The 281,985-nt window shown below is 33.4% G+C and overlaps 29 protein-coding genes, 1 long non-coding RNA gene and 1 pseudogene across 39 annotated transcripts; 16 read left to right on the forward strand and 15 right to left on the reverse strand.

Moving 5' to 3' along the window:
* Positions 1-11,226: 11,226 nt before the first annotated feature.
* Positions 11,227-12,858, forward strand: LOC11415112 (serpin-ZX). Its single transcript, XM_003598595.4, has 2 exons — positions 11,227-11,613; positions 12,046-12,858. Exons 1-2 carry the CDS (start codon positions 11,227-11,229, stop codon positions 12,823-12,825), a joined length of 1,167 nt encoding a protein of 388 aa, XP_003598643.2. The 3' UTR covers positions 12,826-12,858.
* A 3,435-nt stretch (positions 12,859-16,293) lies between these two features.
* On the forward strand, positions 16,294-16,857 carry LOC25488635 (serpin-ZXA). The gene has a single exon (XM_024778629.2). It carries the CDS (start codon positions 16,294-16,296, stop codon positions 16,855-16,857), a length of 564 nt encoding a protein of 187 aa, XP_024634397.2.
* A 1,193-nt stretch (positions 16,858-18,050) lies between these two features.
* On the forward strand, positions 18,051-18,776 carry LOC11422861 (F-box protein CPR1). Its single transcript, XM_003598596.1, has one exon. The coding sequence runs from the start codon at positions 18,051-18,053 to the stop codon at positions 18,774-18,776; it is 726 nt and encodes a 241-aa protein (XP_003598644.1).
* Positions 18,777-21,842: 3,066 nt separating this feature from the next.
* Positions 21,843-30,792, forward strand: LOC11414676 (beclin-1-like protein). 2 transcript variants are annotated; one of them, XM_003598598.4, is made up of 10 exons: positions 21,843-22,034; positions 23,722-24,047; positions 24,219-24,389; positions 26,080-26,204; positions 26,436-26,487; positions 26,662-26,820; positions 28,154-28,239; positions 28,913-28,984; positions 29,479-29,628; positions 30,301-30,792. In XM_003598598.4, the coding sequence occupies exons 1-10, from the start codon at positions 21,860-21,862 to the stop codon at positions 30,536-30,538; spliced, it is 1,554 nt and encodes a 517-aa protein (XP_003598646.3). In that variant the 5' UTR covers positions 21,843-21,859; the 3' UTR covers positions 30,539-30,792. The 2 variants fall into 2 exon arrangements, with proteins under 2 accessions (XP_003598646.3, XP_024635560.1); XM_024779792.2 differs by having other exon boundaries at positions 26,439-26,487; positions 30,301-30,776.
* Positions 30,793-34,318: 3,526 nt separating this feature from the next.
* On the forward strand, positions 34,319-38,127 carry LOC11414677 (annexin-like protein RJ4). Its single transcript, XM_003598600.4, has 6 exons — positions 34,319-34,527; positions 36,079-36,224; positions 36,371-36,589; positions 36,830-37,042; positions 37,348-37,437; positions 37,620-38,127. Exons 1-6 carry the CDS (start codon positions 34,455-34,457, stop codon positions 37,821-37,823), a joined length of 945 nt encoding a protein of 314 aa, XP_003598648.1. The 5' UTR covers positions 34,319-34,454; the 3' UTR covers positions 37,824-38,127.
* Positions 38,128-39,436: 1,309 nt separating this feature from the next.
* Positions 39,437-45,954, forward strand: LOC11414678 (annexin-like protein RJ4). 2 transcript variants are annotated; one of them, XM_003598601.3, is made up of 6 exons: positions 39,437-39,573; positions 40,272-40,417; positions 40,961-41,179; positions 41,369-41,581; positions 45,284-45,373; positions 45,581-45,954. In XM_003598601.3, exons 1-6 carry the CDS (start codon positions 39,501-39,503, stop codon positions 45,782-45,784), a joined length of 945 nt encoding a protein of 314 aa, XP_003598649.1. In that variant the 5' UTR covers positions 39,437-39,500; the 3' UTR covers positions 45,785-45,954. The 2 variants fall into 2 exon arrangements, with proteins under 2 accessions (XP_003598649.1, XP_024635259.1); XM_024779491.2 differs by lacking the exon at positions 45,284-45,373 and having other exon boundaries at positions 45,581-45,942.
* On the reverse strand, positions 43,291-44,525 carry LOC112420401 (uncharacterized). The gene is made up of 2 exons (XR_003010434.2): positions 43,890-44,525; positions 43,291-43,674 (listed from the first exon to the last, which is right to left on the reverse strand). It is a non-coding gene; the product is annotated as an uncharacterized lncRNA (long non-coding RNA).
* A 44,928-nt stretch (positions 45,955-90,882) lies between the features above and the next one.
* Positions 90,883-102,510, forward strand: LOC11427877 (annexin-like protein RJ4; annotated as a pseudogene).
* A 686-nt stretch (positions 102,511-103,196) lies between these two features.
* On the reverse strand, positions 103,197-107,488 carry LOC11427878 (putative disease resistance RPP13-like protein 1). 3 transcript variants are annotated; one of them, XM_024779488.2, is made up of 3 exons: positions 105,565-107,482; positions 103,849-105,402; positions 103,197-103,481 (listed from the first exon to the last, which is right to left on the reverse strand). In XM_024779488.2, exons 1-2 carry the CDS (start codon positions 107,333-107,335, stop codon positions 103,865-103,867), a joined length of 3,309 nt encoding a protein of 1,102 aa, XP_024635256.1. In that variant the 5' UTR covers positions 107,336-107,482; the 3' UTR covers positions 103,197-103,481; positions 103,849-103,864. The 3 variants fall into 3 exon arrangements, with proteins under 3 accessions (XP_024635256.1, XP_003598658.1, XP_024635258.1); XM_003598610.4 differs by having other exon boundaries at positions 103,849-107,482; XM_024779490.2 differs by lacking the exon at positions 103,197-103,481 and having other exon boundaries at positions 105,205-105,402; positions 105,539-107,488.
* A 10,305-nt stretch (positions 107,489-117,793) lies between these two features.
* Positions 117,794-118,958, reverse strand: LOC11415115 (putative disease resistance RPP13-like protein 1). Its single transcript, XM_024778630.1, has 2 exons — positions 118,390-118,958; positions 117,794-118,262 (listed from the first exon to the last, which is right to left on the reverse strand). Exons 1-2 carry the CDS (start codon positions 118,956-118,958, stop codon positions 117,794-117,796), a joined length of 1,038 nt encoding a protein of 345 aa, XP_024634398.1.
* Positions 118,959-120,794: 1,836 nt separating this feature from the next.
* On the reverse strand, positions 120,795-125,365 carry LOC11422863 (putative disease resistance protein At3g14460). Its single transcript, XM_003598614.4, has 2 exons — positions 121,753-125,365; positions 120,795-121,022 (listed from the first exon to the last, which is right to left on the reverse strand). Exon 1 carries the CDS (start codon positions 125,214-125,216, stop codon positions 121,773-121,775), a length of 3,444 nt encoding a protein of 1,147 aa, XP_003598662.2. The 5' UTR covers positions 125,217-125,365; the 3' UTR covers positions 120,795-121,022; positions 121,753-121,772.
* An 8,840-nt stretch (positions 125,366-134,205) lies between these two features.
* Positions 134,206-139,151, reverse strand: LOC11412685 (putative disease resistance RPP13-like protein 1). 2 transcript variants are annotated; one of them, XM_024779712.2, is made up of 2 exons: positions 138,884-139,151; positions 134,206-137,898 (listed from the first exon to the last, which is right to left on the reverse strand). In XM_024779712.2, the coding sequence occupies exon 2, from the start codon at positions 137,810-137,812 to the stop codon at positions 134,357-134,359; it is 3,456 nt and encodes a 1,151-aa protein (XP_024635480.2). In that variant the 5' UTR covers positions 137,813-137,898; positions 138,884-139,151; the 3' UTR covers positions 134,206-134,356. The 2 variants fall into 2 exon arrangements, with proteins under 2 accessions (XP_024635480.2, XP_003598664.2); XM_003598616.4 differs by having other exon boundaries at positions 134,206-137,901.
* A 196-nt stretch (positions 139,152-139,347) lies between these two features.
* On the reverse strand, positions 139,348-149,091 carry LOC11414679 (integrator complex subunit 9). Of its 2 annotated transcripts, XM_039831456.1 has the most exons (13): positions 148,942-149,091; positions 148,369-148,431; positions 147,895-148,248; positions 147,596-147,810; positions 142,086-142,415; positions 141,738-141,933; positions 141,395-141,487; positions 141,193-141,284; positions 140,804-140,921; positions 140,559-140,644; positions 140,314-140,365; positions 140,115-140,216; positions 139,348-140,018 (listed from the first exon to the last, which is right to left on the reverse strand). In XM_039831456.1, the coding sequence occupies exons 2-13, from the start codon at positions 148,375-148,377 to the stop codon at positions 139,596-139,598; spliced, it is 2,070 nt and encodes a 689-aa protein (XP_039687390.1). In that variant the 5' UTR covers positions 148,378-148,431; positions 148,942-149,091; the 3' UTR covers positions 139,348-139,595. The 2 variants fall into 2 exon arrangements, with proteins under 2 accessions (XP_039687390.1, XP_024635481.2); XM_024779713.2 differs by having other exon boundaries at positions 139,348-140,216.
* On the forward strand, positions 143,340-145,522 carry LOC120579398 (uncharacterized). Its single transcript, XM_039831457.1, has 2 exons — positions 143,340-144,138; positions 144,414-145,522. Exons 1-2 carry the CDS (start codon positions 143,349-143,351, stop codon positions 144,449-144,451), a joined length of 828 nt encoding a protein of 275 aa, XP_039687391.1. The 5' UTR covers positions 143,340-143,348; the 3' UTR covers positions 144,452-145,522.
* A 3,148-nt stretch (positions 149,092-152,239) lies between the features above and the next one.
* On the reverse strand, positions 152,240-155,981 carry LOC11411662 (putative disease resistance RPP13-like protein 1). The gene has a single exon (XM_003598619.4). The coding sequence runs from the start codon at positions 155,886-155,888 to the stop codon at positions 152,436-152,438; it is 3,453 nt and encodes a 1,150-aa protein (XP_003598667.2). The 5' UTR covers positions 155,889-155,981; the 3' UTR covers positions 152,240-152,435.
* A 2,317-nt stretch (positions 155,982-158,298) lies between these two features.
* On the reverse strand, positions 158,299-163,077 carry LOC11409003 (WAT1-related protein At5g64700). Its single transcript, XM_003598620.2, has 7 exons — positions 162,849-163,077; positions 161,587-161,649; positions 160,237-160,353; positions 159,894-160,137; positions 159,226-159,384; positions 158,754-158,905; positions 158,299-158,625 (listed from the first exon to the last, which is right to left on the reverse strand). Exons 1-7 carry the CDS (start codon positions 163,058-163,060, stop codon positions 158,406-158,408), a joined length of 1,167 nt encoding a protein of 388 aa, XP_003598668.1. The 5' UTR covers positions 163,061-163,077; the 3' UTR covers positions 158,299-158,405.
* Positions 163,078-164,691: 1,614 nt separating this feature from the next.
* On the forward strand, positions 164,692-166,169 carry LOC11422864 (uncharacterized). The gene is made up of 2 exons (XM_003598621.4): positions 164,692-164,830; positions 165,531-166,169. Exons 1-2 carry the CDS (start codon positions 164,814-164,816, stop codon positions 165,913-165,915), a joined length of 402 nt encoding a protein of 133 aa, XP_003598669.1. The 5' UTR covers positions 164,692-164,813; the 3' UTR covers positions 165,916-166,169.
* A 189-nt stretch (positions 166,170-166,358) lies between these two features.
* LOC11413161 (CSC1-like protein At3g54510) lies at positions 166,359-171,673 on the reverse strand. The gene is made up of 10 exons (XM_003598622.4): positions 171,279-171,673; positions 170,162-170,305; positions 169,872-169,935; positions 169,503-169,715; positions 169,020-169,214; positions 168,025-168,323; positions 167,630-167,909; positions 167,211-167,489; positions 166,840-167,073; positions 166,359-166,687 (listed from the first exon to the last, which is right to left on the reverse strand). Exons 1-10 carry the CDS (start codon positions 171,554-171,556, stop codon positions 166,538-166,540), a joined length of 2,136 nt encoding a protein of 711 aa, XP_003598670.2. The 5' UTR covers positions 171,557-171,673; the 3' UTR covers positions 166,359-166,537.
* Positions 171,674-172,365: 692 nt separating this feature from the next.
* Positions 172,366-178,539, reverse strand: LOC11422273 (disease resistance protein RUN1). Of its 2 annotated transcripts, XM_003598623.4 has the most exons (5): positions 177,924-178,538; positions 175,801-176,887; positions 175,201-175,452; positions 173,345-174,151; positions 172,367-173,000 (listed from the first exon to the last, which is right to left on the reverse strand). In XM_003598623.4, the coding sequence occupies exons 1-5, from the start codon at positions 178,403-178,405 to the stop codon at positions 172,446-172,448; spliced, it is 3,183 nt and encodes a 1,060-aa protein (XP_003598671.2). In that variant the 5' UTR covers positions 178,406-178,538; the 3' UTR covers positions 172,367-172,445. The 2 variants fall into 2 exon arrangements, with proteins under 2 accessions (XP_039688383.1, XP_003598671.2); XM_039832449.1 differs by lacking the exon at positions 175,201-175,452 and having other exon boundaries at positions 172,366-173,000; positions 177,924-178,539.
* A 2,365-nt stretch (positions 178,540-180,904) lies between these two features.
* On the reverse strand, positions 180,905-182,383 carry LOC11416193 (NADPH:quinone oxidoreductase). Its single transcript, XM_003598624.4, has 3 exons — positions 182,229-182,383; positions 181,508-181,699; positions 180,905-181,416 (listed from the first exon to the last, which is right to left on the reverse strand). The coding sequence occupies exons 1-3, from the start codon at positions 182,305-182,307 to the stop codon at positions 181,112-181,114; spliced, it is 576 nt and encodes a 191-aa protein (XP_003598672.1). The 5' UTR covers positions 182,308-182,383; the 3' UTR covers positions 180,905-181,111.
* Positions 182,384-192,216: 9,833 nt separating this feature from the next.
* On the reverse strand, positions 192,217-195,949 carry LOC11417695 (PTI1-like tyrosine-protein kinase 2). The gene is made up of 9 exons (XM_003598626.4): positions 195,813-195,949; positions 195,452-195,652; positions 194,143-194,436; positions 193,811-194,055; positions 193,591-193,717; positions 193,291-193,510; positions 192,926-193,055; positions 192,736-192,822; positions 192,217-192,623 (listed from the first exon to the last, which is right to left on the reverse strand). The coding sequence occupies exons 1-9, from the start codon at positions 195,889-195,891 to the stop codon at positions 192,504-192,506; spliced, it is 1,503 nt and encodes a 500-aa protein (XP_003598674.1). The 5' UTR covers positions 195,892-195,949; the 3' UTR covers positions 192,217-192,503.
* Positions 195,950-199,430: 3,481 nt separating this feature from the next.
* Positions 199,431-201,312, forward strand: LOC11418281 (NADPH:quinone oxidoreductase). The gene is made up of 3 exons (XM_003598628.4): positions 199,431-199,597; positions 199,711-199,899; positions 200,749-201,312. The coding sequence occupies exons 1-3, from the start codon at positions 199,519-199,521 to the stop codon at positions 201,051-201,053; spliced, it is 573 nt and encodes a 190-aa protein (XP_003598676.1). The 5' UTR covers positions 199,431-199,518; the 3' UTR covers positions 201,054-201,312.
* A 5,785-nt stretch (positions 201,313-207,097) lies between these two features.
* On the forward strand, positions 207,098-208,261 carry LOC11417697 (NADPH:quinone oxidoreductase). Its single transcript, XM_003598629.4, has 3 exons — positions 207,098-207,259; positions 207,493-207,684; positions 207,767-208,261. Exons 1-3 carry the CDS (start codon positions 207,181-207,183, stop codon positions 208,069-208,071), a joined length of 576 nt encoding a protein of 191 aa, XP_003598677.2. The 5' UTR covers positions 207,098-207,180; the 3' UTR covers positions 208,072-208,261.
* A 3,650-nt stretch (positions 208,262-211,911) lies between these two features.
* LOC11413162 (putative FBD-associated F-box protein At5g22720) lies at positions 211,912-212,997 on the forward strand. Its single transcript, XM_024778631.1, has 2 exons — positions 211,912-212,643; positions 212,782-212,997. The coding sequence occupies exons 1-2, from the start codon at positions 211,912-211,914 to the stop codon at positions 212,995-212,997; spliced, it is 948 nt and encodes a 315-aa protein (XP_024634399.1).
* A 5,397-nt stretch (positions 212,998-218,394) lies between these two features.
* LOC11413163 (F-box/LRR-repeat protein At4g14096) lies at positions 218,395-219,608 on the forward strand. Its single transcript, XM_003598633.2, has 2 exons — positions 218,395-219,285; positions 219,378-219,608. Exons 1-2 carry the CDS (start codon positions 218,395-218,397, stop codon positions 219,606-219,608), a joined length of 1,122 nt encoding a protein of 373 aa, XP_003598681.2.
* Positions 219,609-230,165: 10,557 nt separating this feature from the next.
* Positions 230,166-231,408, forward strand: LOC11409004 (F-box/LRR-repeat protein At4g14096). The gene is made up of 2 exons (XM_003598636.3): positions 230,166-231,053; positions 231,163-231,408. Exons 1-2 carry the CDS (start codon positions 230,166-230,168, stop codon positions 231,406-231,408), a joined length of 1,134 nt encoding a protein of 377 aa, XP_003598684.3.
* Positions 231,409-244,633: 13,225 nt separating this feature from the next.
* LOC11416194 (uncharacterized protein At4g14342) lies at positions 244,634-252,693 on the reverse strand. Of its 2 annotated transcripts, none has more exons than XM_024779824.2 (3): positions 252,570-252,693; positions 246,857-247,156; positions 244,634-244,886 (listed from the first exon to the last, which is right to left on the reverse strand). In XM_024779824.2, the coding sequence occupies exons 2-3, from the start codon at positions 247,070-247,072 to the stop codon at positions 244,839-244,841; spliced, it is 264 nt and encodes an 87-aa protein (XP_024635592.1). In that variant the 5' UTR covers positions 247,073-247,156; positions 252,570-252,693; the 3' UTR covers positions 244,634-244,838. The 2 variants fall into 2 exon arrangements, with proteins under 2 accessions (XP_024635592.1, XP_003598688.1); XM_003598640.4 differs by lacking the exon at positions 252,570-252,693 and adding an exon at positions 248,233-248,372.
* LOC11422865 (uncharacterized protein At4g14342) lies at positions 249,309-252,706 on the reverse strand. Of its 2 annotated transcripts, none has more exons than XM_024779823.2 (3): positions 252,570-252,706; positions 251,602-251,862; positions 249,309-249,563 (listed from the first exon to the last, which is right to left on the reverse strand). In XM_024779823.2, exons 2-3 carry the CDS (start codon positions 251,815-251,817, stop codon positions 249,516-249,518), a joined length of 264 nt encoding a protein of 87 aa, XP_024635591.1. In that variant the 5' UTR covers positions 251,818-251,862; positions 252,570-252,706; the 3' UTR covers positions 249,309-249,515. The 2 variants fall into 2 exon arrangements, with proteins under 2 accessions (XP_024635591.1, XP_003598689.1); XM_003598641.3 differs by having other exon boundaries at positions 251,602-251,824; positions 252,570-252,705.
* A 2,579-nt stretch (positions 252,707-255,285) lies between these two features.
* Positions 255,286-257,117, forward strand: LOC11417698 (protein LHCP TRANSLOCATION DEFECT). Its single transcript, XM_003598642.4, has 2 exons — positions 255,286-255,651; positions 256,730-257,117. The coding sequence occupies exons 1-2, from the start codon at positions 255,367-255,369 to the stop codon at positions 256,982-256,984; spliced, it is 540 nt and encodes a 179-aa protein (XP_003598690.1). The 5' UTR covers positions 255,286-255,366; the 3' UTR covers positions 256,985-257,117.
* An 801-nt stretch (positions 257,118-257,918) lies between these two features.
* On the reverse strand, positions 257,919-263,933 carry LOC11417699 (uncharacterized). Its single transcript, XM_024780083.2, has 9 exons — positions 263,704-263,933; positions 262,344-262,525; positions 262,002-262,114; positions 261,204-261,282; positions 260,292-260,320; positions 259,563-259,656; positions 259,229-259,318; positions 258,895-259,090; positions 257,919-258,642 (listed from the first exon to the last, which is right to left on the reverse strand). Exons 2-9 carry the CDS (start codon positions 262,485-262,487, stop codon positions 258,188-258,190), a joined length of 1,200 nt encoding a protein of 399 aa, XP_024635851.1. The 5' UTR covers positions 262,488-262,525; positions 263,704-263,933; the 3' UTR covers positions 257,919-258,187.
* A 4,340-nt stretch (positions 263,934-268,273) lies between these two features.
* LOC11418282 (disease resistance protein RPM1) lies at positions 268,274-271,510 on the forward strand. Its single transcript, XM_024777616.2, has one exon. It carries the CDS (start codon positions 268,626-268,628, stop codon positions 270,303-270,305), a length of 1,680 nt encoding a protein of 559 aa, XP_024633384.1. The 5' UTR covers positions 268,274-268,625; the 3' UTR covers positions 270,306-271,510.
* The last annotated feature ends 10,475 nt before the right edge of the window (positions 271,511-281,985 follow it).

A 281,985-nucleotide genomic window follows, 5' to 3' on the forward strand; every position in this document is an offset into this window, starting at 1 on the left:
TCCTCAACTTCAAAGGTCACTTGAAAATAGCATGCCAAACATGAGTACTCACGTTGACAATATATACTTCCAAGATCCCTCCGTTGAGTGGGGTTATCACATGTGCCAATACCGAAGAGTACTCTTGGCATGGAACTATGATTATACCACCGTCCTATCTTAAGTTTCCCTCAAGCTCGGGTGTAGAGCTTATCTCACCACTCACGTAAACATGTAAGAAAATATTTACAAAGCGTAAACAAATAATAAAGCACAAAATAAAGAAAGTAAGGTGGGTTTAACCCGCATAGGATCTAATTCCCCAGTGAAGTCGCCATTTCTGTGCTCACGATTTTCGGATGTCAAACCATTAATTGATTTGAATCGTCAATCTTTGAACTCTCGATTTTTATTCTTGGGAAGGGAAAAAATGAGTAAAAACCCTTTCGAGACTTTGGATTCGGGGGTTGGTTACGCGAAGGGAAGGTGCTAGCATCCTAAGCGTCTATGGTATTCCATAGGAACCTCTTACCTAGATTATCTTGTGCTAACTTTGTTGCTTATTTGAAAAAATTATTACCTAAAATCTAAGTGAAAGAATGGAGGGAGAAGAAGTATGTTTTTGGTTATTTTTATTTGATTTGGAAGGACGAGTCCTCTGCCTACGTACCCTTTTTGGGAAAGGGATCAAAACCGACGTAGTTCCACTCAAAAATTTCTTTAGTGGGTTAGGTTGATTTTAAGATTTTTCGAAATGGGTTTTAAGAAGAGAAAGAGGCCTCAAGGCATGAGATAAAAGAAATGAGTGAAGTTAATTGATTTTAAATTTTGAAAATGATTGAAGTTGAATTAAAATTGATTGAGAGTTTGATTAAGAAAAATAAAGGAAAAATGTTATTAAGAAAATGATTTTTGAAGTTTTGCATATTTGACTTTTTGAGAAAATGATTTTTCTAAACTAACGGTGAAAACTAACGTAACGTCGTAAAAACTAACGGAAAGCGGTAAATAAAACGTGGTAGTGTCGGTGCATGTGTCGGTTCTTGTGTTACCTACATTATTACATCAATTCCTAAATACAACCCTAAGGCCTTTATGCCAAAATAAAAATGCAAGAAATAAAATTACACCAATTTCCTATTTATACACACTAAGTCAATGACAAAATAAAATAATGGGAAAATTAAATGTGCATGCTATGATTCAAGACAAAAAAATTAAATAGTTAGTAATCACAAGAAATATTATGATGAATGAGACATAAGAAATAATAAGCAAGAATTAAGACAAATAATAATTAAGATCATCATATAAGAAATAAACAAAAAAAAAAAAAAAAATTAAAAGAAAAAAAATAAATAGGATGGACTTTTAAAATTAGAGAAAATTAAAATAGTGAGAAAACTATTTTTTAGAATTTTTCTAAACACAAAAATGTCAAAAAGTGTAAAAAACAGTGTTTAAAAATAAAGATAAATAAAAATAAGAAATAATAAAACATTGGCTCAGCAGGATTAATTCTGGACCATTGGATTAAATCAATGGTCTAGATTCAGTCACTGGATTCATCACAGCCGTAGGATCTAAGATCCAACAGTTAAACAAAACAGAACACGGAAGACTGTAAACAAAGAACACGCGTGTGATCTAAACAGAATCATCCCTGACCGTTAGATTAAAAATCAATCAGTCTAGATCTGAAGATGTACAAAGTATCACCATAGATTGCACACGCATGACCGTTAGATTAAAAAAAGAGGAAGGATCTAAAGGTTCAGAAAGAAAGGAAAGAGGAATCAGATGGACCGGTCCGGTTCAGATGAACCAGACCGGTTCGCACATGCTTATAAAAGGAGTTTTGGATCGGTTTTTTCTTATTTCCTCCTTTCTCCCTCTCTCTAAACATTTTTAGTGAGAGAAGGTCTGCAAATGCAGCCTTCTTCTCCGGCGAGCTGGTCAATTTCCGGCGTGGTGGCCGCCGGCCAACAGGCGGCGCCGCCGCGCCGGAGAATCAAAACACCTCCGTTCGAATTTTTTTTACATTTTTAAGGATCCTTTTTCGCATAGAGTTCAAATCCGGCCTCAGAAAAATCAAAACAAACTCCTACAAGCCTAGATCTAACAAAGAAATTTCGAAGAAAAGTGAGCAAAAACACTACCTCTATTCCAGTCCGATTCGTTCTCCTCCTCTCTTTCCGGCCCAGTTCTCCTTTTGCTCCGATCTGATTCGGTTTCCTCCTCTTGCTTGAATCCGGTTCCGGTTCGGTTTGATACTTCTTGCTCCGGTTCGTTTTGATTTTCTCAGATCCGGTTCGTTTTGATACTTCTGATGAGTTGAGTTGATTCTGTTTGTTTATGGTGATTTATGTGATGATTTGAGTCAGTTTTATGAGTTTTGGTGATTATGTTGAGTTTTGGAGAATGAATGTTCATAAGTTCTTGGTGATGTTCATATTTTTTTTTGTGATTTTTGGTGTTTGATCTGTATTCTGTATGAGAGAGAAAGGATTAGGGTTTGTGTTGGTTGAGGGACTGATTTGACTCTGACGCAGCTACAGTGATCTTTCTGACTCTCTTCCCAATGATTAGACAGTGTATTTATAGTGACAAACTAGGGTTGGCTCTGGTACAGATCAAAGACCAAAATACCCCTGCAGCTGAGACTTGGAGAAAAGACTTTAACAAATAAATAAATAAATCAATAAAATAAATAATAATAAAAAAAATAATAAAAAAAATAAGAAAAAGAAAAGAAAAGAGGAAGGAAGAAAGAAAGTCACTCACGTGACTTTCCTTTCTTTGTTTTTTTTTTTTTTAAAAAAAATAATAAAATAAAATAAAATAATAATAAACAAACTAAAAAAATAAAAAATAAAAAGCCCCTTCGAAATCTGACATGAGGTACTTCAAAGTATCCTCCCTGCCGAAATTTCGGTTGAAATGATTAAAAAGATACGCCTTTTAAAATGCGATTAGGCCTTCTCTTTTTTAGACATGATCGTTACGACTAAAAAGACTATATAACAAAAATGCGTCATAAAAATGAAAGTGAGATGGTTTTAATTGTTGTGAAATGCGAACGTTGATTTAAATGTAAAAATAAAAACTTTTTGAATGACTAAAGACAAGAAACCCGAATTTTAAATGGTAAAAAAACGAATAAAAGGGAACGTGAACCATTTTAAAATACGGACAAGAGATTTTAAACGGTCCAAAATTGGGGTATGACACTATGTTGTTGATGACGGTTGAATAAGTGAATACGTGATATTGTTGAATATATGAATACGTGATACTTGTTATTTGAATATGCAAAAGTTATCCAAGAATGATTATGATGTTAATGTTAATTTATGATTCGAGTTACTTTGATTAGCATTATTTTGTTATGAAATCTCACCCCTTCTGCTTGAAAATGTTGCCCTTCGTATGGGTAACTTGCAGGAGATCGTGCTTAGTGTGCAGTTGCTTCTGTGAGTGGCCTTGCCTCACTGTGTCGTCTAGGTCGCTCTGATACGTAACGGGATAGGGTTTATGTTTATGCATGCTTCATTCTCTTACGTGACTAATATGTTATTTTTATAATGTTATGGATTATGATTATGAACTTTTGATGGGGCCTACGTGCCAAAACGTTTTATGAATTATGATTATGATTTTCCGCTGCAATGTTTAAGATATTGGTTAAATTATTATTTAACTGTTTTGGATTATGTTTTATGTGATATCCCGTTGTTTATGATGCTTACTCTGATAAATGTTTTTAAGAATTTTTATGTTGGGAAAACGGGGTGTTACAACCAACCCTCTTGTGCCAAATCCATTTATCTTTTTCAAGAGATATAAAACAAGATTCGATAGGGAGTTCATCTAAGTATAAAACATAAACATTTTTGTTCTTTGATCCGGTAAACAAGATATTTCCTGAAGATTCTTGTCTTACTTCTCATGTGTGAGGTTTGAATGTTACTTCAAAACCACTATCACACAATTGACTGATGCTAATCAAGTTATGTTTTAAACCTTCTACATATTGAACATTTTCAATTTTTGCAGAATTTATTTTAACAATAATATTTTTGCCCTTAATTCGAGCTTGTTCATTATCACCAAAAGTTATTAAACCTCATTCTTTTTCGATGAAAGGTAGAAAATTTTGTTTATCTCCAATCAAATGTCTTGAGCATCCTCGGTCCAAGTACCAAGGCCTTTTCTTGACTCTTGGTTATCTGAATTTGCCATTAGGCATAGATTTTCTTGTTCATCTTCATTTGTTGGTTCTTCTAATTCAGCCCACGTGGTTAAGAAGGATTTATATTTTACTGAAAGTTGTTTGATTTTCTTTTGTTTAGTGGACATTCAAATTCGTAATGTCCCAATTTGTAGCATCCATAACAGACAATTTTAGTTTTGGCAACTTCTGCTTTTGAGTTTTCTTTTCTTGCTGGAAAGTTTCTTTTGTATTGATTTATTCTATGTATCATGTTGTGAAGTTTTCAAGTGAGAAGAATGGTTTGATCTTGACTGTCTTCTTCGTCAATTTCTTGTTGTTGATTATCAAGATTTATTTCTTCTTCTTGATTTTGTGATTTTTGATTTGTTTTGAACGCAATCATTTTACTTTTGTTTGAGGATTTGTCCTCTTGTAGAAGAACTTCACGAGCTTTTAGAGATCCAACTAGATCTTCTAATTTGAGTTTAGTCAGATCTTTTGCTTCTGTTATAGCAATTATAATGTGTCTCCATGATTTTGGAAGACATCTTAGAATTTTTCTTACTCTTTCATGAGTAGTGTGTAACGCCCACTTTCGTTTAATCGTTTATTTAATCGAGTTTAGGCGATTATATTATAATTATATAATATATGCATGATTTTGATATGTTTTGGTGATTTACGATGATTTTGATGATTTTATCGATGACGTGATAAGTTATGAAATTTTGAAGGCTTTGATAAGGATATGAGATTTATTTTATTGTTAAATAAAATAAAGATTTGAAAATAATATAAAATATTTAGTTGAGGGCTGTTTTGATATTTTAGATAGTTTTGGGGGAGAAAGTGAGATAAGATAAGTAATTAAGAGGAGATATAAAAGAGTTAGACCTAGTTTTAGAAAAACATTGTTGTACGTACGTTTTTGGAGAAAAAGGGAGAAAAAGCCAAGAGAAGCAAGAGACCAAGAGAGGGCTGCGATTTCTGCAAATTAAGGTAAGGGTGAGACTAATAACTCAGTAATATTAGTTGTAATTCTGATGATTAATTGACAAAGTTAGGATTGATTTAGAAAAGTTTTGAAATTAGGTCAAATCCCTAAAATTGATGATCAAACGGTAAAACTTGATTAGATTGATGTAGAAACCGTCCTATAACCTTAGAATATGTTTAGGATGAATTATGGAATCAAAACTAGGCTTTGAACCGTGTTAGTTGTTGAATTTTCGAGAAAAACCGAATTCTGCCCGAGCCTATGTTCATCGCTCGCCTTGGCGAGGGATGATCCTCGCCTCGCGAGTGATGAACTTCATCGCTCGCCACGCGAGCCTTTCCCCTTCGCCTCGCGAGTTGTTTGGTGCAACTCGCCATGGCGAGTAATTCCCTTCGCCTCGCGAGTTGTGTAACGCAGCTCGCCACTGCGAGCAACCTTACTCGCCATAGCGAGCTAAGGCAGAGAGCATGTTAGATTTTGTGTTTTCGACTTTTTAGTTGGACCTTGAGTGTCTTTGAGTGCCTGAACATACCTAGTATTGATTAGGAATGAATTTGGGATCAGATTGAACCCAGAACAACACTAGTTTGGGAGATGAGTGGTACTCGCCATGGCGAGTAAGAACTCTCGCCTCGCGAGCACAACCAGAATGTAGTTGCTTGAGTGTTTGTGCGATCTGTGTCGCACGTGTTGATCAAGAGTGAACCCCTAATTGGTAATGAAACATAATGATGACGTTTAATGCAATCTGTAAAGCCTTTTAAGACATGTTGTCATTATTTGAGCATGATTAATGTATTGTTCAATTATGTAAGATATGAAAGTTTAATTATGATGCAAATGATTTGCTATTGATATAATGATATCATCCTATTGTGTGACTTAATTATGCTGCTGCTGTTATTTAACTAAGTGCATAATGATTATGTGTAATGAATAAGATGACGTTTAGCTCCAAATTATTGGATGCATGTTGATTACGACGATTACGTGTTTTGTTGTTAAGAGTCCATGCATAGCATATCATTGAGCTTAGTCCTCACCACGTTTATTAGGAGCTTTGTCCTCCGCACGTTTATTAGGAGCTTTGTCCTCCGCACGATTAAAGTATATTTATACTTATGATGACGATTGGTACCACATGCATATAAGGAGTCTAAGAGCATTGTCGCATTGTCATGATTAAGATGCCTTGTTGATAATGATTGAATATGTGATTACGTGATAAGTGTTTATCGAATATGTTATGTTGTTCATGATAATTGAATATATGATTACGTGATGACTGTTTAGCAATTATGCAAAGTTGTTAAGAAATGATTATGATTTTAATTTATGATTCGTAATTACATTGATTAATGTTATTTTGTTATGAAATCTCACCCCTTCTGCTTGAAAATGTTGCCCTTCGTATGGGTAACTTGCAGGTGATCGTGTTTAGTGTGCAGTTTGCCGTCGTGAGTGGCCTTGCCTCACTGTGTCGCCTAGGTCGCTCTGATACGTAACGGGATGGGGCTAATTGTTATGCATGTTTCATTCTATTACGTGAATAATATGCTATTGTGATATGAACTAACTCTTTTGAGATTATTTTGATGGGGCCTGCGTGCCAAAACGTTTTATGACTATGATATAATATTCCGCTGCTATGTTAAGATATTATGTGAAAGTTAAATTATTATTTAACTAATTTTGGATTATGTCTCTATGTGATATCCCGTTTATGGTTTTACTCTGATAAATGTTTAGAAATTTTTATATTGGGAAAACGGGGTGTTACATAGTGAAATTCTTTTCAAGAGAGCGCAACTCATTCATACTAATGACAGTAAACCTTTCATACAAATCTATGGTATCGGTTTCCTTCATTTCGAATATTTTAAATTTGCATACAATTATATCAATTCTTGTTTCTTTAACATGACTTGTACCTTCATGGTGTATTTTTAGTTGTATCCCAAATTTCTTTGGTAGTTTTGCATTCTTGAACTCTAACGTATTCTTCCCTGCTTAAAGCCATGGTTAGAAATAATTTAATTTTAAAGTTTAATAAAACGTGTTTACCTTCCTTTTATGACCAATCTTCTTGTTTTTTATTTTTTATATTTAGATCTTCATCATATAGAATATAGTTTCCGCATTCTATCACAGACCACATGTGGTTATCTTGTGATTGTAGGAATAGTTCAATTTTTCCTTTCGAGAAGTAGTAGTCACATTCTCAAAGAGAGGTGGTATGGTTGAAGATCCTCCTTTAGATATGAACTTTACTTTAGAAATTCTTTCTTTTCCTGGATTTTTTCCTAGTGCACTGTTAAGTGCTCAAACCTTAAAATCAGTCTCTGATGCCAATTGAAGTAAAATAATATCACTAGAATTAAAAATTACCATTAAAAATTTCTCAAGTGAAAACTTGGATTAGGTTAGTTAGTCAATTTATAAAACAATAATAATTATGTAATGTGTGATATTGCTAAAATGAAAAGAGATAGAGACAAAGAGAAATCCAACGCAAAAAGTTATCCTGGTTAACCCACACAATAATGTGAAAATTTTCAATATGTAGTTGGGTATTAACTATATCTGAACTATGCCTTTTTCTTAGATCACTTCCTTGATCTATACAATTTCTTTCTTTTCACCTCTTTGGACTTTACACCAGCTTTACTCACTAGCTTTACCAAAACAACTATCACCAAACATTTTTAATGGTTCTTTTGAAATCTTTTGTTATTGGTTTACAAAATGTGATTTGTTTAAAGAATGTTCTTGAAAATATTTGCTTGCTATGTAACCTATCTTTAAAATTCACTCAAGAACAAATGTTAAATAATTACAAATAATCTCATAAATCATTAAATATGGTTTAAATGTTTAGTTACCATTAAAACAATTGAAAGGGATTTTTCGAATTTATGTCAACAATCTTCTCCTTTTTGATGATGACAAAAATTTGAATTATATTTTAATATTTGTTTCGAATTATGAGTTTTTTAGAGCTTTGTGATTAGTGCAATTTTTATCATAAGCTCCCCTCAATTTAACATTCATTTTCAATGATGATTTTAAGTAAGCATTAATATTAATAATAATAATAATAATAATAATAATAATAATAATAATAATAATAATAATAATAATAATAATAATAATAATAATAATAATAATTAATTCCTCCCCCTTAATTTTCGAAAACAATATTAAGGTATAAAAAAGAAACAGTTTGAACCAAAATGAGTAAATAGTCAATTTCCCCCTGAAATTGTAAGTTTCATCAATTACCCTCCTGAAATTAACAAAACTTCAATTACCCCCTTGAAATTTCACAACGTTAGTCAATTTACCCCCTCCGTCAAATTTTTCTGTTAGTGAACATGACGTTTTGCAAATACCCCCCTGAAGTTTTGCACTTATGTGCAAAATGCCCCCCAAACTTAAAAATTTATATTATTATTTTTTTCTTAAAAACAAACAATTAATAGTTAAATATTAAAGCTAACTATTAATTTTGGAGTTTGGAAAAACTACATACATATATACATCAAAATAGGGAAAAATGTGTATTTTTAAAGTTGCAATAATGATTATTTCTAATAGACAAATTATTATTTTTAGAGGTTTATAAACAAATTAATAATCAGATTTAAATTTATATTTTCTCCTTCACCATCTTAGTCTTTTAACTCCTCCAACTCCTTCAACAATTTGCTCAAACCATTTAAACTACACAACCCCCAATATTAATCCACAAATCATCCCATTATTGTCACTTTAAAAAATACATATTTTTCTCCATTTTGGAGCCTATTTTGATGTATATATGCATGTAGTTTTCCTAAATTCCAAAATTAATAGTTAGTTTTAATATTTAACTATTAATTGTTTGTTTTTAAGAAAAAAATAATATAAATTTTTAAGTTTGGGGAACATTTTTCACATAAGTGCAAAACTTCGGGGGGTATTTGCAAAACGTCATGTTCACTAACAGAAAAATTTGACGGAGGGGGTAAATTGACCAACGTTGTGAAATTTCAGGGGGGTAATTGAAGTTTTGTGAATTTCAGGGGGGTAATTGATGAAACTTACAATTTCAAGGGGGAAATTGACTATTTACTCGAACAAAAATATTTTCCATTCATTTCTAATTCAGAGTACATGATGATATTTCAATGGTTCAACAAAAAAAAGCTTACAGAAGCTGACCCTTTACACCAACATTTTAGGTACTCAAGGAGACGCATAAGATTGATGGTCGATGCTTGTCCGCGAACGGGTAAAACACTATGGGTTTTTATCATCTACTTGAAAATAAGAATTTTATGTTTCTTTAGTTGTTATTTTGAATTATTTAGTACATTTGGAAATGCGGAAGCGAGTTAGCTTCCGCTAGGAATTTTAGACTAGTTTCACCATTGTTTTTTTTGAAAGTGAATAAACTAATATTTGGAAATAAAATTATTGTACGAAATTTGGAATTTATGAGTAATTTATTTTTGGAAAAAAGAAAAAGGCAGTATTTTTCTTATAAGAAATAGATGAAATGTTTGGACCAATAGGATGTTACATTTTGGTATCAAGACGGATGAAGTTGGGACTTAACTGAAGTATAAAAGCCCCTTCACATAAAGTATTGAAAAAATAAGGTTTAATTGCACTTTTGGACCTCTATCTTTTTAAAAGTTACGGTTATGGACCCCTAACTAATTTAAATACAAAACAGCCCCTATGTTTTGATTCTTTGACAGTTTTGGCCCCCCAAGGCAAAATAAAAATAAAAAATTTGACACATGGCACCTCACTTAGGGTGCCACGTCAGCGTTGACCGAGTCAACACTGGTCTGGGGGTTCAAAACTGTCAAAGAATCAAAACATAGGGGGCTGTTTTGTATTTAAATTAGTTAGAGGTCCATAACCGCAACTTTTGGAAAAATAGTGGTCCAAAAGTGCAATTAAGCCAAAAAATAAAAAACAAAATATTAGTATAAAATATAAGTTTCCCTCTCTCCTTTCCCTTACACTCACTTGCTGCACACTCTGGTTCCTTCTCACGGCAGAAGTTGCCACCACTCTAAGCCCTGCCTACTTCTCTATTCTCTGCACGATCTGTTCTTCCATCATACTTCTCCTCTTAATCATAGGTTAGTTAACCATTGTTCTCTATTTAGGGTTTTTCTTCTATGCTGCTAGGGTTTTGTTCTAAGGGTTTTTCTTCTATGTTGTTAAATATTGTTCTCTTTTTAGGGTTTTGTTCTCTTTTTACATAACTAACTATCGTTTCTATGATTCCACCTCAAATCTCCTACTTATATGAAAGCTTTGTTTGCCATGTTTATAAACCCGTTTCATTCATATAAGGGAAGTTGCTAATTAACTAATTTGTATATAACAAAATTAGCCTATGATAATTCTACTTGTTTAATGCATCTGGAAATTGAATTAGTGATAAATTATGTTCAAGAGAGTTAATTGTTGTAATTTATTCTGAATATAGTTTTTATATCTAATGAAATCCTTGACTAAGCTTTCTCTAAGAAAGATGTTGCAGTCATAAATTAGGTGATTACGTCGTGATTTATTTATTTGGGTTAATAGTGTTTTTCACCCCTGTAATATATGTCATTTTCGGTTTGATTTGCACCCTTGTAAAAAATTTTATTTTTCGGAAAACACCCCTAATAGGCCATTTTCAGATTTTTTTTCAAGAAATTTTGGTTTTTGAATGGCCTATTAAGGGTGTTTTCCGAAAAATAAAAATTTTACGAGGGTGCAAATCAAACCGAAAATTTTATAGGGGCAAAAACCGGAAATGACATATATTAGGGTGAAAAACACTATTAACCCTATTTATTTTTATAACCAAATCAAAATTTGATTTGATATGACAAAATCAAGGTATATATATATATTTTTTTATATAAAACAAACCATCGCAATAGATTATAAGGCTTTAATAGTATGTTATTTCTTGCAGCGTAGGATATTCAAACCTCTATTTAAAGCCATAGTCTTTGGTCTTAATCGAGAAAGAAAAAGAACAATGGCTCTCCATGAATCAATCACCAACCAAACAAATGTTTCCCTACGCATCGCCAAACATCTGTTCTTGAAAGAATTAGACAAGAACATTGTGTTTTCGCCACTGTCTCTTCAAGTTGTACTAAGCATCATCGCTGCTGGCTCTGAGGGTCCCACACAACAACAGCTTCTCGACTTCCTCCTGTCCAAATCCACTGACCATCTCAACGATCTTGCCTCTCAACTTGTTTCTGTCGTGCTCTTCGACGCTGCTCCCACAGGTGGACCTCGATTCTCCTTCGTCAATGGTGTATGGGTTGAACAAACCCTTTCTCTTCAACCTTCCTTCAAAGAAATCGTGTCCTCTGATTATAAGGCCACTTTGCTTTCTGTTGATTTCAAAACCAAGGTATGTTTGTATATCCCCCTCTTTTTGCTGCAATCCATGACATGCTTTTATTTTCCATTCAACTACCTTCAATCATATAGTTATGATATATTTGGATTGCCAAAGCTATATTGATCAAAGAAATTCTGTGTATGTGACGAAACTTTGTTATTCAAATGCCTCTTTAAATTTTATAAAGAGAAATAACTTTCCCGATCCTTTGGCATACATGATTGTTCAACTAAAACTATTCTAGAGATGTATCTTCTATGAAAACGATTGATGAATACAGCTTCCCTTTCCTTAATTTTTTTTCTTTCTAGCATCCAATTAATTTAGAACCATAATATATGAAAATTAGACTAACAAAAAGTTAATTTGTTCTATTGAAATACTTCCAAAAAGAATTTATTTGTTCTATAGTGGATTTTTAAATTTGATTTGGTTTTAAAGGCTGTTGAAGTGACTAAAGAAGGGAATTTATGGGCTGAAAAAGAGACAAATGGCCTTATTAAAGAACTTCTTCCTCCAAGATCAGTTGATAGCTTAACCCGCCTCATCTTTGCTAATGCACTCTACTTTAAAGGAGCATGGAGTGAGAAGTTTGATGTTTTGAAAACGAAAGACTATGATTTTCACCTTTTGAATGGCAGCTCGGTCAAGGTTCCCTTCATGACCAGCGAGGAGAATCAGTTTATTGAAGCTTATGGTGGCTTTAAAGTTCTTCGTCTTCCGTATAAAAAAGGCAAAGATAAGCGTCGATTCTCTATGTACATTTTTCTTCCAAATGCTAAAGATGGACTGCCAGCATTGGTTGAGAAGTTGGCTGCTAAACCTCACTTACTACACTATAGTCTTCATCCTGCTGAAGCAGAAGTAGTTGAATTCAGAATTCCAAGATTCAAAATTTCATTTGAGCTTGAAACTTCCGATATGTTCAAAGAGCTAGGAGTGATTTTACCTTTCACTCGTGGAGGTTTGACAAAAATGGTGGACTCTCCTCTTGTGGGCAATAGCCTTTCTGTTTCTAAAATATTTCACAAATCTTTCATTGAAGTAAATGAAGAAGGCACTGAAGCTGCTGCAGCTAGTGCTGGTTGTTATGAGGAGGAGTTGGATTCAAAAGAAAGAATAGACTTTGTAGCTGATCACCCTTTCTTATTTCTAATTAGAGAAAACTCGACTGGAACCATTCTCTTTGTTGGACAAGTGCTCAATCCACTTGATGAGTGATCTTAGCAGTAGATTGGATTGCCACTAGATAAATAGGGAACCTCTTTTCTAATAGAAATTCATTTATGATGAAAGTTTGGATTTATGTGTTCATAAACCATAATAGATACGATCCATGCTAGAGTCGCATGTAAGGAAGGAGTCTTGTAGTGTTGATTTGGATTTATTTTATAACATATAATTACTTTTGCAATTTTTTTAAGCTATCATATTTTCGATGAGTTTATTAACCACTTGATCCCATATTTATGTATTTTAAAAAGATTCAATGAGTTCATATATTTGTGCATTCTACAAGTTGTTGACAGACATCATCTAATTTCTTTAACAACTCATGATATCTCAAAGAGCCACCAAGAGCTAGTCAAGTTGTAAAATAATAGCCCCGAGAACTTTTTTTTCGCTGAATCAAAAGCAGATAAGAGCCCTGAGAACATCACATTCACAAGGAAAACATTTAACTAAAGTTTCTTATGTATTATATCTTCAATCAAAGATTGTCGACTTCCCATGTTTCCTTTGTCCGGAGCGAACACGATTTTGAAGGCCCTTGAAAGCAACAACCTGAAGTAGTTATAAAATCCTTGGCCTTGATGAATCCAAGCCTAACTTAACTATTTAAACTCGTGAAAACCGTTTGAGATGGTTCAAAGCAAGGAAGTTAAGGGACCTACTTACGTAGTAGTACTTAATGGCGCTGAAGTTACTGTTATGTTTCTCTCCTTAGATCAAGAACAAAACTTTGATTACGAAAATGAAAGCCTTCAAAAGAAGAGGGTCCTGAAAAATTAAATGATGGGATAAATACTAAGTTATCAGACGCTCATCGAATTATCAAATAAAGAAAAGAAGAGCCGGATATTTAGAGGTTCATGAAGGCTACAATCCAACTTCATGAGCTGTATCTAATGTCCCTCGCATTTTCCTATATTATAAACATATCTGAGCTCACTTTTCCAAACTAAAATTCAGACAACAAATGGATTTGATCACTTTTTCTTCATTTCATTCTGTCATTTTGTTTTGTTATAACAATGTTTCGTGAGCTTTAAGGAGCATAGCAAGGAAGGAGCTATACATTTAATGTACTAATAACTAAACCCATGCATGAAAACTAAATTACATGTTTTTTTTGACTTAGCTAAGCTTATTGTTATCTGGTCATAAAATATACTGAACCTTATGGAATTTCCTAATAGTAGCGATGAAGGCGATGCCTCAAGTGATAAAGAAATGGGTTTTTTTTCACAAGGAGGTACAACTAGTATCTCCAACACAAGGGAGTTCAACACAGTGATAGATATCTAATCAAGTTTAGTAGGACTAGTAGAAAACAAGGATCATATAAGAAAGAAGGAAATACGACAAGTTGCTTTGAATACGAAAAAATATGGCTTGGATTATACTTTCCGAACACTTATTGCACATTTTGGAAAATATAATTCGAACAACCCCATTAACTATACATCCATGAAATGGAAGTACGTCTGCATGGGGCGTGGGACCGCACTTTTCAGATTATATAAACCAAAACATTTATATGTTGCTCGACTTATTAATCTAAAGTGCATCAGTAGTACTGGAACATAATGCAAAAAAATTGACATTTAACCATGCAGAGTTTAAACTACCAGACCTAAAGAAAATCTCATTTTGGTAGAAGAGATAAATCTTTCTTGCTATCCTTAGGATCACCTTCATATTCGAACAACAATCTCTTCCGGTGAGTGTGAATTTCATCCAAACGGAGGGGGGTGTTGTTCTTGATCTTCTTGGCAATCGCACATGCACACAACAATCCGTAAGTTATGAAAATGAAACAACCACACTAAAATTTATCCGAACCAGACCTAATTCCTCGATCAACCTCGTCTGCGAGAAAATGCATAGCGTTCCTTGATATGCTTCTAATAAACTTAGAACACAACATATTTTCCTTTGAACCTATGTTTAAGCATGATCATGCTATTCTAGAACAATGCGTGTATCCAAGTATGTTGTGGACGGATTTTCAGTTTGTAATTACATCACTCATACTACTAGTTAGATACCTTTTCAACCGATAGTGCACATATTCTGTTCTGTTTGTCGTTGTATTCCGCATATGCATGACTTGATTGACCCAAAAATTCACAATTTTCTCCTCCATCGGACCCAAAATTGCAGTTTCAACATATTCCAAAAACTCAGGAAACTTAGTATTAGAATTCACAATAGCCTCACAAGCAACCATGATTGTCTTCACCACTTCACTTGACTTGGTATCTTTCCCACTCGTCTTACATTTTGCTCTAACAATTTTTCCGATGTAAAATACACAAAATAGAGTTGTAGCCTCAGGGAAAACAATATCAACAACATTTATCAAAGCATTGTCAAAGTCAGTGGCAACAACTTTGGGTGAAATATCTTTCGATTTCAACAAATCATGACACCTCTCTAAATCCCAAATGACATTATGATCCTTCTCAAACATCATATATTCAAATGCAATAGAGAACTTTAACTTGGTAGAAGTTATACAACAACAAACTCAAGCAACGAACGACGGTATTTGTTAGTCTTATAAGTCGAATCCAACACAAGCACATGAAGAACATGGTAAAAAACTTGATGGATTCAGGATACGCCCAGAAAATATTTTGTTATCATTGGAATTGGCATACTTTCTATAATGATGCACATACTTATTCTCAACCAAGGATTGCATGAGATGTTGTATTTCTAATCTCTGATCCCTAATAGATTTCCTATAAATGTAACATGCATTATAAATATGCTTGATAGTAGTTGCAGTTTGACTCATATTCCTTAAACTGGTAAGAATATGTCTTGGAGGAACCAAGCAGTCTGTCAATAACACCAATCCAAGTATACCCTTTTATTGCCTAGTTGGATGTTTATATGATACCAAAGCTTCTAAATACCAAGTTGCATAAGATAGATCGTCATCACTGTCTCCTTTTAATAAAAATACTAATTGTTTTTTTAAGCACAAAGTGGTCATAGTTATAATGTATGTCCATCTTGTATATTTGGAGGTACGAATTACTTTATATTTTGATGGTACAACTTCATTACTTTGGTGATTGGTAAAGCTATTTTGAATAACAAAACTTTGTTATTCAAATGCCTCTTCAAATAAACTTTCATGATCCTTTAGCATAATTTCTTCTATTGAATTACTTCCAAAAAGAATCTATTTGTTCTATTTGCATAATTGATTTTTAAATTTGATATTGTTTTGAAGGCTATTGAAGTGACTAAAGAAGTGAATTTATGGGCTGAAAAAGAGACAAATGGCCTTATTAAAGAACTTCTTCCTCTAAGATCAGTTGATAGGTTAACCAGACTCATCTTTGCTAATGCACTCTACTTTAAAGGAGCATGGAGTGATAAGTTTGATGTTTCGAAAACGAAAGACTATGATTTTCACCTTTTGAATGGAGCTCAGTCAAGGTTCCCTTCATGACCAGCGAGGAGAATCAGTTTATTGAAGCTTATGACGACTTTAAAGTTCTTCGTCTTCCGTATAAGAAAGGCAAAGATAAGCGTCCATTCTCTATGTACATTTTCCTTCCAAATGCAAAAGATGGCTTGTCGACTTTGGTTAAGAAGGTGGCTTCTGAATCTGAGTTACTACACCACAGGTTTCATCTTCCTGAAGAAGAAGTAGGTGAATTCAGAATTCCAAGATTCAAAATTTCATTTGAGCTTGAAACTTCTGATATGCTGAAGGAGTTAGGAGTGACTTTACCTTTCACTCGTGAAGGTTTGACAAAAATGGTGGACTCTTCTCTTGTGGGTGATAGCCTTTCAGTTTCTAAAATATTTCACAAATCTTTCATTGAAGTAAATGAAGAAGGTGCTGAAGCTGTTGCAGTCAGTGCTGCATTTATATGTTCCGAGGGTATTCGATTTCCAACTCAGCTTGATTTCGTAGCTGACCACCCTTTCTTATTTCTGATTAGAGAAGATTGGACTGGAACCATTCTCTTTGTTGGACAAGTACTCAATCCTCTTGATGAGTGATCTTAGCAGTAGATTGGATTGCCACTAGATAAATAGGGAACCTGTTTTCTAATAGAAATGCATTTATGATAAAAATGTTATATTGTTATGGATATGAACCATGTGTGAGTGGCATGGGTTAAGACAGGAGTCTATAAGTTTTTATATGGATTTATTTTATAACATATAAGTACTTTTGATATTTTCAGCTCTTTTTGAATCAAATAATATTTCTACATATCTTTTCTAATAACACAATGTTAAGAACATATGAATTAAACCTGTAAAAAAAAATGTGAATTGTAAAATATTCTAGATATATTTTGGGGAGTGAAAATCATTGAACCTCTTGTTCAAAGAAAGAGATTGGAAAATGGTAGAAATTAGTGTTTCTCATTGAAGGTTAATTTCTTCAAACTCCTGTTCTGTTTGTAAGAAACTAATTGATATGAAATGAAGAATTGTTCTCTCCTCAATTGTAGAATCATTTGGACCAAAGTAGGTAAATAAATATTGTTGTATTTGTTCTTCTTGATTACCTCAAACCACTTCACCACTCTACTTGTTCATTTTGTTATTTCAATATCATGTTTAGAACACACATCCCTCGTTAATTGTATCCCCTTATTCTTTTAGGCTCATTAATTAAGTTTAGGACCATATTTTCATATATAGTTTAATCATTACTATCGTCTATTATCTCAAGCCACTCTTACAAGTTTATGTTTTGGATTCGTCATTACCTTGACGTGATCACTTCTATTTACGCCTAAGCACACTTCTTCATTAGACATATCTTTTAAAGAACCTTAATTTTATCTTGAGATAACCGCTTCTAATTATGCTCGAAAGCACTCCCTCATCTAGATATGTAGTTTTGGGGTCCCTACTTTTAAGAACAAGTTTAAGAACATTTGGAGTGAAGAAAAATGCTTTTTTTTAAAGGTTTTTAGTCAGGAAAAATTGTAGCAAGATTTTTGTTGAACCAAAAACACCAAAATCAGGTCAAAATTGTGGCACGATTTTGGCAAATTGCAGCACAATTTTGACAGCATCAGAACACATAGGTTTTGTGATTTTCTGCCATGGGAGTTCCACCAAGCTCTGTTTTTTATCCCAACTCACTCAAACCGTCTCTAAACATCACCCTAAGGTTAACCTAACATTCAAACACTAATTTCTTCATTAGCCTAGATTACTTTCACCATCGCACTATGATTCATGGATTTGGTTATGACTCTATTGCTGATAACTATAAGGTGATTTGTCTTGAAACATTTGAACCATTATTTGGTGATGATGAGCTAGGTATCAAACAATCATTGTTGTTGCAAGATGAATCCCTTCAACCCTTTTGGCAGATTTATAGCCTAAAAAGTAACTCGTGGAAGAAACTCTATGTCAATATGCCTCATTCTTCAACTTTGCTCGTGGCCGGTTATCATGGAAATTTCCGAGTGTATATGAATGGAGTGTGTCATTGGTTGTCTATGCCTCATTGTCATTGGAGTGTTCCTTTTTCTGCAGAAGCATGTATTGTATCATTTGACTTAAACAATGAGACGTTCTTTGTCACACCCATACCCTTTTACGTTAGACTGACATGGACACAATTGACAGTGTTGAATAATTCCATTGCCTTGATCTTCTTCGCTATGAAAACAAATATTTTTCACATATCAATTTTGGGTGAAGTTGGTGTGAAGGAATCATGGATCAAACTCTTCACTGTTGAAAAACCTTGCGCTATAGATAAGTTTCCTATGGGAGTCGGTATGAATGGTGAAATAGTCTTTGCAAATGACGACAACAAACTACTTTTGTTTGATTTAAATACCAACAAGATTGTTGAGCTTGGACTTAAAATAAGAGATAGATTGACTCTTGGTCAGATTAAAGTTTACAAGAAAAGCCTTCTTCCAATCAAAAGAATAAATTAATTATTACTGTCCCGTTTTACTCATGATTATGGTTATTGAAATTGCTAGTATCAAAATTATTATCAAGTATTTGAAAGACACTTTCTTGTTCCTTTCTTATGCCTGCATATTCTTCATTGTAGTTTCAGAATCCTGATATGTTATCATTTAGATAGATAAATACCTTTAGTTCAATATTAATACAAAGTTCTTTCTTTTTACGTCTTTATATATTGTTTGTGCCTATTAAATTCTTTAAACTCGTGACCTTGATCCATGCAATTTGATTTCATTACCTTGCTCTTGATTAGAACTTGTGACCAGATTGAAAATTTTGTTGCTATTAGATTTCTGTTTAGTTCGCTTCACTCATAGCTCTGATTACACCACAATTTTGTTGCTTTTGCATTTGGATTGAACCTTCATGTTTCCTTCTGAGTTGTAGTAATTTATTTTCAGAATTTATGATTTGATAAACTAAGTTCAAACGTTTGATTCAAAGAGAAATTATTTCTACGGATTAACTTTAATAATTGTGAAAGTAATGCATCCAATTGAACAAACAAAGTTGCACCTCAATTGGATCATATCTCTGCAGTCTAACAACATTCAGCCCATCTCCCTTCCATAACTTCCCTTTTCTTTGTTAATTACACGATACACAATACGACCGGTAAGTTACACGATTTATTACCTATGAAGCATGTATATGGACATGGACACTGGACACAAACGAACACCGACACAAATAAATTCCTATAGAGATGATTTCACTTACTACTTTACCACCTTTGCAATTTAGTACACTTACCGAATTGTTCATCAAGTACGCGAGACCGATTCTCGTTAACAATTTCATGGATGTCCGAAGACAAGTCATCGATCCCTCCCTTCTACAAACATGCAAGAGGGACCAACTTCCTTCATCAGGATTGGAATCCAGACGATTGGTATCCAAGTCATGGTAATGATCCGCTTGAAAAGTAAAAAATGTCTTTCTTAAAGATGTGTCTACAATATGTATCAACATTGGATTAAATGGAGGATGTGGAAAATTTAATAAATACAACTGAAGCCAAATTTGAAATAACCAAAGTTGAAATAACCAACTTAAGCAACATAGGGAGCTACCCGTGCATTTCATTGTGTGGGACTAGTCATTAATATCGGTTTATTTTTCTATTTCAATTAGACTATTTTTTTTAGAGTTTAATGGTGGTGGGTTCATAGTTTAAAACAGTTTTGCAAATACAATCAATCAAAAGAATTGACACGTTTGACCTACTTAAATTAAAATCATTAATTAATATGACGATTTTAAATGTTTTGATTGGTTGTGTGTAAAACTGTTTCGGACTGTCAACCCCCCACAATTAATTTTTTTTTTTATTTTTTTTATTTTATTTTTTTAAGACAGTTTTTTTTTTAAGTAGTTTAGTGATTAGAATTCACATTTTTCAAGGTCAATAAGTAGGATATCTGGTGTTCGAAACCCGGATCCTACATATAATAATGAATGTTCCTGCAAATTGAGCTATGCTCACTGGGACAATTTTCTTAATTCATATGAAAGCAGAAATTTTGTCCCTAATGCAACTGATTAAATCTGAAAAATGAAAAGATTAAATTAAAAATTCCAAACAAACGTTTTGTCGGAAGAAACCCACAATGTTTTTCACTAATAAAATTTTCTTTTGTAGATTCTGGTGAAACATGAAGTCATGAGGAAAGTTGAAGAGTGGTGGTGAAATCACTATCAACCACAAATCCAATCCAAAAACACAAAAGTAATTCACAAAAATAAGACACTTTACTTCAAAACACAGTGTAAGCTTTCTTTACTCTTACTTCATATAATTATTTTACTCTCTCCGATCCTTTATACAAGAGACAATTTTAAACTTTTTTTTTTCCTTTTTATAAGAAAATCTCTTTAAATTTAAACTTTATTAAATATGTAATTTCATTTATACCCTTATTAAGTTGGAGACATGCAACCTATTCTAATGCAAATGCATTTATTTTGATACATATTCCCCATGTTGAACTACTTTAGCAGTAGACACAGACCAACATGTATTTCTTCTTGTCGAGGAAAATTCTGGTTCATGTTCTCTTCAACATTAAGATATGAGGGATAATTTAAATTAAACTCAAATTCTTGTGTTTCTACATTTGATGGTATTGTGGTATCATTATCAGAAATTGAATGTTCATGTGTAAAAGTGAAAGGAACATTCAAGTCTATGTTAAGAGGCATTTTTAAGTATGGCTGAAAGTTCATACAAAGCTCTCTTTATATAGAGAATGACGGGATGTTTAAACTTCATTTCTACTCTATTTAAAATTTGAAATTTCAAAAGTTTATTTGCTCAAAATTTTGGTGGGAATTTTCTGGAAAAAAGTGGTGGGAGTTTGCCTACTTTTTTCAATTTGAAATCCAAATGAGCTGTGAGAATATCAATAGCCACATTAAACCAGAATAAAACTGATGTATTCTTGTGAAGAGGAGAGGTGTGTTTGTGAGGCTTGAATTGATACTCATACAATAGCTTTAATGATAGAATTACATTAATTGTAGGCAGTAAGGTAGGAGTAGTTTAGTCCAAGGATATTTTTGGAATATCAACTAGTATTTTAAAATTATTAATAGAAAAAATACATTTCCTTGGTCGGTGTGATTTTCTCAAATTGTCTCTTTTATAAAGGACCGGAGGGAGTAAAATGATAAAATTTAAAAAGTATTTTTTTTTGTCAAGTAACTTAGTGGGGTGTCCGAGATTGAAACCCCAAATGCTACATATTATGCAATTTATTTTTGTTAAATTTGAAGAATTTAAAACAACGCCAAAAAGCTAAGAATTTGAAATTTCTTTCGTATAACATGAATCTCAAATAATTTTTATAACTTTTAAATTTAGCAAGTTAGTCCATATTTTTTTCAAATTTATTGAATTAACCCTATAAATTTTAAAAAATTGTAAATCAACCCCAAAACTTCCAAAAAATTACATACAAGCCCCATATTTTTTTTAATTTCAATTGGTCCCACAAGTTTCACATAAACTTTTAAAATTTATAAAAGTAGCCTAAAAAGGTTAACAATGAAAATCTCGGTACAAGAGAGGATGAGAGATTCGACGAAAAAGGGTCGGAATCGGAGCTTACCGGTGGATCCGAACGTCCCCCGATGGGTTTGTCAGAACTGCCGCAATCCGCTTTGCATCGTCGGCGTCGATTCTTACGCCGACAAGTACTTCAACGATCCTTCTCGTTCTGGTTAGTTTCTTATTACTCTCTTTGGATTTTCTTAATTAACGTTCCTCTGCAATTCACTGGTTCTTTCCTTGAATTTGGAGCAGTTTTATTGCAGCTATTATTCTTGTTTGTTTATTCAATTTTTGTATCAAAAATGAATTTTATGGTTTTTGTGTTGAGTGAATTTGAATTATTCGATTTAATTATTATTATAGTTTATTCGATTTATTGGGAGTATTAAGTTCAATTCCTAACTGGATAATTCTTACTTGTCCCCGGTTGGCTTATTTTGCAGCTTATAATGCTAAGCTATTTTCTTATAACAGAAGACAAGATAAAGTTAAATTGTTTTCGTATAATCTGTAAGCAGTCTTTATAGTTATCTTCAAGAGCGTATGAAAATAAGATGAAAACAGCTTATGAACATGTCATATGCTGTTTTAATATGTTGATGTACTATCAAACAACCAATTTGGGTAGGCCCGATGGTGTTGATTTGAGACCTTGGAGTGTGCTGCTCCTCAAGATCTCAGGTTCGATTCTCCGGTGCCAAGTTAGGTTGGCTAATTTAGCTTCTTCAAAACAAAAAAAAAAAAGTTATATCAAGTATAGTCATATTGGGTTTATGCTAGTAGTAGATAAGTTGACATAAGCCAATCCAAATAGAACATCAGCATTTACTAGCTAGATTCTGGATAACATGACACTTTTAACCGGAAGAAGACGAAAAATAGAGCCAATCAATGCATTTAAATTTGCAAGGGTCGTCCATTTGGAGGGGTAACACAAAAAATAGAGGCAATCAATGTACTCTGTTCATGTGTTTGGAAGGGAGGGGAAGGGATGGCTTTGGGGGCAGGGGAGTAGAGGGAAATATAGAGAAATATTCCACATTTTTTAGAGTTCTTTTGTAGAGAATAATTAATGAATGTTTATCATTAATATATTCTTAATGTTGGGAGTATTATGACAACAATGATTGGATTTGAAGAATTTATTTAAACCCTAAAAAATTGTCATTCAATTAAATTTTTGAGTTCCCCCATTTTTGGGGGATTTTGTATTATGAAGGAAAACACCCCCCCCCCCACCCCAATTCTAGTTGGGGGACTATCCTTTCTTCCATTTCCTTTCCTCCTTCCTTTTACCTAAAGCCCTCCCCTCCCCTCCAAATTTCTTAAACAAAGCCTAAGTGTGCAAGGATCATCAATTGATGATGACAAATGTGTGCACTGATTAGAATTAGAACTAATGGATTTTGTTTTTTTGTTTGTTGATTTAGTAGACAAAGGTTTTTTTTTTTTTTTTTTTTAATGTTAATTCTGTGGCATTTTATTGCGACATTGCAAATGAGAATCATTGCTATGATTTATTCATGACGAAGAGGTATATAATGGCGACGGCTGTGTTTGCTGAGTAGTGATTACAACTTGAATAGATATTGTTATTGTTGATTCACTATCGGTGTTGCTTCAATTGAACGGTTCACTAGGTCTGTATGAATATTTGTCGTTGATTAGGCTTATTCTCTGTTTGCAAATTTTTAACCTTTTTTGTTGGTGTGCAGTTGCTAATTTTGATTTTGAATAGTATTAACAGAATGTTTTTATTTTTACGGAATGAAGATTATTTTGATTTTGATTATTTTAATTATTTGAACAAGAGTTAGTGTGATGATATAGAATGGGGATTTAATAAATGTGTGTAGGGATGCAAGGGTCATCCATTCATGGTGCTAGCAGTGTGATGAGCACAACTAAAATGGACAACTCATATGTTGTGTTGCCAAAGCAAAGACCTCAGACTCAAGGAGTTCCTCCCCGGCCTCGTGGTGATACTTCCCATCCTGGAAAGACAATGGAAGAGTCTTTTGTGGTAGTGTACAAGTCGGAATCTGCGTCTGATGGAGGCGGGGGAAACTCATTGTCCCCGGGGGTTGATCATGGTGGTCATTTGCCACCTCATAACTCTGGATTCAATTCAACTATTACTGTCCTGACTCGAGCATTTGAGATTGCCACAACACAGACACAGGTTTGCATACAGAAATCTGCATGTTCTGTTCAAACTTAAATTGGAAATATACTCATTTATATGTGGCTGTTTCTTGAGATTTTTTTTGGAGAAAATGTGCTTATTTCTTAATATATTAACATTTTAAGTGTGTTAGGTCATAGTTTTAATGTTTTATGTATATGGTTTCAGGTTGAACAGCCTTTATGCCTTGATTGCATGCGAGTTTTGTCTGATAAGCTTGATAAAGAGGTCGAAGATGTAAATAGGGACATTGAAGCATATGAAGCCTGTCTTAAACGCTTGGAGGGGGAGGCCAAAGATGTCCTCAGCGAGGCTGATTTTCTTAAGGAGAAATTGAAGGTGCTCATCAGGTTTACTATCTACAATGTGTATATTACTTAACTGTTTGTTTAGGATTGAAGTTCAAATCATTAGTTGTATTCATAACCTCTGTTTGCTTAAGTTCAAACCATTAGTTGTATTCATAACCTCTGTTTGCTTTGTTTGAATTTATGGCCTATGTGTTTTCTTGCTATATTGGTTTATTCTGAATATAGTATTTAAAAACACATTCCATGTTGGAAGCATTTCAATTCAAATATATTTTCTTTGACTGTATGGAGAAGAGCCTCAGGTGTTTTGTGCGATAAGAAAGTACCACTTAAGCTGAAAGGAAAATTCTATCGGACAACAGTCAGACCGGCAATGTTGTATGGTACGGAGTGCTGGGCGGTTAAGAGCCAACATGAGAGTAAAGTAAGTGTAGCGGAGATGAGGATGTTGCGCTGGATGATAGGTAAGACTAGACAGGATAGGATTAGGAATGACACCATTAGAGAGAGAGAGAGTGGGGGTAGCACCTATGGTAGAAAAGTTGGTAGAAAATACGCTTAGATGGTTTGAACATGTAGAGAGAAGACCCGTAGATGCCGTTGTTAGAAGAGTAGATCAAATGGAGGAGAGTCTAGTTAAAAGAGGTAGAGGAAGACCTAAGAAAACCATTAGAGAAACCATTAGAAAGGATTTATAGGTCAATGAGTTGGATCCAAATATGGTTTTTGATAGAACACTATGGCGTCATTTGATCCATGTAGCCGACCCCACTTAGTGGGATAAGGCTTGGTTGTTGTTGTTGTTGTATGGAGAACAGTTTAACATCAAACCACAAAATAATCTGTTGTGAAATGTTGTATATAATAAATAATTACATATGTTTTTGCTACAATAAATACATACCAGACCAAATTCACTCGGATTGTGTTATTTTGAGTTTTGACAAAGCTTCCAAACCTTTCAAGAGCCATGACATATTTGATTTGGAAGTTGCACTCTCTCATGGTGTTGTTTCAAGATTCTGTGTGACATCTAAACCACCATCACATTTTAATTTGTCTTCTTGTATAATTCCAAAAGATGATTCCTATGTAGGAATTATATATGTAATATTATGTATACCTGACAGCCAGATAGTAATTTTTTTCTCTCCATATATCTATTAAAAATTGATGCTACCCTTTTCAATCTGGAAGTTTTAATTTATGTGCTAGCAACAGGCACCCAACTAGGAATGTGTATGTTTGAAGAAAGAATGATGTGCCCAGAGCTGTGTTAGCTCTGTTGGTTAGGTCTTATTAGCTAAAGTTGAGTTAGTTAGCCCTCTAACTTTGGTAGCTGACGTTGGATATAAATAGAGGCAGAGAATGTAAATACGTTCAGTTAGTTGGTTATTTATTAGTTTCTTTTGGAGGGAGACACACCCTTTGGTATAGTGTTGTAGAGGGGTATTCAATAGCATTCTCATGTTCTCTTTCTGTTATTCGCTAGTTTATGGTCCGGTTCTATCAAAATGGGTTACACCTGGTTTAAATTTTAAAAGTTGTGGCTATCATTGTTTGTTTGGAGATTTGGAGTTTTTTTAAATAAAAAATCAGAAATGTCTTTATTCTAATTTTTGAAAACACTGGTCTGATTAACATCATTTTGTCGAGTGTGCCATTATGTTTTCTTTGAAAGCCTATTTAATTATTTACTACTTAAAATGATATTCTAGATTGAAGAAGAAGAAAGAAGACTAGAAGCGGCAATTGAAGAAACAGAGAGACAGAATGCTGAAGTAAATGCTGAACTGAAGGAACTTGAGTTAAAATCTACCCGCTTCAAAGAATTGGAGGAGCGGTATATTTTCACTGTACCTTTGTCCTTAACAATATTATATTTTCAAATTCTTTAAAAAAAATATATATTATATTTTCAAATAAAACAATGCCATAGTTCAAGATACTGAAAAATCCCTAACCTCACCCCTCAACCCCCAAAACAAACTTTCTATGAATCATTTTTCTTTTATTCTTTAGTGTGTACGGATGCTTGATGTCAATCATTAATTTAACATGTCTGAATGTGTAGCAGGTATTGGCATGAGTTCAATAATTTTCAGTTTCAATTGATTTCACATCAGGTTTGTAAGTTTTTTATTTATTTGTCTTACCTTGCATTTTATTAAGAATCTTTAGATGCTTTTGTATCAGAAACTTTAAGCAACTTGCATAAGAACATCTGTGTCCTGTCCGTTTTTTGTAAAAATCATGAAATTAGAAGTCTGAGCATTGTGCAAAAATATTTCAATCAACAGGAGGAGAGAGATGCAATTTTAGCCAAGATTGAAGTTTCACAAGCACATTTAGAATTGTTGAAGAGAACAAACGTGCTCAATGATGCCTTTCCCATTTCTCATGATGGAGAGTTTGGAACAATTAACAATTTTCGGCTTGGAAGACTCCCCAAAATTCCAGTAAGATGCGTAGCATGTTTTTTTATGGTTTTTATTGCTGGGTCAAGTTGTTGTTAAGCTCAATATGCATGATTTGATTTCTTCGTTGGAAGCTTATTCATTTAAAATAATTGACGAGCTACCAGCATATGCGAAAATGTTGTTTGAAATAGTTGATGAGCTATTATAGTAGTCAATCCCGGATAGCGTCACGTAGCGGCCGACCCCATAAGTGGTTTAGCAGGATAGCGTATAGTGGGATGGCCGCTATTTGATAAATTTTTTTTTGGGACAAATAACATGAATAATACTATGAAGTATAAACAAACGTATATTAAATATAAGTCCACAAGTCTTAATCAAAAGATTACATTCAAATCCAAATACCAACAAAAGACAAATATAAGGACAGAGAGAAGCAAATAACAGAGAAACAAAGAAAAGAAGAGAAAAGACAATAAAAGGAAGAATGAAAAGAAGAAAAATAAAGAACAGAGGAACCTGAACCATAAATGAGAAGACAGGAACAAAGAAAAAAAGAGACCAGAGGAAAAGAAAAATCGTAAAAGAAAAAAAGTAACAAAGAGCAGAGGGACTAAAAAGAGAACAAACAGAGCAAGATAGATGGAAGCAGATCGTGTGAGAAGGAAGTGAAACCCAGAGGAAGATAGATGGCAGATTGTGTTTTATTGGCGTGAAAAGAGAGAAAGAGTTGAGAAAATGTTGGGGTTTATACAAAATACCCACATAATGGTTTTAAAGTTAGGGTCAATTTGGGATTTTCCTGCTAAAATTCAATAGTGGATCAGAATCCGCTACCGCAAACCGCTATAGCGGCTGCTATCTTGAAACACACCACTACGACACCCTCCGTAGCGGCAAGACGCCGCCATAGCGCGCTATTGACTACTCTGTGAGCTACAAGCATATACAAAAGTATTGTTTATAAGGTTGCTAATTTGAGTCACTTTCTTTGTAATAATTTCATTAATAACTCCGTTTCTTGCTTACTGTCAGTTTTCATGTCTAAGTGCACTTCTTTGTTTGCAAAAATATTTAGGTGCACTTGGTAAATTGAACTTATTTATATAAATTTATATGGATAACTAACTGATGATATGTTCAACTTAATGGTGTGTGCCATGTTTTGCTATTTCCTTCATAAAATAATAAATTGTTGTATTGTAGCTGCATTTGTCCTTCCCTCATTTGGTGATTTGAATATGCGGTTATAATTTTTTATCCTGAAGAATTTTCTCGTCTGTTGTTCTTAATCTTGAGTCATTTTTCTTTCAAGTTTAAGATTTATTGTTTTGATATGATGTATAATAATTTTTATTTTTGAAACATTTAGGTAGAATGGGATGAGATAAATGCTGCCTGGGGCCAAGCTTGCCTTCTTCTGCATACAATGTGCCAGTATTTCCGACCGAAGTTTCAGTATCCTTTTTTCATTAAGTATATCAGATTAGTAATTAGTACTGTTAATATGATAGAATATATCTTATGTCTCAATGTAATAAAATAATCATGAAACAATGAAACTAGTTCAAAATAGAATTTTACATCTGACTGTGGGCATGCTAAATGCTTGAGATACCAAGTTATAGCGATTGAAATCATCTGCTAAATAAGTTGATTTTTATTTTTAGAAAGTTGATTTTTTCTTATATTTTTGCAAGTGATAGATACATGAAGAAATCGCAACGATCAATGATTTTAAGAAGACAGAGGCCATGGTGTTCATGGTTCATAGGCAAAAAATTTACTTGTTAAAAATCTTGCATGGTAGTCAACCAAAGTTTATTAAGTGTTGTCACTTGTGTTGAATTGCACTACAAGAACATTCAAGTCTAATTCAAATTTATTATTTTCTAGACAGTGTATATAATGTGGTGGCAGATGAACTAATTTTCTTATCACAGTTAATTTGGAATTATTTTAGTTGATCTTTTGTTACTCTATAAGTTAGTCCAAGATGGTATCTAGTTGAGTTGAAATTTTACATGAAATGAAACTTACAAGATCGTATTTGCTTTTGGGTCCACATTTCATTTTACATATAATTTATTGGGAATGGTTTGTAACATGCCCTTAACCCATTACTTTTTAGATATCGAATAAAAATAATTCCTTTGGGTAGCTACCCTCGAATCACAGACACCAGCAACAGTACTTATGAGCTGTAAGTATGCATTCTGTTTCTACTTTCGTAATTGTCTTTATGATGTATTACTTTTTTCTCAAGTATATGGCTCAAGTTGAGCGAAAATCATAAATATCATGCATGGAAGAAAATCAGATGTACTAGCTGATTGATTTGCAGCAATGTCAATTTGTCTGCATTTTAGTTTTGTTAATTTTTTTAGTTAAACACCAGAGTAAACTTTGGATATGTATTGTTTTTAAAATATTTAGGGTCGTGCCTTTGCCCTGGCTCGGGTTCTTTATGCCTGTGGTGATATTGTGGTTGGTGTTCTGAGTCGTAATAATATAAAATGTTGCATCAGGGCTGTGCCTTTGCCCTGGCTTGGGTTCTGTATGCCTGTGGTGATATTCTGGCTGGTGTTCTAAGTCGTAATAATATAAATGTGGCAGACAAAATGATACAGAGAACTTGTTGCCTTTAGAATTGTTAAACTTTTCTACCATGCATTATTAATGGCTACGGTTTTGCAGCTTTGGTCCAGTCAACTTGTTCTGGAGCACTCGCTATGACAAAGCAATGACATTGTTTTTAGCATGCCTCAAGGATTTCGCAGAATTTGCCAAGTCTAAGGATCAAGAGAACAATATACCACCAGAGAAATGTTTCAAGCTACCTTATAAGTAAGCATTATTACATATGGTGCAAAAAAATTATCATTGCATATAATATATTTATTAGTTCAAAGATGCCATATTTACTGGTTCTCTCTTTTCCTCTTTACCTAACTAAACCATACGATATTTAAAATAAAAGGGCAAAAAGGGCAACCCGGTGCACTAAAGCTCCCGCATACGCAAGGTCCGGGAAGGGGCCCCACCATTTTTGGTGTATTGCATGCAACCTTACTTTGTTTTTACACAAGAGGTTGTTTCCAGGACTTGAACCCGTGACCTTTCAGTCACATGACAACAACTTTTACGAGTTGCGCCAAGGTTACCCCTCAAAAAAAAAAAAATCCTTTTTTTCATGAGTTCAAATATGACCTTTTTTTTTGTTGGTCTAGTAGCCTAGTGGCTAGAGCTCACACAATTAAATGTGGAGAAGTGGGGTGTTCGGGGTTCGAACCCCTGCCCCTGCATAAATTATGCAATGTCTCTACCAACCAACTGAGCTATGCTCACGGGGACCAAATATGACCTTTTCTTTATGATGCTCTGGCCTCTGGATTTGCTAATTTATCTCAATATATACCATGCTCGGAGAATCATTTATCAAACTGTTTATGTCTATGACTATCTTGTGTTAGTTTGTAGCATTGAGTGAGAATGACAAATATTTGTGCTGGTTTGTAGGATTGATAATGATAAAGTTGAAAACTATTCCATTACCCAAAGCTTCAATAAGCAGGAAAATTGGACAAAAGCACTCAAGTACACACTCTGCAATTTGAAATGGGCTCTCTATTGGTTTGTTGGAAATACAAACTTCCAACCTCTTTCAGCAATGGTATCTTCACATGCTGAAGTGCCAGCTGTGGGATCTTTGTACCCTAAGCGTGGTACTGAAGCCAAATCTGAATCCAGAAACTGAACATAACATACATATTCTAGGATTTAGGCAACACAGATATGTAAATAGAACTATTTAGTTGTTCAAGGTTCATACAAGTTAAGTTAGATTATTACAGTTCTTGTGAGTAGTACTCAATACTAATAGCGTATGTCCTCTTGTATTCTTTAGTTTTGAAACTTTCACTATATTCTAGTTTGATGTCAAAATACATTACTGTTCATATATTTATTGAAATCTATATGTTATTGGATGCTCAGTATATATTTGAATAATGTCCTTTTCAAAATCCAATTTAGAGAATTCCTTGTCCCCCTTTTTCATTTTGATCAGAGGTTATGGATTTTCATGAACTGTAGAAATGTGCAACATTGCCTGCCTTTAATGGGGGCATAGACATGTTTTTGTTTGAAAATATACTTTCGGATGGTATAAAAGTTGTGCTTTTTCTGTAAATATTTTTCAGAAAATTTTACCATGTAAAGAAGCTCTAGAATTAGGAAGTGAATTATTGTTGGCTTGCATGAAAATTTACCATGTAACCTATAAGTTCATCACACGTGTTTTTCAGTATGTAAATGTTTTTGGTTTGAACCGTTTTTTTTAAAAAAAAAAATTCACTTCAACATTTCCGTTTAAAATAAATTTTTTCGAAAACTTACTATATAGTTTTTCGGTTTTAAAGAAAATAACAAAAGAAGAAGACAAATTGGAAAACTTGATATAAGTTTTTTAGAGAAAATTATACAAACCGGAAAACTTTATAAAGATGTTCGGAGACATTTTGTAAACGGGGTAAACTTTATATAAGTTTTATGGGAAAGCGGTGCATGTCGGAAAAGATAAAATAAGTCTAAAAGAAGTTGTGCATCGGAAATACCTTTGTTTTGAGAGAAATAGAAGGGCGAGAGATAGATGAGAAGAGAGAAAGATACGTAAAGTTGGAGATTTCTCTCGTTCGACAATAAGAGAAATTGAGAAGAGAGAAGAATAAAAAATAGGCTCCATGTCTTTTTGTTTTCTCTTCAAAAGTGAGAACAAAGAGGGAAGAAGATAAAAAAGTCTAATATGTCATTGGTTTTTCAATTAATCATAAATTATAATGTTGTCTTATCAAAGTTATTTTTATCTTTTTAATAAATAATAATACTTCTTTCACTTGTATTTCTCTCTTATTTGTCTTATACCAAACAATATATCAAATCTTCTCTATTTCTCATCTTTTTCTCTTTTCTCAAACTCTCTCTTACCCATTACTCTCTTTCTAACTTCCCTTCCAAACCAAACATGCCCTTATTGCTGAATTTGATCCCTTTTTATTTCATTTACTTAATGGTTACATTTGTAAATTACAATCAATTCATCTATTTATTTATCAAATAAATTGTGATATATTTACCAACATTGTGCAAAAGAGATCATATATATTAACCAACATATAATTTGCATCAAGATAATAGGGAAAGATATAAGTCATTTAACAAATATTTTGATTGATTGTAATGAGAAAATTTATTTTGGTTTTAAGTTGGGTGAAAAATTTGAATAAATATTAGATAGCTAGCAGTCTAGCACTAAGAAGGTAGTGAATAAAGTGAGACATGGGTATTTGATCGGTATGTTGGTCACTAGGGATCACGGACCACAATCTCTTGCTATTAAGACTTTCACACATTTGATGTATCACTGATAGTTGAATCGAAATCAAACAATCTAAATTTTTAACTTTTTTTTTTCTTTCTTTTGAAATAGTTAAAATTAATATTAAAAATTTGAATTGTTTAATCTCCATCCAACAATCATGGAGACACCAAATGTGAAAAAATCTTAACAACCAAAAACCCGATTTCGGTCTTTAGATACCAAAGCAAAGGGAAAAAAAAAACTCATACAAACTTGCAAAAAGAGAAGGAAAACAAGAGACATGAACTTTGTGAGATTTATTAAAGATTTGTGTTGCAATTTGCGAGATGATGAAATCAACTAGACAAAAAGTCAGTTGTTAGTAAATTATAAGTTATGTTAGTTTTAGGTTTCGAACCGTGGAGCTCTCAGTTAGAATTTTCAAGCGTCCCTCAGCTTACCAACTGAGCTGTATGTTTGGGACATTTTTCTTTTTATATAAAACAAATCTCTATATTATAGTGGGATATATTATAATATTAACACTATTTTTTTCCATATTTCTTTTATTTGAAGTAATATATTTGAGGTGCATCACACACTAAATGTGGTTATCTCTTATGTCTAAAATTCAATCTTTTTCTTTTTTCTGCAAATAATCTAGCGACTAAAAACTTCACCCTTTAAAATGAAGAAATATAAAATTCGGAGTTTCAACCCTTCTTACATCTAACAATATCCCTATACTCTGAATTATGTTCATTCACAGGAACATGAAATCTAAACCTTTACTCATCATCTTGTAAGAGTATAGTATATTCCGTTAGACTCAACCCCTAGATAACAATTTGTATTTTAATTCATTTCTTTTTTGGAAATTGGGAGTATACTATATGGAAAGAAGAGAGAATACTAGTCATATTTTTCCATTTGTTCACTTTGTAAGAGAATAATCTATTTCGATAGACTCAACTCTTTGATAATAATTTGTATTTTAATTAATTTTTTGGTTTAATTGTTCAAATTGACCATGTAATAAACATGAAGTCTGAAAAATGAATCTGTAAAATAAAAAACACATATTTCACCCATGTAATTTGAGATTTTTCTAATTTTTTACCATTTAATATACGTGAAGTTTATAAAAGTGACCGAAAGGTTGAAATATGTCTTTCCACAAAAATTAAAATTTTTTGACAAGGGAAGGATTATTCATGAATTTTCGTTCCCCCATAATTTTGAATTTGTTAAACAATTTATACTTAATTCATCTATCATTTAAAAACTTTAAAATTTCATGATGAAAATTCTTATGATTCTCTAACCATTTCTACAAATTTGAGAAAAGAAATTTGACCCATAAGTGTATGTTTATTCGGAACAAAATTCCAATTTTAAACGTCTTGGTTGAAAAATCAACCAGCTCATAATTCGATTTCTAAATATTTTTTTTTTAGGTAATTTAAAAATTCATAATCAATCTGTTCCTTGTTGAAAAATTCTATTTTTTTTTAAGCCATACTTTAACGTCCTAAACATGTCTTCAAAAAATCATGAAAAAGTTCAACTTCTAAGTCACTTGTTTAATTGTGTATATTATAGGATAGAAATCAAAAAAATCAAATTATTAGGACATACTATGTGTTTTTCAAATTACAAAGTCATTTTTAAGACTTAACATATTATTACAAATTACAAAGTCATTTTTCAAATTTCAAATTATTATAGTTGATGTATTTGGTCTATTTCTAAGTTAGGTACATCAATTATTGAATGAATCTAAAAAGTTAATTTTTTCTTATAAATAGGACCGGAGGTAGGATTACATTGTCCGTTTGAATCATTAGACTCTTTTTTATTGGAAATGGAAATTATACTATATGGAAAGAAAAGAGAATCCTAGTCATATTTTGCCATTTGTTCTCCATGCAAACAAAAAAGGACAACAATAACACCTCACTAAACGTGATGACCATTCATTCATTGCATTTTTTTCACACCAAAACAAGTCTTAACAACAGAAGCCAGCTTTACTTTCCGTTTCTTTACAAAACTTCCTTTACAATTTTCCCTCTTTTTTTGCCTTTATTGAATAAAATTTAATGTGCATTAATTAAAGAAACAAAATTTTGAACATAAAGCAAATTTACATGCAATATTTGGAAAGAGCGTTAACTCCTAGGAGAAGATAAATGACACTATAAAATGTAACAAAAGCCAAAGTTTAGTTAGTGATCACATATTTTCTTCCATAGTTAAAAATTTGAGAGAGAAAGGAAAACTTGATTAATCAAGCTAATTAACTATCACTCCAATGGCCACCATTGTTGTTCATAGCCAAACATCTCCAGTTCAAGATGCTGAGGCTCTTCGACTTGCTTTCAAAGGTGAATCATACTTTAACATTTTTGTCTTATTTTTTTATTTATTTGATGGTGCTAGATTATAGTTGATTAATTATAATCATGTGATCATAAACTTGATTTTAACCATGCAAGATTATGTGTGCATTTGTTTAACCTTTTAAAAAAAATAGATTTTATGTTAAAAAAATTAGAGATCTTCTTTTCTTTTGTTAAGAAAAAATCTAGAGATCTTTTTTTAGAGATTTGAAAAAAATGAAGTTATTCCTGTTTGTTTGCTATCCATAAAAATCAACTTTTTAAACAATGATTTTCAACTGTTCTTGTGTTAGCTCCTTATTTTCGAAAAAAAAAGATTAGATTTTAGAGAAAGCTAATCATGATAGTTTTTCATTTTGTAGTCAAAAATTATTTTTTATTTTATAAAATGATATATATTTTTTAAATCATAAACAAAGGCATCTCATGTTCTTTACTTGTAGCGGATCTAGGTGAGTTATATCTTTCAGATATTAAAAGTTATTTAGCCTATATAACTCCTTTTGATCTCAGTTATAAATAAAAATATAAACTTTTACATTATATAAGAAATTTAGTTTAGTGTGTTATTTTTCCTGATCTACTTAAAAAGTAAATGTACCCTCCAAAATAGTCTCAATGAGAACTTATTTTACGAGAATAAAGAGTTATTAAAACATAAAACTTATGAAAATTTTAGGAAACTAGTTTACTTTTTTGGTATAACAATAAGTTCTTTTTTTTTTTTTTGACAAAAAATCATTTATATTTTAAACCATCAAATTGTAATTTTTTTACTTTTATTTGAGACACCATAAGTTTTTTTTTTATTCCTCTCAAAAATTAAGCTTCTATGACAATCCTAGTTCAACTTATTTAGAATTTAGATACCAAGACCTTGGTGGTATTGATTATTCATTCAATAACGCAAGGTAGGAAAAAACAACTTAGTACCTACTAAATACCATTTATGGGGGATAAGGGTAACTTCAGATTCTTTAATTTTCTACTTACATAATGTCTAAATATACATACAATGTGACAAAATCTTTCTTCTAACATAGTAGCACTATGTCTACCCTTATTGCTCCCACCAACCATTCCTCAGTTGAGGACGGACAAGCCCTTCAACATGCTTTCAAAGGTTGCATTAAATTATTGTTTCATTTGAATGAATGGTTTATATGAATTTGCTTTTTTAGACAATAATAAATTCAAATTGTTGTAGTCACATGTGTTGGTGTTTTATGCTTCAATATGAAGTGTCGGTGCTATTCTTATGATTGATCAATGTGGTGACATGACATCAATTTTATACGAGTCTAGATCCTCATTATCTGGAAGTCCCATTAGACTCCGACTAGTCTAACGAGTCGGTGGATCTATTTGGTGACGACAAACTCTACAATGCTTTTTTTTTTTTTTTTTTATCAACTCGAGACTTTGCTTAAAAGAAATGAAATTCTTTCACTAGACGTTAGTGATGGTGTAACATAATAATCTATTACAAAAATGAAATTGTGATATTGTGTTTTATTTATTTTTCAAACTCTGCAGGATGGGGGGCTGATAACAAGGCCATTATTGCAATTTTGGGTCATAGAAATGTTCATCAGAGGCAACAGATTAGAAAAGCTTATGAGGAGCTTTTCGAAGAGGATCTCATCAAACGTCTTGAGTCAGAAATCTCCGGTGACTTTGAGGTATAGTATTCAAACATTAGATTTGTCTCCTTGAAATTGACCAACTCACTTTAGACACTAAAGCGAATAATTTCAACCGTTGATGAATAAATTAATGGTTAATATACTATTTTATGTACTTTTTGTATAATTTTATTGTTATTCAGAGGGCCGTGTACCGGTGGATGTTGGACCCTGCAGACCGTGACGCTGTTTTGATCAATGTAGCAATCAGGAATGGCAATAAAGACTATCATGTGGTTGCTGAAATTGCTTCTGTGCTATCAACTGAAGAGCTCTTGGCAGTGAGGCGTGCCTATCATAACCGCTACAAGCGTTCCATCGAAGAAGACGTGTCTGCTCACACTACCGGTCATCTTCGCCAGGCAAGTCATTCTTTATTGTCATCAAATGATGTTTAAGCAATCCACAAGCAACATAAAACTCACTCGAATCGGATTAATGGATTATGATATAATGGTAGCTTCATTATTATTTTGTCTCCATAATGTATTTAGCCCCTCAATGTTCAATAATTTTTATTGTTGTTTGCAGAACGCAATTTAAAACCATGGTTTTAATTATAGATGTACTAACGGTCTGAATGTTTACTTGATTTTGAGCAGCTTTTGGTTGGATTGGTGAGCTCATTTAGGTATGAGGGAGATGAGATCAATGCAAAATTGGCACAAACTGAGGCTAATATTATTCATGAAAGTGTCAAGGAAAAGAAAGGCAACAATGAAGAAGTCATTAGGATTCTTACCACAAGGAGCAAGACTCAACTTGTGGCAACTTTCAACCGTTATAGGGATGAACATGGCATCTCCATTAGTAAGGTACACAATAAATAACTTTTTTCATTTACGGATAATGTGTCAACATAGTTGAGATATCAGTTGGCTATACCGACATCTTTGCATACCGAAAGTCTTTTTATAAAATATATTTTTTTAATTTGGGGAATGATGAAAATTATTATTAAACAAAGCGACACTAATAACCATTTTACATCTGACTTGAACCATGTCGCTTTAGATTTACAAGTTACAACGTCAATTTCTTTTCATTATACGACATCAATTTGCCTTGTTCATCAAAATTATCGTTATGTTATCTACTTATAAGTTCTTTATCTCTGCAGAAATTGCTTGATCAAACATCTGATGACTTCCAGAAGACATTGCACACAGCTATTCGTTGCATCAATGACCACAAAAAGTACTATGAGAAGGTTAGGTTCTTATTTCCTTTCATAGATCAAACTGTCACATTCTTATAAACTTAGTGACTAAATTGATAAATCACTTAATTTTCTCCATGGTTACCAGATAGAATGTCCTACATGACAAAATCATTGAGATTTCTCAGTTCTAATACATGAACTCACTTTGATAATTTTCCAAATTTGTCTAGGTTTTGCGCAATGCGATCAAGAAATTTGGAACCGATGAAGATGGACTGAGCCGCGTGATTGTCACAAGGGCTGAAAAGGATTTGAGGGACATCAAAGAGCTGTACTACAAGAGAAACAGTGTTCATCTTGAAGATGAAGTTTCCAAGGAAACCTCAGGGGACTACAAGAAGTTCATCCTCACTCTTTTGGGGAAACATGATTAAAGTAATTGAGTTAAGGGCATATCTATAATGAGTTTGGGTTATGATGGCTTATGATTATGTGTTTGCATTAAGTTATTTTCTTAATAAAGTATGTTTTGTTAAGTATTGTATCATTATGTTGGTTGCTTTGGACAACTTGAACTTTTATGCTGTATTGTTTCCTTTGGGATATGCTCTTATGTTGTTTATTTAGGCTAATGGGAAGTTATTAATATCAAAATTATATTGGGGTATGCTTGTATGATATTTTTACTTCACTATGTTCACTGATTATGTGTTTAATTTAGTATTCAAATCTTTAGTACATGCAACTCTAAATTATTTTTTTCCCAAAAACCAGTTAATGTAAAATTATTTGGAGAAATGATACCTCAGCATCTATTTTGCAATAAATATTTTTAAAAGCATGTATTTTAAAGGTTGTTTTCTTTTGCTTTTATGAAAATATCCCTATAGATATAAGATAAGATGAACCGGCTTAAAAATTGATTGAACTGATCATAAAAGTGTCAGCGTGAGTTAAATCACACTAAAAAATATCGAGCGTGAGTTAACTTACGTCAAATGATATGAGTAGTTGAAGATGTCTAAAGAGCAATTGTCTTCAACAGATAGCGCCATTCAAACCATCAATTTTATGCAAAACTAAAAGTTTTTTTTTTTTTTTTTTTTTTTTTTTTGTGTATAGAAAAACAAAATAAGAAAAATAAAAAAGTTCTTTTTTTTAATAAAATATGTAAGTCCCAAAACTAAGTCCAAAGGAAAGAATATGCGATATTTTTTTAATAATGGTATGCGTTTAAATAACCATTGTATCACATATTATTCGAGAATGATATATATATCAACTTTTTAATTACTTTTTTTATATTTGGAAAGAAATTTTTGTAAATATGTTTTTGTAGAATTGACATGTTGCTGAAAATATTTAAATTTGTCAACGAGAGTTGTCTCGATTGATAAGAAGTTAATTCATTCACAAAATTATGGATTCGTTGAACCTTGATGTCTATAATGGCCGAGTTCCACATGAGTGACTTTGAATTGTTGTGATATTAATGACTTTGTCTCTATCTTTGTCATGATCAATCATTCTCTCTAATCAAAATAATTTATTTTAATCCTATGTTAGTCATTCTATCCCATCAAAATACACTAAAGTCATCGAAATTCAAAATCATCCAATTAATTTTTATCCTAACTATAGTGTATTTTGGTCTTCATCAAAATACATTGATCAGCTCACCTAAGCTTTCTCTCTTAAGAAAAATATTTAAATGTCGTTCTCTATTTGACTTCATCAACTATTTATTTTTTTGTACAATCTTCATCAACTATTCTGACAACTAATATTTTTATTTTTATTTTATTTGGTCTTCTATATGTTTGTCCATATCGCCTGCGTTTGGTTGGACCCTTAAACCTAACACAATGAGAATATTAAATTATATTAAAGTGAAGGGGTAATGTTAATTGTACCATTAAGTTGTTTTGTAGAGCTCAATATCATATTTTATGATCTAAACCATAAAGCTTTTGTTTGCAAACATAAAACATGTCGATGATTTCAATTAAAGTTATCTAGAATGAAACAATATGAATTAATATATATATATATATATCATTCATTTTCGTATATAATAACACACAAACACACATTACAGCTGATTGCAATTCATGGCCTCCCTTATTGCTCCTTCCAACCACTCTCCAGTTGAAGATGCAGAAGCTCTTCAAAGGGCTGTTAAAGGTGATCACAGCCATATCCATCTTTTCATTTCTTCTTTGAAAAATTCGTTGTTGTTTTTGATTCCATCTTGAAAATTCATCAAGCTTTAAGTCACACAAAACAATAATTTTTATTACTTATCATTATTCCTTTCCCAATATTCAATTAATAATAATTTTTTTTTTTTAAGGAATTAATGATAATTAATTAAGAACATATTGTTGTGATCTCAAGTTAGCTTTGGATTTTATATGAGGCATCATGATGTTGTCCTTAGTTAAAAGTTGACTCATTGAGTTGAAGAGAGTAAATATTAAAACTATCTTTAATCTCGATTTTCAAATAATATGAGACTTTTTGTTGTACTGAAATAGTAATAGTCCCCATCGAGGGTAACGGACTAAAGGGTCTACGATAAGCTTTGTGCATAGCTTAGACCCTTTTTCTGGTGCCAATATTCTGACATGTAACCATTTTTCTAAGGTATTGTTGTTTACTTTGAATCTTACATGTGCTCTTACGATTTTGTCATTTGTTAGAAGTAGTGTAAACAAATTAAACCGTACTTAGTCTTGATTCTCAAACGAAATGAAATTGTTGTGTAGTGAAACGATTTCATATAACTGGTGAGTGTATATGGGATATTTTTTAAAAGATGTGCAAAAAGAAATAGTAATATCTTGAAATTGATTAAATTACTGGGCTACAAAATTTTGTAGGTTGGGGAGCTGATGAAAAAGCCATTATAGCAATATTAGGTCATAGAAATGGTACCCAAAGGACTCAAATCAGACAAGCATACTATGAACTCTATCAAGAGGATCTCATCAAACGCCTTGAGTCTGAGCTTTCTGGTGATTTTGAGGTACATACATGGTAAAGTGAATAAATGAAAATGAAGAGTCTGGAGTTCGAACCGACCTTTGTATATATATTAATGTCCGCATTAATTGAGCTAAACTCACAAAGACATACATCAATGTATTTTATTATGTCTATTGTTGATATATACACACGATTGCCAGTAAAAGAAAAATTTGGTTACCAAATTGATCTCTAAAATATGTGGCTTAATCAGTCTCTAAAACTAATCTCCAATCAATTTCTAAAACCTAAACGAAAAACCGATCTCTTAAAACCGGTTTATAAAATCAACGACTTATATATGCATTTAATGTGGTTGCTTTAAACTCAACGTGACAATCATCGGATTTCTTTCATAATCCAATATGAAAGAATATTTATTTATATAGAGAAAAAATATATTTAATAAAACCGATCCCATTTAGTTTTTCCAATGACATTCTAAAAAAAAAAATGCTTCTTATTATGAAAACTTTTTTATTCCTTTATGAAAAAATTGTGTTTTAATTATAGTGAATTTGACTTGTTGGTATGTACAAAACAGAGAGCAATGTATAGATGGATATTGGAACCAGCAGAACGTGAAGCTTTGTTGGCAAATATAGCACTAAGAAATGCTAACATAAACTACCATTTGATTGTGGAAATTTCATGTGTCTCTTCACCTGATGAACTTTTCAATTTGAGACGTGCTTATCACAATCGATATAAACGTTCCTTGGAGGAAGACGTGGCTACCAATACCAATGGCCATCTTCGTCAGGCAAGTCATAATATACTCCCTTCAATCTTATTTATAAAAGACGTTTTCCTCAACAAAGACCGATGCATTTAGTTTAAAATTTGGTCTAAATATATCAACTTTATTGATTCAAATGTCTCTTATAAAACTGATTTTATTCATAATAGACATTTGTGTTAATAAAAGGTGTTGTGATTTATTTTTGAGCAGCTTTTGGTGGGGTTGGTGAGTTCATTTAGGTATGATGGGAGTGAGGTCAATGCAAGTTTGGCACAATGTGAAGCTGATATGCTTCATGAGGCTATTAAAAACAAGAATTACAATCATGAAGAAGTAATTAGAATTCTTACAACAAGGAGCAAAACACAACTTGTAGCAACTTTCAATTGCTATAGGCATGACCATGGCATTGCTATCACTAAGGTACACCAATAACCTTAAATGTTTTTATAATAATGTAAATATATAGTTTCAGTTGAAAAGATAGATCTAACGAGGTTGGATTCATATAGTTAATGAATTTAACGATAAATAGTTCAAGAGAGAGCTAGTATAGAGAAGAGAGAAAAGATAAGAGAAGTTAGAGATTTATCTTATTTGGCAAGAGTAATTGCGAAGAGAGAAGAGTAAAAGATGGGTCCCATACCTTTTTGTTTTCTCTTCAAAAGGGAGAAGAAAGAGGAAAGAACACAAAAGTCTAATATACCATTGGTTTTTTCAATTAATCATAAATTATAATATTGGCTTATCAACGTTATTTTTGTCATTGATACCAAATTTGATAATCTTATTTATTCCCTCCCATGCATCTTTTACCATATGGGGGACCAGATTGCTTGCTTTTTTAATTGACTCAATATTCCTTCCCAACTCCCACAATCCCACATGTTTGTCTTTTACCATGTCGATGTTTTTACCCTTTTCGTACTTTCATAGAATTTTGCCTAACTTGAACAACCTAAACTCACGAATGTTGGTATTTTGAACAAAACTAATGATATGCGTTTTGTCTAACAATGGTTCTTAACCATATTTGGCAAATTATAAAACCCTCCCTTTTTCCTAGATTTAGCAACAACCTTTTTATATGGAATACAAACATTCTTTTTTTTTTTTTTTTTTTTTTTTTTTTTTTTACAATAATTAATTTTGAATTTTAAAAACATTTATCTTAAATTAAATTTCGTAAAATTAATAAAAAGGTTTATGAAAAGGAGGTATCAGTTTATGAAAAGGTTTTCAAAAAATAATGATAACATTTATAATAAATAATGAAAAACATTTATCCTAACACCAAAGAACACGGCTCTTGGTGGTATCAGTTTATGAAAAGGTTTTCAAAAAATAATATTTCTCCTAAAATTGACAGAATTGTTGGAGAAGGAGAGATTATCCTCTTGGCTTACTTCTTCACTCATGGTTATGTATATGTGTATATGTATATGAGAGAATTGATAGTGACTTGCAATAAAACTGTGTTACTATTTATAACTTTTTAGGAAATGGCTTTCTTTGTTGCAACCTAATCAAAATGAAGCGACATGTTGATTCAAAAGTTAAAATATTATTTTTTGAAAACCATTTCATAAACTGATACCACCAAGAGTCGTGTTCTTTGGTGTTAGGATAAATGTTTTTCATTATTTATTATAAATGTTTTCATTATTTTTTGAAAACCTTTTCATAAACTAATACCACCTTTTCATAACATTTTCATTGTCCTCGTGAGCTTAACTCAGCTGGTAGGGACAATGCTTAATATATGCAAGGTCTGGGTTCAAACCCCGGACACCACAAAAAAAAAAACTTTTTCATTATTTTTACGAAATTTAATTTAAGATAAATGTTTTTTAAAATTCAAAATTAATTATTGTAAAAAAGTAATTGTATTCCATATAAAAGGTTGTAGCTAAATCTGGGAAAAAATGGAGGGTTTTATAATTTTGGTGTTTTGTACAAAACACCAAAATTTGTGGGTTTAGGTTGTCCAACTTAGACAAAATTTTATGAAAGTACAAAAAGGGTATGTAACGATTCGAATTTTTGAGACATTAACTTGTGTAATTCTTAGCGGAAAAAGGTGAATATTTTTGTTTTTCTAAAATAATAACAATAAGATAAAACTCCATGACTTCAAAATAAAAATAAATGAGTTTCTCTTTGAATTTTCAAAATAGTAAATTAGAATCGTTTTACTTCAAAATACAAAATTCCTAAGAACATAGTCACTGGCCTTTCACTACCCAAAACACACCCTAGCTGATCTTAACTTTGAACGCATGTGAGACTACAATCCAGGCATGAAAATAAAAAATTATACTCACAACCAAGCAATCCAAAAGCAAGTTCACGTAGTAAGTAAGCATGTTACAATACATAAACATGACAAAAACGTCATCATTTTAACAACAAGTAAATACATATATAAAATAAAAAAATGGAGCGACCTTTCCCTTACCTTGACAATAACAACATTTAAATTTCAATCAACGGTCCTTGCTTCGCTACCTTTATACCTTCACAAGTAAGTGTTTACTTAGATTCTAATTCTTGCTTGACACTTAGGTTTGGTTAAGATATAATTTACAACTAAATCCAATATAACCATTTTCTTAGCCACATAGATGTCACAAAAATAATTCCCAAAGTCAATTAAATAAAAATTGTTTTAAATATAAATAAATCTTTCTAAACATAGACTAGTGTAAAAGAAAAAAATTGAGTTTCAAACCTGTTTTCTTAGAAATTCTCAGCCTTCGCGTTCAAGTGTACTCTCATTCTCAATTACTTGTTAAAAACATACAAACACTAAAAACAATAAATTAACAACTTATATTGTCATACCAAGACATCTGTTTAAATTACATGATTTGTTAAATCATGTGTGTCCAAAAAACTCTTCATTTGCTACTAATATTCATGGTGTTAACATATTTGTCTATGTTGGAAAATGTGTGCGGATCAAATCCTACTACAAAAATAAATTACAAAAAATTAACTCATATAAAATCAAAAAGAATATCAACTCAGATCGAATTAAAATTACACGTTGGAAGTAAGCAAGATGCGTAAAGATATCATACCTTTCAAACAGTGTTTCAACATTGCAGTGTGCGTTTAATAGGTAAATGAAACTTCAAGCCTTCAAACATTCATTGTGAAACAAAGGGAGTATAAAACAAAGAGAAATGATATTTGTACAATCAGTATGTCACAATTTTTTCTCTCCATTGTTTTTAACCAATGAAAAGAGAGAAAAAAGAAGTTGTCACAAAAGTTGTACCAAATATCACTAATCTAAAATAAATATGTAGATTATAGTTGGATATACTATAATATTAACACTTTCTTTTTGTTTTTCCATATTTCTTCAGTTGAGGTAATATTATTGATGTGTGTCGCACACTTTTTTTTTAGCTGAAATTCAAACATTTTTTTTAAAGGAATCTAGTGGCTAAATACACCTTTTAAGGTGAGTAAATGTGGAATCCAAAGTTTCAACTCTTTTTACATATAACAATGTTCCTATCAACTAAGTTATGCTCACTCATGTGAACCTAAAATCCAAACCATTACTCGCCAAGTTGTAAGATTATAGTCTCTTATGTTAGACTCAACCCTTTGATAACAATTTGTATATTTTAATTCATTTTTTTTATTGGAAATTGAGAGTATACATTGCCGGTCATATTTTACCACTTGTTCACGTTGTAAGAGTATAATCTCTTCCGTTACACTCGACACTTTGATATAATTTGTAATTTAATTATTTTTTTTACGGTTAATTGTTCAAATTAACCCTGTAATATACATGGAATCTGAAAAATAATCCTATAACATAAAAACACATATTTCACCCATGTAATTTGAGATTCTTCCAATTTTTTATCCGCTAATATAGGTGAAGTCAAAAAAATGACAGAGGTTGAAATATGTCTTCCAATTTTTTTTGAAAAGAATATGTCTTCCAATTAACGATAAATAGTCCAAGAGAACTCAAATTCCAAGTCTGATTGAGATAATTTTTAGTCAGATTTTACTTTATCTCTTACCAAACTCCAAATTACCAACAAACCAGTTAAGATTAAAAAGAGAATTTCTTGCTCGTTTGTTATTTCTTTGCAGAAATTGTCCGATGAAGGATCTGATGGCTTTCACAAGGCAGTGAGCTTAGCCATTAGCTGCATCAATGACCATAATAAGTATTATGAAAAGGTGAGATTTAGAAAGAAAAACAAACATATTCATTTTTGAAACCAAATTGACTAATCTTAAAAAGACTCATACAGTAAGAGGTTCATAATTTTGAAGACTTTTTTCAAATATAAATAATTTTGGGAATTAAATTAACAACACTATAAAATTTCAAGGAACAAATTGGTAATTGACTCATAATTCTTACTCTGAATCTATTATATGTAGGTTCTACGCAATGCGATGGAAACCGTTGGAACCGATGAGGATGCACTCACCCGTGTGATTGTCACTAGGGCTGAGAAGGACTTGGAGGACATAAAAAAGGTCTATTACAAGAGAAATAGTGTCCAACTTGAGCATGCAGTGGCCAAAAAAACTTCAGGAGATTACAAGAATTTTCTCCGTACTTTGATGGGGAAAGAAGAATAATACACTCTTAGTCAAAAAAAGAGAATAAATAATGCACTTCTTTTAAAGATATACTAGACTTTACACCCGTGCTACCGCAAGGGTCATATATAATGTAAAAATAGTAGACAAAAGCAAAATGATAACGTACATTCATATGAATACATCAAAAGTTACTACTCTTGCCTCCATGCTTGAAGTTGTGGTATCCTATGCGACAGAGAAGAAAAATTTATCCTAACTTAATGATACATGTTGGGAAAAAAAAATACCATGGTTACTTAGTTTAGCATGTTATTCATATGTCTACGTGATAAACAATATTAGGAAGTTCCAATAGTTTGCTTGCACACCAATGTGGTTGATAGCACATTATAATAAACTTCTTCCATGCAAGCTCACGTCTCTGTTAATCAAAGAGGTCAATGATCCTATAAAAGTCATACAAAAGTGAACATGAATAATTTGTAAAAGTACTCTACTGATGATTTATAAATAAAAAAATAACTTGAGATTTTAAATTAAAAAATCTTTTAATTAGATTCTAAAATATTAATTTATAGGCACAATTTACTTTTCAGATTTTGACAATTCAGAAGATTCATAACCATCTGTGGAATATAGGTTGAGATTAATAATATCAATGAATTCCTCAAATTTAAGTTGATAACAAATCTCTTTTAAATCCGTTTATACCATAATCGTTATCGGGAACATCTGAATATTCACCATTCTCGTTGCACTCTATTTGTGTACTAAGACATTCTTCACCAAAAAATGGAATAGATATGGTTTCATCAACTTTATTTAGTATATTAGACCATTTTTCCCTGTCAATAAATGTGGTACAGCCCATGTAAGCTACAGTCAATAGCAAAATATCTTGGAAAGACTGGTGTACAGTCAATATAAATAAGTAAAACTGAATTGTATCTCGTTTGTTCCTTACCTCAGACATTCACTGAATTAAGAACTTCAACATTCTCACCAAAGTTATGCTCAGAATATGCATTCTCACGCAAGAAATGAACACCTTTAGAAAGATTTAAGACATCACTACCATGTGGTTCTAGTTGTGATTGGCTTTCTGCATTATTCATCAACAGATAAACAAACAAATACCTACCGAATCGTCGTCATCTAAAGCCCTATAGAAAACACATGTTCTGCTGATGAGCATATGGTACTGTCAATCTCATTGTCTTCACCAGCTGTCAGTATACAAAACAACATGTATAATTGGTATACTTGCAATAGCAATTGTTCCAACAAATTTAACGTGCTAATGTCCCTTATATAACACGAAAGATAGAAGGATATGTCATACTTGAGGTATTATTTGGCACATCAGATTCTTCACCATTCTCCTTGCACTTTAGTTGTGTGTTTTGACTCTGATTGATATCGGATATAGCCGTTTATTTTTGCATATTATACGGTTCTTCCACTGTTACACACATGTAAATTATTATATGTAATTAGAACAGGCTATGATACATCTTACAATCAAAATAAGAAATAATAAGTCCAACAATATATTTTGATCTATACCCGATAAATTATAAACAGATGGCATTTGAAAATTCTTGTTGATACATGATGGCATATATGCATTCTAGTCCACAATATGAGAGATTTTATAACGGTTCCCAAAAAACCAGTGAGAGTTAACTTAAAATCAGATTTCTGCAGAATCGTGGCACGATTGCTGGGCATCGTGGCACGATTGGAGGTTTCAGTTTTGAGGCAAGGTACTGGAAAAATCGTGGCACGATGGGATCTCATCGTGGCACGATGGTGCGCTGGCAGCGAAAAACAGAAACATATTTTTGAGTGCAGATTTGTTCCAAATTTTAAGGGAAACTTTTACTATAAATATAGACCTTGTATCTAAGCAAACTTGGAGATAGAGGGGGCTGAAACAAGGGTTTAGAAAGGCAACAACAAAACTAGGGTTTGTATAGAGTTTGTCTCTTCGGAACAAACACTAGGGTTTGTGGGTTGATTCACCTTGGGAAACACTATTAGGATTGAGTCTCTTGGTTACGGGAAGAGGCTGGGACTTTGGGTAGAATTAGGCGGGAGACTCATTCTTGTAACCCATTGATTTCTCTTTGTAACGATACTCATCATATAGTGGATCAGAGGGCTGTTCTCTCCCCAGACTAGGTCAATTTGGACCGAACTGGGTCAACAAATTCTTTTGTGTTCTTCTCTTCTTTGTGTTCTTCTCGCCATTGTTTTCTACTTTTGGCTTGTATTTAATTGTTCCATACACTTTGTTTTGGTTGCTTGATTATCCCTTGCTCCACACATCAAGTTGTTATTGGTGTGATTTTCATCGAATTCGCAATAATTGGCGCCCACCGTGGGGCAAGGGTCGAAGGATAATTCAGTACCATGGGTTCAAAGTGGGATATTGAGAAGTTTACCGGAGATAACGATTTTGGGTTATGGAAGGTAAAGATGGAAGCGGTGTTAATACAGCAAAAGTGTGAGAAAGCTTTGAAGGGTGAAGGTTCGTTACCGGTCACAATGTCACAAGCGGAGAAGACCGAGATGGTGGACAAGGCCAAGAGTGCCATTGTCTTGTGCCTCGGGGATAAAGTTTTGAGAGAAGTAGCAAAGGAAGCAACTGCGACATCGATGTGGGCAAAGTTGGAATCTTTGTATATGACAAAGTCTTTGGCTCATCAGCAATTCCTAAAGCAACGACTCTACTCATTCAGGATGGTAGAGTCAAAGGCCATCATTGAGCAACTTACGGAGTTCAACAAAATCCTTGATGACTTGGAGAATATTGAGGTGCAACTTGAGGATGAGGATAAAGCTATACTCTTGTTGTGTGCTCTACCGAAATCTTTTAAATCGTTCAAAGATACCATGCTCTATGGCAAGGAAGGCACTGTTACCTTGGAAGAAGTTCAAGCGGCTTTGAGAACCAAGGAGTTGACCAAGTCCAAGGACTTGACTCACGAACACGGTGAGGGCCTAAGTGTCTCAAGAGGGAATGGTGGAGGTAGAGGTAACCGGATAAAGAGTGGAAACAAGTCAAGGTTTGAATGCTTTAACTGTCACAAGATGGGTCACTTCAAGAAGGATTTCAAAGATACCATGCTCTATGGCAAGGAAGGCACTGTTACCTTGGAAGAAGTTCAAGCGGCTTTGAGAACCAAGGAGTTGACCAAGTCCAAGGACTTGACTCATGAACACGGTGAGGGCCTAAGTGTCAAAGCCTAAAGGTCTCAAAGCCTCTAGCAGGACCAAATCCACATTATTCATCACTCCAAGGTTTTCTTCTCCTCCTCCCATGCAGTTTTCTCTTTCTCTGTGTCAGCAATGTTTTTCTCTAGCACAGCTTTGTCTTTCAGAAGCCCTTCCACCCTCTCCTCAAAAGCTGTCGCCTTATGCTTAAACTTCTCCACATCCTTAACAGAATCCTGATACTCCTTTTCTAAAGCTTCATATTTTTTCTCCATTGATTGTACGTAGCACAGAGTTCGCAATGCACTAGTTCCAGCATCTTGCACCAATTCATCAAATTTGCCATGAAATGCAGCATCCTTATCCACTGCTGAGAACGGGACGTGCTCTTCCATGTATTGGCGATAATTAAAATCACGGTGCTAGAACGAAGTTTCAAACGCCGTCTCGGCCTCTACCGATAGAGCTCTTCCGCCTCCTTTCCTTGTCGTTTTCTTTTTCTTTGCTTGAGGAGAAACGGTCAAGTCGTGCACTTCATCCACCGTCACCTCGCCCTCAGCTCTCTTCTCAGGCATAGTTTCGACCTCGCCGGCGGCAGGCTCAGAGCGTGCAACGTGGTCTCTTTTCTTCGCACCTTTGCGAAGAATGACCCCAACTGGGTCACTTGATATATGCTCTCCAGAAGCATGTTTTTCTTTGAGAGCCTCGAGATACTTCCTCCTCTCCTTTCCAGATAAGGGCAACATCGGTACTGCATAAAAGAAAGGATAAACGCATCAATTAAAATATCAAAGAAAATAAATTCAAAGAAAATAAATCTCGAATCACCAAAACTCACAAAGGTATAATTCAAGATCCTCTGAATCCCCTTCTTTGTTTAAAAGTTCCGGATATCAGTATGGAGCATCCGATCTAAAAAACCAACCACTCCCTGCTCGTAAGGAGTCATTTTTTGATAATCGTAACCAGAGACCGCCAACGGAGTAGCAGTCCACCCTAAGGGAAACCTCAACTCGCCCCTAACACTCGCAACACTCACTAGCGAATCTTTGGATGACTGAACTCTTAAAAAACTCTTCTTCCAATCCCTTTTAAAATTAGAAGCGAAAGTTGGAAAGAGTTGTTTTCCGGGATGAGCACTAATTGGGACCCAGGAACCCTTATCCACTCCTTTCGTTCCATAAAAGTGAAAAAAGACTCCAGCTGAGGGAATCATGTCCAAAGCATCACAAAGGATTTCGAAGCCACGGATAAACGCCCAACTATTAGGATGAATCTAGGTAGGGGCGACATTGAGTAGGCGAAGAACGTCCATTTCAAAAAGGGTAAAAGGGATTTTCACCCCAAACTCTTCTAAGACAACGCCGTGTATATGAAAAATCTCCTTTACTCCCTTCAGACGCATGGTGCATACTTTCTCGCCGGCAGAACAGGGCGCCAGGACGATGTCTTCCTCTCTTTTGGTTGACGAAACTAAAATCTTACTTCTAAAAAAATCCACTTTCGCCTGATCGTTATATGCAGAATCATATCGTTGCACATCATCTGAGAAGCATTCGGTATCGGATTCGGGACATGAAAGACGAATGCCTTTTCCTCGAACCATTTTCAAAGAAGAACTAGCGTCGTTTTCTTTCCCCAAACTATTTCCTGAGGTTGAATATAATAAAACACAGTCACTATCATCAGATTCGCTAAAATCACTCTCGCTAGATAAATCGGAGAAATTCATATGACTAAAGTAAGTAGAATCGTACACCTCCCAATCGATTAGACCGTTTTTTCGTTTTGCATGTTTCAAACATTGTAATCTCAACCTTTGCCTGTCTATGGGATTCGATGGTACTAGTACTACCCCTCTCTCATCACATTCCCTAACAACTACCATGGATAAACAGAAAAGAAGCGTAAGGAAGTGAGAAATGTTACCTGAAAGACGCAACAATCAACTCAATGGCGGAAAGGTGTTACTTTTGCTTTGCAAGAAGCTGAAACGATGAAATGAAATAAGGGAGATGTTTCGTTTTTAAAGAGCGAGAAAAAACTCGGATTTCTCGAAAAGTGGGCCAGATCAGCGGATCTTCGACACGTGGGGATGGATTAACGAAAAGGTCACACGCCATCGGAATAGAAAAGGTCGGAAAATATGGACCGTTGGATGAAGTAAACATCATCAATGAGCCATCTCGTCCAATCGTGTCGGATTATCCAGGTCGCCTTTAGCATTATTCATCACTTCGCCTTGTTCCAAGCCTCGTGCTTGGAGGGCTGTGGACCGTCATAAAATTCCTAAAGGTCTCAAAGCCTCCAGCAGGACCAAATCCACATTATTCATCACTTCGTCTTGTTCCAAGCCTCGTGCTTGGAGGGCTGTGGACCGTCATAATATTCCTAAAGGGCTTAAAAGCCCTCCAGAAGGGCTTAGGCGCCCTATAGAAGGGACTTTGGAGGTCTAGGCGCGTCCTCCTCAGGATGCCGTCCACCTCGGCTTCTAGAAACCTCTAGAAGTCGCCCTAAACCGCCTAAATAAGCTAAAAAGACTAAAAACCCTGCTTTCTTAGAGCTTAAGTCATGCAGAAAAAAGCCCATTAGCAGGCTATAAATAACCCTCTTGAGATCATTCTCAGTGGATCGATTATTCAGTCTAAAAACCCTAGATTAGAACCCTAGTCTACGATTCTTAACCCTAGAATCCTTACCGTACTTTTTCTGCGAGTACAACAACTATCACATTGTCAGAGTGAGGAGAATTTGTAATACCTTGATGACTACTTGAGATAGTGGCTTCTGAGGAACCAACAGCAGTGTTCAGAAGATGTTCTGCTTCAGAAGCTATCAAACCTTGAACTTCTTCAGCAGCTTCTATGACCTTTTCAGCAATTGCACCAACATCTTCCCTAGCAATGCTGGTTACAGGAATCTTGGCTTGCTGGGCTAACTCCACAACTCTCTGAAGTGCAACAGCTTCCTCAGCTTGCTTCTTCCTCACTTCTCTCGTGACTAGTTCAGGGTCAACCTCTTCTCCCTCTTCTTCAGATGCAATTGCTTCCATTCTCAGCTTTCTGATAGCATGCTTCCTCTTCTTCTTAGGAATAACAGGCTGCTCAGGAGCTGCTTGAGAGGTTGCAGCTTCCTTGTTGCTTATGGTCCTATTCTCCAAGATCTCTTAAGCATTAAGATCTTGAGCTTCTTCTTGAATTGTTGGCAACTCGGTAGCATTAAGATCTTGTTCAGAAGCTTCCTCTAAGTAAGCATCCTTGTTGATGACCTTTCTTTTAGTCTTCCTGTTCTTGGCCACAGGCAGAGCTCCTCCATACATTGTCTCAGTAACATCCCTCAGACTGATTTTAGTGTCTGTTATTGCAAAGTGATCCTTGATGTAGTGCATCTGAACTTCAAGTGGATCTTGCTTGCAGATAGGAGGGAAGTCCTTTATGATTGCTGAGACTGCATCAGATTCCTTCATATCTGTGCTGAGCTTCTTGTAATCTTCTTTGTTGATAAGCCTCATCTTTATCAGAGTCTCTCCATTGATAATCTACCTAGTCTCAGTTCCCAACTCATCATCAGTGAAGAAATCCACCTTGCACAGAAGGTTTATGAGTCCTCCTTGGTGGAATATCTCTGACAAGAGTCTTCCATAAGGTACCCATCATATGTTCCTCAGCTGGCTTTCCCTTAGCTGTTGAATCATGTGCCTGAAGATGTACCTTAGCACATTTGCTGGTTCACCAGTTATGAATAGATGGAACAGAATCTTGTGCTCCAGTGAAGGTTGATCACTGCCACCACCTTTTGGTAGCAGATTATCCTTCTGAATCTTCAGCATCACCTTCGTTTCCATGCTCATATCAGCATAGACACCATTCACTTTGCTGTTGAAGATTGACTGATTCACAATCTCATTCCAGCAACTGTTCTTGGTACTTTTGATTCCTCCCCTGTAAGTTCCTTCTGAGGACGAAGGCTATGACTTCTTCAGAAATAGCAACAGGGATTCCCATGATGCTTGATCTGATTTCAGTCTTTTCAAAGGGTTCCAAACCCATTTCTTCCCTCGATTTCCCTTTGAGTTCTGGATGCAGCATAACTTTCTCAGCCTCTTCTAGCTTGGCTGCTTCTTTATGAAAGACGCTTGCCCTTACCCAGAAATGACGTACCAACGTCTGATAGGTAGGACCATTAAGGAAATTGAAGTAGCTTCACAGCCCTTGTACATCATAATACTTTCCGATGTCGCATCCATGGTGAGCTAGTGATAAGAAGTCCACATGACATTCAGTCTGAATCTTCAAATCCCATTCCTCCATGGACATGGTTCTTTAATTTCATAACCAAGAGCATCTTGTTGTTGCATGTTAGATGATGATCCAGGATTAGAACTTCAAGTTGCCATTTGATTGTATAGATGAGTTCTGGGTTTCTAGGTTTTGAGTTGAGAGAATGCGCTTACTTCGCAGAGAGTAGTTTGAGAAGATGAACGTGTAGGTTGTGAAGTGAGTAGTGTGTGTTTTGTCTAAGTGTTTTGAGTAAAACGTTTGCAATTCAGAAGGGGACAAACAAACACAACATTAATGACAATTGGGGGCGCATGAAAGTACGTTCAAAGCTAAAAAAATCATCATTGCCCACTAAAGTCATACACCAATACAAATAGATCACGTCAGAGGCATTTCAGACAAACTACTTAGTTAGTGGGACAGGTGTTACTGAAGAGTAACTTCCAACGTTTCCACTAACACTGCTATTCAGAAGCAAGGAATACAACTTCTGAAGTTTAAGTGCTGATGCATCTTCAAAAGCACATTTTCCTCAGAATCTCAGTTAAGAGCTTCTGAACAGACTTCAGAACCAAACTTCTTGTTCAGGAGCAAGCAAATTTACTCAAACACAAAGTGCATGTTCAAATTTTTCTTTATAAAATCAAATGTTTCCACAGTTAAAGGTTTATTGAATATATCAGCCCATTGATGTTCAGTATCAATGAATTGTATTTCTAAAATTCCTTTTTGAACATAATCTCTAATAAAGTGGTGTTTGATTTCAATATGCTTGGCTCTTGAATGCAGAATTGGATTCTTTGATAAACAAATAGCAGCAGTATTATCACAATAAATGGGAATACTGTTAGCATTTATCTGATAGTCTTCCAACTGATGTTTCATCCAAAGTAGTTGTGTACAACAACTTGCAACTGAGATGTATTATGCTTCTGCTATAGACATAGCAATAGTTGCTTGTCTTTTGCTAGCCCAAGATATCAGATTCTCTCCCAAGAATTGACAGTTTCCACTGGTTGATTTTCTTTCAATCCTACCACCAGCATAATCAGCATCACAGAATCCAACCAACTGATAATCTAGGGATTTCATATAGAGGAGTCCAAGATTTGTTGTTCCCTTCAGATATCTAAAGATTATCTTAACAACAGTTAAATGAGATTCTCTAGGATCTGACTGAAATCTTGCACACAAGCATACACTGAATAAAATATCTGGTCTAGATGCAGTGAAGTATAACAAAGAACCAATCATACCTCTATACAACTTCTGATCTACTTTTGTTTCAGTATCTTCTTTGCTTAAGGTGCAGGTTGGATGCATTGGAGTGTTCATCACTTTACAATCTTCTAGCTTGAACTTTTTCAGAAGCTCCTTTGTATATTTTGTTTGATGAACATATACTCCATCTTTGCTTTGATTAATTTGAATTCTAAGGAAGAACTTTAACTCTCCCATCATGCTCATTTCAAATTCATACTGCATTAACTTAGAAAATTCCTTGCAAAGAAGTGCATTAGTAGAACCAAATATTATATCATCAACATATATCTGCACAACTAGAATGTCTTTCTTAAGAGTCCTTCTGAAGATTGTTGTGTCAACTTGACCTCTCTTAAAATCATTTTTTATTAAGAAATTACTTAGTCTATCATACCAAGCTCTGGGAGCTTGTTTCAAGCCATATAGTGATTTCTTAAGTTTATAAACATGGTCAGGATGCTTAAGATCCTTAAAACCAGGAGGTTGCTTGACATACACTTCTTCTTCAATGACACCATTAAGAAATGCACTCTTGACATCCATTCGATATAATATTATGTCATGATTAACTGCATAGGATAGAAGTAACCTGATTGCTTCCAATCTTGCAACTGGAGCAAATGTTTCAGTGTAATCAATGCCTTCTTGTTGATTGTAACCTTGTGCAAGAAGTCTGGATTTGTTTCTGGTTACTTCACCTTGTTCATTCAACTTGTTTCTGAATACCCATTTTGTTCCAATAATGTTCTTCTGCTGAGGTTTGGGTACCAGATCCCACACATCATTCCTTTGAAACTGATTTAGCTCTTCTTGCATAGCTAATATCCATCCATCATCTGAAAAGTGCTTCATCAACTGTGTTAGGTTCAATCACTGACAACAATCCTATCATAGACTCTTCTTGTCTAAAATATGATCTTGTTCTTCTAGGACTATCTTTGTTTCCAATGATTAGCTCCTCAGGATGTGAAGACTTGTGCTTGAATTTGGATTGAACTACATGTTGAGAGTCATATTGAATTTCTTCAGAAGCATTTTCATTTTGTGCTTCTGAGGTTGGTTCAACTTCTGGAGTGGGTTGAGCTTCTGGACTTTCTTCAGATTCATCTTTCTGGTCAGATTCTGAAGTGTCCTCAGTAATCTGTAAATCTACAAAATTTTCATCTTGCTCTGGAGTTTCACTTCGAGGCTCCTTGTCATCAAATTTAACGTGCATTGATTCTTCAACACAGAGTGTGTAACGCCCTATTTTATTATTTGAATATTTTATTGAATTTAGATGTCTTTTTATAATTTAGTCGATTTATTTTGATGAGTGATATTTTGTTATGTTATATGTTGATATTTATTAGTATAATATATATGTTATGTGGTGTAGAAATATATTTGTTATTTGGTGTGGAAATATTATGGTATTTGGTGTGGAAATATTATGTTATTTGGTGTAGAAATATATATGCTATTTGGTGTAGAAATATATATGTTATCTGGTGTAGAAATATATTTGTTATTTGATGTAGAAATATATTTCTTATTTGGTGTAAAAATATATATGTTATAGAAATATATTTGTTATAGAGATATATTTGTTATTTGTTATAGAAATATTTTATATTTGTTATTTGTTATAGAAATAAGTAGGTTAAGGATTTATATAAAAGGGGAGAGTTAGAATTTGAAAATAAGAATTACGTGAAACCTGTTTTTGGAGAAAAAGGGAGAAAACCAAGAGAAGAAAAGAGTCAGAGGAGAGAAAGCGGTAGAGTCCTTCGTCGATCCATCTAAGGTAAGGGTGGGACTAACTTTCTCTAATTCTAAGTTGTAATTGGTTGTTAATAGAGTAGAAAATCCGTTGAATTTGTGTAGAATTGATGTTCAGATCATGGGTTATTTTTAGTGCAATGTTTTATATGGTTTTTGTAACACCCCGTTTTCCCAATATGAAATTTTCTTAAAACATTTATCAGAGTAAGCATCGTAAACAACGGGATATCACATAAACGTAATCCAAAACAGTTAAATAATGATTTAACCAAATATCTTAAACATCGCAGCGGAAATTATGTCATAGTCATAAAACGTTTTGGCACGCAGGCCTCATCTTAAATCTTAAAAGAAATTAGTTCATAATCATAAACAGCATAAAAGTCACGTAATAGAATGAAGCATGCATAATCATAAAGCCCCATCCCGTTACGTATCAGAGCGACCTAGACGACACAGTGAAGGCAAGGCCACTCACGACGGAAACAGCTCACTAAGCTCGATCACCTGCACGTTACCCACGGTCGAGGTAACATTCAAACAGAAGGGGTGAGATTTCATAACAGAATAACATTAATCAATGCAATTAAGAATCATAAATTAACATCCTAATCAATCTTGATCATAATCATTTTAAACATAATCGTCATTGTATCCTTAATAAGCATTTATCACGTAATCACATAATCAATCATCATCAACAACATAACATTATCACGTAATCACATAATCAATCATCATCAACAAAGCATAATAGACATGACAATGTGACAATGCTCCTAGACTCTGTATATGCATGTGGTACCAATCGTCATCATAAGTATAAACATACTTTAATCGTGCGGAGGACAAAGCTCCTAATAATCGTGCGGAGGACAAAGCTCCTAATAAAACGTGGTGAGGACTAAGCTCAATGATATGCTATGCATGGACTCTTAACAACAAAACATCGTAATCATGTGCATTCAATAACTTGAAGCGAAACGTCATCTTTTTCATTATATTCATAAATAAACATTGCATACTCAGTTAAATAACAGCAGCGACATAGTCAAGTCACATATCAGGGAGATATCAATATATCAACAGCAATTCAATAGAATCATAATCGTTTCATTATATCTCACATATTGCATAATACATTAATCATGCTCAATTAATATCAACATATCTTAATAGCTTTACAGACTGCTTTAAACGTTATCATAAGGTTTCATTACCAATTAGGGGTTCACTCCTGATCAAAAGGTGCGACACAGATCGCACAACCACTCAAACAGCTACATTCTGGACTTGCTCGCGAGGTGAGAGTTCTCACTCGCCATGGCGAGTACCACTCAAATTCCCAACTAATGTTGTTTTGGGTTCAATCCTGTCCTAAAATCATTCCTAATCATCTCTAGGTATGTTTAGGCACTTAAAGGCACTCAAGGTCCAACTAAAAAGTCGAAACTACAAAATATGACATGCACTCTGCCTAAGCTCGTGAGGCGAGGAAGGGTTGCTCGCCATGGCGAGTTGCACCAAACAACTCGCGAGGCGAAGGGAAAAGGCTCGCGTGGCGAGCGATGAACTTCATCACTCGCGAGGCGAGGATCATAGCTCGCCGTGGCGAGCGATGAATGTCGCTAAGGCCAGGCTTCCGAAAAACACAAAAATCCGTCGATTCACATGGTTCTAAGCTTGGTTTTGATTCCAGAATTCATCCTAAACATATTCTAAGGTTAAAGGACGGTTCTTTCATCAATCTAAACAAGTTTTACCGTTTATTCTCAAATTTTAGGGTTTTGACCTAATTCCAAATCTTCTCTAAATCAATCCTAACTTTGTCAACTAATCATCAGAATTACAGAGATTAATGTTACTGAGTTATTAGTCCCACCCTTACCTGGTTATGAAGAAATCGCAGCCCTCTTTGGTCTCTTGCTCCTCTCTAAGCTTTTTCTCCCTCTTCCAAAAGTTTTCACGTACAAAGTGTTTTTTTTCTAAACCTAGGTCTATTCTTTTATATCTCCTCTTAAAATACTCATCTTATCTCACTTTCTCCCCCAAAACTATCTAAAATATCAAAACAGCCCTCAACTAAATATTTTATATTATTTTCAAATCTTTATTCTATTTATCAATAAAATAATTCTCATATCATAATCAAATCCTCCAAAACTCATAACTTATCACGTCATCAATCAAATCACTAAATTCACCACAAATCATTAAAACATATTGTTATACCCTGATTTTGGACTTAAAAATACTCGTTCAAATTTCTTTTTTAACACTGATGTTTGTCAATTCTCTGTTATTTTTACTCTGAATCTTTACTCTCTTTTTAAACATATTTTACTGCCTCCGTCTGTCTTTTCTTGCATTACAAGTCATTTAAGAACTCTCTGAAGCGTCGCATTACTTTTCTTGCATTTTATTTCAAAAAATCATACAAAAGGGTATTTTGGTCATTTCCTGTAGTGGAACCCATTTTAGTCCCTGTGTTCGCCTCTAAGTCTTTTCAATTTGTCTGTACAAATCATTGTTGAGTCTTTGTTTAAAAATCATTTCAAAAATTGCATCTGAGTCAGTTTGGGTCAGTTTAGTCCCTAGGGGCATTTTGGTCTTTTCCTGTCAAAATTTCGGCAGAGAGGTATTTTAAAATACCTCATTTTTGTAGCTGGTTCATTTTAGTCCTTTTGTTGATTTTATTTTTAGTTTCACTTTACGTTCTGTCCAATTTACCAATTTTAGTCCAATTTTATTTTTATTGCATTTTAGTCCAATACTTTTTAAAATTGCATTTTTAAGTCCTTTTTCATAATTGCAGATTAGTCCTTTTATTTTTTCTTTTTGCAGCAAGGTCCAATTCCAGGTGGCAGTGTCCCATTGGGTCTCAAATACAAGTGGCAGCCTATAAAAGGCGCGTTCAATGCACAGAATCAAAAAAAGTCAGATCCATTCATTGCAATACACATCACCAAAAAAAAAACAGATTCTCACTTTCTCTCTCTTTTCTGTTAGATCAAAACAAAAAATTTCTCAAGAACACAAAGAACCCTAACCGAAATTCATCATCAATTCTCAGAGATTCGTGTACGAATCTTCATCATTGAATCGATTCCACCGCAATACAAGGTGCGGATTCCTCACCGGAAGTGAAGAACTCAAGCACCGATCACGGTGGGAGAAGAAGAAGGGAAAATCGAATCTGTACAGAGGAAGGAGAAGAGGACAGAATCGAAAAAACGCAAGCAATCGAAGCCAGCAACAGAAACGCAAAAACACGAAGCTGAAGCAACAGCAATCGAAGCCGAAGCAACAGCAACGAAGCACACACGCGAAGAACACGAAGCAACAACGCCAAGCCAAGAGCCACTGCAATCGTGAGTTCGAAGTGCCAAAGAGGTAACCGCCGTCGTTCTCCCTCTCTTCCTTTCCGTTTTCTTAAATTTTTTTTTTTCATCAAGGTTCAAGTTTAGATCTACTCCGATTCAAAACTCTTTTGAAAAATCTAAGCTCGGATTCGAGTAGTATACAAAAAAGGATGTTCAAAAACGTAAAAAGTTTTTGAATCGGAGAAGTTTCGAACTCCGGCGCGGAGGCGCCACCGCCGTCCGCCGCGCCGGAAAAGCCATGTGAATCGGAGAAGGTGACCGGAAATCCTAGAGAGAAGTGAGAGCTTCTCTCACTAGATTGAGGGAAGAGAAAGAGGAGAAGAAAAATGAGAAAAACCGGTTTTCACACCTATATATAGGCTGCTGAACCGAACCGGTTTATTCTTGGTTCTTTCCTTTCTTTCTCATCCGTTGGATCTAGATTTTAACTCCTGGATCGATCCAACGGTCCCTGTGCTCTCCACCTGATCCGTTTCCAGCAGCATGGGTTTGGGCCTAGTTTTTTTTCGTTTTTTGTTATTTGTTTTGCTATCTGCACCCTGTTTCTTTACTAATTGAACCCCTGCATGTTTGAAAAATACTCTAAAAATTGCACAAAAAATGTCACATGATTCTTGGTGGATTCTCATATTTTTGTGATGCTTTTCAACTAAAAAAAAATGATAAAGATCACATGTGATGTTTTTGTTCAATTAGTGTATTTTTGGTCCATGTATGTGCATTTTTTAGTGCAATATTCCTCATGAAGCGTTGACATGTGATATGACTTCTTGGAGTGCAATTTTGTGATGATTTTGCTGCTGATTATATGTGCAATTTGCTGCTTTTGTATATCAATTTTAATTCCCTCTTCACCTTGCAATTTGTATGCATTTTCATTTAGTGAATAAAGTGTCAAAATGTTTTGAAAGTGCGCCATAAATTCTAGCATAAAATATGTCCCATCTTTTTTTCATTTTTTTTACACAAAGCAAGACCTCTAAAAACGCCAAAATAAAGGGATTATGGGTCATACATGTGCTAGAGTTTTATGTCCATCTTCACACACATTTTGCCACTTTATTTGCTTCTTTTATGTCTTTCCTTTCAATATTATTTTTTGTGCACTTCTATTATTCTATGCTTTGTTTTACTAATCATCTCACCCTTTGTTTCATTCATCTCATGAGCATTTCACCATTCCATTTCTATTTCCACTAGTTTAGCCTTTTTTTTTTTACTTTTATTCATATGATAAATGGTGTAATATTTTAGATAGTTTAGTTTCCATTTTAATTTTCGCAAGACCATAGAATGTATACTAGGACAAAATGTAACGGACTATGGACTATCTCTAATAATGTACACCGACACAAGCACCGACACTCGCACACACGTTGCATGATTATCGATTTAGGTGTATGTTTAGGAATTCGACGCCTAGTGAAATTTCTTCTTCGAAATAGGCTAAATTTTTCAAACAAACTTTGGAGTCAAAACTCCAATGCCTTTTTGTGAAATAAAAATAAGGGTTAATAGGTTTTTACCCCCCTGTAATATAGGTCATTTCCGGTTTTCCCCCCTGTAAAATATTTTGTTTGATTTAACCCCCTGTAATTTTTTTTTGTTTTGATTTACCACCCTAATAGGCCAAACAAAAACGATTTTTTTTTTTTTTTTTTCAGAATTTTTCGTTTTTGTTTGGCCTATTAGGGGGGTAAATCAAAACAAAAAAAAATTACAGGGGGTTAAATCAAACAAAATATTTTACAGGGGGGAAAACCGGAAATGACCTATATTACAGGGGGGTAAAAACCTATTAACCCTAAAAATAAAGATCAAATTCGACATTTTTCTTCTATGCCTTACGGCTTCTCTCCTCCTCTTCAAAAATCATTTTTCAAATAAAATCAAACTCAACTATCTCTCCCTCCATTCTTGATAAACAACATTCCTTTCATAAATATAAAAGGTAAAGCATAGGCAAAATTAGAAAACGGTTCCTATAGGATACTATAGTCGCGACGGGTGCCTAACACCTTCCCGTAACGAAATCGACCCCCGAACTTAGAACTTTTTAAGGGTTTCTCTCCATTTACCCTTCCCCAAAAAAAAACAGAGAACATCGAGGATTGAAAGGTTCAAGTCCAATCAATGGCTTGACACCCGAAAATCAAGATAACACATATCAAAATCATGCATATACTATATAATTATAATATAATGGCCTAAACTCGATTAAATAACGATTAAACGAAAGTGGGCGTTACAGTTTTGAGTGCCTTAACATGTATAGAAATGGTTAGACAAGTTTTTAGATCAAATTTGGGCATAGGGAAGTTAAAATTGGCATGTTGGAGTGAAAAGTGGATTTTTCCCGAGTTGCTCTCTGACAACACGTCCTGTTTCATGTTCTTGCGTCTTTTTCACACGTTTCTGTTTTGAATTGGTCTTTGGTGTAAACATGAAAGTTGTAGATAATTGAGTTAGATTTCCAGTGGCTTTGGTTTGACATGAAAATGATATTTGGTTCTTGAGATATGATGAAAATACTCCAAGGAGGTCTTAGTGAAATCTTATGAAAATTCAGCATAACCGTTTCTAAGTTAATCCAAAACTTAAGGAATAATTCCAAACCTCAAAACTAGAAGTACTATGAGTTCAATTATGGTGTTTAAGATTATTTAACCTATGTTGTGATGAATCTAATTTGGTTTGACGTGAATATCTTTGTTGGATAATTTGAAATACATATATTATGTGAATGTTGTTGTTGAATAATTTGAGTTACATATATTTATGTGGAAAATGTATGATATAGAAAATAATGTTGTTATACCATTCAAGTTGTTATTATTAATGATGCTATGTTGTGAAATTGTTGTATGTTGTTGTCTCTGCTGTATTGATTATTAAATCATTAAGTTGCATATATTGGTCTAAGTTGTTTAAATTTGTAAGATGTTGATCCAAATTATTGGAGTCATATGAGATGTCTAAGTTTTTTAAGTTGTAAGACGTTAAGTCCATGCATACTCATTTAAGTTGAGGGCTTGATGCCATGTAATGTATATTTATACATATTATGTTGAGGGCTTGATGCCCTGTAAGTTGAGGGTTTGATGCCCTGTGAGCCTATTTACGCTCAATACGATGGGGGCTTGATGCCCTGGTTGGTACCACATGCATGATTAAGAGGTCGTAGTTGCATTTTGTCTAGATGGATCAAGATGTGTAAGATGTCTAAGTTGCATTGTCGAGTTGAAGTCGTGTCGTTGTTGTTAAGTTGTTATTTACCCATGTGTCGTTAATGAAGTGCTTATGATGTTGATTATGATGTTGTTATGTTGTTTATGATGTTGTTATGATGTGATTATATTGTTATATGATGATGTTTATGATGTGAAGTATATGATGTTATAAAATGTTGTTTATGATGTGATTATGTTGTTATATGATGATGTTTATGATGTGAAGTATATGATGTTATAAAATGATGTTTATGATGTGATGTTTATGTTGCTATATGACGTTGTGATAATGTGATGAATATGAAGTTAATGATGATTAGAAGTTGATTGAGTTATTAATGAAGTATTATAAGAAGAGTAATGTTATTAATTGATGAAGTATAAGTTGTTAAATGCTTTTGATGAATTATATGCTTATTATTATTGAATGTGAAATCTCACCCCTTCTGCTTGGAAATGTACTCTTCGTATGAGTAACTTGTAGGTGATAGAGAATAAGTTGTTGTTAGGTTGTTGTCGTGAGTGGTCTATCTCTCACGTGTATCTTTAGGTGCTCTGATACGTAACGGGATTGGGATACATGCTATGGTCTGCGAAAAGTAAATGAAAAATAAATAATTTACATTAAGCCTATATTTACATTCTAATCTTTGTTGTAAAATAAATGACATAAATAAATAAAACATGCATGAGAGAGTATAAAATAATAATTACAATGCTAAAAGATAAAAATAAAATGCATGCAAGAAATAAAAAAAAAGTTCAATCACAAGGTGGGGGGTGTAGCAACATTCATGAGTGATCAGAAACAAAACAAAAAGGGAATTGTGCCAAGGAGCAACTTCGGAATTGGGCTTATAGGACAAGCTGGGGCGCTGGGCTTGGGCAAAGGAATGGTTTCAGTTCGGCTTAGACTTGGACCAGGTTCAAAAGAACCGAACCGGATCAGGAAATATATAAAGGGTGTAACCCTATTTTCTCTCATTTCCCTCTTGTCCTTCTCTCTCTATCTCATAAGCTCTCTCCTCTCTCTAGCTTCTTCTTCTTCTCCGGTTGGAGACAGGGCGGCCGGAGAAATTTCTGGCGTTGCGGTTAGCCGTCATCGACGGCCGCCGCTGTAAACACCTCAAACAACTTTTTTAATTTTATTTTTCGGCTTTCTTTGTCTCTTCCCTTCCTAGTTTCGTTTTTATCCTTAAAATTTCAAGATGAGCTACCCACAGTCCTAGATCTAGAGAGACAACAAAGTGAAAAAGGGATACTACCTTTATGTTAAACCTTTGATTCGGTTTTGTTCCGATTTGAACCTCGAACTCTGACTGATCTGTGATGGCTGCTTAGTTGATGTTGAGTCCGGTTCTGCCACTGCTGCTCGTGACGGCGACGGCGAATCGTCTTTGATGTTGTTGTGATTGGTGACGGTTCTGTGATGTTGTTCCTCGCTGGTTTTGCTTTTCCCGAATTTCGGCTCTGGCTTTCTCTGTCTTTTCTGTGCTCTTCCCGTTTTCTATATTTTCTCTGTGCTCTTCCTGTGTCTCTGTTTCTGTGTGTGCGTGTTGCTGGCTTTCTCTCCTGTATTTCCTGTTGTGCGATTCTGGCTTCCTGTGCGTCTCCGGCTTCTTTTCTCTGTCTCCCTGTCCTCTTCCTGGTTGTTTTGCAGGTTGTATTTATAGTGTGAGGGTTCAGCATTATGGTTTGTTGGAGGATGCAGAAATTATGCCTAGATGGGGATGATCAAGAGCGTGACAGGCTGTTTGGATCGGAACTGGACGCGAAACGCGTATGATTGGATCGAATTTAACGTGCATTGATTCTTCAACACAGAGTGTCTCTGAATTATACACTATGTATGCCTTTGACCTTTCAGAGTAACCTAAAAAGATTCTTCTTTGGGCCTTGGCATCAAATTTCTTTAGGTAGAGCTTGTTATTTAGAATGTAACATGTACATCCAAATTGATGAAAGTAAGAGATATTGGGTCTTTCTTCCCTTAAAGAGTTCATATGTTGTTTTCTCCAAGATAGGTCTGATATAGATTCTATTTTGGACATAACATGCTGTATTCACTGCTTCTGCCCATAAATGTTTAGCCAAATTGTTTTCATGAATCATGGTTCTAGCCATTTCTTGTAAAGTTCTATTCTTTCTCTCTACAACCCCCCATTTTGTTGTGGAGTTCTATGAGAAGAGAATTCATGGATAATTCCATGTTTTTCAAAAAAAAGTTCAAATGGCTCATTTTCAAATTCACCACCATGATCACTTCTGACTTTTAAATTTTTCATTTCTTTTTCAGACTGTATTTGAGTGCAGAAGCTACTGAATACATCACATGCACAATCTTTACTTTTTAGGAATTTTACCCAAGTACATCTGCTGTAATCATCAATAATGACTAATCCATATTTACTTCCATATAAGGATGCAGTGTTAACTGGTCCAAATAAATCAATATGAAGTAATTTTAAGGGTCTGGAGGTTGAAACAATGTCTTTTGTTTTAAAATATGATTTAACAATCTTTCCTTTCTGGTGTGCACCACAAAGTGCATCTGAATGATAATCAATGTTAGGTAGGCCTTTAACCAGTTGTAACTTGCTAAGCTTAGAGATTAGCCTCCAGTTAGCATGTCTCAACCTTCTGTGCCACATCCATTTCTTATCATTCACTGAAAGAAGGCAAACTACCTTCTGATCAACCAGTTTAGAAAAATTGATTTTATAGACATTTCCAACTCTCTTTCCATTGAATATTATGGATTTGCCATCCTTTTTTATTATGGTGCAACTGGTCTTATCAAACATCACATCATAACCATTATCACATAATTGACTAATACTTAACAGGTTATGTTCAAGACCATCTACCAGCTACACATTATTAATTGAGGTAAAGGAGTTACCAATAGTTCATGTACCAATGATCTTGCCAAGTTGGCTGCCACCAAACTTCACATTACCTCCTTCTTTCATTGTAAGGGTGAGGAACATAGACTTCTCTCCTGTCATGTGCCTTGAGCAACCACTGTTTAGGTACCCATTGTTTTATGGGTCCTTTGAGGTTAGTTCTGGAAGTTTTACTCTTCACTCCTTGTACTTTGTGCTGTGAGTTTGACTGCTTCTGATTACTCATTGCCTTAGGTTTAATACCTTTAGGTTCTGAGTTCTCAGTGGCAACAACTGCTTTCTTCTTCTGAATCCTAGACTTTAAGATACTAGCTTCTGGTTTCATCAGACTTTGAGGAACAGGTTCTGATCTCTTCAGAAGCTTAATCTTTGGAGTCTTTGATTCAGAAGCTGTCATTGCCTTAGACTTGGAGTTATTTGGCTTTGAATTAATCACAGCCTTAAAGCTAGAAGCTTCGGGTTCTGACTGAGCAACACTTTCAGATAAAAACGTGGTTTTCGAACCTTCCTTAATACATTCACTACAAGCTTTAAGACTGATTTCATTAGGTTTCCCTTCTGAAAATCCAATCCCTCTGCCATTGTTTCTGTAAATGCTATAAATCATAGAAGCAACTTTGCTTCTGTCAATACCAGATATAATATACTCCTCAAGAGCAATTTCCTCTTTGCTTAAAGACTTTCCACTACACTTTTCTTGTAGCTTCTGACAAAGGTGCTTGAGTTTTTCTTCACAAGTTCTACAGATGAAGTCAAACCCTTTAAGCCCTTCTTCAGAAGCTTTCAGATCAAATAGAGTTGATTCTTGTTGTTTCATCAAAGCAACATATTTTTCTTTTAATTCTTTCAACTCATTGGTTTTGTATTCAAAGTGTGTAAGAATTTCTTTAAGAGACTCAATTAATTCTTCTCTGGGAAATTTAGAATATACCTCATTTTCATCTTCAGAGTCTGAATCAGAATCTGCTTCTGAAGTCAAACCAAACATCTACTTTAGCATCTTCTTCAGAATCCTCCCTTTCAGAGTCTGAATCACTGTCTAAATCTTCCCATGTTGCCATTAAACTCTTTTTGATCTGCTTCTTGAATTTCCTTGTATTGAAGCTTGATTTCTTTGACTTGTCCTTTGATTTTTCCTTCTGAAGATCAGGGCAATCAGCAATGAAGTGTCCAGGCTTCTTACAGTTGAAGCATCCCTTCTGATCTTCTTTCTTGGAGTTCTTGTAGCAATTTTTCTTCATCAGAAACTTCCTATTCTTCTTTTCCAGATACTCAAGCTTGTTTGAGAGCATAGCCATCTTCTCAGTAGGATCTTCATCAGAATCTCCATCAGGTGATTCTTCTTCAGATTCCACAACTTTAAGAGCTTTCGATGACAACTTATCTCATGAACTTTGAGAGAGCTGACAAGATCCTCAGCACTTAAAGTGTTTAAATCTTTAGCTTCCTCAATAGCAGTCACCTTTGGTCTCTATCTAGCAGGTAAGCTTCTAAGTATCTTGCTCACATGATCAGAAGCTACATAGCTTTTCTTCTGATCAGGAGTATGCTTTTTCTTATCAATAGCAACTCCTTCTTCATCAACGATCAAGTCACCAATACCATCTTCTAGTATGTCCCATAGCTCTTCATCCAAACAAATGACATGACTGTAGAAGTTGGTTTTCCACAAGGAAAATTCTTCAGGATCTCCGTTGAACTTTGGAACTTTTCCATAGTCAGATTTCTTATTGCTACCATAATCATATGGAATAGTGATGGGATAAAACCGCAAGTGCACGGTCTTACCAAAGTAGTATAAAAGAGTATCGTTCCGACAGGGAGTAGTTCAATTTAATTAACCTTTAGAAATGATTAGAGAAGAGAAAAGAATTGTAAGTTGGGGGTTTTCAAACGGTTGAAAGTTAATATAATAAAAGGAGCCTTGGGATCGTTGGTTTCATCTAAATAACAAGTCCTTCTCAAACCAAAACTATAAGCTTATAATGTTATGTTAGACCTAATTTCTCAAGACAGTTTCTCTTATGTTCCTCTAGCAACCAAGCCTATTTCGCTGACTTGATTACTATTAGATTTTGGTTCCTCTAACAACCAAGCCTATTTCGCTGACTTGATTGTTATTAGTTCCCTTGAAGGTCGAAACTATGTGTCTCAAAGATCGCAAAGCCTATTTCGTTGAATATCAAAGCTCCACTTTCGTTTTATGAATTGATATTTGAGATGATGGATAAACAATTATCAAACCCTCCACTTTCGTTTCCACAGTTTGATAATGGTTGATCCATGTTAAAGCGGTGAATTCATATAAGAAATTAGGGTTACATAAGATTAAGGCTTAGAGCTTGGTTTGATTAGGATTATGTCATTTAGACTTATCCAATAATCCCAAGACAAGGAGAAGTCTACTCACTCATGTTCATCGTAGACATGGGGGAGAAGAGAGAAAGCATAAAAGTAAATGACAAGAAAATAAAGGAAAAGAAAAGAACTTTAATTAGAAAAGCAATTGTCACTTATTGTATTCCAAGTAAAGATGAATATTTGTGATGGATGGCTACTCTATTTATAGCATTCATTCGACTTAAAATCTAAGCTATTACATTTGGGCTAAAAATAGAGTAGCTTAAAATCTAAGCAAAAGCAGCAAAAGACACTCTGGATGGTGGCACGGCCGTGCCAAGGTTCTGACTTTGGGGAGACATATTTTTGTCTCTCAATCTTCATATTTTTGCATCCAATCAGCTCCAAGTCCCTTTCTTTTTCTCCAAGACTCAATCCATCCAATATTCATTCCTGAAATAAAATAAAATGCAATTTAATGTAAACTATCCTAAAAAGGAAATAATACTAATATAAAATAAAGTAAAATCTAAATAAAACTAAACTAAAAAGCATATTAAAATAGTCAATAAATGACTCATCAAATAGCACTTCTCGTACTGGATTCAGGTTCTGCACCGGAAATGTTTTTCTCAGATCTTTTTCTATTACACTTCCAAGTGTTTGACAACAGACCAAGGCTCTAGATACCAATTGAAGATGAGAAAAAACACAAGAGGTGGTTTTTTCTTCTTTTTCTCCTAACTGAAAACACAGATCAGAAGCAGATAGAGTTCTACTTCTGAAGAGATATTCAGAACTAATTGCAACGGATAAAAACAGAGAGAGAGAGAGAGAGAGAGAGAGAGAAGAAAGACACAAGCAATTTATACAGATTCCTTCCACAAACCGAAAGTTAGTCCTCCCCCCCCTTGCACTTCCAAGGAGAGTTCACTATGTAATATCTTATTACAATTGCTCACTACTAAACTTAGTAAGAGACTTCAAATGCTCAAGCACAACTGCAAGAGACTTCCTATGCTTCTGAACACAATCAAGAGACTTCTATTGCTCAAGCACAACTGCAAGAGACTTCTCAATTCAAACAGAATTACAAGAAAAATGTTTGAGGTTGAACACTTGATATACAATCAGTAGTGTTCACAATACAAATCAGATACAGAATCTAAAGACTCTAGAATTTCTAAGATATAAGCTTTGATAAGAAATTCTAAGTGAACTTTGAATGCATAACAATTTCAGCAGAGTTTCGGCTCAGTTAATTCTTTGTATTGTTCTTCTGAAACTCTGAGTTTTCACTCCTTTATATAGAGGTGTGAAAGAGACGTTGAATTGCCAGCACATTCAAAATAGAATCGTTTGAAGCTTTTTGATCAATCACCAATGATCCTTTGCCTGATATGGCTATTGTCCTAAGAATGATCAATTTCAAATGCATTCCCATTGAGAAGGAACATTGTTGCACGCAGAGCTGTTTTTCTTGTCTTGTAGCATAGACAAAACAGAGTAGTGGAGGTAGTGGTTGTACACTTCGTACAAACGTACTACGTCAACGCTTTTGAATAATAAGCATCTAATGCCTTCAAATCCTTCCAAAATAGTTGTTGCTATACTTTTCCAGTCTTCTGCAATCTTTATACGAGTTTGAATCCGTTAAACAGCTTTTGAAGCTTTAAGTTGCATCTCCTGATGAACTACAGCTTCTGATAAACTTGCTTATGATGAACTGCTTCTGATGACGTCTGTAACACCCCGTTTTCCCAACCTAATTTTTTTTTTTTTTTGCATGAATCAGAGTAAAACAACTAAACAGGATGCTACACTTTTTTCAAATCTGAATATAGTAAAATTACTAATTATCTCAATCATCAAATTAAATCTTATTGCAGCGGAAATTATTTCAACGTTTAAAACAACCTTGGCACAAAGGTCTTAATGTAAACAACTTATTAAAATTCAGTCTAGATAAATCTTCAAATCAAATCAACAACTTATTCATGAAAATACATAAAGTAATACGTAAGGAATAGAAAATAGCAACAAAATCTCATCCCATTACGTATCATAGCACCTAAAGACAAACGTGAGAGATAGTCTACTCACGACAATAACTAACAACAACTTATTCTCGATCACCTGCAAGTTACACATACGAAGGGCAACATTTCCAAGCAGAAGGGGTGAGATTTCACATTCAATAATAATAAGCATATAATTCATCAAAAGTATTTAACAACTTAAACTTCATCAATTAATAACATTAACTCTTCTTATAATACTTCATTAATAACTCAACCAACTTCTAATCATCATTAACTTCATATTCATCACATTATATACAACATCATATAGCACATAATAATCAGATCATAAACATCATCATATAACGACATGATCTTCACATCATAAACATCATCTTATAACAACATAAACAACACATAATAAACATCATCTTATAACAACATAAACAACATATCATAAACAACATCATAAACAACATAACAACATCATAATCAATATCATAAACAACATAACAACATCATAATCAATATCATAAACAACATCATATAATCTTCATAAGCACTTCATTAACAACACGTAGATAGAAAACAACTCAACAACTTAACAACTCATGGATGACAACTTAATAACTCATGGATGACAACTCATCAACAACGACTTTGACTCGACAATGCAACTTCGACTTCTTAATCATGCATGTGGTACCAACCAGGGCATCAAGCCCCCAACATATTGAACGTAAATAGGCTCACAGGGCATCAAGCCCTCAACTTACAGGACATCAAGCCCTCAACATAATATGTATAAATATACATTACAGGGCATCAAGCCCTCAACTTAAATGAGTATGCATGGACTCAACGACTTACAACTTAAACAACTTAGACATCTCATATGACTCCAATAATTTGGATCAACATCTTACAACTTTAACAACTTGACCAACATATGCAACTTAATGATTTAATAATCAATACAGCAGAGACAACAACATACAACAATTTCACAACATAGCATCATAAATAATAACAACTTGAATGGTATAACAACATTAACTTAGAAACGGTTATGCTGAATTTTCACAAGATTTCACTAAGACCTCCTTGTAGTATTTTCATCATATCTCAAGAACCAAAAATCATTTTCACGTCAAACCAAAGCCACTGGAAAGCTAACTCATTTATCTACAACTTTCATGTTTACACCAAAGGCCAATTCAAAACAGAAACGTGTGAAAAAGACGCAAGAACGTGAAAAATTACGTGCTGTCAGAGAGCAACTCGGGAAAAACCCATTTTTCATCCCAAAATCCCAATTTTAGCTTCCATATGCCCAAATTTGATCCCAAAGTTTGTCAAAACATTTATATACATCAAAAGAGTCTAAAAACCATATAAAACTTGACCCAAAATATTATTTTAGAAAATCACCAATTATCAACATAAGTCATCGGATTATCTACTCTATCTACAATCAATTTTAGTTTTAAACCCTAATTCTACAACATCAAAACCTATTAATAACTACAAGGTTAAACCCTTTTTCATAATTATACAACTCATTATTAGAGAAAGCTAGTGCCACCCTTACCTTATATTGATCGACGAAGGACTCTACCGCTTTCTCTCCCCTGACTCTTCTCTTGGTTTTCTCTCTTTTTCTCCAAAAACAGGTTTCACGTAATCCTTATTTTCTAATTCTAACTCTCCCCTTTTATATAAATCATTAACCTACTTATTTTCTCTTACTTTCAAATCCGCCCTCCAAGTCTCAATATTCTATTCTAATATATATATATATATATATATATATATATAATATAATATAATATAATATAATATAAAATATTTCTATACAGATAACAAATATATCTCTATAACATATATATTTCTACACCAAATAAGAAATATATTTCTACACCAGATAACATATATATTTCTACACCAAATAACATAATATTTCCACACCAAATAACAAATATATTTCTACACCATATAACATATATATTATACTAATAAATATCAACATATAACATACCAAAATATCACTCATCAAAATAAATCGACTAAATTATAAAAAGACATCTAAACTCAATAAAATAAATAAATAATAAAATAGGGCGTTACAACGTCATCACTTAAGGAGCACTTTATCTTCAGGAGCGCTTTATCTTCAGGAGCAGTTTTCTTCAGAAGCTTTAAGCTTTCCTTTTTGTTGATGTATTTGCTCTTTATTTGTTCTTCCAAGACCTTTTTAAGATGTCAAATTTTTGTCTATAGTCCTGGACACTTGAACAAATATTAGCATATTCAATTGACAATTTTTAATACTTTGTTATCATCAAAACTCTTAAGGGTTAACGTTAAACACATCTTGTTCCAACATGGTTCCCCTCTTGTATAAATTTTTTCACTTTTTTAAATATGTTTATGAGTATGGTGCCATAGGATGGGGGTTCTCTCAAAGGTGCCAACCTAGTTTCAATCTCCGAGTCTCCCCTTGATGACTATCATTTTTCTTAGTTTATCATAAAAAGAATGATTTAATAAAAACGTGTGTTGATCCTATCATTTGGTATACTTTTGCACCAATATGTTCTCACCCCAATGTTGTATTATAATTGCTGATAACTTTACCATGTTAAAATACAATATTTATTTTTCTTTTACAATCATTAAAGGTGAAAAAAGAATTTTAAATTTTTTAAGTAAAAAGTAATAAAAAAAAATTTTATCATTAATAAAGGGGAAGAGCAACACATTGATATACCTAAGAGACGTTTGATGATTATTCCTATTTTTTTATGGATTACTAAAAAACCTTAAACTGTTTAATTATTTTATGAGACCATGAAACTTATAGACTATAAATATACCAAATCATATACCATTTGTTATATAAAAATTAAGAGGGAAAGATATGGTTGAAGCTCTAAAACTTGTTAATGTTTTAATTCTATTTCTTTCCATATTTCTATCCATAATAGTATCTACTTCTTCCTTTCCCTGGAAGCTATATCCATGTGTAACAGATAAAGATTGTCCAAGAAAAAACAGGCATGTTGTTAAGTGTCGTAAAGGCTATTGTGTAGGGGTGCAGATAATCTGAGGGACATCAAAGAGCTGTCCTACAAGAGAAACAGTGTTCATCTTGAAGATGCAGTGTCATATCTATAATGAGTTTGGGTTATGTTGGCTTATAATTATGTGTTTGCATTAAGTTGTTTTATCAATAAAGTATGTTTTGTTGAGTATTGTCTTGTTATGTTGGTTGCTTTGGATAACTTGGACTTTTATGTTGTGTTGTTTCCTTTGGGATATGCTTTATGTTGTTTATTTAGACTAATGAATATCAAAATTATATTGGGGTATGTTGGTATGGTATTTTACTTCACGTTGTTCACTGATTAAATGTTTAATTTAGTATTCAAATCTTTAGTACATGCAACTCTACATTATTATTTTTTCCCAAAACTAGTTAATGTAAAAAAATTTGGAACAACTATTTAAACATATATTTTGCAACAACTATTTTAACAATTCTGTGTATATGAACATGTGTTTTGAATTTTTTTCTTCTTTTACTTTTATGAAAGTGCTCCTATACACATATGACTGTCAAAATAATTGTTGCAAAATAGATGTTCATATATCATTTCTTAAATATATTTTTTTTATTGAAAGAATAAGAATCATTTCTCAAATATTTTAAGTGCAAAATAAATGAATACAAACGTATCACACCAATTCTAACAAAACTACAAGGAGAATTATTAAATTAGAGTCAAATACTAACACATTGTCTACTGCATCGCTTTGATCAAAGACAACTATTATGAGCAAGGTTGATAAAAGAGCAAGGCCATCAAGACAAATCACCTTAGGGTTTACAAAAATATAAAAAAAGTACAATAAAAAGATCAAATATTCTTCGATTAGATATTAAAAATACTTTATCTTTAAATTTATCATATGCCCTTTTATTGTAGATGTTTTATTGAGGTTGTATTGAAGTGACACATAGTTAAAGCTTATGGGATGTCGAATGTATATATGTGGCTGCACACCCTCATTTTTATGTGTTAACTTTTGAGATTGAGATCTAAGATCTTTAATATATTGTATTAGATATGCATTAAGGATGTCTGTATGGGGAATGGGCTCAGAAGCCATGCTTGACGTGAGAACGAGTATTGAAGTTGTATTGAAATTTCACATTGTCAAGATTTTGAGACTATTAAATGTATATATGTGATTACACATCCTCATCCAATGAACTAACTTTTGAACTTGAGATCCAAACTCATATAACTCATCCTTATTAATAATTAGCTTAAAAACAAAGAAAACAAACGCCAACATAGTTTTAGAAGAGTTGTCAATATGAATCTTCATTAGAAGAAAAATATCGTGGGTTAAAAAACTTTCCAAAAAGACCATCAATCAATTTTATTGGGCCACTCTAAAACGCAACTCAACCTAAATAATTAAACTAAGATAAATTCTCTTAAGGCCCCTTCAATTGCTCACAAATATCTCAAAGTAGTAAAAATAACTTTATCATATCCCAATTCTCGTTCGCTTGTAATTAGGAGATAACACTCAATCACTAATTTTAAGATCGGTTCTCGGTTTAACTGATTGAACAAAGTAACCTTATGTTTGGTCACATTTGTGGAACTTAAAAAAAAGTATGACTTATTAGAGCGGTTAAATACATAATCGGTCTAAAATTCCTTTGTTGATCTATTTGTATACATTTATTCATATTCTTATTTTGGAAACACATTAATTCTTTATTTTTAAGAAATTATAACGTCTTGGTAAAAAAATAATGACTCTTTCTAGTCTCATCCCATATAATTCCAGTTACACCCAAATTTATTTAAAATTTTACAATAATACCAAAATTGCCCCCTCCATCTAAATTTCTAAAGACACTTCTCTCATTATCATTCTGAAATCTGATTCCTCACTCCTCTTTTACCCACAAACCACCATGGATATGCAATCAATATCTACTATGCCAATTGAATCAACATCTCTTCCATTGATACGTACTCGATTCATACAAGTAAGTGAATTTCATAAATTTATTCGAGTTTCTATTTTATCTGCTCTATGATTTATTCGATATTGTTAATTTTACCAAGGATGTTTGTAGTTGTTGTTAATTTCACGTTTGTCTGTCGATTTGTTTGATTTAAGTTTATGTAGAAGGGTAACGTAATTTAAGTTTACATAGGTCTCACGTGAATTTAGTTTACGTACATATTCTAAAAAGGAATAACATACATGTAAAACTCAGTTTACGTTGGTATACTTAACTTATGTAAACTCAGTTTACATGGTGTATGTAAACTCAGTTTACGTAGTCCATGCAAACTGAATTTACATATACATAATTAATGTGCTTGAACACGTGAACATGAATAATATCAAGCATATAATTCAATAATTACATTTAACAACATAAATAACTTCATCCATTAGCAATAATAATTCTTCATGTAATAATTCTTAATAGTTCAACCAACTTCTAATTATCATTACTTCATATTCATCACATTATAAACATCATCATATAACACATATTAACCAAATCGTAACAAACATAGATCATCACATCATAGTCATAGTTCATATATAACATAACAACATCTTAATCCTAATTCATATACAACATAACAACATCATTAATTCATAATAATAATTATTCATCAAACGTCTCATTATCAATTCATGAATAAAAGACAACTTATCAACTTAACATAAACATCATCAAGTACACTTAACAACTCATAGATATCATCATGTAATCATCATCACTAATAACTTTAAAACAACACAATGTAATCAACATCTCACTATAATAATAATCATATACGACACAACATACTCATCGCTTAATAATAATAATCATATACAATACAACATAAATCATCATCTTATAATGACATGAACAACACATATTAATCATCTTATAATAATATAATAACAACATATACATCATCTCGTCATAATATAATAATATAACAACAACATAACATAATATTCTCTTAATAATAATTAATCATATATAGTACATCATATTCATCACTTAATAATGACAATTATATACATCACAACATATAGCATCATAATAACATCATATAATCAACATCGTAAACAACATCATAACATTATAATCGGTATGATATACAACATCATAACAACATAACAATATCATAATCAATATCTTAGACAACATAGCAACATAACAATATCATAATCAATATTTTAAACAACATAGCAACATAATCAATATTTTAAACAACATAGCAACATAACAAGATCATAATCAATATTTTAAACAACATAGCAACATAACAAGATCATAATCAATATCTTAAACAACATAGCAACATCTTAGTCAACATCATATAATTCACATCATATAATCTTCATAGGTACTTCTTTAACAACACTTAGGTATAATGTAACACCCCGTTTTCCCAATATCAAAATTTCTTAAAACATAACATTTATCAGAGTAAGCATCAACACAACGGGATATCACATATAACGTAATCCAACAGTTAAATAATAATTTAACCAATAACTTAAACATTGCAGCGGAAAATCATAAACATAGTTCATAAAATGTTTTGGCACGCAGGCCCCAACAAAGTATCTCCAAAGAGTTAATCAAAACAGAAATTATCATAGCAGTTCACGTAAAAGAATGAAGCATGTTATAGCATATAACCCCATCCCGTTACGTATCAGAGCGACCTAGACGACACAGTGAGGCAAGGCCACTCACAGAAGCAACTGCACACTAAACACGATCATCTGCAGGTTACCCATACGAAGGGCAACATTTTCAAGCAGAAGGGGTGAGATTTCATAACAAAATAACATTAATCAATGTAATTGCGAATCATAAATTAACATCATAATCATTTCATCATTACTAAACAGTTATCACATAATCATATATTCAATTATCACGAACAACATAACATAATTGATAAACACTTATCACGTAATCACATATTCAATCATTATCAACAAGGCATCTTAATCACGACAATGCGACAATGCTCTTAGACTCCTTATATGCATGTGGTACCAATCGTCATCATAAGTATTAATATACTTTAATCGTGCGGAGGACAAAGCTCCTATAAAACGTGCGGAGGACAAAGCTCCTAATAATCGTGGTGAGGACTAAGCTCAATGAGATGCTATGCATGGACACTTATGAACAAAACATCGTAATCAACATAACAACATGTGTCCAATAATTTGGAGTTAACTTCATCATATACTTATGCACTTAGTTAAATAACGGAAGCAGCATAAACAAGTCACATAACAAGATGATATCATTATATCAATAGCACATAAATGGCATTATTTTCAAACTTTCATATCTTGCATGAATATACAATACATTAGTTCATGTTCAATTAATATCAACATAACTTAACCAACTCTACAGACTGCATTTAACGACATCACTAGGTCTCATTACCAGTTAGGGGTTCACTCTTGATCAACACGTGCGACACAGATCGCACAAACACTCAAGCAACTATATCCTGGCTGTGCTCGCGAGGCGAGAGTTCTTACTCGCCGTGTCGAGTACCACTCAACTCCCAAACTAAGCTTGTTCTGGGTTCCCTCTGATCCTACATTCATTCCTAATCAATACTAGGTATGTTCAGGCACTCAAAGGCACTCAAGGTCTAACTAAAAAGTCGAAAACACAAAATCTAACATACACTCTGCCTTAGCTCGCTGTGGCGAGTAAGGTTGCTCGCAGTGGCGAGCTGCGTCACACAACTCGCGAGGCGAAGGGAAATGCTCGCCATGGCGAGTTGTACCAAACAACTCGCGAGGCGAAGGGGAAAGACTCGTGTGGCGAGCGATGAAGTTCATCACTCGCGAGGCGAGGATCATAGCTCGCCGTGGCGAGCGATGAATTTCGCTACGGCCAGGTTTCCTAAAATCACAAAAATCTGTCGATCCACATGGTTCTAAGCTTGTTTTTGATTCCAAAGTTCGTCCTAAACATTATTTAAGGTCTAGGAACACTTTCTACATCAATTAAACCAATTCTCACCGTTTGATCATCAATTCTAAGGTTTTGACCTAATTCCAAAACTTCTCTAAACCAATCCTAACTTTATCAATTAATCATCAGAATTACAGCAATTAACGTTATTGAATTATTAGTCTCACCCTTACCTTGAATTGAAGAAATCGCAGCACTCCCTTAGGTTCCTCTAGACTTGGCTTTTTCTCCCTTTTTCTCCAAAACGTACGTACAACAAAATGTTTTCTAAAACTAGGTCTAGCCTTTTTATATCTCCTCTTAATTACTTATCTTATCTCACTTTCTCCCCCAAAACTATCTAAAATATCAAAACAGCCCTCAACTAAATATTTTATATTATTTTCAAATCTTTATTCTATTTAACAATAAAATAAATCTCATAACCTTATCAAATCTTCCAAAACTCATAACTTATCACGTCATCAATTAAATCATCAAAATCATCGTAAATCATCAAAACATATCAAAATCATGCTTATACTATATAATTATAATATAATCGCCTAAACTCGATTAAATAAACGATTAAACGAAAGTGGGCGTTACATATAAGACTACTCGACAACTCATAGATGATAATTCATCAACAACTTAACAACTCATGGATGATAATTTATCAACAACGACTTTGACTCGACAAATGCGACAATGCAATTTAGACACTTATATGCATGTGGTACCAATCATCATCATAAGTATTAATATACTTTCATCGTGCGGAGGACAAAGCTCCTATCGTGCGGAGGACAAAGCTCCTAATCATGGTGAGGACAAAGCTCAATGAATGCTAATGCATGGACTCTATCAACAAGACACCTTAATCAACTTATCACTTATACATCCAATAATTTGGAGTTCATCATCAACTTATTCATACTCATACAACTTAGTTAAATAACAATTGCAGCATAATCAAATCACATCAAGCTTAATAACAATTCATTTCAACAACATCTTGATCATTCAATAATATTTCGAGTAATGCATTTAATCATTAAATCACATTACAAACAACTTAGCAGTTCATAACAGCAACAAAAACAGCACAAACAATTCACAACATAACAATATTAATGTGAAGCATCAACAACTTAAACATCATACATCTTCCACATAAGGCATATAAATATTTCACATAACCAACAGCAGCAACATAGGCGACACGTAAACATCTCAAGATATAACAATATCAAATGATAATCAACAACAACTTAAACATCATATATAATTCACATAATGCATATACAAATATATTACATTACTATCAACACTAAATCATATTATAATAGCTTCACAGATCATCAGTAATATTATATTCAACCCACATTCCTACCCCGACACTAAATAATATTATTATACTCTTAAACACCTTAATTGAACTCATAGAACTTCTAGTTTTGAGGGTTGGTATTATCCCATAAGTTTTTGATTAACTTAGAAATGGTTATGCTGAATTTTCATAAGATTTCACTGTGACCTACGTGGAGTAATTTGATCATAACTCAAGTTCTATAAATCGTTTTGACGTCAGACCAATGGCATTAGAAAGCTAACATCCATACCTATAACTTTCGTGTTTACACCTAAGACGAATTCTGTACCAATCAATACCAGTTTTCATTTCAAATTCGGACAAAGTTGTTCTGAAATTCATAAAAATTCACTAAGACCTCCTTGGAGTATTTTCATCATATCGCAAACACCAAAAATCATTTTCATGTCAAACCAAAGCCACTGGAAAGCTAACACAACTATCTACAACTTTCATGTTTGCACCAAAGGCCAATTCAAAACAGAAACATGTGAAAAAGACGCAAGAACGCGAAACAGGAAATGCTGTCAAAGTGCAGCTCACGAGGCGAGTAAGTGTACTCGCTGTGGCGAGTTGCGACAGACAAATCTACGGGAACAAACTAGTTTTCACTCCAAAACCCCAATTTCATCAACCCAAATCCCAAATTTGATAGGAAACTCAACCTATGTTTATTCTACAGCCTGAACTTCAATTCTTAACACAATTTCAATGGTTTCTACACTTTTCAATTCAAAAATCAATAATCAAAACCTAATCCCAATTATCTAACCTAAGAACAACAACATGTTAAATCATAAATTCAGAATCATAGGCTTAAGAAGATTGAATGTTAGTCCCACCCTTACCTTAATACACAAAATCGCAGCCCTCCTCTTGGTGTTTCCTCTTCTCTTGACTTTTTCTCCCTTTTCTCCAAAAACTGATCGTACGTACTGTTTTTATAAAACTAGGTCTTCTCCTATTTATATAAATCATCAACCGACTTATTTTATCTTATTCCACTTACACCACTAAACTCTCTAAATTCATGAAACAACCCTTAACTAAATATTTTATTTTATTAAACCATATAATAAGCTACCTAATAAATTATATAATCATATAAACAAACAACATATATATCTCTATATCGTAAATATATATCCACACTAAATAACATTTATTTCTATAACAAATCACATTTATTTCTGCAACAAATCATATATATTTATATAACAAATAACATTTATATTTCTAAACCAAATAACATATATATATTTCTAAATCAAATAACATATATATTTCTAAATCAAAATAGCATATATATATTATACTAATAAATACCAACATATATCATAACAAAATATCACTTATCAAAATAAATCATACAAATCATATAAGTATATTCTAAACTCATTAAAATAATCAAATAATTAGAGAGGGCGTTACATCTCCCGTAACCATAGCTTGGAAAATCCGCTCCATCCCCTGCACCCAAGTCTATGCTCCCTCTGGGTCGAATCTCCCCTTGAAAGTTGGTGGATTGTTCCTCAAGAACCTATCGAGCCTCCTCTCTTCGGCCTCACCTTCATTCCTACGGTTAGCCACCGCATTCTCATTCGCTTGAGCCAAAACTTGTGCCATAGCTGCTAAAGCTTCCGCAATCGCCGAATCATCACGACCACCTGCCATCTCAGCACTACACAACCATCTAACCGATAAGAAATCAACACAGCAAAGCAAATGTCGAAGGTACTAAGCTACCATTCGCACACAACAGGGAAAAAACAACAAACATAAGTCTAGACACTACTGACCGTGGCTCTGATACCAACTTGTAACACCCTACTTCTATTAAAGCAATTAAACTGCGAATAATACAATTATTCAAGAAATAGAGGCTACGCCACATTCAAAATTCAAAAACAATAATAATGTATATAAACCTCAACAGTCGCAGCGGAATATAAACCAGAGTAAATCCAAATATACATGTCAATAATCAATAAATTACATCACATAGATGCATCTCAATAATCCCAACAAACGGATAAATCTCCAAACATAACGAATAATCCAAAACAAAATATCTAGACTAAGACGGACGCCTAGATCAGAGCCACCTAGACTCTAAAAACGCCGATATCGGAGAAAGCTCCCGATATCACCAGCACAAACTCACCGAGCACTACTCCTGCACAACGTCTACTCACCCATACAGGCAAGTAGGCGGTTAAAACCACTGGGGTGAGTATTTGATGAGATAAAACCGCAAGTGCACGGTTCTATCGAAGTAGTAAAAATAGAGTATCGTTCCGACAGTGAGTTATGAATTCAATTAACTTTAGATAATGATTAGACTGAAAGTTTAGAAGGTAGAAAGTTTTATTTTTAATTGAAAGAAAATAAAAGAAAAGAAAAGATAAAAGCCTTGGGATTATTGGTTCATCCTAATGACAAGTCCTTCACAAACCAAACTATTAAACTTATAACCTTATGTTAGACCTAATTTCTCAAGACAGATTCTCTTTTGTTCAACTAGCAACCAAGCCTATTTCGCTGACTTGATTACTATTAGATTTTGGTCCTAAGTTGCAACCAAGCCTATTTCGCTGACTTGATCACAATTTAGAATCCTTGAAGTTCGAAACTATATGTCTCAAAGATTGTAAAGACTATTTCGCTGCCTTTACAATCTTTGTCTAAATTCACTTGTTCGAATATCAAAGCTCCACTTTTGTTTTATGAATTGATATTTGAGATGATGGATAAACAATTATCAAACCCTCCACTTTCGTTGCCACAGTTTGATAATGGTTGATCCATGTTAAAGCGGTGAATTTAGATAAGGAATTAAGGTTACATAAGATTAAGGTTTAAAGCTTGGTTTGATTAGGATTATGTCATTTAGACTTATCCAACAATCCCAAGACAAGAGAAGTCTACTCACTAACGTTCATTGTAGACAAGGAGAAGAAGAGAGAAAGTATAAAAGTAAATAACAAGAAAGTAAAATGAACTTTTATTAGAAAGACAATTGTCACATATTGCATTCCAAAAAAAGATGAATATTTGTGATGGATGGCTACTCTATTTATAGCATTCATTCGACTTAAAATCTAAGCAATTACATTCGGGCTAAAAATAGAGTAGCTTAAAATCTAAGCAAAAGCAGCAAAAGGCACTCTTGAGGGTGGCACGGCCGTGCCAATGCTAGCACGGGCCGTGCCAAGCTTCTGACTTTGGGGAGACATATTTTTGTCTCTCAATCTTCATATTTTTGTACCGAATCAGCTCCAAGTCCCTTTCTTTTGCTCCAAGACTCAATCCATCCAATATCATTCCTGAAATATAATAAAATGCAATTTGTAGTAAACTATCTTAAAAAGGAAATAATATTAATATAAAATAAACTAAAATCTAATTAAAACTAAACTAAATAATATCTAGAAATAGGTAATAAATGACTCATCAGTATTACATCAACATAATCAAAATAACAGATAAGCAGGAATAGCATACTCCAATATCATGTAATGAATAAAAATAGATAAGTTTCATACATACTCATTCACTACAATCCAAGTCTCACCGACATATATTCAACGAACATATCATCACCAATAAGCATCATTCACAATTACCAATCGCGATTACTCATAGATGGTCATTAATCACATTTCATCAATCATCACTAATCACATATATCAAACAAGACTCATGTTATGTTATGCACTTATTGACACATAAATGCATGTGGTACCGAATCTCCAAAAAGGTCGTCACATTCGATGATAAAACACATTGTATGTAAGGGTTCACACCCGCCTTACATAATCTCCGAAGTAAAAGAGCCAACCCTTTTACAACTACACGACTATGATGCATGGACATGTAACAAGACTCGATAATGCGACAACAATCACAATTTTCTCCACAATATATAGGACGACACCCAATTATATTGTTAATCTCCACATCATTTGCATTATCAAGAAAACATGCTCATATACAATTCAAATGTATTCATCATTACACCTCAACATATTTATCAATAATCAACAATGTCATCCAACATCAATTACATGATTTTCAATAATCAACAAACATCACTTATCACATATGATTTTACCAATTCAAGAATTCTCATATTCCAAGCAATTAGCATATGTTTATCATGATAATCACCATATCTCAAACATATACATGCATACTCAATTATTCACTCTAAGTACTTCATTAACCCATTATTAAGTTTTGGAAAAGTTCCACGGCTCAAAGAAAAAGTTATGATAATTTTTAACAAAAATCCACATGACTCATGTGCAGTAAATTATTCATAACTTGAGTTATAAAAAACATTTGAATACCAAACCAAAGCCATTAGAACAATAACATAATTATCTAAAACTTTCATGTTTTCCACAAAGTCAAAATCAAAACAGAAATACGCGAAAACGATGCAAGAGCGCGAAACAGGGAAAGCTGGCACTGGGCTACTCGCCTCACGAGTAAAGGTTACTCGCCGTGGCGAGCAATTCCAGTAGCTACTCGCCACCGGCTTGCCTCCCACTCGCCTCGCGAGTTATGACAGGTTGCAGAAAATTCTATTTTCGTGAAAAATCCATTTTCACCCCAAAATCTCAATTTTTGACTTCCCAATACCCAAATTGATTCCAAAGGTTTACCCAAATGTTTTTAGACATGAAAAGATACTTAAATCCATATACAAACTTGAATCAAACATCATTTTAATCAAAATCACCATTTGACCCATTTTCTCAAAACAACCACAACATCTCATTTCTCATAATCAATTCACAATTAAGTATACCCAAATCATGATTCACTCACAATAGCATCAGTTAACAATAACAACATCAATGGAATATGAATTACACCTCATTTCAATCAAAACATATCAAATTTCATCAATTAAGTATAATCTCATAACTTAACATTTATACATATTTTGAAACATGTAATTTCACCCACAAACATACCATAATCATCAATTCATGCACAAGGAAATAACATCACAGCAAGAGCACGAATTTAGCAACAATGTTCATCAACCCATTTTCATAACACATGAGAAAATGCAAAAATTGAACATGATTATGATGATAACTAACCCCCTTACCTTAGAAGAAGATTAACCCAAACTCTTGTTTCAATTCAGCTCCTAAGCTTACCCCAATTGATTCCTCAAGCTATTCTCTTCAAAACCTTTGTTCTTCTCTTCACCTCTTTCTCTCTCTACCTCTCTCTAGGAAAATTTTATGAAGTGAATGAAAGATATTTTCTCTATGACAACCCTAATGTTATCTCCCTTAATGGGCTTAACTTAATTTCCAGTGGGCTTAACCCATTTCTATTCAAACCACAAATATCTCTCTTAATTAATAACGGTAAAAAGTCACTAACGGTTATTAAATGGTAAAGTCTCGACTTACTCTAGTAACTAAATGAAATAACTATTTTTTTACTAGTCACTAAAAGTAATTCCAACAAAAAAAATTATAATTTTACTCGTTCTCCCTAAAATTACCAAAATGCCACTCTAATATGAAATTATAAGAAAATGCACTCAATAATGAATGATCACATACAAACACATAAAGCACATAATAAAACAATTAAAAATAAATTTAGCTAAAAATCGGGCTGTTACACTTTACATGTGTTGAATATGATGTTTATCATAATGTGTTGTATTTTCTCCTTTACTTGAATTGTGAGAAATCGTATGGAGTTGTTGAACAATATGATATAGTTGATGTCGATTAATGCATATATGTTGATTGATTGTGATATTGTCGGTGAATGCATATATGTTAAGTGATGGTGATGTGTTGGTGATTGCATATATACTAAATGATTGATGAAGATGTGGTGATGACTCTTAATTGATTTATGACTTGATTGATTGTGTGGACGTAAATACTTGATAATGCAATTGTTGTTGAGGTGATCAATATAATTGGAGGTTATCCTTTATATTGTTGTTGAATATTATGAGGTGATTTTGCATTGTCGAGTTTTTGCTTGTATGTCCATGCATCATAGTCATGTTGAGTCTTGATGTTGTAAAGGAGGGTTACTCTTTTACTTCGGTGATAATGTAAGACGGGTGTGAAATCTTACATACGATGTTTTTGTTGCATCGAAGGTGACGACCTTGAGGTGATTTGGTACCACATGCATATATGTGTCGGGAATATGCGCATATCATATTGGCATGAGTCTTAATTGTTTACATGTGAATGATGATTGTTTGATGATAAGTGTGTTTGATGAATACATACTTGTGACATTTGGATTTGATTGGTTGATGAATTGTGTCATAATTGAATATGTGACTTGATGAATTTGTGCATTGGTGAAATTGTTGAACGATGTGTTCTATGCGGATTGTGTATATGTACATTGGTGGATTTTGTTGATAGTTGTAAATAAATGATCTATGCTCTAATTGCATGTCTTGTTTACTTGTGCTTATACACTTGATGAATCTATTTGATGATAATTGGTTTGGTAATAGTGATGAGGTGAGAATTGTATATGTGTGTGTATATATATATATATATATATATATATATATATATGATTTGGTGATTCCTTTGATAATGATGATTGCTTGCTTATAACCTTGAAATGATGAATTGTACTTGTTGAGTTAAGTATGTTAAATGAGGAATAAGGTGAGTAATCCTTTAATTGATTGATGTTGATAAATGATGAGCTTATGTCGATGACTTGATTAGAGATTGAATATGCTTGCTATGCTATGTTAGTAATATGATAGATTGAGGTGTATGGAATGGGGGATAATAATCATGTGATGCTAGTATTCTAGAAGGGATGGTTATATATATGTGTGTGTGTGTGTGTGTGTGATGCATGAAATCCTTGAATGCTTATGTTTGTTTATGTTGATTATGATTGATGTAAAGTTTACCCGTAGTGGTTTTGACCGCCTACCTGTTTGTATGGAAGGGTAGACAAAGTGCAGGATTAGTTTGCTTTTGGTGAGTGGCTTGATGATTGCTTGGATAACGGGAGCTATCTCCATTATCGTTTCCTTTGAGTCTTAGGGTAGGCTCTGATCTAGGATGTCTGTCTTTATGATTATTCTAGATTGTTTATTCTATATTTATTTATGTTGTGGAGATTTACCCATTTGTCGGGATTTGGAGATTTTATATGATGATGTATATTGATCTTATGACATGTATGTTTTGGAGATGTATGATTTATATACGCTGCAACTATTGAGAATTTTTATATATGCATGTTGATTTTGTTTTTGTTGAAGACGTAGCGTCTATTTCTTGAATATATGCTTTATTCGCGTGTTTTATCACTGTAATAGAAATAGGGCGTTACATGAGTCAACATGTAAGTAACCACAGACCCTTTCGGGTTAATAAAGTCATACCCTTTCGGGTTTACAAACCAAACCATCGCAAAAGATCACATCTGCAACCACCCAAGCCCTGAACAAGAACAGAAACAAAAGCAGAAACCCAAATAATACAAAAAATAACAATACAACAACAAAACAACCTCAAAGCCAACCAGATCAATAACAAACCAAAGCTGAAAACCTTCGAGGAAAGTAACAACTTCCACATGGCAACTCAAAGGAGCAACAACGACAAAATAGCGACAGACCAAGGAATCAGCCAAAATAACTGTAGATTTGAGCCACAAAGGAAAGAGTTCAACCCCCAAAAATAGAAGGTGGTGCAAACCCAGACAAACCCCAAACTCCGGCGAGCTAAACAAGACCGAGGAACCCAAGCTGAAGAGCAGCAACGGCGAGATCTGAACCAAAACGCCGGTGAACCACCTTAAACCCACGACTCCGAATTGCCCCTTGTGGAACTCGACGGCGAGCAGGAAAGAGGTGGTGCGAAGAACCAACGTTCTCGTCGCGCCACCGTCGGCGGAGTCTACATCTAAAAAAGAAGAGTTTGGATTTTGGGATTTTGATGGCGGTGAAGGGTTTTTTTTTTTTTTTTTTCTAGAGAGAGGGCAGAGAAAAAGAAGTTAGAGAGAGTAGGGCCAAAAATCTCGTTGAAATCCCCTTTGAACATATATACAACAAGAAAAAATAAAACATCAATACCAAGAAAAATTATCAAATGTTATAATTTTGAAGGATTGTTTTAAATAAAACCTTCATACCAAAAAAGATAAAAACTTATCCTTAATTGTTGATTGTTTTTTAAGAAAATTATAATATGAATGGATATATAAAATAGATCAATGGAGGCCTTTTAGGTTGATTACACATTTAACCACTCTAAGAGGTCATACTTCGCAATTTGAAACAAGTAAGTCTCACAAGTGTGACAAAAAAGAAGGATACTTTGTTAAATTTGTTAAACAACAGAGAACTGATCTAAAAAGAAGTGATTAGGACTTAATTCTCAATCACAAGTGAACAAGTTCGAAGGTATTTTTGATATTATGAGGTGCCTGTAAACAATTAAAAGTGCCTATAGAGTGATTGTCTTAAACAAATACCGCCAGCCAAACCATCAATTTTATGCGCAAAAAAACAAAGGATTTTATTGATTCCTTGAGCTTTAAGGTCTATCATGACCGAGTTCCACTTGAGTGACTTTAACTTTTTGTAATTTTGATAACTTTTTCTTTATCTCTCTCGAGATCAACCATTCTCTTTAATCAAAATAATATATTTTACTCCTTCATCAATCATTTTATCCCATCAAAATTCAAAGTCGTCCAAGTAATTTCCATCCTGACTGTAGTACGCATCCAAACCTCAACACCAAAGCTTTCTCTCATAAAAAAAATATTTAAATGTCATTCTCTATCTTTCTTCATCAACTATTCTGACACAATGACAAATATTAAATCATATTAAAGTGAAGGGGTAATGTTAATTATACCATTAACTTGTTTAGTAGAGCTCAATATTATATTTTATGATCTAAACTATAAACCTTTTGTTTGCAAACATAAAACATGTCGATGATTTCAATTTAAGTTATCTAGAATGAAACAAAGTTATATGAATTAATATATATATATATATATATATATAAGGGTTCTGCTAGAAGTCATCTATAAATGTGTCTTTTAGCAACCCACACCTTAAGGTGTGATTCCCACTTTTTAGTTGTAACTTTGCTAACAGAGTACACCTTTATAAAAATTAGTTGGTGTCTTTTAACAAATGCTTCTAGAATAACTTGCTAAATGACACCTTCATAAAATGTGTCTTGTAGCAAAACCCATATATATATATATATATATATGGAAGCTTCTACGAAGAAGTCAGGAAAATGACTTCTTCGGTGAAGTCGTCTGAATGGGCCAATCAGATTTTAAGTGATGACACGTCAGAGATCTTAATAATGTTACAGTGTAGTGCGGTCTACAATACCGTAAGTGAAGAAAAACTTTATTTCATGATCTTAATAGTTAGATTTACTTGATCTTTATGTTATTGTGGTACAACATCTACACATGAATTTTCTTCTAGTACCAATTCTCTCTCCTTTTTATTTCTCTTTCTTTATTTATTTATATTCTCTCTTCCAGATTTTTATTAAATCAACATCTTCATCTTTCCTTCATCTTCTTCATCATATCTTCATCAACTTATTCATCATCTTCATGAGAGGGAAAAAAAACCAGAAATTAAAAAAAAAATGAAATTACATAATAAAAAAAAAAACATTACAATTAAATACATTTTCATAAAAACAATTCCAATTTCAATTCCTCATTTCCCAAATTAATCCCCTAATTAAGCGTATTTCTCCAATTTTATCTTAATGAAGACCTCAATATAATTTCATCCCATGTATTTTCTGATTTGTTTTTGCTCTTATCCACCGTGTTTTTGAATTGCGAAAGAAAAATCAAAATTTCATAACAAAAATGATACTATTTAGATCATTATATTGTCCTTTGTAACACCTATTTGCTAAAAAAAATTATTACGTAAGTTTTACATTTAATCTTTCAGTTTTTCTTACTATAAACGATATAAACACTTAATCTTTCAGTTTTCAAAGATAAATGATATGGTATGAAAAAGTATAATAACCCATAAATATGAGTCACAAGTTGTTCATTATAAACCTACAAGAGTCTTTGAAATTCCTCTCAAATTAACAAAAAAAAGTCTTTGCAAATCTAAAACTCTAAATCAGTATATATATTAGTTTTATTAATATTAGCTATTTTAATTTTATTTTTAATATTTTTTTTTGAAATAATTTCTAATAAAATTATAATTAGGTATCTACTATACAATATTAAATAAAATAAACGTCAACATAATATAATCAACCAGGTCATGAAATATGATCTTATTGAAATAAGAACGAAGCAGAAACTGAAATTTCAGAAATCGAAATCTTTTTATTTTTTATTTTTTTTACAACATATTAACCTTTCCAGAAATTTCAGAAATCGAAATCGAAATCTTTCGGATTTTACAACATAGATTTGGATATATATTTTTTTTTAAAGCATAAATCTGGAAATTTTAATAACACAAAAAAAACTGGATTTTTATTTTATTTTTTCCGTTTATTAAACGCTTCTACTTTAGTCCAATAAGTTTGTAATATTCAACAAGCTAGTGGATGAGACTCGCCAACGTCATAGTTGATCGGCGTGAATTTTCTTCTATTTGGCTCAGTTACACTAGATGTTTTTTGACATGCTACGTCACTGACTTGTGAATAACCAAATGATGCTCTACTTGTTTCTATTTCATGTACTCTTAATTGAATTCCAGTAATGTGATTGCTAAAAATTTTAAAATCAATTTAGGTCTGTGGAGATAAGTTCAAGTTGCGTTGCGCAGGAGATTAAGCCAATCCATACTTCACGAAATAACACAGAACTGCAAATTTTAATTTTTGGAGGTGGTGGCGGCGGCCATCATCATGGTGGTGGATATGGTGGACGGGTTTTATGAACAGTTTATCATAGAATAGTAAAAAATTATAATGCAAAACAATAAATAAATAAATTGGAATAAATGGGTTGTTGAAATAGAAAGAAGAAAAGGTGAAAAAAGAGAAAGAAATTAAATATAGTGTGAAAGGCAACACAATAAGACTAGTGAGGTACTTAATCCGATGGTTCAAAAAATCTAATAAAACTAGTCTTCGGTAGAATATATTGAGCAGATGCACAACACATACTATGCAACAATAAACACACATGACACATGGCGCATTATTATTGAATGTAGGATAACTTCATCAAAAAAGTCAATTGAATAACTTCACCATAAAATTTCCCTATATATGCATGTATGTCATTCATATATATTACAGCTGTGTACCTCATAACTAGTCAGCAGTAGAAGACATCAGATTATCCATGGTTTCGCTCATTGCTCCTTCCAACCACTCTCCAGTTGAAGATGCAGAAGTTCTTCAAAGGGCTGTTAAAGGTGATCAGAACCATATCCATCTTTTCATATTGTTCTTTATTACATCTTGAAAATTCATCAAGCCTTCATTCACACATAAGAATATTTTTTTAATTAATAGTCATTATTCTTTTCCCAAATTTTATTAATAGTAGTTAATTAAGATCATATTTGTTGCAATCTCAAGTTAGCTTTGAATCTTATACGAGTCATCGCGATGTTATTCTTAATTAAAAGTTGACTCATTGAGTTGAAGAGGGTGAATATATAAACTATCTTTAATATCAATTTTCGGAGTTTTTGTTGTACTAATAGCCCTTATTGAGGGTAATGAAAAGGGTCAATCATTAAGTTTTGTGCATCGCTCAGACCCTTTTTCTGGTGCCAATATTCTGGCATGTTACACCATTTTTCTAACGTATTGTTGTCTACTTTGAATTTTACATATGCCTTTACGATTTTGTCATTTGTTAAAAGTAGTCTATGTAGATCAAACTTAGTCTTGATTCTCAAATAATATGAAATTGTTTTGTGTAGCGAAACGATTCCATATGTTATAACCGGTGAGTGTATATGGGATATTTTTTAAAAGATGTGCATAAAGAAATAGTAATAATATCTTGAATTTGATTAAATTACTGAGCTTCGAAATTTTGTAGGTTGGGGAGCTGATGAAAAAGCCATTATAGCAATATTAGGTCATAGAAATGGTACCCAAAGGACTCAAATCAGACAAGCATACTATGAACTCTATCAAGAGGATCTCATCAAACGCCTTGAATTTGAGCTTTCAGGTGATTTTGAGGTGCATACACGAAGAAAAAAAAAATTGTCAATTAAATATATTAAAATTGATGTACCAAAAAGAAAATACATATTAAAATTGAAATTTTGTTAAAACTTTATTGTGCATGTCGATGTTTTTAATGTATACATTAATGTATTTGTTTTTTATCAAGTAATTTAGTGGTTATAAATTCAGTTTTCTGTCCGGAATTCATACCGACCTTTGCATATCTTAATATCCGTACCAATTGAGTTAAACTCACGGATACATACATCAATGTAATTTTATTATGTATATTGTTGATATATACACACGCCATTATCAGTAAAAATTAATTTTTCGACAATTCTAGTTTTTTTTAAACACAAGCAATAAATAATAACTAAATTAGTGACGAGTTGTTGAAAAAAATTTGTTACCAAATTGATCTCTAAAATAGGTGGCTTAATTGGTCTCTAAAACTAATCTCAGAATCAAATTCTAAAACCTAAACTACAACCCGATCTCTTAAAATCGACAAACCGATTTGTTGTGAATTCGGACTCAAAATCACACCAATACAAACTATGATGTGTGGAGTACAGGAAAGTAGTAATCGATATCAAAGTGAACACAAGCAATAATCAACAATAAGAGCTCCTAGATCTAATCTAGGAATCAAAGTGAAAAGCACAAATCCACAAGCAAAAGATAAAAGGAGAGAAGAGAGGAACAAACACACCAAAGATTGTTGACCCAGTTTGGTCCAAATTGACCTAATCTGGGGAAAGATTGATCTCTCGAATCCATTATCAATGAGTTCTTACAAAGAGATACAAATGGGTTACAAGAAATTAGCTTCAACAAGTTCACAAAGAACAACCCTAATTTCTACCCATTTTCCCAATCTCACCAATGAACAAGACACTCAATGATTTTCACTCACCCAAGGTGTTTACAATGTTTCCCAACCCAAGAGAACTCTAATCAAAGACCCTCAACCCTAAAGTTACCTCCTTCGATTTCCCAAGTTTCTCTCTCTTCAAGCCCCACTTCAAAATCTGCACAAGAACACTTAAATAGTACCCTGCAAGTGTCAAAATCGTGTCACGTTTTGCCAAATCGTGACACGTTTGGTGCGTACGACCCAAGGTACGACCAAACTTATCCTGAAAACTTTCCCAGCAAGCCGAAAATCGTGTCACGTTTTCCCAAAATTGTGTCACGATTGGACACTCAGAAAACATGCTCTCGGCATAGCCAAATCGTGACACGCTTATGAAATCGTGTCACGATTTCTCTGTTTTCCCAACTTCACAATTTGAACCCATAAACAACACGATCTCTTAAAATCGGTTAATAATATCAATGACTTATGCATTTGATGTGGTTGCTTTAAACTCAACTTGACAATCATCGGATTTTTCTCGTGATCCAATATGAAAGAATGTTTTTTTATATAGGAAAAAAATATATTTAATAAAACCAATCCCATTTAGTTTTTCCACTGACATTGAAAAAAAACAAAAAAAAAAGCTTCTTATTATGAAAACTTTTTGATTGCTTTCTATCATGAAAACATTGCTTTTTAATTATAATGAATTTGACTTGTTGGTATGAACAAAAAAGAGAGCAATGTATAGATGGATATTGGAACCAGCAGAACGTGAAGCTTCGTTGGCAAATATAGCACTAAGAAATGCAAACATAAACTTCACCTGATGAACTTTTCAATTTGAGACGTGCTTATCACAATCGATATAAACGTTCCTTGGAGGAAGACGTTGCTACCAATAACAATGGTTATCTTCGTCAGGCAAGTCATAATATATACTCCTTCTGATCTTATTTATAAAAGACGTTTTTTTCAACAAAAATTGATGTATCTAATTCAAAATTTGGTCTAGATATATAACTTTTGTTGACCCAAATATTTTGTATAAAACCGATTTTATCCATAAGAGACATTTGTGTTAATAAAAGGTGTTGTGATTAATTTTTGAGCAGCTTTTGGTGGGGTTGGTGAGTTCATTTAGGTATGGTGGGAGTGAAGTCAATGCAAGTTTGGCACAATGTGAAGCTGATATGCTTCATGAGGCTATCAAACACAAGAATCACAATCATGAAGAAGTAATCAGAATACTTACAACAAGGAGCAAAACACAACTTGTAGCAACTTTCAATTGCTATAGGCATTGCTATCACTAAGGTACACCAATATCCCTAATTGTCTATATACTACTATAAAAAGAGATGTCCATTGAATTTCCAATTTTGCCCCATATGAGGGGTAATTTGGTAATTCACAAATTCACCAATAGCCTATGAATTTTCATTTTTGCCCCTAACTATATTTTTAAATTATTTTTTTATTTTTATATTTTTAATAACTTTTAACTATTTTTCCAATTGTAAAAAAAAAAAAAAAAACTATTTTTCCAATTTTTTTCTTCCAAATTCAGTTGCTTCTACTCTGCCGTTGTGGGAAATTAATGTACCGTTTGACCCTGCTTTTTTTCAACTTCTCTACATTTTTAAGGATAAGTTAGGCCAAACACAATATCAATTAAGTACTTACTAAAAAAAGTACTTTTGTTCAAAAAAAATTGAATGAAATGAGCTTTGGCCAAAAATTGTTAAATGCTGCTTCAAAAAACTACTTATCGATAATTTATTTCACAAGCACATCTCTTCAAGTCACGCTGGGAACCTTTTCTTTTACTTTTTAATGTTATATTTCAATGTTTTTTTCTTCCATTTAATTGTATTTTATTTTTTTGAACCGTTTCATTTAATTTTTTTTAAGGAGGTTCCATTTAATTTTTTTTTTTTTTCAAATGAATTTTATTATCTTTTTATAACTATATAATTAATTTCAATATCGTTTAATCATCACAAACTCACAAATATTTCAATTCTGTTGCTTCTACACTGTCGTTGTGGAAGATTAAGGTACCGTTTGAATCGTTTTTTTTTCAACTTCTCTACATTTTATAGGAGAAGTTAGGCCAAACATGATATCAATTAAGTATTTTTTATAAAAAAAAAATACTTTTTTTAATGCATAAAATTGAATGGAATGAGCTTTGGCCAAAAGTTGTTAAATGCTACTTCAAAAAACTACTTCTTCGACAATTTGTTTCACAAACATCTTTCTTCAATTCACGCTAGGAACCTTTTATTTTATTTTTTAATATTATATTTCAATATGTTTTTTCATCCATTTTATTTTATTTTATTTTTTTGAACAGTTTCATTTAATTTTTTTAAGGAGCATCCTTTTATTTTATTATCTTTTTTTAAAGGAATTTTATTATCTTTTTTATCACTTATATATTTAATTTCAATATCGTTTAATCATCACAACCTCACAAGTTTTTTTATTCACGCTGCCATTTAATGATAATGATATCAAATATTTTTATTCTTTCTCCAACCTCGCAAATATACACACACACATTAACGTTTAGAGTAATACTTTATGTTCGTCTGTCTGTTTTTTTGTTATTGCAATGCGTATAATTTTTTTTGCCGTTTCATAATGCGTATGATTATTTTTATAAAATTTTGGTTTTAATTAAAAGTACAAGTATATATGCCTAAAAAAGTTATACTTATATATATATATATTTTGTACCTTTATATTGTAACAAACTATGCATATCTTTTTTCTAATTCAAAAAAACAAAACATGCATGTTTCAATGACACCAACAATATAACAAATATAATATCATACAATATAATATCTTATCTTTTTTAAAGACACCAAAAATACAGAATTCTTATAACGAAACTTATTATAGTGTGTAATTGAAATAGAAAAAACCAACTATTTTGATATTATTTAAGTTATTATTTCAGCCTCCTTAAATTATTTCTTCTATTCAAATATTTAATAATTCGTTTATATGACGATACTAATTTGTATTCATGTTACACAAAATAAACGTCATTGAGTAAATATAGTATTTGTAAGAAAAAAATATCTTTTATATTTTAAACATTTTTAGCCTTCAGGAAATATTTTAAACATTTTATTTATTTATTATGCTAATTCATAATAAATTCAAAGATTTATCCTCGTGAGCTTAGCCCAGTTGATAGAGACAATGCATAAATATATGCAAAGTCCGGGGTTCGAACCCTGGACACCATAAAAAAATAATTCAAAGTTTGTACAATATTTTATCAAACAACTTTTAAAAATAGCCTTAAAACTATAAATAAACAAAGAAACCAAACAACTTTAACTTCTTTCTTAAAGGCTTTTATTTTAATTTTATTTTGAAGTAACTTTTGGACCGCTAAAAAGTTTGGCTAAACTGTACCTAAGTTCAATTTTAACTGTAACAGCCCGATTTTCAGCTAGATTTATTTTAATTACTTTTATTATGTGTTTTATGTGTTTGTGTGTGATTATTCATCATTGGGTGCATTTTCATGAGTTTCCGTGTGGGAAGGGTATTTTAGTCATTTTAAACTTAGGGGTATTTTGGTCATTTTGTGAGAACGGGTAAAATTATAATTTTTAGTGGGAATTACTTTTAGTGATTAGTGAGAATAATTATTTCATTAAGTTACTTGAGTAAATTGAGATTTTACCGTTTAGTGACCGTTAGTGGTATTTTACCGTTATTAGTTAAATAACGTTTGGAGTGTAGAAATATTTTTGGTTTGAATAGAAATGGGTTAAGCCCACTAGAAACTAGGTTAAGCTCATTAAGGGTCATACCTAAGGAGTTGTCTTAGGAAAATATCACTTCATTCATTTCATAAGATATTTTCTAGAGAGAGATAGAGAGAGAAAGTCGAAGAAGAGAAGAACAAGGGTTAGAGAGAAGAGGGAGAGCTTGAAGAATCAAGATTGGAGTGAGCTTACGAGCTAAATTGAAGCCTAAGTTGGGATTAATCTTCATCTAAGAAAGGAAGTCTTTGTAGCAATTATTTTTTAAGGGATGACTGATTTTTTATTTTGTAAAATTAGATTGTATTTAGATCTCTTCAATGTCGCTAACATATATACACGGGTCTATTTTAACTATTTGAGATAATTAGTGGTGTATCTAAATAAATAGACCTGACTACTGTCTCGAATGTTGATTATAGTATATGCTCTTTTGATGCTTTGGTAAATATTTTAAAAAGATGCACATTTCTAATGTTCGTGTAATATGCTTACTTAATTCTCACATTTATTATCAACAACAATCTATTAGAAAAATGCAATTATCTCCCTTAATTTGAATATTTTTCCTTTAGAACAATTTTTTTACAAAACACGTTATTCAACCCGTGCGAAGCACGGGTTTGTAACTAGTTTTTATAATAATTTAAATATATAGTTTTAGTTGAAAAGATAGACCTAATGAGGTTGGATTCATATGATTAATGAATTTAACGATAAATAGTTCAAGAGAGAGATAGTATAGAGAAGAGAGAAAGATAAAGAGAAGTTAGAAATTTCTCTTGTTTAGCAAGAATATTAATTGCAAAGAGAGTAAAAGATGGATCTCATACCTTTATGTTTTCTCTTCAAAAGGGAGAAGAAAGAGGGAAGAATAAAAAAAATGTCTAATATACCATTGATTTTTGCAATTAATCATCAATTATAATATTGTCTTATTATTTTTGTCATTGATACCAAAGTTGATAATCCTATTAAAAGAGTCTAATAATCTTAATTCAATCACAAAAAGTCTAATAATCTTATTTTTCCCTCTCATGCATGTTTTACCATATGGAGGACCAGATTGCTTGCTTTTTTTAATTGACTCAATATTCCTTCCCAATTCCCACAATCCCACGTGTTTGTCTTTTACCATGTCGGTGTTTTTACCCTTTTCGTACTTTCATAAAATTTTGTCTAACTTGGACAACATAAACCCACGAATGTTGGTGTTTTGAACAAAACTGACAAAACTAATGGTATGCGTTTTGTCCCCAATGGTTTTAACCATATTTGACAAATTATAAAACCCTCCATTTTTTCCAGATTTAGCAACAACCTTTTATATGGAATATAAACAATTATTTTTTTTTACAATAATTAATTTTGAATTTTAAAAACATTTATCTTAAATTAAATTTCGTAAAAATAATGAAAAGGTTTTCAAAAAATAATGAAAACATTTATATTAAATAATGAAAAACATTTATCCTAGCACCAAAGAACACAACTCTTGATGGCATCAGTTTATGAAAAAGTTTTCAAAAAATAATATTTCAAATTTTGAATCAACATTTTGATTAGGTTGCAACCATCAAAGTCATTTGCTAAAAACTTATAAATAGTAACTCAGTTTTATCGCAACATAGTGTTAAGATAAATGTTTTTTAAAATTCAAAATTAATTATTGTAAAAAAAAAAAGATTGTATTCCATATAAAAGGTTTTTGCTAAAAATGGGAAAAATAGAGGGTTTTATAATTTGCCAAATATGGTTAAGAACCATTGTGGCACAAAAAGCATAACATTAGTTTTGTTCAAAACACCAACATTTGTGGGGGTTTAGGTTCTCCAAGTTAGACAAAATTTTATGAAAGTACAAAAAGGGCATGAAACTATCAAGACAACATTTTTCAATGCATGCCAGTCAACTTATCAAAAATACAAAGAAGAAATGAGAAAATGGCCAAATATAATTGAAGATTAAAAAATTAAAACACATTGTTATAGCATCACAGAAGATGGAGCTATCTTTAAATTTCTTCTTGGAGTTTTTTGCTGCAACATAAAATACAAAAAAAGAAGATGGTAAATTGTTATGGAAAGCAAAATTGATGGAAAATTAAAACGTAAGAAGAAATGAGAGGGATATAATAAGTATAATGGATTGTTACTAATTGAGGGAAAATAAAAGGGTTATTGGTGGCTAGTAACTAACTGATGAAATAGAAATTTTATAGTTCAAAGAAACCAATAAATGAAATGGAATAGGAAGAATTAGCAACATATCTATTAATTCATTGAGATAATAGTTTTTGTTTATTTTCTAAATAAATTATGAATGGAATAAGATAATACCTCAATTAAGGCCCCACCACTATGTGATTAAGGAGGAAAAATTAGGGTTTAGCTTAGGATACTTAGTAGGATTTAGTAAGTATCCTAACCTAAACCCTACTTTTTTCAATTGAAATTTGACATAAGAACATAAACTTACTGCTTTCTAACAAGAGGTTAATAATGAGAAAGAATGGCTAGAAAATAGTCTTACTTGGTGATGAAGTCTAATTGCTAGTCCTTAAGGTTGGTCCTTCGTCCTCTTTTCTACCTCGTCCAAGACACTCTCTAATGTTTCCTTCCTCCCCCAGTTTCTCTATTTTCTAAGTGTAGAATTAATAAAGTGATGAATGAATAAAATGAGGGAGATAACCGGTTGTTATTAGTGGCACTATTTTTAAGGAGTGAGAAGTGAAACTGTCCATATAACTAGGAAGGAGATTGCTATGATACTCCTAACTACTAGAACATGTGGTAATTGAATCAAGACCAAGTCATTTCTGTTTACTATATGATAATAGGCATAAAATAAAATTTAAAGGGTACACAATCAAAATATTTAACTATAAAGTAATTAACAATATATTTAGTCAAACATATATTTGCCACATAAATTTTGTCGTCCACTCCTTACCTTAATACAATTTGTCATGCTAGTTAATTAATTCATTCATTAGTCATAGTCATAATAGCAAAATAATGCAACCATTTAATAATTAGTAGAAATGATTTGACTATATAATTCAAAAAAAACATAAGATAAAACAATCACTTATAAATTATAAACACAATATTGTAATAATCAAATTATAACAAAAAAAATCAGAATTAAAAAAGATAAAATATCCATATATTAGAGGGAAAAAACACCACCATGGTAAAAGACAAACACGTAGGATTGTGGGAATTGGTAAGGAATATTAAGACAATTAAAAAAGCAAGCAATCTGGTCCCCCATATGCTATTGTTTTTGAAAATGTTGAAATTTATATTAAAATTTGAATTGATTGATCTTGATCCAACAACCATTGATACACTGAAATGTGTGAAAATTTTAACAACTAGAAATTTGATTTCGGTCTTTAGACACCAAAACAAAGGATAAAAAATCCATACAAACTTGCAAAAAGAAAAGAAAAACATGAGACATGAACTTGGTGAGATTTATTAAAGATTTGTGTTGCAATTTGCGAGTTGATTTAGCAAAAAGTTACTACCTCTGTTCCTTTTTAACTGTCATTTTTGACATTTTACATAAATCAGGACACTCAATAAATGTTACTTTTTCTTATACAATCATTTATACTTTTACTATAATAACCTTAGTCATTTAATATCTTATTCCATATATTTCTCTCTCTGCAATAAATAACTAAGGGTAATGTTGGTAAAACAACATTTATTGTTGCATTGAACTTTGAAAGTGATAGTTAAATAGGAACAAAAATTTTATCCGAAAGTGACACGTAAAAAGGAACAGAGGTAGCAGTTTTTAGATTAGTGGTTATTAGTTTGGAGAAATGATATTTGAACAACCATATTTTACAACTTTTGTGACAACTTTCTCTCTCATACTCACATTATTTTTTTACTTTCTCTCTCTATTGCTTTGGTTTTTGTGCCACTACCTCATTTCCTTTGTAAAATTTTGGTTGTCACAAAAATTGTCACATATATAAATGTTCAAATAACACACCTCATTAGTTTGTTAGTAAATTACTAGTTATGTTAGTTTTAGGTTTTGATTAGTGGAACTCTTGGTTAGAATTTTTTCGGCTTCCCTTAGCTTATCAATTGAGCTGTTTGTTTGGACATTTATCTTTTTTATACTCCCTCTGTTTTATAAGGAATGTCACTTTAATCAATAAAATTTGTTTTAAAATGAATGTCACCTTACATTTTTAATATAACTTTAATTTTTTTATCCAACTTTACCCTCAATAAATACTCTAATTTTTCTCTCACATTATTTTCAATGCAACTTTAAGTTTGTTTTTTTCTTATAAGTAAAGAGACTTTAATAAAAGTGTTATGTCTAATGATTATTTCATTCAATTTCTTAATATGTGTGCCAAATCCTTAAACAAAATTCATTGTGAAACGGAGGGAGTATAAAACAAATATGTAGATTATAGTTGGATATACTATAATTTTAACACTTTCTTTTTGTTTTTCCATATTTCTTCGGTTGTGGTAATATTATTTGATGTTTGTCGCACACAAAATGTGATTATCTTTTTCAGCTGAAATTCAAACATTTTTTTTTTAAAAGTAATCTAGTGGCTAGAAAATTCACCCTTTAAGGTAAATAAATGTGGAATCCGAAGTTTCAACTCATTTTACATATACAAATGTTCCTACCAACTAAGTTATGCTCACTCATGTGAACCTGAAATTCAAACCATTACTCACCAATTAGTTGTAAGATTATAGTCTCTTATGTTAGACTCAACCCTTTGATAACAATATGTATATTTTAATTAATTTTTTTATTGGAAATTGAGAGTATACATTGCTAGTCATATTTTACCACTTGTTCACGTTGTAAGAGTATAATCTCTTCCGTTAGACTCGACACTTTGATAATAATTTATACTCCCTTCGTTTCATAATAACTGCACCATTTTCAATAAAAAAGTGTTCCAAAATAAGTGAGCCATTTCACTTTTCAATACATGATTAATTACATTTTTCCCTTTATAACTCTAATTAATACCACTTTCATCACTCTCAATTCAATATATTCCACTTTGTATTTATGATATTGGAGAATACACCAATACTTAACAAGAGCACTTAAAACTATTTTTCTCTCTCCTTCATGTATACATTTGTCTTAATATGTATGATTTGAGCAAATGGCTCAGTTAATCTGGGACGGAGGGAGTATTTTAATTATTTTTTTAGGATTAATTGTTCAAATTAACCTTGTAATATGCACGAAATCTGAAAAATAATCATATAACATAAAAAAACACATATTTCACCCATGTAATTTGAGATTCTTCCAATTTTTGATCCGTTAATATACGCAAAGTTCAAAATAATAATGACATAGTGGCTGAAATATGTCTTCCAATTAACGATAAATAGTTCAAGAAAACTCAAATTTCAAGTCGGATTGAGATAAATTTTAGTCGGTCTTTACTTTATCTCTTACCAAACTCCAATATACCAAAAAACCAGTTAAGATTCTTGCTCGTGTGTTATTTCTTTGCAGAAATTGTCCGATGAAGGATCTGATGGCTTTCACAAGGCAGTGAGAATAGCCATTAGCTGCATCAATGACCATAATAAGTATTATGAAAAGGTGAGATTTAGAAAGAAAAACAAACATATTCATTTTTGAAACCAAATTGACTAATCTTAAAAAGACTCATATAGTAAGAGATTCATAATTTTGAAGACTTTTTTCAAATATAAATAATTTTGGAATTAAATTAACGACACTATACAATTTCAAGGAACAAATTGATAATTGACTCATAATTCTTACTCTGAATCTATTATATGTAGGTTTTACGCAATGCGATGGAAATCGTTGGAATCAATGAGGATGCACTCACCCGTGTGATTGTCACTAGGGCTGAGAAGGACTTGGAGGACATAAAAAAGGTCTATTACAAGAGAAATAGTGTCCAACTTGAGCATGCAGTGGCCAAAAAAACTTCAGGAGATTACAAGAAATTTCTCCTTACTCTGATGGGGAAAGAAGAATAATACATGTACTTTTAGTCAAAAAAAAGAATAATAATGTACTATATATATATATATATATATATATATATATATAATTTGTTTACTTTGGAGAAGTTGTAACACACTCTTTCCAACGCACTCTTCTATTGGCCGAAATTTACTAGCATCACCAAATGTATGTGAAACCTACATGAATTCATGCAAATCTATATCAAGGCTTTGTATGGCTTCTGTGTAAATTGTTCATGCTAGTGTAGTGAGAGTTTGATCTTGGAAATTAGCATGAATCTATATTTGGCATATAACATGAATCTAGCAGAGCAAATTGAGGAAATTCTGGCAGGAAACCCGAGAGCTATGCAGTAGCCAGTGCAGAATGTTATGAATCGATCACAAGGAACTGTATTAAATCTTGTTGCAACGACAAATAGAAAACAACAGAATGGTATTACTCAAATAAAACTTTTCTTTTAACAACACAAGTACAACAAATAGTTGAATATTCATTTTCATTTATGTTATGATTTAATGAAATGGTTAAGAAAATGATCCACATTTCGATAAACAAAAACTGGAAAATTAATTTTGTTTATCGCTTAGAAATGTAGATATTAACCAGTTTCAACCTAAGCGAAAATTCACAGACACAACATAAAAATATAATAAGAATTTGGATACTACTTGTAGCCAAGCCAAGCAAAGAGTAGAAAAAATGAAAACAATGGTAGACAATAAAATGCATTGCAAATGAAAAGAAGAAATGATTTTAATGATTGATTCCAAATCAGAGTGAAAGAATATTTTAATACACATATGGTACAATAAGTCATCTCTCTTATAGCTACATTATAGCTTCCCTATTACTCCATTATAGTCCTTGGTGTTGGCTTATTGGTTTACCTTCTGTAATCCTTACGTCATTCTCTCTTCTTTTTTTCTTTACAGCAGCAGTAAACCCAGTAAACCCATGGTGTGTACAAGAATATGAAATTTAGCTGACCCAATCAACACCTGTCTGTGGTCACCCTGAAAACAGAATTCAACTCACAATCAGTACTTTCATCAATATTTTCATGCCTTCGATAAATACACACATTTATGATTCATATATGCTTGCTTGCAAGCTAATAAATCACATTAAGCAGTTTTAGGAAAAGTGCATGACGGCATAAGCAATGCAGAAATGCTATACATTAATGGGTGCATACTTTTTGAATGGACATATTAATGAATCATTATGTTTTGTAAGAATTGGATAAGTTGTGTTATAGTCTTACAGAATACTTTATAATCTTTATGTAACTTAGAAGAAGGCACTGTTTCAAGTATGAAATATGAAATCAAATGGCATTTCTACACAATAAAGTTTGGAAATATAAACAAATGGGTGCACCTGTTATTTTCAGCAGCTAATCATCCAGTATGATAACAATAGGGATGTGACGAATTGTATGCCAACACTCTCCTCCCTCCTTTTGGTACTTCTGCTCAAGTAATTGACAATTCCGAATCTCCAATGTAGAAAGGGAGTTGGGAAGACCCTCCTCTGGCAAGCGTTCAAGACTGGGGCAATGTCGAATAGATAAAGATTTGAGAGATTCAAGGTGGAGAAGACCCTTGAAGTTTATTATTCTTAACTTTGAACATTTTCCCAATTGAAAATAGTTAAGAGTTGGTGGCAGTAGATTCTCCTCTGGGAAAGACTCCACATTTTCAAAGTCATCGCTAACCTTGAAACTTTTAAGAGAATTAAGTTGGAATAAACCCCACTCCCCTCTCGAAGCAATTAGTTTTGGGCACTTTGTTATTTCAAGGCTGATCAGGGAGGAAGGCAACCCTTCCCTAGGAAATGACTCTAGTTGTGGACAATCATACAAACTTAAATATTTAAGATTGGTGAACAAGTGTAGGGAAAATGGAATTGAGGAGTGCCAGCAGCCACCTATAAAGAGTGTGCGAAGAGAATTATAGCAAGGCAAATCCAAACAAGACCATTCTAGTTTTGCACAATCGATGTCACCAACAAACAAACTTTCAAGAAAGGCATTGTTGAATAGAAGTTTCTCCAGGGAAGACACAATGAGTTGAGTTCCTGTTAGGGTGACCCGTGTCAATTTTGATGGCAGATTATTTATCAAAATGTTTTTACATCTCACCAATCGTAGGTCATCAATATTAGAAGCCTCGGGAATTGAAGCCTCTAACTCTTGGCAATCAAAAATCGACAATTGTTGCAGAGAAGGAAGGTTTTTGGGTAGACCTTTTTGCAATTTGGGACAATTTCTTATAGAAAGCTGTTTAAGCAAAGGGAAACACTCAACACATAACCATTTCTTCCAATTGGACATGTTCTCAAAATACAAAAATTCGAGAAACTTGAATGGATCATTTGATGAATTAATGATCTCTATTCCATGACAACCTGAAATATAAAGCTTCTTGAGATAGGGAAACAACTCAAATGGTGGCAAATGGGAACAAAATTCACATCCTACCAGATCCAGAGATTCTAAATTGAACAAATGACTACCCCCAAGCCAGTTTGGAAAGCTAGTGCCTCGATAGTGTTTGATGGTCAGCATATTAAGGTTACTATTTGGTTCAAGGGCCTCCAAGACAGTCATTTCCCTTTCAATTATCAAGTTATTGATTTCTCTAGTGGCATTGTCACTGTATATGATATGTAATTCTTCCAAATGCTTCTTATCTTTTAATTTTGCTTCTAGAGCATCTGCAGGAATAATGACATTTTCTAACCCTGAAATACAAAGTTTCCCTTGAAGCTGGTTGAGTTCCGTCAACTCCTTAATATCATACCCATGCTCCTTTACCACAACAAATTTAGTCAACGTCTGAAGATGGGTTAGCCTCCCTATATCTTTTGGCATCATCTTTATGTGAGTTCTTTCCAGATCAAGATGATGTAAATTGCTAAGTTTGTAAAAATCTGAAGGGAGCTCAGTCAATGGACAATTTTTCAATAGCAGTGTTTGTAAATTATATAGGTTACAAATGGAATCAGGCAAACTTTCAATTCTTGTGTAAGATAGGTCTAGATAACGCAAAAGCTTTAAATTGCTTACCTCATCATCTAACTTTGGAAGGATACAACCATTCAATGATAACATCCGCAAACATTTTAGCTTTGAAAACAAATCTTGCTGTATCGCGTTGCTTATGTTCTGGTGGAAAACATCAGAGTTTAGGTATACCAGTAAACTACGTAATCCCTTTGTCTTATAAATATGCTGTGTCATTTTATTAGCATCTTTTCTTTGAAATTGAGAACACGAAATGTGACGTGTCCTTTCAGTGACATCTTTCTCCTTATCGCCCTGTATCGCCAAGCAAAACTCTCCTACCATTGATTTTGCTAAATCGTTGACAAGATCATGCATTACAAACTTCGTACTACCATCTGTTGATTGCTGGAAAAATGAAATTGATACTAGATCAACGAATAATTCATTACCGAAATCTTGTTCACTTTTGTCAATTCCGCAGCACTGCAACAAACCATCTGCTGCCCAAAGCTGGACTAGTTCACCCTTTCCAAAACTGTAACCTTTAGGAAATATGGAACAATAAGAAAAGCAACGCTTAAGAATAGAAGGGAGACAATGGTAACTCAATCTCAGTACTGAATTAATGTTACTCTCGCCCTCTGATAAACGCCACATATCTGTCTCCAATATCTTAACCCAATCACGTTGAGAAAACTTTCTTCGCAAGAGATTTCCCAAAGTTTTTACAGCTAATGGCAACCCTCCACACTTGCCTATAATTTTCTTACCAATAGATTCAAGATTTGGATATTCACTTGCATTCCTTCCGTAAAAAGCATGTCTCACAAACATACTCCAACATTCACTCTCCTTCAATTTCTCTAAATTAAGCTCCTTGGTGGACTTCATGATAGATGCCACCTCCTTGTTACGTGTTGTAACAATAATTTTACTTCCAGTAGATCCATGGCATAAGGGAAGTAGTAAGCGCTCCCAACATTCCACACTCCCATTCCAGACATCATCCAAAACAAGAAGATATTTCTTACCTGTTAGTCTCTGCCGCAGTTGATATTGGAGTAGATTGAACTCTTCAGCATCTGTTGAAGAGTGAAATGAGCTCATAATTGCTTTGGTGAGTCCAACAACATCAAAAGTTTCTGAAACATAGACCCAAGCTTTAAGTTCAAAATGCTCCTGCATCCTGTGGTCGTTGTACGCAAGCTGAGCAAGAGTGGTCTTACCCATTCCACCGAGACCCACTATGCTGATTATTGGTACATGATTGCCACTGTTTATGTCAGACAGTAAAAAATCAATTAACTCCTCCTTGTCACCATCTCTACCATATATGCTCGATTCATCCACCAAAGCTGTAGTTGGAAATCTATCTAAGGGTTTCCAACTAACGCCACCTTCACTACTAGCAAAAGCCTCATGTTTCAATCCGAGCATATCCTTTTGCTTTGCAAGAAATTCTAGCTTCTCTAGCAATTCTTTAATCCTAGATTCAAATGGATTAGTGAAAGATGAAAAGAAGTCGAATACCTTGCTAGTAGAAGGTTGAGATTCAGCTTTCAGCTTCTTCAGTGGTGCATCAGTTGCAATCTCATCTAACAGCTGGTCAACCTCATATGCATAATGTTTAAGATCATCAAGCCACTTCTTCACGTACATGCTTTGGTATTGCTTCATCTCCGCTTCTTCCAACACATGGTTGATAGAATTGAGTGTTATTAGAAGTTTCTCCAGCAGATTAACATCAAGTTTGCTTCTACGGAAATAGTCAATGAAATCATTGGAAGACAATTTCTCAAGAGCCACTTGAAAGAATGATGAAAGAAACGCTCCACCAACCAACTCTCTCATGGACATGGTGTTTTTTTTTTTTTTTTTTCTTTTTCTATTTTCTGTTTTTGAATTGTGGAAATTGATCAACAAGCTTAAGATGCTCACTGCAAGATGGTAATGTTTTGCTCAGTTAGTTGAAATGAAAGAAGAATCATTCAATGACAAATTATTATTGAGTGGAGCTTTTCTTTATTCATGTTAAACAAGGACTGATTAACTACTATGTGTTTCTTAGTGAATTTTTTTAATTGATGACATAATGCACAATAATTTTTCTTATTTAACAACAAGGACGGCAGAGAAAGTGTCCTGATTCCATTGATTTAAGTCTCCTTAACTAACTATAATATAGCAACATGCAATAGTTTATTATCCTACTTTGATATTTTACAATAAAGGAAGCTAACCCGAAATTTCGTAAGCTCTTTATATATCCAATTAAAATAGTAATTTAGAGAAGAATAAATTGAAAGAAACAAGTATATGCAACTTTATTTGTTTTCTTAGCCTTCCAATTTCTTGTAGAAAAGGTCGTAATAATTTGGTGTTTGGTTGAGAGCAGTGGCATATCTTAATAATATACAAAAAATTATTTTTGTACTTGAAAAACATACTTGATTTACATGTATCCTCTACCCGGTTTCATTTTTTTTTGAAACCGTTGGAGAATCAACTCGTATCAATGTTGTTGAACACATATCTCTCAATATAAAACATTTGCTATCGTACAATGATCATTGCACGACATCAAGTGTTGTAATTCCTCTCACCAAGCAATGGATGCGATATACGAGAACAATTCCAAGATTTTCTTGATTCGTGATGAATAATGGATTGGTTTGTTGATTGAAATCCTTGATGAAATGATTATGAAGATAAAATTAAGTTGAAGATAAAGAAGAGGGATAAAGCATGAGGAAATGGAAAGAGGAATGACTTAGAAAATGTGAGATAATTGAAGCAGGGTTTTCCTTCTATCTGATACTAGTTACAAACCCGTGCTTCGCACGGGTTCAATAACGTTTTTGATAAACAAAAATAAATCGAAGGAAGATATGTTAAAACGACGGAACATTATGATTCATCATAAAATATGTATGGGTTGGTTCCAAAGCATTATAAAGATCTGCTGTAGAAAAAGGGCATGTTCTATTTTGTTCAAAAGATTAGGAAAACAACATTATAATTAACATGATACTAATTTGAACCAATGAAGGAACCAACAATGTGCAGATTAACGTTACATAATAGTTAGGTTTATAAAAGAGACTCCAAGTGTCAAAGACTAACTAAAAAGAGAATTTTGTCAATATTTACATCAGACAAAATGAAAAGAACAAATGACATCCCAAAGTCAAAATAGTTTACGATTACAGTCCAAAGCGATACGTCAAAATAGTAGAAGTTTAAATAGTTCAGCAGCAAATATCTACTTTAGAACAACTCGAACGTGCAAGTTCTTCGGTGACTTTTCGAGACCAAATATGAGCTTACCACCTTCTATCATCACATGTTCTCTGCAGAAATTGATCCATAGCCCACCCAAGTATTTTTCATAGCTTGCTCTTTCGGCGGTAATGAGGCGACACTTATACTTTCTCTGTATGCGAATATAGTTACATATAATTTATAAAATAAAGGTAGCTTAACTGATTTAAGCTAAAGAAAATGTATCATGACTTCTAATTTATCTTCCTATTATCTTCCTATAAAGTCTAGATAAATACATGTATGTGCATTATATGAACCCCGTTGACCAATTAACATTGTTGAAACAAATGGAAATTAAGCATCACTCCCGCATGTGCATCTATAGCTAGCACCATTTGACATTGATGTCTTCGAACATTTGGTGCAACTCTTATAATACCATCCAAACTGGTTAGGATTGAATTTAGTTGTTTTCCAAATAGTGATGAAGTATGTATCCTAACCCAAATTATGCACATGAAATAAAGAATAATGCAATATGTATTTTTAACTTGTGCATCAAAAAACTCAAAGCATGTTCGTGTATAAAAAAAGCAGACCATGACTAAGTTTATAAATTCAGTAATTGGCCTAACCTGAGGCAGATTGAAAAAATCGTTGTACAAAGTACGTTGAGAAGAAGCCGAACTCTAACTTAAGTTATGACTGATACTTTGACTCTGAGCTTGAGAAGTGTTAAGGTCACGACAACAATTCAAGAAACATGGTCAAAAAACAATCAAATCAGATTGTGAAATAATAAGTTACTCTAATACTATATTTTGAAATCATAATGCAAACTTACTAAGTCTTAAACTTCTCAACAACCGGATAATGTAGGTTGATGAGCAGCCTCGAACCTGACCAATTGTTACATATATTTGGGTTGCCAATGACTATAAAATGGAAGAACTCAAGGTAAATAGATGGTAAATGATCAAGCTACGGAGTATTTTTCCCATAGTGTTACATCAACTATATTCTCACTGCATAAGGAAAGACATCTTTCAGGTCATTATCAAACTTATACAAAATTCTATCATCTGATGTTGACAAATTAAAAAATAATACCTTTTATCTTTCAACACAATGTTCGTACACAGTTTCTTTCTAGTCCCAATTGATGTTGTCTTGACAATCTCATGAAGAAGCCCGATGATTTCTTAAAAAAAATATTACATCTATAATAATATTATAATCGGAGAAAACAAAGAAATAAATTAAAGCACATAACTATATCATATAAAATGTCAGATTTGAATTTTCCATCTTGAATTTTCTTAAATGACTTAAAACGAAATTCATGAGTAAGAACGTTAGTTAACTTGTCATACTTCTGCACCTTTGTATCAGAACCAAAAACAACCCTAAAGAGATTAAATACAATGTCATTATCAAACACATGACAATTATACAAAGTATAAGTCTTGTTTTCCTCGATCAAAGCCTTTCAATGCTCCAATTCTCTATACCGAGTTATTACATGAGCTTGATCACCCTAAATTCGAGAAAGAAATAAAAAAATGTAAATAAATCAAAATGTACACTAATAAGTAACATTGATAAATCATAAAGGAAATTACAACAAATCTTAACTAACTCATCTAATCCTTGCATCACAAATAATGAGCTTCATATGTTGATTCTCATTACTACCATTTACAATCCAAGAATCCAGCACTCCAAATCCTATTTTCCAAATGTCCAAATCATTTTTTAGATCCTTAATGTAGTCATAATCCCTTGACATCGAAAGTCCTATATAAAGATACAATAATACATCATTTAATTTTATTCCCTTTGTTCATTCTGATATCGAAAGAAGCTAACATATTCCTATGTGATCAATTTTTGTATCATCAAATCAACCTGATCTTAAATGCACAAATTTCTGAATCATCAACTTTTTGGACGTCAATGATATGACCAAAACAAATTTCACCAATCAACTTTTGTACGGCTCAATCATATAGGAAAGAATAAACCAAATATGAAAATTGTTATGGCTTTATGATTACTCACAAAAACTAAAATAACCCACATACATCAATTTTTTTTCAACCACAGTACCAGAAGCTAAAATAACAATTGTGTCAAAACCTTATCATGAGCTAAAATTCAATCATCATGATTCATCAATGTTACTTATTAGTGTACATTTTGGTGTCTTTCAAAAAGATAAGAATTTATATTATATGATATTATATTTGTTACATTGTTGGTGCCATGGAAACCTATATGTTTAGTTTTTTCGAATAAGAAAAAGATATGCATAGTTTGTTACAATATAAGGGTGCAAAATATATATATAAGTATAATTTTTCTAGGCATCTAGACCTTTTTTGAAGATAAGAATAAAAATAATCATACGCATTATGCAACTTAAAAAAAAAATATACGCAGTAGCGTAACAAAAAAACAGACACATATAAAGTATTACTTTAAGCGCTAATATGTGTATTCGTATATATTTGCGAGGTTGAAGAAAGAAAATAAAAATATTTGGTATCATTAAATGACAGCGTGAATAAAAATATTTGTGAGGTTGTGATGATTAAACGATATTGAATTTAAATGTATAAGTGATAAAAAGATAATAAAATTCCTTTGAAAAAAAGGTAATAAAATTAAATGGGACCTCCTTAAAAAAAATTAAATGGAAGAAAAAATCATATTGAAATATAATATTAAAAAACAAAAGAAAAGGTTCCCAGTGTGAGTTGAAAAGATGTGCTTTTGAAATAAATTGTCGAGAAGTAGTTTTTTAAAGTAACATTCAACAACTTTTGGCCAAAGCTCATTCCATTCAATTTTATGCATTCAAAAAAATTACTTTTTTTTAGTAAGTAAACAGCGTGAGTTAAAAAGAGGTGCTTGTGAAATAAATTATCGAGAAGTAGTTTTTAAAGTAACATTCAACAATTTTTGACCAAAGCTCATTCCATTCAATTTTATGCATTCAAAAAAATTACTTTTTTTTAGTAAGTAATTAATTGATACTATGTTTGACCTAACTTCTCCTTAAAAATGTAGAAAAGTTGAAAAAAAAAACCGGGTCAAGCGATACCTTAATAGTTAAAGTTATCAAAAATATAAAAATTATAAAATAATTAAAAAATTGTGAGGGGCAAAATGGGAAATGCACCCATATAATGGTGAGGTGGCAACAACACAATTCCACCAATTAGAAAATTACAAAAATACCTTTCCTAGGGGCAAAATGGGAAATTTATAGGGCATCAACTTTAATAGTAGTATATAGATCATATCAACACTAAGCAAAATTGAAGAATCCTTTCATTCTCGTTATTGATGAAATGAGTAGTGATACACCTTATATTACGATAGTAATTAGTAACTACTTGGTAATTAATCAACTGAGCATTAAATTCCTCTTCTCCTTATTGACCAAAGGGCACCACCCATCTGCTACAAAAATCGTGTCACGCTACACAAATTGTATCACGATTCTTCACATTTCACAAAAACATTTTTGAGTCACTTTACAACACATGTAAACTTTATTCAATTCACAAACTCAACACACATAAACTTCCGCAAACAAAGTTCGTGTGAACTTACACAAACTCAGTTTGCATAAAACTTGAATTTCAAAATGCACTTAAACTTTAATAAGGAAACTCACTAACATATGCAATATCGTAATAATGGAAGCTTTGTGACTCTATCTTTAATCATTCATTTTGCTTCATCATATATTCATGGATGTTTTTGATAGAGGGGAGGTGAAAATTTTAGATACAGAGATGAAAAATGATTTTTGAAAAATTTATATGAACAAGGGCAATTTTGGGTAATATAATTAAATTTTATTTAAATTTGGGTAAGACCAAGGACAACCCTAAGTCACTGAGAATGTGGGTCTTGGTCCTCCTATCTTTTGGGGGGAAATTGAATACTATTTGTATTATTTTTAACTAAAATAATGATTTTTGTAATATGATATATATACATAATAATATAGATATTTTTGTTAATATGACACATACATAATAATCGTAAGAGAACAATTATGAAGTATATTTTTTTGGAAACAATTATAATGTATATTTATGTTTTCAAAATTAAAATAGTGTTTGTGTGTGCGTGTGTGTGGGTGGGTGCGTGCGTGCGTTTATTGACCTCACTACTTAAGAATTATGGATTCGTCTCTGATAACACCCAATCAGAGAAGAGGACAATGACGACTGAAACGAGCGGTAATCGAAAACACAACAAATTGACCAAATATAGAGAACACAATTCTCACATCGTCATTGTTGTTGAGTTTTATCTTGGTGAACCAAACACGTCTATCGAAAAACAACGATACTCAACACTGGCCACTATTCTTGTGTCGCCAAAGGAAAGATGGTCAACGTAGGGATTGGTCCCACAAGGACAATCACCTATAGGTAACAATGAATTCTTCTTCACATGAATGGGAAAGAAGAATAATTCATGTACTTTTATTCAATGAAGAGAATAATTAATGTACTTCTTTCAAAGATATATATGCAATTTGTTTACTTTAGAGAAGTTGTAACACACTCTTCTATGAGCTAAAATTTACTAGCCTCTTCATATTTATGTGAAACCTACAGGATTTAGTAGAACCTAGATTTAAACTAGTGAAATTCGTTCAAATCTCTATCAAGGCTTTGTATGGCTCCTGTGTATAATCTTACAAAACAACAATGAAACATTTAATGTAACCATTTACCAGAATAAATTCTTTGGTTTTCAAGGTATTCAGCAAAGGTTGAGCTCCCAGAACCTACAATATGGAGATCAAAACTTAGAGCGAAAGATAAGTCCACAGATCAATCTGTCACTAGCTAGCATGGACCACGCTTTTAGTCCCTATAAATTAGCAGAGATACTTATAAATTACAATTGATTTCAAGGTTAAAAATGTTTAGTCCCAAAAAATTTCACAAAGTTTAGTCCCTGCATTAATCTTGTCCCTATTAACTTGTGATCTGAGTTAGACACATAGAAATTACAGAAATCGCAATATTAATATCACATTCCTATTTTTGTCTTCTCATTGCACCTACCGATCTCAGCTGTTTTGGATAGGTTTACCATATCAGTTTGCATGGGTTCTCAATACTAGTGTGTTACATTTGGAAGCATAAAGAAATACTTTCATTGTGTACCTTACTGAAGGTTCTCCAACAATCACGCTTGTAAAGTAATTGTTGTGAATTCCGGTCTCAAAGTCACACCAATACGAACTATGATGTGTGGAGCAAAGGAAAGTAGTAACCAATAACAAAGTGAATGCAAGCAATAATCAACAATAACAGCACCTAGATCTAATCTAGGAATCAAAGTGAAAAGCACAAACCACAAGCAAAATATAAAAGGAGAGAAGAGAGAAACAAACACACCAAAGATTGTTCACCAAGTTCGGTCCAAACTTGACCTACTCTGGAGAAGAGATTGAACTCTCCAATCCACTATCAATGAGTTCTTCCAAAGAGATACAAAAGGGTTACAAGAAATTAGCTTTGACAAGTTCACAAAGAACAACCCTAATTTCTACCCTTTTTTCCCAATCTCACCAATGAACAAGACACTCAATGATTTTCACTCACCAAGGTGTTTACAATGTTTCCCAACCCAAGAGAACTCTAATCAAAGACCCTAAACCCTAAAGTTTCTCCCTTTGATTTCTCAAGTTTCTCTCTCTTCTAGCTCTCCTTCAAAATCTGCAAAGAACACGTATATAGCTGTCTTCTGCGTCAAAATCGTGTCACGTTTTTCCCCAATCGTGCCACAATCGATGCGTACGATTCAAGGTACGACCAACCTTATCCTGAAAATCTTGCCCAGCAAGCCAAAAATCGTGTCACGATTTCCCAAAATCGTGTCACGATTGGACGCCTTGAAAACCAGCTCTCGACATTACCAAAATCGTGTCACGATTTCTCTGCTTCCCAACTTTGCAATTTGAAGACATACACAACATTCTCCACCTTGACTTCAAATTGATGATGATGTCACTTTAACCATCAACCACCAATCTCCCTTTTCTTTTCCCTTGAATTCAACTATACCAAGTTGCTCCACAAGTCTACATCAAACCCTCTTCAACCACGAAACGTCTCCCGCTTCCTCGAAGATCACCTTGCATCCGATCACCCTTGGTCTTTTAGGTAATCACACAAGCCACACCATACATTCTTCAAACCCCGGAATACCTTCCGTCCTCATGAAGAATTCACATGCTCACAACTAGAGCATAAACACCCAAAGCCTCCATAGTCGTACCATTCCCGGTGTCATCAACTCCACCTTAAGTTGAGCTTTCTCTACCTCAACTTCCAAATGAGTATTTCCACTATGCTTCCACCTTGTAACTCCACCTCAAGGGTTGATCACGAGTATTGTTCACACCGCCTCTCTAGGCTAACCATGAGTATTCTTACCACCGCCTCTCCAGGCTGATGTTGAGTGTTTAATGTCTCTCCAGATGAACACCATTCTACAAGGCATCAATACCAAGGTCAGAACCCTCACCTTCATCTTCCTCCCAACAACTCACCACCAAAGCACCCGCATCCCCATACTCGTCGGACACAACTTGCGCGAAGCTCTCATTGTCCTTCGGACAATCCCTCTTGAAGTGACCCAACTTGTGACACTTAAAGCACTTATACTTATCATTGTTTCCGCTCTTTGAGCTTCCTCAGTTACCTCTACCTCCACCATTTCCTTCTGAAACACTAAGGTCTTCACTGTTTTCATCCGCTCTCAAGTCCTTGGACTTGGTCAACTCCTTGGTTCTTAAAGCCGCTTGAACTTCTTCCAAGGTGACAATGCCTTCTTTGCCATAGAGCATGGTATCCTTAAAGGATTCAAATGATCTCGGTAGAGCACACAACAAGAGTATAGCCTTGTCTTCGTCCTCAAGTTGCACCTCAATGTTCTCCAAATCATCAAGGATTTTGTTGAACTCTGCCAATTGCTCCATCAAGGTCTTTGACTCCACCATCTTGAATGAGTAGAGTTGTTGCTTAAGGAATTGCCTATGAGCCAAAGACTTGGTCATATACAACGACTCCAACTTTGACCACATAGATGCCGCGGTTGGTTCCTTCGCGACATCCCTTAAAACTTTTTCCTCGAGGCACAAGACAATGGCACTCCTAGCCATGTCCACCATCTCGGTCTTCTCCACTTGTGACATGGTGACCGGTAACGCACCTTCACCCTTCAAAGCTTTCTCACACTTTTGTTGTATCAACACCGCTTGCATCTTCACCTTCTATAACTCAAAATCGTTAATCCCGATGAACTTCTCAATATCCCACTTTGAATCCATGGTACTCACTAAACCAAATCACTCCTATGCCCCACGGTGGGGGCCAATTGTTGTGAATTCTGGTCTCAAAGTCAAACCAATACGAACTATGATGTGTGGAGCAAAGGAAAGTAGTAACCAATAACAAAGTGAGTGCAAGCAATAATCAACAATAACAACACCTAGATCTAATTTAGGAATCAAAGTGAAAAGCACAAACCACAAGCAAAATATAAAAGGAGAGAAGAGAGAAACAAACACACCAAAGATTGTTCACCAAGTTCGGTCCAAACTTGACCTACTTTGGAGAAGAGATTGAACTCTCCAATCCACTATCAATGAGTTCTTCCAAAGAGATACAAAAGGGTTACAAGAAATTAGCTTTGACAAGTTCACAAAGAACAACCCTAATTTCTACCCTTTTTTCCCAATCTCACCAATGACCAAGACACTCAATGATTTTCACTCACCAAGGTGTTTACAATGTTTCCCAACCCAAGAGAACTCTAATCAAAGACCCTAAACCCTAAAGTTGCCTCCTTTGATTTCCCAAGTTTCTCTCTCTTCAAGCTCACCTTCAAAATCTGCAAAGAACACTTATATAGCTGTCTTCTGCGTCAAAATCGTGTCATGTTTTTCCCCAATCGTGCCACAATTGATGCGTACGATCCAAAGTACGACCAACCTTATCCTGAAAATCTTGCCCAACAAGCCAAAAATCGTGTCACGATTGGACGCCCTGAAAACCAGCTCTCGACATTACCAAAATTGTGTCACGATTTCTCTGCTTCCCAACTTTGCAATTTGAAGACATACACAACAGTAATCATGCTAGCCGGTATGAAAATACTTGAGAGAATCACTACTAAAAAAACTAAATTTAGTGAGGGAAATATAGTGAGGGAAAACGTAAAATCCCTCTCTAATTCCGTCACTAAATTTTGCGACCAAGGAATTTGTGAGGAATTTCATTTTTTCCGTCACTAATTTCCCTCACTAATTTTGCTTTTTCTAGTAGTGAATAATGATTTCAACGAGTAAAAATAAAGTTCTTATATAAAGAGATAGAACGAATAAAATTTTAAAAAGAAAGTCGTGAAATGGTTTTGAATAATTTGTGCTAATGTGACACAGAAATCAAAGGCTCGGTAGAAGTTTGATGCTATGCAAAACAATAAAATGATGATCTATATTTGGCATGTAACAATCTAGCATGGAAAATTGAGGAAATTCTTGCAGGCAACCACTGTTTGAGGCTATATCAATAGAGAGCTATGCAGTAGCCAAAATCACAAGTACATTTATTTATTTTATTATGCCAGTGCAGAATGTTATCAACCCCAAAGAACTTTATTATATCATGTTGTAACGACAAAATGGAATTACTCAAGAACACCCTCTTGTTAACAACACAATAAGAACAAATAGTTGAATACTGGCATTCCATTTTCTATAAACAAAAAATTGGAAATGTTTGACATTACGTGCCATGGGTGAATGTGGTGCACCTGGCTATAGTAAGTCTCCTTTAATCCGCCAATCAATAAATAAATACATCAGGGATGTGACAAATTGTATTCCAACTCTCTCCTTCCACCTTTTGGTACCTCTGCTTAACTATTGGACATTCACGAATATACAATGTAGAAAGGGAGCTCGGAAGACCCTCCTCTGGCAATCGCTCAAGACAAGGATAATATTCAATGTAAGAGTCTGAGAGATTTGAGATTAAGAAGACCCTTGTAGTTTATTATTCTTAGCTTTGAACAATTTTCCAAACGAAGAGACTTAAGAGTTGGTGGCAGTAGATTCTCCTCCGGGAAAGACTCCACATTCTCAAAGTCGTCACTAACTTTGAATTCTTTCAGAGAATTGAGTTCGAACAAACCCCACTCCTCTCTCAATGCAATAAGTTCAGGGAATTTGTTTATTCGGAGGGTGCTCAAGCTGGAAGGTAAACCTCTTTGTGGAAACAATTTGAGCTGTCGACAATCGTACAAATCTAGAGAATGAAGATTGGTGAACAAGTTCAGTGCAAAAGGCAAGGATGAGGAACACCAACCAGATATAGACAGAGTGCAAAGTGAATTACAGCTTCGCAAATCAAAAGAGGGCCATTCAAGATTTTCACCATCGTAATCACCAACATACAACTTTTCAAGGGAGGAACTGTTGAACAAAATTTGCTCTAGAGAGGACTCAATGACCCGAGTTCCGCCAAGCCAGGCCTTTTTCAAGTTGGTTGGCAATTCATTTATTAAAACATTTACACATCCATGTAACTTTAGGACATAACCATTCATTCCAACCGTACATGTTATCAAATTTCAAACTTTCAAGAGAAGCAAATGGAACAGTTGATGAATTATAGCCATAAAACTCTTCACCGATGATCTCTATTCCATAACATTCTGAAATAGAAAGCTCTTTAAGAGAGGGAAGCTTCCCAAGTGGTGGCAACCGGGAACAAAATCCACATCTATTCAGTTCAAGGGATACCAAGTTGAGTAAATAACAGTCCCCAAGCCAATGTGGAAAGCCTGTGCCTCTGTAGTCCTCGATGATGAGACTATTCAGGTTGCTATTTGGTTCGAGAACCTCCAAGACATCCTTCTCAACTATTGAGCCATCAGTTGTTCCTTTGTAACCATATCTCATATGCAATGCTTCCAGATGTGTCTTATCTCTCAAATTTGCTTCCACAGCATCTGCACGATCAGTGACATTTTCCAACTGTGAAATACAAAGTGTTTCTCGAAGATGGTTGAGTTTTTCCAATTCCTTAATATCATACCCACTATGCTCTCCCACAACAAAATTTGTCAAAGTCTGAAGATGGCTTAGCCTTTGTATTTGCTTTGGCATCTTCGAGATAAGAGTGCTTTCTAGATTAAGATGGCGTAAATTGACGAGTTTATAAAAATCTGAAGGGAGCTCCGTCAATTTACATCCTAGCAATAAGAGTGTCTGCAAATTATACAACACATAAATGGAATCAGGTAGGCTTGTAATCCCAGTGTAAGAAAGGTCTAGATAACGCAGAAGCTTAAGTTGCTGATCTCGTCAGCTAGCTCGGAGAGATTATTACAACCATAGAATGTTAACATACGCAGATATTTTAGATTTGAAAACAGATCAATTTTCACATTCTTGCATATCTTGAAGCGTTGGTCATTATAGAATTATACTTCTACCTTCAGATTGTGTAATCCCTTGAAGAGATAATTTTGCTTGTAAAGATTCTTATCAGAAAGTTTTCCTATGAGGAAATTGAAGAATGGCTACCTGGGGTTTAACTTTGTATGGATTATTGGAATCTCATAACTTCTTGTTATTATGGAGCTGGACAACATATTGATGCTTTGAATTCTCTAAGGAAGTCCTTACACAAACATGCTACCAGAAGAAAGTAACATAATTGCAGCTGCATGTATTTTTGCTGTTTTTGGTGGATGGATTTCTCTTCTATTTCCCGTGGTGAACATTGTTGGAAAAAAAGACGCAACAAGTTTTGCATCATATTGCCTTAGACCAAATTCCATGGCCAATGAGATTATCATGTTTCTATGCAAAGCCATCGCAACTGATTTTGTCCTTGTTAATTTTGTTTTTAATAGCATCGCGGCTTTTGTTATTGAAGTTGAGGTGCAGGAGCAGTGTGAACTAATTGATACTTTCAGCAAGATGGATATAAATTTGAGTCTGATTGCTTATTTTGCATTTTTTGGAGCTTATTGCCAGAGCAGTAAGGGGTTGATTTGAATTGTCCCTTTACCAATCAAATGGTTCTACAGAAACCTAATCTAATCAGGAGCTTACCAAGATAGACTAGTCCATCTTTGATATACATATTTTATGAACAAATCCGAGAAACTAAACTGATTACTAAATTACAAAAACAAAATTACAGTTCCAAGTACAATGGTTAGAATAATTCCATTTTTGGTTACTATAGATGGCCATTAATTAACAAGTGATGTGCTATAACTGATACGACCTTGTCTGATGCAAATGTTTCAATTCTTTTAGTGCGCTACTTCACAAGACTTTGCCTCTCCTGACATCATTATGACACCCCTCATGGATAGTTTGTCATTGAGGAATGCAAATTATTGTTATTTTTAGAACAAGTAAAATTCATGTGCACGATTGCACCGATGTGGAAAAAATGGCAGGAAACATTGGTGTGAAATTCCACCTTGTATGGTTAGGGTAAGAGTTTTCCTAGAATATGTAGGAAGATAGACTAAAAGCATCTCTCCTTGAACATGCTTGTAGTTTTCTAAATTGGAGTCTAATGCCTCTTTTGGAGATGTATTGTCTATCTACCTTTTAATCTACTCTACAATGTTTATAGATTCGTCAAAATAATTCAGTAATTCTACTATTTTACACAGTTTTGTAGACTGCTTAAGTACTTGCACAATGGGACCAAGATAGATGTCTTAAAAATCAAAGTGGCTTAGGGTTTCAACTAGAAATTTTATAGTGAGCTCATCAGTGTTTTTAAAACAGGTCTTACATCAGAGATCTCACCACCATGTTGGTAGCATGCAATAATGAGTGTTAGGAACCCACAATTACCATCAATAGAAAAAGAAGCATTAGAGCTGAAGTTAGTTAGTAGTTAGTCAATAGATAGTTATTAGCTAGTAACCTCTATATCTCTAATAAGAAGCAAAGCAAAGAGGGCAAAAAGAATGATCTGGCAGAACTAAAAGTAAATCCATAGAATTCAAAGAGTGCCAATGATTCCAAAGCATAATGATAGAACATTTATTACACAGTATAATCTGTCATCATTCTTAAACCTACTTAATGCCTTGTCCACCACAGTCCAGGCATTCCCTAACACCCATCTCATTCTCTCTATTTTCTTTCTTACATAAATTGCATCACAACTTTCTGCTACACTTCCTCTTTTAACACCTGCAGTTAAGCACAAAACAGAATTGAAGTCCTAATCAGTAATTCATCAATATTAATGCCTTTCATAAAATAAACATGTTTATGATTCATATGTTTGCTTTCTATCTAACAAATCACATTAAGCTGCATTAGAACAAAAACACACACTTAGTGGCACCAATTGTTGAGAACATCAGCAAGAGAAAACCTCTAAACAAGCGGTAGCACAACCACGAAAGAAGTAAGAGACAAAACCTACATCCACAAGCTCTCACCAAAATATTTATTACTCAACATGTGCAATGCACAAAACTACAAACATTCTCAACTTGAACAGTTGCAAATTTTACAATTTTTGCTCAGAAAAATTTCAAACCCTCTCTCAGTTACAATTTTTGCCAAAAAATAACTCTTTTTCTTCTTATTATCTGATGTTGGAATTGGATGAATACCCAACTTAACACAACACCAAAAACATTCAAAACTTTAAATTTAGAAGATATAATGAGGTGTGTTCCCGTGACCTTTTTTCAATTGATAGGGACATTGCATTATACATGCAGAGGCCGGGTTCGAACCCCATACACTCCACTTATTCATCTTATTGGGTGAATTTCTAACCACTAGACTACTAGACCAAAAAAAAATGAGGTGTATATATTTTACAGTTTCTTCAATTTCAAGAAAAGGGCATGACAACATAGCCGATGCAGAAATGATTTACATTAATGAGTTAATCAGATGGGTGTACCTTCCATTTTCAACAGCTAATCAGCCAACTATGTCCACAACTGGGATATGACAAATCGTATGCCAACGCTCTCCTTCCTCCTTTTGGTACTGCTCCTTAATTAATGGACAGTTAAGACTCAACAACTGATAAAGTGAGTTGGGTAGACCGTCCTCTGGCAAGCGTTCAACACTGGGGCAGTGTAGAATATATAAATATCTGAGAGATTTAAGGTGGAGAAGACCCTTGTAGTTTATTATTCTTAACTTTGAACATCGTTCCAATTGAAAAGAGTTAAGAGTTGGTGGCAGTAGATTCTCCTCCGGGAAGGAGTCAACATTTTCAAGGTCATCACTAACACTGAAACTTTCCAGAGAATTTAGTTGGAACAAACCCCACTCCCCTCTCGAAGCAATTAGTTTTGGGCACTTGGTTATTCTAAGGCTGGTCAGGGAGGAAGGCAACCCTCCCCTAGGAAATGACTCCAGTTGTGGACAATCATACAAATTTAAAGTTTTAAGATTGGTGAACAAGTGTAGTGAAAATAGAAAGGTGGAGTTCCAGCCATTTATAGAGAGTGTGTGAAGAGAATTAGAGCTAGGCAAATCCAAAGAGGACCATTCTAGATTTGCACTATCAAAGCCACTAACCTCCAATTTTTCAAGAAAGGCATTGTTGAATAGAAGTTTCTCCAGGGAAGACACAATGACTTGAGTTCCTTTTAGGATGACCCGTGTCAATTTTGATGGCATATCATTTATCAAAATGTTTTCACATCCCTTCAAATGTAGAAAACCAATATTAGAAGCCTCGGGAATTGAAGCCTTCAACTCTTCGCAATCATTAATCACCAATTTTTGCAAAGAAGGAAGGTGTTGAGGTAGATATTTTTTCAATTTGTGACAACTTTCTATAAAAAGCTCTTCAAGCAAAGGGAAACTTTCAACACATAACCATTCCTTCCAACTAGACATGTCATAAAAATGCAATGTTTTCAGAGACCTGAATGGACTATTTGATGAATTAATGATCTCCACTCTAGGACAGCTTGAAATAGAAAGCATCTTGAGATGGGGAAACAAGCCAAATTGTGGCAACTTGGAACAAAATTTACATCCTCTCAGATTGAGAGATGATAAATTGGACAAATGACAACCCCCAAGCCAATTTGGAAAACTAGTGCCTGGGTAGTGCTCGATGGTCAGCTTATTAAGGTTGCTATTTGGTTGAAGAGCCTCCAAGACAGACATTTCCCTATTGATTTCTCTGTTGCCAAGGGAATTGTATATGATATGTAATTCTTCCAAATGCTTCTTATCTTTTAATGTTGCTTCTACAACGTCTACAGGATTAATGACATTTTCCAACCCTGAAATACAAAGTTTCCCTTGAAGCTGGTTAAGTTCCGCCAACTCCTTAATACCAGACCCATGCTCCTTTACCACAACAAATTTAGTCAGCGTCTGAAGATGGGTTAGCCTCCCTATCTCTTTTGGCATCTTCTTTATATGAGTGCATTCCAGATCAAGATGACGTAAGTTTGTAAGTTTGTAAAAATCTGAAGGGAGCTCGGTCAATGAACAATATGCCAATAGTAGTGTCTGTAAATTATACAGGTTACAAATGGAATCAGGCAACCTTTTAATCTTTGTGAGAGACAGGTCTAGATAACGCAAAAGCTTTAAATTGCTTATCTCATCATCTAACTTTTGAAGGTTACAACGTTTCAATGATAACATCCGCAAACATTTTAGCTTTGAAAACAAATCTTGTTGTAATATGTCGTATGTCTTGAAGAGTTGTATACCGAAGTCTTTATCCATGGTAAAACTACGTAATCCCTTAATGTTATAAACATGTTGTATCGTTTTATCACCATCTTTTAATTCAGGAGAACACCAAATGTGTCGTGTCCTTTCGGGGAAATCTTCCACCCTATCACCTTCTATTCGCAAGCAAAATTCTCCTGCCATTGATTGTGCTAAATCATTGATAAGATCGTGCATTGTGAACCGCTTATTATCACCATATCTTGATTGCTGGAAAAATGAAATTGACACTAGATCATCTAATAATTGATTACCCAGCTCTTCTTCGCTTTTTTCTGTTCCGCGGCACTTCAGCAAACCGTCGGCCATCCAAAGTTTGATTAATTCACCTTTGTCAAACCACTTGCCTTTGGGAAATAAGGAACAATAAGAAAAACAGCGCTTCAGATTGGAAGGGAGATGATGGTAACTCAATCTCAGTACTGAATTAATGTTAATGTCACCTTCTGATAAACGCCACATATCTGTCTCCAATATCTTAACCCATTCATGTTGAGAGAATTTTCTTCGCAAGAGATTTCCCAAAGTTTTTACAGCTAAAGGTAACCCTCCACACTTATCTACTATTTTCTTTCCAATTGATTCAAGATTTGGGTATTCACTTGCATTGCTTCCATGAAAAGCATGTCGCACAAACATACTCCAACATTCACTCTCCTTCAGTTTCTCTAAATTAAGGTTTTTGGTGGAGTTCATGACAGTTGCTACCTTCATGTTACGTGTTGTCACAATAATTTTACTTCCAGCAGATCCATGGAATAAGGGAAGTAATAAGCGCTCCCAACATTCTTCACTCCCATTCCAGACATCATCCAGAAAAAGCAAGTATTTCTTGCCTGTTAGTCCCTGCTGCAACTGATGTTGGAGTAGATTCAAGTCTTCACCATCTGCTGAAAAGTCAAATGACCTCAGAATTGCTTTAGTAAGTCCGAGACCATCAAAAATTTCCGAAACATAGACCCAGGCTTTATGTTTAAAATTCTCCTTGATCCTTTGGTCATTGTACACGAGTTGAGCAAGGGTGGTCTTACCCATTCCACCGAGACCCACTATGCTGATTATTGGTACATGGTTGCCCTTGTCTATGTCAGACAGTAAAAAATTGATTAACTCCTCCTTGTCACCATCTCTACCATATATGCTGGATTCATCCACCAAAGATGTAGTTGGCAATCTATCTAAGGGTTTCCAACTAACTCCACCTTCACTACTAGCACAAGCGTCTTGTTTTAATCCAAGCATATGCTTTTGTTTTGCAAGAAATTCTAGCTTCTCTAGCAATTCTTTGATCCTAGACTCAAATGGATTAGTGAAAGACGAAATGAAGTCGAATACCTTGCTAGTAGAAGGTTGAGATTCAAGTTTCTGCTTCTTCAATGGTGTATCAGTTGCAATCTCATCTAACAGCTGGTCAACCTCATATGCATAATGTTTAAGATCATCAAGCCACTTCTTCACGTACATGCTTTGGTACTGCTTCATCTCAGCTTCTTCCAACACATGGTTGATAGAATTGAGTGTTATTAGAAGTTTCTCTAGCAGATTGACATCAAGTTTGCTTCTACGGAAATAGTCAATGAAATCATTGGAAGACAATTTCTCAAGAGCCACTTGAAAAAATGATGAAAGAAATGCTCCACCAACTAACTCTGCCATGGTTTCTTTTTCTTTTTCTCTCTGTTTTTGTGGAAATTGATCAACAAGCCTTAGAGGTTCTCTGTAAGATGGTAATTTATTCTTTAGTTTGTGGAATTGGAAGAAGAATCATGTACTGGAAAAGTATTATTATTGAATGGAGCTTTTCTTTATTCAATGTATGACAAATACTGATTAACTACTATGTGTTTCTTAGTAGTTTTTTTTTAATTGATGACACAATGCACAATTATTTTTCTTATTTAACAATATGGACAGGAGAGCAAGTGTCTTGATTCCACTAATTTAAGTCACCTTAACTAAACTATAATAAAGCAACATGCATAGTTTATTATGCTACTTTGATTATTTTACAATAAAGGAAGCTAACCAGAAATTTTGTAAGGTTTTTATATAGCATGATGCAATTAAAATAGTAATTTAGAGAAGAAAAAGTTGAAAGATTACCACTGTCTTTGATTTGTATCATCGACTAAAAAATATTGCTTTCATTTGATCTCGAAAAGAAGAAGAATCAAAATGCTGTGTATCTTTTATGTCATGTAAAGTTTACGTTAGTTGAATTCCGAGGCTCACCAAAATCATAAAGAATTTGGGCGACATACTTATAGATTAATATCATTTACAAATTAAAAAATATGGATTAAGCGATAGTATATACTCTTTTGAATTAAGATCCGTTGACACATGTGTTAAACTTGGTGCATTACACATTTGATAGCTTTTTGTAGCATTCAAATCAAATCAATCTAGTTTTTGAATCATGTTATATTATGTCGATGGCCGTGTATATAATCAACTCCGACATCAAGTGTTGTAATTCCTCTCACAAAGCAATGGATGCGATATACAAGAACAATTCCAGGATTTTCTTGATTCGTGATGAATAATGGATTGGAAAGAAGAGGGATTAAGCATGCGGAAATGGAAAGAGGAATGACCAAGAAAATGTGAGATAATTGAAGCAGGGTTTTCTTTCGTCTGATATCATATCAACAAACACTAAGCAAAATTGATGAAACCTCTCATTCTCGTTATTGAGTGAAATGAGTAGTGATACACCTTATGTTACTATAGTAATTAGTAACTAATTGGGAATTAATCAACTGTAAGCATGGGCATAAATAAAGGTAACCAGATTCGCAGAAAGATTACGATCGGTTGAGTTATTCAAAACTCAACCATATGAGACTTATCAATGGGTGTAGCAACAATATCAGAGGCAGAATTCAAAACCTCTACAAGAATCCTTTTTCCTTTGGCAATGTCATCCTTCTTGATTGATTCCTACATCAGCACAGAAGTATTGAAGAGATTAATCTCACCCGCAGAGTAGGTCATTGTTGCATCGAACCGGCTAAACAATTATTTTGTATCAGTTTCTTTTCTCTACTCTCTTTATCATGTTTATTCTTTGGTTCGATTGTGGTTTTGCATTACACTTGGTTGCTAGATTAGATCTAGATCTATTGTTGTTGCTTGTGGTTTTTTTTTGTTATTGGTTGTCATTGATATTTTCACCATGAATATAAATTTCATTGATGTGAGATTTTGAGTTACCGAATTCAGAACGATTAATGCTCACCGTCGGAAAGGAAGAGTAGATTTGTCAAGGGAGCACCATGGTTATTGATGACAAACCATCTTACATTATTCTTAGGATGTTTTTCAGTCATTTTTATTTAGTTTTAATCCAAAATAGCGAAGTATTAGAACCATTTCCTATGATTTTCGAAATATTTTGTAATGTTTCCTATTTGAGTCGTGTTATTTTAGTTTTTCCATAACATAGCAATTGTAGGGTGTTTTAATATAATTCAAGAAGAAATCATGCTGATTGGCAATGCAAAACATCTTGAAGAGTTGTAAAGATCTTGGGAAGACCATGAATGAAGATTCAAGAGACATCATAAGAAATTACAAAGGGAGGAATTATGTTCTCAAGTCTTAAGACATCTTATATGGAAGGAAACACCCAAAAGACAAATAAACGGGCGATTACACGCAAGAAAACAACACTTATGCACCTAGGGCATGATCCATGCGTTTGGGGATGTAATTCTAGTACTAAGGATGAAGTTGGGAAGGAGCGGCTTGGTCCCAATCAATGACCCCGTCGTGAAAGGCCGAGAAGGAAAGGCTAACCCTGATGGCTCGTAGCACGTAGTGGTACATTAGGAAAGAGTGCTCCCAAAGGCATAGTAAATAGAGGGATTACCCGAGTATTCCTCCTTCACAAAAGGAAATTCTTCAAGGTACCCGACAAGGATATTAGATCCACCGACTAGATTGATTTTCTTCTCTGAAGTCCATATACTTCAAAATAGATGACATACTGTATCCCTTGCGTATCCTGAACCGATACCTTCCCGATACGTATCAGGAGAGTATCCGGAGATTAAATTTTATTTTTTTAAAAAAAATTATCCGATACTTTTCTTATACATCTGAGATATGAGGGATAGGCGGTAGAAAACCGATATGTGCGGGCTACATGATGTTTCTATTATATTTGGTATATATATGTAATCGACTAAGTAATGATGTTTTCTGTGTAAGATATATCATATATGTAATTGGCTAATTGTCGCTTTCTTTAGTCCATATTTTGTATTTTGAGTTTTAATATGTAGTTTAAATTCAATTTTCTATTGAAGTATCACAGCCGTATCGTATCTTAAAATTTAAAATTTTTCCGTATCGGTGCCGTATCGTATCTGTACCGTATCATGTATGCGCTTCATAGATTTTCTTGTTACCCATGGCATACATCCTAGCAAAAAGAAAACAAGAACATGGAGAAAGAATCAGAACTCAAACCTTACACAAAATCTAGTTGGGAATCCCTGCAACAAGGCCATGTGCATTTTCCCCCTTTTTACAGTGCACTCGCAAGGATTAAGAAGCAACCCAGGAAATAAAAGAAAAAACGCACACATGGGGAAGACGGGATAAAATTGTGATTTATGAGGTTGAATCAAGCATCATACAAAACCCACTATAAGGTTGAATCATCCCCACCTACTCAATGAATATTTTATATCGGACCTTGTGATTTGTGAGGTTTTCTATATAGACCATTATGGTTTGTCAAATTATCAAATCTATTGCCTGATTTTTATGGCTTTACTTTGACCTTTTGAGGGTTTGATTTGATCCCCCTCATGTGTAATTTTTTTTCACTTTTTTAATTATATTTATGAGTAAGGTGCCATATGATGGGGTCTTTCTGAGTTGCCAACCTAGTTTCGATTTCTAAGTCTCCCCTTATGCCTATCATTTTTCTTAGTTTATCATAAAAAGAACGATTTAATAAAAAAAAAATATTGATCCTACCATTTGGTATACTTGTGCACAAATATGTTCTCACCCCAATGTTGTATACTTAGCGACACATCAAAAGTCATAACAAATTATTTTGAACGAATCGAATGAATTATTTTTTAGAGGAAAAAGGAATTGAAGGTAATTGATGATCACCATTAAGGAATTGAAGGTAAATGTGCTATTATCTTTAACCATGCATATTATCTAATCAACTAAAATCAATGCATATAATTTTCATTCAAAATATAATTCTTGTAGTATTAATGTATGATTAAATGGACATTTTTTCTTGTAACCAAATAAAAAAATTGAACATTTCTTAACCAAATAAAGACCGGTGCTAGTCACACCCTAAAAGAAACAAGTTACACTCCAGAATGACTAATATACCCTTTAACTAAAATAAAAATTTCAAATCAACTAAATTTACATTAACTAAATTGAACATAAGTAAACTTAATTTACATTAACCTAAATTGAACATAAGTAAACTTAATTTACATTAACCTAGATTTAACGTAAGGAAACTGAATTTACAAACTTAATTTACATTAACCTAGATTGAACATAAGTAAACTTAATTTACATTAACCTAGATTGAACGTAAGTAAACTGAATTTACAAATTTAATTTACATTAACCTAGATTGAACGTAAGTAAACTGAATTTACATTAACCTAGATTGAACGTAAGTAAACTGAATTTACAGTAACCTCTTATATACACACGTAAACTAAATTTACATTAACCTAAATTGAACATAAGTAAACTTAATTTACATTAACCTAGATTGAATGTAAGTAAACTGAATTTACACTAACCTAAATTGAACATACGTAAACTTGAATTTACATTAACCTACATATGTAAACTACACTAACCCCTTTTATATACATACACGTAAACTTAATTTACACTAATCTCTCACTTAAAATCAAATTGACAGGCATATGTCATACCAAAACAAACAATAAACAAATAGAAACTCATCGAAAATGAAATTCATGAAATCCACTAACCTTTATGAATATAGTACAGATCAATAACAAAGATGTTGATTCAGATATTGGTTGCACATCTACGGTGATTTGTGGATGAAAGGGGGTAAGGGTTCAGAATGATCATAAAAGATGAGTTTTTAAAAATTTACATGAAGAGGGCAATTTCGGTATTATTGTAAAATTTTAAATAAATTTGGGTGTAACTTGTTTTTTTTGGGGTGTGACTAGCACCAGTCCCAAATGAATCACGTGTGTCCAATTTTTTTTAAACAAAATATGGCCAAATAAGTTTGATTGGAAAATTTGTCTGGCTTGATTTATTTTTCTAAAAATTAAAACAAATTTTTGAAAAATTATTATTTTTTAAATTCTCGTAGGATATTAAATTTTAGTTGCAAAAAGAAATAATTATTTTTGTTGGGTGTGGTTTAATATGTAAAAATTATTTTTTTTCGATTTAGTTGAAATAGGGAATAGTTACATGAATTTTGTTATCATAGAAATCCTTCAATCAATATATAAAAATGAGTTAGGATTAAATGACATTAATGTGTAAAAGTTAATTTGATACCAAATTTTAGCAATTGATTTATTTTAATCGAATGATGATATTGATTCAGTTAATGAGGTCACATGATCAACATGCTGCCATCAAGAAAACGAAAATAAAATTAAAACACATTGCATGAATAAAGAAAACGAAAACAAATAAAATTATAAACATATATGGGTGAAAACAATACTTACGCATCCATCATAATCATATATATATATATATATATATATATATATATATATATAATGTGTGCGTCACAATGAAAATAGATAGAAAATATGTGTGTTACGATGAAGATGAAAATGATGACAAACATATTGACTATATATAGATTTCATTGTTCTAAGCCGGAAAAATTACCAAACTTCATCTAAATGAAAAGTGTCCAACTTTTTGGAGTCACATTATTTTTATTTTTGAATATTAATGAAAAACAAACTTTAGAATGCAATGTTCCAAAAAAAATTGAAAGCAAGGCAGTTGTATAATGATAGAATAGTAAAAAAGAAATAAAAGAATGTGATAAGAATTGATTAAATTACTATTCAATTAGAAAATAAAAAGAATATCACAAACTTCAATTGATCAAGTATTTTATTTTGATAGTCGATTTACAATAATAAGCATAGTAAAAATGAAATAGAAAATTGTGATAAGAATTGACTAAATTACTATTCAATAATAAGAATATAAAAAACATGATCATAAACTCTATTTTATTTTGATAGTCAATTTACAACAATAAGTATGGTTAGTAACAATTTACTTGATGTTCTTGTATTACACAACGAACAAACCAGACACGTATAATTCACGTGACTATGCTTCATGATTCTTCATATGAATTAATTTATGAGATATCATCAAATGAAAGGAGTAATGATGAAAGGAGTAATGAGATGAAAATGATGCAAGTTTGATCGAATATATATATAGGGAAAATGACAACCAAATTACTTTTAAACCTTTGATCATAATCATAATACATAATAATATGATGATGGAAAAATTACACATGTTAGAATTTGGTTGGCTTAAAAATATCATGTGACACTTGTTATTATTTTATTTTTTTGACGGAGTGACACTTGTTATTATTGGATTGGTTTTATGATCACATTGAAACATATGAAATAGAAGAAGTATATAAACTATTTTCCTTTTTCATATTTAAATTTGTCATAAATAAAAAAGGCAGTGCTAGTTAATAGGATTTACACACCATAAACAATTCATTTTAGTCAACAATTTTATTTTAATCACTACAAAAATGATAAGGATAATAGATTTAGATGAGAGGAAATCTGATGTTAGAAAAACATTAAATGAGTTATTGCATTTTAAAAGAAATCATTGGTGCATTAAATAACAATTTCAAATTATGATTTTTTGCACAACATTTTTTGTACATAAGAAATAACATTAAATGATCCTTTCATTATTAAGTTGTCACGTGTACTTTTAAAAAAAATAGCACAAATGTATATAATAAAGATAAAGATAAAGATAGAGATTGAGATTTATCCAACCATCCTCATTCAATTCAATTCAATTCAATTCCACCTCCCCCCAAATTATGATGTATATTAATTATGTTTCCAACATTAAAGTAGCGTAGCGTGTGTGCGCGTATTGACCTCACTACTTAAGACTTCTGGATCTGTCCCTGGATAAGACCAGATATATTTGTGGTGTGATTAGAAAAAAGTCAAATAAATGCTTTCATACATTGATCAATGATTCAAAGTAACGGGTGAGAACAATAACTAATAATAAATATAATATAGCTTAAATGTACTTTTATCCTTCTATTTTTTTTAAACATAAAAATGAAGTTTTGATCATTCTATATTAAAATTCAGTTTTTTTTTGTCTCGCTAATTAACTTTTTTCTTCTTCTGAATTTTTATCTCTTGTCTCATTTTTTTGGTCATTTTTATGTTGTTACCTATTTATTTATGATGTGGCAAGGTTTATTAGGCCACACTAAATATCCATGTGAGCAAAGTTATGCCTATTAAGCAGTGGAAAGTTTCTTTAAAAAAAAAAAAAAAAAGCACTGGAAAGTTTTCTTCAAAACAAAAAATAAAAAAAGCACTAGGCAAGTTATAAATTTATAAGCCACGTCATAAAAAACTACCCAAAAATTATAAAAGACCAATATTCTAAAAAATGTTCAATAGGGGGAGCAAAAAACTGATTTTTAAAATAGGGAGATCAAAAACATAATTTGATTGAAAATAGAGGGAACAAAAGTCTATTTGAGCCTAAATATTAAGTAAAAAAAAATTAAATGATTTTGTATTTTGTTTCCTAAATATCACAATAAATATTTATATGTCGAAATTCCATGGGATGCATGCATAATTTTTTTACATTGATTGACGATTGTTGTCAATCTTCAAAGTTAGCATAGTGTGATAAAGTAATAATTCTCAATTGTGATTCTTATTGTCCTTAAAACGATTAAGCTGAGCAACTTTGTCCCTCAACTATGTGTTCATTAACTCATCCAAATGGTGTGAACTATAGAGTTGCGTTTTTAGTGAGCTACTAAACAATGGCAAATATTAGGAACCAATTTTGATGTAATCTTTTATTTATCAAATGTACCTCAAAGCAAATTACTTCAGCCATTGAACTTATACATTAATTTTGAGATTTTTGAATAATCAAATTAATAAAAAAAAAAATTAAGAAGAAATTAATCAAAATCTTATGAAATATTTGACTTGTCCATTTTCTTGAGCGTGATTGCTCCAACTTTCATTCAACCTGTTTATCTGCTGTTAATCTGCCCGTTTCAGTTTAAATTGGGCGGGATTGCTCAGTTGGGTCGGTTAGTATTTTTTGTGTAGCCAGAGTGCAATCCACCAGCATGCACGTGTTCATCCATGCACACCCTGATTTCTTCATATGTTCCGGGATAAATCAAACTTGTCCACATAGCCTGAACAGATTTACCAAGGTTGTGTCTAACTCGACAGGTCCCTTTAAACCATATTGACCAAATATATAGAAGATGCTTCTCACGTCGTCATCATTGTGGAGTTTTATCTTGGTGAACCAAACGCATCTATTGAAAAACAATGATACTCGACACTGGCCACTATTCTTGTGTCGCCAAAGGAAGGATGGTCACTGTAGGGAGTGGTCTCACAAGGACAATCACCTATACGTAACAATGAATTCTCTTCTTCACATGAACGGGAAAGAAGAATAATTCATGTACTTTTATTCAATAAAGAGAATAATTAAATCCACAGATCAATCTGTCATTAGCATGGACCACGCTTTTATTGACCAAATTTCAATGTATCATTGTGAAATTACATTTGATTTTGATGTCTTAATTAGCAGAGGTACATAGATATAGGGAGTCAAAATAAAAGGTTAAATATGTTTAGTCCCTAAAAAGTTCAGAGTTTTCAAGTTTAGTCCCTACATTAATCTTGTCCCTATAAACTTGTGATCTGAGTTAGATACACAGAAATTACAGAAATTGCAATATTAATATCACATTCCTATTTTTTGTCACAATTTTGTCTTCTCATTGCACCTACCGATCTCACTTGTACTGTACGATTCAGCTGTTTTGGATAGGTTTACCATATCAGTTTGCATGGTTTCTCAATACATGTATGCATTGTGTACCTTACTGAAGGTTCTCTAACAATCATGCTTGTAAACAAATTAACCTATGAACAACGTAATTGACATATATGAACGTCAATTAAATTTCCGGTATGAAAATGAAAGAAAATACTTGAGAGAATAATGATTTCAACGGTTAAAAATAAAGTTCTTATATAAGTAGATAGAACGAATAAAATTTTAAAAAGAAAGTCATGAAATGGTTTAGAATAATCTGTGCTAATGTGACACTGAAATCAGAGGCTCGGTAGAAGTTTGATGCTATGTCAATAGAGAGCTATGCAGTAGCCAAAGTCACAAATCCATTTATTTACTTTTATTATGCCAATGCAGAATGTTAGAAACCCTGAGGATTTTATTAAATAATGTTGCAACGAAAATTAGAAACCAACAAACTGGTAATACTCAGATTACACACTCTTGTTAAGAACACAAGAACAACAAATAGTTGAATATCATTGTTTCATTTTATTTATGATTATACGAAATGATTAAGAAAATGATCCACATTTCAATAAACAAAAAATTGGAAATGTTTGATATAACATGCCGTGGGTGAATGTGGTGCACCTGGCTATTGTACGTCTCCTTTAATCCGCCAATCAATAAATAAATACATCAGGGATGTGACAAATTGTATTCCAACTCTCTCCTTCCTCCTTTTGGTACCTCTGCTTAACTATTCGACATTCACGAATGTACAAAGTAGAAAGGGAGCTCGGAAGACCCTCCTCTGGCAATCGCTCAAGACAAGGACAATATTCAATGCGTAGGAGTCTGACAGATTTGAGATGAAGAAGACCCTTGTAGTTGATTATTCTTAGCTTTGAACAATTTTCCAAATGAATAGTGTTAAGAGTTGGGGGCAGTAGATTCTCCTCCGGGAAGGAGTCCATGCTTTCAAAGTCATCACTAACTCTGAACTCTTTCAGAGAATTTAGTTCGAACAAACCCCACTCCTTTCTTGATGCAATCAGTTCAGGGCATTTGTTTATTCGGAGGCTACTCAGGCGGGACGGTAAACCTCTTTGTGGAAACGATTTGAGCTGTCGGCAATCATACAAATCTAGAGAATGAAGATTGGTGGACAAGTTAAGTGCAAAAGGCAAGGATGAGGAACACCATCCGGATATAGACAGAGTGCAAAGTGAATTACAACTTCGCAAATCAAAAGAGGGCCATTCAAGATTTTCACCATCGTAGTCACCAACATTCAACTGTTCAAGAGAGGAACTGTTGAACAAAATTTGTTCTAGAGAGGACTCAATGACACGAGTTCCTCCAAGGTAAGCCTTTTTCAAGTTGGTTGGCAATTCATTTATGAAAACGTTTACACATCCGTGTAGCTCTAGCTGTCTTATATTGGCAGGAATTGAAGCCTCCAACTCTGGACAATCGTAAATCACCAATCTTTCTAAACAAGGAAGATGTTGAGGCAGTGCTCTTTTCAATTTTGGACATTCTGTTATTAAAAGAAATGTAAGAGAAGGGAAGCCTTTAGTACATAACCATTCATTCCAACCGTACATGTTATCAAATTTCAAATTTTCAAGGGAAGCGAATGGAACAGTTGATGAATTATAGCCATAAAACTCTTCACCGATAATCTCTATTCCATCACATTCTGAAATAGAAAGCTCCTTAAGAGAGGGAAGCTGCCCAAGTGGTGGAAACTGGAAACAAAATCCACATCTATTCAGTTCAAGGGATACTAAATTGAGTAAATAACAGTCCCCAAGCCAATGTGGAAAGCCAGTGCCTCTGTAGTCCTCGATGATGAGACTATTGAGGTTGCTATTTGGTTCGAGAACCTCCAAGACATCCCTCTCAACTATTGAGCCATCAGTTGTTCTTCTGTAACCATACCTCATATGCAATACTTCCAAATGTCTCTTATTTTTCAAATTTGCTTCCACAGCATCTGCACGATCAGTGACATTTTCCAACTGTGAAATACAAAGTGTTCCTCGAAGATGGTTGAGTTTTTCCAACTCCTTAATATTAGACCCACTATGCTCTCCCACAACAAAATTTGTCAACGTCTCAAGATGGGTTAGCCTTTGTATTTGCTCTGGCATCTTTGAGATAAGAGTGCTTTCTAGATTAAGATGACGTAAATTGACAAGTTTGTAAAAATTTGAAGGGAGCTCAGTCAATCTACATCCTAGCAATAAGAGTGTCTGCAAATTATACAACACACAAATGGAATCAGGTAGGCTTGTAATTCCAGTGTAAGAAAGGTCTAGATAACACAGAAGCTTTAAGTTGCTTATCTCGTCAGCTAGCTCGGAGAGATTATTACAACCATAGAATGTTAACATACGCAAATATTTTAGACTTGAAAACAGTTCAATTTGCACATTCTTGCATATCTTGAAGCATTGCTCATCATAGCCTTGTTCTTCTACCTTCAAACTGCGTAATCCCTTAATCTTACAAATATTCTCTAATTTTCTATAACCATATTTCCAATCAAGAGAGCACCAAATATGGCGTGCTCTTTCAGGGATATCTTGCACCCTATCACCCTCTATTCGTAAAGAAAATTCTCCTGACACTGATCTTGCTAAATCAATGACAAGATCATGCATGAAAAACCGGTGCTTGTTATCAAGCCCTGGATATAATGATTGTTGTATAAACGAAATTGACTCAAGATAATCAAAAAATTCATCACCCAACTCTTTTTCACTCTTTTCTGCTCTAAAACATTTCAGCAACCCATCTGCCATCCAAAGCTTGATTAATTGATCCTTGAATAAGCAATTGGCTTTGGGAAATATGGAAAAATAAGCAAAACATCGCTTCACACTGGAAGGAAAGTTATGGTAAATCAATCCCAATATCAGGTAAATGTTAAGGTTGTTGTCCTCATCCGTTAAAGGCAACATATCTGCATCCAATATCTTGGTCCATTCACCAGGAGAAAATTTCATTCGCAAGAGATTCCCTAATGATTTCAGAGCTAAAGGCGGCCCTCCACACTTGTTTACAATTTTCTTCCCAATTGATTCAAGATTTGGATATTCACTTGCATTTTTTCCGTGAAAAGCATGTCTCACAAATAAATTCCAACCATCGCTTTCCTCCAATTGCTTCAAATGAACTATTTGGGAGGATTTCATTACTGCTGCTACCTCTTTGTCACGTGTGGTCACAATAATCTTACTTCCAAAAGATCCATGATTAAAGGGAAGTAGTAACTGTTCCCAACATTCCCCACTGCCATTCTGAACGTCCTCTATAACAAGCAAATATCTCGTGCCTGTTATTCTTTGATGCAGCTGTTGTTGGAGTAGATTCAAGTCCTCTCCTTTTGCTAAAGAATAACCTAACCTACTAATTATTTCTTTGGTAATTCGAACAGCATCAAAAAATTCTGAAACATAGACCCAAGCTTTATGTTCAAAATGCTCTTTAATTCTATCGTCGTTATACACAAGCTCAGCAAGGGTGGTCTTACCCATCCCACCAGAACCCACTATGGTGATTACGGGTGTCCGGTTGCTACCGTCATTATCTGAAAGTAAAAACTTTATGATTTCCTCTTCCTCAACATCTCTACCACATAGGTCCGATTTGTTCCCCAGAGATGAAGTCGGCAGTTCTTTTGAGGATTTCCAGCTGATGACACCTTCATTACTAGCACAAAGACTTTCTTTCAATCCCAACATTAGCTTTTGATTCACAAGAAGTTCTAGCATCTCTATCAATTCTTTGATCCTAGATTCAAATGTTGTGTTGGTAACAGGTTCAGATTCATCTTTCAGCTTATTCAGTTGTGCGTCAGTAGCAATCTCATCGAAAATTTGGTCTGCCTCATATACAGCATGTTTAAGATCATCAAGCCACTTCTTTACATATGTGCTTTTGTACTGCATTTGTTCTGCTTCTTCCAGCACTTGATTTATAGAATTAAGTGTAATGCCAAGTTTGTCTGCCAGGCCAACGTCAAGTTTGTATCTACTGAAGTTGTCCCGGAAATCACCTGAAGCCAACCTCTCGAGAATCATTTCAACAAAAGACGAAATAAATGCACCAGCAACCGTCGCTGCCATGATGCTGTCCACAAACAAAGGATCTCGGATCTGAGCGTGATGCACAAGCCGTAGGCGTAGAGCTTCTTGCAAGATGGTAATATGTTCTTCTGTCAATTGAAATAATTAAACAGAAATTACATATAAACAAAATGGGGAGATCAATATCAAACTAGCTCTAAAAAATTCAAGACATGGACAGTGAATTCAATAGTATAAACAAATTATTTTAAATTGAAATTTATATTTAAAATTTAATTAATATGGTATGTTACAATCAGTGGACAACAATTGTTAGAATTTTTTTATAACTATATTAAAGGTAGTTTGGTCATTTTAGACTTTAGAAATTATATTCTCTATTTTTTGTTTTTGTAATGCTAGGACTTCGTATTTGGTAGGAGCTATAGCCTTCTCATTCTTATATTCTTATTTTCTATATCTCTCTTAGCATGTATCAAAAAGTAAATATCTAAATACTAAAGGTTGGCAAAACTCTCATTTAAATATAGTTATAACAAAACTACGTTTAGTCTAGCGGAAAGGACTAGTCTTTCAGAAAGTGGTAAACCAATATTCGAATCCTATCCAGAAGAGGACCCGTATTTATTGTCTGACACATCTAGAATATAATCACCTTCCGTTGGAGCAACATATGGCTAACAAAAAAAAGTATTTAAAACAAAACTCTCTAACTAACAACTCCATAACATATTGTCACTTGGGTTGGTTGGTGATGTTGGTTTGGGTTAGTTCGGCTTCTTAAAAAACAAAAACATAATGTCTAACAATTAACTAAATGATTTGACTAAAGTGGTTAATTTGCCATTGTTAATGATAGATTATTTGAAAGACCCCGAGTTTAAATCCTAACTGAAACAATCCTTAGTCAAGTTTTACTTATCTCACAACCGAATTTCAGATTACTATGATCTCTTCCTCTAGGAGGCGGAGGGAGGGCTAAGAAAGAAAATTCATACAAACAATCCAGGCAATTGAACACAATCAAGGATTTCATATACTATTAAAATAACTTTAGTGTAATTTTAACATATTTTCAAGTGCTTAAAGAACGGAAAAGCATGAAAATACCTGAACAAAGTGAGTGAGGGATCTTCCAAAGGAAAAAGAGTAGAAACTAGTTTCAGGTATAATTTGAAGGCAGCACAAAATATTTGGAACAAAGGAATGGAAGAAGGTTGTTGATCAAGAGAAATAGAGCAAAAAACACTTGTTTGTATCAAAATCCAACACGACTCTGTATTGTCAGTCTAATGGAACACACATTGGATATAAAATACTTTTCAACCATCTAATAGGAGCCGTTGGATATGACATACTTTTCAAACATCTAACAGGAGCCCTTGGATATCACACATTTGAAAAATAGAAACTTTGTTATATTAATAATTAAATTGATGATTAATATTATATACACATGCACTATAAAGAGAGCTTATTTTATTTTTATTTGTCAAAATTATTTAATTGTGGTATATGCCAAAAAAAAATATATATAATCAGTTCCAATAAAATAGATATAGTCACATAATCAGTTGCAAAAAAGCACTATATAATTACGTGCAATAAAAAATGGATGTGCCCGTCTTTCTGCTAGTGTTTGATTAATGGCAATTCAGCTTGAATTTGCATTTCTAACTAGGGATCATGATAGAAATGCTTCTACTCTTCCAATGATATAAACAAAGCAGTAACCATCATTTTGAGTTAATAATTCATAACTATTAATAATATGCAAGGATACAAGGATTTTACAAACATCAATAAAATAAAACCTGCCATATCAAACCCCATCCATAATGTTGTCTATAGCTTTATAAAGAATGGAAGCAACATTGGCATCAGATTCAGCAGTAGTAATAACAGTACTGGTTTTTCCGATCTCTATCAAAGCTTTGTAAGGTTCCTCTGTATGAACTAGACAAACATTTTGCGATTCAACATCATCCTTAATAAGTTCCATGGATGCATTAATTCCCATCTTCGATAATTCAGGTATAAGCTTATGGTAATCTGTTAAACCACAACGTACCAAAGAACTATTTCTTAAGGAAGTTTTTTTGTCATTATCCAAGAGCAAGTGGTGTCTACCATTTTCCATTAACAGCTTCCCCTTTAACTTTGTAACATTAATTCCTTCCTTTTTAAAGGTTTTCCAATAAAACTGGGAAGCCAAATCAGCTTCAATTTTCAACTCTGAACTTTCCTTTTGACAAAATACTTTTAAAGTTTCAGGTTCGGTACAATACGAAACTGAGAAAGACTTTTCACATGAGAAACTCATCTTCAACTCTGAACTTTCCTTTTGACAAGGTACTTTTAAAGTTTCAGCTTCAGTATAATACGAAACTGAGAAAGACTTTTCACATGAGAAACACATCTTCAATCTCAAATCTTCAGGGAACTACAGAATAAGAAAATTAAAAAAATAAATAAATACAGCACGTGTACAATTAAAAACCAATAATGTAGTGTAAGTAAAATAACATTTGTACAATTACCAGAATAGTCTTTGGCTGCAGTGTCTTAAGCAAAGGTTGAAGTTTTTGCAACCTACAAATATGGAGATCAAAATACTTCATTATGTCAAATTACTTCCTATATTCCTGAGGCTACTCAATACTTCCAGTAACATAGAGCCTAGATCTTTTTCCAGATTTAGAAAACTATTTGCAAGAACATACATACATTATTGGGAATATAAGAAGTAACTAAGGTCCAAGGTCTAAGGGAAAGGAAAACCTACCCTATTCCAGAGGGAAACAGACATTGAAGAACCTTCATTTCAACTGGCTTGAAAGGTAAGAGAGCTAGCTCAGGATTGACCATATCCTACATAAAGTAAACTCATTGGTTAATGCAATTTCAACTTCATCGAAAGGATGAATCTTGCATGACCAAAATTTGAAAGATAGATTGCTTAAAAGAAATAAAATCAATAAAGGAATAAAATGACTCAGATGAAGCATTGTTTTGAGGAATACAACACACCTCAAGGATAAGCAAAGATTTTGGATCACCACACCATCTTCGAAGCAGATGGACAATGGGACCCATACGAAGACTCCAGTGAGGACAAAATACAATGCAGGGTTCTTGCCAATCCTTTCTACAAGTACAAGCAACACGTCAGTGAGAAAATAACAACAAAACTGTCAAGCAAAACCATCTGTCATTTATATATTCTGAGGCTATTAATGAATACTCAAACTCTTGGTAAGGAAATACAAATTTTCCCAAACAAATAACATTGTTAGAACACGAGATTTTGCACTACAAGGTGCAAAAGGACACTAAATTTGATTAATTATTTCCATAATCAACGATGGTTCTTTATCATAGAGAAGAGAAAGGGAAAACAAGAAGAAAAAAACTCTTACAAAAGTTGATGTGAATGAATATTGGGAACCACGCGAATCTTTTTCTCTTTTAGGAGCTTGACATGATCAAACAACGGTTCCCCAGCAAATAACTGCAGTACCAGTTATGATGTCAAAAGATGGACCAAATTCATAATTCATTAATTTGCTAATTTTAGTATGCAGCGCAAAGGACCAATTTCGTAATTTAAAAGGTGCGTACTCTTTCTTGCCGCTGTTTAGAAAGCCACTCTGGTATGATGTTAAGCAATGCTAGTAACTCTTCCGCAACTGAAGAAATTATATAGATCGGAACCTACAAATTGAAAGTTGATGAATACTTCAAAGTCAGCAAGCAGGAATCTCAGATTTTGCTACAAAAATCCTTTTGTAAGTTATGTTTATTGACTCTAGTATAGTTTTCTTGATTTTGCTACAAAAAATCAACAATTTTCAACAAGGAAAATTTACTACATCTACAAAACATATTACTTATATTCCATTATAGTTTACTTGATTTTGATAATATCATTAATTTGCAGACATATCAAAACAAGAAAGGACACCTCCATAGCTGAAGCTTCGAGTAATGTTGCCATTTCCTCCAAAAGCTGCAAAATTGTTCCAAGTCGGTTAATAGGAATAAGAACTGAGCCACCATCTTTGACGCACTCAATAGCACATGAGCATATGAAAACCAGTTTTTCCTTTTCATCTAAATTTACATCGGAGTCGAGACTGAATCCATCCGAATCTTCAAAACTGCAGTAATAGTCAACACAAAAGTTAATATTAACAGATGAAGATTTCAATCAATTCAAGCTTATGACAACTTGAATTCTAGAGCAGCTAAAAGTGAAGTGTCTAGATACAACTTAGAGTTTGTAGGCTAATAATATTTCAAAATATCTTACCTTGGAGGTAATAACTTATCAGAAGTTGGATCAGTGTAATTATCCCCATCCTCGACATCTTGTGCATCAATCAAGGATGAGAAATCTGAATAAATTAATGTACTAGTCCTCTGTAGACTGCTGTAATCAAAAGCCATTGCATGAGCAGAAAAGAAGCAAGAGCTTGAAAGATAAGCAATATCGCCCTTTGGACCATTTAGAGTCCAATTAGAACTGCCTATTTCTACGCCAGAGCTGAATGCTTTTATAACCAATGTACCATTGTAGCAAGCTTCCTGTGCATAATTAAGTGTGTTGATCTTTTGTATAGAATCCTTCACATCAGCTGCACTGAGAAATTCCACACATTACAACCTTTATAACTAAGATTCGTTATTATTTTCAATGAATAAATGGACAGTACACAGCAAAAACAATTACATTACATAACATAAAAAGCAATACGACCTTAACTACGTCTACACTACCAAAGACTATTTAACACAAACAGAACTCCAATATTATATATATATATATATATATAAAATCCCAAAATGGGAGTTAAATGCACCCATCTCTAACCAGTATTGAGATGCAGTGATTTTGTTAGAGTTTTTAGCAACAAACCTCCCAGCAATAAAGAAGTAAACAGCATTTGGATGTGAAAATTTTATAATTAGTAAACAGAACATAATAATAAGATAAAACCAGTGTCAATGGAATTAATGGCAAATCAAATTTTATAAGATTGCACATTTATTTGTAAATAGTCAAATAATCATTCTATCAATTAGCATAATTAGCTGTAAATGTATATATGTCAGTTTAGCTAATTTATTGGGTTGAAAGTCAACTTGAAAGCTTGTAATTGCATTGTATTTATATGAGAAATCAGAATGAAGAGGGACACAGTTTTGACCCTCATTTCTCTTAGTCTCTCTGAGTTTAAACATCCCTCATTTCTTAGTTTCTTTGAGTCTAACATGGTATCAGCCTAGGTTACAATCCAAGAACCTAGTCTGTGTCTCGGTTATTCGTTTCCCAGTCCAGATTAACCTCTCATTCTTGTTCAATACCTATTTTCATAGTCACATGTCTACCGAAAAGCATGAAATCTTGGTGGTTCGCCTTAATGGCAAAAACTACTCAACTTGGGCATTCCATTTCGAGATATTTGTCACGGGAAAAGATTTGTGGGGTCATGTTGATGGCAGCACTCCAGTTCCTGACAAAGAGAAAGATAAGGTTACACATGCCAAATGGGTAGTGAAAGATGCTCAAGTCATGTCCTGGGTCCTAGGTTCTGTTGATCCAAACATTGTCCTGAATCTCCGACCTTACAAAACAGCAGCCACAATGTGGGACTACTTGAAGAAAGTCTACAATCAGAACAACGCCGCTCGAAGATTCCAGCTTGAACACGACATAGCCTTATTTAAACAGGATAGTCTCTCCATCTCTGAATTTTACTCTCAATTCATGAATCTTTGGGCTGAATATACTGAGATAGTTTATGCAGACTTAACTTCTGAAGGTTTAAGTTCTGTACAATCTGTTCATGAAACTACCAAGCGAGATCAATTTCTTATGAAATTGAGATCTGAATTTGAAGGTATTCGGTCCAATCTCATGCATAGAAACCCTGTACCATCATTGGATGCATGTTTCAATGATATGTTACGTGAAGAACAACATCTGCTGACACAGTCCATCATTGAAGATCAAAAAGTGTCTACTGTTCCAGTGGCTTATGTGGCACGAGGAAAGACAAGAAGTCATGACATGAGTGTTGTTCAATGTTTCTGTTGCAAGAAATTGGGACATTATGCTTCAAACTGTCCAGACAAAGTCTGCAACTACTGCAAAAAAGACGGACATATTCTGAAGGAATGCCCAATAAGGCCACCAAGGAGAAATGTCACAGCCTTTACAACCTCGGTTGATTCATCTATTCCTAGCAACTCGGTCAATCCAGCACCGGTTCAGCAAAATGCTCCTACTGCTTCATCATCAGTGACCCCTGAAATGGTTCAACAAATGATCATTTCTGCCTTCTCTGCTCTAGGAATCTCAGGTAAATCCTCTTCCTCATGGTACTTTGATTCGGGGGCTTCCAATCACATGACCAGCAATGCCCAATTTCTTACTAATATCAAAAAATATTTTGGAAATCTCAAGATACATACTGCTGATGGAAATCAATTACCTATCACAGCCACCGGTGATATTTCTTCATCTCTAACAAATGTTTTTGTCTCTCCTGGTCTCACTAGTAATCTCATTTCGGTTGGCCAATTAGTCGAGAATGACTGTCAAGTACAGTTCTCACAATCTGGTTGTTTTGTGCAGGATCAACAATCAGGGAAGATAATCGCGAAGGGGCCTAAAGTTGGACGTCTTTTCCCAATCCAGTTTTCATTACCTCAAAGTCTTTCTTTGCCTTTACTTTATTGTAATTCTGCTATTGTTGATCACCAAGTGTGGCATAAGCGTCTTGGACATCCAAACGCAAATGTACTTCATGAGTTGCTAAAATCTAATTTTCTTGGAAATAAACACACTCCATCACTTAATTCTGTTCATTTTGATTGTATTCCTTGTAAGCTTGGTAAAAGTAAAATTTTGCCATTTCCAACACATCAGTCTAATGTAACACAACCTTTTGATATAATCCATAGTGATGTTTGGGGCGTGGCACCAGTTATATCTCATTCTCATTACAAATATTTTGTAACTTTTATTGATGATTATAGTCGTTTCACATGGGTCTATTTTCTGCGATCAAAAGATGAAGTCTTTTCCACTTTCAAATTTTTTCATGCTTATGTTCAGACCCAATTTTCATCAAAGATCAAAATATTTCGCTCCGACAATGGGGGGAATACATGTCACACTCATTTCAGGAATTTTTGCAATCTAATGGCATTATATCTCAAAGGTCATGTCCCTCAACTCCACAACAAAATGGGGTAGCGGAAAGAAAAAACCGTCATTTGCTTGATGTTGTTCGCACCGTTTTGTTAGAGTCTCATGTGCCTTCACGGTTTTGGTGTGAAGCTCTTTCCACTGCTGTTCATCTTATAAACAGAATGCCATCTCCATCAATAGGTAATGAATCCCCTTTCACTCGGTTATATGGTCACCCACCAAATTACTCCACTCTACGTGTCTTCGGTTGTGTGTGTTATGTCCACCTTCCTCCATAAGAACGCACTAAGCTCACCGCACAATCTGTTGAATGTGCTTTTCTTGGATACTCTCCTAATCAAAAGGGTTTTTTATGTTATGATCCTAACCTTCGTAGGATTCGAGTGTCTAGAAATGTCATATTCCAAGAAAATAAATATTTTTTTGCATCACATCATGACCTTGTCTCTTCTCCAGTTTCTGTTTTACCAATGTTTTCTAACTCTCATTCAGATCAACAATCATCTAAACCTCTCTTGACCTACAAAAGACGTAGTACGGCCACACATGGGCCCCCTCAAGATAATTCCTTGGTTGCTGGTCCAGTAGAAGAACCAGAACCAGCTCCTCTACGACGCAGCTCACGCCAAAGCAATCCCCCAGAAAGGTATATCAATTGCATGACAGCAACATTATCTTCTATTCCTATTCCTTCCTCTTATAAACAGGTCATGGAGAATGATTGTTGGCAGAAAGCTATAGAATCTGAACTTCTTGCCTTAGAAGAAAATCAAACATGGGATATAGTGCCATGTCCCTCATCTGTTAAACCTTTAGGCAGCAAGTTTGTGTTCTCTATAAAGCTGCGCTCGGATGGATCTATAGATCGTTACAAGGCTCGTTTAGTTGTGCTTGGAAATAAGCAAGAATATGGACTAGACTATGATGAGACGTTTGCTCCGGTTGCCAAGATGACAACCGTGCGCACTATTCTTGCTATTGCTGCGTCACAAGCTTGGCCGTTACATCAAATGGATGTCAAAAATGCATTTCTTCACGGTGACCTTCAGGAGGAAGTTTACATCAAACTTCCTAATGGTATGCCTACACCTTCACCTAATACTGTTTGCAAACTAAAACGATCTTTGTATGGATTGAAACAGGCACCAAGAGTATGGTTTGAAAAGTTTCGATCGACACTAATTGGTTTTGAATTTAGTCAAAGTCAGTATGATCCATCTCTTTTCCTACAAAGAACTCCTAAAGGCATGGTGGTGCTGCTTGTTTACGTGGATGACATTGTTGTGACTGGTTCTGATCAAGATGCTATTTCTAGGATCAAAAATCTGTTGCACTCAACTTTTCATATGAAAGAGTTGGGCCGTCTCACTTATTTCTTGGGTTTAGAAGTGCATTATCATCATGAAGGTGTTTTTCTAAATCAACAAAAGTATATTCAAGACTTGGTCCAGCTAGCTGGTCTCACAAATGCAACCCTTGTTGACACTCCCATGGAAGTTAATGTTAAATATAGAAGAGATGAAGGTGACCACCTTGATGATCCCACTCAATATCGCAAACTGGTGGGAAGTCTCATCTATGTAACTATCACTCGCCCAGATATTTCTTTTGCTGTACACACAGTTAGTAAGTTCATGCAAGCTCCACGACATTTTCATCTTTCAGCAGTACAACGGATCATTAGATACCTCCTTGGCACCCCAAAGCGTGGTTTATTTTTTCCTGTTGGTTCATCAATTAAACTCCAAGCATATAGTGATGCCGATTGGGCAGGCTGTCCAGACACAAGAAAATCTACTACTGGCTGGTGTATGTTCCTAGGAAATGCTCCTATTTCATGGAAATGTAAGAAACAAGATTCAGTCTCAAAATCATCCACTGAAGCAGAATACCGCGCAATGTCTGCTGCTTGTTCTGAAATAATATGGTTGCGTGGACTTCTAACAGAACTTGGATTCTCTCAAGAACAACCGACTCCGCTGCATGCTGACAACACTAGTGCCATTCAGATTGCAGCAAATCCAGTTTACCATGAACGGACGAAACACATCGAGGTTGATTGTCATTCTATTCGAGAAGCCTATGATCGAAGAATCATCAATCTACCACATGTCTCAACATCTGTTCAAACAGCAGACATTTTCACTAAAAGTTTGACACGTCAGCGGCACAATTTTCTACTTGGCAAATTGATGCTTGTAGATTTACCAGCATCAATTTGAGGGGGGATGTCAATGGAATTAATGGCAAATCAAATTTTATAAGATTGCACATTTATTTGTAAATAGTCAAATAATCATTCTATCAATTAGCATAATTAGCTGTAAATGTATATATGTCAGTTTAGCTAATTTATTGGGTTGAAAGTCAACTTGAAAGCTTGTAATTGCATTGTATTTATATGAGAAATCAGAATGAAGAGGGACACAGTTTTGACCCTCATTTCTCTTAGTCTCTCTGAGTTTAAACATCCCTCATTTCTTAGTTTCTTTGAGTCTAACAACCAGTGCATGCAAGAGTGAAGCATACTGCTTTTTGGATGTAGAACATTTAGACTATTGTAAGTTTGTGACAAAATGAAAATTACATGAAGGGTGTATCACCTGTACAAGGGCATCCAACCACCCAACTCCACTCCATCTTTTCCTACCAATATCTCTTTCAATACTGAAGGAAGTATTTCAAGTTCTTCCTGTCTCAGCCATGGGGGGAAATTAGACTCCTCCGGTCCATAAAACTGCCTAAATTCCGCATGCATTGATACAAGATCCTCCATCATTAGCTGGCCTATTCTTGCTGATGCTTCAGTTACATAGATCTAACCAATCAATCAAAAAATACTAAGCAAACAGTATTTGAAAACAAAAATGGGCACATAGTTCAATTAATAAAGGAAAACTACCTTAGCTGAGAAACCCTTCTGTCGAGTAAGATAGGGCAATCCCATAATACCCATTGGACTTGAGATTAATATGACATCAATTAAAGATGCATTCCACAGATGTAATTTATTAACAGTCTTATACCAAGGTTCTGCAAAAACTAAGTTTTTAGCATCAAGAAGATCTTCAATTTTCTGTCTCTTCTCATTGTTCTTGCTTTCTTCAAATGACAAGGCATCCAAAGAAGTAGGTATGGGGGAGAAGGCCATAAGAGAAGAAAGATCAAGAGGGCAATCGAATAAGATCCTAAACCCACAAAAATTCAACATGTGACATGGTGGGAAGTGAAAGCCTCTTCCTTTGCTCAAACATGTCTGCAAAATGGCAAGGAAGATAACAAAAATTTAAATCATGAAGATAATTTTGTGTAAAAAAACATAAACAGAAGATTCCTTCATATGCCACTACAGGTAAAAAAAGATATAGGTACTCACAAGCTTCATTGTTGAGGATGAAATGGATAACCACTTGTAGCTTCCGGCAGAAGGTATCAATGGCTATTGGAAAACAAGAAACAAATTGCGTCAGTTTGCATGATCTTCAATTTCCAGCCTTACAATTGAGTTTATCTAGTGATATAAGCACTTGTGAGATTATATGGGAGAGTTTAAGGAAAAAACTTATGAAAACGCTATAAGTTGTTTTCAGCTTATTTCCATAAGCTCTCCATAATATGCTATATAAAAAGCATATAGCTTATAATTTTATATGAAATCAATTTGATATTTTGCTGTAAAAATAGCTAACACGTTAACACTAATTTTTACCATAAGAATTTAATTAAGTTATTTATCCTAATACATTCACCCTAAACTCGATATCTAATTTAACATTGTGTTCGCTTATTGAGACATTTCCTCAAACAGTGTGAGTGCTGAGTTTCACAATCAAAAAAACAAATTGAACCCCAATACCAGTATTTATGAAAAACGATAACTATTTTAGTCAAATTGAAACCTCGGTTTGCTCAGAGAGAAAAACGTGAGAAGAAGAGAGAGAAGTCTTACCTGTGGAACCGTCAACAATGGTGGCGGCGAGTGAGGGAGAAGGCGAGAGGAGGTCGGTTGTTGTGAGAGAATAGTAGTTTCGGAGAGTGTTTGAGAATTTTTCTTCTGTCTGCGAAGAGAGAGAGTAGAAATTGGTGGTGACTGGTTTTAATTATTATTGTTTCTTTGTGAAAGTTTGCTCTTTCAATTTGTTTATTTTATTAAAACCCAAAAGTACAACTAGGGTGGGCATGGTTCTGTTAACCATAAAATCAAACCGAACCGAATCAAATTGCTGAAATGGATCGGAAAAATTGAACGGAACCATTTAAAGTTTGGAAGTAATCATACCGAACCAAAGCTATGGTTCGGTTAACCATTTGCTTACCTATTAACCAAACCAAACCGAATCAAAACAATTTTTTTTTTTGAGGGAAAAACAAATATTTTTTATCTAATGAATAAAACTACTTTTATAATTTACTAAAAAAAATAACAATATAATTAAAAGCTAGAATAGTTTATTTCTTCAAAACAACTTATTACGATCTTTTTCTTAAAAAACTAGCTTATTCTAAACAATTTATTTTATGCAAAACTTCTTATTTTAAAAAACAGCTTATTTTAAAATTAGAATTTTAAAATATTTTGAAGATAAATATGCTGAATATTTGTTTAAATTGTTTAAGTTGAATAAACATTCAAATTTTGAAGATAAATATGCTGAATATTTGTTTAAGTTGTTTTTTTGGCGGTGGTCGGAGGTTGAACCACGGACCTTGCATATTATTATGCATTGTCAATACCAACTAAGTTAAGTTTACGAGGACTTGTTTAAGTTGTTTAAACATTCAAATTAAAATGTTTGAAAATTCAAAAATTCAAAATATTACTCAACAAATGGGAGAAATTTGAATTTTTAAATATTTTGAATTTTCAAACATTTTTTAAACCTTGTAATAAATTAAAAATGGTTAAGAGAATTGTATTTTAAACCACGATTTGACAACAATTTTATTGGTGGTGGTCGGTGTTCGAAATCCGGACCTTGCATATATTTATGGCATATATTTATGCATTGTCCGTACCAACTGAGTTAAGCTCACGATGATAAGATTTGACAACAATAGTTTTAGGACATGACACCTAATCAATTTTCCTATTTGTAGTTCCATATTTATTTATACTATATTATTAAGAATTAAAAATAACGTAAGGATTATGTCAAGATTAAGATTGTTCCTTAAAAAAACAAAAATTAAGATTAAGATTGTGAACATTAGACTAATATATCTATCCTCATAAATTTTAGCAAATTTATTCTTTTAATGTGATACTTTAAATTTTATAAATTCACTCAACTTAATAACATTTTCCTATTTGTAGTTCCATATTTATTTATACTAAATTATTAAGAATTAAGAATAAGAATTAAAAATAAGGCAAGGATTATGTTAAGATTAAGATTGTTCCTTAAAAAAACAAAAATTAAGATTAAGAATATTGTGAACATTAGACTGCTATATATCTATCCTCATAAATTTTAGCAAATTTATTCTTTTAATGTGATACTTTAAATTTTATAAATTCACTCAACTTAATAACAATATTTTTTCTAAGGAAACTAAATTAATCCATCCAAATTAAAACTTAATAACAATATTAATGTTATTTATTTCTCTACACACATAATGTGTGGCTTTTTTTTGGTAACACATAATGTATGACTTTACCTCCAACTATTAATGATATTGAAATCATGTAACTTATTAGAAAATAATAACATCTAAATTTACATAGTAAAAAGAAGCATATATAATAATTCAGTATAATAATAAGATCAAGTCAATAAAATATTTCATTCAACAATGAAAAATGTTATGTTTACAACCTTATAATTATCCAACATCATATAAGTATAAGTATTATTTCATTTTAAAAGTAGTTATTTCTCTCTCTCATAGCCTTATAAATTGTGTACTTCTATTATGGTTGTCAAAAAGTTGCTTTTTGGATGTTCAAATAATATTGCTCTACAAGAATATATTGATATTCTCCAATATCATAAACAAACCTTATCTCATCTCATATAGGAATAAATGGATATTCATGGATGCGGATAGTGTGATATCCGTGTCCCCTCCGTTAGATAAATATGAAATCTATATCCTCATGGATATCCGTTTAATAGATAATCTGCGAATTTTGAGGTATCCACGGGTTTATATAGATATCCATGAATAATATTATAAAAATAAAATAAAAAATTTGTTTAATTTTTTTTAGCTAAAATTTAGAAACAAAAGTTCTTCACATACATTTTCTTTTCTTTTTAGCAAAACATAATATTCATACATTACAATAACAACAAAGATCATTGACTCAACAAAAACATAAATAAAGTCCCTTACATTTAATTAAAATAAAGTTATTTGATTTAACAAAAACATAACTAAAGCTCATCATATTCAACAAAAACAAAGCACTTGCTTCCAACAATCTCAACCACTTTCACATCCTTTTAAAGGAGCGTAATAACCGATAACACTCATAATATCTGGGGTGTTTGTTTTCTTAGGAAGTTTAATGATATTGAGATTATTTATGTAATTTACTCAGTTTAATAGCGGATATGGATATCCGCAGGTGTAGATACCATTAAATCTGCATCTGTATCCATTAATTAGTGGGTAGTTAAAAAATACGTTTATTTTATTCATGGATATCCATTAAGGTATCCGCTCCGTGCCCGTGGTAGATTTTATCCGAATATCCACGGGTGCGAATTTTTTTACCATCAAGTGATAAATATATTTTAATCCATGGTATCCACTGTGTGCCCGTGGCGGATTTCTATCCTCATAAAGAAAATATGAAAAGTAACAAAAATTGGAAATATCAAGTGATAGTTTAATTGAAGTAAAGGAAAGGTTATATGCATAGGAGCTAGCTAGCTAAAAGTAATTGACTGGGAGAGGAAATCCAAGGAGATATATGCATGAACTTGGCCAATCCAAAATCCTCAGCATGTGATTCAAAATCAAACTTATGTAATTAGATTTCACTTCTAATCTTCTAGTGCAAAACCTCAAACTAACTTGAGCATCACATCAAGGTCACTGCAAGAAGAGCTAATTGAATAAAACATAAGAAAATATATTACAGTCAAAGTATAGACACATTATAATTGAATTCCAAGAACTTAATAATAGAATTATATATCTGTTAGAACATGTTTTCATTTTTTATCTCAAGGCAATATGTCAGCTTGGTAACATGTTAATAGATATTTAAAATGCAGATGAATTTGAGGGTAAAATACAACAAAAATATTCTTATCAAACATTTACAAATATGATAAAAAAATATGATACAATTTATGGATAAGCTAGTGTACAGCATGAGATATTGAATCTTATGGCATATTTTGTGAAAGAAAATTCACAAATGTTTTACACATCATACAAACAGATGGGTGAATGTGATCTATACCATTTTCATCTGCTAATTATCAGTCAAGCTATCCTCACAATAGGGATGTGACAAATTTTATGCCAATGTTTTCCTTCCTCCTTTTGGTACCGTTGCTTAAGTATCGGACAGTTATTAATGGACAAAATAGAAAGGGAGTTGGGTAGACACTCCTCAGGCAAGCACTCAAGACCAAGGCAACCATCAATATGTAAGGATTGGAGAGATTTGAGATGAAGAAGGCCCTTGTAATTCATTATTCTTAGCTTTGAACAATATCTCAACTCGAGATGGTCAAGAGTCAGTGGAAGCAAACTCTCCTCCGGGAATGACTCCATGTTTTCAAAGTCATCGCTAACAATGAATTCTTTCAGAGAATTGAGTTGGAACAACCCCCACTTCTCTCTCGAAGCTATCAGTTTGGGACATCTGAATATATGGAGGATGCTTAGGTGAGAAGGCAAACCATCACAAGGAAATGATTCTATCATCGGACAATCTTCCAACTTTAGAGAATGAAGATTAGTGAACAAGTGTAGTGAAAAAGGAAAAGTGAAGGAGCGCCATCTGCTTATTGATATATGGCGAAGAGAATCACAACTACGGAAATTCCAAGAATTCCATCCTGGATACGTACCATTGAAGTCGTCAACAAACAAATTTTCAAGAACGGTATTGTTGAGTAGAATTAGCTCCAAGGAAGACTCGATGATCCCAGATCCACAAAGGATGACATTTTTCAAGGTGGATGGCAATTCATTTACCAAAATGTTTTCACATCCTTTTAGCTCTAGCTCAACAATATTATCAGCCTTGGGAATCGAAGCCTCCAACTCTTGGCAATCACTAATCTTCAATTTTTGCAAAGAAGGAAGATGTTGAGGCAGTTTCCTTTTCAACTTAGGGCAGTATCTTATTGACAGCTCTTTCAGCAAAGGGAAACCTGTAACACATAACCAATCTTTCCATTCAGACATTTTCTCAAATCGCAAAATTGCGAGGGACCTGAACGCAACATTTGATGAGTTGTTTCCGTAAAACTCTTTGCCAATGCTCTCTATTCCATGGCAGCCTGAAATTGAAAGTTCTTTGAGAGAGCAGAGCTGCCCAAGTGGTGGCATCCGAGAGCAAAATTTGCATTCAATCAGCTTAAGAGATACCAAATTGGGTAAATGACTGTCTATAATCCAATTTGGAAAGCTATTGCCACAATAACCGACAATATCAAGCTTATTAAGGTTGATATTTGGTTGAAGAGCTTCCAAGACAAAGACATCGATTTCTTTACCATAAGAAAACATCATATGTAATTCGTCTAAATCTTTCTTTTTTTGCAAATTTGCTGTCACTGCATCCACACGATCAATGACATTTTCCAACCCTGAAATACGAAGTGTACCTTGAAGATGGTTGAGTTTTGCCAACTCATTAATATCAGACCCTTTTTGGTCTCCCACAACAAAATCAGTCAGCGTTTGAAGATGGTGTAATCTTCCTATATGCTCTGGCATCTTCTTTATATGAGTGCCTTTTAGGATAAGATGGCGTAAACTGACGAGTTTGTAAAAATCTAAAGGAAACTCAGTCAGTGGACAATGAATCAATATCAATGTTTCCAAATTATACAACGTGCAGATGGAATCAGGTAAGCTTGTTAGCCCGGTTCGAGAAAGATCAAGATAACGCAGAAGCTTTAAGTTGCTTATCTCATCGGCTAGCTTCTTGAGATTACAAAATCTCAACGACAACATCCGTAAATATTTTAGTCTTGAAAGCAAATCATATTGTACTGTGTTGCATACCCTGAAGCGTTGACCACCATAACCTGCTCGTGCCATCAAACTGCGCAATCCCTTTACCTGATAAATTTGTTGTGATATTTTATCACCATCTTTTAATTCAAGAGAGCACCAAATGTGACGTGTCCTTTCAGGAATATCTTGCTCCCAATCACCCTCTATTCTCAAACAAAATTCTCCCGACACTGATTTTGCTAAATCGTTGACAAGATCATGCATAACAAAGTACCTGTAATCAACATATCCTGATCGTTGAAAAAATGAAACTGATTCTAGATCGTCAAAGAATTCATTACCCAACTCTTCTTCAGTTTTATCAATTCTGCAGCACTTCAACAAACCTTCTGCCATCCAAAGCTTGATTAATTCAGCCTTGCAAAAAATATAACCTCTTGGAAATATGGAACAATAAGAAAAACAACGCTTCAGATTTGAAGGGAGATGATGGAAACTCAACCTCAAAACTGAGTTAATGTTACTCTCACCCTCTGATAAACACCACAGATCTGTCTCCAATATCTTAACCCATTCACGTTGAGAGAATTTTCTTCGCAAGAGATTCCCCAATGCTTTTACAGCTAGAGGCAACCCTCCACACTTTTCTACGATTTTCTTGCCAATTGATTCAAGATTTGGATATTCACTTGCATTTGTGCCGTGAAAAGCGTGTCTCACAAACATACTCCAACATTCACTCTTCTTCAATTGCTTCAAATGAAGAAGTTTGGTGGACTTCATAACTGATGCTACCTCCTTGTCACGTGTGGTCACAATAATCTTACTTCCGGTAGATCCATTGTTAAAAGGAAGTAGTAAGCGCTCCCAACATTCCGCACTACCGTTCCAGACATCATCCAAAACAAGCAGATATTTCTTTCCTGTTAGTCTCTGCTGCAATTGATGTTGGAGTAGATTCAAGTCTTCACCATCTGCCGAAGAGTGAAATGACCGTAAAATTGCTTTGGTAAGTCCAACAACATTAAAAGTTTCCGAAACATAGACCCAGGCTTTTAGTTCAAACTGTTTCTGTATCATGTTGTTATTGTACACAAGTTGAGCAAGGGTGGTTTTTCCCATTCCACCTAGACCCACTATGCTGATTATTGGTACACGGTCGCCAGCATCTATGTCGGAAAGTAAAAATTTGGTTACTTCCTCTTTGTCACCATCTCTGCCATATATGCTCGATTCATCCACCAAAGATGTACTTGGCAATCTTTTTAAAGCTTTCCAACCGACTTCACCTTCATTACTAGCACAAATTTCTTGTTTTAACCCTAACATATCCTTTTGCTTTGCTAGAAATTCTAACTTCTCTAGCAATTCTTTGATCCTAGACTCAAAGGGATCAGTACACGATGAAAAGAAGTCGAATACCTTGCTAGTAGAAGGTTGAGAATCAACTTTCAGCTTCTTGTTTGGTGTGTAGGTTGCAATCTCATCCAAAAGTTGATCTGCTTCATACACAACATGTTTAAGATCACCAAGCCACTTCTTCACGTATGAGCTTTGGTATTGCTTTGTCTCCGCTTCTTCGAGTACATGGTTGATAGAATTGAGTGTAACTTGAAGTTTCTGTAGCAGTTTATCGTCAAGTTTGCCTCGACGAAAATAGTCTATGAAATCATTGGAAGACAATTTCTCAAGAGCCACTTGAAAGAATGATGAAAGAAATGCTCCACCAACCAATTCTGCCATGATTTTTCTTTTCTTTCTGTTTTTGAATTGTTGAAATTGATGTAAGAGGTTCTGTATAAGATTGTAATGGAAGATGAATCACCTAATGACAAATTGTTATTATTGAATGGAGCTTTATTATATTGCATAATGCTTAATAATTTTTTTATTTAACAATAGAGACGGCTGAGTAAGTAAGTGTTCCATTAATCTAAGCCACCTTTAGTTGGCGTGATATGCAAGTAAAAAACACATATTTAACCGGCAAAAATTGAATCTAGAAGACAATGTTAGACTCCCACAACACGACAACTTGAACTTTGAATCATAGAATTAATTCAAGTATAGAGAATCTATGGGGTAAAAAAAAAATATGTGTGTATATTTATGTAGATGAAGTGATATGTACCACTTGAAATTCAACGAAGTCTTAAGTTTAAATCTGGATGAAAATATTCAACCTAACAATATCTATATAGATAAATAACAATAGCAATTGAAAACATAACAATAGTAATTCAAAACTCACGCACGCAAGTGAAAAAGTTGGGGTTTGAACCTTAATCCCGACATTAGACCTAACAATTTCAATATTTTTATTAGTTAAGTTAAGACTTATGGACAATTATTGAAACTTATTTGAGTTTAATATATTTTTCATTTCTATAAATATATATTATTGTAAAAAAATTCCTATAAATATATCACTAAAAGTGCCGTACAAAAAACAAAACTAAAAGTTCATTCTCTAATAAAATATTTATCATCCCACTTCCCATATTTTATATTTACACACCTCTAATATTTCTATATCCAATCAGCAATTTTTTTTTTCCTTTCTTTTCAATCTATCTATCTCCTCCTATCAAATCGTCAAACATATCACATCTATAATATTTTTTTTTTCCATTCTTAAAATATAAATCTATGTTTTACACAACATGTATTACTTATTAAAAACATCAGAGCCCATTTTTTCACTTTTATTCACTCCATCTTCGGTCTGAAGCTCAAATAGTATTTCTCTACTTGGACTCACCATCCCAACTCGCACACTACCTATTATTCGGATTCACCATCCAACTCACATTCATCGATTATACCTAGTCTTGCTCAAATTAAGGTTTGAGAGAGAATAATTCTCCAATTCACTATTAACTAATCTTTGCAAGATATATAAAAGAGATATAAGAAATTATCTTCCAATGTTCAACATGAGTAAACCCTAATTTCTATCATTTCTCTTTTTTTTAAGAGTTAACGTCAAAAAACAATAAGAGAGTTACAAAAATGATAAAAAAAAAATCATCTTCAATTACTCACAAAAAGCAATCCTTAATTTCTCTCATTTCCTCTCTCAACCACTTAATGATTATCACAAGAAAACAAGAAAGAATGCTTACATTCTTGCTGCAATGAATCTTCACTACCCAAAGAGTTTATAATTGTGTTTCACAATCTTAGAAACTCACCTAAAACGAAGTCAACTCTTAGCCCTCACGCATCCATAAAAGTTTCCTATTTTGGTGACGACTCACTCCATTAAATTATGATTAAAAAAACCGGGTGTCTACTTTTTATAGAAAAAAAAAAACATAGGTAATTTGAAGAAAAATACTAACCGGTGCCCTTGGGACACCGGTTAAGATACTAAAAAAAAGGAAATTATATATATTATATAGTATTGCATTGAAAATTGTATAATCAATCCATAAAAAGTTAAAAAGTGTCATTTTTAATTTCTAACTTTCTTTTTTGATATCCTTAATCAATGCCTCGGGGATACCGGTTAGCATTTCCTAATTTGAATTATTGCTATTGCTAACTGTAATTCAAACTATACACACACAAGCATGTCCCGAGACGCGTATTTTATTGCCTGATCCAAATTACTCTGACCAAAATCTGGAAGAAGAAAAAAACATGAATTTTGGACACAATCTCAACCGTTTTGGTTAAAAAAATTAAAAAATATGAATATTAATTTTGGAATTCTAATCTATTTACTGAAACAGAGATTTTGGACACAAACAACTATTTTTTTTAAAATTTTTTGATTATGAATAGAGTAAAATGAATGAAAATAGCAGATTTCTTATTAATGAATTGAGTTAGTAGAAGTTGAATGTGTACACAAGAGTGTCTCCATGTTAGCTTATTATGTGTAGCAAACACAAGATCGCTAACTCTTAACTATCTAATGAATACTTGTTGCACAAATAATCATTCTCTAACTAACTACCTAACAGTCTAATGATTACTTGCTACGCAAGTAATCCTTCTTTAACTGATATGGTGTGAAATCCCGCTCAAGTTGGAGGACGATAAATATCAATCATCCCCAACTTGGATAATAGAGTATGAAAAGGCTGAGGAAGCAATGATTTGGTGACTAAATCTGCAATTTTAATTTCTTTTGAATATACAGGCCTTTTCTTTCTTCCATTTTTTGATTGAGATAATACAATAGCAACACATTCATACAAGTTTTATTTAATTTCTGCTTACAATGCAGGATCTTGATGAAAAAACCAATAATCAGTTTTTATCCGTTTTATCAATTTCAATATGTACAATTTCATCTGGTGAAGAACTTGGTACTACAACAGCTCTTGATTGAGCCAAAGTAGGATCATCAACCATGATTGTTGATAATTCTGCAGCTGCTACATTTGTTTGTGGTGAACATGGCATCTCATTCCTTTTACCCCATAAAAAGTAGTACAATCCTACAATGATCAAAACCATGCCTAGCAACCTGTAAACAAATTATCGAATTAGTGATTGAACCGATTAAACCATGATCATGATATCTCACTGGTTTGATATTTGGTCCAATTTTTAATTTTTATATTTTCTAATTTGATGAAGGAAAAGTATTCTTACGTTCCAACTTTGAGTGGTTCACCAAGTATGAAAGCTTCTGAAATGGCAACAAAAACTAGACAAAGTGGATTGAACATTGGAGGATAACTAGGTCCCTTGATTGTGATCGCCCATGATAGTAAACAAAATGTTGCAGCAGTAGCCAATGCTCCCTACACAAAATTAAATCCAAATAATCAGTGTCCATGGTCCTTATTCAAAATACACATTCTCAAAACCTAGTTTACAACGTTTAGAAAACAACCTAATCTTGAGAGTTTCACATCCAATAATAATATTGCCCTAATTAGGGCTATATAATCTTGAGAAATTTACCTATTCAATCTTCTTAGAATAAAACATTCTGGCCTTGCATACTAAATTGTAAATATAATTTTCAAAGTTGAAGTATATATCCAAATAGTATTAATTCATCCAATGTATAACAACTTCCATTTGAAGGTAAGCATAATTCAGTAAAAATTGATCTTACTGAATAGAGTATAGTAATGAGTTGTAAATTCCACCCTAATCTCCAAGCAGCTTTACTGGAATCTATGGATAAGCCTATTACTACTGACTGAATTGCTGCCATAATGCATGATATCATTGTTCCCCAATACCTCAATGGAAATACTTTGACCATCTTCACCTGTTTAAATTTAAAACATATATATATATACTTAGATAACACATTCACAATTTTCTCATCACAAAACTGAAAAAGTAGACTCCAAAACCTAGCTAGTTACAATGATAAGCTTTATGTATGTATGTTAGTTGTGAATGAGAGTGTACATATGAAAAATGCCTGAGTTTGGAATATATTTTAGGGTTAATATATGTTTACCTCATGTAATATTAACAATTTTCGGTTTACCTCTGTAAAAAAAATATTGGTTTTGGACCTTCATGATTTTTCACTGTACAAAATTGATGATATGGCAGAGGGTAAACCGAATTACTGGGAGCGAAAGTACCTTAAGTTCTGTAATTTGATGTCATGAAGGTCTAAAACCAAAGAATCTTCAAATTACAGGGTTGGAATCTAAACAAATTTTTTTACAGGGTGTAAACCGAAAATCACTAATATTATATGGTAAACATATATAAACCCTAAAATACAATTGAGAAATGAAAAAGGGGAGCATATATACATACTTGCAGAATAAACCAAGCTGTGTAAAAGCAACATGATCCAACCAAAAAGAAAGTTCCACGAAGCATATGAGTTTTATGTGCTACAACAGAAATAACCCCTGCAGAATGGGAACTATGATGATGAGGACCAATATAAAATTCCTTCCCTTTGTAAAGACTTGTAGCTAATGCTCCACCAACACACAAAATTGCCCCAATACCCTTAGCTCTACCAACCCATGTTCTAATACTCAAATTCTCCATTCTGCAGTAGTAGTCATTCACAAATTTATACATACTAGTATATGGTAGTTTAATTTGTTTATGTAGCTAAATTTAATGTGTCTTTAACTAATTTGGATACCTGCATATGATAGAAGTCAAGAAGGTGCAAATGGGAACCAAGTTGAGAAAGTTGACAGCATAAGTAGCAGATGTGTCTCGGAGACCATAATAGAATAATCCAAAAGCCATTGTCATCCTGTGATACATATATCACTTTGTTAGAAACTGATAAAATTCACTTGATTTTTATAATGTCAAAACTATATACCTTGTTGTTAATTTATCAAATATTATTAAAAATGAGGGAGAAACATCTCATATAGACTTTCATCTAGAGGTTCAATTCATTTCCAATAAATTATTTTAAGGTTAAGAGTTTATTGTTATTGTGTAGCTAGTGTGAGTTAGAAGTTCCACAATGAATGGAAAAGTGAGTTTTGAGTAATATATAAGTGAGATGGTAATATATAAGTGAGTGATCTATATCTCTAAAGGATTTGAGTTAACATGTGGTTTCCAACTCACTTTTGTGATTGTTCTCGGCTCAATTAATGTGGATGATCCCTTGTCTCCCTTCATGACCTAACAAGTGTTAAAGTCAATGGTTCGTCGAAGAGTTCAATCGACTCTTTATATTGAAAGTCTTCATAAAAATGGTAGTCAGACCACATATGTTTCATTGAGTGCAGTGGCAATGATGCTACAAGTTTATATGGATGAAAAAAATTGTGTTTGATGGGAAGCATACCAGGTGAATGGAATGGAGTCATACTTCAGAGGAGATTGTTGTGTAACAAGTGTGAGTTATAAGTCTCACATTAGATGGAATGGACTCACACTAGAGGTTAGGCGAAGAGCTTGACCAACTTTTTGTGTGTGAAAAGTCGTCTTGATAATAGAATGGTCTCAGGAGGCGTATCATGTTGAGAGCACGGGCAACGACGGTACAAGTGTATGTGGAATTGAATTCACACTTGAGGAGGGATGATGTTGTGTAACAAGTGTGAGGTAGAAGCCTTACATTAAATAGAATGAAATTGACTCACACTTGACCCAACAAATGGCATCATAGTCAATGGTTCAATGAAGAGTATCGAAAGTCTTCCCGACAATGGTGGTCAGACAACATGTGTTGTTGAGTGAAGCAACAACGGCAATACAAGTGCATGTGAATGAAAAAAAAAAATCGCTTGTGGAGGAGCATGCCATATGAATGAAATGAGCTCACCCTTAAAAGAAAGATTGTTGTATAACAAATGTGAGTTGAAAATCTCACGTCTAATGAAAATGTGAATAATGAATAATACATAGAGACACCCATAAACCCAACAATTAAAATTAAAGTATCATTGAGTGTTGGCTCAAATTTAATTTTAAAAGAGAAGTCAATCTAGTTTTCAAAGAGAAACAAGAGGAATAATAAGCTTACCCCACTAATCCATTAAAGAAAAGCCATAACCAAACTCTCCAATTCAACTTCTGCCCTACTCCTCTGCAACCATAAGTATCGAACAAATAATATCAAATCACAAGTATAACCAAATCGATTCAATAGTTATTGTTCAAGCATAGTATAAGATTACAACTAATGGATTCATCCGTTATAAAATATAAACAAAAGTGAGTAAACAAATATTTTTGTATTTTTTCTAAAAAAAAATATTTTGTTGCGGAGAGAGCAGTAATGAGTAGTAAATTCCACCCTAATAGAGAGTGTATATTAATTAATAGTTTAATACAAATATTAAGTAGGCCCTCTAGTTTTTTTTTTATTTTTTACTTGGGGTGAAAATGAGGGAGAAACATCACCTAAGACTATTTTAACGACGGTACAAGTGTATGTGGAATTGAATTCACACTTCAGAAATTCTGGAACTTCATTAAAAAATCTATAGATATCAAAACCTAAAAAACTACATATTGGCTTACGTATCGGCAACTTGGTTTGCCTCAAAGAAAATATGGTTCCACGTGATATTGCTTCCATCATCTTAGGTTTTTTCTATTTCCTTTTCATGCAAATCATCATAGATTATGTGTCCGAAAATGTGTGAAAGCAAAAAAAAGTATTTTATATATAAAATGTTTATAATAAAAGGATATAGATACACGAAAAGGTTTTACATTTTTAACCTATTAAAAGTGTTTGAATGAGCTTATTTAATATAAATAATTGTTAGGAAAAATTGTGCACGCGAGCTTAGTTCAGTTGGTAAGGGCAATGTATAATGTATGCAAGGTTTGGGGTTCGAATCCCGGACACCATCAAAAAAATTGTTAGGAAAACTTATAAAAAAAAAATATTGATATGTCTATAAACTTTCAATTTATGTGTAACGGCCGAGACTAATATCATAAGATGCATATCAAGGGTAAACGTCTCTCACACTTTTTATATGTACGTACCCGGTTAGGGATCGAACCTCCAATTAAATGGTTATTGACTCTTAAAAAATAATTACAAAAATATTAAAAGTTATGTTATTAATAATCTATAAAATAATTAAAAATATATTATACCCTTTAAATAATATAATTTATTTAATTAAAATAGTCAAAGACATGAACAAATTGGGAAGTGAAGTTTGACCAAAAAAAAGGGAAGTGAATCATAGATGAGAGAGAGTATACTAGTTACTAGATCAATGAAACTATTGGCAAATCAAAATTAAGTTAAAATATATTAATAACCTTTCAAAATAAAGTGCAAAGGGGGCGACACAAACAGCAGCAACAATTTGTCGATATGCATTGAGTGCAAAAATGAAAGTGCCCTGAACCAAGATGACCCTTGATAAAAGTTGTATCCCAGTTCCAAATATTTGCACTAATAACATGCTAAGAAGAGCTTGGGAAGAGATGAACCATTCTTTCATACTTTGAGTTCTCTCTGTGTTACTCATATTTGTCTAAAGAAAAAAAATGTATATGAGAACAAACAAACAATTGGTGTTAAATAGAGTGACAAAAATAACATGTGCTGTGCTCAACTCATATACAATTGGTGTTAAATCAAAGAGACAAAAAATACTTATGAAAGAGGTAGGGGAAAGGAAAATATAAGATTTAGTTGAGGTGGTGGTGTAATTTGCCTCGGTATTTGAATAGGTAGTAAAACAAAAAGTCAATAGTATGAATAAATGCTGAAAAATATTCCATTTTCTTTTTATAAGTTGTATTTTGACTTCCTCTAAAAAAAATTGTTTTCTTTGACTACGAGTAGCAAAAATTGGTCAATAAAAATTAATGGATTTCGTTTAAAATTTGTATTAGATACATCAACGTATGTAGATCCATTTTTGTTTACATTTTGGAACAGAAAGAGTATATACTACTTATTTCATTCTTAAGTACACGTCAAAATCAACTATTTCACATATATAAATGCACAATTTTAATCATTGATATGTTTAATAATGATGATAAAAAAATTATAAAAATTTAAAATTTTGAAAATATTCATTGACAAATCAGATAATATATTATATTCTAACTCTTGTATTTATATATTAGCTAAAAAACAATCAAAGTAATTTATGTCAAAAGTGTGCATTGATTAATTGCAACAATCAAAGTAATTTATGTCAAAAGTGTGCATTGTTTAATTGCAACATGTATTTTCGAACGGAAAGGAATAATAAAATGTTACTTTTGATATAATTTCATATAAATTAAAAAATGTAATTAATTTTTAATAGAAATGAGAAATTATGAGTTATTTATCAAACGTGTCTTTTATTAATTGTATGAAAAGATAAAATACAAAATTGAAAGAAGATAAATTAATAAATAATTAAAGGTATAATAAAAAAGTAACAATAACGTTTCATTTCACAAAACTTATAATTTGGAACATAGAGAGTAATGCTCTTAATCATTTATTATTTAATTTCATTTGTTTCTCTTTACGATAAATAACTAAGAGTATTCGAGACAAATTTATAAATAATGATGCATTAAACTTTGAAAACAACAAGTAACCTTGAGCAATTATCAGATTTTAGTTGCAAAAAGTAATATTTAGACAAAGTTTACCCCTATAATCAGGACGTGGCCGATTGTATGCATGGATTAGTTTAGAATTTACCACAACATCTTCTTTTCTTATATTAAGAAAGATTAACCATTGATTAAAAAAGATAGACGATTGCAATTGTATGTCAAACTAGTTCTCGATATTTGGTGTCAAGAGATCCTGATTCACTATATATATATATAAGTTATTTTAAAAAAATTTCAAAAAAAATTATTTAAAAATAAAATATTTGTTTATAACAATGACATAAATAAAGAGAGTGCATTTTAAAAAATACATCTTATATAAAAAGGAAAGAGTTGTAATTCAAACATTTTATAAAAAAGATGTATATTGTTTCAAAAAATAAAAAAGAAAGATGTTTATAAATATTACTTTTCATAAAAATATTTATTTATGATAGAATATATTTAGGCTTTAGAGTGTAAAAATGAAGGTAGGAGTAAATAACTATTAAATCTTGTCACAAAAAAAAATCTATTAAATCTTGACAAAAAAAAAAAAAAAAACTATTAAATCAGAATTGGAATTCCGTTGTGCTTTTTATGGTGTTGAGGTGCAAAATCCCCAAATCTGACAGCGCGAGCTAAGGGCATGGTCTCCCACGCCACGCATCAAGGATGAGTAACAACAACAGGTTCTCTTCTAAACTCAACACTTTCTTTTCTTTCATTTACTATTCCATCAATCTTACATATTTGATTTTATGCTTCAAATTATATGATCCCATCATTCTACTTCCCAAATTATTTAATGAATAATGGGCGTTGAGTAACTCAACTGATTTCACTTAAGAATTAATGAATCCGAGGTTATAAGTTGGATTTCTGAATGAAATAATTATTGATTAGACTTTCTTTGCCTCTGTCCGAACTCCGGATTACAAAGGCCAGAGGACTAACACCAAAAAGAAAAGATTAAGTTATTTCATATTTTACAAGACTGTTTTGTAGGAATTTAGCTGAATTGAAATTTGAATTCTAAGATGGTAATCATGGTATTCGAGTGCATATTCTATATCTGACACATGTCATTGACAGATATGATCACATTGAATTATGTCATTTTTTCAAGTGTCGACGTGACCGTATCTGTGTTTGTGCTTCATAGGTTTGCAATAGACTAGATTTAGGTGAGATTCAGAAACCAGGTGAAAAACTTCAGCAGAATGATATGGTTTTATTTTATGGTCAATATTTCTTGTCTGGGGTTATGATTTGGTTTAGTGGTCAATATGAAGTATTGACCAGCTATATATACTTTAGCTATTTACATAAAAATAATGCTGCTTAATTTTAAATGAAATGATATAACCATTATAAGTTATATGAAATCAGAAATATTGCAGCTGGAGTATTTCATTATTCATCTTCACAAGAATCAACACAAATAGATGGAGATAGTTCAGATGATAACACAGATTCACTGAATACACTTGAAGATAGTTCAGATGATAAAGAATATTCAAAAAATGCATTGGTAAATGCACTAGTAGCATGGACTCAAGCATCTGAGGCAGAATTAGCTTTTATTTTAGCTGAAAATGAGAGTATAAATGCCAGTTCTTCAATTACTGAGTGTGTGACTGCTCTTGACAAGATTGAAGATATTACAGATGACATTTATATGAAAGCTTGTGAAAAATTTATGGATCCTGATTGGAGGGAAATGTTTCTTGCTATGCCTAGTCATAGGAGAAAGGGGTGGCTAGTTAGGCTTTAGGAGAAGGCCTATAGATACTTTGAATTGCAGATCACTGACATCCTAGTAACCATGTGTAATATTGAGCATGGTTTCCCCTTTGAATTTAATGTTTTTTTTGTTTGTATTTGCCTGCATCAAGTGGTGTATGTTTGTTTTCTGAAATCTTTGCTTGTGTAAAATTGTGACTATTTCATGTGCGATCAAACACTTCATGAATCTAGCAAGAAAATAATTATAGTTTTGACATAAAGGATTTTCTTGTAACCCTGTAATTTGCATGATTTGGAAGTAAACTGATATCCTTTATGTAAAAAGGCAGCATGGATGATCTGTTCAAGGACAAAAGTCAGATCAATCAAGAGTGAAGTTCTATAGGAATAATTCCAGTGTCATTAAATAGTGTCTATAGCGCAAAATTCGAACAAATCGCTAGTGTTCGCCATGTGCAATTTAGTTCAAAATGCTGTCAAACAGTGGCTCTGGCATTATTGTGTAGTAGAATTTTTACAAACTGCTGTTTTCCGTACTGCGCAGTTACAACACTGAATAATTCTTGGCTTCTGATACATTTTATTTCGTTCTATACTTCAATTATCATTATTTTTTTGAAGAATCAGTGAAAAAGTTACAAAAGTGAAGATCATGAAGATACTAATGGTGTTGAGCTGGACTCTGATACCGCGAAACTCACTGGTTGCAGACCTGATGGATAATAGGCATTGCCTGCATTCTTATAATGGAACTCCAACTGACCACACTTTTCATCAAGTTCATCATTTTCAGCCGCATCCTGACCATGAAGTTATAGTTTCAGTAATGTGTAACAAATTGCTACAGAAATGGTAACTCACGTCGACATAAGAAATGATAAATAGAAAACATATTCAGAAAAAACTTATTCTTATCCTATACCATATGGTATATATTCCGAGAGAAGTGTACCTTGAGAGACTGATGGTGAAAGGAAGGGAGAAAACGCAACTTGCAATACTCATTAAACATCAATGTGAACAACAGTAGTGGTATGGTTGATATGGAAGCAGCTGGCTTTAACTTGAGTCCAAATAGACCGATCATGGTAATCTGCATGAGAATGATTGCAAGGAGAATGTAGTGATGAATGTATGGCCAATATTGTCCACATGTTTCGTATGTAGTTTCATACATATCTTCAATCTGCAAAGTCATGTTTTGTACTGCTTAAGACAACATTCATAGAAGACAAACATAAGATCCGGCCATGTTCATTTTCAATCTTCATTGTGAAAGGTAAATGCTGATTTTTCAATATGAACAAGTTTAGAAAAGCATACCTGGTTGATATAGACAACATAGCCTAGACAGAAGTAAACAATGAGAAATGGGAGCAACAACGGGGCAACTACTGCATACACTAAACCAATTAGTATTGAGAGAGAGACAAAAGGGATGATTCTAAAGTAAGGCAATGAATAAAGATAAGGATTCCTCTCTCTTTGACGGCCAGGAGTACAAGACGTTAAAATATTCCAAATAAGTAAGCCAGGTTGGAGAATTTCCAAAGAAAAACCAGATAGTCCATCTGTCAAGATGTATGTCACAAAGAAATCTGCCTGAAGACAAATGTATATAAGAAGTCAAACTCATTAGCTGACTATTCAAATGTAAGCATATTATTGCTTCAACGTCGTTCAAAATTATGATGCAAATTGGACAGAAAATGCCAGGAATGACAGAAATGGAAATACCATACTTGGGCAGAGACAGCCGTGGCAAGTTCATTTGGAATACTTTTAGGACGGCTAATAAATTTTCCGAGTGTATCAAGGAGAGATCCCGATAAGACACTCACGAAGAACACGTTTCCAACTAGAAAATAGAAAACCATGTTGCAGGCTTTGATTTCCTCCTTACTTCTTGCAACACATCCAGCTACTTTTGCCATAGCAAACATTGCAAATGGCACAACATATATAAATCCTTTGAGCACGACACTTGGAAGATATCCTGTCACAATAGAGCTTAATCCTGGTCTAAAGAATGAACAATATGCAACATGTCAGTTTAAGATAAGGAAACAAATAATCTTTTCTTTATAGACGAATAGTTTGACATTTAATCAAAAGGGATTCAGTGTAAGATTCTCACATCAACTGCACAGCCATAGCTGGAGGAAACCATTTTTTCAGTTTTTCATATTTGGCTATTCCTTGAACTGCAGTAACAGGTATGGCAAAGAAAATTGTAAGCAATGATGCCGCAATGACAACGCCTAGTCTACAAAGCGGAAGGACTCTGTAGGATAATCTCAAATTCCTCCAGGAAACATCCCTTGGTTCTGGAGCAAGTTCAGTGACCCAAAGAAGTGGATGTGAATGCTGCTGCAACTGAGCTGCTACTACAGCAGCAGAACGCGACTTGAATGTAACAAAAGCGACAGGTAACTCCTAAGATATAATACAAAATTCAAGATTCTTTGATTTCAGATTTTATTATCAAACATCAATCATTATAATTTTCAATTACGAAAACACAAATGTACAAACAAAAGTAGTATTAATTATCTACGAAATAGTCTTTTATATTGAAACGACAAAATGTTATAATGAATCCTATGTAATTGATGATTAAAGAAGGAACAATGCTTATATTACTTAAAGGAAAATACTTGGCATACTTTATCAATTTCAGAATCCATACACCACCTTGATTTAAATTTGGTTTCCATATCCGTATTATTCTATTTTCTGAACTATTTCATTTATGATACAAACTGAAATACTCAATTTCATACTGAAGTTATAGGGCTATATCAACCTAGTCCCCTTGATTAGCAATATTTCAAAATGATCTTTGAAGTTGTTATTGCACCATGAAAAAATTGTGAATGAGAATCTCACTAATACTAGTAACTTGTGGTACAAGTTAGTTCTGGAATATGCATTCTCTGATATATGGATATTAGACATTACATGGTGAGTTTACTTGAATAGTTGTGTAGTCTGATTTATGAAAGATTACGACGCTTCATGGAAGAATGAGTTGGACCATTGCAACTCTAAGTACAAAGGGATGAATGTGGTTTATGCTTGAAATTCTACTTATGTAAAAGTGTTAGACAACCATTACACATAAACTGTTACCTTTTCCTTGAGCATGTCTTTGCATTGTAACTGGTGAATCTTGTGACAAAGGACTTGAAGCTTTTCCTCAAGCAAATCTACTTTTGAAGTCTTTTGTTGTGAAAAATCCAATAGGGACAACTTATTCTTACATTTCTTGGTCATGGAAGTCTCTCTCAAGTCCTCTATTTTTCTTGAAAGTGACTTTGTCTGGTTCTACATGTTAATAAATATTAGAGGATCCATTACACACAAGAGAAAAATTCAAACTAAATTTCTCTCTTTTGATGCTTGAACAAATTAACAGAACTTTGTTTTTCTTCAATGATAAAATAAAAGTAGGGTAAGTTTTTCCATGTCTTCAAAACTATTATTTGTATTAGGCAAAACAGGGAGACCAGATTGGATTTAAACAATAATAATAAAAACAAATTCTCATCAAGCATCGTATCCGTCCGACAATTCTGAATCGTTGATGTAATAATGCACATTATAGCTTCGTACCATTAACTCATCAAGATTTTCAGTGTTATACACCATTTGATAGGAATAGTAAGTGTTTGGATAGTATTTAGAGAAAAAATGATGAACAGAACAGTCGCGAGCCTTGTGTTCAATACATAATGGAATTTCACGAACAATGACAGTATATCGGTCAGGTGTATGCTTTAAATTTTGCAGTTGTTGAATCCTTTGAATTGAAATTTCTTCATATTCCTGAAGATGAAATGTCTTATGAGTACAATTATAATATTAACTTGTTTGAATAACGAACTCACTCAGCAAAATGGCTATTCCAAATTTCCAACATTTCTCTTTTTTAGCTAAAAGTAAATAATGCTAGCAGATATGAAAATAACTGAAAAAATTCACCTTATAAAGTAGGTACATCCCATAGAAAGATATAAAACACAAGCATGCAAAATGCACCCAAAGCCTGTTAGAAAATCATAAAACCATATATAGATGAGTTTCAATGCTTTGTATCCAATGCGTAGAGCTAGATTAAATCGCATTTGTAGTATCAGTTACAATTGCATCACGATGCAAAATATCTGATGCAGAAACATAAAAATTTGATGTTGCATACCATACTGCGGTCACAAATTTATTCATTTTTTTAAATCTTGAAACATTAAATATGGAAAATAAATTAATTTGACCTTTGAGAACCTCTTCTAACATTGGATATAGTAAAAGAATCCATAGTAGAGTAGCTCTTATCTTTATCTTCCTTGACACCATCATAATTGATAGGGAGAAGTACCACCAACCCAACGAGAGAACACACTGCAAAAAACTTAATGCTACAAATTGAAAACAAAAAGTAAATGAACAAAATACCATCACTCAGAACCGAAATTGCAATATAGTAAAAGGCCGAAATGTAACTAACGAAACAATGGCTTTTAAACAGCTTCGAAAAATTGTGCCCGAGGCCTTGGGAGGACTGCGGCTGGCACGTTTTATTATTCAAAATTAAATAACCGTTATAGATTACAACCATATTCCAAAACCTAATTATAAGTATATGATCTAATTATGAACTTGTTATAGTTTAAAGACCTACCTAAAAACAACTCAAATAAAAACAGAGAATATGTATAAACTAAGAACTTGTTTATATTTGTTACTTGTTTGAGTCTATCAACAACACGAATACTTGAGACTATTTGGAAGAGTTTATGAAAACTCCGTACGACATGTAATTAGTTTTTATCAGTTTATTTCCATCAACAATCCAAGTTAGTTTTGGAAAACAACCTATCATTTAGGTTAATTCTATAGTGCACAAGTGCGTCATGCAACATGTCTTACATTATGTCTTACCATTGAATCAAATGAGATATGATGTGACTTATTGATCCAATTATAAAAGACACACTTGTCACACCCGTAACCAAATTTAGTTACGTGTGTGGTCAAGGATAACCAAATATAAGTGTGACTTGCGCATTTAGTGTAAGACAATTTTACATGTATATTAGACAAAACACACTTGTCACGTCCACTTATAGTAAAACTGTCTTGCACCATGCAAGAGGCATACTCTGCATGGTGCAAGACAATTTTACTTGTATATAGACAAAACCATTAATTTATACAAAAATTCTCTTATAGCCTATGATAAGCACTTACTTTATAAGTTATTTATCCAAACATGATAAAACTTATCTACCAAAAACTCTATATATGAATTAAACTATAAATACAAACAAAGAAATAAGCTAGCTAGCTAGCTATTAAGATTTGGAAGAATGAGAGTGAAAGTTAACTAACCCAAATTTGAAGAGCCTAATGATGACAAGAGCATCAAGACCATGAGAATGAAGAATATCATCTTCAGTAACATGATAAGCCCTAGAAATCCAAGAAATGGAAGGAAGAAAACGGTGGTAGGAAGAGTCAAAATGAATATAGTGATGATGTGAGAGACGATGAGCATAATAGATGGAAGCAAGAGATGGTTGTTTCTTGAGAATGGAGAAAAGTGATAGTGTTATGAAAGCTAGTCCTATGTTTATGGCTGCAGAAGCTAAAAGACTATGAGGGTTCATTTTCGAATTTCAACTATAGTTTGGAGTTTGGACATATACTTGAGAGGGAAAGGGAAATTAAAGGGACAAAGAAGAGTATTTGATTTGTGTGCCACCTTTGAAAATACGTGGCAAAGATTCAAGTGAAGAGGACGTGACTCACTTTAGCTATGGTTGCATGCTATTTTTGTGGGAAAATAATATTTTTGCGTTAAATATTACTTATTTTATTTTCATGAATTCATAGGTACTTTGGAGTTTGGTTGCATGCATACCATTGTGTTCATCAAATTTTTGTAAAGCAAAAAATTGAGTTGTGTCATTTTGCTGCTTCATTAACCATAGAAATTATGGCGAATATGTAATATTGTTTCATTTGTGTGGTAAAATAGAATTTTGGCTAAAATGTATTTTTGGCTTTCCAAGTTTCACAAACTAGCCATTTTAGTCCCCAAATTTAAAAATCGCATTTTTACCCCTTAAGTTTTATACTTTCATGTGACATGGTTATCATGTATTTTTTTCTTTCTAAATACTAACTTATTGACACATGACACTATACATTTATTTATTAATATGTGGTTAATGACTTTTAGTTTATGATTAATACTGAAGCATTTTATTAAGATTTTATATGGAGTGTAATTCATTTTTACAAATCAACTTGTGAAAACGATTCACGTGGGATTTTAACAGATTCAAATACACTATTTTACGTCTAACACTATTGAGTTTGGTTAATGGATATAAGTGGTAGGTGTAACACTATTGAGTTTGGTTAATGGATATAAGTGGTAGGTGATTTGATCGATAGGCTTTGACACCATATTAAAATTTTATATTGTGTATAACTCATCATTACACAGCCATTTTCCATGCCACATCACTATGTTGTACTTAAATAGACATATCATCTACACAGCCGTTTAGACAAAGGGTAATTGTCTACATTAAATCTTTCATCATGATCATTCTTGTAGAATTTTGGCACTTGTGAATAAGATATATCCTCCATTCTGTTTTCTTGTCTGTACACATGAACTCCATACCATTTCACAATTGCCATTCTTCTCATTCCATGAACAGCTTGTGCCATCAAATGCTCATCTTCACAATCTATACATGAAACTTCCACATGATTCCAACCATGTTCCAACCATGTTTGTGTCAGATTGTGATTATTGATAATGGATCTTAGATCAAACTGCCAAACATGTTCCTTCAGAATTGACCAACTGGAACATGGAGATAGTATCGTTTTGTGGCCGTTGATGGTTAAACATAACCTAACTAGAAAATGATGAGGCAGATTTTCTGACATTCCAAAAACAACACACACACAAATTCTAGGGAATCTCTTACGAGCGTAAAATGATATGGATCTTTCACTGCTAGAATGATCAAACCATTCTGGTATACTTGATCCTGGAAGCATTACAGTTTTTTCTCCAGTTTCATGATATGCCTGATCATACATAAAATAGTCAATTTTGTTGAAGCAAATGTATCACAAAACAAATAACTATTTGGTCCTCCTCCGAAGGACCGAAGGAGTAGCCCAGTGGTGTCGCCAGGGGAGTTATATGTAAGAGATCTAGAGTTCGATCCTGCTACTAACATTTCCCCCTCCCGTAACAAGCTAACCACCAACATTTGTCTATAAAAAAAAAGGTTTAAATGTGTTTTTCGTTCCTACAAATATATCATTTTTTCACAGGGGGCAAAATAAAAAAGTAATATATATGGAGGGGCTAAAACATACAGTAATTGGTACAAAAATTCCAAACAGGAAAGATCAAGGAGGAAAACCTGGCTTAATAGTACACTTTGTGACTGGGATGTCAATGAGGTGCAGTTCGATGCATCTATTTCTCTCAAATTTTGTGGAATTGCTGAGATTTCTTGAAGCTGCATACAGTTTGTGAGCACAAGAGCCTTCAAGTTGATACATTGTTTAATGCATGGCGGAAGGACGGTAAAATTACTGTAAGAGATGTCCAGATGTACCACATTGGCGAAACCACTGAGACATATAAAAAGATGCTCATCCGTTAAATTGCAAGAGCTCAAATGAAGATGAATCTTGTTTGGACAAACAGTGAAATTCAGTGGTCCATTATCCTCTTCAAATTCAGTAGAAATGCCAAACCCTTTACATGAGTCAGCTTGAATTTCTTGAAGTCTTGGTAGTGTAAATATGCTACTAGGTAGCTTATCAAGCCTAGTACAATCCATCAGAGTTAAAACTTCAAGTCCTGTCACATTTCCAATTGAAAATGGTAATTCCTCTATGGCAGTTTGACACAAGTTGATGTGTTGCAAATTTTCGATCTTGCACAATATTTCTGGGAACCTCGTTAGTTTCGAGCACTCAGAGAACGAGAGAACTCTAAGAGATGACAACTCGAATGCAACAGGGATTGTTTCTAGACTAGTGCATCCTGTGGCTGTCAGCTCTTCAAGGTTATCAAGAAATCCAACAGAATCATGAATTTTAGTAATATTTATGCAATTATCAAGATACAATGTCATCAAGTTTGGGGCAGCAGACATATCCGGTACTTCTCTTAAAAACATACAGTCAGTGAAATCAATACTAACCAAACTCCTCATATTCTGTAAACAAAAAACACCAGCAATTAGACAATCCATTTGATATTATTATTTGCAATTAAAGTTCATAGGAATATTTCACATGAGAAATGATATTTTGACACAAACTTGACAACAAAAATCGACAATTTGGATGGTTAACTCTACTCAAGTATGTGGTTAATTAAGTTCAGTTGATCGTTAATAAATATAACAAGGTGTTGCAACTTGTTCCAGAGTGGGCCAAGGCCCACTCCGGGTTGAACTTGAGTTCGATCCAGGATCCCAAGTCAGTATGTAGACGACCTAAATCTCACTGGATAGCGGCTTGAACCAATAGATCCTGACCGTCTAGTCCGGATCCAAGGCCAGATGACCACGTAGATGGTCACACCCGTCCCTCAAGGACAACTGTCCAGATGAAGGCTTTACAGCCAGAAACCCAACTTATGCACTAGATATTCCCATGCTTAGCAATGGGTAAGGTAACACTTCTTACCATAATATAGCCGAACTCTCTCTACAACCCTCACTGACTTGAGCGTGGGAGCATGTGTAGGTACACGTACACCACCCCTTTCCGGTGGAGAAGGACTCACGGAAGATTGCGGTGGACAAAGACAAGCTCACCTCCTAAACACGACGGATCACTACTCATCAAACCGTCTCCTTAGATCCAATAAGATCACAACTCATTATCCATTCACTGGATATAATCTACCACAAATTTAAATGTCATCAACTATGACTCTCAGGTGTTCAAATATACGATATTCATTATAAACCTCCAAATTATGTCAAATAAACATGATTTTCAGGTTTTCAAATATACATGATACATGTTATCCAAAATATGTGTCCAAATATATATATATATGAAAATTGTGATTAATGGCATTTGAAATCATGGTTAATTGTGTTATGTAGATTAACGATTAGCAACACATTGTTATATTCTTAATTCATCTATTAAATGGAATTAACTATGTATTTGATCTATATTAACCATCAATTTTGTTGTCCTATTTTGTATTAAAATAACACAACTCATTTCACGTAGTACTTATACATACCTTGAACTTGTTGAAAATGAGACACTTAGAAGGCAAGTTGACAAAATCAGGTGGTAAACACCATGAAGGATATCCACTCCAATACAGAACTCTTAAGCTATTAGGGAGATGTTGGAGAACTTCAGAATATATCGCGTCGTTAATAATTAGTATTCTCAGGCTTTTCATCTCTTTGAAGGCTTTGTCACTCAACTTCTCTACTTCTCCTTGTGGTAAGTTGTCCAATATCATGACTTCGGTTTTATCATTTCCCTTTCCAAACAAAATATGTTAACTAGAATAGAACAGTTCTATCAAGTTTTTTACAGAAAAGAGAAATATATGTGCATAAAAATCAAAGAGCATCATTGCTTCTTACGAAATATTTATACAAGAAATAGAAGAATGCATGAAAATGGGATATTTGACAAATCAAATAATGGCTAATCAAACATAGGAAAGTGAGTGATTATAGAAAAAGGGCACTTGTATTTGTATATGCTAATATAAAAAATGTTGTCAGCAAAAAACAAATGGTAATGAAACGTAAAATAAAGGCTTGTTTCACATATCTTCATTTAAAAACTAGAAAGTAAATAAAGCCATAAAATTAGTTCTTACCGCATTTTCGTCTAAAACTTGAAGAACATCCTCCGGTAACCATAACCTACTTCGTTTGCAAGGATTCATGGGTGATTCTTGGTGTACTATATTCATAGCCATGCCTATTATATGATCATGCACCAACAACCTTCCACTGGGAGTGATTGATATGAGGGACCTGTCCTTAAGTCTGTCAAAACCATATTTGGTATAGAAACCACAAGCAGATAGTATTTCCTTGACATATGAAAATGTCTCTCTATTGAAGAAACACGCGATGTCAATGAAAATTCTCTTCTCACATTCATTCAAGCTATTATAACTCACTTCAAATATACTCTGAGTTCCTTCATTGCGGACTTTTTCATACCTGTCCAATGAAATCTCCCATTCATCTGTTGATTTTTCAAATAAATCAGAAGCTATAACCTTTAAAACCAACGGAAGGCCACGGGCGTAGCTGATTGCCCGATCCCAGACTCCTTCAGGATTAGGTATTTTTGATGCAACGGCACTTAAAAAGTGAAGAGCTTCATGATAATCAAATATAGGTACATCATATATATTTCCAACACCATGAGCTGCTAGAATATCTTTATGCCTAGTAGTTATGATAATCCTACTTCCGCAACCAAACCAACTTGGTGCTCCTGCTAAATTCTTCAATTGATCCAACTTGTCAACATCATCAAGTATCAAAAGAATCCTTTTACTTTGCAACTTTCTGATTAGGATTGAAATTCCATCAATCTCATTACGCAGATTGATATTCTCGCCAACCATATCAGAAAGAATTACCTGTTGTAGATATGCCAATCCATATTTGGTTGAATATTCTCTTACATTACACAGAAAGCATAAACCTTCAAATTGTTGGCCAATGGAATCATACACAGCTCTTGCCAACGTAGTTTTGCCTATTCCAGCAACCCCACATATTCCTATCATAACGACATTGGGATCAGACATTTGCATACGATATAGTATTTTAGATACACGTGGCTCAAGTCCAACTGCATAATCCTCAACATGTGAAAGGTTGGGTACTGATGTGCTGCACACCGTGTCACCGATCCTTTTGATAAATTCATACTCATATTCATATCTGTCAAAGTACAAAATGTTACGAATACTCAGACTAAACTCTACAAGGCTAACTTGTTATAATTAATTGACTTCTAACAGAAAGTGAACTACCAAACTTCTTACAGAAAAATTAACTACCACAACTAACTTTTAAGCTAGAACTACAATATCAAATATTGAAAAAACAAAGTTATTATTATTTTCATGTAATGTTTGGAAATTTAGAGCTTTTTTTTTAGCTCATTCTTCACCCTGTCACCTTTCACTTCTGCAACAAGCATCATCCTCTACTTGTGCAAAAACTTCAATGGCAAGAACCCAATCATGCCACAGGTACATCCAATGAAAGACTATCTTTGAATCCTGTGCATCTAAAATTAAATACCAACTAACTACCATTTTTTACTCAAACTATCAATCAAGCTCCATAAGAATAATTATCTTCTCAAGTAGAAAGAGTCATTGCTGGCATTGCTGCCCACAAACATCACAAACTGTTAGTAAATCCTACAATTTCCATCTAAACATCACAAACTGGCATTGCTTCAGCCATTGGGCCTCTGAAGCATGGATGATGCAAGAAGCCCAATGATAGATACGATAGGCTTTGGTACCACCCCTCACACTTCAGCCATTGGGCCTGAAGCGCGAACGATGCAAGAAGCCCAATGATAGATCTACGATTGGCTCTGATCTCTAATACCATGGGGTCAAACTCATCCTTACAAAATTGGCTAATAAGGTGAGGAGTGTTCCTCTTTATAAACTCTTTTCAAAAATCCTATCTATCCGATGTGGGACTAAATCTACATAGTGTTGGCTGCTAACATAATCCTCACCTCTGGTTAAGTTAGGAGTCTTAGGACTGAGTTAGGCTCAATCCAAATTATAATAATAGATACATTCAGAGACTATCACAGTTCAAGGACTAAATTGCTATAAACTCTTTATCTTCACTTTACAAACAACCGTGATTCATTTTAACAGTATGGAAACAACCAACGAAGAATTTGAACAAATAAATTTTAAAAATTAAGAAAGAAAAGAGAACATACCCATCTCTAAAATGCCACCCTGCAAGGCTGGCAGTTTCATGTAAAGCTAACCTCCAACTTTGCACTTCCTCCTTCATTTTCTCCTCATACTTAGCCAATTGTTCTCCATAACTTGTCTTCTGATTTCGAACCTCCGAAGGATCCACGTTGTAAAACACTGGAAATATCACTAGTTCCTTGGCTTTGAAACATTCAACGATTTTGACAAGTTCTTGAAGACACCATTTTGAGGATGCATAGGTTTTTGAGAACACAATTATAGCTATTCTAGACTCTTGAATTGCTTTGAAAAGTGTGGGTGAAATTTGTTCTCCTCTCTTAATCTCTTCATCATCCATGAAAGTGTTGATTCCTCTTTGGTGTAAAGCATTGTAGAGATGTCCTGTGAAACCATATCGAGTATCTTCTCCTCTAAAACTGAGGAAAACATCATAAGTACACATTTTCTTGGTAGAAGGAAATATCATACGTTGTTGCTCCATTTTTCACACTCTTGTCGAACGTTAGAAGTGACAACCTTAAACTTTGCAAAGAGAGTTTAGTTGATGTTTTAAATTGTATGAGTACAAAGCCATTCATTTTTTAAATACAAAACCATTGAAATTTCGCAGAAGTTTCAAGGAATGAGTTGTGATTCTTCGATCATAAAAAAGTGCTAAATCTACGTGGATAAATATAAGTGCTAGTAAATATGGTCCTGGCCCTCATTTTTTTGTCTCTCGTGTGGTGTTTCCATTGAGTTGAATTCGGATTTTGGTTGGATAGGTAACATTCATCCAATCATTTTATGTCATGTCATATTTTTATAATAATTTTTTTAAAATAAATTTTAATGTTAAATAAACTTTACTTATAGGGGATTCACAATGAATTTTCAAAGTACCTAAGAATTTATAAAGGAATAATAAAAACGAAGGGACACACTTTTTAATATAGATTTTTTAGTGTACAATTTTTATTAATTACTCCATCCGTCTTTAAATTATACTTGTTTAAGTTTATTAATTACTCACTCCGTCTTTAAATTATAGTTGTTTAAGGTTTGTGCACGATTATTAAAAATGATTAATTATGTTGATTTCAGTGATAAAATTAATATCATTTACTAAAATACACTTATTAATTATAATTAGTAAAGTAGTTAAGTTTGATGAAATTCAATAAATAAGGGTATAATAATGGAAAAAGGTAATAAATACTGCAATGTTAAGGAGACAATTATTATGAAACGAAGGGAGTAAAATTTATATGAGTTGCACTTTATTTATATTGGATCCATATAGTTTGACGTGACCCATATGAATTTTAATTAATAGAAGATACTCCCCCCGGTCCTATTTACAAAAGAAAATTGAGTCAACAAAAAATAATGTATTTGAATTGAATTTTTTAACCAAATACATCAACTTTTGTTGACCCAAATTTTACTTATAAATAGTATCGGAGGGAGTAATATGTTGAAAATATGTCTTAATGACACTTCTCTTTCACCAAAATATATCATTCATGTGGAAAACCATGTGGATGAGGCGACAATTAGATAAAATTCAACAACGTAGATTTTGGTGTGAAACTAGCAATAAATTTACGAGGGGCTAAACATATAAGAAGGAAAAAAAAAAAAAAAAACTTAAAAAAAAAACACAATAATTTTACCTTTTTTTTTTTTTTTGAGAGAACACAATAATTTTACTTGTATAAATGTAAATTATAACCGCACAAAAACGAAAACAAAAAATGGCAATAACTATATAAAAATGTTGATTTTAACTATGCTTTAAGGAGTCAGATTTATCTATCTATAATTGATAAATTTAAACTAAAACAACACAAAAAAATGACAAATAACCAAGGTCGTCCAAATCAAATTGGAGTCCCTCTTAAAATATTAAAAGTGGCGCCCTGTTTAAAAAACAATTGTTTGAAAAAGAATTATTTATAACTTATACTAAACATGACTTTTACCTACATGCATATAGACATTTACCTACTGACAATGCATAATTAACAGTAAAATTGTTATCTTTCAGACTTTTACCTACGATAAATGATATTTAGTGACAGATTTTGTTCGTAGAGAGAAGTTTTATTTATTATTTTTGAAAGTTTGAGAGCACCTTAACTTTGAGGCCATGTGCAATGAGTCTCTTTACACTTGTATAGGGGGTCGGCCCTGACAATAACTATTAAAAAATGTTGCATTCAACGATGCTTCAAAGAGTCAAATTTATCTATAATTGATTTTGTATTAAACATATAAGTAATATCTTCATGAAAACAAACAATTAAGTCATTTGTCAAAAACTCATTGCTAACAAAACTCTCTCTATAGTTGTTGAAGAGAATGAAAGTGTCAAAATTAGACAAAATAAATTTATCAATCATATGATAATCTTTGACACTCATGTTTGTGCCACTTTTTAACAAATAAGTTTATGACAATTGATATTTGAACTTTTATAAAACAAATACTTTTTGACAAAATAAAACATACATACTTATTAAAAGAAAAGAAAATAAAAAATTGGGGTAGCCAAAGTCACCCCACGTTGCTTTGGTACTACCATCCCCCATGTATAAACAAAAATCCTGAACTGAAAAGTTGCACGGTCTGATTTTGATACAACGGCCATTAACATGGTGAATTGTTGTACAAATTAGAGATGTAAACACCACATAACAAGGGCGGTACTCAAATGCAAGTTCATAAGGCATAATAGTGGATAACATGGAGATGTTGTGACATGACGCAGTCGGAAGCAAGGATTAGCAAGCGTTAAACCTTGATTGAAAAGAAAAGAGTTTGCAAGCGATAAATTTGTGAAAATAGATGGAATCCACCAGAAAATTGAGAAAACTCTTGAAAATATTATTGAATGAATTTAAGTTATACTTAGGCTATAGCTATTTAACTTAAATAGGGAAATAACAAACCTTTTATAGAAAATAAATGAAACAGAAACATAAATTACTAAAATTTGGCTAAAATAAAAATACTATGCAATTACTAAGGAAACCCTCTTACATCAAACAAGGTTTTTGCATGTTCCAAAAAATTATTGTAAGAAACAATGCTTAAATACAAATTCCACACGTAATAAAAAGAAATATGTTTTGCAAATGTAATTCTCACATAAACAAATGTATTGAAATCCAAATCTTGTTACAACAAGGAACCATAATTTGCTTCAATTTCTGCCTTGAAGTTTAAGGGTAAATTCCTTCAAGGACACAATAACTTTCTTCAATCTATTCTTGATCTCTTCATCAACCAAGTCACCATCATCGTTACATTTATCTGGATGCTTAAATACATCTAGGTAGAACTCAGGTTTATTGATGAAATGAATATCAAGGAAAACCCCGATTTGGCGGAGATGATGCTGTGCTTTTCCTCCACCAAAGGCTCCTCCAACACTCACAATGGCAGCAGGCTTTCCAGCCCAAACATTTGGTGGTCTTGATGCCCAATCAATTGCATTCTTTAGCGGGGCTGAAAAAAAAATGCGAGAAAAGAATAAATTAGTAAAAAGAAGCTTATTGACAAAGGTTATAAAGAAAAAGACAACATGATGTTTACTTACCTGAGACAGAATAATTATACTCAGGAGAAGCAAAGAGAACACTATCAGCTTCAAGAATCTTATGACGAAATGCTTCAACTTCAGCAGGAAAAGTTCCTTCTTTCTCAAGATCAGTGTTCAACATTGGCAAGTTTGAAAGATCAATGTACTCGATTTGGATACCATCAATAACACTTTTGCTTAGCTCAATAGCTACCCATCAATAGGAAAAAATATATGAAACCATCAAATTTATTATTCAAAGACTGAAAATTCAAAGGTTAATTTATCTACTTATGTCAAATCGTCCTGCCACCGTCCGATTTTTTCAACAAGTTCAACGACAGGTTAATTTTGAGTTTAATAGGCCGACCTGTCAGGTTAATTCCAACTTTTCCATCCTATAATTGCAGGTTTAATAGGCCGGCCCGACCTGCTCGACCTATTTTGCCACCCCTACTTAGTGTCTCCCCTCCCCCTAAACAATATTCACTCAATCTATTTCTTATTTTAAATTATACTTTTTTTTTTTTTTCAAGTGGCTTAGTGGCTAAAGCTAGCTCACACATTTTAAGGAGAAGTGAGTGTCCGGGGTTCGAACCCTTGCTCATGCATGTAATATGCAATATCGCTACCAACTGAGCTAAGCTCACGGGAATTTGATTAGCCTAGAAGTAGTCATTTAGAAAGAAAAAAAAAAGAGAAGAGGAAGAGAAGAATGTTTGAATAAGAAGTAAATTACCATAACGAATGAGGCCAGTATGAAAAGAAGCTTTTCGAAGAGAACCAGAGAGAGCAACAATCTTAATCACCCTTGCCATTATTTGTTATCAATATGTTGCAAGTTGTAGATTGTAAATGAATGATTTGTTTTGTTATTGAAAAGAATGTGATATATTTATATATAGATGGTGCTCGTAAATATTATATTACGTAGGGCATAGTAAATGGTAATAACATATATATCCTTGTTGTTGCCAGATTCTAAATTCCAAATTGGATTCGTGCTTCAATTTTAAATTACCCGGTTGCAATGGCAAAAGTATAGTGTTATATTTTTTTATAAAGAAAAGTATGGTGTTATTTGTGTGATACGTAAGTGATGACAACATTAATTTTAAGGAATCCTCTAAAAAACATTAATTTTAAGGAATGAAGACAACACTAATGGAGGTGAAGAATAAAAATTAATACCGCCATGACCTACTCCAATAATTTGGTTTAGAAAACATAACTTTAGTCAAGGATGATAAATTTTGACTAAGATGAATAAGATTTACTCCCTCCGTTACTAATTATAAGTATTAATTATAATTAAAATTGATTTTTTAGGTTCATTCAATAATGATGTATGTGATTCATATTATGAATTACATACATCATTAATTAATTAAATGAATCTAAAAAATAAAATTTGCTTATAATTAAAAACCGAGAGTATATTTCAATTGTTTATATAGTAAGAGTTATACGTAATAATACGATAATAAGGGTTATTTGTGCTATTGGTCTATGTAATAGGGACGAATTTGAGTTTTAGTGGTTAAAAAAAATATTTTTTTAATTTTGTCTTTATAATATCATATTTCTTTCATTTTAGTCCATAATTTGGACATGACACACAAAAACACTAACATGCCAAAATTTGCTGATTTGGTCTCTATCACGTGTGCTTTTGACGCTTACATGTCATTCGATTTTAATTTATTTAAAAGGATTAAAATAAAAAATGTAAATGAGTTTTATAATGGCTTTGTCATTTCCTCTATCTACCCAAAAAAAAAAAATGTAAATAAACTCACAATATCCATGTTAATAGTATAAAATGTAAAATTATTTATGTCTTTAAATATGATTATATTTAAGCCACCGAAATACTCATGTTTCGGGATTTACAACGTTGACTACGCAGAAGTTATTGATTAAACATGCACTTGATCAAAATTAATCTTTCAACCTGAATCAAATAAACACCGCCCACATTAAGATAGAAAATCAAAAGCACACCGCACAAAGACGGAAAATCAAAATAAACAAAGTTGTGCTAGACAACGAAATCACAAAAACAAACGAAAGAAAACTGAAAATTTGTGATAATCACTTATTTAACTGAAAGAGAAAGAAAAACAATTTGCAGGGGTGATTTTAAGTCAAAATTAACCCCAGATCATCTCTCTTTGGTAGATCAAGAAGAAAAAAGTTGTGATGGCTATGGTTTAAGAAAGGGAAAAGCAAGAGAGAATATCGTTTATTTTTATTTTTTTTAAAGGAAGAATATCATTTATTTTTGTCATAAAATAAAATAAATTGTTAACAAAAAGAAATATCGCTTCAGCCTCATACAACCCTTCAACATCATCTTCAACCCTTCAACATCATCTATTTTTCTTCCTTCTTCCATTTTCAATTTTTTTTTAAAAAAGAACAATTCTAAAAAACTTGTAACATAACAACAACATTAATCGACACATCTAAATTTATCTAAAAATTGAGATTCTGATTCAATCTCTGTAACTCATCCAAGATGACCAAAATTCACCACTACACTCCATAAAATAAATTGATGCCTATAATTACTTAAATTTATATTAGCTAAAAAAAGAAATTAAAACTCATCAACCAATTTAACATTTTTCTCTTGTACACATCTTTTGACCTCTCTACCCTCACCATTCTCCCACTTATCTCTGACCCACCATCTTCCCCGCAATGACTCTCTCTTACACTAGAAAACCACACAACCATTCAACACCATTCTCTTTCTCTTCAAATTCAAACTTCAAATTTGAAATCATACGGGGTTTTATGTGTTCCCCCAAATATAAAATTAAAGGTTATTTGGAAGTGATTGTTGTGAATTTGTAAAAATTAAACCAATATATGATGCGTGGAGCAAGTCAATGACAACCAAAAATAAATAGGAATGCAATAATAATGTTAAACAAAAGTAAATAGCAATACAAGGAATAAGAAAAGGAAGAAAAACACACAATATTATATAACTAGTTTGGTCCAATAATGACCTACTACGGGGGAGAGAGTAACTATCGGTTCTACTAATCAAGAGAGTAATTTTACACAGAGATTTCCAAATGAGTTACAAGAATATATTTTTGAACCTAATTATACCCTTTTTTGGAATCTCTTCTCATTGCCAATAGACTCAATGATTTTACACCCAAGGTGTTTCCAAACTCTATAATCTTTTCCAAAATCCCTCAACTTTTAGCCTATTGATTCCATAAACTTTCCTTCTATTCTTATTTATAGGTTTACTTTTTTCAACACTTAATACCTTGCTGAAACTTCCATTTTATATACTTGTTCGTGCATTTGCGCCTGGACGCAAACAGACTGCGCTTAGCAGCAAAACAACAACCCCAAAACATTCTTCAATCGAGTCTCATGCGCCTCAGATCAAAATGACAAAATCACCAAAAAACTGATTTGATGACATTTTTCAACTGTTATTTACCTTGGCTTCAAATCGATGATGATGCCAATTTATCCATCAAAACATTATAATTTGACCTTACATCCAACTACACTTAGTACTCCTACAAGATTTCACATTTACCTCTTCATACATCAGAACGTCTTCCACCATATTGAAGATCCTTAAATCCAACTACACCGAGTCTTTTTGGTAGGTATACAAAATTTCACCATAACTTTTTCAGCCCCTAGAGTGATCAATTTCCATCCCATTAAAGATTTCGTTGCTTTTAATTATCGTTGGTATTTTAGGTAATCTCACAAACCATATCATACCTTCATCAACCCCTGGAGTGGGGTTACATGTCCTCTTGAAGAATCTCTTGCTCTCATTTAGAGAATGACACACAAGGTCTCCATTGTTGTACCAATCCAGTGTTACCATTTGCTTCCACCTAGTCCCACTACTGGAAGACTCCGCCTCAACTTCCAAATGCATACAACCATTATCTCTTTTACCATGTAAACTCGACTTATAAGGTTGATCTTGATTGTTTAAACCTCTGTCTCTCCAAACTAACCTTGATTATTCTTAGAACCGTCTCTCTAAGATGTTGTTGAGTATTTAATGTCACTCTCTAGATGAACACCCCACTATTTAATGGTCGGTTTAATTTCTTCCTCCTCCCAACAAGACACAATCAAAGCATATGCATCCACATAGTTCTCTAAGGCAGTTATGAATTACACGAAGTTATCATTTCCCCCATACTCGGGACAATCCCTCTTAAAGTAACCAGTCTTGTTACACTTGATCATCACTTATGCTTCGAATTGTCACCACCCTTTGAGTTTGTGCAATTTCCTCTACTCTTACTTCTTCCGCTTAAGACACTTAAGCCTTCACCACTATCACCAAATTTCAAGTATTTGAACTTGGTTAATTTCTTGGATCTCAAAGCCTCATGGACTTCCTCCAAGGCGACAGGGCCTACTTTGCCTTGTAGCATGGTATCGAAGTTCTCAAAAGATCTAGGTAATGCTTACAACAAGTGTAAAACTTTGTCTTCATCTTTAATTTCCTCTTCAAAATTCACTAAATCATCAAGGATTTTGCACAACTCCGTCAATTACTCTATGATTGTTTTAGTCTCCATCATTCAAGGTCAAAAGCACATGTAGTAGTGGCCCACTCAACAATTGCATGCAAAATCAGTGTCTTTGTTTGACATGTACAAACTAGGGACTAAAGCGAAAGGAATTTGATATTACAAGGACAAATTTAAAGAATTTTATTTTAGTGATTAAAACTTAAATTTGGTCATATTACAGGGACCAAAAGCACAAATAACCTTTATTAAATAAAAAAAATTGAAAATTGTTCTTGGAAAGTAATTGCAAACTGTCCTTCTACAAAATTCTTGGAAAAGTAATAGCAAATTGTTCTTAGACAAAATTGAAGAAACTTTAATATTTATTGTTCTTAGACAAAATTGAAGAAACTTTAACATTTATGAACTATAACTCTGTTATTTTGATATTTTGAAATTGTATTATGATTTTGTATCAAGTGCATTTTTTATCTCATTATTTTTCCTAAATTAAAGTTTTAGGGCCTGTTTGAAATGCTTTTCAAAAACTCTTTTCTAGTTTTTAAAAACTTTAAAATTAAAAACTTGTTTGATAAACTGTTTTTAAAATATAGGTTTTGAAAAGAGTTTTGGTTTTTTAAGTTTTGGAAACTAAAAAACTGAAACAGGTAAATTGTGTTTTGGTTTTTAATTTTCAGTTTTTCTTTTCAAAATAGAGTGAAATATGTGAAAACTAAAAACACGGAGAAAAGTGCAACTTTTCATTAATGGCATATATGTAAATATGTTACAACTTCAAGGGTATTCTCATATACTGCTAAAAATAATTAGGGTTGATTTTTTTTCTTCTCATTTGGATGAAAACAGAGAACCGTGAAACACAGAGCTTCCAAATGGCGAAAACGCGATCTAGGATTTGATGATCTTCTTCTTCGTCGGCTCTTCGATTCTTCATCTATTCCACAATATTTTCCTCTCTTATTCGATGTTCCTTGTAAGGTTACATCTCATACCAGATTTGGTTTTGAAATTTTGAATTTCGTTTGTAATCTTCTACTTAGATTTATTGCGTTTTTCACTGGATTTATTACTTGTCATGTGTGTTTTTGTGACTTTTAATTATGATTTTGTTGTTGTTTATGATTTTGATGCTGTTATTTTGGTTAAGTAGATCAGGATTGAGTTCATTTTTAGATAAAAAAAACTTTTTTGCAGCTTATAGCATAAACACTTATGATAATAAGCACTTATGTATAAGCTTGCATAAGCTATTTTATAGCAAAAGAGAAAATAACGTTAAATTGTTCTTCTAATTGCTATAAGTTGTTTTTATAAGCTACATTGAAGAACTAAGAACTTATGAGTATAAGTTGAGAACAACTCATGATAATTGTCATATGTATAAGCTTGCATAAGCTATTTTTAAGCAAAAGAGAACATAACGTTAAATTGTTCTTCTAATTGCTATAAGTTGTTATAGGATTTAAGACAGCTTAAGATAGCTAAGAACCCTAACAAGTGACACAAGTTGAAGAAGTAAAAATCCTAACAAGAATGTTACCTATATTGGCAAGTACAATTGTAATTAACACATGTTTAGCACAACTTCGAACATTCTCAGTACAACAAGGGAATGCAATGAACCTTAAACTTGGTTCCTTTAGGCTTTGTTTGCGAGTTAGGTTTTGGAGGGGAGGGGAAGGGAAGGAAAGGCTTATGGATGGTAAACCCTTGTTTGCGAGTTTTAAAAAAACAAGGGAAAGGTTTTGGGGGGTTTTGAAGGGCTTCATTTGTCCAATTTTAAAGTTCCCCCAAATTGGGGGGTTTTGGGGGGTTAAACATACAAAATGACAATTTTGCCCTCTTAATAATTCAAAATTCCAATTTTAAACATTACTAAAATTATTACAACTTATTTATGCAAAACAGCTTATTACGACCTCATTTTCAAAAACCGCTTATTGAAACAACTTATTACGACCTCATTTTCAAAAACTGCTTATTCAAAACAACTTATTTATATAAAACAGCTTATTACGACCTCATTTTCAAAAACCGCTTATTCAAAACAACTTATTTATACAAAACAATTTATTACGACCTCATTTTCAAAAATCGCTTATTCAAAACAACTTATTTATACAAAACAGCTTAATATGACCTCATTTTCAAAAACAGCTTATTCAAAACAACTTATTTATGCAAAACAGCTTAATATGAAATCACTTCATTCACATTTGTGTCCATGTCACTTAGTTACTTCTTGAGTACTGGTTTTGTTAATGTTATTAATATTGTTACTAAAAGGATCACACCAAGTAAACAAGGTTGGTTACAAGGTTTTGATTTAAATCAAAACAATTTGAACTTGTTTTATTGGTTCTTAGCAACATGGTTATCTCAGTGTCCAAGCTATGTTAGCTTTAATGAAAACTCCCATGTCATTTCCCTTGTATGAAATTTGGAAAGCCAACATTAACTACAATTGTAATAAAATTAAGATTATGTCATTTTCTTGGTTAACTAAATGATTTACTCAGATGCATTATTTGAACTTATTCACTTAATTCTCTTAAACGAAATCATGGCTCATAGATTTACTTGTTGATTACAAAGCTTGTTTATCGCCGTCCTTATCTAGTAATCATTGTCAAAACCAAGTAGTCCTTATTCACTTAGTTCCTATTGTATGCCTATTATAGGATTTTATTTTATGATTTATGCATTTTGAGATCTCTGCAGCTGTGAATTTTATGATTTCTGCATTTTGAGATTTTTGTGGCTATGTAACGTTCACGTTAGGAAATATGCCAAATGGTGTGTTTCATAATAGAACATGGTCCTCAATGATGTATAAGTTGAGTTCCATAACTAAACGACCGTTTCAAGCTCTCCAACTAAAGGCAAAGATGCATAGGTTGCGCGCCATGTATTGTGAGTTCTATTCACTGTTGCAGAACTCCGGATTTGGCTGGAATGCTGAAACAAACACTGTTACTGCAAGTGAAGAAGTCTGGAAAAATTATCTGAAGGTATGGCTTAATTGAATTTTAGATACACTCGATTCAGATTATTACTTATGAGATTGATTCAATTGAGAAATTGAGTTTTCGGTTCAGGTGTTAATTTATTTGAACCGTATCATGCTAGGTTTCTGTTTGTACCTTATAATAATTTTTTCACACTCAATATAACGTTTCAAGAATCTTGTTTGATTTCCTGTTTGTTATGCTGTTATCTAATATCTTATAACGTTGTTTGAAAAGTTCCCCAAACTAAATGAATTCATTTCTAAGTGGTTTGGGAAACCAATCTGTTTTGTTCTATAGGCTATATTGTATTGATGATATATGAATATATCATTTCAGGTACATCCTAAAGCTGCACAGTTTCAAAAGAAAGGGTGTGACTTCGCATGTAACCTCGGATTGTTCTCTTACCAAGTGTGTGGATGCTCTCGATGAACTAGAAGACATTTCAGATGATGCTTATGGAAAAGCCTTGGAAAAGTTTAAGGATCTTGGAGGGAAATGTTTATCGCCATGTCTAGAGGAAGCGTGGATGGGTACTTAGGCTCTAAGGATATAACTTGTATTTGTTTAGGTTCTAGTGATGAGACATACTTATCGTTAGTGATTAGACATACTTATCGTAGTATTTGTTTAGGTTCCCTTATGATTGTTTACTTCTCTCTATTTGCTGAACAATTGCTTATATGTTTATTTACATGATGTTGCTGAAGAATTGATATTGATAAAGCCTTTTATTTTCCTCTTATCGAGTATCGTGTTTTTAAGTTTTATTGTTATTTTGTATGATAGGTTATAACTAGAACCGATATTGAAAAAAGTGATGATTCTACTTCTCATGCAAGTGATGATGAATTTGTGATTAAAATGTAATTTATTTTGTGACTAAATTCTACATCTAATTAAAGTACTTGAAATTTAATTTGATTGGTAACTAAGGATAAAATTGTAAGAAAAAAAATAATTATATAAAGGGTAATATAATTTATATAGGGTATAAAAAAAATTATAAAAAATAAAAAAACAAGTTTTAAAAAAAATTGATTACAAAACAAGTTTTCTAATTTTCTACTTTCTAAAACTGTTTTTGAAAATTATGTTATCAAATGAATTTTCTAATTTTTTCATTTTTAAAACAGTTTTGAAAAGTCACATTACCAAACAAGTTTTTTCCTTTTCTCTTCTTGAAATCACTTTTCTAAAATTGATTTTTAAAACATATTTTGAAAACAAAAAGTGTTCCAAACAGGCCCTTAGTCTCCAATTTTTAAAATAGAGTTTTTGAGAGTTTTATTGTTTACGTGGCATCAACATTTAAAGCATATCAATGAAGTGATTTGTCTAGTTTGAAGTGGCAATGAAGTGACATCATGTTTAATGTTCCATATCATTAATATTGATTATGTGTCAACAAAAAAAACCTCAAAATTTTGATGAGGGGGGAAACTGACCAGGTTTTGATGCAGTAAAAAATTGGTGCAGTTGGGAAGTCGGTATGTTTGAAATCGCTCAATTTTAATCAGACGATATGGAGTTAAACCTCAAAATATTATTTTAAACAAATGTTAAAATTATCTTAAGTTTTGAACCGTCGGATCAAACCTTTCCAAGATGCTGATGACTACATATAATCCAATTCAAGGTGAGATTTTTTTTTTTTTTATAGAAAAAAAAATCAAGGTGAGAACATCCTAAGAGTAAAGTTGTGAAACATTGATCAAAACTCAATTTTAGAAATGGGAAGATTACAAACCAAATAAAATGAGTTTTTATCCTCTTTATTTATTAGTCGACATAAATAAGTGTGAAAAGAATTAATAATATTGTGACTCATTATTTAATGATAGAATCCACTACATACTTTTTTGTATTTATCTCTTACTAAATGTCATGATCCATTTACTCTTAACAAATTGAGAGGATCTTATCTCAAATAAAATACTCCCCTATCCCGCATATACTTCTCTCCCTCCCTCTTACTATTTTGCCAACTAAGCACTCTCCTATCCATTAGATCACCTCCAATGGTGAACTCCATTCATTGTTATTTTGTGGGTTCCATTGTGCCAAATCATCTTAAAGTAACTCCTCTATTTTTCACTCCAATGGTGATCTATAAAATACTCATGTTAGGTCCCACAAATTTACTTCAAACATTAATGCTTTATTCCTTCTGTTGTTGTTATTTTAATCAAAAGAACTATTGCTTCATGAAGCAACCACTATTACATGCTGGCCACCTCCACCCATAATTTTGGCAAAATAACCCACCTTTTGCATCTTCAGCTGGCGGACCATTACAAAGTACCAGCCGTCGGAGTTGCTCTTATGGCCTTTCCCTTAATGGATCATTTTAAGGAAACTTCTACGGTACATCTCACAAATTGAGGTGTACCGATACTCTTGCTTCATAAATTTACAAGTTAAATATCATTTTATAAAATAAAGAATTAATTGTCAATATTTACATTTTAGAAAACAACATTTTATAAGAAAAAACATCATTTCATTGCTTATAAGGATCATGTTAAATTTTTAACATTTTCTCATAAAAAATAATCAATACTCTTTATTATGAGTAATAAAAATTAAAAATAAAAGATAAATTTATTTCATTGACGCTTTTAGTAATCAAGATTTAATTACTATAATTGGTTTACTGTATACCATAGAATTTGCCACATTTTAAACCGTCTCTTAAGCTATCTCTTGTAATCATAATTCCCTCAATGGATCATATTAAACTGTCTTAAGCTATCTCTTGTAATCATAATTTCCTCTTTCTGAAATATGTTTGAAGAAAAAATTGTGATTATCTTGACTTTGCTTATAGCCTAAACAAACCATTGCCTTTGATTTTATTTTGGGTCAAAAAAATATGTACTAAAACTCTGATACTTGTCTAATAAAGAGTATTTTGCATTCAAATCCTTGTATTAATGTCACATGCTAATTATTTTGTTTAAAACTCATGAGTGAACTGTTCGATTCCACAGAGGCAGCACTGACAAAGTTATCATCACTTACCTCCTCTTTTCCATATTTTGTTAAAATGATCAAAATGTTCAATGTCGATGGTCGATGTATTCTGGTGAGTTTTTCCCTTTTTTGATTCTTAACTTTCCTCCCAAATAATGTTGTGACAATTTATGATTATTAGCAACAATCAAAAAGGTCAAATAATAAATAAGTCGTTTGATCCAATTATCATCGGCTCAGTCGGGTGGATCCAGACATACCATTTTGGTAAATGTTGCAGTATGGCTCTATAATCTTCTGCACTAAAGTGCAATACCAGAAATACATGGAATTTAAAAATAACATGAAACCACCCAATATCCAATCTCAAACAAAAATAAAAAGTTCTATATTATTATTTGCAGTATTTCATAATATCTGACTCAAATTATGCAGAAGATGCAGAAACAAAAGAGAAGTTTTTTTAATTTCAATTCATCTGCTTCAAGTTTCTGGTTCAGGAGCGGGAGGCCGCAGAAGTGGTTGGAGTGCTTTAACAACAATGCTCATATTGGGCCTAAAATCAGCTTCATCTTGCAAACACAGTGCTGCTATAGCTGCAACCTGCATAGACAATGATATTCATTGTTACAACCAAGCTCAGAAAAGAAGATTCAACGATCATGAGGCTGCGCGTAAAGGGAGAGAGAGAGGGAGAGATACAGAAAAGAGTTACCTTAGCAGCTGCTACTGCGGGATATTCTCCTTCGAGTTTTGGGTCCACACATTCTTGCACTTTATCTTCACTTAATCTTGTGGTAGCCTACAAAAATATATATGTCATTGAAATATATAGGGCAGGAAACCATTGGTAAATAATTGAAATAGAGCAAAGATGAGGCACAAGTTTAAGAAGGTAAACTGACCCATGTGACAAGATTTTGTTCTCCTCGAGGCAATGTATGATCAACGGGTTTCCTACCTGTAAGGAGCTCAAGAAGAATGACGGCAAAATCGTAAACATCACTTTTTTCAGTCAACTGCTCCATGGCATTTCTGCAAAATTTGGCAACAAATCATAAGCTAAGAACCAATAAACAAAGTTTGTGTTTTCTACTTATCATATAATTTGGGATGGAGGGAGCAAAACACAGACAACAATAAACAGTCTAAGCATTTCGAGAGCGAAAAATTTCTAAATACACGTGACAGTCACATATTTATGAATTCTAATGAAAAAAATATACATATAGATATATAAATACAAAGCTATAAAATTATGTAAGCTTACCTAAAGGGCCCCTTTGTATTAGAGAGGTTAAAATCAGCTACCTTAGCTTTGTAATCTTCAAAGATAAGCACATTACTTGACCTGATATCCTTGTGTATGATTGATGGTTGAACTTTCTCATGTAAATATTCCAATCCCCTTGCTGTATCGACTGCAATTCTTGCTCGCTGCATCCAATTAAGAGTTGGCCATGGTTGCGCCCCTTGAACTCCATTTTTACCTGTAATGGAAAGACATCAAAATCATCAACGGAACTTCTTATATGAAGTATAATTTAAGAATGGATATGATGCTACATACCGTGCAAAATGTCATGAAGAGAGCCCATAATAGCATACTCATATGCAAGTACACGAAGATTTTCTTCGACACAGTATCCATGTAACTCAACAAGATTTTCATTCTTCAATGTTGAGACCATGAAAACCTGAAATAGGAAACACTGAATGAGAAAGCTTGTAAACTAAAAATAACCATGCAGGAAGTAAAATAGTTTGTTTAGTTGATAGAAGAAAAATGCCTGGGTTAGAAACTCGTCATTTGATTCGGGTTCAGTAGAAACATCAAGCTTTTTCAAAGCCACCGCCTTTCCATCGTTTAATGTTGCGTAATACACGCTCCCATACCGCCCTTCACCAATCCATGTGTTTGGTCCAAAATTGTCAGTTTTTTCCTTCAACTCGTCTAAGGATAATAATGTTGGAACTTCGATAGGTGATGGTTCAATTTGTGTTTCAGGTTCGACGGGAGCCAGCAACCTTGAGCCTGAATTTCAACATTATATTTCATAAACGAATAGATTGAAATTCAAATCTTATTCCAACAAGGAAGTATAGTTGTTTCAAATTTAACCTTGAAGCTGAAGGGTAAATTCCTTTAAGGACACAAGAACTTCCTTGAATCTATTCTTGATCTCTTCATCAACCAAGTCACCATCATCGTCAAATTTATCTGGATGCTTAAATACATCTAGATGGAACTCAGGTTTATTGATGAAATGAATATCAAGGAAAACCCCGATTTGGCGGAGATGATGTTGAGCTTTTCCTCCACCAAAGGCTCCTCCAACACTCACTATGGCAGCAGTTTTACCAGCCCATACATTTGGTGGTCTTGATCCCCAATCAAGTGCATTCTTTAGTGGAGCTACAACAAATACACAATAGAACATGTTAGTAAACATAAGCCTATATGGTTTATGACTAATTTAATAACTAGTCTAGATTTGATTCAGAAAGGGAATGATTTGGTCATCTTTATATATATCAAGGATTACATACACATGATTAGAAGGCAAGCTAGACCATTTTGGATGGCAAAACCAATCCTCGTAAACACAACATTCGACCTATGAGACAAGACATTGCTACGCATGACCTTTTGAACTCTATGTAGAATGTCAACAATCTCTAGTGCTAGGAAGCCGAAAGTGTCAAAAGCAAATTGTATAAAAGCATGTTGACTGTCAACGCAACGCACTTTCTCATGTTTGGCAATTTTGTTTGACGCAACTCTTAGGGCTTTCTGTCCTACCGTAAAAGCTCTAAATCCCTAATCCCACAAGTGGTGTAACCCAAATCAAGTCCACAGATGCATGTTTTTCTTCTACCCATTCATACACCGTAACATCCGCAAACCCAATTGAATTATTTTTATAGGTTTCTTCAACTAGAAGAAATCATATATCAGACATGTCTGATTATAAATGTAAATACCTCTTAGTCTTATGAATTTGTAAGTAATTAATAAGTAAGTAATTCTTAACATATAAAAAAATGTAATATCAAATTGATTTTGTCACTCATGAAAGAGTCCAATACCTTATGAAGCACGAATACGGATACAGACACGCCGACATTGTTAATAATTTGAGAAAATCACATAATTTAATGTAAAAACAAGTGTCGTATCGGTGTCGGACACGACACGTATCTCGGACTCACCTAATCCGAGGAGTGTCTGTGCTTCATATACCTTACTAATTTCTAAGAATTTTTAACTTGAACTAAAATCTTTCTTAATTCACTAAATTGTGAATGGCTGTTGTGTTCTTTAGTTTTATAGATCAATTTACAACCCCTAAATTTAAGAACTAAATTGGTGATTTAATCCTTCAAATATATATCATAAGCAATGTAGTAAGCAGTATATATGTATATACCTGAGATGGAATAGTTATACTCAGGAGAAGCAAATAGAAAGCTATCAGCTCCAAGAATATAATCACGAAAATCTTCAACTTCAAGAGGAAAAGTCCCTTCTTCCTCAAGATCAGTGTTCAACAATGGCAAATTCGAAATATCAACGTACACGAATTCCATATCATCAACATCAACATCACCAAATATGTTCAGATGAATAGCTACCCATAAAAAATAAAAATAAAATAAGTTAAACCTTTAAATTCAATAACACATTAAATGTTTACCATTTGTGCTACACTTACTAGACAATAAAATGTACTATATAATAAAATGTTAGTATTTAAAATATATATGTGTTGTAATAAAGAAGTAAATAACCATGACGAATGAGGCCAGTGTGAAAAGAGCCTTTTCGTAGAGAACCAGAGAGACAAGCAATCTTAATCACCCCTGTCATTATTTGTGATCAATACGTTGCTAGTGCAAATTGAAAATGAATGATTTGTTATTGAAAATAATGTGTTTATATATAGATGGTGATCGTAAATATTAGTATTATATTATGTGGGGTATGTAAATGGTAATATAATACACATATATATCATTTGTTGTGCCAGATTATATGTTCCAAATTGGCTGTGCCAATTTTAAATTCCCCGGCTGCTATGGCAAAAGTACAGTGTTATTATTATTATTTTTTTAGAGAAATGATATTTCTACAACCACTTTATTACTACATTTTGACAACTTTCTTTTTCATACTCACATTATCCCAACCCCGCCACCAATGTTATTATTTTTTTTTTCTTCTTATTTTTATTGTTTTTGATCGATGAAAAGAGAGAAAAAAAATATAGTTTAAATATCACAACTGGTTTTATAAATTGAATTTCTAGTATTGAAACATCACTTTACGAAAGAAATTAAAAAAAACATCAATTTAGTAAAGGAGGAGAAGTTTTGACCGATAGGGATAAGATTTATTTTATTTTATTTTTGGAAAAAATTCATTGCTTTTTATTAACTATCAAATGTCAAATATATGACGGTACATTATCATAGACATGGAACTTAGCATAAGATTGGCTTCCTGTGCTAATTCATGAGCGACTCTATTACCTTGCCCCCTATTGAACTCAACATGGCACTTTTAAAAATTATTAGCAAACAATTGTCTAAAAGCATGTATAATACAACCTAGTTCACTATTATCATCTATGTTTGAGTTAATGTCTTGGAATGAGAGCAAAATCGACATTATCATATTGCAGATCCACCAACCATTTTAACATCGTATGAAGGCCAACAACCTCTCCCACATCAACATCACAAAGGGGAGAGAAACAATCCGTGTTGGCGAGAACAAACTCACCCATATCATCTCAAAGAGAGATTTCGATACCCATCATATTCAAGGAAGAGGAGAATGGGGCATCAATAATATTACATTTATACTTGCCATGTATCGGTTTTGTCCATTCGGCCCCATTACTACTACTAGAGCCACTCTGGTGAGTAGAGGAGACAACTGCTCAATGTGACCTCACATCTTGTGATGCTCGCCAGTCATCTAAGAGGTGCTTAGCACGCTCAACAACCTACATGCTCGTTTCATTTTGCTGCTGCCAGTGGCGGAGCCAGAAATTTTGTCGAGCCTAGGCAAAATATTGCCCGTAAATAGATAGTCATAGATCGGAAAAAAAAAGACTCGTTATTTTGTCGATAAAAGTACAATTTAAAATAAGAGTGATGAAAAAGAATAATTTATAAATATATAATCTAATATGTTAAGGAGAATTTGGTTGTATTGGAAAGAGGATTAGGGATATATGAGTTTCAAATCCATAATAAACTATGTCCAAATAATCCAAAACGTGAGAAGATTAGGGAAAAAAAAATTAGGGATATAGTTCTGGGTGAGTTATGAAAGAATTAAAAAGAAAATTAGGACCAAATCCATAAAAAAATTATGGATATAGTTTATTAAGTTAGGGATATTTGATCGATATGTCCCTAAAATTATGCACATAGTTTAGTAGTTATGAAAGAATTAATAGGAAAAAAAATCAATTATAGATAAAATGTGAAGTTCTGGGTGTCAAACCCGCAACCTAAGCAATGCAAAGCAAGCCGTCAACCGCTAGGACAAATTAGCATACGTGACATTTTTGTCACCATTTATATTTATTAACTATTTCATGTAAATTTATTGTGACATAAAGAAGGTATGGGTCGAGCCCGTGCGCATGCCCAGGCTAGCTGGGTGCCACAATTTCAAACTATGACCGTTTATTTGAATAATATATCAACACGGACCAGTTAATAAAAATATATTACAATGTATGGGTGATAAAATAATGACCTTATCTATACCAAAAAAAATTAAAATAATGATAAGATTATTAAACAAAAAATTGTAAACTGTAAAGCTATATCAGTTAATTAAATATATGGTTTGTGTGACCATATTTTTTTAGCTGCGTGACCACTATTTAGAAGTTGAAAAATGTGGTCATACAACTAAAATACATATGACCACTATTTTTCCACTTAGTTAACCAAATAAATTCTGAAAACATAATGGTTACACAACTAAAAAAATGTGGTCACACAGACCATATATTCGATTAACTGAAATTTTTCAGAGTCGTACAAAGGGGTGTACGCATTAGGGATGTCTACCTATCATTGCATTAAAATGAAGTGGCTTGTATATTTAGATATGGCAATGATGTAACGACATGTTTGAGATGCCACATTTTTAATAATGATGTGCATCAGTAGCTGAAAACACAATTTGGTGGAGGTGAAAAAATCATAAAAGTTGTGAAACACAAGCCAAAAACACAACTTTCGAAATATGAGAATGAAAATGTAAAATGTTAACCGGTTTCTTTGGACACTAGTTAAGGAAATAAGTATAGTAAAGATTATTTTGTGACATGTAACGTGGGTAAGGTGTCTTTTTTGTATTAGGGTCTTGCTATTGGTGGTGACCCGCGACGTTTGAAGTTTAGGGAGTCGGTTCTAAATCGCATTAAATCTAGATTGTCCGGTTGGAAGAACCGTTTTCTGTCGTTTGGTAGTCGTTTGATTCTCCTTAAGTCTATCCTAACTTCGTCACCTATCTGTTTTCTCCTTCTTCAAAGCTTCGTCAGGTATAATCTTTTTTTTTTTTTTTGAGAAGGGACTGAGGAACATATGAAAATTTCTTGGATTGGTTGAAAAAATAGTTGTTTATATAAGGAGCATGAAGGTTTGGGGGTTGGGCAGATGAGGGCGTTTAACATTGCTTTGTTAGGAAAATGGAGTAGGAGAATGTTAGTTGATAGAAGAGGTTTATGGTATAGCGTATTTGTGGCTCGTTATGTTAAGGAGGTAGAGAGGTTGGAGGATAGGGGCCGGAGTGGTTCTTCGTGGTGGAGGGAGGTTGTGAAAAATCGTGATGGTAGAGGTGTTGATGGGTGCGGGTGGTTTGAGGAGAATATTGTGAGAAGGGCTGGTAATGATGTAGATATTTTCTTCTGTACGGATCCGTTATTGGGAGATTCTCCCTTATGTCTGCGGTATAGCCGCCTTTTTGACTTAGTTGTGAATAAGTCGATTTCAGTGGCGGCAATGTGTGATTTAGGTTGGGAGGAGGGCGGGGAGGTTTGGCAGGGGCGCCGTCAGTTAATTTAACGTCTGAAGTCTTTTTCCATTCGCATGCAACTTGTCTTTGCTAAATCCTTTTTCATGTCATCAGCACTACGTAATGCATAACATCACTTACAATCTTCATTTTAAAAGCCCCCAATCTCGAATTTAATTCGCTACTTTGAACCCACCATACAATAATGTACCTTGACCACATATACCCCACGCAGATCTAACCAATACATTAATTAATTCATCCGCACCATATTCATTTGCATATATATATATATATATATATATATATATATATATATATATATATATATATATATATATATATATACTATACTCTTATCCATATACTACTATACTCTTATCTTGAAAATCACAACTCAATTCACAAATCACATCACATATACAACATTTGCCACATTGATTCACAAAAAACATGGCTGGGATAATTAAGGTTGCTGCACTTTCTGGTTCTCTCCGAAAAGCTTCTTACAACACTGGTCTCATCCGTTCTGGTTAGTTCCTACTTCTTATCACAAACAATTTTCTTTTTTTTCCATTAATGATACATAATTTTTTTTTTAGGAAGTATTAATTATTTTTTATTATTGATTATTGATGATGGTAGCTATTGAGTTGAGCAAAAATGTGGAGGGTGTTCATATTGAATATGTTAATATTTCAAATCTACCATTGTTGAACACTGATCTTGAGAAAGAAGGGACTTATCCAGTTGAAGTTGAATCCTTTCGGAAAAAGATTCTTGGAGCTGATAGCTTTCTCTTTGCTTCTCCTGAAAATAATTATTCTGTTTCAGGTAGGTAAACATCATGTTCATGTAGGGTCTTATTGTCTTTTTCCTTTTTAACATTTGATAATATCAAAGTGCTGTTTGATGTGTCATTATGTTCTTTTTCTTTTTTTTATTATTCCTTTTATATTTATAAAATGGTATTGTGATGTGTATGCTTTTTTGGCTTTTATCAGAACAAAAAATAATAGTGTATGATTAGTCCATTTTTAATATAATATAAGGAAAATGAATCTGAAAAATGAAATGTACTAGTCTAAAATTTAGAACAAAACATTTGACTTGTTAAATTTCTTCTACTTTTGTTGTTAGAAAGAGATATATGTCAAAATTTTGTCATGGTTATTATTGTCAAAACTTTGACAGCATTATTTACCATGTGCTTTCTAAGAGCACAAAATTGGGATCTCACTTTAAACAAAGTAAAATGTCTCAAATATGTTCACAAACAAATTGATGATTAGTATTTTCCTAAAATAAATTTTCTTAACTTTCTAGAATCATTTACTCATTTTAGATAACTTTAATTCTTGTTCGTCATTGGTAAAACATATATAGGAAATTGTTTATTTCACTTATGAAATTGCTCAAAAACTATCCTATAGGCATTAGGCGGTTAATTTTGGCTTTTCTAGCGGCAGTCAAACTGTCATTGCACACTTTTAAGATTGATTCAATCATTTTTTAAGTTGGTTTAAGAAGTGACTGAATCAATTTTAAAAGTTTTCAACAACAGTTACCTGTTGTTGGAAAAGTTCAACGATTGCCGCTTGGGTAGTTTTTAACCAATTTCAAAAGGATCCAAACATATAAGCTTATCTTTTTCTAATCTATTGTTTTATGCATTTTCTTCAGCTCCACTAAAGAATGCACTTGACTGGGCATCAAGATCACCAAATGTTTGGGCTGGTAAACCTGCGGCCATAGTGAGTGCTGGAGGAGGGCATGGTGGTGCAAAATCACAATATCATCTCCGACAAATCGGAGTTTTCCTTGATCTTCATTTCATAAATAAACCCGAATTTTTCTTAAATGCTTTTCAGCCTCCAGCAAAATTTAATAGTGATGGTGATTTGATTGATGAAGATGCTAAGAATAGGTTGTTGGCAATTCTGTTGTCCTTGAAGGCATTTACTCTGCAACTTCAAGGCAAAAATTGAAACAACTGAGGTCCATAAGTCTTTAATTTGAAATAAAATATGTTTTGAATTTCACTCCATTCCTTTTAGAACGTCATATAGAAAGATTTTATATAAATTATGTTTGATATTCAGTTACAAAATGTATTTGTTCTTTATTTACATGAAGTTTGTTAAAATTCTACCACCGGTGTTTAGTGCAAGTACCATATTTTGATCGGATGGTCCGACCAAAAGTATGATCGTACCGGAGACTTTTCCAACATATAATGTGTGTGAATTTATTTTTCTTTTTGAAGGAAATGTGTGTGAATGTTGTAAACACCAAGTTCAATTGTTAGATATTAGAAAGAAAAAAAACTTCGATTGCTAATCATAAAATTAAAAGTTTGTTAAAATTCCATGCAATTTGAAATAATAGTCTTGTCACATTATTCGTGTTGATATTACATTGGTCTTTGGCTTCCCCAACTATGAAGAGAATTCTTAATGCATAAATCAAGACAATCACTAGAGAATATGCATAAATTGGTTCAGTTATAATGTGCCACGTATGCAAATCATCACAAAAGTGGGATCAGGGACTATTTTAAAAAATAAAAAATTTTGCAGGGATCAAAAACAAATTTTTTTTTTACAGGGACTAAAACCAAAACGAAGCATATTTGCAGGGACTAAAACCATATTTTAGCCTTGTCTAAATGGGTGATTGTTGTGGTTTGTATATATAAGTGCAATTTTTCTGTTGTTGGTGTCAGCAAGTAGTATTCACAAGCTTTGACTCATGGAAGAAACATTTGTGTCCCTCTCTTATATAACCAGAAAAACAAAGATCACATTGGCAATGTATAAGATCAAATTTGTAGAGTCAAACACCAAATATATGATTCATGTATTTATGTAGTATGTTAAAAACATTGTTATTTGTTTTCTAATTTACGAGTTATATATACTTTTGATTTTTTTTGTTTCTTGAAGTCATTTTGATGACGGTCATCTTAAAAATTTTGGTCTGATTCAGCCACTAACAAAGTGTTTTGAAACAGAAATTAATAAGAGAATAACGAGTATATCTCGATAAGGATTCATCACCATTAATAAATCGTCATAATTAAAATCATCAACATATTTATCATCAACTAGTCATCATCAAAAGAAACACATTCATTTCATAATTCACAAGTCATAATTCAACAAGAATCATCACTAAATCATCAAGTTAAAATCACCAAAGAATCAACATCATAATCATCAACAATAGTCGACACCTCAAAGAAACGATAAGGTTCTAAATTCACATTTCACATAAAGACGGACATTTTGCCACATATTGACATTCATCAATTTAAATATCCAACCCTTAACAATTCATTCACATTAAATCATACTAACATGAATTCAAAGTCTCCTACTTGTTGTCCGACCATAAAACATTAATTTGACAAAGTTCGTCTAAGTTTATGAAAACTAGAATTTTCCTACAAATTCTCCAAAATCAAAGTAAACAAATTCAAACGCCTCAACTAAGTACACACACAAATCACATATGAGTGCAGAAGCATATACATATACGTTTCATAGGCTTATTCCGACAAATTCCAAATTTTACCTAAGTTCTTATCATTTTATCATTTTCCAAGTGATTTGACAAAACAATCCAAAACAAGTTCAACACCTCAACCAAGCAAACATACTACTCACACATGATCACAGTAGCATATGCATATAGGCATCATAAGCCAATTCACATCAATCCAAAAATTCTCCAAAGTTCGTATAGTTTTTCCGTTTTTCAAAGAATCCAAGTTTTCAAAGCAAAACCAAGTTAAAGTTCATGATTCCCATCCAAAACAGTTTTATAAATCATAACAATAGTAGACAACCCTAATCTTACCCTTTTTCCTTAAGAAAACGAGTTTTCGGAAAATTCATGTTCTTGAACCATTTTCAAAAAATTTATGATACAATTCACAAACCAAGTTTAATCTAACTGAATTGATGTTTGAAAAGGTTTAGAAGGTTCAAATACAGTTAATTACATCAAAAGAATCAGTTTGGACGGTCCATATCAATCCCACAAAGCCTGGAACACCCAAAACATGGGGTGCTGTTACTAGGCAACTCACTATAGCTGGTTCAACTTGCTATAAAAAGAATTCTCCAAAACAGTTCCCAAGTTTTGGCTGTTCTCTTATCGGAACTCACCATTTTTAACTCAAAATCCCCAATCTTGATCCTCTTGACCCCAAATTTGTCTCAAAATCATCATCTAGCTCATTTTCACCAAAAACCACCACTTTCTTAGTTTACATTCAAATTTCTTAAACAACCACACCAATTTAAATTCCATCAACATACAAAGATAAACAAACATTAATGAAGTGAATTCAAACATGTTTCAACAACAATCAATCACCAATTCATGATTCACACTCAACTAATAAAAAATCAACAAAACAACTCATCGCCAACAACAACTATGAAGTTTAAGCTCTTAACACAACAATTTCATGAAGTTTATCATACCCACAATTTCACATGAAATAGGAGCAGAAATTTTATCATTCAAAACCATTATAGTCGTAATTACTACAAAAGCACTTAAACCCATAAGTGAACATAAGAGATTATGGCTTAATTAGTGAAAAGAGACTACCTCCCTTACCTCTAGTTCTTCAAGATTCCAAAACCTCACTTCATATTTAGCTCCTAGCCTCCAATCCCAAGCTTTCTCTCTCTAGCTCATCTTTTCTCCTCTAGATCCCCTTTATCTCTACCTAAATCCCAAAATGTTTCTAAAATGAGTGAATGAATGTAATGGCCTAATTTTCTCACAAGACTTGTGTTTATATAGTCACTACATGAATGAGCTTAGTCTCTAATTGTTTTAATGGGCTCAATATTCTTATCAACTAATTCCCAAAGTTACTACACACTTAAACCTTCAAAATAACGATTAATTACCGTCTCTAAATAATTACCTCAACTCACTAGTAACTTAGTAAAAATAATTATTCCACTTAAAACACTAAAAATAACTCTCTTAACAATATGACTAATTTGCCCTTTCTCACCAAATGACCAAAACACCCTGAGTCTAAAATGACTTTCTTAAGCCAAAATCCACTAATCACGAATAAAATACACACATAGACAATTAATCATATACAAGTACATATAAACACACATAATAAATAATTAAAATAATTCTAGCGAAAAATGGGTTGTTACAATAGTTTAATTAATATGAGAATTTGATCACGAGGAAAAAAAAATAATCGGTTAGATGGATTGTAAATTGGCGTTGAGATGATAGGGTAAAATTAGAGTGATTGTTTGGGAAGAGTTTGGTGAGTTTTAGGTCGAATACGGGGTTCAGGAAGATCCCCTTCAGCGAAATCACATCAAAACTGCGATTTCAGAGATTCGTCACCCATGCACTATCGTGCTACTTGGGAGCACGACCCGTGCTCAGCTTGCGGCGGTTTTTTGTTGTCTTGGGAGGCTTAGGAAAACCAACTGTTTAACCATTTCCTGTTTTGTGTTATTAAAATAATAAGAATTTATTTTATATTTTCTATAGGTTAAATTGCATTTTTAGTCCCTTAACTATTTAATTAGTATCGCTTTGGTCCCTCAATTAAAATTTGATTTATTTTGGTATCTTAACTTTCTCTCCTTACACATTTTGGTCATTTCCGTTAATTTTAATTCAAAAACGTTAGATTTTCTTCATCTTCTTCATCTTCATATCATCTCCATCAACCTTCAACAACTAAAATCTGCGAAAAATTCCAGAAGAATATGAAGAAAACCTAACGTTTTTGAATTAAAACACACGGAAAGGACCAAAATATGTAACGGAGAAAAGTTAAAATACCAAAATAAATCAAATTTTAATTACGGGACCAAAGCGATACTAATTAAATAGTTAAAGGACAAAAAACATAATTTAGCCTTTTCTATATTATTGGTGTCATTGAAAAATTTAAACATGATTCATTGGGGTTGTTACAATTTAAAAGTCAAAAATATCAATACTTAAAATTTTAATCAAAATCAAAATTACATATAAAATATCGTTCATAATTTACAAGTGTGTGCGTAATATAGTGCCCGTCTTTTCTCTAATATTCATAAAAGTCTTGGTACTTTGGTTTGGCTTTGAAGTTAATCTTCGTTTAGGTTCTTAGATGCAAACTTTAAACTCTTGCCCTTCTAAAAAAATGTGTTATGTGTGGATCAAATTGTGATCCTCTTCACGAATTCAACATTGCTTAACCAACTAAGTCACACTTATCGAATTAACTAGAGAAAAATATGTATGAATGAACCGCTGAAAAGTTGTTATTTGAAATAAACTTCGTCGTTTCAAATATTTACGGTACGATTAATCTTTCTTCACTGTAAATGTTTTTTTATTGAAAGATTCATCGTAGCGTAAATATTTGAAAGGACGAAGTTTTGTCCCAATAAAATCGTAAATCATGACATGGTTTTTGTCCATTTAAAAGGTTTAATATATGTCCTCGTGAGTTTAACTCACTTGGTAAGGACAATGCATTATATATGCAAGGTCCGAGGTTCAAACCCTGGCCACCAGAAGAAGAAAAAAAAAGGTTTAATATCTATGATTTTAATATTTGTAAAAGATCCACTAATCATTCTTCAATAATACTTCATTCGTCTTAAGATAAGTAATTCAATTATACTTTATTCGTCTTAAGATAAGTGACCTTGTTAGATAGAACATGTGTATTATTTACCTAATCGTATTTTTCTACTAATATTAAAGACAGATTTTGTAACATGTAAAATATTGTTAAATTCATCTCGATGATATTTTCAAAATACATAATTTTTTATTTTTTACTAATGAACAATTAAAGATGTTATATATCAAAATTGTACATTTTTTTTTGTAGAAAGACGAAATGGCAAAGTCATTATAAACTCACAAACATAAATGGAGGTACCGGGGTTCGAACCCCGATCATGGTATCCGGCCTAACAATTTCGTCATGGTATCTCATTGTACATTATCGTATGTAAAACAGTTGACTAGATCACCTGTTGTGAAACAATCTGTTGCAACAATACAAGGATTAGCTGAATTTTTCTTTTTCCTTTTCCTTAAATCGGTCTTCACTGAATCCTTTTATCAATGTCATGAACGTGTGGCTGCCCCTTAAATATCTCAAATAACATGATCACGTGACTTGGTTAGATAATTAGCCGGCCCTAGATGTTTAGAGAGAGAATCTCTAAATTCTCCACGCGAGGATTATTTTGGGTCATTTATTTTGAGAAATGATTTTTATACGATTACTTTTAATAATTTTTTGACAACTTTTTATCTCATATTTACATTATATTTTTGTTCTCTTTTTTTTTTCTTCCTCTTTCCATTAATTTTGACTAATGAAAAGAGAGATAAAATAAGTTATTACATAAGTTGTCTCACATATGGTTGTTCAAATATCACTACTTTTGTTTTAATCTAAATCACTTGTCTCATTATTTTATCTCTTATTTTAATCTAAATATGTTTTCTTTTTTGTATGATTTTGTCATCTCATTGCGACGTTCCTTTGTTTGTCGCATTAACGCGACATTTGTTTTTTCATGTTGGTGTGATGTTTGTTTGATTAAATCGGCAGATCAACTATCAATTACAAATTTCACCAGTGACTTGCTCGTTAATCAGACGCATGAATATTTCCGTCATTTTGATTTTGTCACATAAACTATCTTAAACTATTCCTCTCCGAACGTGTCAATTTGTTGATAGGGTAAAATATCTCTCCCATCAAGTTAGACCATTAACGTCACAAGTCTTTTTCCATTTTCATGCAACTTTGTCTTCGTTGAACACTTTTTTCATGTGATCAGCACTACGTAATGCATAACATCACTTCCAATCTTGTCTTGATTTTAAAAGCCCCCAATCCCGAATTTAATTCGATACCTTGGACCATAAGCATACCCCACACAGATCTAAATATACATTAATTATTTCAACCGTACCATTCATTTGCATTTATATTTGTATAAATACCCATTCCCTTCTCTTCCAAATCACAACTCGATTCACAAATCACATTACATTTTACATTTACAACATTTGCCACATTGATTAACAAATAACATGGCTGGAGCAATTAAGGTTGTTGCTATCTCTGGTTCTCTTCGAAAAGCTTCTTATAACACCGGTCTCATCCGTTCTGGTTGGTTCCTACTTCTTACATTCATTCTAGTTGAATGAGACCACTGTGCGTCGTTAGTTGTTTTTTTTTTTGGAAAAAAAGTCTAACGACGAAACTGACACATTGATCTCATTCAACGAAATTTTTATTTCTTTTAATTTATATTGTTTTAGTCGATTGTTATATTAATTTGTTTACGTGCATTGATGAATTTGTTTTTCTAATTTGATTTTGATTATAATCGACGAGGGTAGCGATTGAGCTGAGCAAAAATGTGGTTGAGGGTGTTGATATTGAGTACATTGATATTTCAACTTTACCAATGTTGAACACTGATCTAGAGATAGAAGGGAATTTTCCAGCTGAAGTTGAAGCTTTTCGTCAAAAGATTCTTGCTGCTGATAGTGTTCTCTTTGCTTCTCCTGAATATAATTATTCTGTCTCAGGTAAGTCAACATCATGTTTCTTTATAACCTTTGTCAATAAGCTTCTTTTTGCTAATTTATTCTTTTCTTGCATTTTTTTCAGCTCCACTAAAGAATGCAATTGATTGGGCATCAAGACCACCAAATGTTTGGGCTGGAAAGTCTGCTGCCATAGTGAGTGTTGGAGGAGGACACGGCGGTGCAAAGTCACACTATCATCTCCGACAAATTGGAGTTTTCATCGATCTTCATTTCATCAATAAACCCGAGTTTTTCTTAAACGCGTTTCAGCCTCCAGCAAAATTTAACGGTGATGGCGATTTGATTGATCAAGATGCCAAGAATAATTTGGAGGGAGTTCTTTTGTCCTTGAAGGCATTTACCCTTCAACTTCAAGGCAAAAATTGAAACAACTTTAAGTTCCATAAATTGCTTCAATCGTGATTTTTATTCAATTAAAAAAATGTATTGTTCTTTATTTGCATTTAGAATTTTATTTGCATTGTTGCCTTGTCCTGTGTTTGATTTACAATGTTATGTTGAAGTTTGTTAAAATTCCATGTATTATTATGAAATAATAGTCTTGTCACATTATTCATTCTGGTATTACATAGGTCTTCACTGGTCGTTCCCAATAATAATGTATTCCTTTTGTAAAAAATATGAAGAGAATGATAATAAATAAAACTTGTGTGTAAAAAAACAAAATGATACATGTCTAGCACAAGTGGTTGGTGTACAATGTGTGAGTGTACCAAGTGCTTCGTGTATGTTGTACCAACCACAAAACAAAACTTCAAAGAATCAAAAGAACGTGATTTTGCAATAACAGAAGAAATGAATAAGAATCAGAATGATAAAAAAATAGCACAACACCAACAATATACTTGGTTCGAACATAAAGCATTGAGCAATGTGCTATAATCTACTCGACAACAACCATTTATCAATCTCTTTGAAGATTATAAATCTCTCTCAACTCAGTTACATAGTTTTTTCTCTCTCAAAGGATTAGAAATGGAATATGGAATTTTTTTCTCACAATGGTCAAGGTTGTACACAAATTGATGTAGGTATTAAAGTAAATTTTGAACTTCACATACCAAACTTGTCAAGTTATGTTAAAATATACTTGAGACAAATTCGTTAGTCTCAAGCCTTTCTTTCTTATGAAGATCTGTTCGCAGCTAACCAAACCTCAAACCTGTAGGCATTCTAACTATAGACCAGGTATTGTTATCGCAATTCATGGCCGCTACAATGCCATTATTGAAGGCCGCTTGCAGGGAGATGGCATTGTGTCGAACCCTACCACTGCTATGCTATTCCGCTAGCATCTTTATGGTGCGGAATTGACTATAATAATCTAGGGATTTGAGTTGACACGAACATTGTTTATATTCTTTTCAAAAGCTTCAACTTCCTTTGTATGATCTATGAATTAGGCTAAAACATGTTTTTGGTCCCTGGTAATTTTTTTTTTGAAACCAATACCTGCAAAAAATTTTGTTTTTTAAAAAGGTCCTTGGGCCCATTTAAGTTGCCATGTGTCATCCTGATGCCCACATGGCACACGTTGACTGTGCATAAGTGGCCACATGGCATCTGAGTTGGCTTTTTATTATTTTTAAAATTAAAAGACTGATTTTTAAATTATGAAAAATAATTTTCTGAAATTAAAAAAAAATATTTATATATAGTAATCTATATTATCAATGTTAGCTTTTGCAAAGGCAGCAGAAGCAATAAGCTCAAGACAGAAAATTAAAGTTAAAAAATGGTGGAGAAGAAAGAAGAAAAAATCAAAAAGTTAAAAGAAGACAACAATGTTTTGTGAACAAAGTACTAAAAGCTAAGATACTTTGATACATTAAACTTAGGTGCCGTTTAATTTGGGAAAGCAAACTTTTTTCCCAGAAAGTTAAACCAAGATCATAGATTTAATATTTTATAATTTGGATGGTTCAGATTTATTACCTGCTAACTTTTTGTTGGGTTATATAAAACAAAAATTGTGACCCAACCTCATAAGTAAATAATATCTTCTGTTTTGTATATCTTTCAATTGATTTTGGTTCTCCTGCATTAGAATATCTCTCTTCACTGTAAAATCACACACAAGAAGAAGAACCGATTGTAAAACAACCCAGAACATGATGATTTTTTTTTAATGCAAAAATAAAAATTACACTCAAAGCATTCCAACAAAAAAAAACCAATTGTTCATCGTACATAGTACAAACTCAAAATAACTTTTTAACAAATCTGGAATTCTATGATTCATTCACCTCACAGTATGTACGTAGTGAACAATATGATTAAAAATCAATTTTTATTTTATTTTTTAAGAATGAGGTTAATTTTTTTTAATTCTTCAGCAAACTATAATAGGAGTGATTTCAAGTTTCAATCTTTCAAGTTTCTGAACCAGCCTTTTCGAGATGCATATTGCTGTAGTGGTGGATTTGGTGGATCTGTATTTGGTTCCAAGTTGAATTCGTCTCCTTCCCTTGCCTGGATGACAAATCGATACCACACTCACTGCAACCAGGACTGGTTCCGACGCCGGAGTCGTACCCACCACCATTAATCAAATTCAACCTTAATTGAAATGGAATATCAAAAACATTTAGTGTCAAACATAAACGACACTGATACGGTTTTGCCAGTGGATTTTCCGGCGACGATGAGTAACTTGCAATGGTAGGTGAATTGAGAAGAAAGCGAAGGTGATGATTTGATGATGACTCAAATGTACGCGAGAAGAAACAATAGTGTGTGGTGTACTGAAGAAATAGGGAGGTGCAACAGTAAGCTTAAACACAACATTAAAATAATAAATTGAGCTTTTTTTTTTTTTTGCCAGTTTAAAACCGACAGGTGTCCTAGGTAAAGGGACTTTTTTCCCAAATTAAACGGCACCTTAAACTTAAGCATACACTACAAATATATAGAGCCAAGCCATAAGCTTACTTGTAAGACTAAACATAAAATCTGCACTAAATCTACTCTAAACACTAGTCATTATTACCTAAGAACCATAAACATCATTACCTAGGACCGGGGGCAGTTTCACCGCCCGGCGACCCCGGGCGGTCGCCCGGGCTCGATCCTTAATTTTCTCACATTAGGTCCAACCTATAGGCCCATTTACACACTTCAAAAAAAAAAAAATTGGGCAAATACATCACACGCATCACAAATTCACAACACAAACTCTCTTCTCTGGCTCTCTCTCTCTCTCTCGGTACTCAGTTCTCTCATCATCAGTCCTCTCTCTCTCTCCTATATTTAATCTAGGTTTGTTATTGTTGTTGTTGTTGTCTGACCAAAATTAACAAGATGTGAAGATTTCTCACACTGATCTTAGAGAGGGGAACCAATATATATAAAATTGATGGTTAGACTAGGAGCTTCTTCTGATGTTGATCTTCTTCTTCATGTAACGCCCCCTGATGGTCTTATCAATCTTCTCATAAACAATATCGACCACATCTTATTCCTCTTAGAATAGTTAGTTTTTGTGTTTTTTTTTGTCATTTATCTTTGTAACAAACAAAAAAGAACACACTAGCTAGGCTGTTTTTAACAACCCCAAATTTTAAATGTCATTTTATTTTGATAGTATTTGTTATGATTTGTTATTGTTATTACCAAAAATGCCTTTAAATTAAAAGCAAGGACTAATTAATGATTTGGTGTTATAATTTATATTTCACAATAAAAACCTTTAAAAAAAACGCTACATTGTCCTAACTTATATGGCGTTTTGGGTATTTCCTATATGTTAAAAAATTTAATTAATTTTATATTGCAAAGAGATATTATGAGTTGTTTAACAAATTTATCCTTAATAAATGGCATGAAAAAAATAAATTAAAGAATTGAAAGAAGAAAAAAAAAAGAGTAAAAAAGAGTTAAGATAAAATATTAAAAGTAATATTAATGGTTCATTTGTATTGTAAGGTTACATGTAATTTGGGGGAGTATTAGTTTATTAACCTAGCATACAGCATTTTAAATGATATGGACCAATTAAGTGATCGAGTTTAAAATCTCAACTCAATCCACTGGTTAGATGGGCTCGATCCATTTTCCACAATTAGCTGCTATTTATTCAAATGGAAGCGTTCAAGCAGTTACCTAAACCCTAATCATCATCATCATCAATCATCATTATATTACCTCAGCTCACAAACCCTTTTCTCAATTATTTGTGTTTCCCTTCACTTTGCTTCTCCTGTAACAATGATTTTTCCACTCGAACCCAATACAGAGAGAATAACAACAAACCCTAACAGGAATATTGAAAACAATGAAGACAGACTCTCTGATTTACCAGATTCCATTCTCCATCACATTCTCTCCTTATTAGACACCAAACAAGCTTTTCAAACTTCCATACTCTCCACTAGATGGAAGAATCTCCCAAAACATCTCTCAACCCTTAGATTAAGTTCCACAGTCTTTTACTCTTTTGACAGTTTCATGAAATCAGTCTCTCGGATTTTATCTCATCGCGATGATTTAACTTCTCTCCACACTCTAGATCTTTATAACCGCCACACACATTATTTCGATTTCGTGGACCCTGACATATTCAAAAGCATTGTGAACTGCGCTGAACCCTTCTCCGCCTTGAGCAAGTTGAATACTTTGATCATTCGACAATTTAGAGTTCTGGATGCACAAACTCTTTGCATATCAAATACAACCCTTGTAAACTTTACTATGGAAACATATTATGATTATAAGGACATACGCAAACTCGAGTTATTTACTCCGAGTCTTACTAACTTTTCTTTTACTGGTACTCCAAATCTAATACTAAGTGTGAGCCATCCTTGTTCTATTACACACTTATATGTTAATGCAGAAGACATCGTCGGCTTCGTCAAAGAGGATTCTGCAGTCCTACTCAGCTGGCTGCTAGAGCTTGCCAATATAAAATCATTGACAGTCTCTTCTAATACTCTTCAGGTTTTGAGGCTGCTATATTTATATATGTGCGGTTCTTTAGTTGCTTGCATTTCGTTATTTATTTCTAAATTTTTTCTAAAATGTCGGACCGTCCATATTTCATTCAATAGGTTCTCCATTGTTCCTGATTTTTTCAAGGTTAAACTAACTTCCTTGTGTAACTTGGAGTCACTACAAGTAGAAATGAAACCGCTTACACCTGGATTATACAAGATACTGAGTTTTCGCAAGTTCAAGAAAACACGTGCCGGAATTCGTTTGAAGAAAGATAAATTCATACCTTATGGAGTAGTGGAATTTTTGCTTCAAAACTCACCGTTAGCAAAGATTAACATTATAGATAATGATGATTAAGGTGAAATGTGCTTTGAATTTTTTTAACTGATATTTTTTTCACTTTGGATTTGGATTGGCTTCCATTTTTCTTGATGTTGTACTTGTCTTGTGAAATAAAAATGATCTACTTGTTTGACGGTAATCTGAAATTGTGAGGGAGTAAATACAAGTTCTTAATGGTGTTAATTTTTCAGTTGAAACCCGAAGCAAGATCACACAAGAAATGGCACGGTGGAGGATATAAAAGCTAGAGAAATTATATATGCAAGTTTTCTCTAGAAATTCCTTGAAGTGTGGAGGACTTATAACAAGATCACCTTTTCAAGAGAAATCTTTGTACTATCTAGAAAACATGTTTAAGATGATTTATTTTCCCGCATTCTAGTATACTATTATTTCATGTATTCGACTTTCAAGGGGATTTATTGGATTTTATGGTAATGTGTCTGATCCTTCTATATTTAATTCGGAGAGCATGGTTTGATGCGGATTAGAATCTCACATTCAACTATTTGGTTACAAAATATTCGGTTACATGTTATATCAATCTACAAGTTTAGTTGACTTAACTCTTTATTTTAGATTTATCAATCAAATGAGAAAAATACTTGTTGTATAACTATTAGCTAGTGTTATTTGAAGTTTACATTTAGTTATTTGAAGTTTACTTTTCTAATCACACTTGTCAGTATCGTTCTTACGAAGACACTGACGTGGGTCAGATACTTTGACGCACCTTAAAAATATAGTTGGTTTTTGGTAAATCTGGATACTAAACTCACTGCATATGCTATATCAGGACAAGTACTGACCATAGCACACATAAGAGATGCTAAAACACTTGTATATGCAATGCCTTCCATATAATATAATTCTTCAATTTTCTTGGAGGCTTCTTCCAAAACCTCACTAGCAACTACAAGAGAATGTGCATATATTCTTAGACTACAAATGTGTGAATCTCATATCTCAAGCATTCATAAAGTCGAAGGGTAATAAACTTTACACACAGATGAAAAGTAATAATTTAATAAACTCATTCAGAGAGAAAATCATAATACAATAATTGCCATTTATTTCTCTTCTCATCTCTAATAGAAGAGAAATTAGCTAATCGCGATGTTTTACAGAACATAAATGAGCATTGTAAAAATTACACGTAAAAATCTGTGGTGAGATGTTCCAACTTTAGTCTCCTGGATTAAATATGTGCTTCATAACTCCAAAATCAAACCAAGTTTTTCTCTCAATTTCATTGGAAAATGTCAGAACCCCTTGAAAAATCTGAAATTTTAGCTTAAATAGGATGTTTCCATTAAAAATTATAGTAAACTACATTGAAATCTAATCTTCAAATGCTTGTGGGGAGAACTAAGTTTGCTTCTGCACAATTTTTCGAATACATGCTACCTAAAGCATAGTAATGCTAATCAAAGTGTGAAAAGAATATGTTAAAGAGTATGTTTCTAGCATTATTGATCATTTCACTATCCGAATAAGTCATTGTACATAACAGTGTGATTCCAATATAAAGCATTACATTTTCCCGTCAACCAGATCACAAATGCAATGCCTCAAATTGCATATGTATGTTTTTGTTATAATGCATCGATACTTTGAGGACTCTCTTGATTCCAATATATTTAGAAAAAACTTGCGTATCCCTCACTGTGTTTTTTCTGCAACCTTGCATTTTCTTGGGTTCACCAATGCAGTAGGTCGTCAAACAGTAGCCCTGGTTTCAATTGAAAAAACACACTGTTAAGTCCAACAACTTGTATCATATTTCCAACAAATTCAGATTATGAGCCTTACTAGAACTCAAACAAGCTGGTAATTTTTATTTACCAGACAAGTAAATCATCAAGAACAAAGAAAGCTAATCATTCAGCAACATCTTCAACAATTTAAAGACTATATCTCACACACCAAACAGAAAATCAAAGCAGATACCAATAACAAGAACATGGGAAAAAAATGCAAAGGAATTAGACACAAGATTAACATTCTATCAAAACATGTACAGTAAGGTAGATTTTGGCTTCTTTCAGGTCAGACAATCAAGAGGCACAAAGTGTAAAATAAAAAGTCAATGAAAATCTATCAACAAGAAGATTTAGAATCCAAGGAGAAAACAAAAATCAGAACACTAGTCATCATTTCACCGGCCAAACAGACTTTCCAACACAAGTCAAAATGAACCGAAAAAATTCATGATAGCTATTAAAAGGCATGGTTGTATTGCATATTCGGAAAATTTAAGCGCACGTGATTTATTTTGTTGTTTTGTGATTCAAGACACGCACATGTTCAATGAGCCAGAAGCTTTTCAACAAGTTATGAGGTCTAAGTTTATTCAAGCTGCTCTTTCATGTGAGTCATGTTGCTTACATGAGAGCATGCATGCAAAAAAACACTCATATTTATTGAAATACATTACGGAAAAATCAATTCCAGTACAACTATACACATACTAGTATCTATGTTTCCTTAACATATTGGTATTAGTTCTTTATTCCTATATTCTTCAACGTATAACAATTATTTCTATCTTCCTTTCCTCTCACCAACCTTCAACGTATAAGAATTATCTATATCTTCCTAAGAACTTTTTCTCTGACAAAGTACGGTGATTCGAGCAGACGGTGATTCAAGTTCTCCTATTCTATGGCTCACCATATAAGACTTTTCTAGACGGATCTTATTATATCCTATGAAGCCAAATTCAATTTACACAAACAAACAGAAAAATCATCAATATGTATGTTGGTATTAATTACATCAGAACTAAGTAATATGAAAAAAGTGATTTACAACATGGTGCATGTGTGTTTATTTTACCTCTCTAACTTGTGGAATGGTAAGAATGAATAATTACAATTGTATAAAGAAAAGGTCCATAGAGAATAAAAAAGATTAAAGCTTTCTTCAAGTTAGTACCTAAAGTTTATATAAGCAGTGAAAATCCTATGAGCTAGAAGTTAATTCAAATTAGTTGTACGTGTGATTCAAGGTGCACACAACAACATGCATACACCGTACACACACATTTGTTTCTCTAATTAAGAGTTTTGTAATTTATCCAGTAAAAGCAAGTTAATATAACCAAAGACATCATAGGAATTAGAAATAGAGAAGGAAGCAAGAGTGAAAGGACTAAACCAAACAATCTATCTTTAAAAATTTGTTGGATGCACCTTTCACCTTATAATGACTTGATGAACTCAGTTGCAAGTCAAACTTTTTATAAAATTTATATAAATACAACATAAAAATCTGCACTAATGTTACAATATAAAGTACCTTAAGAGCACGTAAAGTGACGGTCACTGATTCGATATTAGAAAGATCGACCAGCCACTTGAATAGAATTGATGGTTTCTCCCCTAACCCCCTTATACAACACATTAAATCAATATTTACATGTTTGATAGAAGGAGAACGGTCTTGCTCCCAAAAAGTTTTGGATATATTATTATTGATCACCAGCAAAATCAAAGGTATGAATTGTTGGAGCATATAACTCGATTCCAAAAGCAGTTCCGAAATTGGTGAATCTAGGTTTGCAATCATACATTTGTATAGTTAAATTAACAGGCTTGGTACTTGAAATACGATGGTTTTGTGCATTAGCAAGAAGTACACAGCGGTCAATGCTCAAAGTAGACAACATGTTAAATTCGGAAAAGGGGTCGACAAAACCATCATCATTGCGATAAAAGGCAAGGCTCTTTAGAGACAAAGTGGTTAATGCTGGGAAATTGAGAGAATCTGGAAATCTTTGGTTACAGCGAAAGGGAAAGAATAAATTAAAACCAGCAAGACTAAGAGACGTTAAAGTGTTTTATATAAAGAAGCATGATGGAAATTGTTTAGTAGTAGCGTAATTGATTTGAAAGTGTTGGACACTGTGTGAAAAAGCGTATTCTAGAATCTTTCCGTATAGGCTAAGCTCTATCGAAGTACTACTGTGCAAACGGAGAGCACGAATAGCGGTTGAGTCATCGCCAAGAGATAAAATCTGAGAAAGGAATTGTTGGAAACTTTGTTGGTCCTAAATTGCCGAAAATTTAATGCAAGAGTTGGAAGAGTCTTCCAGAGATTGGTCCATCTTTTGGATAAAATGCAAGTTTGGATGGCTTTTTTGACGTTTAAAAAGGAGAGCATGTGAACGGGAACATCATCGGACAAGTCACTGCTGTCTTGAATTTGGTAGTCCTTATTTTGCCTCTTATGTTGTTTTCGTGTCTCAACCAGTGTTGTCTCAGAAAGAAACGAAGAATGAATTCTAAAAGAAAATGAAGAAGGATTTAGAGAAGGTAAAAAAAAAAAAGACTGAGTGTTAAGTATTAAATACAGAGAAAACACATACACACGGAAACAAGTCAAGATAACAAAAAAAATGTTTATCTTCAAAACTGTGTGTTAAGTTTTCTTGTTTGTCCATGAAATTTAACCTAATAACAATGCTAGTATGCGACCACCTGCTTCTCGCGAGTGACATAAATACCGCCTTTAGCTCCCTTGTCTCGAAGAATCCTATATCATGATTTTTTTTTTCTTCAGATTAACATCAGATGTGGAAGTAAGTTGCAGATCGAAAGTAATCAACAACAAATCTGTTAATCTAAAGAAGCTGAAAACTAATTGCAAACTCAATTTCTAACCCCTAGAACTTGGAACAAAAAATTAAGATGGATTCATAACATATAAGAATAAAGCCACCGAAAAAAAATGAAATCATTAGTCACAATCAATATCAACATGGTGGATTAATTGAGTTAATATGATTGGATCCCTTCGTTTGGATGGATTTGGAAGTTCCCTTCCTCCCTTGGTCTCTTATTAATTAATTGAATGGATATTGTTGAGGTGTTTTTCCACATTTTGTATGTCCAATCAATGTTAATTTGATGGAAGTTAAGCCATGAGCGATGAATCCATTTCACACCCCTTCACCTTTCGTAATAGTAAAACCACCCTTCATTGTCATGATGTTCTATTGCAAGTTCTTGCAAAAAATTCCAGAAAATCTAATGAAAGTATTACGGTAGAATAGTGACTTGATGGGGGAGTGAATAAATGTGATTTGAAAAAGGTTAAAATTGGCATTTTTTTTTTAATTTGTAGGGGTAATGGTATAATTGTTGGAGTACAAGGTAAAATGTTCTTGAATTTAAAATCTCAACTCAATCCACGGGTTAAAGAGACCGGCCCAGCGGGCTTGATCCATATTCTTACCCTTAGTTGCAATGTATTCTAATTGAAGAATGGTTCAAACAGTTTTCCTTCCTGCTAATGATCTAAACCCTAATCATCATCATCTTGCATCACGCTCAGAAAAACTTTGTGTTTCCAATCACTTTGATTCTTCTGTCCGAACCCAAAACAAAGAGAATTACAACAAACCCTAACATGAATATTGAAAACAAGGAAGATAGACTCACTGATTTACCAGATTCCATTCTCCATCACATTCTCTCCTTATTGGACACCAAAGAAGCTTTTCAAACTTGCATACTCTCCAAACGATGGAAGAATCTACCAAACCATATTCCAACTCTTAGATTAAGTTCCACGGGCTTTAACTCTTTTGACTGTTTCATCAAATTGCTGACTCAAATTTTGTCTCTTCGCGATGATTCAACTGCCCTCCACAGTCTAGATTTTTACCGCCCACAGGATTTCGTGGACCCTGAAATACTCGAAAGCATGGTAAATTACGCCATTTCACATAATGTCCAGCTATTACGAATCTCTGTCAGTTGTGATATTCAACAACTTCAGTCTAGCTTATTTTCATCTCAAACCTTAACGTCTCTTGACCTTTCCATTCACTATTATATCCATCATTGGAAAATATTATTTCCGAGTTCTCTGAATTTGCCAGCATTAACCACCTTGACTCTAACAGGCTTCTACTTTCGCTCTGACAATAATGGCTGCGCTGAACCCTTCTCGTCCTTGAACAAACTGAATACTTTGATCATTAGAAATTTGAGATTTCTGAAAGGACAAAGTCTTTGTATATCAAGTACAACGCTTGTCAACTTAACTATATATGGATATTATCTTTATAACAAGTACAAAAGCAAAATCATGTTATCTGCTCCGTATCTTTCTACATTTGCTTTTACTGGCACTCCGAATCAAACACTATGTGTGAGCCATCCTTGTTCTATTACACACTTATACATTGATGTAGAAGACATCAGCTGGGTCGAAGAGGATTCTGCAACCCTACTCAGCTGGCTGCTTGAGCTTGCTAATATCAAATCATTAACAGTCTCTTCTAATACTCTTCAGGTTTTGAGGCCTGTTGCGTTCATTTTCGTTTCTTTATATATAAATTTTGTCTAAAATGTATAACTATTAACTATCCATTTCTCCTTCAATAGGTTCTCTCCTTTGTTCCTAAGGTTAAACTCACTTCCTTATGTAACTTGGAGTTGCTACAAGTAGAAATGAAACCTCTTACAACTGGATTAGACTTGAAACTGCATATGTTCAATAAAGAAGGTTCTGGAATTCATTTGAAGAAAACTAAATTCATACCTGCTGGAGTAGTGGAATTTTTGCTTCAAAACTCACCTTTAGCAAAGATTAACATAAAAAATAATGATGATTAAGGTGAAATGTGCTTTCAACTTTTTAAATAGATTTTGTTTCACTTTGGTCTTTTGCCTTTTTGTTTTTGGATTTGCTTCCATTTTTCTTGATGTTGTACTTGTCTAGTAAAATGAAAATGTCCTACTTGTTTGAGTTCATATAACGATAGTAATCTGAATTTGTGCGGATGTTAATACAAGTTCTCAATGGTGATACTTTTTGAGTCGAAACTAGAACCAAGATCACAGTAGAATAGATGATAATGTTATAGATGTTGGATTTTGCAGAAATGGCACAGTGGAGATTCAAAATCTAGAAGAATTTTATACGTAGAAGTTTTGTCAATAGATTGGAATCAAGAAATTCCTTGAAGTGTGAAGAAATCTTTCCACTACCTAGATAACATGTAAAAATTTATTTATTTTACCGCATTCTGCTATATTATAGTTCCTATTTTATTTCATGTATTCGACTTTCAAGGGGATTTATTTATTGGAATTGTTTGGGTCATCTGTTTGATCCTTCTATATTTAATTTAGAGAGCATTCTATATGATGTGGATTAGAATCTCATATCCAACTATTTGGATGTTATATCAATATACAGGTTTAGTTGACCTAACTCTTCTATCTCTTTAGTATGTTGTCAATTGAACGAGAAAATTTATTAGTCGTACAACTATTCACAAGTGTTTAGATGCAGTACATTGACGATCCTTTGATATGTATGATTCAACCATGAAAAGTTTACATCTTGTTATTTGGGTTAACTTTTTATAATCATACTTGTAGGTGTCGTTAATACGAGGACACTGTCATGTGTCGGTCACTTTGACACACATTAAAATAATGATTGGTTTGCAAAAACTAATGAACATGTTATTTGCAGAGCTAGACGTAAGGTGGAAATGCACTAAAAAGATGCTACAGTCATTATAAAATTGGTTGAAGTGTGGTCAAACCGATTTTGGGAAGTACACGATCAAACTTAGTGCAGATGTTATCTCTAGAACTGAGTTTTGTATAAGCTACCAAAAGGTAAAGAAAATGTTCCATCTCCTCACTGTTCTGTTGAGTCGTTGAGCAGAGGTGTTGCAGTGCGAGTGTTTCTAGCACTCCTCTCTAATTATAACAACAATATCTTAATTATCAATTTTAGACTCAAATCTTTTATCCTAATTTTCAGTTTATCTTTTATGATTTCACCCTTTCGATTAGTTGCTATATCAGGATATCATTGATATAATCAAATCCTTTATTCTATTGTCTAGAAGATTGTTTAAGGCCATAAAGAGCCTTATATAGATTGCAAACTAATTGCTCTTTACCTCTAAATTCAAAACCCTTAGATTGTTTCATCATATTTGTTTCTTCGAGCTCACTATACAAAAATGAATTTTTTTACATCCATGTAGTCCAACTCTAAGTCAAATTCAGCTACCATGGCACACAAAACTGTGACTGCTTTGTGTTTAACAATATTACGAGACACCATTGAAAATTGAAATCAATTCCCTCCTTTTTTAAAGCCTTGAGAAATAAGTTGTGCCTTAAATCTTCCTTGTCCAACTTGCTGAATGCCTTCCTTTTTCTCGAAGATCCATTCGCAGCTAACCAGCCTTGAACTCTTAACTATAAAGCAAGTATTTTTTTTTATCATAAAGAGACTTAATCTCTTTTTTCATTCATAGTCTTAAGACATTTATCATTCTCTTTACATGCAAAAGAAGCTCCAACGCTTTTTGGTTCTTCCAAAATCTCACTAGATGCTTGCAGCTACAAGAGAATATGCAACCAATTTAGAAACTTGTTGTTCCTCATCTGAAACTTCTTCCTCAAGCAACCGATTTACAGTTCGAATTTCTTCTAGTTTGTCACTAGAACCAACCTCAACAATGATTTTATCAAAATTTGTATTTTCACTACGACTAGTGCTAGATTGTGCCACAACAACCTGTGTTGTATGTGCAATTTTAATCTTATTGAAAACCACAACATGACTTACAATGCACTTTCTACGACCAACTTATAAGCACCACAACTAACGACTTCAGCACGTGTATAAAAAACGATAAATCAAGCGTCGAACACAAGGATTTCGTTATACATTGTTAGATTATATTTTTAATAGCTCAATTTAGCAAAAGGGTATTGTTTATGAGTGATTGTAGTAGTAAAATTGTAACAATGAAATTTAATTGAAATTTGACAATTAAAAAAAAGTCTGAAATGAGTTTTACTAGATTCCTACCTTTAATCATTAATGTTGAAATTGACTCAATAATTGATGGATGAAGTTCTGTAAAAATCGTGGCACGATTTGGTACAATCGTGGCACAATTTTTGGCTCAACTTTAATATTTCTATTCAACAAAAATCATAGCCCGATTTAGTAAAATCGTGGCATGACCTAGCAAGTAACGTTCGGATAAGTACTATGTACATATGCGAATTCAGGGGATGATTTCTCCGAATCTGAGCACTATATAAAGCTTCATTCTTCATGCTTTTGTGTGGCTTCAAGAGAGAGAAAAAAAATATGGGAAACCATAGGAGATAACTTTAGGGTTGAGAGTCTTTGGTGAGAGTTTATTTCTTGAGTTGGAAAACATTTGTAAACACCTTGGGTAGTAAGATTTCAATAATTGGAAGGATCGAAAAGTTTCCTTTAGTGTTTTCGCTTAGGATTCATTTATTAGTGTGGGTGACTAGAAAAAAGGGTAGAAATTAAGATTTTTTCATTGTGAGATTTTAAGATAATTTCTTGTAACCTCTTTGTATCACTTTCATCATAGTGGATCAGAAAACTTCTCTCAGCCATAATAGGTCATTATTTGACTGAATTGGGTAAACAATATTGATGTATTTGTTTTCTTCTCTCCTTTCTTATCTTTGTTCCTTAAGTACTATTATACACATTTATAAAGTCATAATAATCATATAAAAGTTTATATAACGAAATGAAGCACATACTCTATTACACACATAAAAAAAACTCATATTAATCATATACAAATTTCTATAAAAAAAAAAATGAAGATAAACAAATAAAGTAAAAGAAGAACAATTTTTACATTAAATTGCATATACTCAACATTGTCCTGTTATTTCTTTCAGTTGAGATCCACTTTTCTTTCTATCCATCTTTTCTGAAAATAAACAACAAATTTTTATTGAATTTTATCAAGCAAATTGAACAAAAAAAGGGAAGAAGAAAGTATCTCAAATCACCATAGATTTGTAACTTCCAATGCGCCACCACTCTCAGTTGCGAATCTCCCTCTCATATGCGAGCCTCCTGTTCCTGTCAAAAAAGGTAAAGAAATTTTTATAGATTATATTATGCCTTTTTTCAAACTGAAGTTGAAATTTATATAGAAACATGGAGAAGTGAAAGACCAACAAAAAAAATGTTTAAAAATAAAAAAAGAGTTGACAAAGAACAAAAATAAATTGTGTTTTAAGATAAAGAAATTTTTGAAAAGGTTAAACAATGTATAAGTGGGGTGTTCGGGGTTCAAACCCCAGCCCCTGCATAAATTATACATTATCCGTGAGCTAAGCTCAGAGACTTGAAATTTTAATCCATCGATATATAGTATATTGGTATACCTCAACATATAATTATGATATTGATTGAATTTAAAGTTATAAATTGAGTATGGCAAGACAATGTAGTGATAACATAGTAAGCTCTCCAATGAATGTCATAAGAATAAGGGTAAAATTGGGATGACATGGCAAAAAGTGGAGGACAAAATTGGAAGGGAAGAACAAAATATGAAAATTAGGGTTGCATGGCGCTATCTTTCATTAGAATAGTTTCTATATAATTCTAATGGAAGCGTTCAAACAGTTTTCCATCCCGAGAATGACCTAAACCGTAATCATCATTATCTTGCCTCATGCTCAGAAACACTTTCCATCTCAATAGTTTGTGTTTCCCTTCACTTTGCTTCTCCTGCAACAATGATTTTTCCACTCGAACCCAAAACAAAGAGAATAACAACAAACCCCAACACGAATATTGAAAACAAGGAAGAAGACAGACTCTCTGATTTACCAGATTCGATTCTCCATCACATTCTCTCCTTATTAGACACCAAACAAGCTTTTCAAACTTCCATACTCTCCACTAGATGGAAGAATCTCCCAAACCATCTACCAACCCTTAGATTAAGTTCCACGGGCTTTAACTCTTTTGACTGTTTCATCAAATCGCTGACTCAAATTTTGTCTCTTCGCGATGATTCAACTGCCCTCCACAGTCTAGATTTTTACCGCCCACAGGATTTTGTGGACCCTAAAATACTCGAAAGCATGGTAAATTACGCCATTTCACATAATGTCCAGCTACTACGAATCTCTGTCAGTTGTGATATTCAACAACTTCAGTCTAGCTTATTTTCATCTCAAACCTTAACGTCTCTTGACCTTTCTATTCACTATTATATCCATCATTGGAAAATATTATTTCCGAGTTCTCTGAATTTGCCAGCATTAACCACCTTAACTCTAACAGGCTTCTACTTTCGCTCTGACAATAATGGCTGCACTGAACCCTTCTCGTCCTTGAACAAACTGAATACTTTGATCATTGGAAATTTGAGATTTCTGAAAGGACAAAGTCTTTGTATATCAAGTACAACGCTTGTCAACTTAACTATATATGGATATTATCTTTATAACAAGTACAAAAGCAAAATCATGTTATCTGCTCCGTATCTTTCTACATTTGCTTTTACTGGCACTCCGAATCAAACACTATGTGTGAGCCATCCTTGTTCTATTACACACTTATACATTGATGTAGAAGACATCAGCTGGGTCGAAGAGGATTCTGCAACCCTACTCAGCTGGCTGCTCGAGCTTGCTAATATCAAATCATTAACAGTCTCTTCTAATACTCTTCAGGTTTTGAGGCCTGCTGCATTCACTTTCGGTTCTTTATATATAAATTTGGTCTAAAATGTATAACTATTAACTATCCAAACTCTTTCAACAGTTTCGTGGAATCAGTGTCTCGGATTTTATCTCTTCGCGATGATTTAACTTCTCTCCAAACTCTAGATCTTTACCACTGCCCACGTGATTTCGATTTCGTGTGCCCTGACATACTCAAAAGCATTGTATACTATACTGTTACATATAATGTCCAGCGAGTACGAGTCTGTGTCACTTGTAATATTCAACAACTTCCGTCTTGCTTATTTTCATCTCAAACTTTAACGTCACTTGACCTTTCTATTCATCATCGCATTCTACCTGCCAAATTATTATTTCCGAGTTCTCTGAATTTGCCAGCATTAACTACCTTGACTCTAATAAGCTTCTACTTTCTCTCCGGTGATGATGGTTGTGCTGAACCCTTCTCAACCTTGAACAAGTTGAATACTTTGATCATTCGACATTGTAAAGTTGTGGATGCACAAACTCTTTGCATATCAAGCACAACGCTTGTAAACTTTACTATGGTTGGATATAATTATTATTATTATTATAAGGAGATACACAAACTCGAGTTATCTACTCCGAGACTTTCTATGTTTGCTTTTACTGGTACTCCAGATCTAAAATTATGTGTGAGCCATCCTTGTTCTATTACACACTTATGCATTCATGCAGAAGACATCATCGGCTTCGTCAAAGAGGATTCTGCAGTCCTACTGATCAGCTGGCTGCAAGAGCTTGCTAATATCAAATCATTGACAGTCTCTTCTAATACTCTTCAGGTTTTGAGGCCGTTATATTTATACGTGTGGTTCTGCTGTTGCTTGCATTTTCGTTTATTATATCTAAATTGTCTAAAATGTATGATTGTCCATCTTTCATTCAATAGGTTCTCTCTTTTGTTCCTGATTTGTTCAATGTTAAACTCACTTCCTTATGTAACTTGGAGTCACTACAAGTAGAAATGAAACTGCTTACACCTGGATTATACGTATTACTGAGTCATCGCAAGTACAAGGAAACGGGTTCTAGAATTCATTTGACGAAAGATAAACTCATACCTGTTGGAGTAGTGGAATTTTTGCTTCAAACCTCACCGTTAGCAAAGGTTAACTTCATAAATAATGATGATTAATAAGGTGAATTGTGCTTTCTACTTTTTAAACATACTTTGTTTTAACTGTGGTTTTTTGCCTCCATTGTTTTTCAATTGCCTTTCCTTTTTTCTTGATGTTGTACTTGTATCGTAAAATAAAAATGATCTACTTGTTTGAGTGTAATCTAAATTTGTGGGGGAGATAATACAAGTTCTTAATAGTGTTACTTTTTCAGTTGAAACCGGAAGCAAGATCACACAAGTTTTCTCTAAATGACACGGTGGATGATACAAAAGCAAGAGGAATTATATATGCAAGTTTTCTCTAGAAATTCCTTGAAGTGTGGAGGACTTATAACAAGATCACTTTTTCCAAGAGAAACCTTTGTACTATCTAGAAAACATGTTAAAGATTATTTATTTTCCCGCATTCTAGTATACCTATTAATTCATGTATTCGACTTTCAAAGGGATTTATTGGATTTTTATGATAATGTGTTTGATCTTTCTATATTTAATTCCGAGAGCATGGTTTGATTTGGATTAGAATCTCACATTCAACTATTTACTTACAAAATATTCGGTTACATGTTATATCAATCTACAAGTTTAGCTAGTGTTTAGATTCATTCCATAGCTTGGAGATTGTTTGATATGTATGATGATTCAACCATGAAAAGCTTACATCTAGTTATTTGAAGTTACTTTTTCTAATCACACTTGTCAGTGTCGTTCTTACGAAGACACTGACGTGTCAGGTACTTTCACACATCTTAAAAATATGGTTGGTTTTTAGAAATTTGATGAACATGTTATTTGCCGAGCTAGACATAAGGTGGAATGCACTAAAGAGATGCTACAATCACTACTAAATTTGTCAAAGTAGCCAAACTGACCAAGCCTGCTGCAGATATTATCCCTAGAGCTGATCAGTCTGGTACAAACTAGCAAAAGGGGAAGAAAATGTTCCATCTCCTCATAGTTCTCTTCTCCAGAGTTATTATTATGCTGAATTTTATTGAAGGTGTGCATTGTATTGTAGGTCTGGTGTTTTCTTGTTATTTCAGTTAATTTGAAAATGAGGGTGTTTCAGTTATTTGTTTCTAGGGGATTTGGGATGTTACACACTCAAGTGTATGTTAGGATTCACTTATCTTTATTAGTTTATTTTTTAAGCAAAACTTGATTTATGAATTTCCACTTTATATCCTTTTATGTTCTCAGTTATGTTTATTGGAGAAGTCTAAATGAAACTACAATTAAAGACGTCCTGTTTTCTCTCCTTGGCAATGATCACATCCATATGAAAATAGTATGTGTAATTGGGTAAGAATTATTCTAAGTAATGGTTAAGTCTAGAATTTAGTATATGTAATTGACATAGAATTACTATTCAATTTTGAAACCTTGATCAGTTTTACTCCTTCATAATAGGAAACTGTTTACTGTTTAGTGGAATGACTATATATTTATGCTGATAACATGAACTGAAAAAATCAATGTATTATTTATCCTATGTTGTTAATCGCAGATAACAGTGCGCGGCAAACTCTAAAATGCTATAGCGGATGGTGAGATGACTGCTATTGTGATGCTAAAAACAATGTACAAAGTAAACATCAATTCAAACAAGTACATAAATACTCAAAATAAAAGGGACAATCATCTTAGTAATTACAATTAACTTTGTCAATTTTAATCAAAATAAGGTCTAAATGTAATCAAAATGACAAAATCAACGTCTAAAAGTAAGTACGATGACAAGTAGTTAAAATGAATTCCTAAAACTAACCAAAAGCGTAATTCCTCGTCTGCAAATCCGAATATGTATCTTTTGTGCGGGTAAGACTATTGTTTTATTTCAAAATACCATCTTACTTGGAAGTTCAAACTCCCATTCTATTCAAAAAGTGGACTATTTGAAGTTTATGTGCTCTATTATGTCATTAGGTTATTGTTTGTGTGTAGTGTGATTCTTGATATGTCTAATTGCAAGTGTTTTCATTTTGATGTCATAGACTGTTATCTAACATGTAAAGATTGGAGGCCAGAGTTGAGAGGCTTTGAGGACAAATACAAACCAAAGAAAGAGAGATAGTGACGATAACTGAAACGGTGAACCAGTGAGGAGATGATTTAATTAAGAATATGGTTTTGGCAAATGTTATTGGAAAATTAACAGACCCACGAATCAGTTGTTAAAAGATGGCTTTGGATGGAATAAGGAAATGCAGCCACCATTTTTGAGATAAAAGCATTTGTGTTGTTTTCATATTTGATAACTATTTGAGAAAGTTTGCTTTTCTTCTATTGTGGTTTTGGTTGTTTTCATCTGAAAAATTGCAGCAATTTGGGGAACCGCCAGTTTGGTTAATAGTGGCAGCTACAACCATCATAATAAGTGAAATTTAGCTGCCATTCTTAACGCATGTAGTGTAGCATTCTCAGCCAATGGTACAAACTGTTGAAACAGAAATGTAGTTACAAGTAACCAAGTGATTGAGCTCAAATGGTCAACGAGATTCATGAAAGACCAATCGTTTGGGAGAATCCTTGGTACAACAATTTTTTGCTATGTTCTACTTACCTCCTGGCCGAACTCCGGATTAACAGAGCCTCATTCCCCTGATAACCGAAGGATTAACAAAAAAAAATATAGTTATAAGCAGTTAACTAACTCAAATAGTTATTACAACAAAATTAGTTCATAAAAGTTTTAACTGAATCCGTTAACCAACTATTATCCACATTGTTTCTGAAACAAGACCAATTTTAGACCCAGTGACTGCAGCCCCAAAGGGATTAGTCTCCCTTCAATTGAATCAACTCCAAGCAGTGGAAAACTTCCTACTTGGAAGAACCTTTATTAAATTATTATCATGCCAACAAATAGCATACATAAGAGATGCTAAAACACTTGTATATGGAATACCTTCCATATATTATCATAGTTCTTCATTTTTCTTGGATTCTTCTTCCAAAACCTCACCAGCAATTACAAGAGAATGTGCATATATACTTAGACTACAAATGTGTGAATCTTATCTTAAGCATTCATAAAGTCAAAGGATAGAAAACTTTGCACATATAGTCAAAGGCTCTAACCAAATAAATCAAAACTTTGTCCAACCTTGTACACCTGATCAATAAAGTAATGTTTACAAATTACAAGTTCAAGAAACTAATACTTGCAAGTCGAAAAAGAATCCGTCAAGGTGGAAAATTGTTGAAATGTGTCTCAAAATTGATGTTGAAATCTGAAAAAATCGTGGCATGTGGGCATGGAAGAGTGGCACGATTTTAGGTGTGCTTAAGGGAGGTTTCACTGGAAAAATCGTGGCACGATGCAGGAGCAAACATGGCACGATGCAGATAATTAGATCAGGCATTGTACTATTATCAACCCCCATTGTGGCATGATGGGTTGGCAATGTGGTACGATGCCTCAAGGTCTGGACACTATCTAAGACTTCATTTTCATATTTTTGGTAGAGTTTCAAGAGAGAGAAACTTGAAAAATCAAAGGAGGTAACTTTAAGGTTGAGAGTCTTTGGTGAAGGTTCTCTTGGGTTGGGAAACATTGGTAAACACCTTATTGGGTGGGTGAGGGAAAATCATTGAGTGTCTTGTTCATTGAAGAGATTGGGAAAAAAGGGTAGAAATTAGGCTTTGTTCTTTTTGAGCTTGTTGAAGCTAATTTATTGTAACCCTTTTATATCTCTTTGTAAGGAACTCATTGCCAATGGATTGGAGAGAAACATATATATATATATATATATATATATATATATATATATATATATAAAGTTTGGAGGTGAGAAAGATGAAAGCTAGATTTGAAAGGATGAAACAGACAGGATCGGAAAAAACAGATGCATATATAATAGGAAACGGGAGAAAGTTATTAGAAAATATTTTATTTGATTTTTTTCAATTTTTAACACAGATGTTATGATGATGTGTCTGATTGAGAAATTTTACGAGATTTGAGTTTTTTTTTTTTAATTTGAAATTATTTTAGGAGAATATTTTTTTTAGGAGATTATTTTTTTATTAGAGATATTTTTTAGAAGTATTTGAGATTATTTTTTACTCTTAGATTTTATTTTTAAGGATTGACTCTGGATATTTTGTTGGAAAATGCTGTATTCAGCGAAAATATTTTAAGAAAAATTAAAGAACCGCTATTTCTTTTATTATGCTAACCCACATGTTTGGTAAGTGGGACCTCTTTTTTTGTTTTATTTTTTTGTTATAACTGCATTTTTTGATTCTTGAGGAATTCGTGAGAAATTTCTCGCGTTATATAGCATTGCTGTATTTTGTTTGTTTATAAAAAGAGAAATTCATGGTTAGTTTTCCTTCCGTGACAATTACCTAAAACCCTAATCATCATCATCTTGCCACACCCTCAGAAACACTTTTTATTTTGTCCATTATTTGCGTTTCCAATCACTTTGTTTCTTCCCGTAACAATGATTCTTCCATTCGAACCCAAAATACAGAGAATAACAGCAAACCCTAACACGAATATGGAAAACAAGGAAGAAGACAGACTCTCTGATTTACCAGATTCCATTCTCCATCACATTCTCTCCTTATTAGACACCAAACAAGCTTTTCAAACTTCCATACTCTCCACTAGATGGAAGAATCTCCCAAACCATATTCCAACCCTTAGATTAAGTTCTCCAGTCTTTAACTCTTTCGACAGTTTCGCAAAATCAGTTTGTCTGATTTTATCTCATCGCGACTATTTAACTTCTCTCCACACTCTAGATCTTTACCACCGCCCACATGATTTCGATTTCATGTGCCCTGACATACTCAAAAGCATTGTATACTATACTGTTACACATAATGTCCAGCGAGTACGAATCTGTGTCACTTGTAATATTCAACAACTTCCGTCTTGCTTATTTTCATCTCAAACTTTAACGTCACTTGACCTTTCTATTCATCAAGATGGGATAGTATTATTTCCGAATTCTCTGAATTTGCCAGCATTAACTACTTTGACTCTAAACAGCTTCTACTTTCGCTCAGATAATAATGGTTGCGCTAAACCCTTCTCAGCCTTGAAGAAGTTGAATACTTTGATCATTCGACAGTGTCCAGTTCTGAAGGCACAAATTCTCTGCATATCAAATACAACGCTTGTCAACTTAACTATATATGGATACTATCTTTATAACAACTACAAAAGCAAAATCATGTTATCTGCTCCGTATCTTTCTACATTTGCTTTTACTGGCACTCCGAATCAAACACTATGTGTGAGCCATCCTTGTTCTATTACACACTTATACATTGATGTAGAAGACATCAGATGGGTCGAAGAGGATTCTGCAACCCTATTCAGCTGGCTGCTAGAGCTTGCTAATATCAAATCATTAACAGTCTCTTCTAATACTCTTCAGGTTTTGAGGCCGATATATTTATATTTTGTTCTTCAATTGCTTGTATTTTTCGTTTCTTTATATATAAATTTTGTCTAAAATATATAACTATCCTTCTTTCCTTCGATAGGTTCTCTCCTTTGTTCCTGATTTGATCAAGGTTAAACTCAATTCCTTGTGTAACCTGGAGTCACTACAAGTAGAAATGAAACCGCTTACACCTGGATTATACATGATACTGAGATGTCGCAAGTTCAAGAAAGAAGGTGCCAGAATTCAGTTAATTAAAGCTAAATTCATACCTGATGGAGTAGTGGAATTTTTGCTTCAAAACTCACCGTTAGCAAAGATTACCATCATAGATAATGATGATTAAGGTGAAATTTGCTTTCAACTTTTTAAATAGAACTTGGTTTCAATTTGGTTTTTTGCCTCCTTTGATTTTGGATTGGCTTCCATTTTTCTTGGTGTTGTACTTGTCTAGTAAAATGAAAATTATCTAATTGTTTGAGTTCATATAAGGCTTGTAACCTGAATTTGTGTGGATTTTAATACAAGTTCTCAATAGTGTTACCTTTTCAGTTGAAACAAGATCACTGATCACACAAGAATAGAAGTTAAAGTTGTAGATGCTGGGTTTTGCAGAAAAGGCACGGTGGAGACAGCAAAAGCTAGAGGAATTTTATATGCAAAAGTTTTGTCAATAAATTGGAATCAAGAGAATCCTTTAAGTGTGGAGACATTTTTCTACTTTCTAGATAACATGCTTAAAATTTATTTATTTTTATTCATTCTACTATATTGTAGTTCCTATTTTATTTGATGTAATCAACTTTCAAAGGGAATTATTTTATTGCAGTTCCTATTTTTGGTACTTCTATATTGAATTTGGATTAGCTTCCATTTAATGAGAAAATTTATTTTGTTGTACAACTATTCGCTATTGTTTAGATGCATTGCATAAATTGAAGATCCTTTGAATTTGTGCAAGCTATTATCTCTAGAGCTGAGTTTGTGCAAACTACCAAAAAGGAAAGAAAATGTTCCATCTCCTCACAGTTTTGCCGACTCGTTGAGCAGCATGTGGTGCAAAGTGAGTGTTTCTAGCACTCCTCTTCAATTATTAGAAAACACTAATGGGTTGGTCATTTATCTTAATTTTCCGATTGAGAATAAAATCCTTTATCTTTTTTGTTTATTTTAGTCCCATATTTTCTATACTGTTAATGTATAGGCAAACTGTGTTACATGGTACATCAGTTCTGGTACAAATTAGAACCCAAAAAGCTGCAGTAGAAAGCCAGAAAAGGGATAGTTACTCCAACTTTGGAATGGATAAAAATAAAGGAGTGATTTGAAATTGGAAATTAAGAGAAAGAACCAAGGGATTAATTTTGTTTAGTTATTATACATATTATGTTGAATTTTTTTGAGGTTTGCATTGTATTGTATGTCTGAAGTTTTCTTGTTATTTAAGTTAATCTGAAAATAGGAGCGTTTCAGCCGTTTGTTTCTTTTTTGGGATTTGTAGGTCTCGTGTTTTCTTGTTTTTTTTAGCATAAGGATCAGGTACATCCGTGATGCGTGCTACGAGCCACAAGTCGTGCCATTGAAGGAAATTTATAAGTGTCTTGCCTCGGCCTCAGACGTGATGCGTGTTGTGAGCTGCGCATTGCGCAACTGTGAAGAATTTAAAGTGCCTCGTCACGGCCTAAAACATGTCGTGTGCTAAGAGTTGTGTGTCGCGTAAGTCAGTTATTGTAATTGTGGAATATCATCAACAAAATAAACAACATTCTATATTTAACAAAAGAAAGAAAAAAAAACTACCTCATCATCACTAAAAACCATCTCAATAGAGTTTGGTTGATCAGCCTTCAAAAAAGTTGGGACTGCCCAAACCCGAACCTTAAACATCCATGCCTCTATACCAGGAACAACAGCAGCAACGAATCAAAAGATTTTTCCATTTCAAATTGCAATTTCAATTTTAAAACATGGAAACAAAGTAATGTGTGAAATGTAATTGCAAATTGCTCAGTAAGTACAACAACTACAACAACCATGTATATATAGCATTTAAGTGAAGAGTATAATCGCTCGGGCATTTAATCCAAGGTCTAACTTCCACATCACCAAAAGACAACGAAATAAAAGAGATAGGACCTGACACCCAAACAAATCGTGCAGTCACATACGAACAAACTTGTGGAATAATATTTGTGAATGACAAAAAATGGGTACAATTAAAAAAAAGTAAGATCTTTATGTCGATAATCAAAGGATATATTTCATTCTTTATCCAAGAAAATGCAATTTCAATCCACTTTAATTTGAAAATTAGGGAATCAGGACAAATGTATATACACTACAACATGATTCGGACAAATTGCAAGTGCACACACCTTTCTGCAACATGCAAAACATTATGTGCATGGATCTTTAAATGACATCGTATTTAACATCAAAGATGTTCAACTTTTCTCATCGGTGACATGTGTTCTTCTCTATAATCCAAAGTGGAACCACTCACAATGTTGGTCTACCTTGGACATTTGGTAATAAATTTAACCAAACAAGACCAATTTGACTGACGAAAACATTTTTGAGAGACAAAACAGACGTTTTAGAAGTTATGAAATTAAAATATGAAACCAAAAAAATAGTTAGAGAACCAAAGAACCAATTTAACCTATTTTTTTGAAGTGATATAAAATAAAATAGTAAGGAGTACGGTCATGATGTTTAAAAGGATTGACAAGAGAAGAACAAATGCCACACAAGAGGAAATGAGAAATATAAATAAATGGCTTAAATAAGTAAAAGGTCCCTGTAAATTGGCGCATTTTTTGTTTTAGTCCCTGTAAGTTTTTTGGTTGCGAGACAAACCCTGTATTTACCAAACGTTTTGGATATAGTCCCTGCCGTTCAATTCCGTGAAAAAAACGATGAGCTGGCTAACATAACAATATGTGGCACTTCATGAGTTGGAACTAGTTGATGACTGAGGTTAGTTGGCTCAGAAACCAAGAGAGAATCCACTCTCTAACTCTCAAATGAGAAACTCAAGTTTTATATATTTCAAAATTGTGATGATACATGAAGGAAATGGCCTTATTTATAGTAATCCTAGAGGCCTTAGATGCAACTGTAGAATGTTGAAAATTAATGTGAATGCAAGAAATAAAATGTCAACATAAGTGGCTAGGTGGTTGTGTTTCAACCATGGTGGCTTCAATGAGGTAAGGGATGATGTAAGTGACCTTGAGCCTATGAATACTAGGGGTGGTGCAATTAATAGGTTCTATGAATTTCTTGATCTGCATCATTCTCCCCCGGTTGAGTAGAACTCGTCCTCGAGTTTATATCTAGTTCATCATCCAGATATGGTGAAAGGTCGGCAACATTGAAGGTTGCTGAGACACCATAGGTTCCTGGCAATTCTACCTTGTAAGCATTGTCGTTGATTTTTTGAACTATTTTGAAGGGACCATCAGCTCTTGGTGACAACTTGGCATTTGGTTGTTTAGGAAATCGTTCTTTGCGCAAATGTATCCATACCAAATCTCCAACTTTAAAGATTTGTTGTCTTCTGTGCTTGTCACGATTAGTTTTGTATCTTGAATTTTGCTTAATTATCCGTTGTCGAACCTGTTCATGCAGTTTCTTGATCTCTTTTGCTCTGCTTTCTGCATCTGCACTAAACTGATGTTTATCTGATGATGGAGTCAAGTCTAACGGACTGTGTGGTCGAGTTCCGTATGCTACTTCAAAAGGACATTTTCCAGTGGCTTGATTAGTTGAATTATTGTATGCAAATTCAACTTGTGCTAATATGAGATCCCACTGTTTTAGATTTTTACCGACAAAGCTCCGAAGTAGGTTTCCCAAAATCCTGTTAACAGCTTCAGTTTGTCCATCTGTTTGGGGGTGACTAGCACTACTAAACTAAAGTTTGGTACCCATCTTCTTCCATAAGGTTCTCCAAAAATGACTTAAGAATTTAACATCCCTATCAGAAGTGATGGTTTTTGGAATTCCATGAAGACGAACAATTTCCTTGAAGTATAAGTCAGCAACTTGAACGGCATCATTAGTCTTCTGGCATGGGATGAAATGAGCCATCTTTGAAAATCTGTCCACAACTACCATCACAGAATCTTTCTGGCGTTGTGTCTGAGGCAATCCAAGTACAAAGTCCATGCTAACATCTTCCCAAGGTGCTTCTGGAACAGGGAGTGGCATGTAAAAACCAGTGTTTTGGCTTTTGGCCTTGGCCAAATGGCAGACTCGACATCTTTGAATATGTTTGTAGACATCTCTTTCAAGTCTTGGCCAATAGAAATTTTCTTTCACTAAAGCAACAGTTTTATCTCGTCCAAAATGACCTGCTAATCCTCCATCATGGGCTTCCCAAATAATGGCTTCACGTAGAGAGCACAGAGGAATACATAAGGTTTTTCCTTTGAACAAAAATCCCTCATGTCTGTAGTAGTCCTGAGAGGATTGTGAATCAGTGGCATTCCAAAACTTTTGAAAATCTGGATCATCTTTGTATAACTCTTTGACTGTCTCAAATCCAATGACCTTCATTTGCATAGTGGCAAGTAGGGTATGACGCCTGCTAAGAGCATCTGCAACAACATTTTGAACTCCTGCCTTATGTTTTAGTAAAAACGGATAAGCTTGTAAAAACTCACTCCAGGCGGCATGTCTGCGATTGATCTTTTGTTGAGAATTCAAATGCTTGAGGGCTTCATGATCAGAATAAAGAATAAATTCTTTATTCAACAAGTAATGACTCCAATGTTGCAAGGCTCGGACAATGGCATAAAATTCTTTATCATATGTTGAGTATCTAAGTTTACCATTGTTGAGCTTTTCACTAAAGAAGGCTATAGGATGACCTTCTTGACATAGAACCGCACCAATTCCTGAATTGGAAGCGTCACAACTTACTTCGAACACCTGGTCAAAGTTGGGAAGGGCTAGCACTGGTGTTTCGGTCAAAAGTTGTTTGAGGTGGTCAAAACTCTTTTATGCTTGCTCGGTCCATTGGAACTTATCCCCTTTTATGCAATCTGTAAGTGGGGCAGCAACAGAGCTAAAGTTCTTGATGAACCTTCTATAAAATGAAGCTAATCCATGGAAACTTCTCACATCATGAATTGACTTTGGAATAGGCCAACTATTGATAGCCTCAACCTTGCTGGGGTCAACTCGAATACCTTCAGCAGTGATTATGTAACCCAGAAAAGTAACCTCATTGGTTAAGAAAGAACATTTCTTCAAATTTGCATAGAGTTTTTGTTCGCGGAGAGTTTGTAGCACTTGTCGAAGCTGCTCTAAGTGTTCCTCTTTGTGTTTGCTGTAGATCAAGATATCGTCAAAGTATACAACTATAAATTTGTCAATGAATGGTCGAAGTATTTGATTCATTAGACGCATGAAGGTACTTGGAGCATTAGATAACCCAAAGGGCATCACTGTCCATTCATATAAGCCATCTCTTGTTTTGAATGCAGTCTTCCATTCATCTCCTGGCCTAATCCGGATTTGATGGTATCCACTTCGAAGATCAATCTTTGAAAAGATGGTGGCACCATGCAACTGATCTAATAAATCATCAAGTCTAGGTATCAAAAATCGATACTTGATGGTAATCTTGTTGACAGCTCGACTATCAACACACATTCTCCAGCTTCCATCCTTTTTGGGTACTAAAATTGCAGGAACAGCACAAGGGCTAACACTTTCCTGTATTAGTCCTTTCTTCAGCAATTCTTCAACTTGACGTGTGATTTCAGCATGCTCTTGTGGACTCATTCTATAAGCTGGTCTATTAGGAATGACAACTCCAGGAATAAAGTCAATAGCATGTTGAATGTCTCGCATCGGCGGCAATCCTTGTGGAACGTCTTCTGGTACTACATCTGGGAATTCACTGAGCATTTGTTCAATTTCTACTGGAAGGACAGCTTCTGCATTTTCTTCGAACATTAGAATAAAGCTCATGGTTTGGGCTTCGTCCACAGCTTCTTTGAACTGAGTCTTAGTGATTAAAGACACTAATGGCTTGGACTCATTTTTGTTTTTATCAAGTCCACTCGGTGGTAATGGAGTTAACTTGATTTTTACTCTATCTTTGACAAAGGAGTAGGTGTTGGCATAACAATCATGATGGGCACGACGATCGTATTGCCATGGTCTTCCAAGGAGAAGATGACATGCATCCATTGGGACGACATCACACCAAACTTGATCTTGATACTTCTGACCAATGGAAAAACTCACAAGGCAACGCTTCGTAACCTTCACTTCACTACCTTTGTTGAGCCATTGTAGTTTGTAAGGATGAGGATGACTTTGTGTTGGCATCTCTAACTTCTCTACCATGTAGTTCGACACCACATTTTCACAACTACCACTATCTATTATAACATCACAAACTTTTCCAGCAGTGGTGCAACGAGTATGGAAAATATTTTTCCTCAACCAATGCTCTTCTTGAGCTGACATCGTGTGTAGGCTTCGTCTGATCACCAGAGACTCGCCATGATCAGCAACAATGAGCTCTTCATCATAAATTGGCTCTAAAACTTCTTCTTTTTCTGGTTCATCTCGGTTTGTTTCCTCATCAACATCTTCATAAGCTTCTCCTTTGATGATGGTGATGGTTCTTCGTGTTGGACAATTTGAAGCTATATGTCCAAAACCTTGACATTTGAAACACTTGGTAGCTTTGGGTTTATTTTCTGTAGTGGGTTTAGGAGAAGGTTTTGTAGAAGTACTAGGCTGATCGTTGTCTGTTTTGCGGGGATAAGAAGAATTCTCAGTGGAGGAAAAATTCCTATAAGAATGCTTCTTGGGTAAATGTTTCTCCACTCGCATGGCCAAACGAACAACATCGTCTAATGACCAATATTGTTGGAGCTGAACTGGATGAGCAACGTCAGTGTTTAATCCACCAAGGTAACGAGCTATTGTCTGCTCCTCCCTTTCATGAATGTCGCACTTCATCATTAACTTCTCAAAATCTCTAGTGTATTCTTCTACAGACAAGTTTTTCTGACGAAGGTTCTGTAGTTGAATAAAACTATCTTGATAATAGTAAGAAGGCAAGAACTTTTTGCTTAGTTCTCGACGCATTTTCTCCCAAGTCTTGATCTTGCTTTTTCCTTCACGGGCTCGCTTCGTTTTTAGATTTTCCCACCAAATGGAAGCATGCTTCTTTAATTTTACAGCAATGATCTTGACTTTCTTTTCCTCAAGTATCTCTTTATACTCGAAGACTCGTTCAACAGTTTGGAGCCAATCAACGAACTCATCTGGATGTAGCTTTCCTTCAAAATCAGGAATATCTACCTTGATGTCGTTGTCTCTAAATGATTGTCTTTGTGGACGACGACTTCTTAATGATGATGATTCGCTACTTGATTCATCAACGTCTGATTGCATGTGTTGGGCTTCCAATTGTGCTTGTTGTGCATTTACAGTTTCTTGTAACTGTTGGATTTGTCTTCTCATTTCTTCCATTTGAATATCCCTAAGTGTTTGGTCGTTTTTTCTTGGAGGCATTTTTTTTTTTAAAGGGTGAAATGAGTATAAGTACTATAAAATAGAATAATTCTTTTCTGATGTGGAAGATCAGATTAAACTGCAACCACAGAGCATAATAGGAATTGTCTATTGTAATAGCACTAAAAAGGAAGGATTTCCTGAAAATTCACAATTTTTGAACAAGGGTAAAATTGTAATTCCAGAAAGAATAGGGGCAAATTTGCAATTTCAAAAAGTACAGGGATAATTCTGCAATTTTTGAAAGTTGAGGGGCAATTTTCTAATTTCAGAAAGTTTTGGGGAAAATTTGTAATTTCTGAAAATTTTGGATGACTGGGTGATGACGTGGCACTAGGTGACACGTGGCAGGGGTGTGGAGGCTGACTTGTCGATGATTGGACAGGTCAGTGGTGATGTGTCGGGTTGACACGTGGCGGTAAGTTATTGGTTGGAAGTGACACGTGGGCAGGTGATGTGGCTGCTGACTGGTCGTCTTCAACCTCTAGACTTCCGGTGGTGGTTAGTGGCGGCGGGTGGTGGTCCGACGAGAACTCCGGCGAGTCGTTTGCCGGCTCGTGGAGGCTCCGTTGGTGACAAAAACCTCCAGTCCAAGGTTTTTCGGCCTTCCGAACGCAATGGCGGCGTTAGTTTTGCGAAAAAATGGCCGCAAAGTAGAGTTTCGAAGGTGGCAGCTCTTTTTCTTCAAGAACAGCCTTAGAAAAATCAAACTTTCCGTTGATTCTTTCACTCAAACTCAACTCCGGATTTGGAACCTTGCTCTGATGCCAATATGGCTCAGAAACCAAGAGAGAATCCACTCTCTAACTCTCAAATGAGAAACTCAAGTTTTATATATTTCAAAATTGTGATGATACATGAAGGAAATGGCCTTATTTATAGTAATCCTAGAGGCCTTAGATGCAACTGTAGAATGTTGAAAATTAATGTGAATGCAAGAAATAAAATGTCAACATAAGTGGCTAGGTGGTTGTGTTTCAACCATGGTGGCTTCAATGAGGTAAGGGATGATGTAAGTGACCTTGAGCTTATGAATACTAGGGGTGGTGCAATTAATAGATTCTATGAATTTCTTGATCTGCATCATTAGTATATCACTAGATTTTAGTCCTTCAAATGTTTTAAGTCACCACTTCTTTAATCCATTCTTTTAAATAAATTTATATATTCTTCAAAATTTTGAATTATTTTTTGCAATTGTGTGCATGTTTAGTACATTTTAGACATTTTTCGTACAAAAGTTTAACTTTTTTGACTATGAATGAATACAATAAAATATGAGTTTAATTCATCTTTTGTTACAAAAAAAAAAATCTGAATTTTGATGAGATATTGTTATAATATTCTAAACATTTTTATAATAATTCATTTGAAATATGAATGGAGAGAAGTGTTATTGTGCACGACAATATTCACCACGCAACCCCACAAGACATGTTATGTGGCATAACCTTGTTGCTTAAATAAATTTTAATTGAAAAAATCAAAATTTGTGTGTTAACGTATTGTCGTGTGGATTCCACGACAAGTTGTTGTCGTGCTCTTTAGCATTTCTTTGAATGGAACAAGAGTTAACTTTAAAACAACAATCAAACAGATTAGTCGAATACCAAGTTTTCTAAAAAACCAAAAATAGAAAGTTCAGCCCAGTTTATAAACAGTTGAGTCATACATCCCTCGCAAGAGCATGGGTTCCGCTCTTACTATCAAGTGATTATTTTCATTTTTTGGGTAATCCATAATAGTTCTTGTTAACACTCAAGGTCTTCAGATCTGTCACGATGTAATGACCCAAGATAGGCCTAGGAAAATATAATAGCCCAAGTAGATAAAGATTAGGCTTAATTGATCATTCAGTCTCTTAACTTAATTCTTTTTTTTTTAATTGGTCCTTTAATTATAAAACGTTTCAATTTGGTCCTCTATCTTTGTTTTCAACATCAATTTGGTCCAATTTTATTAATTTTAAACCTCTTAAAAAGAAGACCGTGGGATAAATGAGGTTCATCAGATTTAACGGTGTATCACTAACACCTAATGCTGTGTTTCTTTCTGTTGAAAGCGAAATCCTTTATTGATGTTTTAAAGATAACAAACGTATTTACTTTGATTTATATTGTTATCTACTAATGAATTTTGTGAGAAATGTTTCATAAGAATGTTAAGTAAAAGCAAGAGAACGTTATGGCCTCACAAGGGATAACAAAATCTTTATTGAATATATGAACAAATATGAGCTTTTTGGACAATTGTCAAGGTATGCATAATTAAGATCAAGACCAAAGCAAATATTCTCTTTTGTCTCACTTAAAGAGGAAAGAAATCAAGATTCTTGGAAATGCATTAAAGGACAAAGAAATAAAGGAAATAAATTATATTATTGCACATGTGTTAGAAGCAAAAAGAATAAAATCATCTTTGGGCCCTCATGTGGCTTTTTTGATCCATTAAGAAATTTTGAGGAAAAGGAATATCTAAAGGAGGATCAATATTTATCTCTAAGCTACATGATATCAGCAAATATCATCAAGTGGGTAGCAAGTTACAAAAGGCTTGATCACAGCTCATCACCAACTAGCAAGCACGTGCTTTACAATTTCGTTCAAGTTTGGTTGGGACTGAGAGAATGTTCTGGGCAAAACTGAAGAAACATTTTCAACATGCTTTCTTCCCAAGTCTCTTTGGAGCCAAAATTCTAATTCAAATTGGAAGCACAACAGCTCTTTTTTAGCGTGCTTTCCAAGGGATTCAGCTCTATAAATAGAAGAAGACATTGAAGGAGAAAAGCAAGAGTTTGAAATACAAAGTATTTATCTCTCTCAAAGTAAAAACTATCAACCTCTTCAACATCTCTTTCGACAATCGTCTTTAATTCTCATTGAGAACATATTTCTGAGTTTGTATTCATACAAGGATAGTTTGTTTGACACATAAAGATCCAAACAACATCCTACACATCTTTTGTTTGAGACGCTAGATCCAAACAACATCTTTCTTATTTTTGTTTGAGACATTAGATCCAAACAATCACCTTCCAAAGAGGTAACTAGATCTCAAGTCTATTGGGCTTAATAGTTTGAGATAGGAAGAGTTCCAACCTTTCTTGTGCGAAAGCAAAGAATTGTAGAAGCCTGCTGAGGTTGATGATACAGTGGTTACATACTGATCTGGTGTGATCAAGACCTTATAGTGTTGGTTAGAAGTTTCTATCAGCTGTATACTATAGTGGATAATCTCACACGAAGTGTGGGGACTGGAAGTAGCCGGGTTTGGTGAACCAGGATAACTCTCCTGTGTTTCTCTCTCTCTCTCTCTCTCTCTCTCTCTCTCTCTCTCTCTCTCTCTCTCTCTCTCTCTCTCTCTCTCTCTCTCTCTCTCTCTCTCTATTTGGGCCCAAAACTCATTTCATTCAACAATGTCTTCTCATTTCATTTATCAATCATCATCTAATGAGTTGCCTATTTGTGGTTTCAATTAAACCATGAGGATGTTCATATGCAATTCAATTGAAAACTCTAAAAGGAGATATTGGAAATGCCCAACAAATACCGTGAGTTTGTCGTTGTAATACTTGGTTTTTTTTCTTATTTTCACACATTTGAATTTGCTGCATATGTTTGTTTTCATCTCACACTGCTAGTAGTTGTAAGTTGTACAAATGGGATGATGATATTGAAGGACATCCTCCATATGTTCGTCCTGTACCAGTACAAGCAATTGAAGCATCACCATCTGCCTTGAACAAGCTTCCTTGTGACTGCAACAGTGCAGAAGTAATGAAAGATTTTATCCTTTTGATGAAGGAGATGGGAATCAACATAAATAAGAAGTTGAAGAAGAAGCTTTAGCAATCAAGGAAGAAGAGCAACCTGTTTATGATTTTGTTGATCTTATCTTGGATATTTTTTGCTTTGTTTGTAATGAATTTAAGTTGAATGGTAAAGTTGTCAAAACTATGTTCAAGTTGTGTATTTTCTTTTTTAATGGTTTGGTTTATTTCCTTTAGAGTTTGATTGTAATTGAAACATGGGCTTGATTGTCAAAACTATGGAAGGATGTTTGTTTGTTGCCCTTTATACTATTTTGTGTGCTGAATTTGATAGCAAAAAAATATGTTGTGGTACTAACAAAGAAACCAAGTATTACAACGGCAAACTCACGGTATATGTTGGGCATTTCCAATACCTCCTTTTAGGGTTTTCAATTGAATTGGATATTAACATCCTCATGGTTTTGTTGCAACAGCAAATAGGCAACTCATTAGATGATGATTGATAAATAGAATGAGAAGACATTATTGAATGAAATGAGTTTTGGGCCCAAATAGAGGAAGAAGAAGGAAAGAAGAGAGACAGGGAGTGAGTGAGAGGAAGAAGGAAGAAGGAAGAAAGACCAGATAGAGAGAGGAAGAAGGGATTTTAAGTTTTTAAAATTCAAAAAAAAAAAAAAAATTAAATTCAAACATTGAAAATTACGTTTTCTTAAATTAGTCCCTATGTTAAATTGCATTTTTGGTTTTAGTCCCTATACTAACCCCAGTCATCAACTAGTGCCAACTCACGAAGTGCCACGTAATGCTCCGTTAGCCAACTCATCTTTTTTTTTACGGAATTGGACGGCAGGGACTAGATCCAAAATGTTTGAAATACAGGCCGGTTTGTCTCGCAACAAAAAAACTTACAGGGACTAAAACCAAAAATGCACCAATTTACAGGGACCTTTCACTTATTTAAGCCTAAATAAATTTATATATTTTTTTGTTCATAAATAAATTTATAATTAAAAAACATAGAAATATTAATTGGCAATTAAGACACACTTAAATGGAAATTAAAACCTTTTTGGGGTTTGGTTTGTCAGAAAACAAAGTAATCTCATCTTCTTCCTTAACACATAATTGGCTTCACCTTCGAGAAAGAAATCAATGGCTACAAAAAGTGACAAGGTTAGTAACAGTAACTATATTTCCGATGACATTTCCTTTTCTATTCTTTCCAAATTACCCCTCAAATCTCTCAATCGATTTACCTGTGCCTCCAAATCTTGGTCTCTTTTATTTCAAAACCCTAATTTCATGCAATTGTTCCGCACCAATTTCATATTTATGCATCGCTCATTGTATGATCACACCTTTCTCATCCTATATATAAAGGAGATATTGCCACATCCTCAAGATGGTTCCAATCTGTATTTGCTCTCTGCTGAGGAATTTAAGGAGGTATTGTCAATTTGAAATGGCCAGTTTCAAATTTCAACAGGATGAGGTATAAACTGATATGTTGGATTCTGGTATTAATGATGTGCTTTGTTTCTCTGATCTTGATCAACAGTTTATTGCATTATGGAATCCAGCTACTAAGGAATTGGAAAATGTTCCTTCTAACCCGGCTGAGTCTTTACCTTTTAATACTGTTTGGTTTTGTCTTCATGGGTATGGTTATGACCCTATTAATGACGACTATAAGATCATTCGTCGTGTTTATGTTAATCAATATAAACCTCACGACGATGTTGATTGGACTTATCTCCCAACCATACCACGCCCTTTTTGGGAGATTTATCTATTGGAAGAGACTTGATTTGGAAATGCCTACAAGTATGTGTACTTGAATGGACTGTGTCATTGGTGGGCGAATAGAGATATAGATGATGCATACATGGTTTCTTTTAACTTGAGCAATGAGAACTTCTAATGTTAACAGAACTGAAAACTATTTCAGTCTAGATTGGATCAATATAGTTTTCAATATATCAGAACTGTAATGTTATAATGTATCAATATAGTTTTCAATATAATTATGAGAACCTAAGATCCAATCTAGACATCGAGAAAGGGGCAGTGCTCGCGATCAGCTTCTAAGTTTTAGGAACATACAAAATACTATGATGTCTTTATCAATTCAATAATTTTAGGGAATTTGTGTTACTGTTTTATATGTTATCTTTTTGGATCTCTCCTATTTCTATGCTAATAAAGTAAATATTTTGTCCTAATTCCCTATTTAAACTAATCTCCAACACAATTCAGGAAAAGTACAATATTTTGCTTCAACTCATTGTCTCGTGATCAAGTTTCCAAATCCATACCATAAAAACAGCCAAAGGCAAGCAACTAAAAAAATGATAGAACAATCTCTACACAAACACATTTGTTTCCTCGATCAGATTATACAGCACCACAAATGGTCAAAGCCTTTCAACTCTCATGTGGTGATCCCAACGATAATTCTAATCTTCTTCTCTTTCGGGAGCCAGACCACATGGCAGGAGCATTTTCTGCACAAAAGGTATAAATTGTCAAATTAGAATATAAAGAGATAGGTGAGATTATAAAGGAATGTTATCCATATTTCAATCAATGATGAATGAAGTAATGTAAAATAAAAATTTGACTAAACCCAAGAGTGATATGGAGGTCATGGGTTCAACTCCCCACAGTAACAACAACAGCTAATATTTGTCATTTAAAATAAAAAACTAAAATAAACCCTTCTGGTTCTCCAAAGATTAGGTGTCACTACATTCATCCTGCAAATATTTGTCCCCAGATTAATTCTTTAAATATTGAGATGTCACCACTATAATCCATATGGATTTTTATAATGTTGAGGAACTTATTTGATGAAAAATTATTAAGAAGATAATTAAAATTGAGATTTTACACAAAAACGGAAAAGAGTCAAATCATAAATCGTGCAATTGTTAACATCCATATATGCATATAAGTTCATATGCATATAAATAGCATAAAACAGAAAATCTCAAATCACAGCTTTACAAGTCTTACAAACTCGTAACTTACAATTCACAAGTCACAAACAAAACAACTAACGTTACTAAAATAACTAACATTAGTAAAACAACCAAGAATGCCTAATCGCCAGTCTCTTCTAGAGGGGGCATATCATGACTAGGAGTATTATTTTCCTTCACAATCCATTCCTTCTTAAACATGTTATTGGTAGTGGGTTGTGAGCTAAACCTTCTTTTAAAAATGTTTTTGGAGCTGTCAACAACACCCTCCACTTCACTGCTATCGCTTTTTTCAGTAAGTTCTATACAATCACTCCTATTTCCAAGACGGGAGAGTGAGTAGCTTGTTTCTATAGCGAAGGATATTCTTAGGCTTGTTTCTATAACTAAGGACGGGAAAGTGAGTAGCAGCAAATGCCTCACCAGTAAACAAGTTTTCTTCTAACCCGCAAGAAGAAAACAGGTTCTTTTCCTAACCCTAGCATGTGCGCCACACGACCACCACCCCTAATCAGAATCGCAGAAACTCCAGAAAGATCCAGATCATTCAATTCAACAATTGACAGTGGCGATTCCACCCAATTTCAACAAAATCCGATTTTTGTGTACTCTTAGTGGCTGAGGGCAAGCAAAGATGTACAATTGTGTGATTGTATGGTTTAAAAAGTGATTTTGACTACCATGCATAAGAGATCTAATAATATGGTAACACTTCAATCAAAAAGGAACTAAACTAGTGACAAAAATCTTTGGAAGACTAAAATGACTTTCAAAGATTTTTGTCACTAGTTTAAGCTCAATTTTCATCAGCATTATTGTTTACGCTCAATTTCTCCAAAACAAAGAAAAGAATTGAAAAATCAGAAAATGACTTTCAAACAATCTCCATTCCCCAAATTGTGGTGCTAAAAAAGAGTCTGAAAAAGTTGTCTGAGGTTATTATTCCATGCCCCTCTGTTCCCTTCTTAAACTAAAATATTAATACACCTCTCTTTCCTTACCCTACTGGTACAAATCTGGTATTTTATTGAATAGGGATATGAATCCCAACCCAAAGGCCCAATTCTCTGTCAAATCGCTTGAACATCTCTTTCTTTTCGTATCCTATTATTTCTAAATCACGGTCTGCCTCTCTAGCTAAGCCTACCATTTCCAAATAACCGACCAGAGTTTGGGTACCAACACTCTCCTCGTCGCCTATTTGTGGCAAACGCTTTAGCATCACAGCAGACTCCTAATCCTCTCCGCTATTTTGCTATTCCCTGCTATGGCAGCACAGCACTACTGACAACACATGTATTGAGCATATAATCAAAATAAAAAAATCAGCCTACTACAAGTTGATGTATCAAACTATGCAATCTTAACCTAACCAAGTTCAATGTTTTGACATCATAAAGTGGGAAAAATATTGTCTGTGTTTGATGAAAGAAAATAGTAACGATCTAGGCATTGAACATGAATCAAATTGAAAAGTAGTGAATAAAAATTACCTGCATAAAAGTGTAACGCTGTCTACCAATAGATTCGTTTTGAGCAATAGAAAAGTAAGAAAGTAAAGGGTAATGGCCAATATACGAAGCATAGCTATCACGTTGAATATTCACAGCCCATTCAAATCTATTGATATCAGCATGACCAGTTCCAACATATTTAGCTTGCAGATGCTCGAGTTGGGAATTTATGTTAAACCTATCACTCGCCTGCATATTGTCTCTCGTTCTTCTTCGTTCAAGGTAATGAAGCAGGCTTCACAATTAGGTTTAAATAATAAGTAAATGATTCCTCTTTCCCTGTAAATAAAGAAACAGACTGTCAAAAGATAGTGAAAAATATAAAGAACTCCATATAGAATTATTTTGCAAAAAAGCGTATCAGACTATCAATAGCCAACGGTAGACACAGACATACTCCATCAATTTAAGTCAGAGATGTAGAATATTGATATGTTTGGTTTTACAGTACCTTCACAATATTAGTATCTCACAACAAAGAATATACCTTTTATTATATACAGCCAACTAACTACATCGGCGGACAATGATGAGTGATAACTTATAAGGAGAGACACCGAAGCCCAGTGGCGGAGCCAGGAATATTGTAAAGCCCGGGCAAAAAAAATTTGCAACACATTTATAGGGCGTACATAAGAAATTGCAAGCAAATAATAAAAAATGTAAAGAAATTGTCCAATTTATAGGGGTTTATATAAGAAATTCATAGGGATTTACACAAGAAATTGTCAAAAAATTGGCGCGGAGCCCGGGCGAGTGCCCAGGGTCGCCGGGCCATAGAACCGCCCCTGCCGAAGCCTAACCAAACAGGGAAGAAAAAATGCAGCTCAGTTTCAACACTAACACCTAGCATCTCTACTTCTCTCACTAATTGTCTCAACTTTCTTTCTTTTATATAAATCACTTTTCCTTCTCTCTTAAATCAATTCACCCTCTATCACAACCAATCTCTTCTTAAGCCTTCACTTCTCTAACTTTTCTTTATTGTTCACATCACATTGTTAACATTCAAACTATATGTTATGGGACTTTGGTATCCTTCTCAAAGGGTAGTATCTTCGAATACTTATGAAAATAAGTTGAAAACAGCTTATGAACATGTCATAAGCTGTTTTCATAAGTTATTGCCAAACAACTTATGCCAGTATATAAGAGCAAATAGATGAATTCAAACACTACCAAAACCTACAAAATCTCCATGAAAGACTAATCATAAAATAAAATCAATTATCGTTACAAGTAAAAGTAGTTCTTATTCTTAAAACCTAACATATTATAGTAAAAACAAACAAAAGAGAATCGTGTGCCATAGAAAGTAAAAACGGAAGAAAAGTGAAATTTGGAATTTGACTTACGGTTACAGAAGCTTCAATCCTTTGAACAGTGTTGCGATTTGGGAACGGTGAAGATCAGAGGGATTTGGGAACGGTGAAGATCAGGGTTTAGATTGTAACCATATATATGATTTTTATTAGCAAAATTACCATATACTCCTCCAAAATAGTGAGATTATCGGATTAATTAAGGACATATTTGTAAAATTAACGAACATTGGTTTTATTAAATAATAAATATAATAATAAAATAAAAATAAATAGCGGAAAGACCGGCACGATGTCAGTCTGTCCATATTTTTTAAAACTTTTACATTTCTTCCATATTATTTTAAACCTTTGTGACTTTTGATATATCTATGCACCTTTTGGATACAAGTCCCACCATACGTGTATATATATAATGAGTGATTGAAGTTCTTCCTATCTCAAAATTGATTTCTTCTTCAATACAAAATGAATCATCAACCAAATCATAAAATCTCCTCCCAAAATCCTGCTATATCTAACTTCCATGACGAGAATAGAATTACTCTAACAAATCTGTTCAACAATATTAGAGTTTTACATAATCATGATTTTGAGGCTATTTCTACAAATAGATCAATTATAATCAACTTGAGTAAAGTTTTAAACTTAGTTCGTATCTTTGTTAAGTCTTTTCCATGTAATATGCGCATAATGAATAGGGATATTTGGTCAAGCTTATGAAATTTTAGAGTGATGATGCATTTGCAAATTTAGTATTTAGCAATAGCATTGGGTAGCATACATACATATGAGGATTATCTGGTCACCAATTTATCGAAGCACAAAACACTGCCAAAATTTAGAGGCATGGTCCAGGACATTTGCAAAGGATTCTCAAATTACTCATAATCCATTCATAGTAAAACTTCTCCATGACAATAACAAAACTGTCATTACCACTGTCAAGGACATCGAAATTAACCATCTTTATCAATTCAATCATTTTAGGGAATGTGTTACTGGTTTATATGTTATCTTTTTGGAGGGTATTGTCTCTCCTATTTCTATGCCTAGATTAAAGTAAATAGTTTGTCCTGATTCCCTATTTATACTAATCTCCAACACAATTCATGAAAAGTACAATATTTTGCTTTAACTCATTGTCTCGTGATCAAGTTTCCAAAGCTCCATACCATAAAAACAGACAAAGTTAAGCAACCAAAACAAATGATAGAACAATCTCTAAACAAACACATTTGTTTCCTCGATCAAATTATAAAGTACAACAAATGGTCAAAGCCTTTCAACTCTCCTGTGATGATCCAACGACAATTCTAATCTTCTTCTCTTTCAGGAGCCAGACCACATGGCAGGAGCATTTTCTGCACAAAAGGTAGAAATTGTCAAATTAGAACATGAAGTGCTAGGTGAGATTATAAAGTATCAGGAATGTTATTCATATTTCAATCAAGTAATGTAAACTAAAAATTGAATAAACCCAAGTGAGATTATAAAGTAACAGGAATGTTATCCATATTTCAATCAATCAAGTAATGTAAAATAAAAAAGAGGTATGTTGTTATTTGAACAACCACTTTTTGTACAACTTATGGTACAACCAAGAATATAGAAAGAAATGTATGTCTTGACACGAAAACCAAAGCAATACAGAGAGAAAGCAAGGGCATAATGAGTTTATGAGAGAGAGGGTTGTCCCAAAAGTTGTAAGAAAATGATTGTACAAATATCATTTCTCAATAAAAAAATGAATAAACCCAGGAGAGATAAGGAGGTCATGGGTTCAACTCCCCACAGTAACAACAACTGCTAATATTTATCATTTAAAAAAAAACTAAAATAAACCCTTTTGGTTCTCCAAAGATTAGGGTGTCACTACATTCATCCTCCAAATATTTTTGTCACCAAATGAATTCTTCAAATATTGAGATGTCACCACTTTAATCGATATGGATTTTTATAATGTTGAAGAACTTATTTGATGAAAAATTCTTAAGAAGGTAATTAAAATTGAGATTTTACACAAAAACGGAAAAGAGTCAATTCATAAATCGTGCAATTGTTAACACCCATATATGCATATAAACTCATGCATATAAATAGCATAAGACAGAAAATCTTAAATCACATTTAAAATACTTATGTAAATTAAAATTGGTAAGCATAAGGAAGTCAAAAAATGAAGTCTTACAAACTCAAAACTTACAACTTCACAACTGACAAACAAAACAACTAACGTTAGTGAAAACAACCAAGATCGCCAATCTCTTCTAGAGGGGGCATATCATGGCCACCCTCATGCTCTATAACATCATGTTCAAAGGGACTAGGAGTATTATTTTCCGTCACAATCCATCCATTATTAGATGAGACATCATCAAATTACATCCTTCTTAAACATGTTATTGGTAGTGGGTTGTGAGCTAAACCTTATCTTAAAAATGTTTTTGGACCTGTCAACAACACCCTCCACTTCACTGCTTTCTCTTTTTTCAGCAAGTTCTATACAATCACTCCTATTTCCAAGACATTTTGGGCTTTTTCTTTTATAGCGAAGGATATTCTTAGGCTTGTTTCTATAGCTAAGGACGGGAGAGTGAGTAGCAGAATATGCCTCACCAGTAGCAACGTGAGAATTTGAAGCCATTTGGTTAACAATGAAAACAGAGAAGAACAGGAAGAATTGGTCATGAGAACCAAAAAACCATATTTCTAAACGAGTTTTCTTCTAACCCGCATGAAGAAAACAAGTTCTTTTCCTAATCCTAGCATGCGGGCCGCGCAACCACCACCCCTAATCAGAATCGCAAAAACTCCAGAAAGATCCAGGTCATTCAATTCAATGATTGACAGTGGTGATTCCACCCAATTTCAACAAAATCCGATTTTTGAGTACTCTTAGTCGCTGAGGGCAAGCAAAGTTGTACAATTGTGTGATTGTAGGTTTAAAAAGTGATTTTGACTACCATGCTTAAGAGAGATAATATGGTAACACTTCAAGCAAAAAGGAACTAAACTAGTGACAAAAATCTTTGTAAGACTAAAATAACTTTCAAAGATTTTTGTAACTAGTTTAAGCTCAATTTTCATCAGCATTATTGTTTAAGCTCAATTTCTCCAAAACAAAGAAAAGAATTGAAAAATCAGAAAATGACTTTCAAACAATCTCCATTCCCCAAATTGTGGTGCTAAAAAAGAGCATGTAATCAAAATATGCAATCTTAATAAACAAATCAGCCTATTACAAGTTGGATGTGTCAAACTATGCAATCTTAACCTAACCAAGTTCAATGTTTTGACATCATAAAGTGCGAAAAATATTGTCTATGTTTGATGAAAGAAAATAGTAACGATCTAGGCATTAAACATGAATCAAATTGAAAAGTAGTGAATAAAAATTACCTGCATAAAAGTGTAACGCTGTCTACCAATAGATTCATTTTGAGCAATAGAAAAGTAAGAAAGTAAAGGGTAATGGCCAATATACGAAGCATAGCTATCACGTTGAATATTCACAGCCCATTCAAATCTGTTGATATCAGCATGACCAGTTCCAACATATTTAGCTTGCAGATGCTCGAGTTGGGAATTTATGTTAAACCTATCACTCGCCTGCATATTGCCTCTATAATTAACAAGTCACAAAAGAGTCACGAACTGGAACTGAAACGAACAAATCAATAACAAGCTCACTTGGCAAAATAGATATATAACATTTAAGGAAAATGCTAAATATAGCGAATGAAAATTAGTGAAAATATGCGAAGGAGTCACAGCCGTTGATCAAAACTAGTACTAAGCTATTAAATTAATAGTATTTCCCACTCAAAGTGTGAACCAAGTAACTGTAAATTATATGAAAATTGTGGAAAAGTAAGAACTCATAATTAAAAATTGAGCTTAACTTCTTCACTTCTCTAACTTTTCCTTATTGTTCACATCACATTGTTAACATTCAAACTATATTTTATCACCATAATTATTCAGGGTTTGGCCGGGGACTTTGGTATCCTTCTCAAAGGGTAAATGGGAAAATCAAGTTAAATCAGTATCTTCGATGACTTATGAAAATAAGCTGAAAACACCTTATTAACATGTCATAAGCTGTTTCAATAAGTTCTTGGCAAACAACTTATGGCAGTATACAAGAGCAAATACATCAATTCAAACACTACCAAAACCTACAAAATCTCCATAAAATAAAATCACTTTTCATTACAAGTAAAAGTAGTTCTTATTCTTAAAACCTAACATATTATAGTAAAAACAAATCAAAATATCATAGATGAATTATGAAATTGAACTACCCTGTTTGATTGAATCGTGTGCCATAGAAAGTAAAAACGGAAGAAAAGTGAAATTTGACTTACAGTTACAGAAGCTTCAATCCTTTGAACAGTGTTGCGATTTGGGAACGGTGAAAGATCAGAGGGATTCGGGCACGGTGAAGATCAGGGTTTAGATTGTAACAATATATATGATTTTTATTACCAAAATTACCATATACTCCTCCAAATTAGTGAGATTTTCGGATTAACTAAGGACATATTTGTAAAATTAACGAATATTGGTTTTATTAAATAAATAAATATAAAAATAAATAGCGAAAAGACCGGCACGATGTCCGTCTGTCCATATTCTTTTAAACTTTTGCATCTCTTTCATATTATTTTAAACCTTTGTGACTTTTTCCTATCTCAAAAATTGATTGTTTCTTCTTCAATACAAAATGAATCATCAACCAAATTCTCATAAAATCTCTTTCCAAAATTCTGCTATATCTAACTTCCATGACGAGAATAGAATTACTCTCACAAATCTGTTCAACCAGATTAAAGTTTTGGTAAGGTTTAGTATGGGAAAGGATTCTTTTTCCCATGATGGGAAAGTGTCCTTTACGACCATAGATTTAATAATATTTTAATTGGATGGCTGAGATTGAAGAAGTGGTAATTGTTGCAACTTGTTGTTGGACATTGTGCAACAAAAATTCCAGTCCCACCGATTAATTAAATAATAATTTAGCATTTGTTTGTTTTAATTTATTTTTTGTTTGTATTTATGGGCCTTATCAGTTTGGTTTGGGCTTATTGATTTCAATAAAAAATTTCGGACTAAATTGACCCCCATAGAATGCTGTCATATTAAATTGAATTAGAGAAGGAAGTAATAAATTTTCAAAATTTGATTAAAAATATCAATAATGTGTGGCAGTAAATTAATTAAATCATGTGTACTATTGTATGTGACATAAAATAATTTTTTTTTCTTTAAAAAAAATATTTTGACATTAATTATGGGGGACCTGAATTAGATTGTTTATATTAAATTATATACACAATATTAAAGCAATTAGTATTTTTTTTTTGAAATTATGTACGTAAGTAAATATATTTAGATAGTAAATTTGAAACTTGGTAAATTTTTTAAAATAAATGATCATAATAATTATTATTTGTGGTGGTGTTGGAAAATTCGAGCAATATATTATCCAATATATTATTAAAAAAAAAATCATAATAACATGTTTTAAATAGTGTTGCAATTGGTTTATGTTTAATATTCATTTTGCTAGTTTAGTAGAGAGTTTAGATTTTGATTAGTCATTGATCATTGTTACATTTGGTTTAGGTTTAAGATTATATCTTTTTACTATAGAGTTTACAGTTTGATTAATCAGTGATCATTGTTACCTTTGGTTTAGGTCTAAGATTCTTTCTTTTTAGTAGAGAGCTTAGATTTTGATTAGTCATTGATCATTGTTACATTTGGTTTACATTTTCACGTATAATAGGACACAAATAGGAAATTACATTTGGTTTACATTTTCACGTATAACAGGACAAATAGGAAAAATTGGAAAATAATAAGAGTAAATTACACTCCTCTCCTCTTCCCTCAAAGATCCTTGAATTACACTTCACTCTCCTCTTTTGTTAAGATATACACTCCCCTCCCTTGATATAACATAAAATTTGAGCAACATTCATGGATAGCGGTTGCCGTAAGCATTGCAACGTTCATGGCCTACATTGTAGCCGAATGTGCCCATCATTTTCAATTTTTTTATATCGTTTATTCTAAAATAATTGAAAAATGATAGATATAAATTTGTTATAATCTTCTATTGATTGTTAGCACAACTAAACCCCAATTTCATTGAGAATAGATATGTGAAACTATCAGCTTGCAATGAAATTCATGGACATCAATATCAAATCAAGAGTTTTTATTTCAGATCTGCAGTTTATAGGACTAATTTGGAATAAGAAAATCCATTATTGGTGGATTGTTCTTTCAGAAAAGGTAAAACATGTAGATCTGTAGCACACTTGGATACAACTCTAAAATTCTGTGATGTTGAAGAAGATGCTTGTTTGTATATTTTTTCTGGGTAACTTGGAAAGAAATCAATTCTGGAAAGAAAGAAATGAGAGTGATAAGACCATACTGAAGTAAATGGGGGGTGCACTGGAAGAAACAAAGAAACATTAGAAATCTATTTTCAGTTTTGTTTTTTCTCTCTCCCTAGCAGGTTGCCAAGTGCCACCTGTCCTGGGAATTGGAACTTTCCCATGGTGGGAACCAAGTTTCCATTCCCAGGTTAAACTTCACCTAAAGTTTTACTTAATCATAATTTTGAGGTTATTTCTAGCGCAACGTCTTATTATTTGGTGTTTAATCTTTTAATTTATTTCCAACTTCACACTGATGTTTGAACAAAAATGTGTGGGTTGTAAATATAAAAAAGAGAAATGATATTTGTACAACCACTTTGTGACAATTTTTTGACAACTTTCTCTCATACTCGCATTATCCTCTTATTCTCTCTTTTCCTTTTTCTCTCTCCATTGTTTTTATCCAATGAAAACAAAGAAAAAAAAGTTGTCACCAAAAGTTGGATGAAATGGTTGTTCAAATATCACTACTCGAAATAAAATAAACAAAATAGATAAATAACAACAAAGAAAGCATGTGTGTTTTAATCAATCACATAATGAACGGCCCAAAATATGCATGCACAGATACACACAGTAGATGAGAAGCACAGAATCACTTCCTTATATATGTTTCAGTTTTCAGACATGTGGATGGATAGAACATAGAACATAGTAGAACACAGAACTGAAACAAGTTTTGTTGTTGAACTCAAACTCAAACACAACAATGTCTTCAATCACATGCATAACTCACCAACCCATTATTTCAAATTCTAAGTCTTTAATCACTTCGCAAGTTTCTTCCACAAACTTGTCTTCTTCTCGGTTTCTTGGTATTAGAGTTAAGAGTGTTCGATGGTCAAGCTCAAGCTTCACCTCTAAATTTGGACCCTCTAATGGGTCAAGATTCACATGCTGGTTCAAGTTTGGTAAAAATGGTGTTGATGCTGAAGGTGCTGGTATTTATGGTAGTCAGTCTCGTGATGATTTTGATAGAGATGATGTTGAACAGGTACATTAACTAAACAAAATTAGTAATTTGTTTAATTACTTGTTATTTTATGAGTTTAATGATATATTTGTTTTTGTAAAATTAGTTTTACATGAAAATCCATTTTCTTACTGCATTTTTAAAATAACTGCAAAATACTGGATTTATCTTGGTGCATGTCCTCTTTTTTTATACTTTATTCACATTTATGCTATTGTATTTGTGCATGCAATCTTACTAGTAAAACAAATAGATTTTATCTCGAGTCATCGGTTCAGTGGTAAGAGTTTGACTTTGTAACCTTAAGAGACGAAGTTTGAATATCCTTAGAGACGATTGGTGTCACTTTAAATTAGGGGATAATTTCCCCCTTTCCTCAAATTGTTTTTAAAAAACCTGTGCATGCAATTTTGTCATAGTTTTGCTTTTGATTCTCGCAGAGATAGTCATTGTTATGTGTTTCATTCTTTTATTAGGAGTTTATTATAACTGATAAATGAGAATGATGTTGGTTGCTAGGAAATTTGTTAACTTGTGTAACCATGGAGGAGGAGTGTGCTAAATGCTTATGTATTAGTGGTATATATATATATATATGTCATATGTTCTTATAGTGACTCTGAAAATATGTGAGAACAAAAAAAAAATCATCATGGTTTTCAGTTTCATGAAACATGCTGAATAGAAACTTGAGTAGAGATATTCATGATTCATTGACTGAGTATGTTAGTGTGAGAATTTTATAACCGCATAGAAATTGGAAAAGTGAAAATGTAATTGAAGAAGGAAAGCGCGAGTGGTGAAGATAGATTAGTAGGTTTATATTTCTTCCATAAAGATGAACATAAAATTTAGGTTGGCTGAAAATGCTGTAAATCATGATATTTGCGTAAAATCTCTCTGCTCCCAACTCAAAATCATCAGATTCGTGACCTTCATTTTTTTAACAGAAAAACCTTCTCTTATTGACTGTCATTACTCATTAAGCATTGTAATCTAGAAAATTAGTTTTTGAAGAGAATGTGCATGTGATGGAAAATGTTCCTATAATAATACCAAACCAGTAAAATATTTATGTCGGCATCATAATCTTTTGCAGTACTTCAACTATATGGGGATGCTCGCTGTTGAAGGAACATATGATAAAATGGAGGCACTTCTAAGCCAAAAAATTCACCCTGTGGACATTCTACTGTTGTTGGCTTCATCAGAAGGTGACTTGCCGAAAATTGAGGAACTCTTGAAAGCAGGAGCAAAATATGATGTAAAAGACGCAGATGGACGGACAGCGTTGGATAGGGCTAATTCTGAAGTTAAAGATTTCATTCTTAATTTTTCAGTGCAGAGAGCATGATTAGTTTGTTACCATTATTTGCCATTTCAGCTACATAGTTGTTTATGTTATGATAACTTTTGAACTATGTTATTTCATATGATTTGGCCTTTGGATTCATTATTAGCATGAAGTTTATGTCAATATCAGTCTACCCTCGTGACTATCATAGATATACTAATTAAGAAGAGACTATGCAGCACTGACACTTCAGATTAAATGTATGTCTGATGTCCGACGTGTGTCAGTGTCTGACACCGACGCATGTAGTTACATTCAATCACTTCGATTTTTTTTAAATTATTATCTGTGTCATTGGTGTGCCCAGTGCCTGGGTCTGTGTCAATGCATCATTGAAAACTGATAACATTCATAAAGTAGTTACTGCAAAACAGATGGTGAGGGAACATTATTGAGATTGAGTTGCCAATTTGCACATAAATCTTCCCTCTGGTATGGCTCTTTTTTTTCTTTCTTCAGGAACCTCTGGTATGGCTCTTGTTGATACAACTTATAGTGCCAGTGCACATGCACATGCACATGCACAATATATCACTGCTTTGTAAATGTATATTCCCAGGTCTTTTTGAACTTTTGTTCCAGATCAAGATGTGCACATGCTTTAGGGAACTTGTATTCAGAACATACTTACAACTGTGATAATGTTCCAGCTTAAACTGATGATTTGTTGCTTTCTAAGGAGCCTAAACTGCTGCTAGGGTAGATTAATTTAACTGGAATGGAACAATATTTTAATTCCAATACTGTGAAGACGAAACATTACATGTCACTTTTACAAGGCTACAACATAAATCTGACCAATTTCCGCATAGTTCAAAGTTTCGCCCACGCACACCCTGACTTAGGCTCAAGCCCAAAATTTCGCAGTTGATAGGTTGTACATAACAACTTAACAAACTTGTCGGTTGATTTAGCTAGCATACATGGCTTTAAATTTTTTCCTTTTAACAAAGTTCTAGGTATTGTAAATATCATATGAAGATCATCTAGATTTGATATAATATACAAAATTCAAGCTATTGAATGGAGAATGATACCATAACCAAGTTTTCTTCTGTTCATCAAAAGTCAATTCATTCTTCAGGGACAATGTGATGCCTTTCATAATAAATCAACTTTTCCTACTGTAACAGTACCACCAAAAGATTCATAACAAAAAAATTGAGACATTTTCAATGTTCTTGCATTTGAAAATATCAGCGCTTAAAAAAGACTATCCTTTGCTTTTACATTAGTAAGTATGCTTGCAAGTGAATCCTCTTTTTCATCTTTTGTTTGATCACTTTCATTTCCCATGAAATGGAATGACTTAGGCTTAGCATTGCTAGTTAACACAGAAATACTACTTTGTACACTTTGTGGCACTAAAGTAGGATTCTTTATCGAGAGAAATGCCACCTTTTTCGAACCGGAATGAAGTTTGCTACTGGTTGAAGACTGTGATAATGCATGCAAGTCACCCTCTGGTGAAGATTCACGGAAAGAGGCTTTTGTCGTAGAAAGATTTTCTCCTCCTTCCTCACTACCAAACACAGTCTCCATAAAATCATCGAGTTGCGACGGGATTGTCAACAAATCAGTATTTGTATCCTTGACACGAGGGGGATCCTCTTTAGCTGCAGCATCTGCTTCACCTGTTTCCGAGTCACGTTGGTCATCTGCACAAAAGACGCAATTTACCATGTTGAACAAGACATCTCTCAGTTAATGAATTCTATTGAATACAAGCCATCATAAAACAATCAATTATCACCAACTGAACAATGCACCAATTAAGAAAAAATTTCTACTTTAAATTTCTTATCCAGCACCCTAAGGGCACTTGCTAGCATTTTCTTTAAATTAATAATACAAATAAGGAACACAAAGTGATTCAGTAATAACAGAAATGAGCGCATCATGGTTCTTACCCCCAAGAATAGACTCGATAGTGTCATAGTTGACACCTGATGCTTGAACAGAAAGATTTCCACCAGAGTCCTCACCTTGACTTTCATTCTCCTTTTTATGCTTCCTCTCATGTAATATAAACTTATCTGATTTCCAGACACACTCTAATGTAACATACTCAACGTCATCACTAGCAGGGTAGAATTCTCTAAAAACCTGATTCAGTAGTATACATCAGAACAGATGAAGAAAGAATATATTAGCAATTAGCATGTAAATTATTATTTTTTATACATAATCGTGTTTATGCATAAGTATACAGCAGAGAATTTAGTGGTACAACCACAAACTAACCTCTATTCCCTCATGAGTTATTTTTATTGATTGCTTCTTTTTAGACAGGGAAGAAACCATATTGAACAAATCAACAATGTCAAGTAATATCTGCATAAGGAGGTAAAAACGATCAATCGGGATAAATGCACAATCACAGAAATATATAACATAACATCTTAAATAGCACAAATTCTTTACATCTACAGTACCAAATAATATCACTTATACTTCATAGTTAATTTACAAATAACCTCAGCACCAGTGTACCACATTAAAAAACTTCCAATTTAACTATGATGAAACCTTGACAAAATTAAATTAAATTATAATACATAAAACATGGGAGACTTACTTGTTGAACCAAAACTCGTAGACGTGCTAGCAAAGCCATAATTGTCACAGAAAGTCCCATAAAAAAGGATCGAGCAAACAATACAGATATCTCGCTATTAAATAGTTAAGGAATCTGAACAGACTACTCAAAAAATATGTTCAAGAAGCAAGTACTAAATGATACTGGAGCTGACCAAGGTAACAATTTCTAACCAAAGTATGCATAAAAAATACGACGCAAGGATTAAATAATAGATTATATCATAGAACCAACCAAATTTTGGTAAAATGCTTCAGAATCTCACAACTTGAGGTTATTTTTTACCAGAAAAACTGAGGTTATCCAGTATGAAAACTGAAGTTCCTGTTCCCTATTTCAACAAAGATCTTTAACTTATAACAGAGATGCAGAAGGAAAAACATCAACATAAACGAGTAATCACTGAGCACATAGAAAATTTTAGCACAGACAGAGAAATTATATAACACTAAATTTAAGCATGTGAATCCCGAAAGTTGTTTGAAATCGTATTTACAGGGGAAAAAAGATGAAAAACAAATACTAAACTCGTAAGTATCATTTGATAAGATCAACTGGTACCTATATTATGAATTATGAAGTAAAAGACAGAGCTAACATTTCTTATTATACCGCGATCAAGATATGGCAATCAACTAAACCCAGAGCAATTAATATAAATTAACAAAATATTCTAATAGAAACCACATGATACTAATAGAAGGATACGTTGCAGCCTTCAGCATTGGTTCAACCATCTGCATGGGAAAACAGAACATTGGTTGAAATAAGAAAAAAGAGGAAGAAAAAAAAAATAAGCAATCAATTGTTAAATCTATGATTATGTAACCAAGTGATTGGGCTCAAGTGGTTAATGAGCTCCTCCTATGACGAATAGTTCAGAAGAACTCAAGTTTGATTCCTGATGGGAACAATTATTGGCCAGACTTTACTTACCTGCCAGCTGAACTCCGGATTACTAAGGGCCCCTTCCCCTAGGCACCGGAGGGTTAACACCAAAAAAAAATCTATGATTATGACTTATGCAGGGTAAAAAAATCCCAATTAGCATCTGATAGGGACTAGGGTATTATGTGGTGTCCAAGTCCCACATCATGTACTATGGGATGCTCGGTGGAGTATTTAGGTGGTTTGATTCTTCCCCCTTGATAGATAGCTTTAAAGGGAGGTCTCAAAGTGCTTGGATACCTATCAGAAATGACTACCAACGGAGGGGATGACTAGAAAGATCAAGTGAAGAATTGTAGAGTACAGCCGTCGGGACATCGGCCTTCAGAGGTGGTCCTGTGATAGGGACTTGGGTATTATGGGGTTGTCAAGTCCCGCATCAAGTAGAATGGGATGCTCGATGGAGTTTTGATGTGGCTTGATTCTTCCCCAAGCGCTTGAGCTGTCGAGCACCCTGTAATACTCAATGTAGAACTTGTGTACCCTATAATACCCAAGTCCCTATCAGGATTAGTTAATGTGCTGAATCCTCATAGTCATGCTCTATGCATGAAAAGAAGCAGCCACTAATGAGCCAGCACAGTAGAAACATAATGATCTTAGTCTATTATTATTATTAAAACTATTGAAAAAGCAACAGAATCACTTAATAATATTTAGCTGCAATTTCACCTCTTCTAGTAGTCGTGCAGATCCTAAAAGACGGTCCAAAAAGTTTCGCTTTTCATCATTGCATTTTCTCCTTTTCAAGCTGTCATGAAAAGTAAGTAGAACAATATATTATTACAAACAAGACCATACCTATAATAACATCACATTTTGATGAAAGACATTTCAGTAGAAACACATTTCAGAAAGCAATAACAAAATGAAGGGCAAGTTAGAAGCACGACTTCAATCTGTGTGAGTATGCAAGAGAGTGAGCCATTTCTCAGAGGACTGTAATTGTATTATAATATTGCAACATCCATATTCACCTACTTTGCTCTTTAACCACAAACATATAAGTTTGAATAATGGTCTATTGTATTGGCATCACATCTCTTTACATGAAAATTATGAATTGTCAGTTTCAATTTTCATGAAATCTTGAACGATGAAAATTTAAAAGTTTCCCTACTTTTTCCTCTTTGTCTTGCACGTAAGATATAAACAGGCATGGAAAAAAAACATATGCACAATTTGAAACATTAAAACTTTTTATATATTATCCATGTCGTTATCCTAGCCACCTAAGGTACACTAGTCCCCCCCCACCCACACGCACATTTATTCAGTCATTAAAGGGTGTTGCAGTGGTAAGAGATGAAATGCATTATGCATGAAATATGAACGTAAAAGACACTCTACATGTTTTATAGACACAGTCATGTCACCTCCTCAGTTATCTTCGTTTAACATCTAAACTAAACCTTAGCACATATAATTAGGAAAACTCCAAAAAAACTGAAAGAAATAATATAAACCTACCTCTCTAAAAGATGAATCTTCTGTTTTGGTCTATCTTCTTTGATAACAGAGAAACACGATCTTACAAGCTCCTCCAAGTTTGTCAACTGCAGAAGCCTTAAATCCCTCCTCACCTAATAAATTATCAAACCACATAATGACTGGTAAATACACATTACATGCATGTAAAAGCAACTGTAACTGCAAATTTCCCTTTCAAATTTCTATACAAATCCAATTACGGTCAGATAAATAACTAAGGGAGTCAAAGAAAAAAGCTTTCACAACATTTTCGAAACCTGAGCAATTTTACATTATTGAAGTTGAACACAGTCTTCAGGGAAACTAGACTACAGTACATACCTTCATAAGATGCTGGAAATAGGAACAGCGGCGGTGCTGGTTCTTATTCTTGTATACCAATCTTTCAAGGATGCCACACTCACATTGGAGCTGTGAAAGCATAGATGTTATTCGACCCTCAATTGTCTCAAATTCAGTACCCATTGAATCCTTGCAATTTAAATCCAATGGCAGGCTATTATCTGCAAACAAAACAAAGAACAAAGAAAATGAATACAATTCAAGCATTGTTAGTGTATTTAAGTGTCGAGAGCCATATTATGAACTTTTGAAATGTGGCCACGCACAAGTAATTATATTCAACAACATCCTGGCGATGTAATCAGAAATTAAACTTGTAAAAAAAACTTCGCACTGTAAACATAGGGATATTTAAAATTTTAGATTTCCTATGTTTTCTCTATTTGACAGTAGTTTTATTTTTTACTAGGGACGGCAACGAGTCGGTAATTCTCTGCCCCTCACCTCATCAGATACCTTTCCCATGTTTACGTTTAGTTCCACTTTTGGAGGAGCCAAAAATGATTCTAGAGGTCTAGAATTGATTTTTCTGTGTTTGGTTCCTCTAAAGTATAATTGATTTTGCCTCTAGAATGGATTCTACTCGAAGCTAGAAATGGTAGCTTCTGATTATAGAATTGATTTTTAAACAAATTTACTCTTCAAATCACTTTTACATGAATGTATCCAAACATAACTTTACCTTCAACTCAATTTTAGCTAGAATCAATTCACTCAAAATCAATTTTTTCTCACCACATAACCAAACATACACTTAGTCATGCTTTAAACAGATTTGATGCACATCCACAATCATCGATACTTCGAGAAAGTCTCACAATAAAATGTTGTTAGTTAGTTTGTTACTTTAACACTTGCTTCCTAACCTATGAAGCATGGACACTCTTTGGATTAGGCGTGTCCTGGCGTCGGACACGTGTCTGTGTCTATAATTACAATGAATTATGTGATTTTCTCAAATTTTTAGCGGTGTCGGCGTGTCGGTATCCGTGCTTCACAGTTCCTACCAAATTAAACTTGTAGCTATTATACTAAGGGCCTGTTTGCATTAGCTTATTTGAGCTTATCTATTGATATAATCACTTGTGATATTGTTTGGCAGAGCTTACAAAAAAAACAGCTTATGAGCTGTTTTCAGCTTATTAGAATAAGCTCTGAAAGATAATTTATGAAAACAGTTCATAATAGCTACAGCTTATATGAAAATAGCTTGACTAAAATTTATCTTTTGCTGTAAAAATAACTTATATACATAAGCACTTATATAATAAGTGCTTAATTAAACACATTAATCAAAATACTTCGATTCAGAGAATCAAAATTAAAACAATGGAATAACCTGGACTGGATGGACCAACTCCGCCGGCAAGTCTGCGTTTTCCGGACAGTTTTTGGTTTCTACGGCAAAAGTATGAAGTACGATGTGCAAACACAAGGATATACTGGTGTTTTTGGAAAAGTGTAGGTTAATTAAGAATTAAAAGAGTTTTAAATTGGTCCCTATCTCTGCAAAACATTCTCAAATTAACCTACCACGAAGTTATGTTTTTTGGTTGATTTGAGATAGAGATCAATTTGATAGTTTATTCATAATTAAAAGGGTTAAATGCTCTTTTGTTGGTATCTCTTTATGTTTTAGAACTTTAAATTTTTTTTAGTCTCGTTTTGGTTCCTTCTGTTAGGTTTTCATTAGGGTTTGAAAAAAAATTAACTCCTTGACATGTGTCACATTGTCATTGGCTCTGAGTTTTTTTTTAAAAAAAATATATTTTGTCTAAGAAAAAATAATATTTTTTTCTAAAAAAAAAAATCCCAAATTCAATGACAAAGTGACTGTGTCCCAGAGTTAACATGTGTTACCTTGTCATTGGTTCTCGGAATTTTTTACAAAAAAATAAAATATATATTAAAAAAAATTTAAATATTTTTTTATAAAAAAAAAAATTCTAAGGTAATACGTGTCCACACTTAACGTTTTTTATTAAATATAACGGAAACCTAACAGAAGGGACCAAAACGAAACTAAAAAAAAACTTAAATACTCAAACAATTTTTTTTTAGTTAAAGGACCAAAGCGATACCAATTAAATACTTAAGGGAATAAACGAGCATTTAAGCCTAATTAAACTTAAGAAAACAACTTTCATCAGGCTAGATAAACCACTCAACCTACTTTATTAAGTAAGGGTTAAATAAGTTTTTTCTCTTGGTAAATATTTCAAATATTTTATTTTTATTAAGTAAGGATTAAATATTTCACTAGATTTTAGTCCTTCAAATGTTTTAAGTCACCACTTCTTTAATCCATTCTTTTAAATAAATTCATATATTCTTCAAAATTTTGAATTATTTTTTGCAATTGTGTGCATGTTTAGTAAATTTTAGACATCTTTCTTACAAAAGTTTAACTTTTTTGGCTATGAGTTTAATTCATCTTTTGTTACAAAAAAAATCTGAATTTTGATGAGATATTATTATAATATTCTGAACATTTTTATAATAATTCATTTGAAATATGAATGGAGAGAAGTGCTATTGTGCACGACAATATTCACCACGCAACCCCCACAAGACACGTTATGTAGCATAACTTTGTTGCTTAAATAAATTTTAATTGAAAAAATGAAAAAATCTAAAATTGTGTGTGCATATAACGTGTTGTCGTGTGGATTCCACGACAAGTTGTTATCGTGCTCTTTAGCATTTCTTTGAATGGAACAAGAGTTAACTTTAAAAACAATCAAACAACACAACAGAATAGTCGGATACCAAATTTTCTAAAAAACCAAAAATAAAAAGTTCAGCCCAATTTATAAACAGTTGAGTCATACCTCGCCCGCAAGAGCATGGGTTCCACTCTTATTATCAAGTGATTATTTTCATTTTTTGGGTAATCCATAATAGGTCTTGTTAACACTCTAGATCTTTCAGATCTGTCACGATGTAATGACCCAAGATAGGTATAGGAAAATATAATAGCCCAAGTAGATAAAGATTAGGCTTAATTGATCATTCAGTCCCTTAACTTAATTCTTTTTTCTTGAATTGGTCTTTTAATTATAAAATGTTTTAATTTGGTCCTTTATCTTTGTTTTCATCATCAATTTGATCCAATTTTATTAATTTTAAACCTCTTAAAAAGAAGACCGTTGGATAAAGGAGGTTCATCAGATTTAACGGTGTATCACTAACACCTAATGCTATGCTTCTTTCATCTTCCATTTTCTATTTCTGTCTGTTTGGTTCGAGAGTTTTGGAGGGGAGGGGAGAGGAGGGGAGGGAAGATTTTTAATTTGAATTGTTTGATTCAATTTTTAGAAGGGGAAGGGAGCAAATCTCTTTAAATTTTTATTGCATTGCCATAATTATCCTTAAATTAATTTCAAATCTCAATATTAACCTTGTAACAACTTTTATTATTATTAGATTATATTATCTTTGTAACAATCTTATTATTATTAGGTTATCTTATTCTTCTAACAATTTTTATTATTATTTTGTTATATTTTTTCTTGTAACAACTTTTTTTTTTAAAGAGAAACAACTTTTATAATTATATTATCTATCACTCTTATTTATTACATCTAAAAACCACTCCTACTACTACTTTGTTGATGTCAACGACCTTATTATTATTATCTTATTTTAATTCAACTTATTATTACTTGTTGTTCTTTTTTTTTTTTCAAAGTTAATTCACTGATTCATGTCTTGTTATGCAAAATATATGAGCCAGTTTAAGATAAAATAAACAACTTAGATGTGTGCTTGTCATTCGTCGGTCTCTGAAATCCTAAAATCAAATAGTTTCTTTTATTTAATTAAGTTTAAGGGTAAAACGGTAAAATAAATTAAAAATCTCTCCCCTCCCCTTGCGAACCAAACACATTTTTGATTAAGATATCTCCCCTCCCCTCCCCTATGTTAAAATCCCTCCCCTCCTAATTCTCGAACCAAACTGGTCAATTGTAACAACTAACAAGCTGCCTCTCCATATATGAACATCTCTCCATATATGGACTCCTCTCATATTGTTGAAGAATTCTTTCCATACCGTTAACAAAAAAATTAAAAAAGTGAACATAGATTTTATATACTGATTACATGCATCTTCAAGAAACATAATCCATATATTTTCAAATCACACTAAACACATAACCATTAAATCTCAACGAAACAAAAAGGAAAAGTGCAGAACAAGTTTTTAGGGCTTAATCTTAAAATTGATTTGAATGTAATGCATCAAAAATTCAAATAAAAAAAAAGCTCTTGTAAGACGGGTTTCAAAAAATCTTTCACATTTCAAACTGTAAGATGGGTTTACTAGCTGGGAAAAAAGCTCTTGCATCTATCAATTTCAACTCTAATCTCTTCCATCAACATAAACTTTTTAATTCAAATTCAATTCACCACAAACAACACCAAAATTCAATTTATTCACCAATTCATTCTAAAATCAACCCTAATTTCAAAATCAAACCCTCCAAATCCCAAACCATATTCCCCAATTTCAATTTTTCCCAAATTTCTTAAACACAGTAAATGAAAACAATTAAAGTTAAGAGTTACCGATTTATGGGTTTTAAGAATTAAACCAAAATATGGAGGTAGAAACCGAAAATAGAAGTGAAAAAGAAACAAGAAAAATCTTAAAAAATTAGTGAAATCACACACACACACACAGCTCAGTCCAGTAACTAACTGTAACTGCACAACTCAAGACAACCACCACCGCGAGCGCCGCCCTGCACCAGCCACCGCAAGCCACTCTTTCTCCACTGCGATCCTCTCTCTCTATACAACGGTGGCTGGTGCAGGGCGGCGCTCGCGGTGGTGGTTGTCTTGAGTTGTGCAATGGATCTCTTCTATCCAACCAACGGTCTTCTTTTTGAGATGTTTAAAATTAATAAAATAGGACCACATTGATGGCGAAAACAAAGATAAAAGACCAAATTAAAACATTTAATAGTTAAAGATCAATTTGAAAAAAAGAATTAAGTTAAGGGACCAAACGATGTATTAAGCCTAAAGATTATGATGAGTTGGTTGCATTAGATATTTTAGAGGCGAGTCATCATGTTCTAGAAGGATCTAGAGAGATCCTTTATGATGAGTCATTGTAATGCCAATGATATAAATAATGTAGTGCTCATTGTAAACATTATCAAATGAATGAATGAAGAAGAATTTAGTTTGTTAGAATAGTTATAGTTGTAGCTTATTCTCTCTCTTTTAGAAGTAATTTTTCTCCATTAATGAACAACCCCAAAAGTTGTTCATTACACACGACCTTGCTGAATAACAACTGCTAAAAAATAATTTGAAAATCACTACAAAGGGGTTCATATTATATAATCTGAACAAAGAGTATTTTGTAAGAAAAAAATAGGGCACGTGAGAAGTTCGGGATGAAGAAAGTAATACCCAACAAAATATTATCTTATTCTCTTTAGTGTTAAGTTATTATTCTGTTATCAATATATAATGAGGAGTTAAATAAGTTTTTCTTTCGAATTTTTATTTTAGTCCTTATAAAATAAAACTGGATGTTTTCATCCTCACTAAATTTTTCATTTTGGTCCCTATGGCCATTTTATGTCATCAATAGTGGTCATCTTTGTCAAAAAAAATAAAATTAAAAATCAATAGTGATCATCTATAGATGACAACTCACTTGCAAGTTGGCTATAAAAACAAATAATTCTATAGTATCTATTATATTTCTTTATAAATTATTTGTTCTATTCAAAATTATGAAAAACAATAATTTAATTACAAGACAGATGAGTACTGGTCAAAGCTGTATTTCTTAATAATCAAGCCTGTTGAAAGTTTCAATGGTGTACTAATAGCATAAATAGAAGCATTGAATAAAACAAATAATGGCAAAACTTTGCTTTGACTTTTGAAGCTTAAATTTCCTTAGCACCATTCAAAGTTACTGTACCCAAAGAAAGAAAAAAAAAGTGGGAAAACACAATACTATACTAGAATAATATACACATGATCCAAACAGCATAATTGCAAGGTAGCAGCTAGTAATATGAGCTAAGAGTTAAATGGCAGAAACTGCAGTATTGTTTGCCCTTGGGAAACTGTTCCAATTCCTAGAAGAAGAAACAAATCGGCTGAAAGGTATACACAGATTTTTCAGACATCAAAGATGAACTAGAAATCATTCAATCCTTCCTCAAAGATGCAGACAAAAGGGCTGCAGATGAAGCGGACGCCAATGATGGAATAAGAACATGGGTGAAGCATATGAGAGAAGCATCATTTCGCATTGAAGATGTCATTGACGAATACCATCGGCTAATGCATAGGGTCAATCCTCTTGGATGCAGATCTTTAGTCTGCAAGATTGCAAGCTTGATCAAAACTTTGATTCCCCATCATCAGATAGCATCTGAGATTCAGGACATTAAGTTGTCAATTCGTGGAATCAAGGAAAGAAGTGAGAGGTATAACTTTCAAATTTCAAGCAGCAACAGCAGTAGAGAGACAGAAAATGGAAGATGGCGAGATCCTCGACTGTCTTCCCTATTCATTACAGAAACAGAAGTTGTAGGAATTGAAGGTCCAAAAGAAGAATTGTCTGGTTGGTTATTGGATGGTGCAGCGGAACGTACAGTCATATCAGTGGTAGGAATGGGGGGCCTAGGAAAAACCACTCTTGCCAAGCTAGTTTTTGAAAGCCAAAAGGTATCAGCACACTTTGATTGTTGTGCTTGCGTAACAGTTTCTCAATCATACACTGTGAGAGGTTTGTTGATAAACATGATGGAGCAATTTTGTCGGGGAACTGAAGACTCTCTTCCGCAGATGTTACACAAAATGGATGACCGGTCACTGATTATAGAAGTGAGGCAATACCTGCAACATAAGAGGTATTTGATATTCTTTGATGATGTATGGCAACAAGATTTCTCTGACCAGGTTGAATTTGCGATGCCTAAAAACAATAAAGGTAGTAGGATCATAATCACCACTAGAATGATGCAAGTTGCGGATTTTTTCAAAAAATCCTTTCTAGTATATGTTCACAACCTGCAACTTTTGCCTCCAAACAAAGCATGGGAACTTTACTGCAAGAAGGTGTTTGGATTTGAACTTGGTGGGAATTGTCCATCGGAGCTTCAGGATGTATCGAAAGAAATTGTTCGAAAATGCAAGCAGCTTCCTCTAGAAATTGTAGCCATTGGTGGTCTACTTTCAACAAAATCTAAAACAATTATTGAATGGCAAAAGGTGAGTCAAAATCTGAGCCTGGAATTAGGACGTAATGCCCATTTAACGAGTCTAACAAAGATTCTGTCACTTAGTTACGATGGCCTTCCTTACTACTTGAAACCATGCATTTTGTATTTTGGTTTATATCCAGAGGACTATGTTATTAATCATAGGAGATTAACTCGACAATGGATAGCTGAAGGGTTTGTTCAATTGCAAGAGAGAAGAACTCCGGAGCAAGTTGCAGAGGAATACTTGTCTGAATTGATTCAAAGAAGTCTGGTTCAGGTCTCAAATGTTGGCTTTGAAGGAAAAGTTCAAACATGTCAAGTACATGATTTACTGCGGGAAGTGATCATTAGAAAAATGAAGGATTTAAGTTTCGGTCATAGTGTGCAACAAGATAGTGAATCAGTCGTGGTTGGAAAAACTAGACGCCTATCTATAGCCACTAGTCCAAACAATGTACTAAGGAGCACTATTAATCCACATTTTCGTGCTATTCATGTGTTTGAAAAAGGTGGATCTCCGGAGCATTTCATAGGTATACTTTGTTCACGGTCTCGGATTCTGAAGGTTCTTGACATTCAAGGTACATTGTTGAATCATATCCCTAAAAACTTGGGGAATCTTTTTCACTTGAGGTACATTAACCTAAGGAATACGAAAGTAAAGGTTCTTCCTAAATCTGTAGTGAGCTGTATAACTTAGAGACATTGGATTTAAGAGAAACACTTGTGCATGAGATACCAAGTGAAATAAACAAGCTGAAAAATTTACGGCATCTTCTTGCTTTCCATCGTAACTTTGAAGAAAAATATTCTGCTCTAGGCTCGACAACTGGTGTGCTGATGGAAAAAGGTATTAAAAACATGACTTCCCTACAAAATTTTTATTATGTGCAGGTAGATCATGGGGGAGTGGATCTCATTGAAGAGATGAAGATGCTTAAGCAGTTAAGGAAGTTGGGTTTAAAGCATGTAAGAAGAGAACACGGGAATGCCATAAGTGTGGCAGTAGTAGAGATGCAATACCTTGAATCACTTAATATCACTGCAATAGCCGAGGATGAAATTATTGACTTAAACTTTGTGTCAACCCCGCCAAAACTTCGTCGGCTTCATTTGAAAGCTAGACTAGAGAAGTTGCCTGATTGGATTTCAAAGTTTGAATGTCTTGTTCAGATAATGATGGCGTTATCCAAGCTGACAGATGATCCTATGCCATCACTGAAAAACTTACCAAATCTTCTGAAGCTCAATTTGTTGGAGAATGCCTATGATGGTGAATTTTTGCATTTTCAAAATGGAGGATTTAAGAAATTGAAAGAACTATTTCTCAGTCATATGAATCGAGTAAATTCTATCCTTATAGAGAAAGGAGCTTTGCTCTCTCTTGAACGTCTAAGAATGGAAAAGATTCCCTGCCTGAAGAAGGTACCCTCTGGCATCCAATTCTTGGATAAACTCAAAGTCTTCGACTTAGTTGATATGCCAGATGAATTTGTTACGAGCATTGATCCAGACAAAGGACACGACAATTGGATTATCAAGAATGTTCCTCTTGTATTAAATCGTCACTGGATTGGTCCAAAATACTTTGATTATCAGATTCACACTATTAACTCATCCTACAAGGATTCCTGAATCCTAAGCAATTGAGAATGCTCTGGTGTCTACCTAGCTTCAAAGAAGATGGTACCTTTCCTCCATGTTACAGCTCAAAGATAACGTATTTTGTTCTTCATTCCACTATGGTCCTTCAATCCAAAAGATTTTCTTCTCATCCTGCAATTGTCAAGGAAATGTGGATTCAGTTCACCTAAGTAACTTTAGCTTTTATTTCTTACTTTTCTTATCTTGTAATCAAGAACTATACATGGACTCCATTCAGATATCAATTTGACATTTCTTTCATAGTCTTTCCATTTCTGGTTTTTAAGATTGGTGGGAGCTTTTCTTAAACTCTTGTGATTATTTTCATTTTGTGGGTAATCTGTAATAAATCTTGTTAATACTCTCTAGGTTTCGAGATCTGTCATGACCTTGGTGAACCTCCGGAGCCTATCTCATTTAAATTTCTTATTATATAAAAAAAATGCATGACTCCCTCCAAATTTATATGTGAGTCATATAATACATTAGAAACTAAGATGCTAACACTGCTTAAATGTCAAAACTACCTTTAAAGTGATTTTGGTTGGCTAATTAAAAACTTAAAGAGTGTGTTTGGATAGGGGAATATTTTGAGGGAATGTAATGTTTTGAGGGAATTCAACTACTTTAAGGTGAGTACAAACAATAGAATTCACCTTAAAGTAGTTGAATTCCATCAAAACATTACTTTCCCTCAAAATATTCCCCCATCCAAACACACTCTGGGAAATTAGACCTTTTGGCATTTTAAATGGTTCAATTGAACTCTATTTGTTTCTAAATCTATTTTGTTTGAGTAGGGTAATAATATTCTTCTTTCTTATGTTATATGAAATTTCAAAAGCGTTAATAGGTCTTTACCCCTGTAATATAGGTTATTTCTGGTTTCCATCCTGTAAATTTTTTATTTTGATTCACCCCTCTGTAAAATATTTTTGTTTTGATTTACCCCCTAATAGGCCAAACAAAAACCAATTTTAATACATACTTTGGTCCCTTAACTTATTTTCGGATTTCATTTTGGTCCCCTAACTATAAAATGTCTCAATTTGGTCCCTTATGTCTTTTGTCGTTACCTCTTTTGGTCCCATCCGTTACATTTTAACTGTTTGATCTATTTTTCAAATAGAAACTATTGGATTATGTAGGTTTATTGTAGCCTACGGTGAATGACTAACACCTGATTTTTTAAGCCAAAAATATATAAAAAAAATTCATTTTCAAAATTTAAAAAATTGAAAAAATTAAATTTTTAAAAAAGGTCAGTTTTTTTTTTTCAAAAAAAAGGTTTTTTTAAATTTTTTCCTACAAAATTCTGATAAAGTATTTTTTGAAAAATATATAAAAAATTCAGATTTTAAAATTAGAAAAAAAATATATTCCAGAATTTTTATAAAATCTTTTCCAAGATTTAAAAATTTGAAAAAAAATTATTTTTTTACAAAATTTAGAAAAAAAGGTCAGTTTTTTATTTTAAAATTCTGGAATATATTTTTTTCTCTAATTTTAAAATCTGAATTTTTTATATATTTTTCTAGATTTTTAATAATTAAAATATTTTCCAGAATTTTGTAGGAAAAAATTCAAAAAACCTTTTTTTTCGAGAAAAAAAATCTGACCTTTTTTAAAAATTTCGTAAAAAAATAAATTTTTTCAATGTTTTTAATTTTGAAAATGATTTTATAAAAATTCTGGAATATTTTATATGAATTTTTTTATATATTTTTTACTTCAAAAAAATCAGGTGTTAATCATTCACCGTAGGATACAATAAATCTACATGATCCAACGGTTTCTATTTGAAAAATAGATCAAACAGTTAAAATATAACGGATAAGACCAAAAGAGGTAACAACAAAAGACATAAGGGACCAATCTGAGACACTTTATAGTTAGGGGACCAAAATGAAATCCGAAAATAAGTTAAGGGACCAAAACACGTATTAAGTCTTATTTTTTTTTTAAGAAAGTTTCGTTTTTGTTTGGTCTATTAGGAAGGTAAATCAAAACAAAAATATTTTACAGGGGGTGAATCAAAATAAAAATTTTACTGGAGAGAAACCGGAAATGACCTATATTACAGGAGGTAAAAACCTATTAATCCATTTTAAAATTTTAAAGGACCAATTAGCAAAATTTTAATCTTGTCAAAAAATGTTAACAAAATTTTAAAACTTATGGACGAAATTTGCAATTGTTGACAACTTATATGAAACAAATGGCAAAATTTGTATATCATAATCATTAATTTTAAATAATTATAAGCACTATAGATTTATACTATATATAGTAATATATAGTAATGAAGGTGTAAGAACCAGATTTTTTCGAACAATGCACTTGAGTTGATATTTTGGTGATAATAATAAGGAAAAAGATAGGTAAAAATCCTTTTTATGTACCTCTTATGTACACCTGTATGTGGCAAGGGTATTTTAGTAATTTACATCAGACCATCACCCACTCTCTTCTTTTAATATTTTTGCCACATGTTATAATTGTATGTGAGTGTCAAAGTGTGTATGCCACCTAAAGTGGTCCATATATAAAGACTCTAATAATAAAGACATGGAATAATTTGTCCATTGATTAGTTACTCAAATGCACATAAGGTAAAATATATATAAGTTTTTTTTTTGAAGACATGTAAAATATATTTAAGTTAAAACTCTAATTGACAGTGTATATGTTGATCATGAATGAATTTTGACCTAAGTTCATTGATTAAGTCATTATTCTTCCTCGAAGAGACCCCTTCAACTAAGGAGTGACTTGTTAATGGGTCCGCTTTAGTAGGAACCTACTTGTTAAATCACATGGGTATAGGGCTGGAAATGAGTCGAGTCGAGTCGAACTTGTCTGAGTTCGGCTTGACTCGATAAGAATTGGTTCGGCTCGAAACTCGACTCGAGTTCAAAACGAACCTTTTTTTGGGCTCGATTTCAGCTCGTTTAAAGTTCACGAGCAACTCGGTTCGGCTCGTTAGATTCATTTACTCGAATCACATAATTTTAAAATTTATTTTTTTATTTAAAAAATTGCATATTTTAAACCTATTAATATTTATAAAAAAAAAAAAACTAAAGCAAAGAGGCCTACAGCCATTCCACAACCGTGAAATAATAGATTGCCCACCTTCATATCAGAGTAGCAAAGCCGCTTCTTTTATAGACAAGTATTGTTGTATCTATCTCAAATACTTTCGATGCGGGACAAAAACTAAGTAGTGGAACTTTGCTAAAACACCCTGGCACTACAAACAACATATTTCCATTGCTAAAAACTATCCAGGTCCACTCTGTTACCATTGTTGTTTTATATTGCTTCTATTATATTTTACTATTAGTTAAATACTATTACCTAGCTTTGTGTGTGTCTATATATATATATATATATATATATATATATATAATCGAGTCAGTTCGTGAACCAAATGAGTCGAACTATATATAACTCAAGTTCAACTCATTTAGTTAACGAACTTAATCTTTAGCTCAAGTTCGACTCGTTTGGTTCATGAACTAAGTTCAACAAACTAATTACTTAGTCGAGTTCCGAACTTTATTCGAGTTGTATCGATTCATTGCCAACCCTACATGGGTATATAAAATCGAGAATTCTTAAGTGACACTATGGGATAAACTCGATTATCGAGAGCTATTGCACAAGCCTTTTGTACTATCGATTGTTAGCTAGATGATATCAGGGATTTGAGTGAGTCTCTGAGGGATTGAATGTATCCACCTCCATTTTAGCATAATGTCATGTTCCTCTTAAATGTTCAGAGTAGTGGTACCAAATGAGTTGGAGTTGTTTCATGTTTAAGTGTGCATTGTATGTTCCATTGTAAGGTGCTTAAACATGTTTGTTTAAGTTTTAGGGTGTCACATATGTAACGCCCACTTTCGTTTAATCGTTTATTTAATCGAGTTTAGGTGATTATATTATAATTATATAATATATGCATGATTTTGATATGTTTTGATGATGTATGGTGATTTTGATGATTTGATTGATGACGTGATAAGTTATGGGTTTTGGAGGATTTGATAAGATTAAGGAATTTATTTTATTGTTAAATAAAATAAAGATTTGAAAAATATTTAGTTGAGGGCTGTTTTGATATTTTAGATAGTTTTGGGGGAGAAAGTGAAATAAGATAAGTTATAAAGGAGAGATATAAAAGAATAGACCTAGGTTTAGAAAAAACACTTTGTACGTGAAAACTTTTGGAAAAAGGGAGAAAAAGCTTAGAGAGGAGCAAGAGACCAAAGAGGGCTGCGATTTCTTCATAACCAGGTAAGGGTGGGACTAATAACTCAGTAACATTAGTGAATGTAATTCTGATGATTAGTTAGCAAGAATTAGGATTAGATGGAGAAAACGAAAACTAGGTCAAATCCCTAAAATTTGAGAATAAACGATGGAAATTGGTTAGATTGATGTAGAAAGTATTCCTGGACCTTAGATAATGTTTAGGACAAACTTTGGAATCAGTATCAGACTTAGAACCATGTTAATCGATGAATTTTTGTGATTTTAGGAAGCCTGGCCGTAGCGACATTCATCGCTCGCCACGGCGAGCTATGATCCTCGCCTCGCGAGTGATGAGCTTCATCGCTCGCCACGCGAGCCATTCCCTTCGCCTCGCGAGTTACTTTGGTATCGCTCGCCACAGCGAGCAGTCTTACTCGCCATAGCGAGCTAAGGCAGAGAGCATGTTAGATTTTGTAGTTTCGACTTTTTAGTTGGACCTTGAGTGCCTTTAAGTGCCTAAACATACCTAGAGATGATTAGGAATGATTTTAGGACAGGATTGAACCCAAAACAACATTAGTTGGGAATCTGAGTGGTACTCGCCATGGCGAGTGAGAACTCTCGCCTCGCGAGCAAGTCTAGAACGTAGCTGTTTGGGTGGTTGTGCGATCTGTGTCGCACCTTTTGATCAAGAGTGAACCCCTAATTGGTAATGAAACATAATGATAACGTTTAATGCAGTCTGTAAAGCTATTAAGATATGTTGATATTAATTGAGCATGATTAATGTATTATGCAATATGTAAGATATAATTGAAATGATTATGATTCTATTGAATTGCTATTGATATATTGATATCTCCCTGCTGTTATGTGACTTGACTTTGCTGCTGCTGTTATTTAACTGAGTATGCAATGTTTATTTATGAATATAATGAAAATGATGACGTTTCGCTTCAAGTTATTGAATGCACATGATTACGATGTTTTGTTGTTAAGAGTCCATGCATATCATATCATTGAGCTTAGTCCTCACCACATTTTATTAGGAGCTTTGTCCTCCGCACGATTATTAGGAGCTTTGTCCTCCGCACGATTAAAGTATATTTATACTTATGATGACGATTGGTACCACATGCATATACGGAGTCTAGGAGCATTGTCACACTGTCATGTCTACTATGCTATGTTGATGATGATTGATTATGTGATTACGTGATAAATGCTTATTAAAGATACAATGATGATTATGTTTAAATTGATTATGATCAAGATTAATTAGGATGTTAATTCATGATTCTTTATTGCATTGATTAATGTTATTCTGTTATAAAATCTCACCCCTTCTGTTTGAATGTTACCTCGACCGTGGGTAACGTGCAGGTGATCGTGCTTAGTGTGCTGTTTCCGTCGTGAGTGGCCTTGCCTTCACTGTGTCGTCTAGGTCGCTCTGATACGTAACGGGATGGGGCTTTATGTTATGCATGCTTCATTCTATTACGTGACTTTTATGCTATTTATGATTATGAACTAATTTCTTTTAAGACTTATTGATGAGGCCTGCGTGCCAAGACGTTTTATGTTTTATAACATAATTTCCGCTGCGATGTTTAAGATATTTGGTTAAATCATTATTTAACTGTTTTGGATTACGTTTTATGTGATATCCCGTTGTTTACGATGCTTACTCTGATAAATGTTTTAAGAAATTTTCATATTGGGAAAACGGGGTGTTACAATTGGTATCAGAGCAGGTCGATCCGTCCGGTCAATTAGAGAGTCGTGTCGAGTCTTAGTAATATTTATATTACTATCTTATGTTGTTGTTGCTACTTTTGTAGAATCTCGGAAATGGCTGGAAGAAACGATGCTGCGTTAGCTGCTGCTCTACAAGCTGTTGCCCAAGCTGTGGGACAACAACCTAACGTGAATGCCGGTGCGAATGCTGAAGCTAGGATGTTGGAGACGTTCATGAAGAAGAACCCTCCGACTTTCAAAGGACGTTATGACCCTGATGGAGCCCAGACGTGGCTTAAGGAGATTGAGAGGATTTTCCGGGTTATGCAGTGCACGGAGGATCAGAAAGTGCGGTTTGGTACTCATCAGCTAGCCGAGGAAGCTGATGACTGGTGGGTTGCTATTCTGCCAACCCTTGAACAGGAGGGAGCTGTTGTGACTTGGGCTGTTTTCAGGAGGGAGTTCCTGAGAAGATACTTTCCGGAAGATGTTTGCGGGAAGAAGGAGATCGAATTCCTTGAGCTGAAGCAAGGAAATATGTCTATGACCGAGTATGCTGCCAAGTTCGTGGAGCTGTCGAAGTTCTACCCGCACTATACTGCTGAGAATGCTGAGTTCTCGAGATGTATCAAGTTCGAGAATGGTCTGAGGCCCGACATCAAGAGGGCGATTGGGTATCAACAGCTGAGAGTTTTTCCAGATTTGGTTAACAGCTGCAGGATCTATGAGGAGGATACCAAGGCTCACTACAAGGTAGTGAACGAGAGGAAGGGCAAGGGACAGCAGAGTCGTCCTAAGCCGTACAGTGCCCCCGCTGACAAAGGTAAACAGAAGATGGTCGATGTTAGGCGGCCTAAGAAGAAGGATGCTGCAGAGATTGTGTGCTTCAATTGTGGTGAGAAAGGCCACAAGAGTAACGCCTGCCCTGAGGAAATCAAGAAGTGTGTCCGGTGTGGTAAGAAAGGTCATGTTGTAGCTGATTGCAATCGTACAGACATTGTGTGCTTTAATTGCAATGGAGAGGGTCACATTAGTTCATAGTGTACTCAGCCTAAGAGGGCGCCGACTACTGGTAGGGTTTTCGCTTTGACTGGGACTCAGACAGAGAGTGACGATCGTTTGATCAAAGGTACTTGCTATATTAATAATACTCCTTTAGTTGCTATTATTGATACTGGTGCTACGCATTGTTTTATTGCTTTCGATTGCGTTTCTGCTTTGGGTCTTGATTTGTCTGATATGAATGGAGAGATGGTTGTCGAAACTCCGACTAAGGGTTCGGTGACTACTTCTCTCGTATGTTTGAAATGTCTTTTGTCTATGTTTGGTCGTGATTTTGAAATGGATTTAGTTTGTCTACCTTTGAGTGGTATGGATGTGATTTTGGGTATGAACTGGTTAGAGTACAACCACGTTCTTATTAATTGTTTTAGCAAGTCAGTACATTTCTCTTCCGTCGAAGAGGAAAGTGGTGCAGAGTTTTTATCTACTAAGCAGCTGAAGCAACTGGAACGCGACGGTATCTTGATGTTTTCGTTAATGGCTACTATATCTATTGAGAATCAAGCAGTGATTGATAGGTTACCGGTGGTGTGTGAATTTCCTGAAGTTTTTCTAGATGAGATTCCTGATGTGCCTCCAGAGAGAGAAGTTGAGTTTTCTATTGATCTTGTTCCTGGAACGAAGCCGGTCTCGATGGCACCTTATCGTATGTCTGCTTCCGAGTTATCTGAGTTGAAGAAACAATTGGAGGACTTGCTTGAAAAGAAGTTTGTTAGACCAAGTGTTTCACCTTGGGGAGCGCCGGTTTTGCTAGTAAAGAAGAAAGATGGTAGTATGCGGTTGTGTATTGATTATCGGCAGTTGAACAAGGTAACTATCAAGAATAGGTATCCACTTCCGAGAATTGATGATTTGATGGATCAGCTAGTGGGTGCACGAGTTTTCAGCAAGATTGATTTGAGATCAGGTTATCACCAGATTAAAGTAAAAGATGAAGATATGCAGAAGACAGCTTTTAGAACGCGTTATGGTCACTATGAATATAAAGTTATGCCTTTTGGTGTTACCAATGCACCTGGAGTGTTTATGGAGTATATGAATCGCATCTTCCATGCATTTTTGGATCGGTTCGTAGTTATGTTCATCGACGATATCTTGATTTACTCTAAGACTGAAGAAGAACATGCCGAGCATCTGAAGATTGTCTTACAAGTGTTGAAAGAGAAGAAACTTTATGCTAAATTGTCTAAGTGTGAATTCTTGTTGAATGAAGTGAGTTTCCTTGGCCATGTTATTTCCGGAGATGGTATTGCTGTGGATCCGTCTAAAGTCGAAGCTGTATCGCAATGGGATACTCCTAAGTCCGTTACTGAAATTAGAAGCTTTTTGGGTTTAGCTGGTTACTATAGAAGGTTTATTGAAGGATTTTCTAAGTTAGCTCTTCCGCTAACGCAGTTGACTTGTAAAGGTAAAACTTTTGTGTGGGACGTCCATTGTGAGAAAAGTTTCGGTGAATTGAAGAAGCGTTTGACGACTGCTCCAGTGTTAATTTTGCCGAAGTCAGATGAACCTTTTGTGGTTTATTGTGATGCGTCCAAGTTGGGTTTAGGAGGTGTACTTATGCAAGGAGGTAAAGTGGTAGCTTATGCTTCAAGACAATTGAGAATTCATGAGAAGAATTATCCTACGCATGATCTCGAGTTGGCAGCTGTAGTCTTTGTATTGAAGATATGGAGACATTACTTGTATGGTTCGAGATTTGAGGTGTTTAGTGATCACAAGAGTTTGAAGTATTTGTTCGATCAGAAGGAATTGAATATGAGACAGCGAAGATGGCTTGAATTGTTGAAAGATTATGACTTTGGCTTGAATTATCATCCAGGTAAAGCTAATGTTGTTGCAGATGCCTTGAGTAGGAAGACATTGCATATGTCCGCCATGATGGTCAGAGAGTTCGAATTGCTTGAACAGTTTAGAGATTTGAGTTTGGTTTGTGAATGGACACCTCAGAGTGTGAAATTGGGTATGCTGAAGATTGATAGTGAATTTCTGAAAAGTATCAAGGAAGCACAGAAAGTTGATGTAAAGTTTGTGGACTTGTTGGTTGCTAGAGATCAGACTGAAGACAGTGATTTTAAAATCGATGATCAAGGTGTGTTGAGATTCCGAGGAAGAATTTGTATCCCAGACAATGAAGAGATTAAGAAGATGATTCTTGAAGAGAGTCATAGAAGTAGCTTGAGTATTCATCCGGGAGCTACGAAGATGTATCATGATTTAAAGAAGATTTTCTGGTGGTCTGGTTTGAAACGAGATGTGGCACAGTTTGTGTATTCCTGTTTAGTTTGTCAGAAGTCGAAAGTCGAGCATCAGAAACCCGCTGGGATGATGGTACCTTTAGATGTGCCAGAATGGAAATGGGATAGTATATCGATGGATTTTGTGACAAGTTTGCCGAATACTCCGAGAGGGAGCGACGCAATTTGGGTTATTGTTGATAGGTTGACGAAGTCAGCTCATTTTCTACCTATTAATATTAGTTTCCCTGTTGCCCAGTTGGCAGAGATTTATATCAAGGAGATTGTAAAGTTGCATGGTGTTCCTTCGAGCATCGTGTCAGATAGAGATCCAAGATTTACTTCTAGATTTTGGAAAAGTTTGCAAGAGGCCTTGGGTTCGAAGTTGAGATTGAGTTCGGCGTATCATCCACAGACAGATGGTCAGTCGGAGAGGACAATTCAGTCGCTAGAGGATTTGTTGAGAATTTGTGTTCTTGAACAAGGAGGAACTTGGGACAGTCATCTTCCGTTGATCGAGTTCACTTATAATAATAGTTATCATTCTAGTATTGGAATGGCACCGTTCGAGGCTCTGTATGGTCAGAGATGCAGAACTCCGTTGTGTTGGTTTGAATCAGGAGAAAGAGCGGTCTTAGGACCAGAGATTGTTCAGCAAACTACTGAGAAAGTTCAGATGATCCAAGAGAAAATGAAGGCGTCGCAGAGTCGACAAAAGAGTTATCATGATAAGCGTAGAAAAGACCTTGAATTTCAGGAAGGAGACCACGTGCTTTGAGAGTCACTCCTATGACTGGTGTAGGACGTGCTTTGAAGTCAAAGAAGTTGACCCCGAAGTTCATTGGTCCGTATCAGATATTGGAAAGAGTTGGAACGGTGGCTTACCGAGTGGGTTTACCGCCGCATCTTTCGAATTTGCACAACGTTTTCCATGTGTCGCAACTTCGAAAGTATGTTCCGGATCCATCTCATGTAATTCAGAGTGACGATGTGCAAGTTAGAGACAACCTTTCGTTTAATCGTTTATTAATCGAGTTTAGGTGATTATATTATAATTATATAATATATGCATGATTTTGATATGTTTTGATGATGTATGGTGATTTTGATGATTTGATTGATGACGTGATAAGTTATGGGTTTTGGAGGATTTGATAAGATTAAGGAATTTATTTTATTGTTAAATAAAATAAAGATTTGAAAAATATTTAGTTGAGGGCTGTTTTGATATTTTAGATAGTTTTGGGGGAGAAAGTGAAATAAGATAAGTTATAAAGGAGAGATATAAAAGAATAGACCTAGGTTTAGAAAAAACACTTTGTACGTGAAAACTTTTGGAAAAAGGGAGAAAAAGCTTAGAGAGGAGCAAGAGACCAAAGAGGGCTGCGATTTCTTCATAACCAGGTAAGGGTGGGACTAATAACTCAGTAACATTAGTGAATG

Source organism: Medicago truncatula, chromosome 3 (assembly GCF_003473485.1).
Source record: "Medicago truncatula cultivar Jemalong A17 chromosome 3, MtrunA17r5.0-ANR, whole genome shotgun sequence".
NCBI classification, from domain to species: domain Eukaryota; kingdom Viridiplantae; phylum Streptophyta; class Magnoliopsida; order Fabales; family Fabaceae; genus Medicago; species Medicago truncatula.

What these genes read in the sequence shown, in the direction of transcription:
- LOC11416193 (XM_003598624.4), bottom strand. Translation starts at nt 182,307, where the DNA reads ATGGCAAGGGTGATTAAGATTGTTGCTCTCTCTGGTTCTCTTCGAAAA. An exon ending in TACTGGCCTCATTCGTTATG is followed by an intron (nt 181,700 to 182,228) that starts GTAATTTACTTC and finishes ATTGATGGGTAG; the next exon opens with CTATTGAGCTAAGCAAAAGT. An exon ending in GTATAATTATTCTGTCTCAG is followed by an intron (nt 181,417 to 181,507) that starts GTAAGTAAACAT and finishes TTTTTTTTTCAG; the next exon opens with CCCCGCTAAAGAATGCAATT.
- LOC11413163 (XM_003598633.2), top strand. Translation starts at nt 218,395, where the DNA reads ATGAATATTGAAAACAAGGAAGATAGACTCACTGATTTACCAGATTCC. An exon ending in TCTCTTCTAATACTCTTCAG is followed by an intron (nt 219,286 to 219,377) that starts GTTTTGAGGCCT and finishes CTCCTTCAATAG; the next exon opens with GTTCTCTCCTTTGTTCCTAA.
- LOC11409003 (XM_003598620.2), bottom strand. Translation starts at nt 163,060, where the DNA reads ATGAGTAACACAGAGAGAACTCAAAGTATGAAAGAATGGTTCATCTCT. An exon ending in TTTGCACTTTATTTTGAAAG is followed by an intron (nt 161,650 to 162,848) that starts GTTATTAATATA and finishes TTATGGTTGCAG; the next exon opens with AGGAGTAGGGCAGAAGTTGA. An exon ending in CAGCTTGGTTTATTCTGCAA is followed by an intron (nt 159,385 to 159,893) that starts GTATGTATATAT and finishes AAATTTAAACAG; the next exon opens with GTGAAGATGGTCAAAGTATT.
- LOC11422863 (XM_003598614.4), bottom strand. Translation starts at nt 125,216, where the DNA reads ATGGCAGAGTTAGTTGGTGGAGCATTTCTTTCATCATTTTTTCAAGTG.
- LOC11409004 (XM_003598636.3), top strand. Translation starts at nt 230,166, where the DNA reads ATGGAAAACAAGGAAGAAGACAGACTCTCTGATTTACCAGATTCCATT. An exon ending in TCTCTTCTAATACTCTTCAG is followed by an intron (nt 231,054 to 231,162) that starts GTTTTGAGGCCG and finishes TTCCTTCGATAG; the next exon opens with GTTCTCTCCTTTGTTCCTGA.
- LOC11422865 (XM_024779823.2), bottom strand. Translation starts at nt 251,817, where the DNA reads ATGCAGGCGAGTGATAGGTTTAACATAAATTCCCAACTCGAGCATCTG. An exon ending in AGCGTTACACTTTTATGCAG is followed by an intron (nt 249,564 to 251,601) that starts GTAATTTTTATT and finishes CCTTTTGTGCAG; the next exon opens with AAAATGCTCCTGCCATGTGG.
- LOC11411662 (XM_003598619.4), bottom strand. Translation starts at nt 155,888, where the DNA reads ATGGCAGAATTGGTTGGTGGAGCATTTCTTTCATCATTCTTTCAAGTG.
- LOC11415115 (XM_024778630.1), bottom strand. Translation starts at nt 118,958, where the DNA reads ATGCCAAAGCAAATACAAAGGCTAAGCCATCTTCAGACTTTGACAAAT. An exon ending in ATGTACGGTTGGAATGAATG is followed by an intron (nt 118,263 to 118,389) that starts GTTATGTCCTAA and finishes TTTGTTCAACAG; the next exon opens with TTCCTCCCTTGAAAAGTTGT.
- LOC11417698 (XM_003598642.4), top strand. Translation starts at nt 255,367, where the DNA reads ATGTCTTCAATCACATGCATAACTCACCAACCCATTATTTCAAATTCT. An exon ending in ATAGAGATGATGTTGAACAG is followed by an intron (nt 255,652 to 256,729) that starts GTACATTAACTA and finishes AATCTTTTGCAG; the next exon opens with TACTTCAACTATATGGGGAT.
- LOC11413162 (XM_024778631.1), top strand. Translation starts at nt 211,912, where the DNA reads ATGATTTTTCCACTCGAACCCAATACAGAGAGAATAACAACAAACCCT. An exon ending in TCTCTTCTAATACTCTTCAG is followed by an intron (nt 212,644 to 212,781) that starts GTTTTGAGGCTG and finishes GATTTTTTCAAG; the next exon opens with GTTAAACTAACTTCCTTGTG.
- LOC25488635 (XM_024778629.2), top strand. Translation starts at nt 16,294, where the DNA reads ATGACCAGCGAGGAGAATCAGTTTATTGAAGCTTATGACGACTTTAAA.
- LOC11416194 (XM_024779824.2), bottom strand. Translation starts at nt 247,072, where the DNA reads ATGCAGGCGAGTGATAGGTTTAACATAAATTCCCAACTCGAGCATCTG. An exon ending in AGCGTTACACTTTTATGCAG is followed by an intron (nt 244,887 to 246,856) that starts GTAATTTTTATT and finishes CCTTTTGTGCAG; the next exon opens with AAAATGCTCCTGCCATGTGG.
- LOC11417699 (XM_024780083.2), bottom strand. Translation starts at nt 262,487, where the DNA reads ATGGGTACTGAATTTGAGACAATTGAGGGTCGAATAACATCTATGCTT. An exon ending in ATTTCCAGCATCTTATGAAG is followed by an intron (nt 262,115 to 262,343) that starts GTATGTACTGTA and finishes ATAATTTATTAG; the next exon opens with GTGAGGAGGGATTTAAGGCT. An exon ending in TATCGAGTCTATTCTTGGGG is followed by an intron (nt 258,643 to 258,894) that starts GTAAGAACCATG and finishes TCTTTTGTGCAG; the next exon opens with ATGACCAACGTGACTCGGAA.
- LOC11418281 (XM_003598628.4), top strand. Translation starts at nt 199,519, where the DNA reads ATGGCTGGGATAATTAAGGTTGCTGCACTTTCTGGTTCTCTCCGAAAA. An exon ending in CACTGGTCTCATCCGTTCTG is followed by an intron (nt 199,598 to 199,710) that starts GTTAGTTCCTAC and finishes TGATGATGGTAG; the next exon opens with CTATTGAGTTGAGCAAAAAT. An exon ending in AAATAATTATTCTGTTTCAG is followed by an intron (nt 199,900 to 200,748) that starts GTAGGTAAACAT and finishes CATTTTCTTCAG; the next exon opens with CTCCACTAAAGAATGCACTT.
- LOC11422273 (XM_003598623.4), bottom strand. Translation starts at nt 178,405, where the DNA reads ATGGAGCAACAACGTATGATATTTCCTTCTACCAAGAAAATGTGTACT. An exon ending in GGGTGGCATTTTAGAGATGG is followed by an intron (nt 176,888 to 177,923) that starts GTATGTTCTCTT and finishes GTACTTTGACAG; the next exon opens with ATATGAATATGAGTATGAAT. An exon ending in AAGTTTTAGACGAAAATGCG is followed by an intron (nt 175,453 to 175,800) that starts GTAAGAACTAAT and finishes TTGTTTGGAAAG; the next exon opens with GGAAATGATAAAACCGAAGT.
- LOC11412685 (XM_024779712.2), bottom strand. Translation starts at nt 137,812, where the DNA reads ATGGCAGCGACGGTTGCTGGTGCATTTATTTCGTCTTTTGTTGAAATG.
- LOC11414678 (XM_003598601.3), top strand. Translation starts at nt 39,501, where the DNA reads ATGGCCTCCCTTATTGCTCCTTCCAACCACTCTCCAGTTGAAGATGCA. An exon ending in CCAATGGCCATCTTCGTCAG is followed by an intron (nt 41,180 to 41,368) that starts GCAAGTCATAAT and finishes ATTTTTGAGCAG; the next exon opens with CTTTTGGTGGGGTTGGTGAG. An exon ending in ATGGCATTGCTATCACTAAG is followed by an intron (nt 41,582 to 45,283) that starts GTACACCAATAA and finishes ATTTCTTTGCAG; the next exon opens with AAATTGTCCGATGAAGGATC.
- LOC11417695 (XM_003598626.4), bottom strand. Translation starts at nt 195,891, where the DNA reads ATGACAGGGGTGATTAAGATTGCTTGTCTCTCTGGTTCTCTACGAAAA. An exon ending in CACTGGCCTCATTCGTCATG is followed by an intron (nt 195,653 to 195,812) that starts GTTATTTACTTC and finishes TTTTATGGGTAG; the next exon opens with CTATTCATCTGAACATATTT. An exon ending in ATTTACCCTTCAGCTTCAAG is followed by an intron (nt 194,056 to 194,142) that starts GTTAAATTTGAA and finishes GTTGAAATTCAG; the next exon opens with GCTCAAGGTTGCTGGCTCCC.
- LOC11414676 (XM_003598598.4), top strand. Translation starts at nt 21,860, where the DNA reads ATGAAAATCTCGGTACAAGAGAGGATGAGAGATTCGACGAAAAAGGGT. An exon ending in CAACGATCCTTCTCGTTCTG is followed by an intron (nt 22,035 to 23,721) that starts GTTAGTTTCTTA and finishes AAATGTGTGTAG; the next exon opens with GGATGCAAGGGTCATCCATT. An exon ending in TTCAAAGAATTGGAGGAGCG is followed by an intron (nt 26,205 to 26,435) that starts GTATATTTTCAC and finishes CTGAATGTGTAG; the next exon opens with CAGGTATTGGCATGAGTTCA.
- LOC11413161 (XM_003598622.4), bottom strand. Translation starts at nt 171,556, where the DNA reads ATGAACCCTCATAGTCTTTTAGCTTCTGCAGCCATAAACATAGGACTA. An exon ending in GTTAGAAGAGGTTCTCAAAG is followed by an intron (nt 169,936 to 170,161) that starts GTCAAATTAATT and finishes ATTTTCTAACAG; the next exon opens with GCTTTGGGTGCATTTTGCAT. An exon ending in ATGTTGTCTATATCAACCAG is followed by an intron (nt 167,074 to 167,210) that starts GTATGCTTTTCT and finishes ATGACTTTGCAG; the next exon opens with ATTGAAGATATGTATGAAAC.
- LOC11417697 (XM_003598629.4), top strand. Translation starts at nt 207,181, where the DNA reads ATGGCTGGAGCAATTAAGGTTGTTGCTATCTCTGGTTCTCTTCGAAAA. An exon ending in CACCGGTCTCATCCGTTCTG is followed by an intron (nt 207,260 to 207,492) that starts GTTGGTTCCTAC and finishes CGACGAGGGTAG; the next exon opens with CGATTGAGCTGAGCAAAAAT. An exon ending in ATATAATTATTCTGTCTCAG is followed by an intron (nt 207,685 to 207,766) that starts GTAAGTCAACAT and finishes CATTTTTTTCAG; the next exon opens with CTCCACTAAAGAATGCAATT.
- LOC11414677 (XM_003598600.4), top strand. Translation starts at nt 34,455, where the DNA reads ATGGCCACCATTGTTGTTCATAGCCAAACATCTCCAGTTCAAGATGCT. An exon ending in AAATCTCCGGTGACTTTGAG is followed by an intron (nt 36,225 to 36,370) that starts GTATAGTATTCA and finishes ATTGTTATTCAG; the next exon opens with AGGGCCGTGTACCGGTGGAT. An exon ending in ACAAAAAGTACTATGAGAAG is followed by an intron (nt 37,438 to 37,619) that starts GTTAGGTTCTTA and finishes AAATTTGTCTAG; the next exon opens with GTTTTGCGCAATGCGATCAA.
- LOC11415112 (XM_003598595.4), top strand. Translation starts at nt 11,227, where the DNA reads ATGGCTCTCCATGAATCAATCACCAACCAAACAAATGTTTCCCTACGC. An exon ending in CTGTTGATTTCAAAACCAAG is followed by an intron (nt 11,614 to 12,045) that starts GTATGTTTGTAT and finishes TTGGTTTTAAAG; the next exon opens with GCTGTTGAAGTGACTAAAGA.
- LOC120579398 (XM_039831457.1), top strand. Translation starts at nt 143,349, where the DNA reads ATGTCCTGGGTCCTAGGTTCTGTTGATCCAAACATTGTCCTGAATCTC. An exon ending in CTCTGCTCTAGGAATCTCAG is followed by an intron (nt 144,139 to 144,413) that starts GTAAATCCTCTT and finishes TGTTTTGTGCAG; the next exon opens with GATCAACAATCAGGGAAGAT.
- LOC11414679 (XM_024779713.2), bottom strand. An exon ending in AATCTTTGCTTATCCTTGAG is followed by an intron (nt 140,645 to 140,803) that starts GTGTGTTGTATT and finishes TACTTTATGTAG; the next exon opens with GATATGGTCAATCCTGAGCT. An exon ending in CTGTTTCCCTCTGGAATAGG is followed by an intron (nt 140,366 to 140,558) that starts GTAGGTTTTCCT and finishes CCATATTTGTAG; the next exon opens with GTTGCAAAAACTTCAACCTT.
- LOC11422861 (XM_003598596.1), top strand. Translation starts at nt 18,051, where the DNA reads ATGATTCATGGATTTGGTTATGACTCTATTGCTGATAACTATAAGGTG.
- LOC11418282 (XM_024777616.2), top strand. Translation starts at nt 268,626, where the DNA reads ATGAGAGAAGCATCATTTCGCATTGAAGATGTCATTGACGAATACCAT.
- LOC11427878 (XM_003598610.4), bottom strand. Translation starts at nt 107,335, where the DNA reads ATGTCCATGAGAGAGTTGGTTGGTGGAGCGTTTCTTTCATCATTCTTT.